Source organism: Bubalus kerabau, chromosome 11, assembly GCF_029407905.1.
Source record: "Bubalus kerabau isolate K-KA32 ecotype Philippines breed swamp buffalo chromosome 11, PCC_UOA_SB_1v2, whole genome shotgun sequence".
NCBI classification, from domain to species: Eukaryota; Metazoa; Chordata; class Mammalia; order Artiodactyla; family Bovidae; genus Bubalus; species Bubalus kerabau.
The window spans coordinates 16,341,294-16,585,927 of NC_073634.1; the positions used below are offsets into that span (position 1 = coordinate 16,341,294).

The 244,634-nt window shown below is 46.3% G+C and overlaps 6 protein-coding genes and 2 long non-coding RNA genes across 15 annotated transcripts; 3 read left to right on the top strand and 5 right to left on the bottom strand.

Annotated features, from left to right (window-relative positions):
- Positions 1 to 28,106: 28,106 nt before the first annotated feature.
- On the top strand, positions 28,107 to 78,879 carry PAIP2B (poly(A) binding protein interacting protein 2B). 2 transcript variants are annotated; one of them, XM_055539710.1, is made up of 4 exons: positions 28,107 to 28,285; positions 69,974 to 70,122; positions 72,005 to 72,181; positions 73,154 to 78,879. In XM_055539710.1, the coding sequence occupies exons 2-4, from the start codon at positions 69,982 to 69,984 to the stop codon at positions 73,208 to 73,210; spliced, it is 375 nt and encodes a 124-aa protein (XP_055395685.1). In that variant the 5' UTR covers positions 28,107 to 28,285; positions 69,974 to 69,981; the 3' UTR covers positions 73,211 to 78,879. The 2 variants fall into 2 exon arrangements, with proteins under 2 accessions (XP_055395685.1, XP_055395684.1); XM_055539709.1 differs by lacking the exon at positions 28,107 to 28,285 and adding an exon at positions 28,306 to 28,427.
- A 3,000-nt stretch (positions 78,880 to 81,879) lies between these two features.
- On the bottom strand, positions 81,880 to 90,926 carry NAGK (N-acetylglucosamine kinase). Of its 2 annotated transcripts, XM_055539707.1 has the most exons (10): positions 90,764 to 90,926; positions 88,647 to 88,731; positions 88,394 to 88,492; positions 87,484 to 87,625; positions 86,601 to 86,711; positions 85,799 to 85,911; positions 84,494 to 84,581; positions 83,422 to 83,519; positions 82,841 to 82,919; positions 81,880 to 82,215 (listed from the first exon to the last, which is right to left on the bottom strand). In XM_055539707.1, the coding sequence occupies exons 1-10, from the start codon at positions 90,790 to 90,792 to the stop codon at positions 82,025 to 82,027; spliced, it is 1,035 nt and encodes a 344-aa protein (XP_055395682.1). In that variant the 5' UTR covers positions 90,793 to 90,926; the 3' UTR covers positions 81,880 to 82,024. The 2 variants fall into 2 exon arrangements, with proteins under 2 accessions (XP_055395682.1, XP_055395683.1); XM_055539708.1 differs by lacking the exon at positions 88,647 to 88,731 and having other exon boundaries at positions 90,764 to 90,897.
- A 141-nt stretch (positions 90,927 to 91,067) lies between these two features.
- Positions 91,068 to 91,956, top strand: LOC129622879 (uncharacterized). The gene is made up of 2 exons (XR_008700167.1): positions 91,068 to 91,235; positions 91,643 to 91,956. It is a non-coding gene; the product is annotated as an uncharacterized LOC129622879 (long non-coding RNA).
- A 20,765-nt stretch (positions 91,957 to 112,721) lies between these two features.
- Positions 112,722 to 114,595, bottom strand: LOC129622881 (uncharacterized). The gene is made up of 2 exons (XR_008700168.1): positions 114,471 to 114,595; positions 112,722 to 113,310 (listed from the first exon to the last, which is right to left on the bottom strand). It is a non-coding gene; the product is annotated as an uncharacterized LOC129622881 (long non-coding RNA).
- On the top strand, positions 113,890 to 121,868 carry TEX261 (testis expressed 261). 3 transcript variants are annotated; one of them, XM_055539711.1, is made up of 6 exons: positions 113,890 to 114,049; positions 114,961 to 115,040; positions 116,169 to 116,322; positions 118,134 to 118,201; positions 118,893 to 118,995; positions 119,173 to 119,787. In XM_055539711.1, exons 1-6 carry the CDS (start codon positions 113,980 to 113,982, stop codon positions 119,286 to 119,288), a joined length of 591 nt encoding a protein of 196 aa, XP_055395686.1. In that variant the 5' UTR covers positions 113,890 to 113,979; the 3' UTR covers positions 119,289 to 119,787. The 3 variants fall into 3 exon arrangements, with proteins under 3 accessions (XP_055395686.1, XP_055395688.1, XP_055395687.1); XM_055539712.1 differs by lacking the exon at positions 113,890 to 114,049 and adding an exon at positions 114,524 to 114,712; XM_055539713.1 differs by lacking the exons at positions 118,893 to 118,995; positions 119,173 to 119,787 and adding an exon at positions 121,581 to 121,868.
- A 611-nt stretch (positions 121,869 to 122,479) lies between these two features.
- ANKRD53 (ankyrin repeat domain 53) lies at positions 122,480 to 127,689 on the bottom strand. Its single transcript, XM_055539274.1, has 6 exons — positions 127,424 to 127,689; positions 127,093 to 127,234; positions 126,613 to 126,812; positions 125,221 to 125,385; positions 124,758 to 124,878; positions 122,480 to 123,219 (listed from the first exon to the last, which is right to left on the bottom strand). The coding sequence occupies exons 1-6, from the start codon at positions 127,687 to 127,689 to the stop codon at positions 122,500 to 122,502; spliced, it is 1,614 nt and encodes a 537-aa protein (XP_055395249.1). The 3' UTR covers positions 122,480 to 122,499.
- Positions 127,690 to 139,901: 12,212 nt separating this feature from the next.
- Positions 139,902 to 165,372, bottom strand: ATP6V1B1 (ATPase H+ transporting V1 subunit B1). Of its 4 annotated transcripts, none has more exons than XM_055539715.1 (14): positions 165,224 to 165,372; positions 158,489 to 158,544; positions 146,946 to 147,044; positions 146,646 to 146,739; positions 145,985 to 146,062; positions 145,296 to 145,435; positions 144,261 to 144,362; positions 143,696 to 143,793; positions 142,541 to 142,664; positions 142,230 to 142,380; positions 141,905 to 141,987; positions 140,853 to 140,957; positions 140,514 to 140,643; positions 139,902 to 140,405 (listed from the first exon to the last, which is right to left on the bottom strand). In XM_055539715.1, exons 1-14 carry the CDS (start codon positions 165,339 to 165,341, stop codon positions 140,242 to 140,244), a joined length of 1,542 nt encoding a protein of 513 aa, XP_055395690.1. In that variant the 5' UTR covers positions 165,342 to 165,372; the 3' UTR covers positions 139,902 to 140,241. The 4 variants fall into 4 exon arrangements, with proteins under 4 accessions (XP_055395690.1, XP_055395691.1, XP_055395692.1 ...); XM_055539716.1 differs by lacking the exon at positions 165,224 to 165,372 and adding an exon at positions 160,212 to 160,366; XM_055539717.1 differs by lacking the exon at positions 165,224 to 165,372 and adding an exon at positions 160,242 to 160,326.
- A 2,133-nt stretch (positions 165,373 to 167,505) lies between these two features.
- Positions 167,506 to 194,189, bottom strand: VAX2 (ventral anterior homeobox 2). Its single transcript, XM_055539719.1, has 3 exons — positions 193,952 to 194,189; positions 174,372 to 174,559; positions 167,506 to 168,034 (listed from the first exon to the last, which is right to left on the bottom strand). Exons 1-3 carry the CDS (start codon positions 194,187 to 194,189, stop codon positions 167,600 to 167,602), a joined length of 861 nt encoding a protein of 286 aa, XP_055395694.1. The 3' UTR covers positions 167,506 to 167,599.
- Between the last annotated feature and the right edge of the window lie 50,445 nt (positions 194,190 to 244,634).

The following is a 244,634-nucleotide window of genomic DNA, read 5'->3' on the forward strand; positions in this document are numbered from 1 at the left end:
GTCCAGTGGTTAGGACTCCTTTGAGGGGAAGTTAGCACTTCCATTGAGGGGATGCAGGTTTGAGCCCTAGTCGGAAAATTAAATCCCACAAGCTGCATGGTGCAGCCAAAAAAAATTGGTAACTTCAAAGAGTTTTTGTGTATGTGGATAACATCTTTTGACTGTTTACTGTATTCAAAATTTAAACACATAAAATTTTTAAATATTTGAAGTGCTGTAAAATAACAATAAAAACATATTAAGGTAAATAGCATATTTTTATGAAAATTAAGTATATTTCCCACAATACAACAAAAATAAGTGAGAAGAGTAGCGTTCCTTTTTATTTTTTAAAACCTCTTAAAATGTTTGGCTTAATAGAAGACAGCTGGGCTTTCATATTTGTTTCTGCATCAATCTGTTGCAATGTCGCACATCACGTTGCCTCTGGAAACTGTGAGAGAATGAGAGTGAAAAGGCAAATCATGTATTTGTAATATGAAAATAGTTTTGATCTCTCAGATCCTTTGAAAGAGTTTCAGGGACCCACAGATGTCCCTGGACCACACTTTGAAAATCACTACCCAGAAGCTTTCTCTAAGAGAAGAAGACAGAATTTACAAATGTAGTGATGATGATGATAATAGTAACATTACTGACAAACAACACTTACTGGGTGCTTACTATATGCTGTATTCTAAGTGTTCACAAAGCCTAAGAAGTAGTTACAATGATACTTTACAAATAGGGAAACTAAGGGCAAAGACGTTAAGTAAATGGCTCAAGTTTTCATAGTAAGTGGTGGTAAGGCTGGAATACAAATGCCAGCAGCCTGGCTCCAAAGCCTGTCCTAACTACTGCACCACCCCACCTCTCTAGCAGACAAAGGCTGCAATCAAAGGACAAAAGGTTGAGTCATCCGCTCAACCACCCCTTCCCCTCCTCTCCCTGCCATTTTCGATTTCAATGCTCTTTTCTCTTTCCCTGCTGGTTTAGGGAACTCGTTTCTTTTCATTCTGCATTAAGTCCTTGTCCACTGCCTGTTGTTCATTATTCCCACCACTCTACAGACTCTGCTCTTTCCTGAGGCACCAGTGACCTTATTACTAGATTCCATGGCCAATTTTCAGTCCTCATCTTCCTTGCTCTTTGAAATACAGGATTATTACTGATATTTTCTTTTATATTAAAATGCTCTATTTGTTATTCTGACACCAGACACTTCTATTTCTTTTACCACCTATCCAATAAAGGATTTTTTAAAAATTCTTTACAAGGTCCTCTTCCATGGCCTGTCAGTATCTTCATTCCTCAGTTTCGGCCCTAGGCTCTTCTTTCTTCTTATTGTAATACTTCTCCAACTGCCACATCATTCACCTCCATGGCTTTAATTACTAAATATATACTGTTGACACCCAAAGACATTATTCACAGCCCGGACCTCTGTCATATGGCCAAATGAGGCCTAGACATTTCTCAGACACCTCAAACTTAACCCATCCAAATCTTTTTTTTTTTTTTTTAGTTTTTATTTTGTTTCTTTTTTTAATTTAAATTTATTTATTTTAATTGGAGGCTAATTACTTTACAATATTGTATTGGTTTTGCCATACATCAACATGAATCCACCACGGGTGTACACATGTTCCCCATCCTGAACCCCCCTCCCACATCTCTCCCCATACCATCCCTATGGGTCATCCCAGTGCACCAGCCCCAAGCTTCCTGTATCCTGCATCGAACCTGGACTGGCGATTTGTTTCATATATGATATTATACACGTTTCAATGCCATTCTCCCAAATCATCCCACCCTCTCCCTCTCCCACAGAGTCCAAAAGAGTGTTCTATACATCTGTGTCTCTTTTGCTGTCTCGCATACAGGGTCATCGTTACCATCTTTCTAAATTCCATATATATGTGTTAGTATACTGTATTGGTGTTTTTCTTTCTGGCTTACTTCACTCTGTATAATAGGCTCCAGTTTCATCCACCTCATTAGAACTGATTCAAATGTATTCTTTTTAATGGCTGAGTAATACTCCATTGTGTATATGTACCACAGCTTTCTTATCCATTCATCTGCTGATGGACATCTAGGTTGCTTCCATGTCCTGGCTATTATAAACAGTGCTGCGATGAACATTGGGGTACACGTGTCTCTTTCAATTCTGGTTTCCTCGTGTGTATGCCCAGCAGTGGGATTGCTGTGTCATAAGGCAGTTTTTTAAGGAATTTAAACTATTTCCAGTTTTTTAAGGAATCTCCACACTGTTCTCCATAGTGGCTGGAGTAGTTTGCATTCCCACCAACAGTGTAAGAGGGTTCCCTTTTCTCCACACCCTCTCCAGCATTTATTGCTCGTAGACTTTTGGATCGCAGCCATTCTGACTGGCATGAAATGGTCCCTCATTGTGGTTTTGATTTGCATTTCTCTGATAATGAGTGATGTTGAGCATCTTTTCATGTGTTTGTTAGCCATCTGTATGTCTTCTTTGGAGAAATGTCTATTTAGTTCTTTAGCCCATTTTTTGATTGGGTCATTTATTTTTCTGGAATTGAGCTGCAGGAGTTGCTTGTATATTTTTGAGATTAGTTGTTTGTCAGTTGCTTCATTTGCTATTATATTCTCCCATTCTGAAGGCTGTCTTTTCACCTTGCTTATAGTTTCCTTTGTTGTGCAGAAGCTTTTAATTTTAATTAGGTCCCATTGGTTTATTTTTGCTTTTATTTCCAATATTCTGGGAGATGTCTTAACCATTATCACTCCCTTCTAACTGGTTGTTTCTCCTGTGCTCTCCAGCTTGGGGAATTATACCACCGTCTTCTGTGAGCCAAATGCTTGGGAGCCAAATGATCTAAAATAAAAATAGGGAGTTCACTTGCTGTCCAGTGGTTAAGACTCAGCCCTTCCAATGCAGGGGTTACCAGTTCAGTCCCTGGTCGGGAACCTAAGATTCCAAACTGAGTGATGTGGCCAAAAGAAAAGAAAGAAAGAAAAGGAAAAAATAACAAAAATATGTTAACAATAGCATATTTTTTGACGATTAACTTTATTTTCCACAACAACTAAATAAGTGAGAGGATGGCCTTCTTTTGTGTTTTTGAAAATCTTCTCCTACCTCACCCTATTAGGATTTGCCTCATGGTCCAGTAGGATCCACCTCTGAAACATTTCTGAAGACTAGCTCAGACCCTTTTCTTCTCTCTCCTGGATAATTATCCTGGCCTCATTAGTTGTTCACTTGCTTCTAGTTTTGCTGTGGGCAGTTCATCCACAGCAGCCAGAGTTACACCTCTAGGTACCATCACATCACTGCATCACATGCTGTCTTATTGGTGGTGGCTGGAGCTGTGCAGTACTGAGGCTATGTATGCAATGCTGTTGGAATGTGCCTGGTCCCAGGTGTGACCACATTATTCCATAGCCTGAAACCACTTCCATGACTCCCTGTTGCCTTCAGATTAAAGACCAAGCCCTGACAGTGTCCGATTATTAAACTTACTGGTGTAAAACGATGACCATTCTATTAGATTTGTGGATTCTGTCAGAGATTTTGGAAAGAAGGAATGGTTTGTCTCTGCTCCATTTTGTCTAGGACCATCCCTGGGAGTATCTCCATGCACAGTAACTGGGACTCTCTGAAGCCTCATTCATTCACTTGTCTGGTGCCTGGGATGGGGGAGAAGATTATGACTGATGACTAGAGCACCTATGCATAGTCTCGCCTTGTGCTTTGGTTTCCTTTTAGCTTGATAGCTTCAGAGGAGAATGATTTTTTTACAGGACATCTCAGAGTTCCAAGAGCAAGTGCTTCCACAAGTTGGAAGGTGCACAACCATTTAGGGCAGCCTCTGAATTCACACAGTGTCACTTCTGCTACATTCTGTTGGTTATAAGCAAGTGAGTCCAGACTCAAAGGGAGAGGACACAGATGTCACTGCTCAATTGGAAGAATGTCAGGTTTCAGTGTAGATGAGTATGTTAGATGGGAGATGTTGTGGCCGTTTGTGGAAAATACACTCTACTACAGAGAAGGCAATGGCACCCCACTCCAGTACTCTTGCCTGGAGAATCCTATGGACGGAGGAGCCTGGTGGGCTGCAGTCCATGGGGTCGCTGAGGGTTGGACACGACTGAGCAACTTCACTTTCACTTTTCACTTTCACACAATGGAGAAGGAAATGGCAACCCACTCCAGTGTTCTTGCCTGGAGAACCCCAGGGACGGGGGAGCCTGGTGGGCTGCCGTCTATGGGGTCACACAGAGTCGGACACGACTGAAGCGACTTAGCAGCACACAGACTATACAAATCCTGCTCCCAAGGCCAGGCACTTCATTGACACCTTATTCACCTCACACATCCAGTCCAGCAGCAGATCCTGTCAGTTCTGCCCTGAAAGTACATCCAGCAGTTACTGGATGTTACTTCTCACCATCTTCACTGCTGCTACCTTGGTTCAGGTCACCAACATCCCTTGTCTTACTGGTCTCCCTTGCATGCCACTTGTTCCTCCTATGATTTATTTCCCATCTAGCAACTGCAGAAATCCTTTTAAAACAAGGCCAAGTCATCTTATCAGCATTCTTACAGTGGCCTACAAGGTGCTGCACAATCTGCGTTTCCACTTACCACTCTCACCTCCTTGCTTACTGCTCTCCCTCCCTTACTGCTTTCCAGCCATGTGGGCCTTTTTTGCCTTCCTCAAATGTGCCAGGCATTTTTCCATCTCAGGACCTTTGTGCTTTGTGTCCCTCCTACTTAGATTGCTCTGCCACAGTTATCCTTCACCTCCTTCAGGTATTTGCTGGTGTTAACTTTCAAGTGATATTCTCCCTGCCCAGGGCCACTGCATGTAGTTGGCACTGGCCCAAGGGACAAATGGGTCCAAAAATCCAGCCTCAGCACCTGACACACAGAAGGCACTCAATAAATATTTGTTGAATAAACAGATGAATGAACAAAAGAACAAACTATTAAATCAGACACACGTGACTCTTAATTCAATATATATCTTTAAAGAGGAAAGGCATTTCCTAACTTCATCTAGAGCAAGCTCACGTGGTGTCAGGGCCTCTTATGCAGAGCTCTGTTGGTTCCTGTCCCCTTCTTGGCTTACTGTGCTGTGCTTAGTCGCTCAGTCGTGTCTGACTCTTTGCATCTTCATGGACTGTTGCCGCCAGGCTCGTCTGTGCACGGGGATTCTCCAGGCAAGAATACTGGAGTGGGTTCCCATGCCCTCCTCCAGGGAATCTTCCCAACCCAGGAATCAAACCCAGGTCTCCTGCATTGCAGGCAGATTCTTTACCATCTGAGCCACCAGGCTTACAGATCATGCTTATTCCGGGTTGCTAAGACAAAGAAGCCCGGTGGCTCTTTACGGTCCTTCCTCAGTTGCACAAAGCCTTGGATAAGGCTGTGGAGATTACTCTAAATGCTGTTAATGACTGGATTATATTCTTAGCTCAAAACTACATCTTCCTTGTTTTATGCCAGAGAATAGGAAAAGGAGTTGTGTTATCTTTCCTAAGAAACAGATGTTCTAAACCATGCTATTGGAGCAACTTGTTAGCCATCTGGAAAAAAGAATTGTTGGATTTCCTACCTCTATTCCTAAATCAAATGGATAAACTCCAGGTTATTTTTTGCACTTAAATGTAAAAAATTGAAAGAAACTAGTACCAAAAAAATACAATGAATATATAGATGAAAGAGATGTTTCTAAGTATACAGCAAAAGTCATAAATCGCAAAGGAAAATAAGTAAGTTTGACCTACACTGGAATTTTAAAAGCTTCTATGTGGGCATTTAGGAATAAATACAGATAGGGTAGATTATTTGAAAAAGTGAGAGAATGATTAACACAAAATTCTATATATAATGGTTACCTTTGGGGAGAAAGTTACCCAGTGAGTTTGTTTTTATAAATTATCCTATGGCATGGACAATACACATTTCTAAAGATACATTTGCAAGAGTGTTAATACCAGTATTTTTATATTGGAAATAACACACAAAAGTTCATTAATAGGGAACTGATTAAATAAATTATGATGTACATTTAAACACATTTTTTCTTTTTTTAATTTCTTTTTAATTGAAGGATAATTTCTTTATAGTATTGTGTTGGTTTCTGCCAAATGTCAACACAAACACATATATTAAAGATGATGGTGAAGTGAAGTGAAGTTGCTCAGTCATATCCAACTCTTTGTGAACCCATGGACTGTAGCCTACTACGTTCCTCTGTCCATGGGATTTGCCAGGCAAGAGTACTGGAGTGGGGTGCCATTTCCTTCTCCAGAGGATCTTCCTGACCCAGGGATCGAACCCAGGTCTCCTGCACTGTAGGCAGATGCTTTACCATGTTAGTCTAGATATATTAACATGAAAAGATGCCACAATATTTTTGAGAGGAGAAAAGGTTAGAGAACATCGTGTGTACAGTAGTGTCGTCTGTGTTTGTGTGTGGGGGAGGGGGGTGGGTGTGCATGTAGTTAAAGAGAAAGGTGTGTAGAAGGAGCTATTATAGCAGCTTTCTTTGGATAGTGGTATTTCTGGACACGTTTACCTTCATTCTCTTAGTTTTCTGAATTATAAGATGTTTATTGACACAACACAAAATTTTCTCAATAGAAGTTTTTAAAATTTGAAAAATACACCAGGGAAGCCCAATACTTTCATTCATTAATTAAATATATCTCATTCCTCTCCACTCAGGCTTTCCATAGAGCCTGAGAATTGTAGCACTTCTTTCGTATTTCTCATTCTCTACCATGATCCCATGCTGCCTACCTTGATTCCAAACCAAAACACACACATGTAAATTTGGACCACGGTGTTGTATTTTATTTTTTCTGGTATGACTACCTAATTTTCTGCCCCATAACTAGAGTCACTCTGAAAACCCTGGTTCGCTGGGCTATTGCCCAGTTTTTGCATCAGAAAGAATAATTGGGTAAAAGAAACAGATTATCCTAAAACATAGAGAATAGCACAGAAGGGAGTCTAACTCTACTAAATGTTAAAATGTACAATAGAGCAGCTAAAATCAAAAAGAGACACCACCAAAATAACTGAATGAGGATTACTTAATAAAGGCTATTCCGGTAAATGATTTATAGCCCAAAGTAAGTACCAGATAAATGAAAGAGTAAAGTATAAAAAAAGTAGTAAAATGTATTAAAAAATAATGAAATAAAAGAGGAATTAGTACTAGACCCTGGAAGGAAAATCCTTCTGAGCATTGATGTGACAGAATAAATCTGGCCAACCAATCAACTCCATGAAATTTTTAAATTATCACTCAATCCAAAATGATATTACTAAATTGCTATATTTGAAATATGTGTATCAAATATGACTAATAAGAAGTTTATATATATATACATATATATATACACACCAATCATATCATTGGGTATATAATATTAAATATCATGTCAAAACCTCAATAACTCTATAGATAAATATTTTAAAACTACATAGTGAAAAGATGGAAAAAAGTATTTTTAAATTTTTATTGGACTATAGTTGATTTACAAATTTGTTAGTTTCAGGGGAACAGCAAAGTGAATCAGTTATGCATATACATATATCCACTTTTTTAGGTGCCTTTCCCAAATAGGCCATTATAAAGTATTGAGTAGAATTCCCTGTGCTCTGCAGTAGGTCTTTGCTGCTGCTGCTGCTGCTATGTCGCTTCAGTCATGTCCGACTCTGAGCGACCCCATAGACAGCAGCCCACCAGGCTCCCCCGTCCCTGGGATTCTCCAGGCAAGAACACTGGAGTGGGTTGCCATTTCCTTCTCCAATGCATGAAAGTGAAAAGTGAAAGTGAAGTCAAAAGCTCAGTCGTGTCCAACTCCTAGCGACCCCATGGACTGCAGCCCACCAGGCCCCTCTGTCCTTGGGATTTTCAGGCAAGAGTACTGGAGTGGGGTGCCATTGCCTTCTCTGGCAGTAGGTCTTTATTAGTCATCTATTTTATGTATAGTTGCATGTATATGTCAATCCCTATCTCCCAAATTATTCTCCCTTCTTTGCCCCCTTGGTAACCATAAATTAGTTTTCTATATCTATGATACTATTCCTATTTTGTATAGGTCCATTTGTACCATTTTTTAAGATTCCACATATAAGCAATATAATATGATATTTGACTTTCTCTGTCTGACTTCTTCGTTCAGTATGACAATCTCTAGGTTCATCCATGTTGTTACAAATGGCATTATTTCATTCTTTTTTATGGTTGAATAATACTCCATTATATATATGTACCACATCTTCTTTATCCATTCCTCAGTCATCGGACATTTAGGTTGCTTCCATGTCCTGACTGTTGTAAATAGTGCTACAATGAACATGTATCTTTTCAAATTATGTTTTTCTCTGAATATATGCCCAGCAGTAGGATTGCTGGATCATATGGTAGCTCTATATTCAGTTTTTAAGGAACCTCCAGCTGTTCTCCATAGTGGCTGTGCCAGTTTACATTCCCACCAATGGTGTAGAAGTGTTCTATTTTCTCCACATCCTGTCCACCATTTATTATTTATAGATTTTTTGATGATGGCCATTCTGACTAAAGGGCTTCCCTGGTAGCTCAGCTGGTCAAGAATCCACCTGCAATGCAGGAAACCCCAGTTTTATTCCTGGGTTGGGAAGATCCCCTGGAGAAGGGATAGGCTACCCTTTTCAGTATTCATGAGTTTCCCTGGTGGCTCAGATGGTAAAGAATCCACCTGCAATGTGGAAGACTTGGGTTCGATATCTGGGTTGGGAAGATCCCCTGGAGGAGGGCATGGCAACCCGCTGCAGTGTTCTTGCCTGGAGAATCCCCATGGACAGAGGAGCCTGGAGGGCTACAGTTCTGCTGCTGCTGCTAAGTTGCTTCACTCGTGTCCGACTCTGTGCGACCTCATAGACGGCAGCCCACCAGGCTCCCCCATCCCTGGGATTCTCCAGGCAAGAACACTGGAGTGGGTTGCCATTTCCTTCTCCAATGCGTGAAAGTGAAGTCGCTCAGTCGTATCCGACTCGTAGCAACCCCATGGACTGCAGCCCACCAGGCTCCTCCGTCCCTGGGATTTTCCAAGCAAGAGTACTGGAGTGGAGTGCCATTGCCCTCTCCGATAGTTAGGGGTCACAAAGAGTCAGACATGACTGAGCCACTAAGCACAGCACTGCATTCTGACTGATCTCAGTGTAGTTTTTATTTACATTTTTCTAATAGTGATGTTGAACATCTTTTTGCGTGCCTTTTGGCCATCTTTATGTCTTCTTTGGAGAAATATCTGTTAAGATCTTTCACCCATTTTATTATTGGTTTTTTTGTCTTTTGATATTGAGCTGCATGAGTTGTTTGAATATTTTGAAGACTAATCCCTTGTCAGTCACATTGTTTGCAAATATTTTTCTTCCATTCTGAGGGTTGTCTTCCTGTTTGCTTTATAGTTTCCTTTGCTGTGCAAAGCTTTTTAGTTTAGTTAATCACCATTTGTTTATCTTTGTTTTTATTTTCATTACCCTAGGAGGTAGATCAAAAATGATATTGCTGCAATTTATGTTGGAAAGTGTTCTATATTTTCCTCTAAGAGTTTTATAGCACCTAGCTTTACATTTAAGTCTAATCCATTTTTAGTTTATTTTTGTGTACAGTGTTAGGGAGTGTTCTAATTCCATTCTTTTACATTCTTTCAGATGTCCAGTTTTCCAGCACTACTTATTGAAGAGACTGTCTTTTCTCCGTTGTATTTTCTTGCCTCTTTTGTCATGACTATAGGTACATGGGTTTATTTCTGGACTTTCTATCCTATTCCATTGAATCTGTATTTGTTTTTATGCCAATACCATAATGTTTTGATGACTGTGCCTTTATAGCAGTCTGAAGTCAGGGAGCCTGGTTCCTCCAGCTACATTTTTGTTTCTTAAGATTGCTTTGGCTATTTGCAATCTTTTCTGTTTCCATACAAATTGTAAAAATTTTTGTCTTATTTCTGTGAAAAATGCCATTGGTAATTTGATAGGGATTGCATTGAATCTGTAGACTGCTTTTGGTAGTGTAGTCATTTTGACAATATTGATTCTTTCCATCCAAGAACATGGCATATCTCTCCATCTGTTTGGGTCATCTTTGATTTCTTTCACCAGTTGGGGTGTGTGTGTGTGTGTGTGTGTGTGTGAACACTCAGTCATATCTGATTCCTTGCAATGCCATGGACTGTAGCCTGCCAGGCTGCTCTGTTCGTGGGATTTTCCTGACAAGAATGCTGGAGCGGGTTGCCATTTCCTCCTCCAGAGGATCTTTCTGACCGGGTCGACCTGGCATCTCCTGCATCTCCTGTGTTGGAGACAGATTCTTTACCACTGAGCCACCTGGAATCTTATAGTTTTTGCCTCCTTAGGTAGGTTTATTCCTAGGTATTTTATTTTTTTTGATGTAATGGTAAATGAGATTATTTCCTTATTTCTCTTTCTGATCTCTCATTAATAGTATATAGGAATGCTAGAGATTTCTGTGTATTAATTTTGTATCCTGTAATTTTACTGAATTAATTGATGCACTATAGTAATTTTCTGTTAACATCTTTAGGATTTTCTATGTATAGTATCATGTCATCTGCAAACAGCGACAGTTTTACTTCTTTTCCAATTTGGATTCCTTATTTTTCTCTTTCTTCTCTGATTGCTATGGCCAGGACTTCCAAAATAAAAAATAAAAAGTGGTAAGAGTACACATCTTTCTCCTGTTCCTGATATTTGAGGAAATATGTTTAGTTTTTCACAGTTGAGAATGATGTTTGCTATGGGTTTGCCATATTTGGCCTTTATTGTGTTGAGGTAGGTTTCTTTTATGCTCCCTTTCTGGAGAGTTTTCATCATAAATGGGTGTTTAATTTTATTAAAAACTCTTTCTGCGTCTATTGAGATGATCATATGGTTTTTAGTCTTCAGTTTTTAATGTGGTATATCACATTGATTGATTTGCATACATTGAAGAATTTTTTGCATTCCTGGGATAAATCCCACTTGATCATAGTAGGTATTCCTAATCAGAGACTCTTACAGGTCTTGAACCTTGCTGGATAGCAGATTACACAGCACTTTCCAGATTCATTTGCCAGTTGTTTACTATCATCATAGCTCAGTTGGTAAAGAATCTGGTTGCAATACAGGAGACCCCATTTCGATCCCTGGGTCTGGAAGATCCCCTGGAGAAGGGACAGGCTACCCACTCCAGTATTCTTGGGCTTCCCTTGTGGCCCAGCTGGTAAAGAATCTGCCTGCAATGTGGGAGACCTGGGTTTAATCCCTGGGTTGGGAAGATCCCCTGGAAAAGGGGAAAGCTGCCCACTCCAGTATTCTAGCCCAGAGAATTTCATGGACTGTGTATATATACAGTCCATGGGGTTGCAAACAGTCAGACACGACTGAGCAACCTTCACAACTTATTATTTAGCCTCTGTATGTCTGTGTTTTTTACAGTTTTTCCTTGTAACTGATTTCTTCTAAAAATTGTTTTTAATTCATTTATTTATTACTTTTTAAGTAAGAAGTGGATTTATTTTTGGGTAAGCAGTGGATTTATTCAGAGAGAAATGCACTCCACTCACTGAGTGTAGGCCATTGCAGAGAATAAGCATGGCAGCCTATTTATTTATTTTTGACCACGTTGGTTCTTCGCTGCTACATGCGGGCTTTCTCTAGTTGTGGTGAGTGGGGATTGCTCTCTAGTTGCAGTGCATGGGCTTCTCATTGTGAGGCTTCTGTTATTGTAGAGCATGGGCTCTAGGGCATGCAGGCTTCAGTAGATGCAGCATGGAGCTCAGTAGTTGCAGCACACGGGCTCTAGAGCACATGGACTTCAGTAGTTGTGGCGTATAGTCTCATTTTCCCCACAACATGTGAAATCTTCTTGGACCAGGGATCGAACCCATGTCCCCTTCTTTGGCAGGTAGACTCTCAATAACTGGACCACCAGTGAAGTCCTGATTTCTAATCTCATAGTGTTGTGATCAGAAAAGATGCTTGATATGATTTCAGTTTTCTTAAATTTACCAAGGCTTGATTTGTGGTCCAAGATGTGATCTGTTCTGGAGAATGTTCCATATGCATTTGAGAAGAAAGTATATTCTGCTGCATTCAGATGGAATGTCCTATAAATATGAATTAATTTTATCTGGTCTAGGGTGTCCTTTAATGTTTGTTTTTACTTCATGATCTTCTGTCTGGATGATCTAGTCATTGGTGTAAATGGGGTGTTAAAGTCCCACTATTACTGTGGTAAGTGTCAATTTCCTCTTTTATGGATTTTAGGATTTACCTTACATATTGAGGTGCCTCTATAATTTGGGCATATGTATATATAATTGTTACATCTTCTTCTTGGATTGATCCCTTGATCATTAAGTAGCGTCCTTCCTAGTCTCTTGTAACTGTTTTTATTTTAAAGCCTATTTTGTCAATATGAGTATTGCCACTCCAGCTTTCTTTTGATTTCCATTTGCATGGAATATCTTTTTCCATTCTCTCACTTTCAGTCTTTTGTGCCCCTAGGTATGAAGTGGGTCTCTTGTAGACAGCATATGTATGGATCTTGTTTTTGTATCCATTCAGGCAGTTAATGTCTTTTGCTTAGAGCATTTAATCCATTTACATTTAAGGTAATTATTGATATATATGTTCCTATTGCCATTTTCCTAATTGTTTTGGGTTTATTTTTGTACATCTTTTTTCTTCCCTTCCTCTTTTGCTCTTTTCTCTTGTGGTTAGATGACATCTTTAGTGTTATGTTTGGGTTGCTTTCTCTTTTTTTTGTATATATTGTAATGTTTTGGTTTGTATTTTCCATGAGGTTTTGATATAACAGTCTATGTATACATAAGGTTGTCCTGACTTGCTTCTCTCTTAATTTCAAACACAGTTCCTATTTCTTGTATTTGTGACCTCCTCAGAGTTGCTGGTTTTGATATCATATTTGTACCTGGATAGTTTCATACTTTTACAGTTATGTTTGCCTTTACCAGTGAATTTTCCCATTTGTGATTTTCTTCTTTCTAGTTGTGGCCTTACCCTGCCCCCACCTCCCAAAAGAAGTTTCTTTAGGTTTTGATTTGAGGCTGGTTTGGTGGTGCTGAATTCTCTTAGCTTTTGCTTGTCTGTAAAGCTTTTAATTTCTGCATCAAATGTGAATGAGAGCCTTGCTGGGTAGAGTATTGTCTTGGTTGTAGGTTTTTTCCTTTCATCACTTTGAATATATTGTGTTACTCCCTCTGACCTGCAAAGTTTCTGCTGCCAATGCAGCTGATAACCTTAGGGGTATTCCCTTGTATGTTATTTGTTGCTTTTACCTTGTTGCTTTTAATATTTTTTCTCTGTATGTAATTTTTGTTAGTTTGATTAATATGTGTCTCGGCATGTTCCTTCTTGGGTTTATTCTGTTTGGGACTCTGTGCTTCCTGGATTTGGGTGACTATTTCCTTTCCCATGTTAGAGTTGTTTTTGACTATAATCTACATGCAGAGGCCTTGCCCCCAGCACTTAAGACTGGCATTTCAAGTGGGAAACAGTGGCACCAGCACCTCAATTCTGAAAAATGTTTTTATGATATTAAGATAGGGAAGAGCTTCCCAAGGAGCACATGAACCCCAGAATACCTAAAGTAAAACACTGGTAGATTTGACTACTCTTTGAAATAGCAAAAAGAATAAAGTTAAAAGACAAATGGGGGGACTTCCCTGGTGGTGCAACGGCTAAGACTCTGTGCTCCCAGTCCGGGGGCCAGAGTTCGATCTCTGGTCAGGGAACTAGATCTCACATGCCACAACTAAGACTTTGCATACCCCAACTGAAGATCTGGTATGCTGCAACTAAGACACAGTGCGGCCAAATAAATAAATAAATAAGTTTTTTTTTTTTAAGACAAATAGGAAGAAAATATTTGAAACAAGCATCAAAGGATTAATATCCGTGACATATAAACAGCTCCTATAAGTCAATAAAATATCATAAGAGAGAAAATGAGCAAAAATATAAAGACAATTCCGAAAAAAAGCATAAATGGCCTAAAAACCTTTATATGTATGTATGTATTTTATAACCTCATTAGTGATTAAGGATGTATACATTTAAATACTGTTTATATTTAAATGTAATATTTAAGATATTAGATATTACATTTATATTAGTAAAATATTAGTAAAGATAATATTGTTTGACTATCAAATGGGAAATTTTTTAAAGATTAAAAATACATCATGTTATTATGATAGGGTAAAGCCCAAACTGTCTGTGGTAGCTACTGTCCATAGATGGCCTCCGGCAACAGCAAAATTCCTTCTTTCTCTCTATGCATAGTGTTCCTCACATCAAGAGGTGAAATTTATTCTCTCTCCTATTGAATTTAGGCTGGACTGTGACTGCTTTTGTCAATAGAACGAGATGGAGATGATGTTCTAAACAAAAGCCTGAAAGAATGAGTAACTTCTGCTTCCTTTTGAGGAAATACTTCTTAGAACTCAGTTACTATGCTGAAAGAAACCCAGGCCACATGGAGAAGTCTCGTGGAATAGAGCCAAGACACTTCAGCTGCTAGCCCCAACGGAGGCTACATCAACTACCAGCTATGTGAGTGAGCATCTTCCAGCCCGTGATGATTTTGATCAGTAATGAACAGGACCCAATTACAATTCTACAATATGATTAACCAGATCAGTAATTTCTCTTTCTTAGGGAGGAGACTTGGGAAGGCCGGAAACTATTAGTAACCCTAGTCCATCAGTTGTTGAGGTGGGAAATTTATTTTGCTCATAGGCTTGGTCTCTGATAAACCCCTGAGTTAAACCCCTGTGCTCATCAAATTGCATCCTTGAAGGGCCCAGTCTGTGACTAGGCTTTGAGATGGGCACCATGCACTATGGCTCCATGTAGACTGAGGCCTGCTACCTGTTTCATACTCTCCCCTCATTCTTTACTCTGGGGTGACCTGGCTATGTGGGACTTTGACCCACTTATAAAATAAACCACAACTTCCTGTAAGTTGGCAAAAGGAGTACAACCTATCTGAAGCCTACTTACCTCATCTGGGCTTCCCTGGTGGCTCAGCTGGTAAAGAATCTGCCTGCAATGCTGGAGACCTGGGTTCGATCCCTGGGTTGGGAAGATCCCCTGGAGAAGGGAAAGGCTCCCCACTCCAGTATTCTGGCCTGGAGAATTCCATGAACTGTACAGTCCATGGGGTCGCAAAGAGTCGGACATGACTGAGTGACTTTCACTTCACTTACTTCATCTACTGTGCATGCGAGAGGACAACTAGTAAAGAACAAGTTGGAGCAGTTAGCTCACTTTCTACCAGTTAGATGCCACTAGTGTTTAAAAGGAAATCAAGATGCAGTACTCCTCCAAAGGATAAATAATGGTCCCTCAGTACATTCCACTGCCCTACATGCACTTGAATTCTCCCAGCTTCTAGATTAGGTAAATATTATCAAGAAGCTTGTGGATATCTGTTTTTTGTCTGCCAATTATCCCTTTTTCTATTGGAGAACTTTCCCTTCCCCATCCTTAGTGGTTCTAGTAACATTACCCCAGTGCAAGGGTGGGAAGGTGACCTAGGCCTAGACGATTCTGCTGCTTCCTCCTACTGTCTTCAGTAGTCAGTCAAATGAGTGGGCATGGGACACAACTATAGCCAGTTGGAGTCCCTACATGAAATGTGCTAGGATCGTGGTTGGGGAGTAAGGCTCTGTCCTTTTCTGGAATTGATGTTATGAGAATCATAAAGCCAAAAGCTGCATGGGTCCATCTTTCCTACGAGAGTTGGAGAACCTGCTTAACAATGGAGCTACCACAGAGGAGAACAGAGTGAAGACAGAGAAAAAGAAAAACAGGGCCTGATGACATTGTCTGAATAACTGGATCCAGTGATACTTGATTCTAATAATAATCCTGAGGCTTTAATAAACCAACAAATTCCTTTTTTGCTTAAGGGAATTCCAAGTTGGGTTTCCGTCAGTTGTGTCTAAAGAATCTTAACTAGCAAAGGGCACTACCTTGATCCTTCCCTGATGTCTATGTCCTGAATTCCATGAAATGGAGCATGCTAATTATTCACCGTTATCCAGACAAAATATATTCATTCTTCAGAAGTCTTGATCATCAGTGTTAGAAGGTAAGGAGGGTTGGGCAATTCTCTTAATATTTCACATTGTATATCTGAGAAAGTGGAGAAGGAAATGGCAACCCACTCCAATATTCTTGCCTGGAAAACCCCATGGACAGAGGAGTCTGACGGGTTCCAGTCCATAGGGTCACGAAGAGTCGGACACAACTGAGCGACTAACACTAACTATCTGAGAAAGAGAGATGAAGGGCCTTCTGATAATTCAGTAACTATTAAATTCAAAATACATATTGAGTAGCTATTATATAATTAGCACTGTGCTTGCCATTATGTAAGAGTACAAGATAATCACTGCCATCAAATCTTGGTGACAAGATGTATGTATATGTGATACCTAAATAGCCATCCCAGGCTTAACACCATTTACAGGTCAAAATAAAATACACAGATAGCACGTACCACAAAAAATTGAGGAGTTTCAAGAGTTCCTGTTCAGGTAATGGAAAACCTCAAAGAGGAATCTTGGAAAGTATTAGCATACTGAAACAGTTAGGAAATGTGGGTCCTCTGGACAAAGGGGCAGGTAGAAGCTGTAGAGACCCACAGTTTATTCTGGTCCTATTTGTATATCTTCTCTATGCCCCATAAAGTCTGAAACCTGTTGTTGCTCTTATTTATATTTCGGTCATTTCCACCCACTGTGTGTTCTTCAAAGACAAGAACCAGGTCACATTCACCAGTGAGTCCCCAGCACCAAGCTTGCAGAATAGAATAAATGGTCAGTAGGTGGGTGTTGAATGGAGGAATGAATGGATGAGGCAGCATCACCTAGATCTGAGCTCTTGGAGACCTACAGACCATTCATGTTCTTACCTTCTTGCTATACTTCCTTCCTAACTTTCCTCTCTACCATATAAGTATGCTTAATACACATGTCGTTTGCCAGGATACAAGATGCAAATAAGTGCTGGGGAAGTAACAAATTAGAGTCACTGTCCTACCTATTTCTCTAGGCCCTGAAGTCCTGTCTCTGCCAAAGGGCTCCCTGCCCAGGGCCAGAAGCTGCTTGCTGTCTTGCCAGCTTGCTATGCTGACAGCTCTAATTGCTAAATGAACAGTCTGTGTTTCTAGTGAGGGGAGGGATTCTCAAAAGAGTATTTGGGCTCCTGCAACACCAGGAAGGGAACACGATATTGTGCAATCAGAAACTACCACCTCAGCAGGAGAGGTCAACCCTGGATTTTCCATTACAGGAGGGGTAAATTTGGAACCTGGAAGCATTCTTGGAATTTTTGTTTTAAAGTATAGTGAAACCCTTCGATCATTGGGAATGTGGATGAGATTTGCGTTTAGAATGCAAGCTTCTATACAAACATAATGGTTTGCAAAAGATAAATTGGGTAGTAGTGGTGTTTGTGTGCTCTGCAAATGTATTCACAACATGAATCTTTAAAGTTCACCCATAAATAGATACTTGTTGGACATGTGCCTGGGAGGTAGAGAAATCAAGAATTCTAAAACATGATCATTAAAAAGGTGGCAATATTATTGAGGAATAAATCAGGCAGTCACAACACATAATTAAAAATGCTAGACAAAAATGACAAGGTTCATTAAATAGATGCAAGCACTCCAGAGGAAAAAAAAGTAATCACTCTCAATGTCCTTAAAATATATGAATTTGTAAATGAATATTTAGATCATTGAAATCAAGATAGACCTAAGAAACTGCTGTAGAAATTCAGAAATTATCTTATCATCCAGCTCTAACTTCATTTAGTCTGCCAAGTCTCTATGCTAAAGACCTTTTGCCAAATGGATGTCAACACTAATAATTGATAACATATTTTCACGCACACAGTCTTGATTTCTCATTAGGATAATCACTTATTACATAGTTGTATTTTAGTTTCTGATTGACCCATTCATAAAAGCTAATGTTTTAGCCTATTTTTAACTTTTATTAAGAAAAATATTTAAACAGAATGGTAGAAAGTCTAGTACACGGAACAGTCATATTCTCATCACTTAAGTCCAAAAATAGTTAACATTTTGTTGTATTGACTATATCAATGAGTATATGTGCCCGTATTGCTAAACTATTTCAAAGTTATTATTATCATGATAGCTTATCCTAAAATATTTCATCTTGCAGCTCTAAAAAATTATGAATATTCTTCCTATTAACCACCATACCACCATTATGCCAACAGAATGAACAATCATTTCCTAATGCTAGCATCTAGTACACCGTTGTATTTTCCCAACTATTCCAAATATATTCCATAGCTGTTTTAGCTTGTTTTTTAAATGATCGCTGAAATCATCATTACCATTAAATTACTACTGCTAGTATCACTTGGATTCTTAATTACATTATATTCTCTCCTATCTTGTGTTAGGTTGACACCTAACACAAAAGAATTTAGAGTGTCTCAGCCCTCTTTACAAGTCCTGGCTACACTCTTTCCCCCATTTTTGGCTTTTGTTCCTCATCTTCCTTTCACCTGGCTTCCATCTTTTAAATTTTGTCTGATTTTTTTCACCTCTCAGCCCTGGCACCACTGCCCTCTTCGATCTCGACTTTGGCTCTCTTCTGGGATGTTTTTGGATCCTGCTTCTGGATCTCTTTCTCTCAGCTCTTCTAATTTATTTGACCAAATCAGTGCCAACATCAGCCAACTATGCCTTTGAGGTCTACTGGAGTCCCTATCGAGCGGGCTGGAACCCTTTTACATTTAGCTCACCTGAGTGGTGTGGATTCCAGGCTCCATGGAGGATCTGATGATCATAGTTCAGCCCATGCCAGTTGAACTATGGGCATTGGTTGAACTATACCCTGTCTTTGCCCTGTCTTCCATGGCCTCATTCCTGCTCCCATCTCTCCATCTGGCATCTTCAGATTGATGCTTCATTGAACCTTATGTTTGGTGCTGTGCTCCAGGCTCAACTATAAAAAGGGTTTTTCTGTATTCCAGTTGTATTTGGGCAGAGTCTTCCTTCTTAGGGTGGGTAGATAAGGGCCAGATCAGGACACACAGGTGTCTGGGGAAGTTAACAATTTGATGCTTCATTAAGTCGATGCTTAAGGAATATTTGTTCAGTGTTTCCTTAGAGAAAGAGTTACATGCTGTGTGGAGAGGCATGGAGAAGGACAATAGGTGTGGTATATGGCTACAGGTGTCATATACCACTTGCGCATTTGACTCAAAAAAATAAAAGTTTGCAGTTAACTGGCCCCACTCTTCTTAAAAAATAACTGGAGAGATGAGAGGAGGCAATATTGCTGAACTTGAAATGGAGGGAGGGCCAGAGAGAGAGGACAGTAACCTAGATCACTTCATTCCAGCTGCTCTTGGAGGCAGTGTATCCAAAGCCAGCACTTGGTCTCATGCTGCCCACACTTTCTGAGTTCTTTGGCCTCTCTGGACAAGACCAATAACCAGAGCCTCTCCTGAAGGAAGCATGCCTGCTGTCCACCAGCATTGCTTGGGCCCATGGAACCCCAGCTCCCCTGCCATTCAGTGTCAGAGATTCTAGATGTACACAGTCAACAAGAAAGCTGAGGAGCTGCCCCATTATCACCACCCTCCCTGGTACAAGTGCCCAGTTGAACATGTGCCCAGCCTGACTTTTTGCCAAGCAGCTGCATTCCCTCTGAAGCTGAAGCTCTGCTCACATACCATGACACTCATTTCCAGGCAAGACACCAGTGATCTTTGTACAGACCTCTCACCAAGACCACCAAGGCTTCAACATAATTTATTATCCTCTCTGGGGGTCATTGATATTACTAATACTCATTCACTCCTTTCCTACTCTAAAAGTACCACAATTGACTAATTCAGAAGACAAGGTGATTTGTTAGGTCCCAGAAAGTTGCTCTGTAATCCACAGGCTGCAGACTTCATCTCTGCCCTGACCTTATCTCAGCCAGTCTGGTATTTTATAGTTGCTTTATTACAAAGTTATGAGGGCAACTGTATCTCAGGGGGCTGTCAGGTCTGTTAACCTCAACTCTATACCCATTTCTTATGGAAGAGAACCCCAGTGAAGGCCAAATGTTAACCCAGGCAATGGAATTCTAGCCTAAAATCAGATTTTAGTCATGGTTTCCTAAGGGCCCTGCATCTGAGGCTAAAACATGCATCCCATCACAGCCAGTAGCAGCTGCCACATGCAGGGTGTTCTGTTCACACTTGGCAGGCCACCTCTTTTTAATGTTCTGCGTTTTCAAACCCATACACTCTAGACAACCAAAACTGCCAGAGAGCATTTGTTCAGGTTGATGTTCTGTTGCCATGCTTCTTGACTAGATTTCGCTAGCCCTGAATATAGTCCATGAAGTACAGAATCAAAAATGACATCCTTGCATTACTGCTACATGAGACGTCCATCCTGAAGTCAAGGGATGCATGGGAAGCATGAGGAATTGTTGCCTTCTCTCTAACTCCCAGTGCTTCCTTGCATGTTTCTGACCCAACCTCCTAGCATGGACATTTTCTATATTAGCCCCTATCTTTGCCTCCAAGGCCAATCTGTTAATCTTCCTTCAGAATCATTTGACTTCTGACCTAGCCCCCAGTTCACCTCTCAGTTTAGAGGAGTGTGTCTTTGTCTACCTGAACACTGCTCACCACACACAGTGATGACCAAAGAGAACATCTCATTGAAAAGCTCAAAGGAAACCTACCATCGCCATCACTGTGGCTCTGTAAAGCTCCTTGTCCCTGTAGGGTTTATGTTCAGCTCTCTAGTTAGAATACCCCTACTATATTTTCCATGTTCCCCTCCACTACCAACCTGCATAGTCACGACGCTTCAACTACTCTCATGTCCACATGACCTGGAGTCTTCAAACCCATTAGATGAGCCTGTGGGTCAGAAATGAGCGAATAATAAAGATAAGAGTTTCTCACTTTAATTCAGCTCCTTCCCTAGAAATTAACTGGCATCCTCAATTTTACTTCCAACCTGTTTTCATCCCAGCTCTCCTCAGTTCTTGATTCTTGACTTTGCCATCACTATTCCTACCTTCTGTATCCACTGAATGAATTTGGTTTTCTGGCTTGATCCATCGATTTTATGAAATCCCCACCTTGTGCCCACTGCTCCGGTACATCGGCCATGATAGGTAAGGTCAGACTGTGGTAACAAACAATTCCAATGTCTCAGAGCCTTAATACAACGAAGTCTGTCACTTATTCTCTATGTCTGGTGTGAGGAGGCAGGGGGCTGTGCTCATTGTAGGTACTCAAATGACCCAAGCTGATGGAGGCTCCATCTCAGCACCTCAGCTCTCTTCCTACATGATTGTGGTAGGAAGAAGGTGTGGCATATAATGTGCTTGCTCTTAAGACACCTGACCAGAAATAACACATACAGCTTCCACTCACATTTCACTGGAGAAAGCAAATCAGATGTCTATGTCTAACTTTAAAGGGAAGGCAAAGTCTAATCTACCATGAACCTAGAAAAAAAAATTATTGGAGTATTTTTTAATGATCTTAATGAGAGGCCCATTGGGCTATGGCCCACTTGTTTGTCACCCCTGGCCAAGGCCCACCCCAGTGCCCTGGTCTCCTCTGTCTCTCTTTGTTCTTGGAAGAAACTTCCATTCTTTCACCCCTATTCACTCATCCCATATTGGCTTGTATGACTTGGCTCCTGCTCTCTGCATTGCCCCTAAGATGAACTCCCAGGTGTAGGATCCCTACTTTTACCTCTGATTCTGGTCTCTGCCTTTTGGCTTCAGCCCATATAGAAATCGGAAAGAATTTCTGTACCCACATGTCATGGCTGGAACCTACCAAAGCTAGATTAGTCCTTGTCTTCTCCCCTTTCTGACAGTGGAGGTTTAGATACTCAGAGGCCCAGACTTGCAGCTGGAGGACAAATACCAAAGCTGTGTCCAAGGAAGGGTGCCAAGGCTGAGCAACTCAGCCAAATCTAGTCACCATGGAAGGAGCCAGAGGCAAGAAACAGGATCCTGAGACAAGGTCAGGGAGCCGGGGAACATGAGAGTGAAAACCAGCAGGGCAGACGCTGCAAATAGAAACTCCGTAAACAAGGTCCCATATTCACACTTTAGGGTTTTCTAATTAAATCTCTTTAATCAAAGTAATACCTGCACACATTTTACAATCAGTTGGTTTTCCAAGGCTTTCAATGAAAATTGCCAGTTCCATTCTCTACCATGGAGGCAAACTTTCAACTTTTTAGCCTTTTCTTTTGATACATGTATCTTCATATGTTAATAATTTGGTTATATATTCTTGAATTCTTTGTTTTAGTTTTAAGCTATCTGTTTAGTCTAGCTAGTGCCTTTCTGCTGTGAAATAAGGGAAATTAGCTCTCATATGCCCGTATCTACTTTCCCACTCCCTGCCTTCCAGTGTTAATCCATATTCAGTGTTAACACGAGGCTGACTATATAAATATTGCCACAGAGGCAACAGCATAATAGGAGTAAGAACTCTGGAGGCAGATTATCTGAATTTGAATCCTGCCTCCACCGCTAGCTGTGTGTGTTAGACTAAATAATATCTTCTCAAAGATGCCAATGCCCTAATTTCCAGAACCTGTGGCTAGTTTACTCTGCATGGTAAAAGAGACTTTGTAGATGTGATTAAGTCAAGGATTTTGACTAATTATCCTGGGTTACCAGGTGGACCCAGTGTAATCATATGTTTTATTAAGAGGAAGGCAGAAGAGTCAGAGAGAGAAGATGTAAGAATGGGAGTAGAAGTCAGAGGGAGAGAAGATGCCTCACTGCTTACTTTAAAGACGGAGGAAGAGGCCATGGGCCAGGGAACGTAGGTGGCCTCCAGAAGATGGAAAAAGCAAGGAAATGAACTCTCCCTTAGAGCCTCCAAAGAGAACGCAGGCCTGCAGACATCTTGATTTTTGCTCATTGAAACCTATTTTGGACCTCAAGGCTCCAGAACTCCAAGATAATAAATGTATATTGCTTTAAACAATTAAGTTTGTGGTACTTTGTTAGAGTAACAAGAGGAAATGAATACACTGTGTGACCTTCAACAAGGTCCTTTTGCCAAAGATTTCTTATCTGCAAAATTACTTCCCTGATGGACCAGTGGTTAGGAATCCACCTACCATTTCAGGTGGCAGAGGTTCATTCCTTTGTACAGGAAGCCTCCACGTGCCACTGGACAACTAAGCTCATCCTCCACAAGGGAAGCCATCGCAGTGAGAAGCCCGCACACTGCAACTGGAGAGTAGCTCTTGCTCACCACAACTAGAGAAAGCAGTGCAGTGATAAATGAATCAAATAATTTTTTAAAGCCAAGAGGTAAATTTCAATTTAAAAAAAATGAGCTACTAAGAGGATCGTGCATGCATGCTAAGTCACTTCAGTGGCATCCGACTCTTTGCAACCCCATGGACTGCAGCCCTCCAGGCTTCCCTGTCCATGGGACTCTCCAGGCAAGAATACTGGAGTGGGTTGGGTTGCCATGCCCTCCTCTAGGGGATCTTCCCGACCTAGTGATTTAACCTGAGTCTCAGGTCTCCTGCATTGCAGGCGGGTTCTTTACCACTGAGACACCTGCGAAGCCACTGTGAAGATTAAAGTTAATAAACGTAAAACAGTTGAAACAGTGCCTAACACACAGTAAGTGCTGTGTGTGTATTTGCTATTATTGTTTGTAGCTAAGCCACCAAAAGTAGTATGATTTTGTGCCTTTTCTTTTTCTTGCACTTATTAGTCTGCATATTCATAGAAGACCCTCTTAGTCTTCTATGAATTTATCACTAACTCATCTGAAGCTATAAAACTGCCTGTTAGTACAGCCATACATATAGCTGACATATCCATTCAATTATTTTCTTTTACTGAGATACAGTTGTGTCCAGTGGGTAAGATTTTGCCTTCCAATGCAGGAGGTTTGGATTCAATCACTGTTGGGAAGCTAAGAGTCCACATGCCTTGTGGACAAAAAACCAAAACATAAGACAGAAGCAATATTGTGACAAATTTCATAAAGACATAAAAAAATTTTAAATAAACTAAAAAAGAAATGTGTTTTTGACAAGACCTATTTATTTAATCAGATAAAGCTTAAAAAAAAAAAAAGCGCTTAAAACAAGAGTAGACAATCCTGAAAGGACATATACCTTATAACCCAAGTTGGAAATACATGAAGGATTATGACTAGTGATTCTAGTTGTGCAGCATAATGACCCTGGGAATGGTACCCCCTTCCCACTGTTCACATTATTCATGTCTCTGTTCAATGCTCCTTCTTCAAACAGCTCTTAAACTGTTAAACCTAAAACAGCCATTCCCTTAACCTTGCTTTATTTTTCTTTGTAGTGCTTAGTTAAAGCATAGCATTTTATTATGTTTTTAAAAAAATTTTCATATTGGAGTATAATTGACTTACAATGTTGTATTAGTTTCAGGTGTACAACAAAGTGATTCACGTTATATCTATTCTTTTTCAAATTTTTTTCAAATTCCTCTTAAAATTTTTCAAATTCTTTTCCCATTTAGGTTATTACAGAATATTGAGTAGAATTCCCTGTACAATATCATGTCTGAAAGATTGCAGAGTAGAAGAATGTACACTTATCTTCCCCTGTGAGAACACCGCTAAACAACCATTGACAGGATGATGTTGGAACCCACGAAAAAAAGATACCCCCCATCCAAGGACAAAGGAGAAGCCACAGTAAGATGGTAGGAGGGGTGCAATCACGTTTAAATCAAGCCCCATACCCACCAGAGACTCTTGGAGGGCACAAAGAAAAACCTTGTGTGCACCAAGACACAGGGAAAGGAGCATTGCAGCCCACAAAAGACTGAGCCAGACCTGCCTGTGAGTGTTTGAGGGTCTCCTGCAGAGGCCTGGGTCAGCACTGCAGTACATGAACACTGGCAGCAGCAGTCCTGGGAGGCGCGGCGTGTGGCATGAGTCCTCTTCAAGGTCACCATTAGCCCCACTGTAGAGCTGCCGGTCATCTGAATTAAATTCACCCGTTCCAGTCATTTTAGTTCACTGGTTCCTAAAATGTCGATGTTTACTCTTGCCATCTCCTGTTTGACCACTTCTAATTTACCTTGATTCATGGACCTAACATTCCAGGTTTCTATGCAGTATTGTTCTTTACAGCAACAGACTTTACTTCCATCACCAGTCATGTCCACAACTAGGCATTGTTTTTCCTTTGGCTCCATCTCTTCATTCTTCGGGAGTTATTTCTCCACTCTTCTCCAGTAGCATATTGGGCACCTACCGACCTGGGGAGTTCATCTTTTAGTGTCATATCTTTTTGCCTTTTCATACTGTTCATGGGGTTCTCAAGGCAAGAATACTGAAGTGGTTTGCCATTCCCTTCTCCAGTGGACCACATTTTGTCAGAACTCTCCACCAAGACCCGTCCGTCTTTGTTACTTTGCCAATAAAGGTCCGTCTAGTCAAAGCTGTTTTTTACAGTAGTCATGTATGGATGTGAGAGTTGGACTATAAAGAAAGCTGAGCACTGAAGAATTGATGCTTTTGAACTGTGGTGTTGGAAAGGACTCTTGAGAGTCCTTTGGACTTCAAGGAGATCAAAACAGTCAATCCTAAAGGAAATCAGTCCTGAATATTCACTGGAAGGACTGATGCTGAAGCTGAAACTGCAATACTTTGGCCACATGATGCAAAGAGCTGACTCCTTAGAAAAGACCCTGATGCTGGGAAAGAGTGAAAGCAGGAGGAGAAGGCGATAACAGAGGATGAGATGGTTGAATGGCATCACCAACTCTATGAACATGAGTTTGAGCAAGCTTCAGGAGTTGGTGATGGACAGGGATGCCTAGCATGCTACAGTCCACGGGGTCACAGAGAGTTGGACACAACTGAGCAACTGAACTGAATTGAACTGAGAGCTGCTGGTAGGTGATCCACAAACTGGAGAACAATTATAGCAAAGAAGTTCTCGCACTGTTGTGAAAGTTCTAGGCCCTGAAACAGCCTTCCCAATTTGGGAATCTTTGGCAAAGGGCCTGGGAATCCTCAGGGAATCTGACTTTGAAGGTCAGTGGGATTTGATTACAGAACTTCCACAGGACTGGGAAACAGAGGCTCTTGGAGGGCACAGACAAAACCTTGTGCGCACCAGGACCTAGGAGAAAGGAGCAGTGACCCCACAAGAGACTTGAGCCAGGCTTGCCAGTGAGTGTTCAGGAGTCTCTGGCAGAGGCATGGGTCAACAGTGGCCTGCCACGGGGTCAGGGGCCCTGACTGCAGCAGTCCTGGGAGGCTCAGGGTGCTAGCCTAAGTCCTCCTGAAGGAGGTGGCCATTACCCCTACCATAGAGCCTATAGTCTACCATAGAGACTGCAAACTCTAGGACTGGGCTGCCTCAGGCCAAACTACAGGGAGTGAGCACAGCCCCACCCATCAGCAGATTAAAGTAGGTCATTGTTGATTATCTGTTTTATATATAATATTGTGTACATATTAATCCCCAACTCCTAATTTATCCCTCCATCCACCTTAGTTTATTTAGTCTGTGAGTCTGTTTCTGTTTTGTAATTAAGTTTATTTTTTATCCTTTTTTTAGATTCCACATATATGTGATATCATATGCTATGTCTTTCTCTGACTTACTTCAGTATAATCTCTAGGTCCATCCATGTTGATGCAAATAGCATTATTTCCACTCCTTTTAATGGCTGAATAATATTCCATTGTATACATGTACAATATGTTCTTTATCCTTTCATCTGTTGATGGATATTTTGGTTGCTTCCATGTCCTGGCTATTGCAAATAGTGCTGCAGTGAACATTCAGACACATATATCTTTTTGAATTACTGTTTTCTCCAGATATATACACCAGAGTGGGATTGCTGGTTCACCTGGTAGCTCTAGTTTTAGTTTTTTAAGGAACTTCCATATTGTTCTTTAGAGTGGGTGTACCAATCTACATTCCCACCAACAGTGTAGGAGGGTTCCTTTTTCTTCACACCTTCTCCAGCAATTTGTTTGTAAACTTTTTGGTGATGGCCATTCTGACTGAGCTGTTTTATTATTTATTGTTACTTGTTTATTGTCAGTTTCCTCAGCTACAGAATAAGCACCCCGGATGCAGCTTCACTGTCTTGTCCATATCATTCACTCAGAGCTTGGATTGGAGCTTGGATCATTATCAATCACTTACTTAGCCTCTACTTTATGTTATGTATACAGCTAACATGAGAGGTAGGGAGGAACAAAGATGTATAAAAACTTCCATAAAGAAATCCCGCTCCCTGAAAGGATAAACTTCCAAGTCTTGGCAAGTAAAGACTGGACATCGTGAATCCAAGGGGATAGTAAGGTTTTATTCATTTTTTAAATATTCAAGAAGCTAGATTTGTCTCTGGACATATGCAAGAGTCTCTCTGCTTCCCTCCAGCCCCTCCAAAAAGCCCAAGTTCCCAAATTTTTTCAACGGAGGGCTACATCAGGGTCCAGCCAGCCTTGCTCAAAGAACCTCCCTTGGTAATGGACAGCTGGGGAAATCCCAGGGAAGCCCGCCTCCATGCCCCGTTCCCCACCCCCCACCCCCACCTCCCCACGCTAGGCTGAGTGGCACAACCGGTAGGAGTGGCTGCTGTTTTAGCCAATGGAAGGAAACGGGAGCAGGCGCCTGTGTAAACAAACCCAGAGATGCTGGGCCTTGGGCTCCTCCCCCACGTGGGGCCGGACGGATCCTTGGCCCAATGCCTTATCCGGGAAAAGCATAGCGTCCATCCAACCTATCAGAGCTGGTGCCTCTCGCAAGGAGACGCTCCACAGGGAGGGAAAGAACGAAGGGAGCGAAAAGACAGACATTAGTACCAATCAGAAGCTGAAATTTCTGAGGGAGTGGGCGGGCACTGCTTCACATTTAGGCCAATAACCAGCACACGTGCCCTTCTAGGTGACTGAGCGGCATCCTCTTTGGCCCAATAGAAAAATGGGGCGGTGCCCAGCAACCAATGGCTTGGGTTCGGGGGCGGGGTGAGAAGCCAGTGTGCAGTAAGAGGTAACCTGACTAGGGGTAGAGGCGCTCCCCCGGTTCTGTGGCTCACGCTTTGGTACTGGGGACCGAGACTGTTCTGGCGACGGCGACCTCTGCGGCGACGGCTGAGATTCTCGAAAGAGTAGAGGAGGACGGTCCGGAGGAGGGGCTTCTAGTTAACGCAGGTGGGCTCGTGCGCCGGGCTGCCGGAGAGAGAACCCACGGGAAGCGCCACTCTCCCGGCTCTGGGGGCCCCTGCGCCTTCCTCTGCGCTGCCATCGGGGCTGTGAGGGATGGTGCCCGCCTGCCCGAGCTCCTGTGGGGAGGGTAAGCCGGCAGGTCCCACATCGCGGCTCTCGACGAGAAGGGGGACCGCTGGGGTCAGCCCCTGCCCCTCGGGGGCGCTGGGCGGTCTGTGGTCCCTTTCTCCCCGCACCCGCGCGCTATTCTAACCCCGCCCTCAACTCCCCTGTCCCCTTCTAATAGTCGGACTGAAGTCTCTGGCTTGCGTGTCCCTTCAGTGCCCGAGTGCGTGCCACACTGCTAGGCAAACTGACCAGTGCTGCCTCCTGCCGTCCTTCTCGCGGAGATGGGAAGGTGGAGGAGTTGCGCATCTCGCCCCTCCCCCATTCGCGGGACCCCCCCCCCCCCAACCCCGGCAACCACTCCCCCCCCCCACCCCCGCCATCCCTCGCCTTATTTGAGTTTCCTAAACACTCTCCGCTTCCCGCGTTATTCTAGCCTTCATTGTTGATACCTCTAGTGAGTTAGGGACCTTGACCACTTCTCTTCATCCTTCCCTTCAGCGAGTCGGCCCTTTGCTCCCTCCCACCCCCTAAATTTCGTCCTCATCTCTCATAGAAACTAACATTTGCCCCTACCAAGCAGCTGGAAGGTGAACCCAAGAGACGCGGAATATACAGTACGCGGAGCTTTTGAAGGTTGGGGACTTTAATCAGTTTTGTTAATGGTAGCCGCTTCTTGCCTTCCTGAAAATGGCACTTGATTATTATATCCTTTTTGGAATCTGTCCCATTATAGTTGTTTGGTGATCATTTTTGAAAACGCAAATGAGAAGGGTTTACTGGCAGCAAGAAAGTTTTAAATGTATTATTATTTTTTTATTTAAATAGAATTGGGTTATACTTGAAACAGCTTAACTGGAGTGTCGGAGAATTTGCAGTATAAGTAATGGCTTGACCACCCTACTTTGTCATAAAATATAGGACATATTTTGGCTGTATGGCACTGTGATTTGGATAATATAGCATTAATCTCTTTAAAAACGGCATTTTGTATTCACTTTCATAAGTATCAGTTTGGGTTTCATTAATGGTGGTTCTAGCCATATGTTTCTAGATAAAGTACAAACTATGTTGTGCCTAAATAAAATATGCCAAGAATTTTTATGGGGAAAAAGTAACCTATCATATTCAGTTTTGACTGAGACTTTAGGGTTTTGAAAATATTAATTTGAATGTTGGACAGTGAGGATTTTGTTTGAGGGGATGGATGAAATTGAAGTATGTGGATGAGCCCGATGGGTCTTTTATCCTGTGTGCGTGGGGGAAGGGAGGAAGAAAGAAAATACAGGTGTCCAAAGCCTTGTAGATTCAAACTCTGCTTCATTTCATGACTTTACATAAATTGAAGTTATTTTTCCTAGCTCTTAGTGGGGAAATGTAAGCAGTGAGTTTAACATGGTGCCTGCTGTGTTTTAGCCAGAATTTTACAAGCCTTTGTGAGAAATTCGTGTTGTTTTCCTTATTTGTGACATATGTCAGTACTGCCTTGTATTTTACTATGGTAAAACTGTATCTTATATATAGAGAAGTAAGTCTAATAGAATTAAAAGGAGTCTTTAATCTGAAGAGGCAGCATTGTCTAATGCTGAAACCATATGTTTGAGCTCTGTTAATATGGAAAATCACACTGAAAAGAGGAAAATCTTAAAACTGCTCTAATAAATGCCTAGATGTCTAGAACAACAGCAACAGAATTATGACAGAATTATTAGCAATCATCAAATAAAAGTCCTAGGCAAATTACAAATCTATGAATTGGTTATTACACTATTGTGAGTTGGTATAAGGCTGCAGTTGAAAACCAAACTTTTTGTACCATCTTTTCAGATGTATTTGTGCTTAGTAATTACTCCTTTGCAAATTTAGAGCCATAACTATGATTTTTTCAGAGACCTTGCCTTTAAGGAGCTCATAGTTTGGTGGAAGAGAGACCTGGAAACCAAGAATTAAACGCAGAGGGAGAGGTTCCATAGTGGAAGATGTGTACAGGACATAGAGAGGCACTGTGGCATGGTGTTCTGGCCTCATGTCCCACTGCTGTGGACTTTCTGAAGTGCCTTTTCCCAAACTACCTGCTTATTTCACATACCTGGGCTTTTCTCTGTAGGTACTGTTCTCTCTTAAAAGACTTTTCCGTACCTTCTGTGCCTGGTGAGGTCCTACTTGAAAATCTTACTGAAGCCTCACACTGCCTCCCCTCCATTCAAATAATTGTTATCTGTATTTTTTGTTATCTCATTATAAATAATTACAGTTGATTCTCGCTATTCATGAGAATATATAAAATCACACAGAGCACTAAATTAGTGAATACTGAACGATTGCTCCTAGGGAAAGTATGTTCATATCTCACATAGATTTTAATCTTTTCCTAAATACAACTCATTCTGGTAGATTCTATTTCTTTATTTTACAGAAGAGAAAATGAGGTACAGAAGTGTTAAGTGACTTGCCTGAGGCCAACCCCTAACAGGTGCCAGAGTTCAGAAACCCTGCCCACCCCTCCACCACTGCACTGCACTGCCCCCTACTGACCTGCATCCTGTATCATCCCCACAAAAGCTGAAACTGAAAAGCAGAGCACTGCCTAGTTTGACCTTATCTGGGAACGTGCTCAGGAGTGACTCAAATTTTTTGCCACTCTGTGCACGTCCGTGAATGACTGCCAAAGCACTATCAGTGTTGATTTAGGGGTTACAAGTAAATTTTAGCAAGTAGGCAAATTCGCAAATGGAGAAGGCAATGGCACCCCACTCCTGTACTCTTGCCTGGAAAATCCCATGGGCGGAGGAGCCTGGTGGGCTGCAGTCCGTGGGGTTGCGAAGAGTCGGACACGACTGAGTGACTTCACTTTCACTTTTCACTTTCATGCATTGGAGAAGGAAATGGCAACCCACTCCAGTGTTCTTGCCTGGAGAATCCCTGGGACGGGGGAGCCTGGTGGGCTGCCATCTATGGGGTTGCACAGAGTCGGACACGACTGAAGTGACTTAGCAGCAGCAAATTCGCAAATACAGGATCTACAAATAATGAGGATCCAGTGTACTTGCAAATGAGCCCTGGAATCTATTTCAGGGTAACCCTCCCAGCAACTCACTGTAGAATGTGCCTTTAACTGCTTTGAGAATTCATTCTCTTATTCATTTATTCAACAAATATTTATTCAGCACTTACTGTAAGCCAAGCTCTGTTTTAGACTGTGGTGTGGTGCTGCCCTTGTAGATGCTCTATTTGAATAACAAAGACAGACAGCTAACAGTCTGGAGCTCAGGAGAGAGGTCTAGTTTGGAATTAGAGATTAATTTGACCAAGATAAAGCCCTGTGGGGCCCCTCCCATTTCACATCCTCTTAACATACTGATTTCCACTACATTTCTGTTCTACCCCATGCATATACTCTTCCTTTTGAGCCTCTCTGCTTGTCATTAGTTGATTTTGAGGCTGTTTACTCATATAGCTGGTAGGATATTGTAGAAGAATCAGATTGATCTGGTCTTTAATTTCTGCATTTGCCACCTACCACCTGAGTGACTTTGGTCAAGCTGTTGAACTTTTAAAGCCTGTTTCCTGATTTCAGAAGTGGTGATCTGATGTGCTAGGCCCTTGTTGGTAGAGAGGAAGAGACACACACATATTACTTTTGATGCTGAGGGTTTAAAGTAAACTAGAATGGAATATCATCTTAACCACCATATTGTCTGTTGGCCCTAGTGCTCTCAGAACCTTAGGATAGGTTTAAGATTTAAGCTCTGAAGACCTACTTTCTTTTGTTTTGTTCACTCAACATTTGTGTTTCCTAAGAGAGAGTATCTGATTGGATTGTTTTGTCACCTTCCAAAATGGAGGACTCCTATCCAGCAAAATATTGAACCAAGCCATGTCCTAAGTGATCTTCCTCATGTTCAGCCTGTAGATTGTCCTTAGAGTTCTGAGTTTGGTCCAGGAGTTTATAGCCAAAGAAGTGGATTGGTTTCATGTATTATCTGTGACACAGACTGAAGCATATACAGAAAGAACCCCTTGGTGACAATTTCTTCAGAAAACAACTGAGTATAGAGTGGTCCTTAGAGCTTCATGGATTTCTGTCCTATTCAAATACTTGTCTACCATGATCATAGACAGTGTTTAATAAAGCACCTAACAAAGTAATTGTTACATGTCAAATATTGCATAGATCTTCCTTTTGATGTTGCATTTGACATTATTATAGTGTGGTTATTTGCTTATATGGCTGGCTTCTTATATGACTATTCTCCATGAGGGAGGGTTAACATCTTCATCCTCTATCTTTGGCACTTAGTTCTGTGCCTGAGGCATGGTAATAAATGCACAAATGTATGACTTAAGAAATTCCTTAACTCTTCCTGAAAGGATGGAAGGATAGGAAAGCTTCCCAGAGAAAATGTTGTTTAAGCTGGTTCTTAAAGAATGAGTAGGAAGGTTTTCTAGATGAATAAAACCTTGAGGCAGCATTCCAAATAGGGACTAGCAGTTGCAAAGACACAGATATATAAAAAGATAATGAAGTTTATTGTATACTCCTAGCAGATTAAAACAACAAACAAAAATCAAAATCAGTGGGCTTGGTCGGAAAGCATGTCACAACTGAATTAACTTATGATCATAGCTGCTCAGTAACAGATGCAAATTTTAGGGAGAAAGTATAATATCCTCAGGTTGTTGGCAGAGTATCAACAGTTTAGAAATACAAATATTGACTTTGGGGAACTTTTACACTGTAGTGAATACATGTGTATGCACTGTTCAAGGTACTGAAAATGTAATCAAACTTACTCTCAAGAGGCTAACAAGCTAGCAAGGAGACAGATAAATGATTTATTGTGTAAGTGAGGTAATAGAGATGGGAATAAAGTGCTATCTGAACCAGGAGAAAGGAGTATTTCATAATATGAAACGCTGGAGGAAGATTTCTCAAGTGAGGTGGCTTTTGATCTGTGCCTTGGTGGAGTGCACTAGACCAAAAATAGGGACTTTGTGAAGACAATTAGTGGTAGGAAAGACTTAAGAATTATCCCTTTTTGCTATATCTGTTTTGGGCATTCAGTTAATAGTTACATTTGTTCAGGCAGTGTCTGTGAGCATAAGAAGTGAATAATTATGCCATAGTAGAATTTTGTGTCAAAATAAACTGGGTTAAAGTTTTCTGAAATGCAGGGCATCTCTAAAGTCTTTATTATATTAACATCCTTAATGGCTCTCCAAAATATTGTATTCAACCCACCCCCCACAGCATACCTAAACATCTTTTGGAACATAATTATATGAGACAGAATTTGAGGAATGATGAATTACAGTGTATTTTTTTTTCTTCAATAACTTTGATTTATTTTTTTTCATACATGATATTACACGTTTCAATGCCATTCTCCCAAATCTTCCCACCCTCTCCCTCTGCAACAGAGTCCATAAGACTGTTCTATAAATCAATGTCTCTTTTGCTGTCTCGTACACAGGGTTATTGTTACCATCTTTCTAAATTCCATATATATGCGTTAGTATACTGTATTGGTGTTTTTCTTTCTGGCTTACTTCACTCTGTATAATAGGCTCCAGTTTCATCCACCTCATTAGAACTGATTGAAATGTGTTCTTTTTAATGGCTGAGTAGTACTCCATTGTGTATATGTACCACAGCTTTCTTATCCATTCATCTGTTGATGGACATCTAGGTTGCTTCCATGTCCTGGATATTATAAACCGTGCTGCGATGAACATTGGGGTACACATGTCTCTTTCCCTTCTGGTTTCCTCAGTGTGTATGCCCAGCAGTGGGATTGCTGGATCAAGGCAGTTCTATTTCCAGTTTTTTAAGGAATCTCCACACTGTTCTCCATAGTGGCTGTACTAGTTTGCATTCCCACCAACAGTGTAAGAGGGTTCCTTTTTCTCCACACCCTCTCCAGCATTTATTGCTTGTAGACTTCTGGATCGCAGCCATTCTGACTGGTGTGAAATGGTACCTCATAGTGGTTTTGAATTGCATTTCTCTGATAATGAGTGATGTTGAGCATTTTTTCATGTGTTTGTTAGCCATCTGTATGTCTTCTTTGGAGAAATGTCTATTTAGTTCTTTGGCCCATTTTTTGATTGGGTCATTTATTTTTCTGGAGTTGAGCTGTAGGAGTTGCTTGTATATTTTTGAGGTTAGTTGTTTGTCAGTTGCTTCATTTGCTATTATTTTCTCCCATTCTGAAGGCTGCCTTTTCACCTTGCTAATAGTTTCCTTTGATGTGCAGAAGCTTTTAAGGTTAATTAGGTCCCATTTGTTTATTTTTGCTTTTATTTCCAATATTCTGGGAGGTGGGTCATAGAGGATCCTGCTGTGATGTATGTCAGAGAGTGTTTTGCCTATGTTCTCCTCTAGGAGTTTTATAGTTTCTGGTCTTACGTTTAGATCTTTAATCCATTTTGAGTTTATTTTTGTGTATGGTGTTAGAAAGTGTTCTAGTTTCATTCTTTTACAAGTGGTTGACCAGATTTCCCAGCATCACTTGTTAAAGAGATTGTCTTTAATCCATTGTATATTCTTGCCTCCTTTGTCAAAGATAAGGTGTCCATATGTGCATGGATTTATCTCTGGGCTTTCTATTTTGTTCCATTGATCTATATTTCTGTCTTTGTGCCAGTACCATACTGTCTTGATAACTGTGGCTTTGTAGTAGAGCCTGAAGTCAGGTAGGTTGATTCCTCCAGTTCCATTCTTCTTTCTCAAGATCGCTTTGGCTATTCGAGGTTTTTTGTATTTCCATACAAATTGGGAAATTATTTGTTCTAGCTCTGTGAAGAATACCATTGGTAGCTTGATAGGGATTGCATTGAATCTATAAATTGCTTTGGGTAGTATACTCATTTTCACTATATTGATTCTTCCAATCCATGAACATGGTATATTTCTCCATCTATTAGTGTCCTCTTTGATTTCTTTCACCAGTGTTTTATAGTTTTCTATATATAGGTCTTTAGTTTCTTTAGGTAGATATATTCCTAAGTATTTTATTCTTTCCGTTGCAATGGTGAATGGAATTGTTTCCTTAATTTCTCTCTCTTTCCTTAATTATTAGAAATTTCTAATAATTTTCTCATTATTAGTGTATAGGAATGCAAGGGATTTCTGTGTGTTGATTTTATATCCTGCAACTTTACTATAATCATTGATTAGTTCTAGTAATTTTCTGGTGGAGTCTTTAGGGTTTTCTATGTAGAGGATCATGTCATCTGCAAACAGTGAGAGTTTTACTTCTTTTCCAATTTGGATTCCTTTTATTTCTTTTTCTGCTCTGATTGCTGTGGCCAAAACTTCCAAAACTATGTTGGAATAGTAATGGTGAAAGTGGGCACCCTTGTCTTGTTCCTGACTTTAGAGGAAATGCTTTCAATTTTTCACCATTGAGGATAATGTTTGCTGTGGGTTTGTCATATATAGCTTTTATTATGTTGAGGTATGTTCCTTCTATTCCTGCTTTCTGGAGAGTTTTTATCATAAATGGATGTTGAATTTTGTCAAAGGCTTTCTCTGCATCTATTGAGATAATCATATGGTTTTTATTTTTCAATTTGTTAATGTGGTGTATTACATTGATTGATTTGCGGATATTGAAGAATCCTTGCATCCCTGGGATAAAGCCCACTTGGTCATGGTGTATGATTTTTTTAATGTGTTGTTGGATTCTGATTGCTAGAATTTTGTTAAGGATTTTTGCATCTATGTTCATCAGTGATATTGGCCTGTAGTTTTCTTTTTTTGTGGGATCTTTGTCAGGTTTTGGTATTAGGGTGATGGTGGCCTCATAGAATGAGTTTGGAAGTTTACCTTCCTCTGCAATTTTCTGGAAGAGTTTGAGCAGGATAGGTGTTAGCTCCTCTCTAAATTTTTGGTAGAATTCAGCTGTGAAGCCGTCTGGACCTGGGCTTTTGTTTGCTGGAAGGTTTTTGATTACAGTTTCAATTTCCATGCTTGTGATGGGTCTGTTAAGATTTTCTATTTCTTCCTGGTCCAGTTTTGGAAAGTTGTACTTTTCTAAGAATTTGTCCATTTCTTCCACGTTGTCCATCTTATTGGCATATAATTGTTGATAGTAGTCTCTTATGATCCTTTGTATTTCTGTGTTGTCTGTTGTGATCTCTCCATTTTCATTTCTAATTTTATTGATTTGATTTTTCTCCCTTTGTTTCTTGATGAGTCTGGCTAATGGTTTGTCAATTTTATTTATCCTTTCAAAGAACCAGCTTTTGGCTTTGTTGATCTTTGCTATGGTCTCTTTTGTTTCTTTTGCATTTATTTCTGCTCTAATTTTTAAGATTTCTTTTCTTCTACTAACCCTGGGGTTCTTCATTTCTTCCTTTTCTAGTTGCTTTAGGTGTAGAGTTAGGTTATTTATTTGACTTTTTTCTTGTTTCTTGAGGTGTGCCTGTATTGCTATGAACTTTCCCCTTAGGACTGCTTTTACAGTGTCCCACAGGTTTTGGGTTGTTGTGTTTTCATTTTCATTTGTTTCTATGCAAATTTTGATTTCTTTTTTGATTTCTTCTGTGATTTGTTGGTTATTCAGCAGCATGTTGTTCAGCCTCCATATGTTGGAATTTTTAATAGTTTTTCTCTTGTAATTGAGATCTAATCTTACTGCATTGTGGTCAGAAAAGATGCTTGGAATGATTTCTATTTTTTTGAATTTACCAAGGCTAGCTTTATGGCCCAGGATGTGATCTATCCTGGAGAAGGTTCCATGTGCGCTTGAGAAAAAGGTGAAATTCATTGTTTTGGGATGAAATGTCCTATAGATATCAATTAGGTCTAACTGGTCTATTGTATCATTTAAAGTTTGTGTTTCCTTGTTAATTTTCTGTTTAGTTGATCTATCCATAGGTGTGAGTGGGGTATTAAAGTCTCCCACTATTATTGTGTTATTGTTAATTTCTCCTTTCATAGTTGTTAGCATTTGTCTTACATATTGTGGTGCTCCCGTGTTGGGTGCATATATATTTATAATTGTTATATCTTCTTCTTGGATTGATCCTTTGATCATTATGTAGTGACCATCTTTGTCTCTTTTCACAGCCTTCGTTTTAAAGTCTATTTTATCTGATATGAGTATTGCTACTCCTGCTTTCTTTTGGTCCCTATTTGCATGGAAAATCTTTTTCCAGCCCTTCACTTTCAGTCTGAATGTGTCCCCTGTTTTGAGGTGGGTCTCTTGTAGACAACATATGTAGGGGACTTGTTTTTGTATCCATTCAGCTAGTCTTTGTCTTTTGGTTGGGGCATTCAACCCATTTACGTTTAAGGTAATTACTGATAGGTATGATCCCATTGCCATTTACTTTATTGTTTTGGGTTCGAATTTATACACCGTTTTTGTGTTTCCTGTCTAGAGAATATCCTTTAGTATTTGTTGGAGAGCTGGTTTGGTGGTGCAGAATTCTCTCAGCTTTTGCTTGTCTGAAAAGCTTTTGATTTCTCCTTCATACTTGAATGAGATCCTTGCTGGGTACAATAATCTGGGCTGTAGGTTATTTTCTTTCATCACTTTAAATATGTCCTGCCATTCCCTCCTGGCCTGAAGAGTTTCTATTGAAAGATCAGCTGTTATCCTTATGGGAACTCCCTTGTGTGTTATTTGTTGTTTTTCCCTTGCTGCTTTTAATATTTGTTCTTTGTGTTTGATCTTTGTTAACTTGATTAATATGTGTCTTGGGGTGTTTCGCCTTGGGTTTATCCTGTTTGGGACTCTCTGGGTTTCTTGGACTTGGGTGATTATTTCCTTCCCCATTTTAGGGAAGTTTTCAACTATTATCTCCTCAAGTATTTTCTCATGGTCTTCTTTTTGTCTTCTTCTTCTGGGACCCCTATGATTCGAATGTTGTAGCGTTTAATATTGTCCTGGAGGTCTCTGAGATTGTCCTCATTTCTTTTAATTCGTTTTTCTTTTATCCTCTGATTCATTTATTTCTACCATTCTATCTTCTAATTCACTAATCCTATCTTCTGCCTCTGTTATTCTACTATTTGTTGCCTCCAGAGTGTTTTTAATTTCATTTATTGCATTATTCATTATATTTTGACTCTTTTTTACTTCTTCTAGGTCCTTGTTAAACCTTTCTTGCATCTTCTCAATCCTTGTCTCCAGGCTATTTATCTGTGATTCCATTTTGATTTCAAGATTTTGGATCAATTTCACTATCATTATTCAGAATTCTTTATCAGGTAGATTCCCTATCTCTTCCTCTTTTGTTTGGTTTGGTGGGCATTTATCCTGTTCCTTTATCTGCTGGGTATTCCTCTGTCTCTTCATCTTGTTTAAATTGCTGATTTTGGGGTGTCCTATCTGTATTCTGGCAGTTTGTGGAGTTCTCTTTATTGTGGCGTTTCCTCGCTGTGTGTGAGTTTGTACAGGTGGTTTGTCAAGGTTTCCTGGTTAGGGAAGCTTGTGTTGGTGTTCTGGTGGGTGGAGCTGGATTTCTTCTCTCTGGAGTGCAATGAAGTGTTCACGGAGTTATGCAGAGGAGAGAAGGAGGAGGAAGGAGACAGAGGTGGCCAGGAGGATAAAAGGGGGGAATGAAAAGGAGGGAGACAGATCCAGCCAGTAATCTGTTCCCTAAGTGTTCTCCCTGTCTGGAACACACAGAAATTCACAGAGTTGGGTAGAGTAGAGAGGGGTTAGGGAGGAGACACCGGTGACCTGGTGTAGAAAAAGGAGAGTCCAAAGGGAGAGAGAGCAGTCAAGCCAGTAATCTCGCTCCCAAGTGAAAAATGGGTACTGAAGATTGGGTTCTTAAAGGTACAAAATTGGTAACCAATACATAAAAGCAAAAATTAAAAATCTAGAGTAGAGTTTGGAATTTCAAAAATACGATGTTAAAGAAAAGAAGAAGGAAAAGAAAGAGAAAAAACGAACAAACAAAAACAAACAAGGTCGTGAAAATTATAAAAAGAATATAGGTACAAGATTGATGACTAATACCAAAAAGCAAAAGTTAAAAATCTTTTTAGAGTAGAGTTTGGAATTTCAGATATACAATGTTATATAAAAGAAGAAGAGAAACAGGAAAAAAAAAAAAGTCACAGAAATTATAAAAAAAAAAACTATAGGTACAAAATTGATAACAAATATCAAAAAGCTAAAATTAAAAATCTAAAGTAGAGTTTGGAATTTCAAAAATACAATGTTAAAGAGAGGAAGAAGAAAAAAAAACAAGGTCAAAAAGTTATAAAAAATATATATATAAAGTTTGCTGTAAAAAAAATAGGGCCTTTTTTTTTTTTTTTGCAAAGTAATAGGTTATAAAAGTGAAGATTAAAGGAACAATAGAGGACTTAAAATTTTTTTAAAAAAATTATAAAAAAAAAAAGAAAGAAAGAAAGAATGATCGTAAAAATAGTAAAAATATATCCAGGACTTTCTCTGGTTTTGTTGTGAGTATTGTGGGTTCAGTTCATTTTTGGCTAGTTCCTTGGTCCGACTTATATTTCTCAAGATCTATAGGCCCCTTCCTATGTAGTCGGTAGTAAGCACAAGGTTTTAATCTATTGCCTGTAGCTTCCAAGGCGGTTCCCTCTGTTATAGCTTCTTCTGTTTGCTGGTCTCTTCAGTGTCTGGTTTCCGCCCTGACACAAAGGGGATGGTGGAGGATACTTTTTTTTTTTTTTTAGGCTCACTTGTTCAGTATTGCTGTTGGGAGGGAGGGAGGGATGCTGCAAATAACACTGGCGTGTGCTCGCAGTGCCTCAGCCACACTGGGTCTGCCCCCGCTCACGGCTTGGGGCAGAGCCTCCCTGCCCACACTTCTCAGGCTCTAGGTTGCTCCACCGGGAACTATCCGTGGCCGGCCCTGGGCTGCCTGTACCTCCCAGGTCCAAGCCGCTCAGGTTCAGGCACTCCGGTAGTCCTCAGAGGCGCACACTCGGTTGGGCCTGCGTTTTGTGCCCTTCGCAGGTCCGAGCAGCTCAGGTGATGAGGTGTTTGGCGAGCGCGACTGCTGCGACTTATCGCCTCCCCGCCGCTCGTTTATCTAGGTGTACAACCGGCGCGCCTTCTCAGGCAGATGTTGACCGTCCAGACCGCCAAGAAGTTTTAGTTAGCAAAGAAGCCTGCTTACAGTTTTATAGATAGTGTCTCTCTGGGGCTGCGATTGCCCCCTTCCGGTTCTGACTGCCTGTCACCAGAGGGGGAAGGTCTGCAGCCGGCTATCTCTGTTCAGTCCTTTGTTCCATGCGCGGTCCTGGTGGCGTCTTAAGTTAGGGCTGGCTTTTTGCGTGGTAGATATCCCACAGTCTGGTTTACTAGCCCAAATTATTTCGCTCAGATAGTGCTCAGGGTATTCAGGCCAGGTCCTTACCCTAAGTGATGCAGCCCGCTCTGTGCCTCCCTGCCCAGCCCCCGCTTGCTAATGGCGGATGCAGGCGTCTGTGCTGCCTTTCCGCTGTGGGGAGTTACCGTAAGGCTCGCAATCTGCGGGTTTTAATTGTTTATTTTTCCTCCCTGTTATGTTGCCCTCTGTGCTTCCAAAGCTCAGCACAGATTCGGCAGTGAGAAGGTTTCCTGGTGTTTGGAAACTTCTCTCTTTTTAAGACTCCTTTCCCGGGACGGGACTCCCTTCCCGGGACGGAACTCCGTCCCTCCCTCTTTTGTCTCTTTTTTTGTCTTTTATATTTTTTCCTACCTCCTTTCGAAGACTTGGGTTGCTTTTCTGGGTGCCTGATGTCCTCAGCCGGCCTTCAGAAGTTGTTTTGTGGAATTTACTCGGCGTTTAAGTGTTCTTTTGATGAATTTGTGGGGGAGAAAGTGTTCTCCCCGTCCTACTCCTCCGCCATCTTGGCTCCTCCCTACAATGTATTTTTAACAAGCCAAGATTTATCGGTAGTCTCCATGTCCACTGTAAAATAATGTATAATTCTATAATCTCATAGATAAGAAGGAGAGGAAGGAGAGACATTTGGAGAGAAAGAATACATTCTAGCCAAGTTATTATCATCTTAGTCAATACGTCCCAAATTTAATACATAATTATTATATGATCATCTCCTCCCTTGAAAAGTATGGCTTGTTCATATTTTGAAGTTCTATAAGGTGATCAGACACATCCTGGGAAGGTACAGAACCAGAGCAGGAATCAGTGGTGGGGGCAGAGGCAGAGCCGCCTTAGAGTGGCACTCTTCCATCTTGAGAGAATGCTGCTTTTGTTTTGCATTCATTTTAGGCCATATTAGACGTACATTTTGCCAGTAGGGCATTTTAAGAGCATACTGAAAATCCACACCCTTTTCTGAGTCTGGAATTTCAGGAGTTGATTGCCAGTGTGTTCTTTTCAATAAGATTTGATTATATGAGAATTAATTAATGACCTTGCTGCATAATTTTAATTTGTCAAATTCTGATTATGAGTTAACTCCCACGGTATTGTTGAAACTAAGGAAGCAATGATCATGCTTTTGATATGAATTTGAAGTCAGATCTATGTTTGAGATTTGTCTCTGCCAACTTTCTATCTGAATGACCTTGGGTAACAGCTGCCTCACCATCTGTAGCCTCTTTTTACATTTTTTTTCCTTTCCCATTTTGACAAAGTGAAAATACATAGGGGTAATATAAGAATTAAATGATGCATATAAACACTTTATGAACTCTGAAGTGGTATACAAATAAAAGACTAAATAAATGCATCCAGTTTAATTTTCATTAACATTTTTAGTCTTTAATTTTATATTATAAAAATAGTACTTATTCACTATAGTAAAATTGAAAAATATTGATAGGTAAAAGCAGGGAAAAGCTACAAAGCACTTCATAAATCTACCATATTGAGACAATGGTTAACATTTTGATGGATGTATACTTTCTGTGCGTATTTGTTTGTGCATATGCATTATTTAATAGTAACAGGTTTATCTTGGGTGTTTTGTTGGGGTCACCTTATTTTTCTAGGTCCCCTAAGAGTACATTTGCTTGGTTCAAGAAATTGTTAAGTCTTTTGCTACATATTGCTGTGTATAATGAGAACAGGAGCTGACTTCTCAGCCTGGTGGAATGTGTCACCTTGCAGTAATCTAATATCCTGCACCACTTCCAAAGCATCATGAAAGACACATTCAGAAATGAACTTAATGTATTTACATAGTTATGCTTGGTATTGTTTGTAGTAGCATGAAAAGGATAACTCCAATGTATCAACAGGAGCTAGTTAAGTAAACCTTGATACATCCAAAACCATGGAATATTGTATAGCTGTAAAAAGAATGAGGAAGAGAAAAACAAGGGTAGAATAAGAATATACATTGCTTATAATTTGCAAAAAGAAATTCTGAAATGATATGTAAGAAACCAATGAAAGAAATAGAAGTAGGGATCAGATTTCACTATATATGCCTTTATATATGCATGCATGCTAAGCTGCTTCTGTTCTGTCTCTTTGCGACCCTGTGGACTATAGCCCACCAGGCTCCTCTGTCAATGGGATTCTCCAGGCTCTTGCCTGGAGAATTCTTGCCAGTATTCTTATACTGCAGTGGGTTGCCATGCCCTCCTCCAGGGGACCTTCCTGACCTAGGGATCAAACCCATGTCTCTTATGTCTCCTTCATTGGCAGGCAGGTTCTTTATCACTGCCACCTGGGAAGCCCATATATGTATATTATAAAATTTTTTTGAATCATATATTTGTATTACCTTTTCCAAAAAATGAGTGAAGAAATGAATGAATGAATGAAATGGAGTGAAGAGAAAGAGAGGAGAAAAAGGGATCTGAGATGCTGCCCGTGTCTTTAGTATCAGGTGAATACATAGTATTAGTATAGTGGGAAAGATTAGAAGAGAGGCCCCAGGGAGGATTTGGCAGCTTTATTTTTCTTGTTTACTCAGTTTTGTATATTTAAAAAAATATTGAAACTGCCAAATGGCAGTCCTCATTGCTTCAATTGCTTTTTTTTCATATTCACTTGTACTTTTACATATGCATATGTATTATTTTTAATTGCATTTACATTTCTAACATTTTTAAACTTACCTAGTTTTTTTTTTTTTTTCTGTGTCACTATAGGAGGACCTTTAAAAAAAAGGAAGATAGGGCAGTTTTGTATAGTGCACATTCCCAAAGTGGTCTGAGCTACCTCAAGAGGCAGGAGATTCAAGCCCTCTAGTTTATATGGCACATACATACATTAGAAAAAATAAGAAAAAGAAAATAACATTTGCCCCTGATTATAAAAACCACACTTTTAAGTAATAATTCAGAATGCAAAATAAAAGGAAAAAATCTTTAATTTTGCCACCAAAAACATTCTACTTTTTGCTTTTTAGATCTTTCTATGCATATAAACCTTTCCAAAAGTAGAATTATAATATTTGTTTTTCTTCAATTGTTGAAATGCTTAGGTAGAGGTTTGTGTTTTTTTCTATTTTTTAATTTTAGACCACCCTTACATTTCTGGGCTGAACCCTATTTGATCATAACTTTTTTGTTTTGTTTTATTTTTAAATAATTTGCTTGATTTTATTTGATCCTGTTTTATTTGAAATTATATGTTTGTAGCATGGAAAATATTTTAAAAATATTGTCTCTAAAAGTATATTTAAGACATTCTTAACTTATAGAACACAAAGAGCATTAAATTTTCCAAATAACATGAATAAGGCTGAGTTCATCAAAAGGTATGTGAATATTGCTAGGGCTCCAACCTCATAACACATTTAAATTAATTTTCAGTGAAGTCTGCTAGTTTGAAAATTAACAAGTTTTTCACACACTGACTCACTATTCCCTGGTTGTTCAATCTAGAGCCCATGACATTTGTTAGTTAAAATATTTCTGGCATGCTTATGGAGTTAGTTTTTTTTTTTTTTTTAATGGAGTACATTTGCTTTAGAATGTTGTTTTAGTTTCTTCTGTACAACAAAGGGAATCAGCTATACATACACATATATCCCCTCTTATTTGGGTTTCCTTCCCATTTGCTATGCTATGTTGAGTCACTTCAGTCGTGTCCGACTCTGTGCGCCCCCATAGACGTCAGCCCACCAGGCTCCCCCGTCCCTGGGATTCTCCAGGCAAGAACACTGGAGTGGGTTGCCATTTCCTTCTCCAGTGCATGAAAGTGAAAAGTGAAAGTGAAGTTGCTCAGTCGTGTCCAACTCGTAGCGACCCCATGGACTGCAGCCTAACAGGCTCCTCCGTCCACGGGATTTTCCAAGCAAGAGTACTGGAGTGGTGTGCCATTGCCTTCTCCGTCCTTCCCATTTAGGTCACCACAAAGCATTGAGTAGAGTTCCCTGGGCTATACAGTAGGTTCTCATTAGTTATCTATTTTATACATGTGTGTGCATGCTAAGTTGCTTCAGCTGAGTCCGACTCTTTGCGACCCTATGGACTGTAGCCCACCAGGCTTCTCTGTCCCTGAGATCCTCCAGCCTTGCAGTGGGCTGCCATGCCCTCCTCCAGGGGATCTTCCCAATTCAGGGATCAAACCTGCATCTCCTGAGTCTCCTGTATTGGCAGGCGAGTTCTGTACCAATAGCGCCACCTGGGAAGTGCACTTTATACATAGTAGTGTATATATGTCAGTCCCAATCTATCATTTTATCCCACTCTCCTTCCGTCCTTGGTATCCATAAGTGAAAGTTGCTCAGTCATGTCTGACTCTTTGCGACCCCATGGACTATACAGTCCGTGGAATCCTCCAGGCCAGAATACTGGAGTGGATTGCCTGGTGGGCTGCTGTCTATGGGGTTGCACAGAGTTGGATGCGACTAAACTGACTTAGCAGCAGCAGCAGCAGGCTGGGGCCTGGTAATTTGCATTTCTAACAAGTTCCCAGGTGATACTGATGCTGATGGGCCAGGGACTAAATTTTGAGAACCGTTGCTATATCAATTCAGTTCAGTTCAGTTGCTCAGTCGTGTCCGACTCTTTGCGACCCCATGAATCACAGCACGCCAGGCCTCCCTGTCCATCACCACCTCCCGGAGTTCACTCAGACTCACATCCATCGAGTCAGTGATGCCATCCAGCCATCTCATCCTCTGTCGTCCCCTTCTCCTCCTGCCTCCAATCCCTCCCAACATCAGAGTCTTTTCCAATGAGTCAACTCTTCGCATGAGGTGGCCAAAGTACTGGAGTTTCAACTTTAGCATCATTCCTTCCAAAGAAATCCCAGGGCTGATCTCCTTCAGAATGGACTGGTTGGATCTCCTTGCAGTCCAAGGGACTCTCAAGAGTCTTCTCCAACACCACAGTTCAAAAGCATCAATTCTTCAGCGCTCAGCCTTCTTCACAGTCCAACTCTCACATCCATACATGACCAGTGGAAAAACCATAGCCTTGACTAGACGGACCTTTGTTGGCAAAGTAATGTCTCTGCTTTTCAATATGCTATCTAGGTTGGTCATAACTTTGCTTCCAAGGAGTAAGCATCTTTTAATTTCATGGCTGCAGTCACCATCTGCAGTGATTTTGGAGCCCCCAAAAATAAAGTCTGACACTGTTTCCACTGTTTCCCCATCTATTTCCCATGAAGTGGTGGGACTGGATGCCATGATCTTTGTTTTTTGAATGTTGAGTTTTAAGCCAACTTTTTCACTCTCCTCTTTCACTTTCATCAAGAGGCTTTTTAGTTCCTCTTCACTTTTTGCCATAAGGGTGGTGTCATCTGCATATCTGAGGTTATTGATATTTCTCCCGGCAATCTTGATTTCAGCTTGTGTTTCTTCCAGTCCAGCGTTTCTCATGATGTACTCTGCATATAAGTTAAATAAGCAGGGTGAAAATATACAGCCTTGACGTACTCCTTTTCCTATTTGGAACCAGTCTGTTGTTCCATGTCCAGTTCTAACTGTTGCTTCCTGACCTGCATACAGATTTCTCAAGAGGCAGGTCAGGTGGTCTGGTATTCCCATCTCTTTCAGAATTTTCCACAGTTTATTGTGATCCACACAGTCAAAGGCTTTGGCATAGTCAATAAAGCAGAAATAGATGTTTTTCTGGAACTCTCTTGCTTTTTCCATGATCTAGCAGATGGTGGCAATTTGATCTCTGGTTCCTCTTCCTTTTCTAAAACCAGCTTGAACATCAGGAAGTTCACGGTTCACGTATTGCTGAAGCCTGGCTTGGAGAATTTGGAGCATGACTTTACTAGCATGTGAGATGAGTGCAATTGTGCAGTAGTTTGAGCATTCTCTGGCATTGCCTTTCTTTGGGATTGGAATGAAAACTGACCTTTTCCAGTCCTGTGGCCACTGCTGAGTTTTCCAAATTTGCTGGCACATTGCTGTATACTAATTGTAAATTCTAGAAATCTGGTTCTAGAAGAAAGCTGAATTTAGTCTGGGAGTGTAACAAGTGAGGAGGTTAGGGGGCAGATCATGAAAGACTCAACTGCTTCTGCTAAGCACAGTGTCTGAGTTCAGGAAATGAGCAGTATATAGGGATATGACATAATTCTTGTTTCATGATTGGAAATCCTAGCCAAATATCAAGTGAGAAATCTTATTTCATTTGCAAAGCTTAGAGACCAGGGGATTTTGGTCAAATAGGATTAAGTGATTAATCCCATAAGAATGGGGGTTATTTTTGTGTCTCTTCTATATTCCCCACTTAACATTTAGCCTTGCTTTAGAAGGGCTGATGTTTGTTTTAACTGGGAAAGTGCTTTGGGTGCTTATTAAAATGAGAGTTTTGTGTGTTTTTAAAGATATTAGCTATATTCTTAAAAATTTTTAAATAGTCATTTAAGAGAATAAGAAAAACTATTTTTTGAAAAAGAAAACTCACTGGAATTATTTTATATGTTGGAGAATATCATCTGCTTCATAAATCGTCAAGCATTTTATGGATTTTTTTTTAAGTGGTTCGGCATTACATTGTTTGAGGTAATACTAGTAATTTTCATAATCCTTCTGAAGATAAAAAGTGAAGGCCAAAATCATAGACCTGGCATAGAAGCTGGGTGCAGGAGACAGCTATGAAGGAATAGATAGATATATGCACACATCTACACACACACACACACACACACATATATTATATATATATATTTTTTTTAATTACAGTTATTATTTTAGCTAAAGACAAAAATACTTGTTCTGAATTTAGGCATCGACTCTGGAAGCCACACCTTTTCCTGAAGGAGTTTTGCTTCAACAGGTTTTTCTCACTTGTCTGCTACCTCATTTGTGTTGTCCCACTGCTGACACCCTTAGCTGTCAAGTTGACCAGCTGGTCCCTCATTGACTGCTGGAGGAATAACTGGTATTACAGACAGTGGGTGGGACAGACTCCCTACTTGGAAACGTCCTTGTTTTCCTCCCACCCCCACAGAGGAGAATTAGGAGGAAGAAAAGGAGAGTAGAACTAGATCCTACAGGTCAGGCTAGTGCTTCTGAAGCTTGCTGCACATCAGAAACAACCCACTGGCTCTCTAATGTGCAGTATATTTGTGGGCCCCACCCAGAGACCTTCTGAATCTCGAGCTGATAGAATGCAGCCTGGGGGCTGCATTTTTAACAAGTTCCTGAAGAAATCTTGTGTAGCCAGATGGACTCTATGCCTCAGGCTATACCAGTGCTAGTCCTGGGTGAATTTTCACCAGCAGTGGTAAAATAAAGGGCTTCCCAGCTTGCGCTAGTGGTAAAGAACCCACCTCCCAATGCAGGAGACAGAGATGAGGGTCCTATCCCTGAGTCGGGAAGATCCCCTGAAGGAGGGCATGGCAACCCACTAGAGTATTCTTGCCTGGAAAATCCCACAGACAGAGGAGCCTGGCAGGCTACAGTCCATGGGGTCGCAAAGAGATAGACATGACTGATGCAACTTAGCAGTCGGGCAGGTGGTAAAATAAAGTTAGGACCACATAGTGTTTTTTATAAAATTACATTTATTCAATAAAAAGAATTAGGAGTTTTTGCCTTAAATTAAGGCCTTTTTATATTTTGTGGTGTTTAAAATATCCTTTTATAAAATTATGTTGATAAGGATGTTTTCTGGGCTTCCCTCATAGCTCAGTTGGTAAAGAATCCACGTGCAATGCAGGAGACCCTGGGTCGGGAAGATCTGCTGGAGAAGGGATAGGCTACCCACTCCAGTATTCTGGCCTGGAGAATTCCATGGACTATACAGTCCATGCGGAGAAGGCGATGGCACCCCACTCCAGTACTCTTGCCTGGAAGATCCCATGGACGGAGGAGCCTGGTAGGCTGCAGTCCATGGGGTTGCGAAGAGTTGGACACGACTGAGCAACTTCACTTTCACTTTTCACTTTCATGCATTGGAGAAGGAAATGGCAACCTGCTCCAGTGTTCTTGCCTGGAGAATCCCAGGGACGGGGAAACCTGGTGGGCTGCCGTCTATGGGGTCGCACAGAGTCGGACACGACTGAAGCGACTCAGCAGCAGCAGCAGCAGCAGCAGCAGCATACAGTCCATGGGGTTGCAAAGAGTCAGACACAACTGAGAGACTTTCACTTTCACTTTTCACTTTTCAAGGATGTTTTCTATCACCCTTATTTAGATAAAACAAATTATAATCTTATGTTGTCTTCAAAATACTTGTAAAAATTGAATGGTCTGTGAAATCCTAAAGATTGAGTATCTTTTATCTACTCATTCTTTTTAAGTCGCTTTTTAAATACTTTGAAATACAGGTTCATAGAGAGTCCTAAATTTTTGGCTAGATAAATTTTGGAATTCAGAATTTTTCAGATTTTAGAGATGCTTTCTCTGTATGTTATATAATGCCTCAGGGGTCTGGCGTAGAACCCGTAGTCACATGCATTAATATTTCTGAGGAAAGCAAGAGTATTCACTCTCAGTAAGATAAATGAAGGCTATATACAGCTTCACATCAGTTCAGGCCAAGTTCTACTGTCAACTGAGTTTTGACATGAAAGCATATGGACATTTTTTAGCTTTTAGAGCTTTCTGGATTTTGGAGTTGTGCATAGGAATAGGATGGACGTATTTGGCGTCTGCTTTCTCAACCTCAAAGTGCCGGCAAGCTTCAAATTAAATGGAGCTGAGTGTGTTTATGGTAGGGAATAATTTATTCTGATTTAACACACTAGTGTGTGATGTGACCTCATTTGTATTTTCCTTCCAAAGACTAGTCCTTTTGTTGAGGGCATTTTTCTTCAGCCTGGTTCCCCCAACTCCCATTTGCAATCTTTGTGAAAAATCAGTTTTACATCCGAGCCATCTGGAATTAAAGTGAGAAGTGTGAGAGTGTAGAGTAGTGGCTAAGAGTGTGGGGTTTGGGCACAGAAATACTTAAGTTTAAGCCCCAATTCTGGCACTCACTAGATTGCACCTAACTTTAAAACAAATCTCTGAATGTTGGAGATTTCATCTGAAAAACCAGAGCATCTACCTCAATAGGATTGCTGTGGAGATTAAGAGAGAATGTTAGTGAAGTACTTAGAAGAGCTTTTGTTTTATTCACATCTTTTCCTGCTGGTATTTGGGTAGATTATGTGCTTCCCTCTATGTAACTGGATTTTCATGTGGTACCCTCTCTTTCCCTTAGAGGTTCTGGGTTGCTACACTTTCCCAATTCATGACCCGCTTCTGTTCCATTCTTGTGTCTTAGACATCAAATCCTGCCTCATCAGTGATTTCCACACCAAAAAATCCAGAAACTCCTAACCTTTATATGGAGCTAGTAGTTTTACCAAAAATGGAGTGTCTTAGGGTAGAGTCCACATTATGCAGAATGAGGCGTCTCACTATCTGAAATGTACCACTCATTTTTTTCATCTTTACCTTACTCCAGCACTGTGTTCCCACTAACCAGGGAAGTCTTTGACTTTCTCCCATGAAGCAATTCTCTTACTCTGGTCTCTCAAGGCTCACCTTCTACAGCAAATTAATTTTAAAGGAGTTTCTCCCACCCTAAATGGTACCTTTCCTAAAAAGATTTCTAGTGAATACAGTTTTCTTAACCTGATTACACGTGCATTTCAACTGCTTAGCTCCTTTTTCCCTGCTATGATGTGGAAAACGATTCTTTTTTTCTAGAAATATATCACATAAAATGAGTATGTGGTCCTTTTTGGTGATATTTGTTGAGATTCATGTTATGGATTTCTTCCAGTTTAGATAATCCTCTCTGGTAAGACTCTGCAGCTAGTGAAGAGAATGTTATAGCCACCTGGTGTTATTAAATGCTAAAATAGTAAACAAGAACATGTAAAATATTTTCAAAGAATAGAATTAGGAGATTTTTTTTTTTCAGCTCGAGGAAGTTAACCTGTAAAAACAGATTCCTGAGTGATACTGTCACTCACTGGCTGTAGGGAATAATTGTTAATACTCAGTGAAGAATGCTTAGCCCATGTCCAGGCCCCTGAAAGCATGGGCTTCCCTTCCTAAGACGTGGAATTTAGAATATAGCATTCTAGAAACGGTACTTTGTCAACAGATTGTTTATTAAAGACTTGGTGGGCACATAAAAGCATGCTAGAAAATGTAAAGGGGCTTCCCTGGTGGCTCAAGAGGGTAAAGAATCTGCCTGCCATGCAGGAGACGCATGTTTGATCCCTGGGTCGGGAAGATCCCAGGGAGAACAGCATGGCGACCCACTCCAGTATTCTTGCCTGGAGAATCCCATGGACAGAGGGGCCTGGCAGGCTACAGTCCATGGGGTCGCAAAGAGTCAGACACAACTGAGTGACTAACACACATACAGAAAGTGTAAAAGACTTGATTTTTGCCCTCAGGAAACTTCTAAGGTTATAAATAGACCATTCCCAAAATAAATAGAGAGTAATTATCACTTGAGTATATGTATAATCAGTTGTAAAATAGGGATGGAGGTGGGGGAGACCTTAGGCAGAGATTGTATTTAGGCTTCTATAGTGGCATTTCTAATACTATTATATATTTATACATTTTAAAAGCAAGTTAAACTGCCATCATATCAGTCTAAGACATTTAGAAGCCTTTGTTATTCAGAAAAGTTACACATTTCATATGTAATAATTTGCCTATAGGAATATTTTGGCTAATGTTATCTGTTAAAGATTTCAGTTTGCAATATCTTCCCTGTTAGTAGCATTTAATACCTTGCATTTAGTAGCACTTAATACCTTGTATTTAGTAGAACGCAATGGCACCCCAGTCCAGTACTCTTGCCTGAAAAATCCCATGGACGGAGGAGCCTGGAAGGCTACAGTCCATGGGGTCACTGAGGGTCGGACATGACTGAGCGACTTCACTTTCACTTTCACGCATTGGAGAAGGAAATGGCAACCCACTCCAGAGTTCTTGCTTGGAGAATCCCAGGGACGGTGGAGCCTAGTGGGTTGCCATCTATGGGGTCGCACAGAGTCAGACACGACTGAAGTGACTTAGCAGCAGCAGCAGCAGCATTTAGTACTGTATATGGAGATGTCAAAGTCCCCAACCACTGCTTGATGTTATTCTGGGAGGACAGACAATTGATGGACTTTTCCTGGGGAAGCAGAACATGCTATTGACTGTAATCAAGCGTTGATTCTGCCTTTGGAAGTGGCTTTAAATGCTGTATAGAGAATATTTGATGTCTGTTCTGTACATTTCCAGTAGAATAATTGTAATATCACAGAACATCCTAGGCATTGTTTATAAAGGTTTGTGAGTTGCTGCTGCTGCCGCTTCAGTCATGTCTGACTCTGTGCAGCACCATAGACGGCCTCCCACCAGGCTCCGCCATCCCTGGGATTCTCCAGGCAAGAACACTGGAGTGGGTTTTGTGAGTTGGTAGTTAGATTTAAAATGTAATAATAATAATATTATATAATAATAATAATCAGATAAGTACATAAGGCAATTAATTAATTAGTGAAATACTTGGTAGTTAAGACTTCTCAGATCAAAGAATTTATTATACTTGGCCATTAATTTGTTTTTTAGCTTCGCCTTGCAGCATGCAGGATCATAGTTCCCCAAACAGGGATTAAACCTCTGTCCCCCAGAGTGGAAGTGTGGAGTCGTAACTACTGGAAACCATGAATTTTTTTTAATTAAAAAATTTTTTTGCAAAGAGCATTCACAAGGTTGATGTTTTGTAAAACACCAATTTGAGAACTGCTGACATGTAAGAATTAGGAAAATTGGGCTTTGTTCTATTTCACATAGTGTTTGCCACTGTCTTAGAGAAATTGTTCTCAGTCTTTAGTCTTTCTGTATATCAGAATCACCTATAGCAGTTAATAGGCAAAAATACAAAGTTGGGGGACTTCCCTGGTGGGCCAGTGGTTAAGAAGCTACCTTTCAATGCAGGGGACACAGGTTTGATCCCTGGTGAGGGAGCTAACCCACATGGCACAACTAAGATTCAATGCAGCCAAAAATAAAGAAATGAATATTTACCAAGAAAAAATACATATATGTATATATACAAATGTTGGGCTTTGGCTCAGGCCCAACAAATTATATTGCTTAGCAAGCATATTAACATTCTCTTGGCAAGTTCTTTTCTTGCATCCAATGAAAGATAACTGATGGAGCATTTGTGTATTGAGGTCAGTGTAGGAAAGCCTAGCAGTGTGATTCCGGAGAAGGCAATGGCACCCCACTCCAGTAGTCTTGCCTGGAAAATCCCATGGATGGAGGAACCTGGTGGGCTGCAGTCCATGGGGCTGCGAAGAGTCGGACACAACTAAGTGACTTCACTTTCACTTTTCACTTTCATGCATTGGAGAAGGAAATGGCAACCTACTCCAGTGTTATTGCCTGGAGAATCCCAGAGAAGGGGGAGCCTGGTGGGCTGCCGTCTATGGGATCGCACAGAGTTGGACACGACTGAAGCGACTTAGCAGCAGCAGCCGTGTGATTACTTACTTGTTTTCTGTTAAAGGCCATGCAGCTTCTGTGAGAAGAAATGAAATGGAAATAGAGGGGACAAGGTCATTCTAATTCAAGATTGACCTAAAACTTGTTTTAATATCTCTGTACACATACCTTACCTGTCCTCCCTACACTCCTCACCTGGAAAAAGTTGAACCACTCATTTGTCTCCTTTACACCTCGATCTTCCACCAGATGATGGAGAAAAGTTGATGGGTTTATATACTTAGTAAAACTTTGTAAACAAGGAGCCACATAAATTAGTGCAAAATATAATGTCCTACATTGTGAAAGGAAAATCAAAGTGGAGTCTGTTTTGCCAAGAGAGCTCTTTAAAATGGAGCCGGGAGCCCATTAGTTTGTTTTGTTGTTATTGTTGTTGTTCTTGAGAGGCCATTAGTGAAGTGACATCTTAGCCTGAATGGAATCAGACCTTTTGACCTGACGAAGTCATCCAGAACACCTGCTAGAAACTCAGAATACTTATGGAACCCCTACCCTAAAATAACAGTAACAGTCTATCTGCTTACCGGACCTCTACCCTATAACAACTTAGCCTTAAGGACAAATATTTTCCTGTTTGTGTCAGAGTCAAGCACAATTCTCACCAGTGATTTTTATTCTTCAGTTTATTAATGTGGTGTGCCACATTGAGTGATTTGCAGATATTGAACAACCTTGTATCCTTGGGGTAAGTCCCGCTTGATCTTGGTGTGTGTGCGTGCACACTTAGTCCCTTAGTTGTGTCTGACTCTTTGCAACCCTTTGGACAGTAGCCTACCAGGTTCCTCTGTCCATGGGGTTTTTCAGGCAAGAATACTGGCGTGGTTGCTATTTTCTTCTCCAGGGGATCTTCCACACCCAGGGATTGAACCCACATCTCCTGTGTCTCCTGCATTGCAGGCAGATTCTTATCCCACTGAGTCATCAGGGAAGCATCCCTTTTAAAGCATTGTTGGATTCAGTTTGCTAATGTTTCATTGAGGATTTTTGTCTCTATGTTTATCATGATACTGGCATATAATTTTATTATTTTGTTATATCTTTGTCGAGTTTAGGTATCAGGGTGATGCTGATTGATAGAATGAGTTTGGAAGCATTTCTTATTCTGCAAATTTTTGGAATGGCTTGAGAAAGAATGGTGTTAACTCTTCTTCAGGTGTTTGGTAGAATTCACCTGTGAAGCCATCTGGTTCTACACTTTGTTTCTTGGGCATTGTTGTTGTTACTGATTTAATTTCAGTACTGCTTATTAATCTATTCATATTTTTCCTTTCTTCCTTGTTCAATCTTGGGATATTGTATATCTCTAGGAATTTGTCCTTTTCTTTTAGTTGGACCATTTTATTTGCATGTAGTTGCTTATATTAATCTATTATGAGCCTTTTTATTTCTGTGTTGTTGGTAATAACTTCTTTGCATTTCTGATTTCATTTATTTGGGCCCTCTCTCTTTTTTTCTTAATGTGTCTGGCTAATGGTATCAATTTTATTTGTCTTTTCAAAAAACCAATTCTTAGTTTCATTCACGTTTTGTCTTCTTTCAGTGTCTATTTCATTTATTTCTACTCTAATCTTTATGATATCTTTCCTTCTATTAACTTTGGGCTTTGTTCTTCGTTTTCTAGTTTGTTTAGTGTAAGTTTGCTGCTGCTGCTGCTGCTAAGTCACTTCAGTCGTGTCTGACTCTGTGCGACCCCATAGACGGCAGCCCACCAGGCTTGCCGTCCCTAGGATTCTCCAGGCAAGAACACTGGAGTGGGTTGCCATTTCCTTCTCCAGTGCATGAAAGTGAAAAGTGAAAGTGAAGTCGCTCAGTCATGTTTAGGTTGTTTATTTTAGATTTTTCTTATTTTCTGAAATTGGTTTATATCACCATAAAATTACCTGCTCAGACTGCATCCCATAGATTTTGGATCATTGTGTTTTTGTTTTTATTTGTCTCCAGGTATTTTTTAAATTTCTTCTCTGATTTCTTAAGTGATCCATTGGTTGTTTAATAGCATATTGTTTATCCTCTACAAGTTTCGGACTCTTTCGTTGACTGTGATGGCTACTCCATTTCTTCTAAGGAATTCCTGCCCACAATAGTAGATATAATAGTCATCTGAGTTAAACCACCCATTCCAGTCCATCTTAGTTCACTGATTCCTAGAATGTCGATGTTCACTCTTGTCATCTCTTCCAATTTGCCTTGATTCATGGACCTAACATTCCAGGTTCCTATGCAATATTGCTCTTTGCAGCGTTGAGCCTTGCTTCTATCACCAGTCCCATCCACAACAAAAACAACGGGTGTTGTTTTTGCTCTGGCTGCATCCCTTCATTCTTTCTGGAGTTATTTCCCCACTGATCTCCAGTAGTATATTGGGCACCTACCGACCTGGGGAGTTCATCTTTCAGTATCCTATCTTTTTGCCTTTCATACTGTTCATGGGGTTCTCAAGGCAAGAATACTGAAGTGGTTTGCCATTCCCTTCTCCAGTGGACCACATTCTGTCAAACCTCTCCACCGTGACCTGTCTGTCTTGGGTGGCCCCACACAGCATGGCTTAGTTTTATTGAGTTAGACAATAAAACTGTGATTTGTGTGATCAGATTGGCTAGTTTTCTGTGATTTTAGTTTCCGTCTGTCTGCCCTGTGATGCCCTCTCTCAGTGCCTACCATCTTATTTAGGTTTCTCTTACCTTGGACGTGGGGTATCTCTTCATGGCTGCTCCAGCAAAGCACGATCTCTGTTTGTTTCCAAGGCAAACCATTCAGTATCATGGCAATCCAAGTCTATGCCCCAACCAGTAACGCTGAAGAAGCTGAAGTTGAACAGTTCTATAAAGACCTACAAACCTTCTAGAACTAACACCCCAAAATGATGTCCTTTCCATTATAGGGGACTGGAATGCAAAAGTAGGAAGTCAAGAAACACCTGGAATAACAGGCAAATTTGGCCTTGAAGTACAGAATGAAGCAGGGCAAAGGCTAACAGAGCTCTGCTGAGAGAACGCACTGGTCATAGCAAACACCCTCTTCCAACAACACAAGAGAAGACTCTACACATGGACATCACCAGATGGTCAACACCGAATCAGATTGATTATATTCTTTGCAGCCAAAAATGGAGAAGCTCTATACAGTCAGCAAAAACAAGACTGGGAGCTGACTGTGGCTCAGATCATGACTGCCTTATTGCCAAATTCAGACTGAAATTGAAGAAAGTGGAGAAAACCACTAGACCAGTCAGGTATGACCTAAATCAAATTCCTTATGACTATACAGTGGAAGTGAGAAATAGATTTAAGGGACTAGATCTGATAGACAGAGTGCCTGATGAACTATGGACGGAGGTTTGTGACATTGTGCAGGAAACAGGAATCAAGACCATCCCCAAGAAAAAGAAATGCAAAAAAGCAAAATGGCTGTCTGACGAGGGCTTACAAATAGCTGTGAAAAGAAGGGAAGCAAAAAGCAAAGGAGAACATGAAAGATATACCCATCTGAATGCAGAGTTCCAAAGAATAGCAAGGAGAGATAAGAAAGCCTTCCTCAGCGATCAGTGCAAAGAAATAGAGGAAAACAACAGAAAGACTTAGAGATCTCTTCAAGAAAATTAGAGATACCAAGGGAGCATTTCATGCAAAGATGGGCTCAATAATGGACAGAAATGGTATAGACCTAACAGAAACAGAAGATATTAAGAAGATGTGGCAAGAATACACAGAAGAACTGTACAAAAAAGATCTTTACAACCCAGATAATCATGATGGTGTGATCACTGACCTAGAGCCAGACATCCTGGAATGTGAAGTCAAGTGGGCCTTAGAAAGCATCACTACGAACAGAGCTAGTAGAGGTGATGGAATTCCAGTTGAGCTATTTCAAATCCTGAAAGATGATGCTGTGAAAGTGCTGCACTCAATATGCCAGCAAATGTGGAAAACTCAGCAGTGGCCACAGGACTGGAAAAGGTCAGTTTTCATTCCAATCCCAAAGAAAGGCAATGCCAAAGAATGCTCAAACTACTGCACAATTGCACTCATCTCACATGCTAGTAAAGTAATGCTCAAAATTCTCCAAGCCCTTCAGCAGTACATGAACCGTGAACTTCCAGATGTTCAAGCTGGTTTTAGAAAAGGAAGAGGAACCAGAGGTCAAATTGCCAACATCCGCTGGATCATGGAAAAAGCAAGAGAGTTCCAGAAAAACATCTATTTCTGCCTTATTGACTATGCCAAAGCCTTTGACTGTGTGGATCACAATAAACTGTGGAAAATTCTGAAAGAGATGGGAATACCAGACCACCTGATCTGCCTCTTGAGAAATCTGTATGCAGGTCAGGAAGCAACAGTTAGAACTGGACATGGAACAACAGACTGGTTCCAAATAGGAAAAGGAGTACATCAAGGCTGTATATTTTCACCCTGCTTATTTAACTTATATTCAGAGTACATCATGAGAAACACTGGGCTGGAGGAAGCACAAGCTGGAATCAAGATTGCCAGAGAAATATCAATAACCTCAGATATGCAGATGACACCACCCTTATGGCAGAAAGTGAAAAGAACTAAAGAACCCCTGATGAAAGTGAAAAAGGAGAGTGAAAAAGTTGGCTTAAGGCTCAACATTCAGAAAACTAAGATCATGGCAACCAGTCCCATCACTTCATGGCAAATAGATGGGGAAACAGTGGACTTTATTTTTCTGGGCTCCAAAATCACTGCAGATGGTGATTGCAGCCATGAAATTAAAAGACACTTACTCCTTGGAAGGAAAGTTATGACCAACCTAGATAGCATATTAAAAAGCAGAGACATTACTTTGTCAACAAAGGTCCATCTAGTCAAGGCTATGGTTTTTCCACTGGTCATGTATGGATGTGAGAGTTGGACTGTGAAAAAGGCTGAGCGCTGAAGAATTGATGCTTTTGAACTGTGGTGTTGGAGAAGACTCTTGAGAGTCCCTTGGACTGCAAGGAGATCCAACCAGTCCATCCTAAAGGAGATCAATCTAGGGTGTTCATTGGAAGGACTGATGTTGAAGCTGAAACTCCAATACTTTGGCCACCTGATGTGAAGAGCTGACTCATCTGAAAAGACCCTGATGCTGGGAAAGATTGAGGGCAGGAGGAGAAGGGGACGACAGAGGATGAGATGGTTGGATGGCATCACCGACTCAATGGACATGGGTTTGGGTGGACTCTGGGAGTTGGTGATGGACAGGGAGGCCTGGTGTGCTGCGGTTCATGGGATTGCAAAGAGTCGGACACGACTGAGTCACTGAACTGAACTGAACTGGACTACATGTTTATATTTTTTCAGTGTTTTTCTTATAGTTAATATTCTGGTCACATAGCATTCTGGTTGAAAACATACTTGATAGGATTTCAATATTCTTAATTTTACTATGGCTTAGCTGTGATCTGTCCTGGAGAATGCTCCCTGTGTATTTGAAAAGAATGTATTCTACTGCTTTTGGATGGAGTGTTCTATATATATCTGTTAAGTCCATCTGATCTAATGTGTCATTTAAGGCTAGTGTTTCCTTATTGATTTACTCTCTGGGTGATCTGTTCATTGATGTAAATGAGGTGATAAAGTCTTCTACAATGATTTCATTACTGTTGATTTCTCCCTTTATGTCTATATTTATGTTATATTAATATTTGCTTTGTATATGTACGTCCTCCTATGTTGGGTGCATATGCATTTACAGTTGCTATGGTTTCCTTTTGGATTAATCCCTTAATCATTATGTAATAACCTTCTTTGTCTCTTGTAACAGTCTTTGTTTTAAATTCTATTTTATCAGTACAGATATTGCTATCCTGGCTTTCTTTTGATTTCCATTTGCATGGAGTATCTTGTTCCATCCCTTTACTTTCAGTCTGTATGTTGCTTTAGGTATGAAGTAAATCTCTTGTAGGTAGTATATATATGTGTGAAAGTGAAGTCATTCAGTCATGTCTGAGTCTTTGTGACCCCACGGACTGTAGCCTACTAGGCTCCTCTGTCTGTGGGATTTTTCAGGCAAGAGTACTGGAGTGGGTTCCCATTTCTTTCTTCAGGGGATCTTCCCAACCTAGAGCTTGAACCTGGGTCTCACCCATTGCAGGCAGACACTTTACCGTCTGAACCACCAGGGAAGCCCTTGTATATAACCCTGGTCTCCCACATTGCAGGCAGATTCTTTACCATCTGAGCCACAAGGGAAGCCCAAGAATACTGGAGTGGGTAGCCAGCCCTTCTCCAGAAAATCTTCCCGACCCAGGAATCCAAACTGGGTTTCCTGCATTGCAGATGGATTCTTTACCAACTGAGCTATTATGGAAGCCTATAGGTCTTGTTTTTATAGTCCATTCAGCCACTCTTTGTCTTTTGATTGGAGTCTTTAGTCTCTTTACATTAAAGTAATTATTGATAGATATGTATTTATTGCCATTTTATTGTTTGTATTTGTAGTTCCTTTTTGTTCTTTTATTTTGCTTTTGTTCTCTTCTCTTGTGTGGGCTTCCCTGGTGGCTCAGCTGGTAAAGAATCCGCCTGCAATGCGGGAGAACTGGGTTCTATCCCTGGGTTGGGAAGATCCCCTGGAGAAGGGAATGGCTACCCACTTCAGTATTCCGGCCTGGAGAATTCCATGAACTGTGTATAGTCAGTCCATGGGGTCACAAAAAGTCAGACACGACTGAGCGACTTTCCCTTTCACTGAGCGACTTTCACTTTTCACTTCAGCCTTCAACATACCTGCCTTACTGGGTGTATCGGTCCTCTGTGTCTAATGTGGCTGCTGCTGCTAAGTCACTTCAGTCGTGTCCGACTCTGTGACCCCCTAGACGGCAGCCCACCAGGCTCCCCTGTCCCCGGGATACTCCAGGCAAGAACACTGGAGTGGGTTGCCATTTCCTTCTCCAATGCATGAAAGTGAAAAGTGAAAGTGAAGTCGCTCAGTCGTGTCCGACTCTTAGCGACCCCATGGACTGCAGCCTACCAGGCTCCTCCGTCCATGGGATTTTCCAGGCAAGAGTACTGGAGTGGGGTGCCATTGCCTTCTCCCGTCTAATGTGGCCGATTACCACAAACTAGAGGCTTAAAACAACATGAATTTTTTCTCTTACCATCTGGAGGCTAGAAGTCAAAAATTAAAAGTCAAGAAAAAAAAATCAGGTTGGACTCTCTCTCTCTCTCTGGAGACTGCAGGGGAGAATCTGTTCTTTGCCTGTTCAACTTGTGGTGCCTGTAGGCGTTCCTTGACTTGTGGCCCCACCACTCCAATCTCTGCCTCCCCAGTCACATTGCCTCCTTTTCTTCATGTCAAATCTCCTGCTTTTCTCTTACAAGACACTTACCATTGGATTTAGGGCCTCCTGGGATAATGCAGGATGATCTACTTATCTCAAGGTCCTTAATTTAGTTACAAAGACCCGTATTCTAAATAATGTAGTCTTCACAGATTCTTGGGATGAGAATCTAAACATATCTTTTTGGGGGCTACCTTTCAACTCACTATAAGTGAAGGGTTCTGTCTTCCCTTGATTTCTGTGATGTCACACTCTTCTAGTTTCCTTCTCAGTCTCCTCTTCTATCTCCTTGTCTTATCTGACTTTGCCCTCTCTCCCTAGGCAATATTCTAGGCCCATGACTTCAGTTACCATGTAGGTAGATGACTATTCCAAATTTCTATATTTAGTTATACCTCTCCTATTGATGCATACAAACAACCTACTTATGTCACCATTTGAGTGTTTCAGAGGCATTACACATTTAATGTGTCCAGTATAGAACTCATCACCCTTTGTACCTCAAATCCCCATCCCCACCCAAGAAAACTCTGCCCTTTCCCTGGAGTTCCCTAGCTCAGCGAGTGACATTGCTCCTCACCCAGTTGTTTGTGCCAGAGTCATCCCTGATATCTGCCTCGCCTTGTCTCCCCACATCCAGTTCCTCCCCAGAAAAGCCTAAAATAGTTTTGGAACCTACTCTCTTCTTACTGCCATTGTCCTAGTTTAAGCAGCTACCTTTTGTTTTTCATCTGGGTTAGTGCATTAGCTACCTTACTGGTCCCCCATTATCCTCTCTCAGTCTCTCCAATCCATTTTCCATATGGCAGCCTGAGTAACCTCAAAATATGAATTGAGTCATGTCACTGTGCTGCTGAGAACCATTTTCAGTGGCTTTCATTGTTTTTCGGATGATCTCCAAAATTCTTCATGTAGCCTCTGATATCCTAGATGATCAGGTCCATCTGCCTCTGCAACCTCATCTCTCTTCCTTGGCTGTTCTCCGACTGGTTCTCCTTTGACTCTTAAACTATATGCGTACATACCTTCTTATAGTTCTTGAAAGTTCCCTCCTGCCTCTGAATCTTTGCACATGGTTTTCCCTCTCTTCCCTCCTGCTAGCTAACAAATTTTCCAGGTATCAATCCAAGTGTTGCTTGTTCAGGGAAACCCTTCCTAGCCATCCTCCACTCCTGAACTAGATTGGGTCTTCCTGTCTTGTAATAGTCCCTTTTGCTTCTCCTTTTAATTTAATACTAGTTATTCTTAACTATTTGCTTATCTCTCTCCTGAGAGAATGTAAACACCGTCAGTGAAACAACTGTGTACCTTGTGAAAATAGCTGTCAAGCACAGGGCTGAGGGTAGACACACAGATTCTAGTGAGTGAGCGCATCTAATGACCTGAGTTATTAAGATGTAACTGGGAAAGACCAAAGCCTGAATCTAGTGGCAACATGTTTGAAGTAAAATAACATGTAAAACAGTTACCCACAATGTTTAATTTTTCAAATGGTATTCACCAGACTGAATTGTGATGCTGGAGAATTTAGAGTCCCCTGGACTGCAAGGGGATCGAACAGTCAGTCCTAAAGGAAATCAACCCTGAATATTCATTGGAAGGATTGATGCTGAAGCTGAAGCTCCAATCCTTTGGCCACCTGATGTGAAGAGCTGGCTCATTGGAAAAGACCCTGATGCTGGGAAAGATTGAAGGCAGGAGGAGAGGTGGGCGGCAGAGGATGGTATGGTTAGATAGCATTACCAACTCAGTGGACATGAATTTGAACAAACTCCAGGAGATAGTGAAGGACAGAGGAGACTGGCTTGCTGTAGTCCATGGTGTCACAAAGAGTCGGACACGACTTAACAACTGAACGACAACCACCAGACTGAATGAAGTTAACAAAACTATAGGAAACATAATAGTAGAGACTAGCTTTAATATAAACTACTCAATAGACTTTTTCCCAATAATTGAGTCAATAGTTCCAAGTATTCTTGACAGTCAAGTTGTTATCCTGGGCATAATCTAGTTTTAGCTTCTGAAAAAAAAATCTCATCTAGGTTCAAAAAAAATAGCCAAGTTTTGGATTGGAAAAATTGTTGGATCTGAAAGCTGTGGTTTTTCAAAGTGTTGAACTGATGAAGTATGTATTCTGGAAATATCCTAGGTATATTAAAAGTCTTGAAGTTCTTTGTGGTTGGGAACCAAGACCTCTATTTCAAGCCAAATATCTTAAACACAAACTCTTGACCAAGGTAAAGTGCTAAATCATATGCTTGGCAGGAGCTTAGCATTTCTGTTTTGACTACATGCTTTACCATCTTCAGCCAAATGACAATCATTATTTTCTATTTTCAGCATGTTTGCCACACATTTAAGAGGGAAAGTGAGATGGAGGCGGGGAATGAGTTTCAAATAGTTCTTAGATTTTTTTTTTTAAGTTGGGATCTGTATTTTTTTTTAATTTAATTTTATTTTTAAACTTTACAATATTGTATTGGTTTTGCCAAATATCGAAATGAATCCGCCACAGGTATACATGTGTTCCCCATCCTGAACTCTCCTCCTTCCTCCCTCCCCATACCATTCCTCTGGGTCGTCCAAGTGCACCAGCCCCAAGCATCCAGTATCGTGCATCAAACCTGGACTGGCGACTCGTTTCATATATGATATACGTATTTCAATGCCATTCTCCCAAATCATCCCACCCTCTCCCTCTCCCACAAAGTCCAAAAGACTGTTCTATACATCAGTGTCTCTTTCGCTGTCTCGTATACAGGGTTATTGTTACCATCTTTCTAAATTCCATATATATGCATTAGTATACTGTATTGGGACATGAGTCTGAGTGAACTCCGGGAGTTGGTGAAGGACAGGGAGGCCTGGTGTGCGGCGATTCCTGGGGTCACAAAGAGTCGGACACGACTGAGCGACTGATCTGATCTGATCTGATTTGATACTGTATTGGTGTTTTTCTTTCTGGCTTACTTCACTCTGTATAATAGGCTCCAGTTTCATCCACCTCATTAGAACTGATTCAAATGTATTCTTTTTAATGGCTGAGTAATACTCCATTGTGTATATGTACCACAGCTTTCTTATCCATTCATCTGCTGATGGACATCTAGGTTGCTTCCATGTCCTGGCTATTATAAACAGTGCTGCGATGAACATTGGGGTACACGTGTCTCTTTCAATTCTGGTTTCCTCAGTGTGTATGCCCAGCAGTGGGATTGCTGGATCATAAGGCAGTTCTATTTCCAGTTTTTTTTTTTTTCATTAACTTAATTTTTTATTAATCATCCAAAGAAAATAAAAACATACTCTCAAAAAAGAAATCTAAGAGACTCCTTGCCAATCTCCTTCTTTTGCTAAAGTTTGACAGTTACTATAATAAAATTTTATACCACCAGAAGTAATTTTCTCATATTAGTTTATAAAGTATTTAACACAAGAGTGAATGACAACTTCTAGCAACAAAAATTGGGAGTAAAGTCATGTTACAAATCACAGCACTTTCATTTTTATGTTAGTTGGAAAGTTTTGATAATTTAAAAAATATATATGTTTCTGAACTCTGCATTCCAGGAACAGCTATCTCAGTAAATAGAAATTTTGTGCTAATGGCAGTGTAGGTAGTCTGTACCAGCACTCCCTCTGTGAATTAAAAAAGGTGGAAGAAAATACTAAATATTTTTAATTTTGTGATACTATTGGAGAGCTACAAAGGAAGTGAGAAATTGCAGGAATTAGAGATAAGATGTGTGTGTGTGCTAAGTCACTTCAGTTGTGTCTGACTCTTTGCAACCCTATGGACCATAGCCTGCCAGGCTCCTCTGACCATGGGATTCTCCAGGCAAGAATACTGGAGTGGGTTGCCATTTCCTTCTCCAATATTTCCAGTTTTTTAAAGAATCTCCACACTGTTCTCCATAGTGGCTGTACTAGATTACATTCCCACCAACAGTGTAAGAGGATTCCCTTTTCTCCACACCCTCTCCAGCATTTATTGCTTGTAGACTTTTGGATTGCAGCCATTCTAACTGGCGTGAAATGGTACCTCATAGTGGTTTTGATTTGCATTTCCCTAATAATGAGTGATGTTGAGCATCTTTTCATGTGTTTGTTAGCCATCTGTATGTCTTCTTTGGAGAAATGTCTATTTAGTTCTTTGGCCCATTTTTTGATTGGGTCATTTATTTTTCTGGAATTGAGGTGTAGGAGTTGCTTGTATATTCTCGAGATTAGTTGTTTGTCAGTTGCTTCATTTGCTATTATTTTCTCCCATTCTGAAGGCTGTCTTTTCACCTTGCTTATAGTTTCCTTTGTTGTGCAGAAGCTTAACAAGCAGTGCTGGGAAAACTGGTCAACCACTTGTAAAAGAATGAAACGAGCACTTTCTAACACCATACACAAAAATAAACTCAAAATGGATTAAAGATCTAAATCTAAGACCAGAAACTATAAAACTCCTAGAGGAGAACATAGGCAAAACACTCTCCGACATACATCACAGCAGGATCCTCTATGACCCACCTCCCAGAATATTGGAAATAAAAGCAAAAATAAACAAATGGGACCTAATTAAACTTAAAAGCTTCTGCACAAATAGTTCTTAGATTTCTTAATGCAGTTTAGATACAGACCAGACATCAACTCCTTTATGTGCTATTGCGGTGTAGTTCTTGAAGAACTCCTCAATGACCCGCTTCAGACTACATGTTTGTCTTCTTAATAGATGAGTGGCAACTGGTGGTTTGTATGGCAGAGCTAGATGACCGTGTTTACTGAATACCTGTGTTATTTATTTATTATTATATAAGAACTTACCCCAAAGTTTAGTAGGCTAAAACAATAAACATTTAGTATCACAGTTCTATGGGTCAGCCCAGCTGGGTGCCCCCACCTCAGGATCTCATAAAGTTCAAGTGGTCGACTGGAATGGCTGTCTCATCTGAGGACCTGATGGTGGGAAGATGACCTTCGAAACTTGCATGCTTGTTAACAAGACTGAGTAACTGGGAATTCCCTGGTGGTCCAGTGGTTAGGACTTGGCTTTTTCACTGCTGGGGTCCTCAAATTCAATCCCTTGTTGGGGAACTAAGATTCCACAAGCCAAGCAGAGCTGCCAAAAAACAACAAAAAAAATTGAATTCCTAGTCACATGGCCCTCTCCATAGTGTAGCTGACAACATAGCAGCCATTCTGATTTGTGATCCCACTTTTGTAACCAAGCATTTTCCCCATCTCTGGAAGCTTTGGGGATATTTTCTGTCTCCACTAGACTAGAATTTCACAGTGATGTGACTTGGTGTGGGAGGATCAAAGTCATGAACATGAAATATCAAAATAAGATGGTTAGAGAAACACTGTACTTTTGGAAGGCAAGCATGATGGATGGTGAGCTGGAGAGGAGCTGGAAACAGAATGTTACATGCAACTTTGGAAACAGGACAGTCAAGGAAGTTACAGGCGATGGTCCCATCTTACCTGCTGTCTTCCCCAAGTTGGATGGCATTTCCCATGTGTCTTACCTAGGATTTACCATTCTTCAGCAAACCTCCCCATGCTCAGCCCATCACTAGTGTCAAGAGGCACATTAGGCACCAGGTGTCACTGTCACACAGTGGGCCCACAAACCAGTGTTGTTATTGAACCAACCCAGCAACCCAGTTTGCTTAACCGCTGAACCAGTACCTTTTTTGGTCTTTAGCACTGTCTGGGTGTTTTTTTTTTAAAGTGAGGTTGGACAGAATATGTACCTTAAGTTATAGCATAAATATGAAATTTCTTTATAAATTGTTAAGCACTATACAAATTAAGCTCTTGGGTTGCTGCTGTTTAGAGAAACCAAACTTCCCAATTGTTTGGAAAAGGTGGAACGGTATAAAATACAAATCAACACTATGTAACCTACTGTGGAGAGAACAATTTTTCTAGTATTGACTGTCCCAATCACAGTGATTTTTACTTTTCTAAAGTGTTTGTGTTAAAAATTAAAAAAAAAAAAAAACAACTTTAAAAAATGTTTATGTTAAATTAGATAATATCCCCATGTTGAGTTTTTGGTAATTTTCCATTTCCTTTCTCATGAACAGGTATATCCTGCAATGTATTCTCTGTGCTCTGCCTTTCTCTTGAATTAGAATTATTCTGTTCTTTCTTCCTCTGCTTTCCCTTTCTCCTGACGGTCATGGGCACTCAGGATTTATTTTGGTGGCAAAGGCAGATGTTTTAGAAAATGGATCTCTGATTCTCTGTGGGTGACTTCCATAATGTGGGGAGAAATCACTGTGTTGACAGTAAGTGAAGTGAAGGTCGCTTAGTCGTGTCTGACTGTTTGTGACCCTATGGACTATACAGTCCATGGAATTCTCCAGGCCAGCATACTGGAGTGGGTAGCCTTTCCCTTCTCCAGGGGATCTTCCCAACCCAGGGATTGAACCCAGGTCTCCCACATTGCAGGCAGATTCTCTACCAGCTGAGGCACCAAGGAAGCCCAAGAATACTGGGGTGGGTAGCCTATCCCTTCTCCAGGGGATCTTCCTGACCCAGAGATCAAACTGGGGTCTCCTGCACTAAAGGCAGATTCTTTACCAACTGAGCTATGAGAATAGTAAACAACTGCCAAATGAATCTTTGGAAAGTGCTGTGTAATCTGCTGTCCATCAAGGTCCAAGACCTGTTAAGTCTCTGATTAGGAATACCTATTTACTCAGTTGCCCTGACGTTCGGAACATACTTGCTTCTATCATTGTTATGCTGAAAATGGAAGTGGTAAAAATAAAAACTGGTTTCCCCCCTTTTATAGCCTTATGGGATTATTATTCTGGAGCAGTATTTGAAATAATCATTGATTTCTTTTGTCTCTGTCTAAAATATATTAAATGATATATTTCATACTAGGTGCCCTAATTAAACCAACAGTGAATTACATGGGTTCTGTCTTAAATTCTCTTTGAACTATCAATGAATTATTTTTCCATCTTTTTTATACAGTTTTATTTACTGGGTCTCCGTTGCTGTGCACTGGCCTTTTCTCTAGTTGGGGTGAGCAGGGCTTCTTACTGTTTCTTCTCTTGTTGTGGAACACGGGCTCTCGGGCACGTGGGCTCAGCAGTTGTGGTTCCCAGGCTCTAGACCACAGGCTCAGTAGTTGCGGCGCATGGGCTTAGGTATTCCACAGCATGTTGGATCTTCCCAGAGCAGGGATCGAAGTGTCCCCTGCAGGGAAGCCCATATTCTTATTACTCTTCATAATTGTACTTAGTCTTTTAAAATTATATTTTCTAATGTTCATAACAGGTTTGAAAATTGAAAAACCTTCAGTAACTTTTAGTGTACCCAGAAGGAGAGAAGAACTTTTTCATGAATGTTACCAAGACAGAAATAAATGAAAAATAATGTATTAAAACTTAAAGATGCCCCAGGGAGTGCTGGGGAGAGGACTGAGCTGAGATTGAAAGGAGACAGGCTAGAAAGGGAAAATTGCCTAAGCACAATGATCCATGGGTATTTATGAAGTTCCTAATATTAAGGAAGATTACAAAATATAAAAACTTTTCATCTTGTGTTTCAGGAGTTGAGAATCTAATTAAGAAGAGAAAAATTATACATATGAAACAGAATAGTTAAGTAGTATTAACACCATGCACATTACCTACAAGAGCTTAGGGGAGGTACTATAGAGCGTAAAGAGTACAATGTTTTGTTTTGGTTTTTTAATTTTTATTTTATTTATTTTTGGCTGTGCTGGGTCTTCATTGTTGTGCCCAGGCTTTCACTAGCTGCAGTGACTGGGGCTATGCTTTAGTTTCGGTACAAGGGCCTCTCACTGCAGCTTATCTTGTTGCAGAGCACGAGCTCTAGGCGCTTGGGTTCAGTAGCTGTGGTGCGGGGGCTTAGTTGGTCCATAGCATGTGGGATCTTCCTGAACCAGGGATCATGCCTGTGTCCCCTGCATTGGCTGGCAGATTCTTCACCACTGAACCACCAGGAAAGTCCTACAACTGTTTTTGAAGAATGGTTAAATTTTAAGTAAAGAACTGAAAATAAATACATTCCAAATGATAGCAAGCATACCAAAATGAATTTGGAAGCCAAAAGAATACTCATGAGTGCAGATGAACAGGCACTTACATAATACCAGTGGGAATTTAAACTCTATGGCAGCTTGGCAGTAAATCACAAGCCTTAAACAAACATTCTTTCCTATATGGCAGTTCTATTTTTTAGGAATTATCTTAAGAAAATCATTAGAGAAAATGAACACAAGAAGTTCATCCCACCTTTATAATACAGAAATGTTGGAAACACACCATCTGACAGAATGTCTATATTAATATGGAAATGAGAAAAAGCAAATGATGGAACATCATGCTATTACCATAAGAATGGGTGCTTGGGGAATGGGTGTGTGTATATGTGTCTGTATGTACATAGGGGAAGTCAGCAAACTTATATCCACCACACTGTGAATCATTTTTAACTCTATATAGTTAGACAGCTGATGGCCTTATTTTTTTCCATTTTGCTTTCCAATGTGATAAACATGTATTATTTTTTGAAATAGGTTTTAAAGAAAAACAGAGCTTAATAAGAATCAAAATAGGGACTTCCCTGGTAGTCCAGTGGCTAAGATTCTGTGCTTCCAGTGGAGGGGGCCTGGGTTCAATCCCTGGTCAAGGAACTAGATCTCACATGCTGCAGCTAAGAGTTCACATGCTGAAACTAAAGATCCTGCGTGCCACAGCTAAGACCCAGCACACACAAAAAAAAAAATTAAAAAAAAGAAGAAAACAAAATAAAAAAATCAGAATAAGGGTCAACTGTTTACAATGTTTATTAAGAATGTATTTTTTTCTACCTATTTAAATGTTAGGGAAGCTATGATCTTGCTTAGGTTCTAGAACTTACAGAAATTTGACTTGAAAAGGTCCCCTCCCACCCAGCACCCATCCCACTTGCCTGCTGCTGCTGCTGCTACTGCTGCTACTAAGTCGCTTCAGTTGTGTCCGACTCTGTGCGACCCAGTGGACAGCAGCCCACCAGGCTCCCCCGTCCCTGGGATTCTCCAGGCAAGAACACTGGAGTGGGTTGCCATTTCCTTCTCCAGTACATGAAAGTGAAAAGTGAAAGTGAAGTCGCTCAGTCGTGTCCTACTCTTAGCGACCCCATGGACTGCATCCTACCAGGCTCCTCCATGCATGGGATTCTCCAGGCAAGAGTACCGTAGTGGGGTGCCATTGCCTTCTCCATCCCACTTGCCTAGAAAGGCTAACTGAGCTAAAATGTTTTTTCTTTTAACTCTTAAAGAATTGTGCATCTGTATAGGTAACTAGTTACAGACTAGCGTTTTCTGTTTATCTGTAGTTAATAACTTTGATTTAGAACATCAGAAGCATCTGGAAGAATCTTTTCGTTTCCTTGATCCTTGTATCATTTCATCCTTTCTTTTGTTCCTGTGTAGGTTCTGTCATGATGAATGGATCCAGTGTGGCAAATACATCACCCAGTGTAAAATCCAAAGAGGACCAGGTGTTAAATGGGCATGATGAGAAGGAAAACCCATTCGCAGAGTACATGTGGATGGAGAATGAAGAGGATTTCAACAGACAGGTAAAGAAGTGAAAGGCTAATGATACATGTAGTTCAACAGCTATATTTTACCATCAGTCTGTCAAAAGAGAAATGTGTTCATTGGCTTTACAATAACTTGAAAATAAGTAGACACTTGGTCAGGGCTGACCAAAAAGCAACTTCAGTTGCTAAGAGACCAAATTGAAGATACCTTGGAGGACGATATTGAAATTTTTCTATCATGCTAATTAAAAGAGGATCCAATGCCATGGTGTTCTGGTGTAGGCTCCTGGGAAACAGCAGACCAGCCTGGCATGCCCCAAGTAGGAACTCAGGGACTGGCAGAATGCAAGTCTGAGATAGTGTATTTGGTGGGGAAAGGCTAGATTGCTTCCACAAAGATCCAGCAGTAATCAATTGTCTTATACCCCTGTGGTTTTAACAGCCCCAGGTAAGCACTCCAGGTAGACAGGTGACTCTGCAACCACTTGATGCCCTCCATCATGATGCCCTGCCACTCCTAGGGCATTTGGCAACTGTAGGATAACTGGAAGTCAAGCCATAGGAAAGGGAGAGAGCCAAATGTCAAGGCAAAGGGTCTCCTTTTAACCAAATGATGCCAGAGTGCTCACATCCCTTCTTGGGGACATTATGTGATTATAGTTACATGGCCATATCCAGCATGGGAGACAGGAGATTCGATTTTAACTGAACAACTGGTGCTTTGGGGAGATGGAAACAAGTTTAGGAAAGAGCCAGGAGTTTCCACCCGCTGTGGCTCACTGTGTTATGATCTGTGTGAACAGTTCGTAGACCATGCTTCCTATGACACCCCTGGGCCCAGGTAACTGCTTCTGTGGCTTGTGCCTGTGAATAAGGGTAGACTTACTATGGAAGAACATGTTGTTATGCTCTCGGGGAGAGTTAGGGCAGTCATGTTAAATCTTGTAGTTTGAAAATATTTTCAGTTGTTATTTTAAGTACTTTGTAACTAATTTACTTGAGATTAAAAAATAAAAAGTATAGTTAATTGTAATGTTGAAATTGTATGTTTAAGTCTTGCTACAAGTGACTTTTCCTTTGGATTCAACTATATTGGCTAGTTTGGGTGATTGTTTTTGCTTGACCAGCCCTCTGGTGGCGGCATACGAGCTGTGAATCAGTCACCAGGCAGCCTGCAGGAAGGGGATGGCCAAACATGAAGCGGGAGGCCTGTGAAAATCACACTAATCTCCAGAGTGAAGCATACTCTTTACCAAGAGTTAACAGGGTCTACAAAGAAGTATAAAATATCCTTGCTATGTATAAGACACTCTTTTTCAGAAATATGCAAGTTGTTTAAATATTTGTATTATTTCTTCTTGTTTTGAAAGAATTTTCTACTGGTATGCCAGAAAGTGTTCTTTATATCTTTCTAAGGTTCTGAAAGTATTTTTCTCCCGAAGGGGCTTTATTACTAGAAAAGTGGGCCAGAAGCTGGGAGTTGGTTTTGGTTTAATCTCCACTGTCCAGGTAGTAGTCTAGATACATAGTTCCTGAACCCTTTTCGTACTTGTAAAATGGGAAATTTAAGAACTGCCTCTCAATAAGATTGAAAAAAAAGTGTCAAGCTTTAAAATGATTTTCTGTTAAGTGCCATATGAGTGAAAAATATCTGTGTCACGTATTAGATCTGTGAAGACTGGAATTTCTGCTATTTGGACTATTTCCTGTCTTATTTTTTATGGAATTTGATTGAAAATACTAAAAGTTATATTTTTTCTAGCCTTTCATTAGAAGCATCATAATTCTTAGTAGATCTCATACAAGATCATTCTTAGTTGCAAAGTAATAACCTCTGAAAGAAAGAGGTAGAAAAGAACTAGAAAGTGTGAGTCCCACTGGGACAGTTAAGTCTGAGCTCTTCTGCTTTGCTTGCCAGGTGGAGGAGGAGCTGCAGGAGCAAGAGTTCTTGGACCGCTGCTTTCAGGAGATGTTGGACGAGGAAGACCAAGACTGGTTTATTCCATCCCGAGACCTGCCTCAGGCCATGGGGCAGTTGCAGCAACAGTTAAATGGACTGTCCATCAGTGATGGTCATGATTCTGAAGATATTTTGGTAAGAGCATACGTAGTTCCACGTGTGACATAGTGAAAGAATATAGGATTTGGAGCCACGTCTCTTTTTGGCCCAACAACCTTGGGCAAGCTTTGGCGCCCTCTGAGTCACTGTTTCTTCACTCACCGCCTGGCATTAACAAGGCGGTGCATTGGAGACGCACGGCACCTCTTACAGCACTGTGCAAATGTGATTGCGGCAGCATCACCAGCTCTCATTTTCTCCAGTGGGATTCTCAAAACAGAATTGGGATTAAGGATAAAAATTTGAACAGGGAAGAGGTTTGGTTTCAAATTATCATTTGCTGTTGTCCTTTTCTTTTACTGTCCCTCAAATCTGTATTTATAGTTTTGAATGATTCTGTTATAAAAACTGCTGGTTCATTTTAGAAGGAATATACTCCTAAGAGACTGTTTTCCGCTTATAATTAGAAGACTAGATAAATGAATTCCTTGCCTTCCATGTTTACTTAATGTCAGAATTCGATAAGTGAGATTGTTCTTGCACAATTCATGTCTGAGTGATTTTGCCTGGCAGTTTGCTGAGGTTTTAGATCAAGATGTTGTGAATCAAGAGAGTAGATAACCAAAGAGAGGATAGACAAAAATAATATAGGGATTGTGGTAACCAACCTAGTTTGATGGAGTACTCTGATTTTCATCGAGTTAAGGTACTTGTGAACTAAAAAATTATTTTTTGAGTCCAGGTTAACAAGCCTCTAATGAAAGCATCATGAAGGGAACAGGAGTCTAAAGCAGGGAGGAGAAAATGAGATTAGCAGGGGCTGAGTCCATCAGGAGCCACTGAGAACAGTCCAGGAATAACTGCCTGAGTTGCAAGGAATTCTGTTTTTTTCTCTCCTTTGGGCTGAGAGGAAGATACTGGTAATAACAGAAGCAAGGAGAAAATAAATTTTAAAGTGCTAAAGTGCAGCTTGCCTTGGGATTTATTATCTCTTGGTTCTTATTTCAGAGCAAAAGTAACCTGAATCCGGATGCCAAGGAATTCATACCAGGAGTGAAGTACTGAGCTGACAGAAAGCTTTGAGGAGGACTTGTGTGTCCCCACATCCGGGGACAGCGCTGCACAAACAGGCGGAGCTGAAGAGGGGGGTGGGATGGGCAGGGGGTGTGCAGCGGGGAAGGGAACAGTGGTTCAACTCGACACTGTGACTAGAGTAACTGATGTGCTCAGTCTTTCTCTACAAGCCTCTGAGTATTTCTCTTTTGTTCTACTGACTTTCATTTGAAGCAATTTCCTATTATTTTTATTAGCTTTCGATTTAGGGAAATTGCAGTCTTTCCCCATGCCCTCATCAAGAATGTTCTGCTGTGTGTGTTTAAAAGAATAAGCTGACCAAGAAAATCTGGGTGTTTACAAATGCCCTACCCACCCTGCTGTCTACTTACCAAGGGCAATGAACACCTGGAGCACTACATATTCAGTCTGTTGCGCTGGATGGGAAGAGGGACAGTTGGAAGAAGCAGGTTTTGTAAACCAGAGTACACAGCTCCCCGACCCCTGGGGGTTTCCTGCAATGTGCTGGGATTACCACTGGCCTGCTGAGCCCGTGTCTCCTTGCCTGAACCCCATTCAAGAAAACACAGGCTTAAAAGTAGTGGTTTACCAGTACTTTAGATGGTTGATAAACGGACTTTCATCAACCATCTTTTGATGGTTAATGAAAGTACAGAGGGAGAGGACTGGGATGGTGATGTCACTTGAGTCATTGATTTACTGTTGACCTACTCTTAAGCCTCTGTTTATGGCTACCATCAGACTCATTATTTACAAGGCATAAGAGTTCTAGGGTGGATTTGCCACCTCGTCTCTCATGGTGTCTAATCCCCTGTCTCCCTTCTGCCCCAAACTCTATTCTGTTTTTAAGAAGAGACTGTTAACAAAGGTGTGTGAGAGGCATGTGGTGCTGGCCATCAGCTTCAGTCTGGAGAGATCATCCTTGAATCCTGATAGTTATCATCTTAAATTTATTTTGACAGTTTTTTCCTAGCCCTGTGAAGACTTGGTCCACCTGTATCTTCCTTTCCTTAGAAAGGTTTGTGTACTTTTATAAGTCCATGTATTTTTCAGAATGCTAGCAAGAAGCTCAATTCACAGTTTGATGCTTCTCCCCACCTTACAGAATTATGCAAAAGAACTCCAGAAAAGCCTAGGAGAGTGAGTCCCGCTTGACCCTGTGACTGTGTGACACACCGGGACAGTTTCAGCCGTTATAAAGTGTTGCTGTTCCCACACACCCAGCTTTTTGAGTTTTCTGGGTTGAACTTTCTGGGTATATTCTTTTCCTGCCCACAGGTCACAGGTGTTTTGGTTATTGTTGTTGTTGATACTCATAAGGAACTAAACTGGGCACCAGGATATGCCTTTGTGTGCTGGAGAGGTTGGTGGCAGAGTCAGGTCTTAAAAAGGGCGTGTCTGGTCCTGGCCATTCTCCCAGGATGGGCAAGGACTGGCAGGGGCCTGAGGAGAACAGTGGCCCATCTGTATGACTGCCACTGTCTTGTATGACAAGCCTGTCAGGAAAAGATCATGGAACTTGAATAAAGTCTGTAAATTCAGTATGTGTTTATGGGACAGAGGTTGGAAGGAAAGGACTAGGGTCTGGAAAACTTAAGAATTTCTCCTTTCTCTTATGAGGTCCCATGCTGACTTTTCTAACAGCCACAGGTTAATGTCAGATTGAAAATATGAACCCATATTTCCAGATGGGCTCCTGAATTCGCAAAGCCTCTACCTTGACAGAATGGAACTCTTTTAACTTGTGTTCAGGGAGGGCTACAAATAAAGAAAACGTCTTAATTCCAGCTTCAGCTTTCAGCTGGAATGGTTGCCTCTGGTAAGGTGAGGGCCTTGGAAGTATAGAAACAAAGGTCTCTTTCTTCCAGGACTGCTGTTCCTCCTTCAACCTGCATTAACTTGTCCAAGCTCAGAATTCTAAAGGCTGCTCAAAGTGTGTTGGGATTGCAGCAGGAGCCGTTTTCTAGACCATGGTGTCTCCATCACAGAGAGGACTGCGGATTCTTTCTTATGTGGCTCCTGGTCTGGGAAGTCCTTTAGGGATTTGCATCAAGGGTCCTCATCCTGACGAAGGCGTGCCCTTCTGACACCTAGGCTAAGCTGTTAGGTGTGGTCCAAGTGGCTTGCTTCCCCTTCTGCTGTGGGTTTCATCTTGGATGTCAGCATGGTTTCACAAGGCACATTTGGTCAGGACTAAGGAAGCTTCCTGCCAGATAAGCAATGGAACCCGAGGACTGGCCTTTCCAGTCCTGTTGAGACACAGTGTGCTGACCCCGGGATCAGGAAGCAGCTAGCAGTGTGGCCGCCTTTTTAATGTGCATGTTTGTGCTTCTAGTGGTTCCTCTTGCGTTCTGACTTTCTCCGTCTCTTGTGTTGCGAGGTGGGGGCGCAGCCGTCACCCAGACCGCGGGTGCAGCTGTCGCCAGTTTGCCGCCTCCTTAGCCGGAAATGCATGTGGCTCTTCCTGGGCCTTCAGCGAAGAAAGGCTGGACTCAGACGTTTCCTCATAGGAGAGATTACGGATGCGAGCCAGACTAGATACCGTTACCTTTTCAGGATGAGGCTGGTATTATTGTAAGTGATGATTTTGATGTTGAATTTAAGCCACTACTTTTTTTTTTTTTTTGGCAACTGGAAGTTTAAGTATAGAAACAGAACATGTATTTTTAACAATTGCCAATTCTGACTGGTCCCAGTCTTATTTTATTAGTGATTGATTTCATGGTTATTGGACTCTTAAACTCCAAAACGAAAAGTATTTTATCTCTTGCTCGTCAAGGAGAAAAAAACAAAAGAAATGCCTTTTAGTTTCTCTAGCCCTTTGAACTGCAACAGAGAATTTGATGGACATAGCCTAGGCCTGAGCAGCTGCGGCTTTGGGTCTTTGGGCCAGTTTCTGACTGCAGCAGTTGATTTTAGGGTATTACATAAGGTCAAACCCCAAAAAATTGTAAGGAAAAGGCTGGACCTTTACAGCACCTTTAGTTTCCAAAGTCAAAACAGCTTGGGTCTCTTTTATTAAAGTTACAATGCTAATTATGACTTTAAAGTGTTTTTAGAGGTAACCAGCATTTTTCAAATTGTGTATTACTATATGGCAAAGTTCTGTCTTGCGTTGGGAGATGCTGGGAGGTAAGGTCAGTCAAACACTTTGACCTCAGAGTGTAAATTCATGTATGTCAGGGAGGAAAGTTGTGTGAAGAAGTAGCCAAAGGAAACTGCATTAGTGCTGCTGCAAGGCCAGTATGTAAACACCAGGAGCCCAGGACTCTACACTGCTGAGATGGGAGGGGGCACGTGTTCTTCACTAAGGGTCCTGGCATCACGTTTAATGGTGGTGTTTGATTTGGATTATGTTGATGTATGAGCTCAGCCAGAGACCTGACAGTTTTGACCAAGATTTGGAGAGCATTTGGGAAAGACTGTATATCCCTGGCCGCTCTCTTCCGGGGTAGATGTAGAGCTCATGAGTTTGGGAAGTGGGCGGAGAGCAGGAGGACTGACTGAGATCTGGTGAGCGTCAGGAATGTTGGTTTCCCCTCCCTTTGCCCACAGTCACCCGTGTGAACCACGTGAACCGTTTCCCCTCTCATTGCCCACACAGATTGTTAGCTCTCCTGGTCCCTGTGTGGCACACAGTGTACTTTCTGCAGCCACTGCCCTGCTGCCTTGCAAATTTCATCCACAGGCTTGGTTAGTCACAATTTAGTAAGGTTTTTTCCCCTCGTTTTTAATCTTCTATTTCTCCCATCTTGAAGCTGCCATTAGTGACAAAGGATGGGGGAATTGGAGGCTGACCCAGGGACACATTCAGGCTTCCGACACGGCCTCTGTACATGGCTCACTACATCCTGAGTTCACACTACTTGTGTGTACGTGCTAAGTCACCTCAGTTGTGTCCGACTCTTTGCAGTCCTATGGACGCCCACCAGGCTCCTCTGTCTGTGGGATTTACCAGGCAAGAATACTAGAGTGGGTTGCCATTTCCTCCTCCAGGGGATCTTCCCAGCCTAGAATCGGACCCAAGTCTCTTTACCACACTAGCTCCACCTGGTCTCACTGCCCAATCCTCCATAGCTATCCACAGTCCAGATTTTGCCGGGGGAGGTGGGGTGTCATACACTGGGACAGCTAACTACACTGATCTCGACAGGGTGTTACAGGTTCATCACCACACCCCCAGGGGACAAAAGAGAACTCTACAAAGGAACAGATGCACCATCTTCAAAGAAAAAGGCCCTTTATGTTTTGTTATCAGGAGTCTCATTTGTGAGGTCTGCTGAGCTTTCTTTCCCAGTCCTACCTTACTGGTTCCCTTTTAATATTGTAAATGGTAATGAAAATGTTTTCACTCTGTAACTCAACACTAATTGAGAATCCTCTCTTGTTGATTGTGGGCCTTCGGAAATGTTTAATACTTGATGGGTGGTTTGCAAGACAGGGACTTTTTTTTTTAACACCTTTATTGAAGCATGTTATCATAAAGTTCGTCTATTTCAAGTGTACAAGTCAGTGATTTTAATAACTTTCCTGAGTGGCACAGACATACAATTCTGTTTTAGAACCTTTGCATCCCCCTTAATAAGATCCTTCATGTCTATTTACATGGTACCCGTGGTATTTGCCTAGCTCTAGGCAACGACTAATCTATTACTATAAATTTGCCTTTTCTGGACATAATCTCAATGGAATCATACAATCTGGTCTCTTGTATCTGGCTTTCTTCATTTAGTGTATTTTTGAGGTTAATCCATGACATATAATTTATGTTACTGGTTTGTTCTTTACTGCTAAATAATATTCCATTGATGGATATACCACATTTTGTCAGCAGGGAGTCTTACTAAACTTGGATTTCAACCTCTTGGGGTCTACATGGAACCCTGAGAACATAGGACTCATGGGGGAGCTGCTGTGCATGTCAAAGGAACTGCTTGTCAGAACCAGCTCCATCATCAGCAGCTCCATGAGGAGCCTGAACTGCTGCAGAAATTTTTACAATTTTGCATCTTATTTTTTGTATGAAAATTTCATGCCGTCTATGTCAGCATAGATAATTAACAGCATCTGATAATTAACAAGTTAATGAGCATGTGTTTGAGCAGGAAGAAATGGAACCATCAATACTGCGTTGGATATTTTTTTCTCCTCAGCTAGACAGAGGAATCGCTGAACTTTCTAAACAATGTTATTTCCATTACAAAGCTGAACATGTGTTAAGATCATGCCGCCTTTGTTGGATCGATTTAGAAGAGGACAGCCAGCAGAGGAGGCCAAGAGGAGAAAGGGAGTGAACTCTGTGGTGCATCCCAGCGGGTCTGTGCACGGCCCACACACCTGCTGGAGTGGGCGGTGAAGTGCTGACGGTGCCAGGGCAGCTCAGCACCTCCAGCAGGCCCAGGCCTGGACTTTGGACCTTTTCCCCTATTTCTCAGGTGTTTAAAAGCTGTTTTTGTTCCTTTTTTTCCTATGTATACATTACATGGTAGTTGTTAATACTTCTTTGTGGGAGGGGCAGAGCTTTAAAATTGAAGAAAATAATTTTCATAAAAATATCAAAAATGGAAAAAAGTTACTTTTTAAAGAATTTGCTATACAAACAAAGTGGCAGCTGTTGAAAATCTCTCTCATTAAAATGAGAATAAAATGCATTTGCTGGCAGTGGTACTGTTTTTCCTTCAGTGGGGTCATTATATTAGAGGAGGATATGTGTGTGTGATTTTGTCTCAATATGAATCAGTTTCAGTTGCACAATTTTCCACTCTAAAAAGTGTTCCAAAGTATTAAAAGCATTGTCTTGGAAGTCAGACCTGAGTGAATCCCATCTCCCTCACTTAGTGCCTCTGGCCTGAACCTGTTTATCTGTCAAGGTATAACACCTTCTTTCTGGGGCTGTTGTGAAAAGTCGAACAAATTTTATTTCAAATACAGCCTGGCATATGATCAGCACTTAATACATGGTAGTAATATTGGCAATAATATGAGTACCTTTGAACAGAGGCGGTAACAGGAAATCCTTGAGCTTGAAGGATAGCTGTTATTTTTCCTGTTCCTGGGCAAAACTTACTCCTCTGTAGAATAAACAAGTAAAGGGATTCTGTATTTGCCTTTCAACTACTGAACAAGGTAGCTCAGAGGTTAAAGCACCTGCCCGCAATGCGGGAGACCTGGGTTCGATCTCCTCCAGGGGTCGGGAAGATCCCCTGGAGAAGGAAATGACAACCCACTCCAGTATTCTTGCCTGGAGAATCTCATGGATGGAGGAGCCTGGTGGGCTACAGTCCATAGGGTCGCAAAAAGCTGGACACGACTGAGCAACTTGACTTTCACTTTTCACTTTACTGAACGAGTCTGAGAGCCTGCTAAGTACCTGGCATTGTTCTAGGCACCAGGGCTGCCGATGTTAATAAGCAGGCATCATTCCTGCTCTTGTGGAGGTTAGTTACTGTTTACACCAGGCTTGAACCTCCATTGATTCTCTGAGAGGCTTTATTCTATATGGTAGAAGGATCAGGGGATCAGACCCTAGCCCATGGGTTTTGAGTGCTTTTGCCTCCTCCTTACAATCAGGTTTCTAAAAATCTGAGCTGACTTGCCTATTTACAGCTTTTTGAGATACTGCAGTCATGTCTATACAGGGCCTGAACGATTCACAGCCTTTAAGATATGCATCGTTCAGAACTTTCATTCAAAATTTTCATTAAACTAAGTACAGATACTGTAAACAGTACAGTCCATACATTTTCACCAAACCTTCTGTTGGTATAAGGGTATCATTCACTTTTAATCTTTGTATTAAAAACCTTCAGAGCACTCATCAGTTGGCAGACATCTCAGTGAACGCTTGCTGATGGGGCGGCGCACATGCGGCCACGCTGTCCACGAGGCAACGCAGGTAGTGAGGCAATGCTGGCCTCGTCACGTGCAGTTTTTGTTCCCAGCTGTCTTGCTTGGCTGTTGAGCTCAGATGAATACATGCATTCCCAGTGGCTTGGCAGTATGGAATTCCATTAATTTATCCTATCTTATTAGGGAAGGAGATTATATATTTAAAGGAGAATCTCATTAAAAATCACTTACGACTTAACGACCTTCCGTACAACCTCTGCGTTACAGAGCCTGACTGGAGAATAAGCTACCCCATCACATCTCCTTTGGCCAAAGGAAACAGGAACACATCTGACCTTGTACACTTTAGTGTTGCCTTCATTTTTTCATCTAGTATTTAGTGAGCACTCACGAGTTGGCCGGTTCCATCACTTCATGGCAAACAGATGGGGAAACAGTGGCTGACTTTATTTTTCTGGGCTCCAAAATCACTGCAGATGGTGACTGCAGCCATGAAATTAAAAGACGCTTACTCTTTGGAAGCAAAGTTATGACCAACCTAGACAGCATATTAAAAGGCAGAGATATTACTTTGTCAACAAAGGTCCGTCTAGTCAAGGCTATGGTTTTTCCAGTGGTCGTGTATGGATGTAAGAGTTGGACTGTGAAGAAAGCTGAGCGCCAAAGAATTGATGCTTTTGAACTGTGGTGTTGGTCTTGAGAGTCCCCTGAACTGCAAGGAGATCCAACCAGTCCATCCTAAAGATCAATCCTGGGTGTTCATTGGAAGGACTGATGTTGAAGCTGAAACTCCAATACTTTGGCCACCTGATGCAGAGTTGACTCATTTGAAAAGACCCTGATGCTGGGAAAGATTGAGGGCAGGAGGAGAAGGGAACAACAGATGAGATGGTTGGATGGCATCACTGACTCAATGGACATGGATTTGAATGAACTCCGGGAGTTGGTGATGGACAGGGAGGCCTGGCGTGCTGTGGTTCATGGGGTCGGAAAGAGTCGGGCACGACTGAGTGACTCAACATGAAAGTGAAAGTGAAGTTGCTCAGTCGTGTCCGACTCTTTGCAACCCCATGGACTGTAGCCTACCAGGCTCCTCAGTCCATGGAATTTTCCAGCCAAGAGTACTGGAGTGGGTTGCCTTTTCCTTCTCCAGGGGATCTTCCCAACCCAGGGGTCGAACCTGGGTCTCCCGCATTACAGGCAGACGCTTTACCGTCTGAGCCACCAGGTTGGCACTAAAGTCAATCAAGCTGTGCTCCTCGCTGTGCTCTCAGACCTCCACTGTTCAACTGGAATAGTAGAGCCCTGACAGTGGTATGAAGTGATGGCTGTTCCCTGAAGAACGTAAGTATGTCTTATTTAAATTCTTCACCAATAGTTTCAGATTCTAAATCCAAAATCCAGTGAGGTAACAATTCTTCCAGATTAGAACTGTCTCCTGTCCCCTAAATCCTACTGGAAGTATCAAGAGAGGCTATGATACGTCTAAGGTTATTCCTGGTGATATTCCCCATGGAGAACACTTTGTTCCACTAAACATGGTCAGGCAAGGATTTTTACCCAGTATGACAGGAGAAAATTGAGATCACAGGTTAACTGGCGGCCACACGTCATGAGTATCTAGCATGAGGGGTAGGGGCAGCACACAGATGGATTATCTAACGGTGTGGTGAGCAGACTGCAGACCACAGGTCAAGCACCTGAGCATGGGGCTTTAAACCCCAAGCTAAACCATTTCAGAGCCCTCTGGGATACCTGCTGGCAAGTAAGCTGAGGATGTACACAGCAAATGTGCTTGGTAACAATCCAGCTGGGAGTGGTTAAAGTGCATTTATTTTCTTCTATATATGTTTCTTTTTTTACAAAAAAAAAAGGAAAAGGAGAAAAAGCCTCCTGCCTTCCAGCACCCAATGTCCACTGGGCTTGCTTAGAGAGGGTACAGCCAGGGCCGGTGCCCTAGGAGAAGGTATAGGAGTAGAAGGCAATGGCATTGGCACTGTAGTCCATGGGGAGGAGGTGCCCGATGTGCTTGGCCCCAAGGCTGGCCGCACCCAGGGCGGAGGAGTGTCGAAGCTTCAACAGGGTGAAGCCTGAGAAGGAGTTCTGAGCCTGGATCTCTCTGCCTTGGGTCAGCGCCAAAAGGAAACCTGGAGGAAAAAATGCAGAGGAGGTAAGAGACCAGGAAAAAGGTGGGGACAGAGGGAGGCAAAGAAGAGGGCCAGGCTCAGAGGCCTCCTGAGGGGACCCACGTGCCAAACCCCTCACAGATGGTGCAGCAGGCAGCAGAGACCCAGGGATGGCTGTGGGAGACTGGAGCCCATGGCCCCCCCGCCACCTGGGGGTTCCATCGGGTCCTAGAGCTACGGCAGTGTTATGAAAACCACACAGCCACTTAACAAGCTGCGAGGTAGAAGGCACACTTCTGCCCTTCGAGGTAGGATTATAATGACTGGGCTGTCACGACATGCTGGTCAGAAGCTCTGACTTCAAGTTAGATCTGTCTTTAATTTTTAAAAGGCGGGGCTTATTTAGTAAATCCTTTGGAAAAGAACTTTTTTTAAGAGTTCGAGGAAGCTGGATGGGACAGTGAAAAAAGGCTCCCTGGAAGAGTGAAGGTTGAGGGTCTTGGCCTGAGACATCAGTAGCCTGTCCAGGCCTCGGGGCCCAGGTCCCAAATCCTCCCCAAGGCAGGCAGTTTGCCCAGGCCACCCGCTTTCCAGCCCCATCCCTCACCCTTGCCCATCCCCACAAGGCCCCCCAGCCTATGGTCACCTTCCTTCAGCAGCTCCCAGCTCTTCCACACAGAGCCCACGCACAGGATGGGAAGGCCCATCTCTCCTTGGAATAAGACCTGGCAGAAAGCAGAAATGGAAATTGGGGGTGACCAAGCCTCGCCAGTGCCAGAGGGGGCAGTTTTTTAGGACCAACCCAACCTACCCTAGACACTCTCCCTCTAGCCAAGAGCCAGAAGGTGGACTCAAGGAAAAGGAAAATAGACTCATAAAGGCAAGGGAAAGAAGGGAAAGGAATAATGGGTTAAGGACCAACAGAGAGCAAGGAAAGAGAAGGGAGGGGAAGGGACAGAAGCAGGACTGAACGAGACGCAACAGCACAGACCCCACAGCCAGCCAATCTGTTATATATACAAACACCATGGGACCAGCCTCGAAGGGCAGGCACCGAACCAAACCATTTTTTGGTTACAGACTTCCCACAGAATTTTCCTCATACCCTACGTTACTTTAGAGTTGTATCCAGTTTACAAAGAGTTTGATGAGACCACCTCATCCTAACAGGAAAGAGCCGGATCTGGGTCAGCAGCTTCCCAACCTCCGATTCCCCCCTCAACTCACCGGGTCAATCTCAGGCAACACTGCCACCACATGTCTGCCCAGCATCTCCCCGGCCTTCCTGAAAATGTAACGGGAAAGGGCGTCTCCCTGCTGAGCGCCTGGGTGGGGAGGAGGAAACGCAGTGGGTGAGCACCGAGGGGGCTGCCGCCTTGTTCGCTTTCTCTGCGGCTTTCTCTGGGGGAGAGCCGACAGCTAGCAGAGGGCTCAGTCAGGAGTCGGGGCTCGCCTGCTGACAGGTGGTAAGCCAGCCTCCAGGTGGGCCTCTCGTCCTCACTCCCCCCGCCCCCACCAGGGACTTCCACCCCAGAATAGTGTCCTGCACAGACGTGGCTCACTCCAGACACTCAAGAAAGGGCGCCCCCCTTGGGCAAAACACTGGTGCCTGGTCTGTACTCTAACTTCACTGAGTCATTCAGTCTGTCCCTGCAGGTCTCTCAGCTCTGGGAAGCCAGAACTTGAACAGCTAGCTGGTACTGCTGTCGGGGCCCCCCACCCACCTCCAACAGTCTGCTGTTGGTCAGCCCAGCCCCTTCCCTGGCTCTGCTCTGAAAGGGCCTCAGGCCAGCAGGATCTAAGGGGGCCCTACAATGCCCTGAGGCTGCAGGAATCAGCCTCAGGGAAATGAGGGGAGTGTGGACCATACAGTGGAGAAAAAGCAATGTGCAGACACACGAGACCTCGCTCAACTTCTCCTGATACCCAACCAAATAAGCCTAACCTCTCTGTAATCCCCTAGTCCTCTGGGTATCACTGGATAAAAAAGAAAGTTATAGATTTGCCCAAAGGATAACTGCTTCATGAATGTCTCAGATACAGACATACAGCCTGCACAAGCCCTGATAGCTGTCAGGAAGAGAAACTGGCAACATAAAACAACTGTCCACACAACCTGAGCGTCCTTCTGCTCCCACCCTGTGGCCCACCAGTACGAAGGCCCATGGTGGCAGAAAACTAAGGTTGCTTGGTCAAAGGGAAACTGACTTCCAATCCCCATCTGAATCCTACTCCATCCTCCAAATAGGGAGGTCTTTGCAGAACAAAATCAGACAAAACCCTGCCCCATCTCCAGTACCTTCTGCAACTTTCCGGCAAAACCCAGCAAACCTGGATTTATCAAAGTCCCTATACAGGTGGGTGAGGATTCCTAGCCGATCTGGCACCTGGGAGACAGAGAGGGCACAAGACAGTCAGCAGAGGCAGAGGAAAATTCCCAGCCTGCCCACCCAGCTGGCCTTCCTGCTGTCTCTACTGTTATAAGAGCTGGAGTAATATTCATTTAAGCTTGAGAGAGTACAAGGATTGGAGATGTGTCGTTTGAGAGAAGTTCTCTGTTTTCCCCAGCATGGCATCTACTGCTCTTTAGGGGTCGCTTGAACACGACGCAGAGCGGTCTGGTCTCACCAGAGAGTGCTCTGTAGTTTCTTCAGGTGCTGACGATTACTGCTCACCGCACCTCCCCCTTAAATGGCACAGGGTAGATCAAAAAGAAACGGATTTGTTTTCCCCACACGTATTTCACCACAGGTTCATCTTCTATCACAACAAACTTACACACCCATGACGCCTTTGAAGGTCCCAAAGAATGAGGGACTCCCTAGACAACATTACTAAAACGGAAGGTGGGGGCACTAAAATTTGAGCATGTTAAGCATGTTACACACCCTTAGTCAATTAATCTTTGTAACGACTTAATGACTAAAGGATGAGAGAGGGAGGAGCAGACACATTAGTGGAGTTCAGAACCAATCTGCTGAGTCAGGTCAGACCCCTGCCTGCTCATAGGGCCCTCAGCCAGAGAGATGCCTATCAAATAAACTGATTTCCCTTCTCCTCTCCCCACCTCCACCTCTAGTGCAGCTAAAGGCAGCTGTTTCCTAACCCACTGCAAATGAGCACAGCTCAGCCAAGGGCAGTCAATCCCTGCCGCCCTGGGTGGGAGGCTGTACCTACCCAAGAACTCTCCCTGCCCACCTCTTTATCAGGCTCTCCTCCCTGACCACACAGGCCAGAGGTGGCTCATGGTCCATCGGACCTGATCAGACCGAATCTGCTGCCCCTGGGTCTGTGTGCACTGGCTCCCAATCTCACCCTGCACCTCTCCTTCCAGCCTAAAATGGCATCTGCCTTCACCTCCCCACAGAGTCTAGCTGCCCAAGGATGAAGTCTAGCTTGGCCCCACTCCTCATGCCTGCCACCCTCGGGGAAAGCAGCATCCACCTCATTCTGAATCCTGTCCCCACTGACGACTTCTCCATCCTCCAGCTCTGACCCACAGTTCACTCCGACTTCCCCGGCCCACCCAGTCCCTCTCCCGAATCCACTCCTGCTCCGTCTCCCACGGTCCTATCCACCCGGCATGTTTACTGGGTACAAGTACCTGGAAATAGTTGAACATGGCCTGTTTGACATAGCCAATGTCATGAGGAGCCGCCTCTAGGTTGTCGATGGAGTCAAACACTATTTTCACTGCTTGGTGTGCAATCCAGTAGGCTGCAGAGAGCAGAGAGGACTAAGAAGACAGGACAATCTCCCCAAGTTCACAGGGAAGGACACTCAGACCTAGACAGGGTTGGGTATTACAGAGAATTAGGTGCCCCGATTCCCAGTCTGGAGTCCTCTAATTAAACTGTATCTGATCGATATAAGGGAGAGCTGGAGGGGGAGATAGAACAGGTGAAGCTGTGTCACTTCCGCTCCCATCCCCAAATAAAGACCGGGTCAGCCAGCTGCGCCTAAAACCACTGTCGTCACGGCCAGGAACAAGACCATAACGGCCTTCATGAACATGTACACCTGCTACCTATAAAGAGGTGACGGTGGAAGGAGTTTCTATACCCCTTTCCCGCTAGCAGACTAGCATGCATCTCGTGACATCCATGGCCTTAACTTTCAGAGTGTCAGTTCCCTCCAAAGGACTCCAAAGGTCAACACAGATAGCAACAGCTGTTATGCTGAGGCATGAGTCTGAGTCCAGGGTGCAAGTTACTGCTGAAGAGCAGGGCCTGCCACTAACCCAGCATTTGCATCTCGACGATCTTAGTCATTACCCTGTGCTCAGATTCAGGCGCTGTCCCCCCAAGAGCCCCCAGGGGTCTTCAGGCTGAGGGGAGAGGAAGATGGGGAGCCGCAGGGAGGGAAGGTCCAGGACCCTGGGACAGGCCCACTCGGCGGGAGCTCACCTGAGCCCTCATCTCCCATCATGTGGCCCCAGCCGCCACAGCCGCTCTCAGAGCCGTCGGGGTTGATGAGCCTGCAGTTGGAGCCTGTCCCAGAGATGAGCACGATCCCACCTGGAAAGGGCACAGGAGGCTCAGCGTGGCTGACTCTGCACAGAGCTCACAGCTTCCAACTGAGGAAAGGACGGACAGAAACCAGCCCCAAGCAAATGGATCACCACCCAGCTCTGGGGAGAAAACCCAGCCCAGCTAGCTTCCCGCCTGAAGGCGGAGGGCCTGGGTCTCAAAAGAACTCCAGTCACACAGAGACCTTCTCCAAAGAGGAACCCGAGTCTGTGTCTCCGTGCCCAGCCAGCCTTCAAATGACTACCTGCTTTACTGAGTCCCTGCCATGTGCCAGGGGTTGTGTGAGACCCTGTTCACACAGTGCTACTCATTCAAGACTCTAAACCACCTTAAGAATACAATTATCCCCATTTTCTAGATGAGGAAATTGAAATTCAGAGAGTTCTGTAACTTCTCCAAGATGGGACAGTTGGCAAAACAGGCCATCTCATGATCCCATAGCTTTTACATTCCCAACAGTTCCTCCCAGTCTTTTCAGCACTGGCTGCTGTCCCCAGCCAGCTTCATCACTGCACGGCCCATTCCTCCTCTGCAGTGGACTCCTGTGTTTGACTCCTGTCTCACTTCCTCTGAAGATACCCTTCCTGCCCTCCCTCCTCTGCCTAGTCCTTGCTCTAGGCAAACTTCTGCTAATGAAAGGAGTGGGGGCCATGTGGAGGCTGCTCCCCAGACATTTGCAAGTCAAGTTCTGCCAGCTAAACCTAAGGGGCTTCCCCAAGAAAACCGGTTCTCAACCTCACCCCTCCCTCCACCTCCTCACCATCCGGCGTAGCTGTGGCGATGGAGCCGGCGGCATCGGTGGTGATTAAGTAGCTTTCACTCAGGTAGGGAAATCGGTCCCTCAGCTCCTCCATCAGCGTCTTCACCGCATCCTCCTGATCCCCACCGCTCAGAGATAGGCCCTAGGCCATGCGGGAGGTGAGCGAGCAAGCAGAAGCCCAGATCCAGCTCCTTTCTCAGCCCCCTCCCCTCCTGATGACTGCCCCTGCCTGCTACAGCTGGGCCTTCCCTGTTCATGCAGCCCAGTCCTCCTTCCACCCCACACAGTGCCTCAGCAGAAGGCTGAGGCTGCAAGAACCGGGACTGAGCATGGACAAGACAAGGGATTCAACACCACCAGGTTTGGAGCTGGGAAGGACAACAGCGCCCTTAGAAAAAACAGGCAGAGGAGCAAGCGGAGGAAAGAGGAGCTTGGTTTGGAATGCATGGCGTTTCGCCATGCCTGCAGGACATCTCACAAACACGTCCAGGGAGAAGCCAGAGCTACAGTGGCCTGAAAGTAAGCTCTGAGCCAGGAATATTAGCTAACATGTAATCAGCGCTCATGCATCAGGCTCTGTGCGAACCACTTTGGGATGTATCATGTCATTTTACTTTCCCAGCAACTGAGGTAGCTACTGTTATCTGCATTTCCCAAATGAAGAAACTGAGGCTTAGAGAAGATAAGTAACGTGCTGAGGGTCACCCAGATGTTGAGTGACAAAGCTGGGATTCAAACCAAGGCCTTAAGGCTCTCCAAAGCCCTTTGTTCTTCCAATCCTGTGGCTTGTAGGTGACAATGCAGCCACAAGAATGTACGTCTTTCCCTCTGCAGTCACCAGACTCCTCAAGTTCAAACTCACTGTCTCAGCGTTGCTGTGACCTAATTTCCAAGCGCTACCCAGACTCACCAAGCCTCGGAGAGGAACCAGAGGATCCACCCCTGCTTTCCGTTTGGCCCTGTTCACCATCTCGTTGATCCTCTCCACGCACTTGTCTGTCCCGATCAGCTGGCCCCAATCAAGGGAAGGAGGTGTTACAAAGGCGTGCATGACCTGTGTTGCCCCAAAGGCTGCTAAGTGAGTCCCCAGCCACCACCTTAACAGGAATTACAGAGAATAAAACCACAATCAAGCCTACTAGTCCCCTCGGTGTGGCCTTTACCCAGTGGTTTGTGCTGAGTCCATCCACTTCTGCCAGGATCTGCCCATCCTCTGAGAGTAAAAGGACCTTGGATCGTGTGCCTCCCCTACAGAACACAAGGGGGCACTCAGTCTTAACTCGGAAAAACCTGCAGATACAGCAAACCCTGTGCAGTCCTTGTCACAGGCAGAGCCCAGTGTGAGGGAGATAGCTTCAGCAAACCCAGTTACCACTCCCAAACCTTCCTCTGTGGCTGGGTGATTGCTATGCGCTTGGACTTCCGAAATGCAGTTCCCATTCAGCTTCCCTCGGGAGCATCCTACTTATCCTTCAAGACCCTTTGCCCTTGAAACCTCTGATGTGTGGCCAGCCAGCCACCAGAGCTCCATTAGTTCAGCCGTGTCAGTGTCCCCCACCCCACGCACCCCGGACTCCTCTGTATTAAAAGTGTGTTAAGCTGTTTTCCTGTCTGCCTCTCACTAAACTACAAGGTCCATGGGGTCAAGCTCTGGATCATTTCTTTACCCTCACACTTGGCACAGGTAGATAAAAGGAACGGCATGTCTCTCTACTTCTCTCACAATAGCTAAAGGTTGCCTTTAGCAGATTCAGCTGCCAAGGTCTTTAAGTCACCCTTGTAAGAGACACTGACCAGTTGGGAGGGAGAGTTAATATCTGCTTAAGCAACTAATGGTCAAATGCTGGGACATGGTAGTTTGGAGGGAGGTCTGTGGTGGTGTGATGTATGTTTCTTTATTGTTCAGTACTTTTAAGACTATCAGAAGAGGACACTGAAGACCTGCTGATCAAACTCAAAGATGACAAGAAGTTTCAAGGGGTAGTTAATGCATGAGGTGGCACACTGTCCCCAAAGAACTTAACAAACTGGTAAAAAGGTTTATATGTTACACACGAATATGACCAGGATGAATACAAACTTCTGTACTTAGTTTAAAAAACTGCGATAGATATAGGGCAGGAGAGATTGATCATAACCATGCACGTGAAAGAAAAGACTCTGGGGCCCATGTGTCTGCAGTGAGATGTGACTGTTATAGAAGTAATCCAAGCTCAGATTAAAAAATGCTCTAGCTCAGACAACAGCCACTCTCTACTCTGATCTGACACACCCAGATTCATAGAATGTTGTCACTGGCAGGGAATTTTAGCGATCATTCTATTCATTGCTCTTCTCACTTCACACATGTGGTAACTGAAGCCCAGACAGGGCAAAAGTCTTGCCCATGGTGATACTGAGGAGAAAAGTTACTACAAAAAGTCTGGCAGACAAGCTTCCCAGCAGGAAATATGCAAGAACAAGAGGGCTGGATCTAGTGTGAGGAGGCTTAAGTGCCGATAAGAACGGGGAGGATTAAACCAAAGAAAAGAATGGAGGGGTTTCAGACATCAGGACAGGCTAGCAGCTGTCCTGCTAGCCCCAGCTTCAGGTCGTGTGTGTGTGTGTGTGTGTGTGTGTGTGTGTGTGTGTGTGTCCCCGCGTCTGACTCTTTGCAACCCTATGGACTGTAGCCCACCAGGCTCCTCTGTCCATGGGGTTCTCCAAACAAGATTACTGGAGTGGGCTGCCATTTCCTCCTCCAAGGGATCTTCCCAACTTAGGAATGCAATGCGTCTCCTGCAGCGGCAAGCGGATTCTTCACCACTGCGCCACCTGTGATGTCCCTTAGATGCCAGATACCTTCTGGCAAAGCTCACTGTTCCGGATTCCACCACACTCCCGCTCCCCACCCCGAGTCCAGCAACTTCACACCTGACACCTGTTCTGCAAAACTCTCGGGAGCAGTAATGGAAAAAAGAAAGCTGCTCCAGCTGAACTCCGGTGGAGTGGGTCTTTCTTGCGAGAAAGGGGAGTGTTTCCGCCACAAAACACAAAGGACCCACCCGGGGTGTGGCCGTGGCAAACAGTGCCTGCAAAGTACTCGACCCAAGGGCACCGCTGCGCCTGCACACCTCCTCCGCAAGGCCCCGCAGCCCCAAAGCCCAGGTGACCGAACCCTCACTGAGGCGGGAGATCACCAGCCTGCCGGCCGGGCTACAACCTTCCTTTCGCCCCCTCTCCTCGTGCCAGAGTGGCCCAAGACGCCCCTCCCGGCCTCCCCGCTCCGGACCGCACTCACCCCTCTACGCCCCCGTACAGCGTAACCATGCTGCTGCTACCGCCACCGCGGATCCCGCCGTTCGCTTCCCTCCCGGCTGAGACTCCCTCCCTCTAGTCCACAGGGCACCGCTCCGCGTCACGTGAACACCGGTGCGGTCCAGCTGACTCCCGGCGCTCGTGCGTGGGGCGTGGCTCCGCGGCCCGCCCCCAGCCCCGGAGCGGCAGGTCGGGTTGGTGCACCCGGCGGGATAGTGGAGTCAGCGGCGGCTCCTGCAGGTTCCATTCCCACCTCCTGGGCCCTGCTTCTGGAGACGGATACGGGATCCCAAGTGCAGGAGCCCGAAAGGAGTGTTCAGGCTAGATCCCCCCGCCCCAGACCCGTCACCACCTTGCTTGCCCCTCACTGCCCGGAAGTTGGTGGCAGCTCCGCCTCGCGCATGCGCAAAGCTTGGGAGCCACGTAGACTGTAGGTGAAACGGATCTTGACGCAGGTCGGTGGCAGAGCCCCTTCGCGGTGTGGGATCGGGGATCCTTGGAAGTCTTAAAGAATTATCGCACTGGTCAACCCAACACATGCCCGACGATGGCAGAGTCACACCATGCGCCCATGAGTACCCACGCAGACTTTACACTTCGCTTCTGTGAATATTCGTAACCAAGAGTAACTAGAAGCGTCCTGGAAACCGAGAAGGGAGCGTTCAGCTTTTGCTGTCTTACAGAGAAAGTTGGGTTCTTTGTGGAGGCTATTTGGAGGCTGTAGTCTGCCAGGCAAACCAGCAGATTTGGTTTGTAAAATAAAACTCGTATTTTTTTGGCAAGAAAAATTTAAACTTCCAAAGTCTTATCTGCCCTTTGGTCTCCTCTCCCCCACCTATGGTGCGTTGTGTATCTGCGTTAGGCATGGACCTAGCCTCCGTGAACCTCCCCTTCGGCAGAAAAACCTGCTTAACCATGAAGAGCAAAATTCTGGCATCAGTAAGACGACTCCTTAAAGATAACACTTATTCTTGATGGGGGTCACATGGCACTTAGATCTGGATTCCGTAAACTGTCAATAATATGTCATTTAATGTACAGCTGTTTTTCAAAAAATTTGTATTACTGTGCTTCGACTTCTAACAGGTGAAACAATTCTTAGAGCTTTCTGAGATGCTCTTCTTGAGTTAATAATCATCAAATTTGGCTCGAATAAAGTTTTCCACTTCTTTCTTAGATCGACTGATTGTTTTGTTGTTGTTGACAGGATTTAGAAGCCTTTTGATACCTTCCAGCCACCACTGAGCTCTCATTCTTTATAGGGGTGGGGACAGGGAAAGGGAGGTCGGAAGGGGACAATACTAGTCAGGTCTGGGAGTCAAGCCGGGGCACCTGCACACCTCCGTGGGCATCTCCAGGCGGTTCTGGGCAGCAGCTTGGGCTAGGAGGGCAGTCAGCTGCCATTAGCATCTCTTCAGGAACATCAGTCTAGGGAGAGGGGCTTCACATGGCAATTCTCAAGCTAGCCTGTCTCAATTCTCCACCCACATCTCCGGGACATGCCTGCTGATCTTATAAAAGAAGCCCAGCACTAGGCGCCTCTTCCCCTGACAGCCAACTGGATCTGTTTGTGCTTTGAACATTTGGGGCATGTGTGCTTTTTAAACTAGAAAAGAGGAGTCTTTTCATTTCTTACCTATTTGGGACTCTGAAATACTTCAGTTTAACCCCTAAGAGTACTTAAAAGTAGAGCCCTACATTATAGAGCGTATCTGAGAGACGGGTAGGATTTTTTTAAGCCCCCTGTATCATTTACATCCATAGTACTTCAGACCTGGAATGTGTTTATCCAAAGCACATTTTTAGAATAATGGAAGTAAAATATTCTGGTGAGATTAAACTGGCAGGATTTTTGAAGAGGAAATTGTAGATAGATTTTGAAAGAACTGTTCCTTTTCATGCCAGGGCTGATCTCCTTTAGAATGGACTGGTTGGATCTGCATGCAGTCCAAGGGACTCTCAAGAGTCTTCTCCAATGAGCCTTCGGATCTATGTATATGATAATATTAAAGTTTCACTTTGTACTTCTTGTTAGAAAAGGAAGCACAAGAAATGTTTGAAGATAAGAATTGAGTTCACCATTTGCTAGTGGATGACCTTGAGCAAAGTACACAGAATTGCTGATGCTTTTCCTCTGTGAAATGGAGATGTTAAACAGCCACCTACTCTGACTTACATGGGATTTATATATCAAAAGGGTTGTGGAAATCAAAGTACTACATAGATCTTAACTAATTTTTATTGGCGTTGCTAATTAATGTCTGCCGCCCAACAAAGTAGCCACAGGTGACTATTAAGCACTTGAAATATGGCTAGTCCAAATGAGATGCACTGTGAGTATAAAATACAGGACTGCCAAGATTTAGTACCAAGACAGAATATAAAAGTATCTCCTGTAATTTTTACACAAGTGACATGTTGATATTATTTGGAGATAGTGAATTAAAACGATATGTTATTAAATTTTGCCAGTCTGTTTTATCTTTTTTTAATATAGTTACTAGAAATTTTAAAAATTACATATGTGACTCACATTTCTACTGCATGTGCATAAATGTTAAGTTGCTTCAATCAATTCAATCATGAATGTTAAGTTGCTTCCAACTCTTTGCAACCTGATGAACTGTAGCCCACAAGACTCCTCTGTCCATGGGATTCTCCAGGCAAGAATACTGGAGTGGGTTGCCATGCCTTCCTCTAGGGGATCTTCCCGACCCAGGAATTGAACCCACATCTCTTACATCTCCTGCTTTGGCAGAAAGATTCTTTACCACTCAGTTCAGTTCAGTCGCTCAGTCGTGTCCGACTCTTTGCTATCCCATGAATTGCTCAGCACACCAGGCCTCCCTATCCATCACCAACTCCCGGAGTTTACTCAAACTCATGTCCATTGAGTCGGTGGCCATCCAGCCATCTCATCCTCTGTCGTCCCCTTCTCCTCCTGCCCCCAATCCCTCCCAGCATCAGAGTCTTTTCCAATGAGTCAACTTTTCCCATGAGGTGGCCAAAGTATTGGAGTTTCAGCTTTAGCATCAGTCCTTCCAATGAGCACCCAGGGCTGATCTCCTTTAGAATGGACTGGTTGGATCTCCTTGCAGTCCAAGGGACTCTCAAGAGTCTTCTCCAACACCATAGTTCAAAAGCATCAATTCTTCAGTGCTCAGCTTTCTTCACAGTCCAACTCTCACATCCATACATGACCACAGGAAAAACCATAGCCTTGACTAGATGGACCTTTGTTGGCAAAGTAATGTCTCTGCTTTTCAATATGCTATCTAGGTTGGTCATAACTTTGCTTCCAAGGAGTAAGCATCTTAATTTCATGGCTGCAATCACCATCTGCAGTAATTTTGGAGCCCAAAAAAATAAAGTCAGCCACTGTTTCCACTGTTTCCCCATCTATTTCCCATGAAGTGAAGGGACCAGATGCCATGATCTTCGTTTTCTGAATGTTGAGGTTTAAGCCAACTTTTTCACTCTCCTCTTTCACTTTCATTAAGAGGCTTTTTAGTTCCTCTTCACTTTCTGCCATAAGGATGGTGTCATCTGCATATCTGAGGTTATTGATATTTCTCCAGGCAATCTTGATTCCAGCTTGTGCTTCTTCCAGTCCAGCGTTTCTCATGATGTACTCTGCATATAAGTTAAACAAGCAGGGTGACAATATACAGCCTTGACATACTCCTTTTTCTATTTGGAACCGTCTGTTGTTCCATGTCCAGTTCTAACTGTTGATTCCTGACCTGCATATAGGTTTCTCAAGAGGCAGGTCAGGTGGTCTGGTATTTCCATCTCTTGAAGAATTTTCCACAGTTTATTGTGATCCACACAGTCAAAGGCTTTGGCATAGTCTTTACCACTAGCATTGTGCTATTCTGTATCCTGTCTCCTAGCCATCTGGGCCAGAATATTTCAAAGTTTTTAAGTACCTATTTATGAAATAGGATTGATTTAAAGAAGAAAACTGTTGAATAAATGACTATACATTTGTGTTGTACATTAAAGTTCTATAAAGTTATTTTATGTATCTTTATCTCATTTGATCATTCCAACAACCCCATGAAAATAGCAGATTTCTAACCACATATTACAAATGAGGAAACTGTGAAATCAAAGTAATTAGCTTAGGCTCACACAAATAAAAGATGTTGCTTAAAATGGGTGTGGGTAGTTACTGTAATGGGAAGGAAATAAAGATGTTGCAATGCAGACAAGTGTTAACGGCTATATAGCTTTGCAAAGGTGTAGCGCCCCTTTGTACTGGCCTTGCAATGCCCCAGCAGCTGCTCCTGTGATGCTCACAAGATTGGTAAAGTCCTCCAAGAATCTGCAAGCCAGTTTCATTCTCTGTCTTCTCTACTTAATCCCCATGACTCCAGGGAGGCCATATTTCCTGAGGAGTGGGGGAGGGGTCAGGTAAAATAGATAGTGGAAAAGTATCTTCCCTCCCAAATCCGCTTATGATTTTGGAGCAGGGGGTCTGAGGATCCAAGACACTCAAAAGGGTATGTTGGCTTGGTTCATGAAAGCACAATCACATCTCTTTTCACTCAGCACTGTATTTCCTGGGCTAACCTCAGTATTAGGCATATAATAGGACGTCCATGAATGGTTTTAAGAGTACTTATAAACTATAAAGCACTGTACCACAAATATGAGAGGTAGTTAATACTACTATGAACTAAAGACGGAAGCAAGCAGATTCTGCAGCAGAGATGTTTTGCAGAACAAACTGGGGAGAGGAAGACGTTTGGAGAAAATAGAAGTGAAATTGTGAACTGGGGAAGTGGGCACTGGACAAGTAGTCACGGGGCCTCAGAGGGATTGAGCCCTAATGTGTCCTGCACGTGTGACCTCAGCACTGTGCTCTAGGATAATTAATCTGGCAGGTTCCTTACAGCAGGACAAATGGGAGGGAAGAGCCTGGAGCAGGAAGATACTCAGAAAGCTGGGGCAATGACTCAGGCAAGAGATGAACAAGGAAGTGATGAGGAGCAGTGATGAGGAGCAGGGCAGAAGTCATGGGGAGGGATTGAAGTTGGGTGGGGATCATGCTGACCTTGTCCTTTGTTGTTCTAGGATGAGAGCAGAGACAGGCTGGAGTTGGCTTCTTACAGGGAAAGAGAGAGGGGTGAGGGGCTGCCTGATTAAGGGCGGAGGTGGGACTCTGAGGCTGGTAGCTGGAAGGCAAGAGCTCTTCCACACCTATAGGTCCACCAGGAACAATCCAGAAGGGGTGAGGTGTCCAAAGAAGCAAGTATGGATGATTGTACACAGTCTGCCCTTCAAGCCTCTCTGCCTTGATCTGAAGCGGTTCTTAAAGGGGGGGCCTTAGGTCAAGCCAGCTATCCCAGAAAATCAGGTTGGTTTTCTCCCTCTTCCTAGGCACGAGGGTGTTTATATATGTGTTTATATGCATGTTTTGGCTTGTATTGATCTATATGTAGATATATATATATATATATATTTGTATTACTTATTTGTATATGTTCTAAGTGACTAAATTCATCTACAAGGGCATGTATTTGAGATTGTATCTTTATGCATGTTTCTGTATTAGTGTATGTACAGAATTAGCATTTCAGTTCTCAAAGGAACCTAAACAGTCCTGCACATCTAGGTACCTCTGAGTGGCTGCATAGGTGTACAAGTGTAACTTTGCCCATTGTGCTGGAGCTGGCCCGCACTAGATCACAAAGAGCTAATTGTGCATATTTTTCTAACTGTTCAGTGATATGGCATTGTTAGCTCTAAATTACCATCGTGGGAGTATTTACAGCACAGAAATCAGCAACTGGTACCAATCACATTGTTGTTATTTTTATTTCCCAGAAAGCTGGCTGTTAGACCGTTAGCAGCACACACTGGATAGATGTTTGCCGTGTGTGAGAGCAACGGTGGTCTCTGGTCTGTGTACCCCAGTATAGAAGTACATACGTGAAAGCATATCCTGTGTAATGGGTCCATTATTTTAGACTACAGACTTGGGGGTTCAAAATGCACCTGTTTTCCTACAACTAAGCATAATTTCTGTCTCAACCCTTCACTCTTAATCAAGCCGCTTACAGGAGAACTCAGTGATTTCAGGTTTCGGTTTAGACTGACTGACCTCTCGTTCTTCCTCCTCTTGGTTTCTCACGCTTGTGTCTAAGGGCCAGGGGGCTGTGGGTAAGGGCAGCTCCAGGCATCTGCTGAGATCTGAGGTTTTCCCTTCAGGGTCTTTGCTCATTTGCATCCAGTCTCCTAACAGCTCCTGAGATTCCCTCGGCCCATGAAGCATCCAGTTTCCCAGAGCACACTGCCATTTTTGAAACCTATCCTCTTGGCAGGTGTCAGGGCAGGCTCTTTCCCTTCTCCTGGGCACCTGGACTCTCCCTGCAGTCTGCTGCATACAGGAATCACAGAAGAAGAGAAGCAGCATCGCATCCCCTAACCACAAAGTCCCTGATAAGATAAATCTTACCGAGGCTGAAACTCCAGAGGTCAGGGGCCAAGATTTGAACCAGTTTGAACCAGTTCTCTCTGACTCCAAAGCCTTTTCCATTCTACCAGACGGGCCAAATTCTCCATGGATTTGGAGCACTTGGTACATGCTTTCGGTCATGAAATGAAGTGAAGTGTTAGTCGCTCAGTCCTGTCTGACTCTGCAATGCCATGGATTGTAGCCTGCCAGGCTCCTCTGTCCATGGGATTTCCCAGGCAAGAATACTGGAGTGGGTTGCCATTCCATTCCCCAGGGGATCTTCCCAACCCAGGTATCGAACCTGGGTCATGATGCGTGCTCAAATAATTATAGAATTCCCAGTTTCATCATTCGACTTTGCAGCAGCTGGTACCTCTCCTGACACTATGGTACAACAGGAACCCCAGAAATAAGTGTGTGTGGAGGGAGGGCTGTGAGCTGAACTTCTAGGAAGTCTGTCACATGTAAAGCCAGTGGTAAACGTTTCACCAACTCCTATTTCCCAGTTTGTCCCACTCCTTTATTAGGGTTTAGTCTTTCTGAACATTCCTAATTTTTACTTGTTCCTAATCTCTGCTGCTGCTGCTGCTAAGTCACTTCAGTCATGTCCGACTCAGTGCAACGCCATAGATGGCAGCCCACCAGGTTCCCCTGTCCCTGGGATTCTCCAGGCAAGAACACTGGAATGGGTTGCCATTTCCTTCTCCAACGCATGAAAGTGAAAAGTGAAAGTGAAGTCACTCAGTCGTATCTGACTCTTTGCGACCCCATGGACTGCAGCCCACCAGGCTCCTCCTTCCATGGGATTTTCCAGGCAAGAGTACTGGAATGGGGTGCCATTGCCTTCTCCACCCTAATCTCTAGTCTGTTACTAAATTTTCTTTTCTGCCCCTAACTCTGAATGAACTACCTTTTGCACCTATTATCCTTTGACTCTATGCTAATCACATCCTGTATCTGGTGCTTACCTTTATGGCAGTCTCATCACAGACCACCACTCTTAGTTTTCCTCTTTTTGAATTATAAAGAGAAGGCTGCAGGGCCACCAGACTGCCAGACTCAATTACTGAGTTACTGACTCCAGCCTATGACTGTTTTGGAAACAATGGATAGGAAGAATACAAGATCCTTACACCTTTGTTCCTCATCAGACCCCGGACTGCAAGCCCTCATCTTATATAAAGCCCCTAGACTCCTTATGGGAAGGGGGCCCACAGTCCTTGAGGTATGAGCCTACTGTGGTCCCCTCCTCCACTGGCTGAGGATTAAAGGCACCTTTCTATTTCCTTCAAACTTTCTTTGTCTTTTTATTCGGCTTCCGTGGGCAGAGAAAGCCAAGATTTTGGTGGGCAACAGAAGCAGTGACTGATTTCATTGTTTTGGGCTCCAAAATCACTGCAGACAGTGACTGCAGCCGTGAAATTAAAAGATGCTTGCTCCTTGGAAGAAAAGCTATGACCAATCTAGACAGCATATTAAAATGCAGAGACATCACTTTGCTGATGAAGGTCCCTCTAGTTAAAGCTATGGTTTTTCCAGTAGTCATGTACAGATGTGAGAGTTGGACCATAAGGAAGGCTGAGTGCCAAACAATTGTTGCTTTCAAACTGTGGTGCTGGAGAAGACTCTTGAGGCCCCCTTGGACACCAAGGAGATCAAATCAGTCAATCCTAAATGAAATCAACCCTGAATATTCATTGGAAGGACTGATGCTGAAGTTCCAATACTTTGGCCACATGATGCAAAGATCCAACTTGTCGGAAACGACCGTGATGCTGGGAAAGATTCAAGGCAAAAGGAGAAGAGGGCCGCAGAGGATGAGATGGTTAGGTAGCACTACGGACTCAATTGACATGAATTTGAGCCAACTCCAGGAGATAGTGAAGGACAGGGGAGTCTGGTGTGCTGCAGTCCATGGGGTTTCAAAGAGTCAGACACCACTGAGTGACCAAACCACAGCAATAACAAATCATCCCACTCATCCCACTCATTATGAAATCACCCAACCTATAAAAACTAGCCACCTTGTGTTTCCAGGCCTCTTTTATCTTCTGAGATGGCCCACATTCTGTCTGCAGAATGTGTATCTCCCCCAAATAAACCTTCTTTCTCTTTACTATGGCTTGTTCTTGAATTCTTTCCTGTGCAAAGCTAAGAACCTAGTCCCAGGGACTCATCTGAGACCTGGGAAGTGACCATCCTCTCATGCCCCACACTCTTTCTTGCAAAGCTTAATCAGTTAAAACAGTGCCTTTCATGATGACCTGCCTGCCGATCTCAAAGGGCTTCAACTGGAGCCAATCCCTGCTATTTCAATAGCTGTTAAGAAATTGGGAGACCAATGGTCTGGTTTGCTCAGAACTGAGGGACTTCATCTTATTTAAAAATAGGATGAGTTTGTCACTCTGAAAAAAAAAATCACTCCTGGAGAGGAGTCCTAGGGCAACTCTGTCAGTTGCCCCAATGACCCAAGACAGATTTTATGGCTCAGGTGTCTTTAGGAGGAGAAATGCTGAGTTTTCAGTTCAATAAAATTGTCTTCCAGTAATTTAAGAGAGCAGGATTTACATGTCACTGCAAATAAGAGAATGAGGTATTGTTCCACAGATCAATTCAGCATTGTTTCCCAAATGATGTTTCCGTGAGAGATGTTCATTGGTACTTCCAGAACAGTGTTCCTGTGGTCCCTCAGAATACTGAGTCCTCTTTAGTCTTCCTGCCCCACCCTTATCCTGGGGAGTCCTGTTGCCCATCAACACATTAAGGCTCAGAAAAGCCCCAAAGGAAAACAACCAGTTTCATCCTGTTTAATGGCTCAATAAGCAAGGATACGTGTGCTGACTTAAAAAAAAAAAAAAAAAAAAGCACAACGTGAGAGTTACAAGTCTTTATTTCAGGCAAAATAAGGCCTTCAGTCCAGGAGATAGCAGCTTAGATAGATCTGGGAAACTGCTCCAAAGAGGCAGGGGGTCGGGGGGAAAGTCAGTGTATATATGTGATTTTGGGCAAAGGTGGAATACATACAATCAAGCATGTAATTTTCCAGAAGATTTCTGCTAGTCTCATGAAAGCCTTCACTAGCCATGAGGAACAGTGTCACCGTGATGGATTTTAGAGCTTATCTAGATATGAGGAGACACAAAAGTTGGGCTCATAAAATCAGTCCTAAGAATATCTATCCAAAGATCTGCTCTGCCAGTTTTCCTGGAGAACAGAGTGCCTCATTTCAGCTCTCCACCTTGAACTCCTTTCAGGGGGGTCTTAAAGGTCAGCAACAACACACGATTTAACCCTTATAGAGGTAGATGGCAAGCACCCATGGCAAGTGCCAATTTGTAGTTGACACTTGTGCCAAGGAAGTCTTATCTCACAAGAGGTGAGGTGCCTAATATCTCTGCCCCTCCAACACACACATGGACACACACATACACACACACACATTTTCTTTTAATTCCAGTTTGAAAACTCTGGAAGAGAATATTGATCTACAGGGTTATCTGTTTTATGGTTCTGGAGGCCTTTTCCAGCTCAGTGATCTCATAGGGTAATCCAGTTGGAAGTGTATTTTCTATTATTCACTTTCTTTCTTTTTCTCTCTGATCATCCACTGGCATTTAAAAGTTGGGCTTTTCAGCTCTCCAAGCCGCCTCACCCTAGAGTCCCAGGTGTACATTGTTTCCCTCTGGGTTGGAACCCCCAGCAGCCCTGGACCATTTCCCAGAGCCCAGTCATCTCTGCTGGAGGCCCAAGGCCTGGGGAAGATGGACAAAGCCATGGCCCAGCCAGGTGGGCCTTGCCCTCCTCCACGCCTTCCCTTCCTCTTACCTCCTTCTCTGGGGCAACACAGAATCTTTTCCCCAAATACTGGCTCAGGAAGACCTTGGCTGGCCCCAGCCTTTTCTGAGTCCTAAGGAGGAAGGGCAGTGTGGCCTTCAGCTCTCCAGACATAGAGCAAGGGCATGACTGGCTTAGGAAGTGTTGCCCAGAGCCTCTTTTGGTCCTTCCCCAATGTCTTGCCTCTCTCTGAGTGGTGGAATATATCAAAGGAGGCCATTGGAGTGGATGACCAGGTGGGATTTTGTTGTTGTTTTTTGCAGTCATGAACCCCTGAGCTAGGGCATTGAGGGGTGAAAGGCAGGAGGAGCATGCTAGCACCCAAATATGCCGAGTTCTGCAATCCCCTGAGTAGGATAGATGGGGTAAGGATGTAGACAAAGGTTATAAGATCTGGCCAGAGTATCAGGAGGGTCCTTCCTGAAGGAGGCAGGATTCGGGGACGGATTACAGAGTGGGAGGTATTCTAATCCCAAACTGATGGGAGACTTTGGGTCCTGGTGAAAGTGTGAAGGGGTCCAAGATGGGCTCTGGAGGCATGAAAGGTGGGCATGAGGTAGGTATCCCTTTCAGGAGGCCAAGTCTTAAGCTTTCTCATGGCCTGGGCACTGCCCCAGTCTCCACCATCAAGCCTCATTGAGAGGAACATTGTAAACCAGCTCCCACTGAGGATTCCAGCCTTGGCTGAGGAAAAGCCACTTCATCTTCCCTAGAACCCTAATGCTGGGGATGGCAAGAAGCTGGGCAACTGCTTCTACTCAATCCCTGGAAAATCCCAGAAAATCCCTGGAAATGGGGTGCCAGGGGCATCTGTATGAACCCTGACAGATGCATGTCAGCAGAGATCGACTGTAGTATTTCAGTTTGCGGGGTTTCCTCTCCCCACACACTCCCATTAGAGGATGTGCACTTTAAGAGAAACCATGAAGGAGAGCCTTACTGAGCGCTGAAGAATTGCTGCTTTTGAACTGTGGTGTTGGAGAAGACTCTTGAGAGTCCTTTGGATTGCAAGGAGATCCAACCAGTCCATCCTAAAGGAGATCAGTCCTGGGTGTTCATTGAAAGGACTGATGTTGAAGCTGAAACTCCAATACTTTGGCTACCTGATGCGAATAATTGATTCATTTGGAAAGACCCTGATTCTGGGAAAGATTAAAGGTGGGAGGAGAGGGGATGACAGAGGATGAGATGGTTGGATGGTATCACCAACTCGATGGACATGAGTTTCAGCAAGCTCTGGGATTTGGTGATGGACAGGGAATCCTGTCATGATGCAGTCCATGGGGTCGCAAAGATTCGGACATGACTGAGCGACTGAACTGAACAGATGAGGGAGAGCAAAGGTGGACCTAGAGATTTGTCCCTCTAACAATGGCTTTTCAGACACTGAACAGGTCATCCTTCATAGATATTTGGGCTTGGAGCCTTCCTCACACCCTTGTCATCACACCACATCCCCCCAGGCCAGTCCTGTGCGCTGAGCCATCTCTGCGCTCTCCCAGGAGTGTGAGGAGCGGGAGCCACCATCAGCAGGGCTCGCTGGCCTGGCCAGTCCCCCGTGGCCGGGCATGTGCGGTTCAGCGGCTGTCTGAGGCCTAAGCAGAGGGGACAGCAGCGCCTTTCCTGAGACAAGTGGGAAGAAGGTATCAGCCATGGCTGACCGAGCGGTGACCCAGGGCTCAACAGAGAGCCAATTAGCAGCCACCACAGTGGCAGTGGGCTTGCTGCGGCTTCCACGAGAAGCCCCATGTGCCACCGGCGTGTCAGCCTGAGTTAGCACCAGGAGGGCTGAGTGGAGTCTGGCTGGAGGCTGCCTGCACTGCGGAGTGTGGGTGATAACACTTCCCCTGGGCTCAGGGCAGCTGGGCCAAGTGAGACGCGGGCACGTACTCGTGCCTCTGCCCGAGAGTTAGTGTGTCTGTGTACACACTTGGTACCTGTGCACACATGTGTGGTGTGTGTGCACACACGTGCAGTGCATGTGTGCACATGTGTGGTGTGTGCACACAAGTGTGGTGCATGTGTACACGTGTGTGTGCACGTGTGCTGTGTGCATGCATGTGTAGTGTGTATACACATGTGTGGTGCATGTTACCCGTTCATCATCCAGGACTTACATGTCAGTGTGCATGCACACACCTGCTCATGTCCCTTCAGCATGTTTAGTGCGTGCTTTGTGTGTTTACTTCGTGAGAGTTGAGAATTCTAGGACTGAGCAGGCCAAAGTCCCTGCCCTCAAGGGGCTTATGTTCTAGTGGGAGAGACCAAAATGAAACAAGTGAACAACTACTCTGTGGCCGCAGTAGAGGAAAGTGCTAAGAGGAAAGGCAAACAGGAGATGGGACAGGGGTTCCCGTTTGAGTCTGCGATCAGGGAGGGCCCCTCGGAGGAGGTGATCTTGATCTACACGAGCAGGAGGCAGCTCAAGACTTTCCGGAGCAGAGGGCTATAGACAGAGTCCAGAAACAGCGCCAGAGTGAAGGAGCGAGGGTTCCACTGTGCATGATGTGGATGGGAGGAAAGGGGAGACCCCACAGCTGGGGGGATATCTCACAGGCCAGACCTGGGAACAGCCCTCAGTGAGAACCTACTTGTCCAACTCAGCTTGCTAAATCCACCCCCACTGTCCAGCACAGCCAGGCCTCCCCAGGTGGGCCCCTCAGCTCTGCTGATGTGTCCACGGGGTGGCCAGAAACCAGAGAAGCCACTGCCCACAGAGAGAGAAAAGGGCTCCGAAGTGGCCTTGAAGCTGCATCCTAGAGGCCAGAGGCGAGGCTGCTTGTGGGTGCTCTGACACAAGGAACCACTGGCAGATGGTGTGATGGGACTGCAAAGAGGCTGGTGGGGACAGTGGACACCCTGGACCACGCTCTCTCAGCCCAGACCTGGGAGGCCTGGCAGGGCTGGGGCTGGGGAAAGCTGGAGGCCTCCTCGCTCTGCGCACCGCCTCCCTGTGGGAAGGGCAGGCTCTAGACCCCAGCAAAGGCGCCAGAGCTGGCTTCAGACCTTGTCTTTCATTTCCCAAACCCAGAAGCCCTGGACACGGAGCCTTGCAGGCCCAGGAGGGGAAGCTTAGCGGGCTCCGCCACAGGTGGCCTCTGGGAGACGTTGGGTGGACGAAAGGAGAGGGAGGAGTTCTGGGAGCAAAACTGTCACCACACCAACCCAGCCAAAGGCTTGCTTCCGCGGGGGCGGCCTGACTGGGGTGCCTCAGGGTGACGGCAGGCACGGGGCCTGTGTCTGTCTCCCCGGGAAGCTTTGTCTGCGGGTCTGTGTGAGTGCATATACTTGTGTGTATCCAGTGACTGTGTCAGCTTGGGTCCTTCCTGGTTGATTGTGTGTCTGTGAGCGAGGCCCCATGCCTGTATGTCTGCAGGTGGGTGCCTCTGTGGATCCCGCAGGTGCCAGCTGTGTGGGGGCCTCTCTGGGTACGTGCCTTTCTGGGTGTGAGTGCATGAGGTTTCTTGCGGTTTATCACCTGTTAGCCTCTGAAACGGTAACACCCTGTTCCCTAGCGTGACCCCGTGGCTCTCGGGGAGAAGCTGCCGCCTCCACTCTCGTCAGGGCGGTGGAGACAGCAGCTCTGGGGGCCGCGGGGCTGCGGGGCTGGCCGGCAGAGACCTGCACTTTAGCTCTGCCTTTGCTGTTGCTATCAACGTTACCCGCTGCAGCATGGCTGGCCAGACCGGCAGCCCCCAAACCAGGCCTACACTCATCCTGGCCTCTCACTGACCTCTGGCTGTGGTCTCAGACTCCCGTCCCGGCTGCTGCCTACCCTGAAGAGGTGTGGAGTGTGGTGGTGGGGCAAGGAGGCAGGTTGGCTGGATGGCAGCTCAGCTGTGTGGGGGGTTCAGAGACTTAAATTTGGAGGAAATTAAGAAGTAATCTAGCCCTCTGCGCAGTGTATCCGTCCCAGTGGCCGCAGCTGCATCTTTGTGTGTTCCCATTGAACCTGACTCTCTCTGGACCCGCCTAACAGTGGACCCTCACTGAAACTTGGGAGTGGGGAGGGGAGAAGGTGGAGCTGGGAGGGGCAACGAGGGCCCTGGATTCAGAACCTCTCTAAGTGCCTTGCCCTGGTTTCGACCAGACTGGGTGGGGGCAAGGGGTCGGGGAGGGGGAGAGGCAGGCATGGGTTTCACAGACTGGCGGGGAGGGAAGGCGTCACTAGGAGGCCGTAAATGAGCCTGGTGAGGACCATAGACTCCAGGTGTGAACACGAGGCCAGAGAAGATGGGAGCTAGAATGGGCTGGAGCACTCAGGAAGGCTTCCTGGAGGAGGAATATGAAATGGGTCTTGAAAGACTGGTAGAAACTGGATGGGCAGAGAGGAGGGACAGGAAGAACACTGTGAGTTGAGAGAGGAGGGTGCAGGACAGGGGGGCCGGGGAGAAGTAGGGTTTCAGGGCCACGACTCAGTGTCTTCTGTGGGAGTGGGAGTAGGGCCAAGAAAACTTCAGGGAGAAGCCCTTTGCTGAGTAGGAGCTGGAAGGAAGGGGATGAAGGAGGAGGACTGGGTGGGCTCGCCTCACATGCAGGCCCCTCCTCAGCCAACATGGCCGCTGGACTACCTGAGCGGGGCAGGGCCTCAAGACTGCAGTGCCCTGTGCTCTCCTGGGCACCTCTCCCCACCAGGGCAGCGGTTCCCATCCTGGCTGCCCTGCGGAAGCCTTGTGCAAACAGCGGGGTCTCCTGCGCCATGGGAGCACTTCAGAAACTGCCGCAGCCTGGGCCCTGGCCCGGAGTCTAATTCCAGTGGTCTCAGAAGTTGTTAGGCTGCGCAAGTGAAATGGAGAAGCCCCGAACTCTCCGTTCAGAGAGAGTAACCCACCAGGGGGACGTGGACGCAACTGCTGTTGGGAAGCTGGGGCCCTGGTAGCCTTCCCCCACCACACCCTAGGGGCAGTTAGGACTCTTGAAACTCTTTGTGCCTCCTACAACTAAATGGTGGGGAGGAAGCAGGGATGGGAAGGGTTCTGGGGTCTGGAAACACCAAGTCACGCCCTGCTGCCCATACCTCCTGTTTTATTTGAGAAGCAGGGCACATCGCTGCTCTAAGCAAAACAGAAGGTCTGTTAGGAAGGAAAAGGGGCGATTGGCAGCAGGCCCTCAGCCTCCAGATCTCCATTTCCTTGTACTGGAAGCACCTGACTCTGCCCATGGCAGGAGGTGACGACATGCAGACCACAAAAAGTGTGCAGAAGCGGAGGAGGCTGGCATGGGAGGTGAAAGTGTTCCATGCGACAACGACGGGAAGGAGAGGGCTTGGTGGCGGTAGCGGGGCATGTGTGTGTGTGTGTGAGAGAGAGAGAAATATCTGGAGAGTAGGTATCCAGAAGCAGTGTATCTGGTGAGAAAGGCAGTCTCTTGTACAGTCTTTCTACCCTCACTGGGCTGGAGAACAGGCCTTGGGCCCAGAACATTTCCTCCCCAAGAGATAAAAAGCCCATGCAGCCTATGCCGAGCTTATTGCCTCATGTGGGAACATCTTTTCCCGTTTGCAGCTCAGTTTGTGCTCCTTTTTCTGCTTTTATTTACATCCATGGCCCTCCTGCAAACCCCCAGCTTTCATTATTTCAAACTTCAGGAAGGAGGGGCTGGGGTCCTTCTGCTTCCACACAAGAGGGGCACACAGAGGCCAACTGGCCTGCATCAGCTGCACCATCCCGTGGGCCACCTGCGGTCCGTGAAGGGCCAAGGCCCACTGCTGAAGCTGCCCTTGCCCTTTCTCCACCTGAGTAAAGGCCACTCAGGGCTCGACTGTGTTGTGATTTCCTTGGCGACTCCAGCACCAAGATTCAGGGGACAGAAGTGTTTGGACTTCTGTTCTGGTGGCTGACGCTGTGATGATCTTTGCTATCCTCCTCTTAATTGGAGTTCCCCCTGGCACTAGCTGGGCTTCCCTAAGTGGCTCACACAGTAAAAGAATCTGTCTGCAATGCAAGGAGACCCAGGTTTGATCCCTGGGTGGGGAAGATGCCCCACAGAAGGGAATGGCAACCCACTCCAGTATTCTTGCCTAGAGAATCCCATGGACAGAGGAGCCGTGGCGTCGCAAAGAGTCAGACTCGACTAAGTGACTAACACTTTCACTTTTCCTGGCACTGGTTACCAGTGCAGGATGTTCTGTGGTGAATCGTGTGGTGCCAGGAAGACTAGGGAGACCAACTCAGCCCAGTTTGCCTGTGACTGGGAGGGGAGGAGAGCTGGCTCATCAGAGAGCTGTCCCTTTTCTTCTAGTCAGGACTCTCTGTCATGGGAGACTACTTGGAGCTGCTTGAGTCACAAGAGGAAGACACTCTGCCTGCAACTCCAGGGCTTTGTGATGAGTAAGGGCCAAGCGAGCGTGAATGGCTGTCTGCTGTCTGGGCTCATGGGGCTGCCTCCTCTCCTTGGAGAGCTCCCAGCCCTGACTGGACCTCCATCAGCCAGCTGCTTCCCCACAACCTTGCTCAGGAGCTCTTGTGTGTGTGTGTGTGTGTGTGTGTGTGTGTGTGTGTGTGTGTGACAACAAAAGACAGAGACATCCACAAGGGTATCGGGTAATGTTTGCCAAGTTAGAGTGCTTCCCTCTCCCTGACTTGTTCTTTCCTGTCATTCCCCAGCCTCACACCCTTACACATCTCCCTCCCTCAGCCCGGACCAGGCCCTCTCAGTTCTGGTAGCTTAGCTGAAGACAAGGCTGAGGCAATTAATAGAGCCTATTGAAGACTTGTCACTAGAAAGCTCCTTAACTCAGCCACCTGAGTTGGGGCCCCAGGCATGTGACAGGGATGGGGGAGGAGTTCCAGGAACACCAGGGCAGCTGCTTGGGTGGGGAAAGGGTTGGGGGTGGGGAAAGGGTTAGGGGGTGTAGCGGTGGGGGTGGGGGATGGGGCAGACGCATAGCAGGGAAACAGGGTCAGGAGGCCTAGATTATATGAGCCTGTAGATTATGCGTACATGGGAGTGGCTATTGTTTTCCACTGTTTGTGGTTTCTCTCTTCCTAGAATTTTGCTCTGGCTGATCTGCTGCAGAACCAAGGCCTGAGAGATGAGGTGCCAAAGAATAAACCTCCTGACTACATGGACCATATCAGGAAACGTTTTCCTCTTGGGTATGGGCACCTTAAAGAGGGGCCATCACGTGGAGACCCTGTATGTAACACGTAGAGTGGGATGGGGTAGCACATGCCCTTAAATCGTTCCATCCCTGACTCTGTGCTTCTTTGGGGCGGGGGAACTGGCCAGGAGAGAGACAAGAGCCCACAGCAGGACGAGAGGACGAGGAGGGAAGAGGGGCCTGGGTCTCCAGCCTGTCCCTGCCTGTCCCTGCCTATCTCTGACTTCATAGTGTCCCTCACACAACAACCATTGTAGCCAAGCCAGGAAGGGGCAGCAGAGGCCCGGATGCTGATGTAGACCCTGTCTCCAATTGTGTGTAGTGTGTGTGTGTGAGTGTGTGTGTAGTGTGTTTGTGAACTGCCTCTCGATTGAACTAGCCCCGGCTTTGGTCCACTTCAGCTCCTCTGGCTGCCACTAGAGGGCGGCAGTGAACACAGCCAGGCCAGGGGAACTCGAGCTGCCCTCCCCAGCCTTTTCACTCCGCGTTTCCTTGCCCTTCCCAGCGCGGAGGGATGACCAGGCCCCAGCCACACAACCACTCGGACCACAGAACCCACTAAAGGCAGTCCCTTGCCCTGGGTGCGGTGAAGGTGTAGTGGTATGAGAGTGTGAGGTTAGTTAGTGAAGACGCTGGAGGGGACCAGAGGTGAGCAGAGGTGGTCAAAGTCAGAACCCCGCTTTGTATTCATTACCTCCTATAAGGATAAAAGTAGAGGGAGGAGAGGCAGAGCCAGGGGACCAGGCAGCCTGCGGGGAGACAGGCAGGGCCCAGCCCATGACCAGGCAGGCAGAATCACCCCGACAGCAAAGGCAGGTTACTCTAAGAGACCAGAGCAAACCACGTGGCTCCAGAGCCAGACTGTCCAGATTCAAACACCAGCTCCTCAAGTACTAGCCGTTGAGACGTTAGATGAGGCACTGAACCTCCCTCGGTTTCTCATCTGTAAAATGGAGATGGCAGTAGCATTACGTCCTATGCCAGATGTCAGTGTTAAATGGGTTAAAACATACAAATCACCTAGAACAGTGTCCGGCACAGAGTAAGAACACTATATATGCACTAGAGTGCATTTATAGAAACTACAAAAAGAAACAAAAAGCAGCGATGGTTTTCTGAGAATAGATCCACCTGATGTCTAGTTTCCCTAGGACATCCTCATGAGATATATGGGAATGGATTCCCATACTCCCAGGCATCGAATAGTAACATATGAGTTAGTGAAACAGTAAAAGTTAAAGGAGTATGTGTAACACTGGTAAAAATGTATGGAGTTACCAAGGTCTGTCAACATGTAAATCGATAAAACTTTGACTCTACAAATCTTTTCACTCTTGGGTTCCTTGAACTGAGCATGAGAGCCCTTCTGCTTCTTCCCATTCCTACTTCAAGAGGCTGTGTTTTTTTGAGGAAATGTGAGTCCTCAACCTTGGTTCCTAGGGCAAGTTTTGGCTTTAAGACGGTGGGGAAGTAAAAATGCCCAGCTGTGGAATAACAGTCCTGGATCAGTCATCTGAATGCCCTTAACCTTTTCCAGCCTCATGTTTCCCTTATCTACAATTCTGGGGAGGAATGGGGGGATATTTTTATTATATTTTCCTCCTTCCTTGGGAGGATAATGCTCAGGAAAATAAAAACTAAGATCAATTGAGATTTTATTGTACTTCTACTCACAGATACTTCTTTGTCTCAAATACAAAGTATCTAACAGAAAAAACTTGACCAGGAAGTTCCCCTATTGGGCCCATTAGGAGGCCAGATCACGTGATCCAAGGCTTGCTGACTGACTTGTAAGGCACCATATGCTTTTCTCACAAAGAGACAGAGTAAGGACAGACAATTTGAGGCATCCTAGGAGAAGGAAATGGCAACCCACTCCAGTGTTCTTGCCTGGAGAATCCCAGGGACGGGGGAGCCTGGTGGGCTGTTGTCTATGGGGTCGCACAGAGTCGGACACGACTGAAGCGACTTAGCAGCAGCAGCAGCAGGTCCAGCATACTACAAACATTTACATTTTAAATTTAATTTATAAATAGGTGATACATTTACATACATTTACATAGTTCAGTACTTTAAGGATATACAAAACATGCGGGAAACGCCCTCTCTTACTCTTGACTCCAGCTCCTCTGTCTTTGTCTAGGAAGCAAGCAAAGTGACCATTTTCAAGTGGACTCTTCCAGAGACAGCCCATATAAAGAAATATCTATGCAGATTCTTTCTCCTTATTCTTTGGCTTTTTTCAAAAGGGGATCCTCCATATGGGTACATAGAGAACAGTCTCAATTGTCTCTATGGCTGTGCTTTAGAATGTACCAAAACGTACTTGTCCAGTTTCCTATTAATGAACATTTAGGTTGTTCTCAGTCTTTCCCAGTGCTGTTGTGAAGAGCCTTGTAAATAAGCACACAGTCATTTAAGGTCACATTTCTTATACACAGCCCTCAGAAATTCTTAACCAGGGGCGTGGGGACGCCTTAGAAGTCAGCAGATATAAAATTCAGGGAGACAAAACTGAAGGACTCTAGAAACCTGGAAGGGAAAAAACTTCCTTTATTTACACTAAGGTCTAACAGAAATTTAACATTCCCTTCCATTATGAATGCAGCCAACACACTCAAAATAATTGGCAGTATCTGTGACTTTCTCATCTTACATGGTTGAAGGTATTTTGAAAATATTTACACTCATCCCTGCTTTGTCATTGTGGTAGTAGAGGAAAACGGTTTCTTTACTCACCACACTCTGACACTAAATGTGTGGGTTTTTTCCGCACATCAACTTTGTGACTCTCTGGACACAGACTGGGTGTCCTACAATTGTGTTCATTTCTGAGACTATCTGCCTGGAGTTATTGTCAGACTCCACAGCTTTAAGACCTTGGTCCCACAGCACTTCCTTCAGTTCAGATTCAGCCACAGTCGTGGGTCCCTGTGGTACCACACTTCTGTTCCACTTGGCTGCAAAACTAAGAGTCCCACATACCCCACCTCAGATTGGATAATTTCCTACAATGGCTCACCAAACCCAGAAACATTTACTTATGTTTACCAGTTTATCATAAAGCACATTATGCAGGACAGAGATGAACAGCCATACGAAGAGGTGAGGTCTGAAGGGACTGAGTCCAGGAACTTCTGTTCTCAGGGAGTTGGGGTGCACCCCCTCCCCTCAGGTAGACGTGTTCACCATTCTGAACCCTATGCTTTAGAGATTTTTATGGAGGCTTCCTGATGACTTTTAACTTAATCTCCAGCCCCTCTCCCCTTCCTGCCGGACAGAGGATAGGATTCAAAGTTCCAAGCTTCTAGGGAATTCCCTGGAGGTCCGAGCTCTCGCTGCGAAGGACCCTGGCTTGATCCTTTTAGTTGGGGAGCTAAAATCCCACCAAGTCAAGCAGCATGGTCAAAAAAAGAAAGAAAGTTCCAAACTTCCAATCTAGTGACCAGCCCCCATCCTGAAGCTAACCAGGAGCTCACCAAGAGTCCCTCATTAGAACAAAAGATGTTTCTATCACTCAGGAAATTCCAAGGAACTTAGGAGTTCTGTGTCAGGAACTGTGGGCAGAGACTGAATATATATATATATGTATATATATATATATATATGTATATATTTCTTATTATGTCACAGGCAGGTAGTTACTAGACTTTCTGTTAGAACGGGTTATGTTATTCATTCATAAAGAAGCATATGTGTGTGTATGTGCTGTGTGCTAAGTCACTTCAGTTGTGTCTGACTCTTTGTGACCCTATAAACTGTAACCCACCAGGCTCCTCTGTCCATGGGATTCTCTAGGCAAGAATACTGGAGCGGGCTACCATTCCCTTCTCCAGGGATCTTCCTAACCCAGGGATCAAACCTGCATCTCCTGTGGCTCCTGCATTACAGACAGATTCTTTACCACTGAGCCATAAGGGAAGTCATATATATATGACTATATCATGCAGTTATTGAAAAATTTTTTGATATCTGTATTTCAGTGAATTTTTTTTTGCTTTGTAATCTTTTGTATTTTTTTATTCATGGTAAACTATACATAATCCAAAATTTACCATTTGAACCATGTTAAGTGTACAGATCAGTGGCATTAGGTATATTCACGTTATGCAAGCATCGCTACGAGTCATTTCCAGATCTTTTTCATCTTCCCAAACAGAAGTTCTGTACCATCAAACAGTAACTCCCTATCACCCACTGTCCCTTCCCCCTCCAACCAACCACCATTCTACTTTCTGTCTCTATGAATTTGATTACTTTAGACACCTCAGATAAGTGGAATCATACAATATTTGTCCTTTTGTGGCTGGCTTATTTCACTTAGCATAACATCCTCAAGATTCACTCATACTGTAGTATGTGTCAGAATTCCCTGTTTCTTAAGGCTGAGTGATACTCCATTGTATGCATGTACCATTTTGGTTATCCATTCATCTGTTGAATTGTTTTCTTTCCATCTTTCGACTATAGTGAATAACATTGTTATGAACATGAGTGTGCAAATATTCCTTTGGATCTCTACCTTGAATCAGTTCAGTTCAGTTCAGTCGCTCAGTCGTGTCTGATTCTTTGTGACCTCATGGACTGCAGCATGCCAGGATTTCCTGTTAATCACCAACTCCCAGAGTTTGCTCAAACTCATGTCCATTGAGTTGGTGATGCCATCCAACCATCTCATCCTCTGTCGTCCCCTTCTCCTGCCTTCAATCTTTCCTAGCATCAGGGGCTTTTCTAAGGAGTCAGTTCTTCGCATCAGGTGGCCAAAGTATTGGAGCTTCAGCTTCAGTGTCAGTCCTTCCAATGAATATTCAGGACTGGTTTCCTTTAGGATGGACTGGTTTGATCTCCTCGTAGTCCCAGGGACTCTCAAGAGTACTTTCAATACTTCTGGGTATATACCCTGGAGTGAAATTTCTTGATAACATGGTAATTCTGTTCAATTTTTTGAGGAATATGTATTTATTTTTCTGCATGAAAAATGTTCTGAGATAAGAAACATACCAGAGGCCCCTTATACATTCCTTATCTTTGCATGCCTGTCTCCGCCACCAGACGGGGGACTTCTTGATGGGCTGTCCTGCTCTTTGCGGCCGCTCAGTTGGCCCTTCCAGATGTGGAGTAAATTCAGCACCTAATGGACGAAGTCAACAGAGAGGGAGAGTTAGGCTTCAGGATGGCTAATCAAAGATGCCCCAGTTTCTACCTGTGGCACTTGTAGAGGTACAACCTGAGGCAAGTAACTTTCCTGGGATCGGATTAATTTCCATCCTGAACCTACAGCCTAGCCTTTAGCACATTGCCAGGCACTCGAGAATTTTGTTTCTTTTACCTCCAGGAGCAAAAGAAAGCCCTGGGCAACCTGCCTGGAGCCTTCTGGTCCGAGGCTGCTGGGGAGGGGTTGGGAGGCGAGGGATCACGCTCCAGGCTGACGCAAGAGTGCACAGGGAGGGGCCGGAGGTTACCTTTCAAGCTCCGGTACTAGCGCCGCGTTCCGGCCCCTCAGGACCGGCTGTCCCGCCTCCCCGGATTGCATTGCGTATCGTCTTCTGGGTGCAGCCGGGGGAGCCCGGCGATCCGCCGGCACACGCCGCTGGGGCAGCAGCGGTTGGCCCTCCGCGCCGGTAGGCGGCGCTAGTCTTGACCCGGCCGAGGGCGGCTCTCGGGCCGGGCTGCTCTCGGCGGCGGCGCACGACCGTCCTCGGGGCGGGGACGCGGCGACGGTGGCGGCGGCTCCTTGTCGCCCGAACCGGAGCGCGCAGGCCCGTCCCGGTGGTCGGGGGGCGGGCGGGGCGGGGGCGCCATGTGGTTCATGTACGTGCTGAGCTGGCTGTCGCTCTTCATCCAGGTGGCCTTCATCACGCTGGCCGTCGGTGAGAGTGCGCGACCCGGCCCCGCGCGAGCTCCCGCTCCGGCATCTGTGCCCGCCGGGGGTCGCATCACGAGGGCGCCGGGGCGACCGGCGAGACCCCCGCCCGGCCCTCCCGCCTTCGCAGCCCCCCTCCTGTCCCGCCTGGTCCTGCTTCTCCTCCTGGCCCCAGCAGCCTAGCTGACCGCGGGTCCTTCCAGGAGTCACAAAGTCCACCCCAGCGGTGCCCGGGAGAGGCTGCCTCAGATGCCCCTTGCCCGCGCACCGCCAACCAGTGTCGCGCCCGTCCTCGCAGAGCCGGCCGCGCCGAACTTTTCCCGACCCCTACCGCCGCCCTTTCGCCTCTGGCCCTTCGTGCTTCCTACTCTCTGACACGCTTTCCCCTCCTGGCTAGTTCCTACTGTTGATCCCAGCTGAGGTCTCACCTCCTCCGAGAAGCCCTCCTTATGAGGTTTGATGGTCCAGCCGCGCCCTGTTCTTCCCCTAAAGTAGCACCTGTCACACTGGGATCGTCTGACTGCATTACTGCTCAACCTCTTCCCCCAGCCTCCCTTCAAAGTTGGGTCAGGGAGGGGACTTTGTCTGTCTTGTAGTGTGCTCAGCTCTCAGCCCAGCTTCTGGCATATTTATTGGATGAGTGAAAGAAATTCCCTTTTATGGGCCACAGGTTAGGTTTGTGCTGAGGCATCAAATACAGGTTTCCATTCCTTTTACGAAATCTCTCCTTAGTTGCCTTGACAAAGTTTTACTTGTGACTTGAGAGGGTAACACACGGGTTGTTTGGTTTGTTCCGTACCTCGTGGACTCATGAAAGGTTGGGTGGGACCCAGCTGCAGATAGAGGGCTGATCAGGATGTTGGGAGTGACCCTGGCTAATGTTCTCCCTCTTTGCCTTGCTCTCCTCCCCCCCTCCAGCCGCCGGACTTTATTACCTGGCCGAATTGATAGAAGAATACACAGTTGCAACCAGCAGGATCATAAAATACATGATCTGGGTAAGTGACAGCTTTCCCCAGGATCCCCCTCACTCTTGACCTGCCTTAAAAGGAGGAAGTGGGGAAAGTTTGGCCTGGGTGATGAGACCCCTGACCTTGCTGTTTCCTGAGGGTACCATCCCCCACCTCCCTGCCCCTGTACCTGGTCCCCTGGGTCTGCTCTCCTGGGCCTAGGTTTTCCGGAGCTTCCTTCCTCAGTGGCATCGCTTCACTGCAGGCTTTGTTCTTGGTTCCTTAAGGTGAGAGCCAAGTGCCTGTTCTGTGTTGACAGGACCATGGCTTTGCCTTTGATTGTCTTCAGTGGTCTTAGCCCCTTGCTCTGTTCACAGCATTTAGAACTGAGAGGAACCTTAAGGACAGTTTTGAGTACTTGTTGGACCAAGTGACTTGTTCTAAGAGGGAGACACCGTCCCTGGCACAGGCCCTGCCCTGCTCAGGGCTCATGGAAGGCTTCTCTTCCAGAAGATACAATCCTTGCCATTGGTGTCAAAGCCACAGGAGAGACTGCTGGTGGTTTCTGCAGCTGCAGGAGAGGCTGGGGAGGGGCTGGAGGCACATTTGAACAGGAGGAGTCCACTGCCTCTCAAATCACCTGCTGTCAGAGCCACTTTCTCTCTGGCATGACCTGGGGTAGGGAGTCAGTTGTGGAAACAAGACCATAGCTCTCAGCCCTGGGTTCAGGGACCAGCTCATAGGTGTTGATACAGGAGTTAGTCCTTCATTCAGCTAACTGCCTGCCATTTGTTATGCGCTGACAACTGTAAGTCCTTCAGAATGGTGGTTTTCAAACTGCAGGTGTGATTCATTGTTGGGTTGTGCAATCAATTTAGTAGGTCATTATCAGCATTAAAAAGGGGGTGATGGAAAAGACTAGATTGAAATCTGAACTTTGATCACATGTATGTATGTGTGCTGGGGTCACAGTGTAAGCTGTGGGCTGCTGTCAGACAAACTTTGGGGTTAAAAAGTGCTGCCCTTTGGGAGCCGAGAGGCTAGTTGGGGAGGTCAGAACTGTGGCTGTGAAACAAGGAAAGACTGAAGCGTGTTGCCCTGAGTAGGCTAGGGCTTAGTGAGTCCAGGAAGGCTGCCTGGAAGCAGCTCCCTGCACTGTGCGCCTCCGCTGTTCAGTTCTCCACAGCTGTGCTGATTGGCCTCTACGTTTTTGAGCGCTTCCCCACCTACATGATTGGCGTGGGCCTCTTCACCAACCTTGTCTACTTTGGCCTCCTCCAGACCTTCCCCTTCATCATGCTGACCTCGCCTAACTTCATCCTGTCGTGCGGTGAGAGGGGACGGAGTGGGAGGGACAGCTGAGGTGGGATGTGCCCAGCTCCGTCTATGGCACCGAAGGGGGAGGCAAACCACTGAGGTCCCCCAGGAGGCCAGGCCGGTTGGCAGTTGGGACTCTCACATGTGAGGAACCGAGAGCCCACACTGGCTCTAGTGACTAGAATTTGGAGGGGCTGGGATGCTCAGAGAGGGATGGCTTTCCTGGGGCAGGTGGGGTTTGAAAGATTCGAGAAGGGAAAAGAAGTGGGTCGGCTGAGTAGTTACAGCCCTTAAGAAACCACTTGGCCAGGAAAAGCCCGAAGCCTTCCCCCGGCCTGCAGGCAGCGCCCATCCGGTCGTCTGGCCGTAGGCCATGATTAAGGTGAGCTTCGTGGGGCTGCGGGTCTCCTGCAGACAGCTGCCTTGGGGTAGACAAACGTGTTTGGAGGGCCCTGGCCTTCCTGCCTTTGCTCTGCCACCAGTTTCTGACCTTAGCGTCTCCATCTGTTTAGTGATATTTGGGAAAGTCATTTGGCACATAGATGCTCTAGTTATTTCTGGAAAAGGTTCTAGACAGAATCTGGTTACCAGGATTGCCTTTTCTCCCTTCAGTTGTTACTGGTCATCATAGCCTTTTGTCAAGATGTCAGATGGAATTGGGGTTTCTTAGAGCTACTTTTCTATTTCTGTGAGAGAACCTGGAAAGAAACTATCATTCACAGGAGGGCATGGTGTTCAAGCCAGGACTGAGTGCCTTGGTTTGATTCCACTGAAAGATTTGTGGGGGTTGGTGTGAGGTGTCCTTCCTTGGACACTGTGCCCCTCTTGCTTCTTCCTAGGTGCGAGGGTGCTCTCCACCCCCCACCTACAATGGCATGCTCCCTTGGCTTCCCGTTGTCACTCCCTCAACTTGCCCTCTGGATGCCTGGGAGAGTTTTCTGAAGGCCTGTAGGCGTGGGGCACCATCCTGTCTTCCGGCAAGCCCTTGCCCTAGAGCATGGCTAGGCCTGGCAGAGCTGTTGTCTCTGCTGTAGAAGGGGAGTGGCAAGAGGAGAAAAGAGGAAGGGCCCGTGCTGCTGCCGGCGAGGTGTATGTGAGGGGTGTTGGGTTTGAGGGGTGTCTGCCTTTCACTTCACCACAACAGGAACGCCTATGTCTGAGCAGCGGGTCCCCAGGATCTCCCTCTGTCTGAATTTGGCTGCACACGAAGGAGGTGTGTGGGGATGTAGAACATACCAGTTCAGATCAGCCAGCCTTATCCTGGGGCAGGATAAGGAGAGACCCGCGTCCCCGGAACTTTGAGGAGCCCCGAGACTGCACCGCAAAGCGTCCAGCAGATGGCGCCCTTTATTCCTGAGGAGTGAGCGCCTGTCTGTGGAGGGGTCAGATGGTGCCCTTTATTCCTGAGGAGTGAGTGCCTGTCTGTGGAGGGGACGCGGGAGCGAGTGCTCGGCGTGACTTCCTCCTCCCCCACCGCCCATGCAGAGCTCTCTTCAGGACTTAGGGCCGCTCTAGACCAAGTCATTTGGCACAGTGCTTTGGGCTGTGTAGCACTGAAGTCTCATTTTTATAACATTCAAGGAGTTTTTTATCTACTTCTAATTTAACTCATACACTCGGCAGTGGGCACATGGGGGCTCGTTCTTTCGTTTTAACAGATGGGAACCTGAGTGCTGGAGAGTAGCGTGCTTGGCCCACGTTGCACTCTGGGTCGTGTGTAAAGTCAGGACCAAGACTTGGCTTCCGACCTCCGGGGCCTTGTGAAGGCTAAAAGTCTATTTTATGTCATCCCTGAGACTGACTGACTCTTCATTCCCTCAACAGGGCTAGTGGTGGTGAATCATTACCTAGCATTTCAGTTTTTTGCAGAGGAATATTATCCTTTCTCAGAGGTAAGAAGTCTTCAGTATGTCTTCAGACTACTAACAGACAGCAGGGGTAAAGGGGATTTGTGTGATTTCTTTGTGAATTTGGCTGTGATTTGAAACAGACTATTCAGGGATAACACATTAAGAAGAAATAATGTAGATGATTTTAGAAAGCTGTGAGTACGAGGAGCAGCGACCCTTTGGCTGAGGAAGAAGGCCACTGCTGTCTCCCAGTGAGTCCTTTGGGTCTCTCAGGATCCAGTCTGACATCCTAAGGTCAGGAAGGGGCGTGGGGTGACCTGGTCTGATGCACACCTCACAGGGCAGGGCTGGGCCACAACCTTGAAGCCTGCTGCTCTAATTTGAACCCTGGAGAAGAACAAGGTCACTTCTCCAGGAGATACGGGTCGGTCATGGTTTTGCCTTCCATCTATATCCTTCGGTTCAGAGGAGTTGCTTGTCCTGGTGACCAGGATTCAGGGATTTTGGCCTGAATCGTGGTCATCTTCAGTCTCCACCTTTCCCCACTGAATCTTCTCCTGGGGCTGTCCTGGGGGCTGTCCTGTCTCTGCTTCCTGGGCCCTGGTCCCCTTCAGAGATCCCATGTGGGGTCATCAGTGTGCACGTGACCAGCTTTCTAAGATACACAGTGACCGCTCCTGGACCGGCCTTGGCACCTTGGGGAGCACCATCTTCTCAGTGTCTTTGTTGCCAGGTCCTGGCCTATTTCACTTTTTGTCTGTGGATAATCCCGTTTGCGTTCTTCGTGTCGCTCTCGGCTGGGGAGAACGTCCTGCCCTCCACCATGCAGCCAGGAGGTGAGAAGAGGGTGGGAAGGGTTCATGGTGGGAGGGCACCAGCAAGGCCTGAGCTGCTGGGGGAGCCAGAGCCCACCCTGTGATAGAGACACTTGAATTCTGGGTGGGCAGCACTGTGTTCACACACACACAAGCACACACGTACACACACTCATCTCCCTGCCTGTGTCTCCACAGATGACGTGGTCTCCAATTACTTCACCAAAGGCAAGCGGGGCAAACGCTTAGGCATCCTGGTTGTCTTCTCATTCATCAAAGAGGCCATCCTACCCAGTCGGCAGAAGATATACTGACCCCCTGGGGAAGGGGATGCTGGCGCAGGAGCCGGAGAGTCAGGCCCCTGGGCCTCCGCACTGGGTGGGGGCCGGGAGTTGGTCGGCACCTTCCCCCAACCATGGCCCTCCTTCCCTCCACTCCCCTGGAAGCCCTCATCCCCACCCTCCTCAGGAGGCTCAGCTCAGGTCAGATCTGATACTGCTGGAGGCTGAGACCTCAGAGGCTGCCAGGGAGGAGTCAGGGCCTGCTTAGCCAGGAGGCCACCACCCACCTGGGTGCACAGAAGCCGAGCCCCTGTGGCCCTCCTGCTTCCTCCTGTGATCAGTCAGGAGTTCTGGCTCAGCCCGGGTAGGTAGGGCCAGGGCCATGAAGCTGAAGAGCAGACAGTGATAACTGCCAGTGGGCAGATGGCCACGGGAGGGGCTATGACTTAGCACTTGCAAGTTTTTGCTGTTGAACTGTGATTTCTGTCCAAGTGCTGATTCCCATTTGAATAAAGATTCTAGGTGGCACTGTTTGCCTTAATACCCTGAAAGTTCATCTTCCTTTCTTCCTGCAGACCTTCCACCTGGACTGGCTTTGCTGCACCAGGGCTCTTTTTCCATGTTTGGGTCTTGCCCTTCCGAAGGGACCGTTCTTGTGGCCCATAGTGGGAAGGGGACAGAGATGAGCCGAACCTGGTGGGGGGATGGGGAGTGGAAGTGGAGGCAACCTTTCTTAATCCCCTTCTCTCTTCTTCCGTCTCTTCTTTCCCCTGGGGCTCTGTGACTGCCAGGCTTGGGGCAGAGAGGGGATAGTGTGGGACTGGGTTAGATTTTTCAGGAGAACATGTATAATATCCTATTTGTAAGTCTTGTCCTAGGGAAGAGGAGTGGTTTCTGGCTGATTTCTGTCTTGGGCTTGAGGAGAAACAACAAAAATTGGCTTCCAGGCAGCCTGGACTACAGCCTGTTGTGTAAGAAAACTGGTGGTGGGAGAAGCTGTTTGTTACTCTAAGAGCACACAGGGCCAGCCCTCTCTTCTGAGTGGTCATGGCTCCTAGGAGGTGATTGTCTTCTACGAAGACAGGCCAGGTCCTGGGCATAGGGCAGCATTTGTCGACCTTGCACTCCAACTCTAGTGCCTTCCAAGTCCTCAGCAGTATGTGTGGGAATGAAGTCCCGTGGGAGCCATTACTGGCATGTCCTGTACCTCAGAGCAAAGCAGGCAGGTGCAGAGACGGACACCACGCCTATGGTACCGTTCAGCCACTGGGAGACCTCTGTGCTTGGAAACCTTGTTTCTACCTCCTGCCTCCAGTCCCACCATAGCCCTTCATTTCCTTGGCTTTAGTATTGGCTTTCTCTTAAAAATAATCAGCCTTCCCCTTTCCTGGGGAGGAGCAGCCATTTTGGCCTCCTCTCAGTGGTGCTGAGATGGCCAGGCCCTTCTGTCCTATGCAGACAAGGCAGGACAAGGTCAAGGACGCTGGAGGCCAGTGTCCTCCTGACTGCTGGCCAGCAGCCGGTCTTGCTGTCTCTTGCTGTCTCTTTCTCACCAGTGGCAGCTTTGCCCCTCCATTCACTCCACTGCTTGTGTTCCAGGGGTTGCCAGCAGCCTTGTGCTAAGTCCAGCAGACCCTTTTCACATCTCTTTCTGCATCTCTGCAGCGTTGGGCAGGTTTCATCACTGCCAGCTTCCCAAGCCCTTTTGTGGCTGGTTCTCCCTCTCTGCTCCCTTCCAGGCCAGTGCAGGCTCCTCCCCTCGCCCTGTGCACAGAGTTCTATCTTGGGTTCCCTGGAGGAACCTGTCCCTGCTCATGGCTTCAAGGAATTGAGAGCTGACCTCCAACCCCAGCATCCCTTTTGGCCCTCTGAACCACAGTTCTGCTGCCTTTGGGCACGCAGACAAATCTTGTAGCCCAGATAGCACTTGTTGCTGTCCTCTGCATACCTGCCTTTTTTGGGTACCTGCTTTGGCCCGAAGATCACTCAGGAGCCCAACCCGACACCTGGTTTCTCTTTCTGCCCAGACATCTAACAACTGTCAAGTTTACCTTCTTAACCTCTCTTCATTTGAGCCACTCCCACGGTCATCAGCTTTCACCTGGATTGTTGTGACAGCCTCCTTTGGCTTCTCTATCCCATAGCTGGAGTTGTCTTTCTAATGCATAGTTGATCCAGTCACTCTGGCTTACAACCTTCCATGGCTCTCCGCTGCCCTCAGGATAAAGTCCAGACCCCTTAGCATGGCTCGTGAGACTCGTGGAGTCTTGGTTCCTGCTTGCCTCTCTGGCCTCTTCACTGGCCACTTTGCACTCTGAATTTCAGCCTCCTGTATCCAGAAATGCCCCGTTGATTCTCCTTCATTCTACTCACCTGGATACCTTCTCTGTCAGTTCTCAACTTAAGACTTCACTTCCTCCAAGGAACTCTGAATGTCCTGTCTCCCTCCAGCACACCACACAGATGACTCTGGTCTTACTTGCCTGCTGACTGCTCTGTCTCCCCACTAGACTGTAAGCTCCTTGAGGGCAGGGACTGTCCAGTTTTTGTATCAACAGCGCCTAGCTTGGCACCTGGCACATAGAAAGTACTCAATAAATGTTTGTTTAATGAGTGATTTGCAGTGACGTGTACAGGGGCTAGCAGGGGATCCAGGGGAGCTTCCTGGAGGAAATACAGGTGCTTTCAGTCTCCACCTGAAGCCACAGGACCTCCCTCCGTCCTCCATATAGAGACTGCCTCTGCTTCTCTGAACTGCAGAGACCCCAGTGGCAACTGGGATGAAGGAAGACCAGCGTGGCAGGAAAGCCAACGGCAGGGTGACACTCTAGCCTTCCTCCCTGTTCTGGATCTGGAAATACAGAATGAGGCTTAGAACCTGCAGCAGGAAGGACTTAATATGCACAAGAGGCAGAATTTCGAAGTGGTCCCTCCTCCTGGAATCTTCACCCCTGGTGAGCTGTTTGGGGTGGGAGGGGGAGATGGGGATGCCAAGGTGTCACTTTTCCAATGCCAGGGCCCAGAGCAGAGGGATCCCCACGGGATACGGCCCTAACTTGGATCTCCTGGGGGAGATTCCTTTGTGGAGAGAAGGGGATCTGGGCTCTGTGGGGGAGGAGGCTGCCAGCCTTGAGCTTGAGGGTGGGCAGCCTGTGGGCACTCCCCCTTCCTCCCCAACCACACAGAATCACCACACCTCAGCCTTCACTGCGCAGTCTCCAGTGGAGAGGCTACCAAAGTAAGTTTAAGGGAGGGGTGGTTTAGGGGAAGGCAGAGCGGGGAGTCCTTGATGGGCTCGCACAGCCGCCAGGAAGGCCTCGTCGAATGTCTCTCGCAGGTTCATGCTCAGCGTGTCGGTCCAGAAGCTGCTGTCACCCAAGTGCCGCTTCCGGGGCACCTCTTCCATAGCGACAGAGCAGAAGTCCTGGGGCACCTTCATTCTGTAGGGCCGCACCAAAGGGTACAGCTCGCGGATTACCACTTCGAAAGGCAGCCGGGGCACAGGCGCCACCTGGCTGCCGGCCACCGTGCGCAGGTGCGCGCCACCGTGCCCGTCGGACCTCACCTCCACGAAGCAGCGGAAGTCGCGCTCTGGCCTGGGGTCGGGATGCACGCCCAGGCGGACGCCCTGTGGGTAGCCGATCTGGGCGGTGGGGGACCTGGCGGGATTGCTGCTAAGATTCCACACCTTGGGCCGCCTGATCGTGGGCGGCTTGTAGGTGGGCGCAGACATCACCAAGGGCAGATTGGGCTGCTGTATCTGTTGCAGGCGTGCCTCCGGGGAGGGGTGGAAGCTCGAGGGAGGCCACAGTACCCCGTCCTTGCAGGTCTTGGAGAGGGCAGTGGCCCGGGGCGGAGCACGGGGCTCTCGCTGAACGCTGGGTATTAGGGACTGGTCTTGGAGTAGCAACTTGTGATGGAGCCACTTCTTGAAGTCAGCTTCTCTCAGAATTTGGTGCTCCTTCTGCAACATCAGAAGGCACAAGATACTTCTGGACAGCTGCTCCCCCTGTGTTTCTGTGAAAGCAGGCCCTGTGGCTGTAGCCCTGGAAACCTCAGGTCTAATTGAGCAGATACCTTGCTGCCCTTTGCAAGCCCAGAGTCTGATGAGAGAAACCCCTGCCTTGTGGGAGCCCTTGTTCTGATGAGGAAAATACTGCCTGGAGGGGCCCCTGGCTCATGCGACAGAGAGCCTTTCCCACAGGGGAGACCTCCAATCAGATGGAGACTCGGCCTCTGCCCTAGGTGAGGTCTCTAGCTTGAGTGGGGAGACCCAATCCCTGCCCTATGGAAATGCTTGAGACTCCTGCATCCCCCATAAAGGCGTTCCCAGCCTGCCTTAAAAGTTTCTGGTTTGATGGGGGGCAAAGGCAAATGAGTGGTACAAACTTATCCTTGACCCTGGAAGGAAAGAGCAGAAAAGTCTGGAAGGCCAGCAACTGGATGGAGCACATCTGAGCAGGCTTCTTGGAAGTGGAGGCCTTGAGCAGTCAGGGTAGGGAGAGAGACAGTTGGCTGGTGCTCCAGACTGGATGGCGATGCTCTCTGTCCCTCCTTCAACTAGAGCTGACCCTTCAGCTTGTCACAGAACCACCCCTTCCTCCCTCCCTGTCTCAGTTCCCAGACTGTTGCTAAGCAGTCAGGTGGTTTGGAGACTGACCCAGCTCCAGAGGTAGGCCTCCCGATTAGGCTAAGCCAATCATCATAATTCCATCAGCCTTGCCCCAGACTTCAGTCAGTCAGCACATGGCTTTCCTTGAGCTCTAGGGATTGGAACAAGAATGCACAGGTGATCCAGTTGAGGCCAACAAGAGATAAGGAGAAATCTTCAAGGGGCTTCGGGGAAATTTTAGAGACACAGGAACAGATGGGCTTTGCCTCCTCTGGATACACACGTGACTGTGAGAACTGGGTGAACTAACAGAGGGTATGACAGAGAGGAATGCAGCTGGAACAGAGCTGAAATACCAGACTTTGGCAGCCCCAAAGCCCTCCCCACCCCTGGATCCACTTAGGAGTCCCAGCATCTTCTTTTGGAGTTTCCTGGTTCTTGCATTCTGTGTACCTATACCTAGCATTAAAATCCTTTACTCTCCTTTTCTGCCCCAGTCAAGGTCTGGCATTGATCTGGGCCCCTGCCAAGTTTCTAGCTTGTCAGCCTCCAGCTCACATCTGATTCCTCGTCTGTTCTGAATTTGCACTTCCTGACATACACCATACTCTCATGGGCTCCCATGCCCCTCCACAGGGCTGTCTGTTCCCTCTACCAGGTCAGCTCTTCCCTGATTGTTCATATAGCCAACTGCCGCCCACCTATATAGACTCCTCAGCATTATCCCTCTGGCACGCACCCTCCTGGAGCTCCCTCCTCAGAGGAGGGGGGAGTCTCTTTCTGGATGGGACCACTTCTAGCCACTCTTCTAACTAACCACACATGGGAGTCATGCTCACACACTTGGGTCACAGCTGATGCCCAGCGCCCCTGCCCGCCCTACCCCTTACTTGATACTCAGTCAGGTAGTCCTCCTCCATGAGGGCCAGCTGGTCCTTGAGCCTCTTCAGTTTCCTCATCTCATGGGCAAAGTCCTTCTTGTCCCGTTTCCACATGGCATCTTTCAGGAACCTGGTGCCAAGGCAGGGGTGTGTCATTCCTTCAGCTTCACCCTGGGCTGGGAAGACTGGCTGCTGCTGAGGGCCTGGGTGAGGGTAGGGGGAGCCACCAGAGATGAGGTGAGCAAGATGGACCATCCCCCGTCTGGCTAATTACTTCCCTGGCAGTGAGAAAGGAAAGTGATCACCATCTTTCAGCTGAAGGGCTAGGACCTCGAGGTAATGCTAAACCCCAGGGGTAGGGCCCTGTGGAGAGCCCCAGGAATAACATCCTGGAGAGGGTTCTCCGCAGACTCATCCTTGGGTGAGGGCCCTGGGGAAGGGTGGCAGATGGGGGTAGTTCTCACACCCTCACCGGGCACAGACTCGGTGGTTCCATATTTTGCAGTAGTCAATGGGCTTGCAGCCTGTGGCATCTTGTGCGTGGACATTGGCACCTTTCTGCACCAGGACTTTGACACAGCTCAGCAGGCCTTCGCGGGCTGCCAGATGCAGAGGTGTGGAGCCATTGCACGTCTGACTGGAGGGCCCCGCCAGGGAGAAGAGAGGAGAAAGGAAGGATGAAGGGCATCAGATGGGCAAACCAGCTCCTAGGTCTGCTGTGCCACTAGTCCACTGGGTGACCCTGGCACGTCCTTTCTCTCTGTACCTCAGTTTCAACTGTTGAAGGAGGGTTTGGATTGAGTGAACAGCTAAAGTCTGATTATGGAGTATGTGACCATGAGGACCTACCAAAAGGAGAGCTGGGTTGGCTGGAGTGCAGAGACCATGAACCTCATCTCCTCTTTAACCACCCAGGCCTCCTCCCCCTTCCCCACGCCTGGCCATGGCCCACAAGGCCTGCGTGACCAGGGCCCTCTTCCTCCCCAACTTCGTCTTCTGACTTTGCTCCATTCTCTCCCAACATGGCCTTTGCACCTCTGCCTGGAATAATTTTCCCTGGCTCTTCACCTGGCCGGCTCCTCTCAGTCCTCTCCTTAGAGGTAACTGCCCATTCCCAAATAGGTCTTCTTGTCCCCTTTACTCACAGCTCCATCACCCTTCATAACTGCTTACCACACTGTCATTTTGTTCATTTGTTTGCTAGTTGACTGGCCATTCCTACATTAGTATGTCAGCTTTAGGAGGGCAGGGACCATGGCTGTTACATTCACCGTATTCCTCAATTCTGGCCCAGTGCTCAGCACATTAGATGCTGGATAAATATTTTGAATGAATGCAGTCTCCTCTAAGCCATGCATTCACTTTCTCAATTATCACAGTAGCCTCATATGATAGGCATTGTCATCTACCCAAATTTCAGTTGAAGACACTGAGGCAGTAGTTCCTAAACTCTGCTGCCAAATGAAAAACAGCTGGGGCTCTTTTGCACTTTCAAAGCCCGGGCCACATCCCAGGCCAATTAAATGACAGACTCCTTTGGATTGAAACACAGGCATTGGTATTTTTGAAGCTCCCCAGGTGATTCCAGTGTACAGACAGGTTTGGGAACCAGAGCACTGAGACTTAGGCTTGAGTGATTTGCCTGAGGTTTTTCTGTCTGCTGGCAGGTAGCAAAACTGGGACATTAAGTAGGTCTGCCCTCTTTCAAAGCCTCTCAGCCACTACCATGTGACTGCTTCATGTGGGAACAAGTTCCTGGTACCCCACAGCTCCTCTCCCTCTCCTCCTTGAATCTTCCTGCCTGGAAGTGGGGTTCTTATCTGCCCAGCCTGCCAGCCCCTCTCCCCACACAGGCTGGACTCACGTGTTGAGGGCCGCCCCTTGCTTAATCAGATAGTGAATGCAGGCGAGGGCCATGGTCTTGTTGTCACCATGGATGACAAGGTGCAGAGGTGTCTGGCCATTGTTGGTGGGCAGGTTTACGGGAAACTTGTACTCCTCCACCAAGACCTGCAGGCATGCAAGCTTGCCGCTCTGGGCTGCAAAGTGGATGGCAGTGAAACCCTGCGGGGGCCAGAGGAGACAGGAAGTGGTTGAGCAGGACTGGGCCGGGGGTCCCACAACCTAACCTAGAGAGGATTTCTTAGGATTACCCTCGCCTCTTCTCAGTGCTCCCGGGAATCCCACGGTTCCCTTCCCATTCCCTTATCTCGCTTCCCCAAAATTGCCCTCCAGACGGTAGGAAAGTGAATTAGAGTCACTCCTTGCCAGGTAACCACTGTGTGCGAGCTCTTTGTAGGGTGGAGAAGACTTCGGTTGCTGCCCCTGCACTCCAAGGCCTTACCTTGTCATCGGCCAGGATTTCGCCACGATGCCGGTTTAAACAGAACCGCAACCATTCCAGGTTGCCCAATGAGGCCGCGAACAGTTCGTAGTAGCTTCCTCCCATCGCTCTCTGGTCCCACTCCTCGGCTAGACTCATGGAACTGGAGCCGGAGTGGGGAGGAAGGTGGGCGTGAGCCTAGAGGCCGGCCCTGGGCAGGGCGCGCCGGGCGGCAGGGCAATGGGGGAGTGACAGTCGTCGGGGGCCCCGGGCACCTCTTGGGAGGTCAGTCCGGCCAGGCCTGAGCCCTCCCCTCCCCGCCCAGACGCCCGCACATCACGCCCGCGCCCACCTGCGCCGCCGGACCGCCGACTCTTTGCGGGTGGTTGAGCCCTTCTTTGCTAGTTGCAGGTGTACGTCCCCGGAGAGGTACCGCCGCCTGATGGGTGCCGCCTCCGCCCACCTGGCGAAGTGCCAGCTGGCGCTACGGGCGGAGGCCGGCAGGCACTCCCGGACTAGGGTCGTGGTGGAGGGGCGGGAACTTCGCGCCTCCCTGGCCGGGTCACCGACCAGTTGGTTACCCCACCCCACGGCCCACGCGTCCTGGAGACTCGGCATCTCAACACCCCACACGGAAAGACGAGTTAGCTTTTGTTTCTGATTATAAAACTAATAAGTGCTGATTGTAACAAAACAAAACAGAAGGGCAATGAAGATATTAAAAATCACAACCCCATTACCCACAGAAATCATGATCTATTTCGCTATGTGTATGCATATTCCTGCCTCTTTTCATTCAGCCTTGTACCATGAACTAGCTTCCGTTGTCAGTCCACATACTAAACGTGAATTATGACGCAACCATAGCCCGGCATCATAATGGATGCGCTGCCATTTCACTTGTGATATCAGGGGCTTTCGGGTGGCCCAGTGGTAAAGAATCTGCCAGCAATGCAGGAGACTTAAGAGACGCAAGTTCGATCCCTCGGTCAGGAAGATCCCCTGGAGGAGGGCATGGAAGCCCTCTCCAGTATTCTTGCCTGAAGAATTCCATGGACAGAGGAGCCTGGCAGGCTACAGCGCAAGGTTGCAAAGAGTCGGACATGACAGAAGCGACTTAGCACGCACCCTCAGAGAAGGCAATGGCAACCCACTCCAGTACTCCTGCCTGGGAAATCCCATGGACGGAGGAGCCTGGTAGGCTACAGTCCACGGGGTCTCAAGAGACGGACACGACTGAGCGACTTCACTTTCACTTTTCACTTTCATGCACTGGAGAAGGAAATGGCAACCCACTCCAGTATTCTTGCCTGGAGAATCCCAGGGATGGGAACCTGGTGGGCTGCCGTCTATGGGGTCACACAGAGTCAGAAACGACTGATGTGACTTAGCAGCAGCAGCAGCACGCACCCTGGGTATCCAGTTGTAGCTGCGGGGGCAAACACTCCCATCAAGGGGAGAAAGGAAGCCGGAAAGACACGCCCTCAGGAGGTAGGAGAGAGAATGCCTGCATCTTGAGACCAGATTTAGAGAAAAGCAGGAATCTGAATGCCTATCACATTGTGGGGGTGGAGATGAGTCTGTGCCAGACAGGAACTCCAGAGAGCAGGTCATGTCTCTTCACCAGATTTCCAAGTTGTGTGCCCATTGTCTTATCTGTTCTCCCAAGTACTCCCAGGGAATGGGCCAAATTTGAATGAATCCTTTGCTTCCGTTCAAAGCAGTTCCAAAGGATCAGCAGACTGTAGCTGATCTGGTGTTCTCACCTATCCACTGCATGTCTCAGAGACTGGAGGTTACATGAAGCTTTCAGTACCAGGGAGATGGTTTAATCAGGGTAGCACCTGAGTATCCTGCTTAATTTTAATGATCCCATAAGGGATCTAAAATGCAATTCCAATATCTCTTGCACTGCTGAGAGCTGGAGTGAATTTATCTTAAATCCCTATGCCTGGCTTTCACTTCTGGAATGGGGCACTCTGTTGACCCATTGTCCTACTATAATCGGTGAAGATTATTTTACAAACCAATTGTCAAAGTCTCTGACATTTTCCTAAGGGCATACAGCAAATAAAGAAATTTATTCAAGAAAATCTACTCAATCTCAGCCAGAACAGTGAGAGTCTGTAGCACTTAAGCAGCAACCTGCTCCTTCCCTCTTCTCTACCCATCTCAAAGTAATGCTTGAAGCTCTGATCCAGGTGGGTATGGCCAAGAGGATGGGTCTCCTTTTCCTCTCAGCTCCCAGTCGAGATAGAGGATATCTCACTGAAAGAAGCATGCTGCTAGCATCTCACCAGTGCCTCCTTTCCCTGCTCCAAGTGGTGGAGGCTAAATTCCTGGTGAGTATAGCCGAGACTGGGGCTCCCTTCCTCCACCCGGCTCTCACTGATGGGACAAAGGCTTGACTTCAGGCATGGCAGGCTAAGAATATTAATCTCTTTGTCCCAGCCTGCATGCTCATGGGGCAGATGTTCTGTGTTGGGAGAGAATTGCAGGTAACCCAAATATCCATGGACAGAATGAAAGGCTACCACCACGGCCCAGAACCCTGCACATGAAGCCAGATGTTATTCTAGGAGACGAACCACTTTCCTTGCCCTCAGTTCTACAACAGAGACTCAGAGATTATGCCCAATCCACAAAAACTGAGAACTCTGAAGCTCTTCCCTAACTCACTGACTTAAGGGAATTCCCTGGCTGTCCAGTGGTTAGGGCTCCATGCTTCCACAGCAGGGGGCATGAGTTCCATCCCTGGTTGGAACTAAGATCTGGCAAGCATCACAGTGCAGCCAAAAAAAAAAAAAATCATGAACTTTATTTGAAACAGAACATGGGGACATTCAAACTTAAGAGTGCTCTGAAAGCAATGGAGATTTGGGTGGTAAGCAATTTAAAACAAGCTGTAGGCCAGCTAGTTTACCAGAGAGAATGAGGGAAAAGGAAAGCCTAGAAGAGCCCTCATGGGGTCAGAACAAACCTCAAAGACTGGCTTTAAAAACTACCTCCACAAAGGCACCCAAGTTTAATTGAATCAGACCCTAGAGTAATGTATGCCCTAGAGCAACGAACAGAGCAATAAGCCGACAATTAGTGGAGCCTAAAAGTTGGGTATGATGCCAGCAGAGGCAGCCAGTTTAACAGAGAGCTCAGGGAAAGAGACAGTCTCAGCGAGTTCTGCTATAACTACTGCCATCCTAGAGTTACTGTGCATATATCCAGGGCTGCATCCTCTGAGCAGCATATCAGAGGCTTCACAAAGAGGAGGAAAATACCAAAATAATCCACCCAAGTCACTAAAGGAATAAGCAAGCAAACAGCAACAAACAAACCTTGGGGAGTAAGTGAGTGAGTGAGTGAAAGTCGCTCAGTCAGGTCTGATTCTTTGTGACCCCCATGGACTGTGGCTTGCCAGGCTCCTCTGTCCATGGAATTCTCCGGGCAAGAATACTGGAGTGGGTAGCCATTCCCTTCTCCAGGGGATCTTCCTGACCCAGGGATCAAACCTGGGTCTCCTGCATTGCAGGCAGATTCTTTACTATCTGAGCCACCAGGGAAGGGGCGAGAAAATCAGTATCCAGAGTTGCTACAATATATTACTTTAGAAGTCCAGTTCCAACAAAAAATTATGAGACATACAAATAAACAAAAAGTAGGGGGAAAAAGCATACAACAGAAATTGTCTGTGAAAGGACACAGATATCAGATATAACAAACCAAGATTTCAAAGCAGTTATCAGTATCTTCAAAGAACTAAAGGAAGCCATACTAAAAAGTAAAAGTAAGTATGCTAACGTCTCATCAAAAAAGGAATATCAGAAAAGAGAAATTATTTTAAAAAATGAAAATCCTGAAATTGAACAATAACTGAAATGAAAAATTTACTAGAAATTCTCAAGAGTAGATCTGAACTCACAGAAGAAATAATCAGCAAACTTGAAGATAAGCAGTAGAGATTATGCAATTCCAAGAACAGAGATAAAAGAGAGGGAAGAAAAGTCCTCAAAAATATACATATATATATGGGACATCATTATGCACACCAACATACACATAATGGGAGTACCAGGAAGAAAAGTGAGAGAAAGGAGCAGAAAAAAATACTTGAAGAAGTAATGGTTGAAAAAGATTAATCGACACATTTAAGAAGCTCAATAAATTGAAAGTAGGAAAACATAAAGAGATTCGCCCAGGCAATCATGCTAAAAATTCTGAAGATGTGAAGAAAATTTTGAAAGCAACAAAGAGAAAAGTGACTCACCACATACAAGGGGATCCCACAAAGATAAGCAACTCACTTCCCATCCAAAATAATAAGGTCAAAACAGTGAGATGACATATGCAAATACTAAAAGAGAAAAACTATCAACCAAGAATCTTATATCCAGCAAAACCATCTTTAAAAATGACGACAAAATAAAGACATTGCTTACCCTGTTGTTGCAACTAGAGAAAGGCTAGTGCAGCAACAAAGACCCAGTCCAGCCAAAGATAAATAAATAAATAAATATTTTTAAAAAAGGAATTGTATAAAACAATATATAATTGTATTGTTGGGCCTATAACAAATAGAACAATAACAATAATAACAACACAAAGTAGGTAGATGGGAACAAAGCTGTATGGAGTAAGAAAATAAGTAAGATTTTTAACTTGAATCCACAGAGATTCAAGAGAATCTTGAATGAAGGGAACCAGAAATGGTAAATTAGAAAACAAGTATAACAAAATCTGTAAATATATACTGTTCTCAGCTTCTTTAAAGGACATAAAATTACATAATGCAATAGTTAACAATGCATATATAATATATATATAAATTGTAATATGTATAATAATATTACAAGGAAGTGGGAGAAAAAGAGAGATATATAGGATATACAGGATATAGGGGATATCCAGTATCTCCTTGAAATTAAATTAATATAAGTCTTAGATTCTGCTAAGACGAGATGTATATGATGAGTCCTAGAAAAAACACTAAGAAAATAAAAAACAAAAGTTTAAAACATCAACAGAATTAAAAATGCTATGCTACAAAAAATTCACTTATTGTAAAAGGAAACATTAAAGGAGGAATAGGGAAGCAATAACAACAAAAAAGACTTGACACATACAAAAGTAAAATGGCAAATGTACATGCTAACATGTCAGAAATAATATTCAATGTGAAAGGATTTAATAATCCAATCAAAAGACAGAAATGATCAAATGGAATAAACATCAAGATCCAACTGCCTACAGGAAGTATACTTTGAATTCAAAGATACAAATAGGTGGAATGTAAAAGGAGAAAAGGAAAGAAAAAGTTGTATTTTGCAAGCAGCAACCATAAGAAAGCTGGAGTGGTTCTACTAGTATCAGACAAAATAGACTTTAACACAAAAAACTAGCGCTAAAGAGGGACAATTCATAATGATAACAGGATCAGTCCGTCAGAAAGATATACCAGGTATGCAGATATGTAGTTAACAACACAGCCCCCAAAATATGAAGCAACAACTGGCAGAACTGAAAGAAGAAATGTATAGTGTAATAGTAGTAGCTGGGTGGAGAAGGCTATGGCACCCCACTCCAGTACTCTTGCCTGGAAAATCCCATGGATGGAGGAGCCTGGTGGGCTGCAGTCCATGGGGTCGCTAAGAGTCAGACACGACTGAGCGACTTCCCTTTCACTTTTCACTTTCATGCACTGGAGAAGGAAATGGCAACCCACTCCAGTGTTCTTGCCTGGAGAATCCCAGGGACGGGGGTGCCTGGTGGGCTGCCGTCTATGGGGTCGCACAGAGCCGGACACGACTGAAGTGACTTAGCAGCAGCAGCAGTAATTGGGAGCTTCAACACCCTGCTTTCAATAACGAAGAGAACAAGGAGACAGAGTGCAACCAGGAAACAAGACTTGAACAGCATTGTAAATCAAGGGCTCAGCAGACATCTATAGCATCTCCATCCAAAACAGCAGAATACACATTCCTCTCATGCACATGGAACATAAGCCTCAATAAACTTAAATAAATTTAAATTATACAATTGTGTGTTCTTTGACACACAGGAATGAAATTAGCCATCAATAACAGAAAGTTAAGAAATTCACAAATATATGAAAATTAAGAAACAAACTTCCAAATAACAAATGAGTCAAAGAATAAGCCAGAAGGGAAATTACTTTGAATGAATAAAAACAAAGGCACAGCATACCAAGACTTACTGGATGCAGCTAAAGCAGTGCTAACTGGACTTTTTATAGCTGTAAATGCCTGGGTTAAAAAAGGAGAAAGATCTCAGATAAATCTAAAATTCCACCTTAACAATGGAAAAAAAAGAGCAAACTAAACCCAGAGCAAGTAGAGAAAAGAAAGATTAGAGTAGAAATTAATAGAATAGAGAATGGAAAACAATGGATAAAATATAAAAACTAAAAGATGATTCTTTGAAAAGATCAACAAGACTGGCAAATCTTTACTAGACTGACCAAGAGAAAAAGAGTGAAGAATTAAATTACTAAAACAGGAATTAAAGAGGGGTCATTATTACAATCCTAACAGAAACGAAAAGGATTACAAGGGAATACTACGACCAGTCATTTTCCAACAATTTATATAGCTTAGATGAAATGGGCAAATTATTCTTTGTAAAAGATTTTTTAAATTAAAAAAATAAATTTCTTCTTGGCTACACCATGCAGCTTGTGGGATCTTAGTTCCCTGACCAGAGACTGAACTCTGGCCCTTTGCAGTGAGAGCATGGAGTCCTAACCACTGGACTGCCAGGAAATTCCATGAAGTGGACAGTTTCTTAGGACAAAAAGTACCAAAATGGACTCAGGAAGAAATGAAAAATATAAATAGAACTATAACAAGTAAAGCGATTCAGTTAGGAATAACAAACTTTAAAAAACTTAAAAAAAACCTTAAAAAGAAAATTCCTAGTTTAGACTTTGGGTGAATCTACCAAACATTTAAAGATGAATTATTACCAATTACTTATAAACTCTCCCAAAAGTAAAAAATAAAAGATCAAGGAATTCCAACTCATTCTATGAAGTTGTGTGTGTGTGTGCACTCGGTCACTTGCTGTTGCTGCTGCTGTTGCTAAGTCTCTTCAGTCGTGTCCGACTCTGTGCGACCCCACAGACGGCAGCCCACCAGGCTCCCCCGTCCCTGGGATTCTCCAGGCAAGAACACTGGAGTGGGTTGCCATTTCCTTCTCGGTCACTTAATTGTGTCTAATTCTGTCGCCCTCATGGACTATAGACAACAGGCTCCTCTAACCATGGGACTTCTTAGACAAGAATACTGAAGTGGGTTGCCATTTCCTACTCCAGGGGATCTTCCTGACCCAGGGATCAAATCTGAGTCTCTTGCATCACCTGCATTGGTAGGAGGATTCTTTACTCCTGCACCATGAGGTTAGTATTACCCTTATACCAAAATCAGACAAAACATCACAAGGAAAAAAAAATCCTACAGACCAATAACTCTTGTGAATAAGCAAAAATTCTCTACAAAACACTACCAAACAGAATCTCAGTTCAGTTCAGTGCAGTTCAGTCACTCAGTTGTGTCTGACTCTTTGCGACCCCACGAATCGCAGCACGCCAGGCTTCCCTGTCCATCACCAACTCCTGGAGTCCACCCAAACCCATGTCCATTGAGTTGGTGATGCCATCCAGCCATCTCATCCTCTGTTGTCCCCTTCTTCTCCTGCCCCCAATCCCTCCCAGCATCAGGGTCTTTTCCAATGAGTCAACTCTTCACATGAGGTGGCCAAAGTATTGGAGTTTCAGCTTCAGCATCAGTCCTTCCAATGAACATCCAGGACTGATCTCCTAGTAATATGTAAAAAAGACTGTACACCATAACAAAGTGGAATTTATCCTAGGAAAGCAACTTTGGTTTAACATCTGAAAATCAATTAATGTAATTTATCATATCAATCGAATAAAAGACAAAGCCCATGATCATCTCAACAGACCAGAAAGAACATTTAACACTGCTTCCCCGGTGGCCCAGTGATTAAGAATCTGCCTGTCAGTGGGTAAGGGACAAAGGTTCAATCCTTGGTCTGAGAAGATCCAACATGCTTTGGGGCAACTAGGCTAACTTCTGAGCCTGCACCCTGGAGCCTGTGAACCACAGCGAAGGAGGCCAGCATGCCTAGAGGCCGTTCCCCACAGCAACAGGAGCTACCACAGTGAGAAACCTGTGCTCTGCGACTACAGGAAGCCCATACGCAGCGACCAAGACCCAGCCCAGCCATAATAAACACATAAGCCTTTAAAGAGTGTAACAAACTGTTAACAAAATTCCACACCTCTTCTAGATAAAGTACTCAACAAACTTGGAGCAGAAAGAAATTCCCCAACCTGATAGAGTATCTGTGTAAAATCCACAGCCAACATTAGACTTAATGGTGAAAGATTGATTTCTCTTTAAGATCTGGAACAAGACAGTGATGTCTGCTCTTGCCTCTTCTAGCCAACATTGTATTGAAGTATTATAGCCAGGGAAACGAGGCAAGGAAGTAAAATAAAAGGCATCCATTCAAAAGAAAGAAGTAACACTATCTCTACTAAGATGATATGATCTTGCATATTGAAAATCTTAAGGAACTTGGTCCTGGCAAAAGGATGGACATACAGATCTATGGGATAGATCTGGAATCCAGGGGAGAAAAAACCCTCGCATTGTCAATTGATTTTTTAAGAAAGTGCCAAGAAAATTCAATGGAGGTGAGAAAAGTCTTTTCAACCGGTGGTGCTGGGGCAACTGAATATCCACATGCAAAAGAGTAAAACTTGACCCCTGGTACCCTCTTTGTACCATGACAAAAACTAACTTAAAGTGAAGGAAGATATAAATGGAAGAGCTAAAACCACAAAGCTTAAGGGCATAAGCTTTGTGCCCTTAGATTAGACAACAGGTTCTTAGATATGACATCAAAAGAAACAAACAATCTGGATATTATAAATTAAAATCCTCTGTGCTTCAAAAGATGCCATCAAAAAAGTGAAAGACAATCTACAGAACAAGAGAAAATATTTACAAATTACTGATTAAAGACTTGTGTCCAGAAAATATAAAAAACTCTTAGAATTCAACAATAAAAAGACAAAAAACAGGAACCTTCATTTTAAAATGGGCAAAACATCTGAACACACATTTCTCCTGAGAAAATATACAAACAGCCAACAGCACACGAAAAAATAATATGCTCAGTATCATTGGCCATCAGGGAAATGCAAATCAAAATCAAAAATGAGATGTCATTTCATGCCCACTAGGATGGCTATTGTGTCAAAAAGACACAATAACTGCACAGCTACATACAAAAGAATCAAACTGGACTCACACCACATAAAAAAAATAAACTTTAGGTGGGTTAAAGACTTAAATGTAAGACCTGAAACTATTAAACTCCTGGAAGAAAACATAGGCAGTATGCTCTAGGACATCAATTTTAGCAATATTCTCCTCGGGCAAGGGACACAAAATCAAAAATAAACAAACTGGGTCTGCATGAATCTAAAGAGCTTAACACGAAAGATTGCTTTGAATGAGAGAAAATATTTGAAAATGATAAATCTGATAAGGAGTTAATATGCAAAATATACAAAAACTCATACAACTCAACATTAAAAAAAAGACATTTTCCCCTGATTAAAAAATGCTGTGTAGAGCACCTGAATAGACATTTTCCCAAAGACGACAGATGGTCAACGGACACGTGGAAAGATGCTCACAGCACTAGATATCAGAGAAATGTGAATCAAACCCACAGTGAGAACTCACCTACAGCTGTCAGAATGACTAATTTCAAAAAGACTAAAAATAACAAGTATTGGTGAGGATGTGGAGAAAAGGGAACGCTCATGTGCTATTGGTGGGAATGTAAATTGGTGCAGTCAGTATGAGAAACGGTTCAGAGATTCCTCTGAACATTAAAAACAGAACTACCATGCAATCCAACAATTCTACTTCTGGGTATTTTTCTGAAGATGACAAAAACACTAACTCAAAAAGATATGTGCAACCTTATGTTCATTATTTACAGTCGCCAAGATATGAAAGTAACCTAAGTGTCCATTGATAGATGGATACAGGTATGGTATATACATATGTAGACACAATGGAATGTTACTCAGCTATAAAAAAATAAATCTTGCCACAACATGGATGGATCTAGAAGGTATTACACTAAGTGAACCGTCAGAGAAAGACAAACCGTGCATGATTTCCCTTATATATAAAATCTGAAAAAACAAACAAGAAAACAGAAACAGACTAACAGATACAGAAAACAAACCGGTGGTTGCCAGGGGGGAGTAGGGGAAGATGAGCAAAATAAATGAGGAGATTGAGAAGTACAAGCTTCCAGATGAAATAAACAAGTCACGGAGATGCAATGCACAGCATAGGAAATATAGCCAATACTATTGTTATAACTGTATATGGTGACAGATGGTAGCTACACCTTCATGGTGATTATTTTGTAATGTATAAAAAATCGAGTCATTAGATTGTACAACTGAACCTAATATAATATTCAAAGTTAATCATACTTCAATTTAAAAAAGAGAAAAACAAATAACTGTTGAGGACTTCCCTGGTGGTCCAGTGGATAAGAACCCACCTGCCAATGCACGGGGACGTGGGTTCAGTCCCCAGTCTGGGAAGATCCCACATGCTGTGGTGCAGTTAAGCCTGTGCACTGCAACTGCTGAGCCCGCGCTCCGGAGCCCGCAAGCTGCAACTACACAAGCCCTCAAACCTAGAGCCTGTGCTCCGCTACAAGAGAAGTGAAGTGCAAGTCACTTAGTCATGTCCAAGTCTTTGTGACCCCAAGGACTGTAGCCTGCAGGCTCCTCTGTCCGTGGGTTCACCAGGCCAGAATACTGGAGTGGCTAATCATTCCCTTCTCCAAGGGATCTTCCTAATCCAGGGATCGAACCCAGGTCTCCCACACTGCAGGCAGATCCTTTATCATCTGGCTGCCAGGGAAGCCCACACAAGAGAAGCCAGCCCAATGAGAAGCCTGAGCAGTGCAATGAAGAGTAGCCCCCATTTGCTCCAACTAGAGAAAGCCCACACAAAGCAATGAAGACCCAGCGTAGCCAGAAATAATAAATAAATAAATAAAATTTTTTTAAAATTTTCTAAAAAAAAAAACAACTTGAGGATGTAAAGAAATTGGAACCCTTTTACATTGCTAGGGGATGTATCATGGTGCAGCCACTTTTGGAAGTAGCTTTGCAATCTGGTAGTTCCACAAATGGAGAAGGCAATGGCAACCCACTCCAGGACTCTTGCCTGGAAGATCACATGGACGGAGGAGCCTGGTAGGCTGCAGTCCATGGGGTCGCGAAGAGTCAGACACAACTGAGCAACTTCACTTTCACTTTTCACTTTCATGCACTGGAGAAGGAAATGGCAACCCACTCCAGTGTTCTTGCCTGGAGAATCCCAGGAACGGTGGAGCCTGGTGGGCTGCCGTCTATGGGGTCACACAGAGTTGGACATGACTGAAGTGACTTAGCAGCAGCAGCAGCAGTTCCACAAATGGTTACAGAGTCACTATCTGATACCCATTTATAAAAACATATGTCCACACAAAAACTTGTACATGATTGTTCAGAGCAACATCATTTATGATAGTGAAAAAGTGGAAGCAACCATATGTCCATATATGGATAAATAGATAAAAGGTATATCCATACTGTGGAATATTACTTAGCAATAAAAAGGAATGAAGTACTGATACATACTACTACATGAACCTTGAAAATATTATGCTAAGAGAAATCAGCCAGACACAAAAGACCACATATCATATGATTCCATTTATATGAGTTGACCAGCATAGGCAAAGCTACAGAAATAGAAAGATTAATGATTACCTTGGACTGGGGAAGGGGTAGAAGAGGGGTTTGAGGAGGGATAACTCAGGCTATAGGGTTTCTACTTGAGGTGATGAAGGTGTTCTAAAATTGGTTGTCCTGATGATTGCTCAGCTCTCTGAATACACTAAAAGTTGCTGAATTGTACAATTATAAATAGGTAAATTGTATGGTATGTGAATCATATCTCAATAAAGCTATTAGTAAGTAAAAACAACCCTGTGCCCTGTGGACACCCAAAAGCTTTCCCTAAAATGGCTATAAATTGTCCTGGGGATGGCAATTTTATTCTCAGGGCCTCCTTTGGTGTCAGCTCTTTTTTTTTTTATGTGGATCATTTTTAAAGTCTTTTTTGAATTTGATATTGCTTCTGTTTTGTTTTGTTTTGTTTTGGTGGAAAGGCATGCAGGATCTCAGCTTCATCCCCTGCGTTGGAAGCCAAAGTCCTAAGCACTGGACTGCCAGGAAGTCCCTGGTGTCAGCTCTTGATCCAAGAATTCCAGCCTGGTTCCATAACACACTGACCCAGAAACGGGACACAGCCTTTTGCTGAAGATCTACCTTCCCAGCCTTCCCTGCCTTTTAGGAAGCATTCATGACTTCACCGTAGATGGGACAGAGGAGGCAGGAAGGGAGGGCATTACAGAAGAGTGGGCAGTTTTCCAAGGAACATCAGTATCCTGGTTTTTAACTGGGGGCACTTCAGGCTATCTCCCCAGCAACTCCCCTAGAGCAAACCAAATTCCTTTCTGGCATATCCTAGGCAGACATCTTTTGTGGTCTTGAGACTGTGCTTTCTATGGCCCATGACCTCACATTCCTAAGATACCTATCAAGATACTTTACAAGGAAGATAAATATTTCCCTAAGAAGAATTATGTTGTTATTGGTTAAGACACTAATGTGTTTTTTCTTTTTAAGGTAGAGAGAATAGTTTAGTGAACCTCACGAATCCATCACCCTCAGCTCCAACAATCATCAATGTTTTACCAATCTTGTTTTTACATGAGATAAATTCTAAACGGATGGGGCCTACTTTTAAAATACAAATGCTCCTATCAGAACAAGACAGAGAATACAGGCTTAACCACCTTCGGGTTCTCAATTCGGGGAATCCAGGGAAAGGACTGGAATGTAGAAGCGGCCTCCTCTCTCCTCATAGCCCATGGCGGGCTGAGGGTGAGCACGGAGTTGGTTAAAGTGTGTGGACCGTGAGGATGGGATGGACGAAGGCGGTCCCTGGACCCTGCTCCGGGGCCAGCTTGCGGGCGGGGCTACAGCGCAGTGTCGGCTTCGGAGTCCTGCGGCGCCCCCTCGCGGGAAAAGAATTCATCGATGATGTTCTGCGGGATGCGCTTCAGCATTTCCTTGGGGAAGGTGCGCAGCAGCTTCCAGCCCAGGTCCAAAGACTCAAACACCGAGCGTTTCTCGTAGGGACCTACGGACAGAGCAGGAGTGTCAAGGGTGTGTGTGTGTGTGTGTGTGTGTGTGTGTGTGTGTGTGGGAGCAAGGCGGTTGCTGCCTGAATGCCCCCAACGCGCCTCACCCTGGTTGATGAACTTCTTCTCAAACTTCTGCAGGAATTCCAGGTAGAGCAGATCCTCGGAAGTGAGCGCCTCCTCTCCCACCACTGCCTTCATGGCCTGCACATCCTTCCCGATGGCGTAGCAGGCATACTGGGTGAGGGGGGCGGGGCGGGGGTGAGGGGATCAGCAGTCACGGCAGGCTTACCGCAGGAGTCCCGTGTTCCCCCATCTGACTGTGCGTCCGGGGACCCCAAAAGGGGAGGGATTGTTTGCCAGAAGAAAAGCTCGTGATCCAACTAAGGCTCCAGCCTCCAGCTTCTGAAACTAGCTTCCCACCAGCCCTTGGACTCACTCCTTACCAACTGGTTGGAGACATCTCCATGGTCCTTTCTGGTCATCCCCTCCCCAATGGCGGACTTCATCAGCCGCGACAGGGAAGGGAGGACGTTGATGGGGGGGTAGATCTGGGGGGAGCCGAAACAGGGAGTGGCAGAAGGCAGGGTCCGAATTTTCCCCTCCTTCCCACCTCTATTTGTCTTCCCTCCCTCTGTGGTTCTCCTGAGACTGGTCCTTATTCATCCCACAGAAAGATGGGCTGGTCACACCCTTCCCCCTTTATCTCGCACAAATCCTGACGCTTGGGTATACAGGCGTCTAGATGTGTGTGCCTAGACAGAATGGAGGGGGGAGTTCATGAAAGTCTAACTATTTCAAAACTTTTGATTATTATTGAGATGAAAACGAGTTGAAACTTAATAGCTCTTAGCTGCAAGGGAAGAAGCTGCCAAACAAAGAGGAAACAGTCATGGGGGTGACCTTTAACCTCAGATGGGACAGGCATATTGTTCACCACCTACTTGTCTCAGTAAAGCAAACTACTGGAAAGAAAAGAGAATTGGCATTTATTTTGTATCTATGATCTGCTAGATGCTTTCTATATCTATATATACTTTTATACTGTATACTTTTTTGTTGTTTTGGATTTTTGGTTGGGGGGCTGTACTAGGTGACATGTAACCAGGTATTGAAACTGTGCCCCCTAGCAATGGAAGCATGGAGTCCTAACCACTGGACCACCAGGAAATTCCCACCAATTTATTTTGTTCTCCACAATGCAACTGTGTGATACGTATTATCATTCCCATTTTACAGATGTGGAAACTGAGGATTAGAGAGATTAAATGATTTTCTAAAGATCCCACAGCCAAGGAGGCTGGACTCCACCCAGACTTGTCTTCTTTCTGGGGACCAAACTGTCTTCATGGGGATTAGCTCCTGTTTGGGGTTAGCCTTGCCTGGCCCCTCCTCATTCACTAGAGGTGAAGTGCAGTGGGAAGCGGTATACTGGTTACTAGTCATTGTCTTTGGAGATGGTGGAGAGAGTTGGAAGTGGGTAGAGAGGGTATGGTACCTGTCTGTTATGAAGCTGTCTGTCCACGTAGATCTGTCCCTCTGTGATGAAGCCCGTCAGGTCTGGGATTGGGTGGGTGATATCTGCAAGGAGAAGCACTGGTGTCAGTACAGATGGTGCTCAGGTCTCCACCCACGCTGGGCCATGTAGGTTCTATGCCCTCACAGGAGTGGGTGACAGATGGAGGCAAGGAAGGGACAGTGCCTACCCTGCTGGAGGAGTGGAGCTATTGTGCATCCATGGAAAGAAGCATGGGTCCTGTCAGTGTCTGGGTGGGACGGGAGGGCAGGGGACTGCAGGGGCAGTGGGCAGGGAGGTGGCTCACCGTCATTGGGCATGGTGAGGATGGGGATCTGAGTGATGGATCCGCCCCGGCCCTCCACGCGGCCCGCCCGCTCGTAGATGGTGGCCAAGTCAGTGTACATGTACCCAGGGAAGCCTCGGCGCCCGGGCACCTCCTCTCTGGCAGCTGAGACCTGAAATACCCATGGGCCTTGGGGTAAGGGGATGATACAAGGAAGGAGCATGGGGGGTTCAGTGACCACAAGGAATGGGATGGGGGTGGGCCTGTGTGGGCCAGCTCTGGGCTCATGACTAGGGGGCGCTGAGCCTGACCCCCTTCGCCAGCCAACTCACCTCCCGCAAGGCCTCCGCATAGGAACTCATGTCCGTCAGTATGACCAGCACGTGCTTCTCACACTGGTAGGCGAGGAACTCTGCTGTGGTCAGTGCCAGGCGTGGGGTGATGATCCGCTCGATCCTGCAGGTATGGCCAATGGTTAGAGCACCTGGAGGCCAGGCCTGTGCTCCCTTTAGCCCCCGTGCTGCGTGGAGAGTGAACTTGGAAGCTGGTACAGTGCACAGCAGCAGAAGACTGGGGAAGATGAGCCCTAGCCCCTAGTCCCCAGGTCCAGGCCATGGTTCCTGGGAGACTGGGCCCTCAACCACATCCTGCTGTTCAAGGTGGGAACAGGGACAGAGGCTGGGGCAGGCAGGCAGGGAGCTGGGTGAAAGGGCCAGGCAGGGCCTGGAGGGCAGATGGCGTGTCAGAGCTCAGCAGCTGGCGCTCTGCATATCCCTCCCCAAGGGCACCTGGGCTTGGGTCAGCCAGAAGGCTCCCACTCTCTGTGTCCTCAGGGTTCCTTCCTTCCTATTCCCCTCTCCGTTCCTGAGCACACATGCGGGCCATATACTTGCCTGCCTTGCAGCGCCTTCCACCGTGAGTGCTCCAGGGCCCTTCCTCCCGCTCCAGGCACTCAGACCCCAGGCCCTGTGCCCATGGCACTTTTCTTTAGGATACCATCTGGGCCTCCTGAGCTCTGCTCCCTAGTTTCTGGAGTACCTTCAGCTCCCAGGACAGTTTTTGGTTATTGGTTAGGTTATTAGTATTAGGTTATTATTAGTATTAGGTTTTTGGTTTTCATCACCTGACCTACAGATTTAAATTCACATTTTCTCAACTTTTAAAATGGCAGTTTTTCTAAGCAAATGGTTTAGGGAAATACCTCTTTAGTGGTGACCTTGCGGAAGCAAGTCTAAGATGAGGAGCCCTGACTTGGGGCAGTGGCTGGAGGCAGGTTGTAGGGAGGGTGGACGGGCTTCAGGCGGCCAGCAAGCGGTGGTCTGGCTCTCGCTATCTCCTCCTGCACTGTCCCCACCTCTTCCCCAGCCTCAGTTTCCCCATCTGCACAATGAGGGGTTGCTCTCCCAGCTCTGGCGAAGCCTGAGACCTGGGCTCCGGGTTTTGGAAAGGGGCAGGGCCTGCTGCCTACAGGCAGTGTGGGTGCTCACGTGGGGTCGTTGGCCAAGTTCAGGAAGAGGCAGACGTTGCCCATGGTGCCGTTCTGCTCGAAGTCAGACTTGAAGAACCTGGCTGTCTCCATGTTCACCTGGACACACGGCAGGGAGGGCTGGAGGTGAGGCCAGGCCCCTCCCATCTCTTCCAGCAAAGCCTATTACTATAGTATAGTATAGCTATTACCAGCTATCAGTCAGTGGGGTCTCATCAAAACCCCAGAGAGAGGTTTGGACGTCAGGCCGAGCTGCTCGGTGTCACTCTGCTCCTCACCTGGCCCGCTAAACCTCTTGTTCCTCTGAGCGCCCCTGGGTTCTCCGTCCCAAAGCCATCTTTTCTCCCCTAATTTCCTCCTTTCCCAGCTGCCCCAGAATCCTCTTGGGGCTGCTGTGGGGGCACACTTCCCAGCCCCCATTCACACTCTTGCCTCTCCCAACAGACAGGCCAGGCCCTCAGTGAGTAGGATAACTCCTCCCCCCTTAGACTGGGTATGCCTGGGGCCAAGGGGCCAAGGGCCCGCCCGCCGCCTACAGAACTTGCCATCTGCCCAACCTCTCTTACCCCCATGGCTGCAAAGACGATGGCAAAGTTGTCGTCATGATAGTCCAGCACGGCCTTGGACTTCTTCACCAGCCCAGCCTGGCGGCAGATCTGAGCGGCGATCTGGGGACAGAAGGAAGGACATTAGAACTGGAGCCTGAGCCAGCGCCTCTGGGCACCAATGAGAAGTGTGGGCAGGGCGATGCTCTGTCCATCCTCCTGCTGAGGCCTTAGGTGGGAGGGACCCAAGGTCACACATGGAAGGGCTACCCTGGGTCCTATAGCCGCTCCCAGGGGAGGGGCTGCCCCAGCCCAGGGTGCCTGTCATGAAGAGCAGGGTGGAAAAACAGTTCCAAGGAACAACTACCTACCTCGAGTTTGGGGCAACTAGGTCCTTCAGAAACCCCTGTCCCCCCGCCCCATGCTGGGGTGTCTCTGGGGCCAGCGGTGTGTGGGGTTACCAGATCCAGGATGAGCATGTGTGTAGGCAGGAGTCAGGGACACTTAGACCATCCAATCACTCCGGGCATTTTGAAGGTGCGCTGGGGTGCATCCAGGAGTTGTGGGGGTGGGTGGTCAGTGGGGACCATCTAGAAACCTTGTCACCCCAGCTGCTCTGGGAAGAACTGGGCTGTTGGCTCTTGGTGGTGGGGGTAGGGTAGGAAACTTTCCCAGAGAAGTTCCACACAGTTGTGGGGCTGGCATGAGGTGGGGTTTGCTCAGTGCAGGTGAGTAAAGAGCACCCTGAGGACCAGCGGGTAGAGCTGTCTTCTCAGCTGAGCAGGACTTTCAACACTGAGGTTACGTGTGGGCTCTCTCGTGAACCAGTGGGGGCCCCACTCACTCAGGAAGGAGGCTTGCAGATCTGTCTGGGGACACCACAGGGGGCCTGTGCAGCCCTGAGGCCCGGAGCTGCCACAAGACAGCTGCTGGTGGCCCTAGCTCCGCTGGCCCCTGCCCGCTCCACACAGGAGGCGCCCTTGCTGGCCCACGAGCTCTGGCCTCTGCTCCTTCCCTTCCCCTTGGTCGTGCCTGCAGGCCCCACACAGTCCTCACCTCATTGTGGGGGAGCCCAGCTGCTGAGAAGATGGGGATCTTCTGACCACGGGCAATGCTGTTCATGACGTCGATGGGCGAGATGCCTGTCTCGATCATCTCCTCAGGGTAGATGCGGTCGTGGGGGTTGATAGGCTGGCCTGGGAGACGGCAGTCACAGGCCCTGCAGGAGCATTCAGGCCCTTCCCCATGTACCGCCCCCAGCCCTGCCCCAGGAGCACTGCGGGACAGAATTTTCTTCGATGATGGAGACGTGCTCTAACTGCGCTGCTCAGGATGCAGGCCTGGCCACCTGTGGCTACTGAGCACGTGCAGTGGGGTTGTGACATGAAATTTTATTTCGTTTGAATTAGTTTGTATTTAAATAAAAACCACAGCCCATTGCTCTGTTGGATGGTACCATCTAGGCACGTTAGAAGTGGCAGAGGGTCTTGGGCATGTGGGGAATTTGCACAATGATGATGGCATTTTATAGGAATGGGACGTGAAGTGCCGCTGGCCCCGGACAGGGAGGCCTTTGCTGCTGTGGTATCTCACCTGATCTGCCTGTTGGTCTGACCAGTCCTGGGGGAGAACCCTGGGCAATGTCTGAGGCCGAACTTCCGAGTGTGAGGTGATACAGGCTGTGACTGGGGTGGGGAAAGGTGGTTGGAAGCTGGGTCCTGGGAGCTGGCCAAAGCCTCACTTACCGTTGATATCCAGGAAGTCCTCTGCCATGACCACTGGCCCCTTGTCAATGGGTTTGCCTGAGCCGTTGAAAACCCGACCTGGGGGTGGATGAGGGGGCTTGGAGAATGCTCAGGACCAGCCCTGGGTCTCTCACTGCTGCTCACCCTCCACACCACCACCAGCTCCCACCTGTCCCTCCTCTCCCAATACACCATGTCCCCCTGCCCTCAGCCCTCAGCCCTCAGTGACCCCCAGGGGGCTGGCTACAGTGACTTTCTCCTTGGGGGCCTTCCCTCCTCTCCTGGAAACCTTTATAGGCAAGACCTTGGCTGGGACAATGACTCAAATAAGGGCTTTCTAGAGCTGGAGAGAGGAGAGAGCCAGGGATGGCAGATCTTGGGAGAGAACTAGGGGATGCGCAGTTCACTCCAGCTTGACCCCAAACGTCCTCGTCCTCTAGTTTACTGAAGTTGCCTTCTTCATGTACTGAACACCTGCTGTACGTCAGGCCCTGAGCGCAGGTTGGGGGTCAAAGAGAAGGTACAACCTCTGACCTCAGAGGGCTCCCAGGGGAGGCAGACAGGTGGGGAGGCAACAACAGCACGGTCTGTTAAGCACTTGGTCAGGGACGCTGGACTGGACGGAGAGAGGGGCGCTCCACCCCCCAACCCTACCCCTCACCCAGCATGTCCTCTGACACTGGGGTCCGTAGGATGTCCCCTGTGAATTCGCAGGTGGTCTTCTGGGCATCAATCCCAGAGGTCCCTTCAAACACCTACAGGATAAGAGGTTAGTTACTTTAAGAGGGGGTTTGCTGGGGAGAATGGGGCCTCCCATTCTAGGCTCCCTTTGTGTCCAGCTCTGGGCAAGGTGCTTTCAGGGAAAACAGGCCATTTTCTGCCTTTGGAGTTCATGAGAGTGTGGACACTTTGTGGGTTCATTCATTTATTCAACCAGAAACATCTTAGTGACACCACTTACCTGCACAATTGCCTTGGTTCCAGACACCTCGAGCACTTGCCCACTCCGCTGAGTCCCGTTGGGGAGGGTGAAGTTGACAATCTCAGCATACTGGGCAAACTGGTAGGAGGGGAGAGCAGCCCAGAGTGACAGTGAGAACAGACAGTGAGACAGAGAGACAGAGAGACACTCCTCCCTGTCTCCTCCCCAGCCTTCCCCAGTCTCAAGCTCCTTTCTCCCATCTTGTGCCCAGACACTCTTGGAAATGAGCTTGAGAGACTGGTTAAGTGGAAAGTTTGAATTCTGTTTGCAAGGCAGTATACTTGGGTGGGTAGGATCACTGACTTTAGAGTTGGAAGACCAGGGTTAGAATTGAAACTCTGACACTTAGAAGCTGTGTGACCTTGTGGAAGTTACATGATGTCTCTGAGCCTTACTTTCCTCATCTTTAAAGTGGGAATAATACTAACCCCTATTTCATAGGGCTGCTGTGAGAAGGAATATGTACTCTGTGGTAAGTCATTATCTGACGCTGGGACCTTTTAACAGCTCAATAAAATGTAGTTGTTATTATGGCTGTTTAGGTCTCCTGACCATTGTTTCTGCCCCTGGGGACTAATGATGAACACACTGCTCTCCTTGGCTCCCATGTGTCCCCATCTACCAGTGGCAATCTTTCCCTAGTCACGGGGCTGGGATCAATTCATGTGTAGTCCTCACAGTCTTCAGGAATAAAAAGAATCAGGCAATCACTTCTCTTTTGGTTAAGATCAAGAGAGGTATTCATTCTTAGTGTTAGAATCAGGCCGATATCTGGAATATATAAAGAAATCTTACAACTCAACAGTAAAAAGACAAATACTGGACTTCCCTGGTGGTCCAGTGGTTAAGAATCCGCCTGCCAATGCAGGGGACACAGCTCTGATCCTTGGCCCAGGAGGATCTGCAAGCCATGGGGCAACTAAGCCCGTGAGCCACAACTACTGAAGCCCGCGCACTACAGCCCGTGTTCTGCAACAAAGAAGCCAGCGCAGCGGGAAGCCAGAGTACCGCAACCAGAAACGAGCCCCTGTTCACCACAACTGGAGACAGCCCGTGTGCAGCAAGACCCAGGGCGGCCAAAAGCTAATTTGTTAATTAAAAAAGATGAATGTGCTATTTTAAACTGGCAAAGGATCTAAATAAACATTTCTCCAAAGAAGATATACATATGCCCAACTAATTAGTCATTGAGCTCCCCTGGTATCTCAGCTGGTAAAGAATCTGCCTGCAATGCAGGAGACCTGGGTTCGATCCCTGGGGTGGGAAGATCCCCTAGAGAAGGGCATGGCAACCCAATTCAGTATTCTTGCCTGGACACTCGCCATGGACAGAGAAGCCTGGCTGGCTACAGTCCGTGGGGTCACAAAGAGTTGGACACGACTGAGCGACTAAGTAAATAGCACAAACTAATTAGTCATTAAAGAAATGGGTACACACAATGAGATAGCACTTCACACTCATGACTCTAATAAAGACAGATAATAACACGTGTTAAGGTTGTGGCGGAACTGGAACGCTCAGACACTGATGGTGGGAGGGCAAAAATGTGTGGCCACTTTGGAAAATAGTCTGGCAGTTTCTGAAAAGGTTAAACATAGAGTTACAATGTGACCCAACAATTCCACCCCCAGGTGTATACCCAAGAGAAATGGGAACACTTATCCACATAAAGACTTGCATGTGAAGGTTCATAGCAGCATTATTTATAATAGGCAAAAAGTGAAACTAACCCCAAAGTCCACAAACTGATAACTGGATAAACAAAGGTGGGATATCCATGCAGTAGAATACAAGTCAGCTTTAAAAAGGCATGAAGTGCTGATACAGGCCACAACACAGATGAACCTTGAAAACATCATGCTACGTGAAAGAAGCCAGACACGGCAAGCCACAGAGGATGTGGTTCCACTGACACGGAATGTCCAGACGGTCCAATCCACAAAGCAAAAAGACCAGTGATCGCTGGGCGCTGGCGGAGAAACTAACAGGTGCAGGGCTTCTCGCAGGTGATGAGAATGTTCTGGAATCAAGTACTGCTGACGGTTGCACAAGTCTGTGTATAGACTAAAACCCACTGAACTATACACTTGAAAAGAGCGAAGTTTATAGCATATAAATTATAACTCAATTTAAAAAAACGATCAGTCTGCCCCTCCAGGATCACAGATGGGCAGGTGGAGGGCTGCCCGGTGGGAATCCCCAAGCTCTGCTGTCTGCGTGTGCTTCAGGAGCCGAGTTCTAGAGCAGGCTACGGGCTGAGCCATAGAAGCTGGGCTGAGCGGCAGCCCCTCCCCTCTAACCCTGGTCCTCAGCTCTGGTCAGCACCAGGAGTGCTAAGTCCTCAGCCTGCGCCTTCTTCCGGGGAGGTACTGAAGAGAGTACATAGCGTTGCCCGGCATCCCTCAGCTTGCTGCCCATCCATCTTGCTTCCTTGATTCACTTCAGGGAATAAGTCATAATCATAATCCAATAAAAATAAATGATGAAAAGATGGCACCGCTCCATGCAGTGTTTCTAATATTCTGGGAAATTAAAGCACTCCTTTAAATTACTCCTTGGACATTAGAGGACATCAAAAGTAAAATGACAGGAGAAACAAAAAATAATAAAAAGGACAGCACTTCGTGCCACAGCTGATAGCCAGCTGTACAATGTTTTCTGACTATAAGCAAAGTAAGGTAGAAGCCGGTAACAAAAAGACAGTGAGAAAAAACTTCCTATGTTTGGAAACTTTGAAACATTCTACATATCAGGTTAGAAAACATTTAACACTAAACAAAAATGAAAAACTGTCTTTCAACGTATACGTGACACATTTAAAGTTTTAAGTGCTTATATTAGAAAAGAGAAAAGGCAGAGGTAGCTTTGAACGTATGCAACATGAAAAGTCAGAAAAAAGAACAGCATTAACATTCCAAATAAAGTTGAAGGAATAATAAAAGGGCAGAGATCATTGAACAAGAAACAGATACATAATAGAGAAGATCATCAAAGCCAAACTGGTTCTTTGAAAGCGTAATAAAATAGACAAATCTCTGGCAACACTAAGAAAAAAGACGTGAGTAAATAATTGTTGCAATAAAAAAAGTCAAAATTAGCTGTACTAATACTATTAAAAAATAATTTTAAACTTAGGACTAACTTCATGCAGCATTTCAGATCTTAAATTAAATGAATAAATTTCTTGAAGAATGCAAATCAAATCCAATTAAAAACAAAATAGAAAGGCAGGATACACCTATAATCTTCAAGATATCAGATAAATAAACTATTTATTTCCATGAAGAAAACACGAGTCCCAGATAATTAGTGAGTTGTAACAATCAAGAAACAAATAATTTGAAACGTACTCAAGCTCTTCAAAACACTGAAAGAAAAACTCAAGTCTTAATTCATTTTATGAGTCAAGGATAATCTTGATACAAAATAAGATATTAATGGGGAAATTATAGGCAATCTCAACTATGAACATAGATGCAAAACTACTAAGCAGATATTAGCAAATGAAATCCAGCAATGTACCAAAAAAGACCAAGTTACAAACAAACCAAGGAAACAAAGAAAAAATTTTAAAAAACAAAAAATGAAGATAAATGCACACTCACACAAAGAAAAATAAAAAAGACTAAGCTAGGATTAATCCAGGAATTCAAAGTTAATCTAATATTAGAAAATCTACTAATATGTTTACCTTATTAATGAATTAAAAGATTAAAAAACACATTATTTCAACAAGTTTTAGAAAAAGTTAAAACTACCCACGATTGAAAACAAAAACAAAAAGAACAAAACTATTCTTTGAAAACAGAATAAAAGGGGAATTCCTTAACCTTAAAAAGTAGCCTCACAAAACCTATAGAAAATAGTATAATGTATAAAACATTCTCTTTAAAAATAGAAGCAAAACAACACTGCCTGCTATCATCATTCCATTCAGCTTTATTGGAAGAACTAACCAAAGCAATAAGATGGAGAGAAGATAGAGATTAGAAGAAAACAAAACTGTAAAATGAAAAACTCCCAAACTCCAAATCTAATGGATAGTATCCCTGAAGAAACTATAGACTAATTTCTCTTATAAACATAGAGGCAGAAATTATAAATAAACTATTGGTCAGTCAAATCAAATAGTATACTAAATAAATAAACAAGTATGACCAAGTAGGGTTTATTCCAGCCACGCCAGCTTAGATCACCAACCTTTGGGAATCAGTCAACACTTCACAACATTGTTCATAATAATAGGGAGTTTGTGAACCTAAAAGAAAAATCGCACGGGGTATGTAAATAGAAGCCAAAAGGCTTTCGATATAATTCAGCAGTCGTTTTCTAATGTAGTTCTATGTAAAACAGGACTGGAAGGGAACTCCTTGCATAGTAGACTATTTACCAAAGCCAGGATGAATATCCTTGTCAATGGTAAAATGCTAAACCCATTTCATTTCCAATAAAATCAGTAATGCACAGAAAGAGATGCTTATATCACTACTGTTACATAATATTGGTTTAGAAATTTTAGTTTATATAGTAAGACAAAAAAAAGTTGAAAAGTATACTAAACATAAATAATGTTCTTTTTTTATAATTTTATTTTTTTAAAAAATATTTTTTTTAATTGAAGGATAATTGCTTTACAGATTTTTACTGTTTTCTGCTAAATAGCAACATGAATCAGCCATAGATTGTTTTTGAAAGGTTCAGAAATGTTGAAGAAAGGCTGTGGAAACATTCCAGATTATAGAAGGCTAAACAGACATGATGATTAAATGTGATAGTCACCCCTAGACTGAATCCTATTCCAGAGGGAGAAAAATGCTATAAAAGACTTAGTAGGTCATCTTATAAACTGGTATATAGATTGTAGATTAGATAAAAGTATCAGTGTCAATTTCATGTTGAAAGCTACTGTGGTTATGTAAGAGGATATCCTTATTCTTCAGAAGTACACACTAGAGTTTTGGACATAAATTTCTCTCAAAAGCTCTAAAGAAAATAAAAAGAAGAACACATACACACACACACGCATTCATTCAGAGCAAATGCTAGAACAAATAGGTATATGGATGTTCCTTGTACTATTTTTATTTTTGCAACTTTTTATAAATTTGAAATTGTTTTAATAAAAAGTAAAATTAAAGTATGCCAATGGAAAAAGAGACATGATTCCCTTTATTTGCAGGTGATATTGTATATCTAAAAAACTTCAGAGGAGCTAGTTAAAAATGAAACCAAATAAAAACAACCCCACCCAGAATTAATAAGAAAACTTGGCTATATATAAGATAAATATATAACAATCAATCTCAGATTATTTTCCATTATATGTTATTATAAGATTTGAATATAGTTCCCTGTTATACAGTAAATCTTTGTTGCTTAGCTATTTTAAGTAGCTTGTACCTGTTAATCCCATTCTCATAATTTATCTCATAATCTGAAAAATAAAATAAAACGGAGTCAGTCTTGGTTTGTGTTCTCTTCATTAAGTTTTATAGTCATGACTTTTCTTCTGTGTGTGTTTGCTATACCTCAATTAAACTTAAAACAAAACAAAACTGAATGACTTTGCTGCACATCTGAAACTAACAAAATATTGTAAATCAACTATTCTTCAATTTAAAAAGAGTGTGTTTATCCCCAAAAGAATCACAGAATGTTAAAAGGGATCATTCAACAAAATTTATGCAAAAAGTGAAAAAATCAATCTCTCTCTTTTCTATTCCAGCAATAAACCGAAGAGGAAATGGAGAGAAATATTTCATTCACAATAGGGTCAAAACCCATAAGATATCTGGAAATAAATTTAACAAGTACAAGAAAATAATAAAATCTTACTAAAGGACAGAAAACAAGCCCTGAACAAATGGAGCGCGATGGTGTTTTCCAAAACAGTATGACTTACTATCATAAAAATTCAAATCCTTTTCAAATGGATAGAAATTCAATGCTTCCCCAATGGATTGTTTCTCCTGGAACTTAAATATGATCTTAAAATCATTTAAATGTCTGAGAATATCCAAAAGCAGTTATGGAAAAGATGAGGAGTGGAGAACTTGCCTTGTCAGATATTAAAACAGGCTCTAAAGCTACTGAGGTCAAGTGGTCAGTGTTGGTGTGAGGAAAACAGAGATGGGGGAAGGCTACAGTTCAGAAACAGAGCCCAGATTTTAGGAGATTATTAGAGAGCAAACGTGGCATATGAGTTCACAGGAGAAAAGAATCTGTTGTACGAATGGTTCTAAGGTAACTGGGTATCTACTCCCATCATAAACACAAAACAGACTCCAGGCATATAAGAATTTAAATATAAAACTAAAACAAAACACCAGAAGAACTTTTCTTCTTTCCCTTCTTACGGAATAATCTAGCTAAAAGCTGGATAAGAGAGACATCTTTAAGCAAGAAAAGTAATCCAGAAGCCACCAACAAAAAATAGAAATCTTTGATAACATAAACATTTGAAATTTCTGGATGACAAAGATACCATCGACAAAGGTGAACAATAAACAAAGCAAAATGTACTACTCAATACATTGGAAGAGTTCACGGAGAAGGAAGTGAGACGTCAGCAGAGAAAGATACTCACCTCCCCCTAGTCATCAGGGAAACACAACTAGAAGCAAGACAGAACTAGTCTTAGCTATTAGGCAAAATTACAGGTGAGCACATATTCAGGGATGAAAAGATGCTAGGAAGTGGGTCCTCTCATGTATCACTGCCTTGCTGGACAAGCAATTTTGCTCCCAGTTGTCAATATCTATATAAAAAGAAATATACACTTTGAACCAGCAGTTCTATTTTGGGAGAGTCTATCCTGCAGCAATAAAGGCATCCGTATAAAAGGGAGATATATTGCTGTACTATTTGTAACAGCAAAACCTGGATACAGGCTGAATGTCTATCAAAAAGGAAGTACATCACAGTACATTCACATTTACACAGTAAATCCAAACCACAGTCATTATCAAAAAGGATAACTAAAATCTACCACATGGAGGAAATACTCCACACATTTTAAGAGACTAACAAACACCAACATTAACATCTGGCATTCTTATATTTGTCCACATATAGCAGGATCTTTACTTGGTTATCAAGAGGTTGGGAATAAAGAGGTCAGGAGCAAATAGTTAACTTTGTGTTTTTAATTTCACTAGTTACAAAAAGCATGTTTTGTGTGTGCACGTAATTAAAGTGTAAAAAAAAAAGTTGGGGGGACTTCCCTTCATTACAGGAGGTTGGGGTTCCATCTCTAGCCGGGGAACTAAGATGTGGGAGGTGCCCCGTGAGGACAAAAAAAAAAAAAAAAAGAAGAAGAAAAAAACAAACATATTCAAGTACAGTGATGTGGCTATCACCATCATTACCATCGTTATATTCCCTGCTGTCCACAAGCCAGTGACCGTAAGGGCCAGGGAAGAGGGGTGGACGGCTCAGTTCCCCAAAGGGATGTGAGCAAGACGGGGTCCTCTTTTCCAGGGCACCCCTGCTGGGGTAGAACCTGAGACCGGAGGCTTCCCAGCTCTGACAGTAGCTCTGGCTCGGGCCCCTCTTTGTCCTGTAAAGAGTATGCCAGGAAGGCGATCTTGTTCTCCCCTCAAGCACCCTCAGATCCCGCGGGTGGGGACCCTGAGAGAGGGAGCTCGCTCCAAGAGGAATGCTCTGAGGTTCGAGGAAGGGACCGGCTTTGGCTTCGCAATCACAAGAGGGAGCCCGAGAGCAAGGACTAGCGGGGTTGGGGGCCGGGAAACCGTGAAGTGCGAGTCCTGGCTCCTTCCCCTCTCCTGCTCTCCAAGAGCCTTCGTGTCTCTCTCAAACGGTCACTGGCCGCGTTGTCTGTGGCGCAGATGGGGGGCTGCTGACCTCAGGAGGAATATACTGGACACAGCCCCGGCCCGAGTGGGCCCCAAGGCAACCACGCAGTGGGCCTAAGAGAAGACAGGCAGCTGGGTGACAAAACCGATCTGTGTGTGTGGGGGGGGGGGGGGGGGGTGAGGGAGAGGGGAGAGGAGCTGGCACGTGGAGTGTCCCTGAAAGATGAAACATCAGAGACAATGCACTTTAAACAGCAGGAAGGTTACAGCCAGACAGAAGGAAGAACTGTCAGAAGCATGGGGCAGGCATGGAGAGTACTGTCCAGAATCCTTTAGGAAGAGAATGCCAGTTATTTATTTGCGCGGGGGTGGGGGGTGGGGGGGTCTTAGTCACTTCGAACAAGGTGTGCAGCGAGAGAATTCCAGTGTGCTGCAATGAGCTTGGATTTCTACCCTGTTTCCCAGCCACAGGCCTGATTTTCACAGTTCGTTACTAAGAGGATTGCAGGGAGTGTGGACAGTTAAGTGCAACCCTCCTCCTTCGCTGCAGATTCAACCCCGATCCCAGCCAGCCAGGGGGCCGACACAGGGGCCTGGAAAGTTCTTAGCAAGCCTGGCAGGATGTGTATAGGGTGTGCTGCCTCCCAGACCTCTGCCCCTGACAACACCCAGGGCAGTCTGGGGACTCCTCCTTGGAGACTCTTGTCTGAGTTGATACACACAAGCTTTTCCCCTGAAGTTTGGGAGCTGCCACAGACATCTGGAACCAAGTCTGGATTTGGTTTGAGACTCACCTTAATGAGTCTCAAGTAAGGGCCAGTTGGAAACACAAAATATAGGCGCCAAAGATCCTCCAGACCAGCAGTTCTGTGTGGTCTGGCCCTCCAGGCAGCAGTAGCCACTGGGAGCGTCTCAGGAATGCGCATTCTTGGGTCTCAACCCAGGCTGCTGACTCAGAAACCACTGCTCTAGTGAAATCTCTCTAAAGTATTTCAGGCAGGTGGACGTGAAATATCCAGACTCCTGTTTAATGCTTGCAGAACCTGTGCACTTGTGTGTGAGGGTACGTGTGTGAGTGTATGAGTGTGCTTTTGTGAGATCAGGTCTTGGAGTGTGGCTATTCAAGAATCTAGAAGAATCCATTTTATACTTGACAAAGCAGAGATGTAGCATTTTCTGGGTCACAGACCCTAGAAAATCAGATTAAACTGTGGAAACTATGCCCCTCCCCTTCAGTGCACAGGCATATGACTATTTCCTTAAAAGGTTTGCATACAATCTCCAAGCCCTTAGTACCTGGCTAAGAACTTTGTATTTATTTTTTGCCAAGTGGAATCTTAGTTGTGGAATCTTAGTTTCCTGACCAAGGATCGAACCTGGATCCCTACTGTGAAAGCACTGTATCCTAACCGCTGGACCACCAGGGAATTCCTAAGAACTTCTGACCAACACAATTCTTCCCACCAGCTATTTTTCCTTTTAAGGAAGATGGAAGCAGAAAGCGTTATTGCCTGTGTGATTCAATTTGGGCAGAAGGTGGCGCTATAGAGACAGAATTATGGCATTTTTGCCCAAGCAACTCTAGAACAAGGGATGTGAGACAGCGGAGAGAGATGCATAAAGGTGCCTTCTCCATCTCCTGCACTTATGAGGCTATCACTGCTGGTTCCTTTCCTTCCCTCTGCAAGCCCAGGGTTCTCTGAGTCTCTCCATCACGCAGTTACTATGTTCTGCAAGAGTTACAGATGCGCCCAGGAATCTCAGGAGCATAGCCTGGGATCTATCTCTAGTTTCATAGTCCAGCACCAATTTACAGTTGACAATTGGATGTCTGTATGGACACTGACTCTCCTTACCACGCAGCGTTCTGTAGAGACTGACAGGTAGGGAGTGTGATGGAGGTGGGCAAGGGAGCAGGAGATTCACTGACTATTTAATCAGGCATATCAGCATATCCTAGCTCTTCTTGAGGAGGAATAATAACAATACATTCATCTGATTTGATCCCCACAACAGCCCTATTGTCAGTTAATAGATGAGGAAATGGGTTTACAATCCTAGACAGATGGTTCTCAAGCTTCGGGGAACATCAGATCACCTGGATGGCAATGAAAAAAAGCTTCTGGGCCCCACCCTGAGTTTCTGTCAGTCTGGGGTAGGGCCCTAGAATCCGTATTTCTAACAAGGTCCCAGGTGGTGCTTATGCTGCTGATCTAGAATTGACAGGTAGTTAATAGAAAGGGTGGAATGATCTGGGATTAAAATTGAAGAACTCTGAGTCACACTGTCTGACTCCATCACACTTCTTTCCAGGACATCCCCGACACTAATGGGCCCAACTGTGATGTCCATATGAGCTCGGAATCTGTTTTCCCGAAATGAGTGGGTCTGATCTTTTTAAGAGGGCCAGATTTTAACAGGCCCATAATCAGTCACGCTCTTAAACTCATTCATTCATTCACTCACCCTTCCTTTGAACAAACTGAGCAAGCATGATGGGCTGGGTGTTCAGTAAAAGTGCAGTGTGCGGCTCTGGGAGCCCGGGATTCATAAACACCATCCAAGTCCAATTGTGGGGGTTAGGGAGAAGATTTGGTCACCACATGTGGCCAGTTGGTGACCAAATGCTTGATGGATGCTGCTGGCAAGACAGCACACAAAGTCAAGAGCAGGGACAAGCTCACCATCCAGAAGGCTAAGAGAGGCTTCCAGGAGAAGGTGAGTCAGAAGAAGCGATGAGGAAAAGGTCATTGAGAAGGCAGAGTATGTGCAAAGGCCTGGGGACATCAATGGGAGCTCCACACAGAGACAGTGTGGGTTTCTAGGTGGGGAAGGGAGAGTGATGGGACGTGGAGAGGTGTGCAGGACCCCACCAGATGGAGGGTCTGTGTGGGGAAGGCATGGGGAGGGAAGGGGTTGGGACTGCATGGCAGAGGATGGGAGGGCGCCAGGCTGGGGACCCAGAAGCCATGGCTCTGAGAAGGGAGCAGTGGGTGGGAGAATGCTGACAGAGCATGAGTGCTGACAGATGGGGGTCCAGGAAGGGAGGGATCAAGGATGGCACCCAGGTCCAGTTAGGGTGTGGGTGGCGTGGGGCGGGAGACAGGGGTGGAACCAACAGTGGCGGGACGCAGAGTGACCTGGGAGCTTTGCAGGGCTCTTTGTCTCGAGAATCCCCAGCCTCGAACTCAGAATACTCCCAGTGTCTGCCATGGTCCTGCAGTTCCCAGGGACACCAAGTCGCCCACACCCTCCGCTACAAGGCCTTCTTCACTTCCCACTCCAGCTGCTGGCTCCCAGGCTGAGATATTCCGAAGACCTTTGAAAACCTCCAGGTCTGGAGAAAAGTTAGCTGCTATCCCTCTGCCTGCCACCTCCTCCTCTTCCCTTTAAAAAACATCCCTGAGCGACTGGTGGGAGATTCCTGCCCTGGGAGAAGTTAGATACAGCCATTCTACTGATGAAGAAAGAGGCGTGATAGCCCAGTAGGCCCTGCTGATGACTGGTAGGAGCAGGTCTCTTAAAGGCCAGGGTGGGGTCCACAGAAAAGGTGGGAGGAGGAAACCCTGGGTGACTGAGGGTGGGGGGTTAGGAAGAATGAGGTGGGCGCCTGGGAGACCCCTAAGGGCAGGGCAATTTAGAAGAAATCGGCGCAGGGGCAGTGAGCACTAAGATTTAATTGTCCCTGGGAAGAGATGGAAATCTTACCTTGACCTGGTCCAGCACCACCAGGGGCCCATTGACGCTGCACACAGTCCTGTAGGCTGGGGGAAGGGAGGCGGGTGAGGGTCTCATACTGACAGACAGACAGACAGACTCACACACAGAGAGAATCATCCCCTGCCTCCCCTCCCTCTAAGCACCACCCCCACCCCTCTCGGGACCCAGGCCATCAGGATCATTAGCTGTGACAGGGCCAGCCACCATTGCTGTAAGGGTCATGCCCCTGTCCGCAGGGCCCCGCTGTCTCGGACACCTGCAGGAGGCTGGGGGAGGGCCAGGGCCAGGGCAGAGGCCTCCCCTCCCTTCCGCAGCCAGCCAGAGGTCTTTTTTATCCCTGAGGCTGCTCTGGCCTCAGCCCCCACTCACCCACTCCCTCCTCTCTGACCCACAGCATTTCCAAAAGCTGGAGATTCGATACGAGCTGCCCTCTCTACCCCTCACCCCACCCCTGGCAGGACCACACTCCTCTCCATCACCCACACTGACTGGGCAGTCTGTGTGTGAGTGGGGTGGGGGGTCCAGGCATCAGGGAGAAAGGCCAGCAGGGCCCTGCTCCTCCATGAAGCTGGGTTCATCGGGTGCCTGTGGGGGAGGGGAGAGAGTCGAGCGTGGACTGGCAGGCAGCAAGCTTGCTTGGTTCTGTGAGGGGGTAGCTGAGGGCCCCTGAGCCCCTCCCTTGCCTGTAACCTGGAGACATGGTATCCCTTCCCCAGGCTCCTTTCAAAGTGCCAATGAGACAACCCGGAGGAAGGAGGCTGGCAGGGCGGATGGTTGGGGGTGTCTTCGAGGTCGCTAGGTCACTTCCAGGCTGGAAGGGCCTCCGGTGGGAGAGGGGCCCAGCCCTTTTCTCAACAGGCCAGAAGGATGGGGCCCAGAGGAGTGGAAGCCTACCCAGGGTCACAGACTTTTGTGGCAGAGCAGGGGCTGGGGCCCCCCCACCTCATGCTTCCCATCAGACCACATGGCTCCCAGCTACCTGCTCTCATGGTTCCAGCAAGCTGGCTGCCCAGCTGCCCCGCCAGGTGAAGCTAAATGCCCCAGCCCACGCCCTCCCTGGTCCAAGGCTCAGTGGTCAACCCCTTATTTTTGTGAGATCTAAGTTCCTTTCCCAGGGACTTGGGCTTGGAAGACCAAGCGTGCCAGGGGATCTTTGCACAGATGTTTGCCTGGTTCTCCTGAGCAATTAGGAAAACTCAAGAAAGAGAAGTTCTTCTTGGACTTGGGCCCCGAGCCAGGGCCCTCCCTCACCTTCCTGCCCTCAAACCACCACCCACCTCAACCATCCTCTTCTCCTTTTCCCATCTTCCATCTTAGCCAGGCCCACCCCGGTGGCACCAGGAACCAGGCTCTAGAGAGGGCTGCGCCCTGGGGTCCCCGGCCAGCGCTCCCTCTCTCTGTGGCCTTCCCATCAAGCAAGCTCTGGTATCTTCCCTCTTAAAACCATGCCCTCCACCCCAATCCTTGTCCAGCAGCAATGATCACAGCCCAGCCTCCCACAAGCCTGGCTCCATTGCCCTCTCTTCCTGCCATCAGGGAGGACGAATGGGGTGTGGCTTCGTGGAGGCACCCCACACCTCACGCTCCAGTGTGGCTCTGCCCTGGGAAGGGATGACAGCATGGACGTGTTCCCCTCTGCAGCTCCCTGAAGGCCCTGCCCTAATCACCCCCCTCAGACCTCCTCAGACCCCCTCCAGCTACTCCTTCATACCTTTGGATGCTGAGACCTCAAGATGGTTACCTGGCTCCGACCTCTCACATCTGCCCTCCAAGCTCCGCTTCCCTCCCTCTCTCCCTTCAAGCCTGACCATTAGAGGCCTTCTCAGTACCACGCTATGCAAATGAAGGAGGCAAATAAAACATGGAGCCTACAATTTAAAAGGGGCTAAAGTGGCTCAGATGGTAAAGAATCCCCCTGCAATACAGAAAACCTGAGTTCCATCCCTGAGTTGGGGGTCTTCCCCAAGTGGGTATGGCAACCCACTCCAGTGTTCTTGCCTAGAGAATCCCATGGACAGAGGAGCCTGATGGGCTAGAGTCCATCGAGTTGCAAAGAGTCTGACATGACTCAGAACTAAGCACAACACAAAGAGGAAATAATTGCCAATAATTGCTACAGATGGAAAGAGCAGGGTGGGTGGGAATGGGCTGAAGGAGGCAGCTTGCAGGAAGAGCCATTTGAGCTGAGGCTCTAAGGTCAAACGGGGTCATCCAGGCAGCCCCCAGAGAGCTGGACGAAGGGCACGGCTGGCCCAGGTGAGGAGGTCCTGAGGCCTGGAGAAGGGCATCGTGGCTGCCGGGCACAGGCTCACTTTCCCTGTGAAAGAGGACTTGTGAAGGTAGGGGTGCCTGCAAAGGCACAGGAAGGCCCCGCCTCTGGAGGGGGAGGACAGAGGCTGTGGCATCAGCCTCCCCACCAAGAAAATCACCCAACAGCCACACATGCCCTTCCTGGCCAGGTGGCATTTTGCCCACTCCTCTGAATTACCAGGACTGTGTGGAGTGGAGAGGGCTGGGGAGCCCAGCAGAGGGAAGGTGGGGGACTGCGAGGATAGGGGATGGAGCATGGGGCAGGGAGGCCCCGCATTTCCAGGGAAGTGCTGGCATCTTACCGGCCTGTGGAGAAAATACCAAGACCAGCCTGAAGAAAGATCAAGTGGGGGGGGCGGCATGCAGGGAGGTGGGGGTGCAGGAGAGGAAGAGTGCCCCCCACCAGATCCAGAAATCCCCAGGGAAACATTTCTAACTCCACCAGGGTGACGAGTCTTTCAACTTCCTCCCTTTGTTCACAGCTGGCTCCCCCCAGTTTCACATCTTGGTGATACCCAACAACTCTACCTGCGGAGGGGAGGAGTGGTGATGGTCACAAAGAAGGGAGTGATCTGGGTGTGGGTATGGGGGAGCCAGGCAACGTGTTTGCCTGCAGTGGAGCTAGGAGCTCCATCCGCACTTCTCAATTTCACACGGTATGTCTCGAAGTTCCAGCTCATCATAGCCCATTCTCAGGCTTCTGGCAGGCCTGAAGCTGGGCTCTCATTGCTGACTGAATACAGCACTGGGGGCATCCCTAGTAGCTCAGCTAGTAAAGAATTTGCTTGCAATGCAGGAGACCCTGGTTCAATTCCTGGGTCGGGAAGATCCCCTGGAGAAGGGATAGGCTACGCACTCCAGTATTCTTGGGCTTCCCAGGTGGCTCAGTTGGTAAAGAATCTGCTTGCAATGTGGGAGACCTGGGTTCGATTCCTGGGTTGGGAAGATCCCCCAGAGAAGGGAACAGCTACCTACTCCAGCATTCTGGCCTGGAGAATTCCATGGGGGTCACAAAGAGTCAGACAGGACTGAGTGACTTTCATATGGCATAGCCTGGACTATTCATTGCAGATAATCCAGTTATATGGCCATTTCCATCCAGCCTCTGGCGACTGGCTGCCTTCAAGGCCTCGCCCTTGACTGACCAGGTCCTTTCCCTCTGAAACCCCACAGCTGGCACCCAGGAGAGAGTCCTGCTTTCCAATTTGTCTGTTACTTGAGGCAGATCGTGTCTCTCCCCTCAAACTAGGGGTGTCTCCTCTGTCGGACTAGACAGTGTCTTTTCTTAGAGCCTTTCTGGTTTGGACACAGCCAAGGTAGTAGCTGTGCAACAAAGGTGTCCTTGATCGGAAGCCAGGCCTTTTGTCTGCACCCATGCCCAACTCTGACTGTGTCCATTGCATGCAGTGGCAAACCGAGGCCCACGAAGTCAGCTGACTTCTCCGAGGGCCCACCACAAATCAAGACAGTGTCTGGTGATGCTCAGGCCTTAGAGCCCCTACCCCAGCCCCGGGGCATGCCCCTGACCCCGGAGATGCTGCTGGAGGCAGGGCTTGAACCAGAAGACCCCTGAGGGGCACAGGCCTCCAGAGACTTTGCAGACACTCCCTTCAGCTGCTCTGCCTACCCCCTCTCCATTGTCCTAGCTGACACTTTGGGTTGTTCTCCGGGCTGCGGGCCCCTGCCTGCCCCCACCTCCCCACCGCCTTCCCCGTCAAAGGCTCAGCGGGGCTCCGCTAATTAGGGCTGGCCCGCCACACCTGCAGCGTCCTGGGAGCGGACTCAGGCGGGCGCCCATGCGTGAGGCCAAGGGGGGGGCAAGCCTGGGGCAGCAGGTCCTGCACCTCCTCCCTGATCCCTGCTGGAGGGATTAGGGGAGGGCGGGCAGGGGTTAGGAGGGTTTTTAGAATCAGCCCAAGACCCTGAACCGTGGAACTCTCTCCGTCACCTCCCCGGCCCTTGGTCGAGGAAACCAAGGCGGCCAGTGGTTTGGCACTCAAGTCCCTAGGCGATCTGACCTGGCTCCAGCCCTCCTGCCAGCCAGTTCGTCCTAACCTTTGCCCTGGTTGTGTGCCCCGACATGTCGCCCTACCATCTTCTGCCCCACACAGTCAGCTAAAGCCCCAGGTTACCTCCTCTCGGTGCGGAACAGCTCTAGCTCCGAGGAAGGCAAAGGGGTCCCTTCCTTCCCAGGGTGGATACTGCCGAGTCACTCCCCATCCTGATTCCACCCCACTCTCCTTTCTGACCCAGTCCCCTCCCTCAGCCACTGCAGAGAAATCACTTTTGATGCCCCAGGCCTGTTTAGTCCACCTCCTCCTCCAGGAAGTCTTCCCCTGGGCTCATCATCCCCACCCATGGCCAAGTGAGCTGGGGAGCAGGGAACCAGCTGCCCCACCCCCGTCCCCTGGCTCTTTGGTCCCCCAGCTCTCCTCCTGGGCTCTTTCTGCCTCTACATGAAGTTCTCTAGCCTGGAAGTGCTTAGAGTCCCTGGTAGGGAGAGGAGGGCAGAGAGAGACACAGGAGTCCAAACCCCCAGGGAGAAACAAACCCTCCAGGCTTCCGAGGAGGAGGGGGGAGTTGGAGGAAACTCCAGAAGCAAGCTGAGGAATCCAGCCTCCCTCGGGTGGGCTGCCGGCCGGCCCGGGCCCCTGGGTGGGTGCTGGGAGGACACTGGTGTGCGGCAGAGGCACAGGAGTGGCCTTTTTCATGGCAGTAACATCTTTAACGCAGGCGTGGAGCGAGGGGCTCACCCCGCGCTGACCCGTGACTCTGGGTCGGCTGTTGGGTGTGAACACAGTCACCTGGGTAGGGGCCCCATGGGGTGGACCAGGGGGACGCTGCTGCCCGGGCTTCCAGACCCGGGTCAAACCTCCTGGGTGTTGCCCGTTGTGCCAGGGCTTGTCGACTATAAATAAGCCGGCCGGGAGGGGACTGGCGGGAGGGGATCCTGGGGTAAGGTTGCACCCTGGGAGGCACATTCCAGGAAGGAGGAAAGGGAGCCAGACCTCAGACCCAGCCCTATTCAGCACCCAGGCAGCTCTCCCACTCTCACAGGGGGAGGGGGAGGCCGTCACAGGGCCTGGACAAAGGTCAACCAACTCTGTTCAGGTCTCCAGGTCTGGGCTCGGACCCAAGGGGGGCCTAGTCACTGCACATTTCTGGGCCTTGGTGACCCCAGCTTTGCCCTAGAGGAGAGTCTGGACCTTCATCTTCCCTGGCCCCCATAGCACCTCCGTGATAAATCTGACCCCACTCAGCTTCTCCTTGGCTGGGGTTTTCCACGCCCCTCAGTGCCCCCACCCAGAGCTGCTCCCTGAGCCCTGGGCCTGGTCATTCTGCTCCGCTCTCCGCTCTCCATGGTGTGGGCGTGCTGCACCCCAAACCCTCAGCTGCCCCCGTGGGGCTGGTCGGCTGCAGATGGAGGGGTGGCTGTGTTAGGCCCGAGTCCCCCCATATGCACCCTCTTGGGAGCCTCTGGCTCTGCTTAGCTGGTGCCGGCCAGGCCAGTTTACTCCAGTGAGCTGGGTGTCTGCGAATCCAGTAATTTGCCATACCAGACCAGGGAATGTGACCTTGGACAAGGAAAGATGATGGGCGGGGGTGGTACAGGCTTTGGCCCTGGGGTCTTACCAGGTTTTTGGCCCCAGACATCTGGACTTGGCCCACGCAGGCACTCGAACAACCCCCAACGCCCCTTAGAAGCTCACAAGGGTCTATCCAGCCCCTACAGCCCCCACACCTGACACCTGGGTGCCAGGCACTCGCCCTTCTCCCAGCCGCTCACACACAGACGTGTGATGCCATCTGACCACAGTCATCCATGTTCTCCCTGTGAGCCCACATGCTGGCACACACACACCCCCTCACCCAAGTGTACAAGCATGCACACAGTCTCACACATTTCCTTTCTGATGGTACACACTCTCAAGTTGTCACAATCGTATTCACACACATACATCATCACCCAAGTGGAGATGGGAGCACACACACCCCCCAGGCACGGCCCTTCCCCAGAATGCACACACCACGAGAGGTCACACAAGGGGTCACACGTTCCCCTCCCTGAGAATGCACACAACTCCTCATGCTGAGTATCCTGGGGTGCATATGAACACACCCCAAACACATCCACACAGGGGCACACACACACATACGCATGCTCTTGGGGGCAGTTGGGAGCTCTCTGTGGACTCGGGGTCTCAGTGCAGGGTCACTGATCACAGGAAGGTTCCTGCAGCTACTCCGCTGCCGCTCCTCTGGGGTACCCTGGGCTGGGGACCTCCGTCCCCTCGTCTTGGAAGGCCCCGAAGGTTTCCCCAGGTCTGGGTCCTCCTCTGACCCTGAGGCTGAGGAGCAGGGCCTGAGGACGCAGCAGTCCACCCGACCACACCTGCTGGGGGTCATACTCACTGATGCGGGGGTGGGTGATGTAGTTTCGGGTGACCGCCTGCATGTGTTCTCCGGCGGCACCCAAGCTCGCGCCTCCGCCGGGGAGACCCCTGGGCCTACTGTCTACTTCCGCGGCCATGGCGAGGTGGCGGGCTGGGAGCGGGTTCCTGAGCCTCCCACAACTCGGCTGAGCTGGAACTGGAGAGAGCCGGCCGGCCTCCTCGGGCAACCACCCCTCCTTCCACCCTCCTCTCCTCTCCCAGGGTTGACTGTAAACACGGAAACCTGGCCCTTTGGCTCGGAGCCCTTCCAGATCTGGGAGGTGCCCTGGGCCACCTGGGAGTGGGAGGCTGGGGGAGGGGCAGGGGCGGGCTTCTCCCACCTCTGTCGGTGGTTCCAGGCTCCTGACCCAGCCCTGTAGCTGGTTTGAACTCAACCCCTTCCCCTGGAACCTCAGATGCTGCTACAGCCTAAGCCCCTCACATCTCCTCCTGGGCTCACCCCAACCCCGGACCCCACCCGCCAAAGCCCATTTCCAGCAGCCTGCCATCTCCTCGGGTCTTCTGTCTTTCCAAAATGCCCTCTCCCCACCCCATGCCCCCTTGCCCTGACTATTTCTGGGTACCTCTTCCTCCTGCAAAATTCCATGATCATCTTTGTTTGAATATCTAGAGAGGATCATTCTTGGGCCAGCTTCAGGGCCACCTCCTACAGGAAGCCTTCCCTGGATCCCCCAGCACCGTAGATTCACCACACATCTGATCTCTTTCCTATGTCATGCCGTTTCGAGGAGCTGTCTCATTGCCACCTGGGGATGTGAGCCCCTAGGAGCTCAGCCTGTGTTGCTCATCAGACTTGTGTCTTCATAAGCCTTTCTGTCTCATAATACTGAGGGTTCCCTGAGGACCAGCTCACCTCTCCCTCTGATCGCACTGTCTCACCTTATATTTCACCTCCAGGGCCCCAGGCAGCAGGTCTGCCCTGACTTTTTCAGCCCAAGGCAGAAAGTACAAATGAAAGGTCCCTCTTCATGCCTGCTGGCTAAAGAAATTCTCCCCTGGGATGGGGGGTGGTGGGGAGCGAGCACAGGTCTGCTGGGCAAGGCAGCACTGGCACTAGGGGGTGGCTATTCCGGTGACCCGCGTCTCCTTCCAGACTCAGGATTTCCTGGCATCTCTAAGCACCTTCCCAAACTACACTGCCCCGCCGTGGGAATGGGGAAGCAGAGCTCGGGCTCCTGTCTCCCAGCATCCCTCTCTGGGTGACTCAGGGCAGTCAGCCTGAAACCAGATATACTTCCCAGAGAGACTGGAGCTGACTGCGCTTGCCTTTTCTTCCTCAGAGGCAAAATCTCACCCTGCATCCTACGACTGGAGAACCCACTGCAGGTTCCTGGTCCCTCTCACAATTCCTAGTCTTTCAAAGAACTCTTGGTTGGGGTGGGGAGTGGGTGTGACTTTGACGGGCAGCACTGGGGTGGATCTCTGAGGTGGTCAACAGCTCTATATCGTATTTGTGGTGGTAGTTTCACGAATCTTACACAGATGATAAAGTGACATGGAACCACACACACACACACATACAATCAATGTCAATTTCCCAGTTTTGATACTAAACTGCAGTAATGGAAGATGGAACCATTGGGAGAAACTGGCTGTAGGGTACATAGATTTCTGTGGACTATCTTTGCAACTCCCTGTAAGTCTACAATTACTGCAAAATTTAAAAGGTTAAACAAAAGTGTCTTATTTAACCAAGAAAAAAATTTTGAAGTACTTCAAGTTGGGGTGTTTGTGATGGGCAGGTCCTTTAAAGCATGTGGGATCCTGCCTGGGTTTACCTGTGATGCCCTCTCTCTGGCTTTCTGGATCCTCGTCTCATCTTTCATTGGTCACCCTCTCCAACGACTTGACATTCCACCTCTAGAGTACACGTTTGAAAGAGAAGCTTGCAAAGGGCAACACTTACCAACAAAAGCATGGATGGTGCTACCATGGGAGTTGAAACACCTGGGTGGGAGCTTGAAGTGGGAGCAGGAGTCAGGTGGGCACCAGATTCCCCGGCTGTGAACAAGGCCCCAGCTCCTGCCTCTCCCGTCAGGGAGACCAGTAGCCTGACTACCTCCCCTGGAGGAGCAAGAGGGGATTGAGGCAGTGGCGTGCTGTGGGGACTCCATTTCCCTTCTTGTCATCGTTTTCCTTTTATTTCAGTGAGAGGCACACACACACACACTGCACTCACACACACACAAGCTGTGGGACCAACGCTGTCCACTGGAGAGTCTCTGAGCTGGGGGGGGGATGGGGCAGGGCGTGTGGCTGCCCCTTCTGTCTCTGGGCCCAGGAGGCAGGGGCGGTGCTGTGCTTGGGGACTCAGTGTCACGCAGGGGACGGAGACTTAAGCGCTGGCCTTCTTGCTACCGCCGCCGGGGCTGCCCACTCTCCGATCCAGCCGGCTATAGGGCTCGAAGGCCGAGGAGCCCAGTTCGTAGCCAGCAGGCAGGTCCAGGAGCGGGGCGGTGGAAAAGCAGAGCGCCGGCGGAGGGGGCGGCAGTGGGGGTGATGCCGAGGTCAGCGGGTTGAGGTGTGTGGAGGAGTTCCTGGGGTCACCCAAGGAGGTGCCCCTGTGGCCGGCAGGTAGGCCCGGTGGGCCGGGGGTCAGCGCCAGGAGGCTGGGGGCCCTGGGCACGGACAGCAGCCGGCCGTGCTCCAGCAGCCGCAGGATGTTGGAGGTGGCGAAGGCCTTGGACACCGAGGAGGATGCCCGCTTCTCCAGGTCTCTGCTCTGGTCTTTCTTCTGCTTGGTGCGGCGGTTCTGGAACCAGACCTTCACCTTGGGGCAGAGTGAGGTGAGGGGAGTCCGCGAGGGAGGGGGACAGGTGAGCAAAGTGGGGACAGGGAGTGGGGGGAGCAGGGGTGCAGTGAGAGAGGGAAGAAGAGCAGTCAGGTTGTCGTCAGGATCTGCCCGCCATCAGCCTGGCTAGGGAACAAGAGACCCTGGCCCCCAAAATCACGGGCACCCCTCCACAGCTAGCCACCCTGACCCCTGGATGGAGGGAGGGCACAGGTGAGGTTCGCCTCTTGGCCCACATGCCTTTCAGTCTTAGCCACCCCCACTTCCTCCTGTCTCACCTGCCCCCCACCCCTAGCCCACCTCTGAAGGGAGCTCCCTAGCCCATCTGGCCATCCCGGCAGCCCCTCCCACCCCATCACCTATAAGCACCTCTCAACATAACACCGAGTATAAGAGGACATGTCAGGATGGTGAGGGACACTTCCAGTGGCCACACTCCCCAAACTGAGGACAGAGCAGTGCCAAGTACCCCACATCCTAAATGGAGCCACCAAAGAGCAGAGACCTTTCTCAAGGCTAATGAGAGGAGGAGAACTTGCCCTCTGCCAGCACCAGGCGCCTGGCACGTAGCACTCCAACCCCCTCCTCATCTGCAGAAGGAAAGGAAGGCTGGGGGGCAGGCGAGCTCAGTGGTCAGTTCTGCGGGCCCCTCATGGTGATGGGATTTTCTCTCCTCTCTGGGGAAGGACAGGGTGCTCCCCCAAGGAGGCAGGTTGGGAGTCCTGAGGAGGAGGGACCGACAGTTGCTCCCCAGTTGGCAAGCCTGGGGAGCACCCAGATCCATGTCCCCAGGAGCAGAGAGGCTCCCTTGCTCCTGGTTGGGAGGTTCTGGAAGGCTGGCAGTTGGCTGGGCAATGTGCCAGCAGGGGACCATGGAATGGGGGGCTGGGAAGGAGAGGCATGGAGAGACCCGCTGGTGTCCTCCAGCCTGGGAGGACAGACGGGATGCTGCAACTTGAAGGATAGGTGGCGGGAGAGGAGCAGGGCCAGGAGGCTGGCCCGGCACAGGATTAGGGCAGAGCCGAGGCTGCTTGGGACGATGCCTACCAGGCCCCTGTGAGAGCAACCGACCCTCCAGCCAAGGCCTCTGGCCCTGAGGCTCCTCAGGCCTGAAGCTGCCACCCTCCCTGCCCTCCTGGCCCCGGTGGGGGAGGGGTAGCACACTCCCCTCTCCTTTCTAGAGGCTTTCTAGAGGGCTCTTCCCCTGCACGTCCCTCCAGCAGTGCGTCATGCCTGCTCTGAGTGGAGGAGGGTGGGGAGAAGAAAAGATCTGAAATACATATGAGTTGGGTGTTTTCAACAGGATCGGATTGCTTTTCGATAAACCAAAGTGACCAGGGAGCTAGGGGATCTACCTGAGGTTGATTCCTGCATTCACTCACTCACTCGCTCATGCATTCAGCAGATGTGGACTGAGCATCCAATCCCTGGGTTGGAAAGAGTCCCTGGAGGAGGGCATAGCAACCCACTCCAGTATTCTTGCCTGGAGAATTCCATGGACACAGAAGCCTGGTGGACTACGGTCCATGGGGTTGCAAAGAGTCGGACACGACTGAAGCTACTCAGCGCGCACAGCACATGTGCCAGGCACTGTTCTAGGCTGCAGGATCCTTGCTGTGTAGGGTGGGCAGGGTCGAGGGGGAGACAGATGATAAACAACAAATACAAGCAAACAGGTGTGGCTGTCAGTGGCAGTAAGTGCTTTGAGCAGCATCTCTCAAATGATTCGTGGTGCGGAGTCACTTTTTAATGTTTCCAATCTGTTGTGGACCAATACTTTCATAAAATACAATTAAAGTGAGTCATTAGAAAAACTGCTCTGTATATTTCTAAACACGTATGCTCCATTTCTGTATTAACTTGGTATGCACAGACAACAGCTGTGGATTGGCACTTTGGGCACTCGGATGGAGAGAAAGGGGGCACCATAAGGAGAGGAGAGGCGGGGAGGCAGTGTGTTATCAGTGGGGTGGCAAACATGGCCCCTCTAAAGACGTGACATTTGAAGCTGATATCAATGAAGGGCAGTCAAGGAAGTCGGACGCCTCGGCCAAGTCTGGCTGAAGGATGTGACTGTTGGTCATGCTGGAATTTGACTGCTCTAGGAAGAGGTCCTGCCAGATCCTTGGGGACGTGGCCCTGTGTGTCACTATAATCCTTTCCCCTGCTGGGAAGTCTTCTGGGTTCTCAGCCAGGCACCACCACCAGGGACCCTTGAGTTTCAGTTCTCATCTTTAAGATAAGGACAAAAATACCTGGGTTGTGGCAGAGATCAAACACGAAATCCCTGGGGCCCACACTCATGTGAGGTGTACTGCTCACCTTCCCTGTTCCTACCTCTGACCTGGAGGGGGGGGACAGACTCAGAGGCCATGGTTCCTTCCCTCTGGACCCTGAAGATGCAGCAGGAGAGAGATTGACCACTCCCCGCAAACACAGGTCAAGTAGGCATGAAGGGAGCGGCAGCAATGGGGCGCCACCCACCACGGGGAGCTTGGACAGGGGCTCCTGTCCTAACCTGTCCTGGGTGTAACAGGGAGGGGAGGGCCTGCCTAGAACAGCACCTGGTACGCAGCAGGCAGGCAGTGATATATTTGCCCAAAAGTATCCACCTGCCAATGCAAGAGACCTAGGAGACTCGGCTTTGAGGCCTGGTTGGGAAGATCCCCTGGAGGAGGAAGTGGCAACCTGCTCCAGTATTCTTGCCAGGAAAATCCCATGGGCAGAGGAACCTGGCGGGCTACAGTCCATGGGGGCACAAACAGTTGGAAATGGCTGAGTGACTGAGCACGCACACACATGCATGGGAGAACATGCTAAGAATTCCAGCCATGTAAACCTGGCAAGTTAATTAGTCTCTCTGAGTTCAACTTTCTGAAATGGGAATAATATTACTCATAAATTCATCTTTTTTTTTTTTTTTTTTTTTTTAGTGTTTTGACTGCGTCGTGTGGCCTATGGGAACTTAGTTCCCTGAGCAAGGATCAAACTCACGCCCCCTATACTGGAAGCCTGGAGTCTTAACAATTGGACCACCAGGGAAGTCCTGAAAGCTAACTTTTTATTAAAATTAGATGAATTAATGAATGTGCCTGCTTTACATTTTGAGCATGTAATTTAATTTCTGTGTGCCTCCATTTCCTTCTCTTTAATATAAAAATAATAAAGAGCCATTCTGTTGTACTAAAAAAAAAGTACACTTAGTTTTTGTCCCTGGTTCTTGGTCCAGAGCTTTTTGAGGTTCATAACCAGCCCTCTCTGAGCGCACCTGAGTTTATGCTAATGAGGTGACTCAGGGTGGACCCCTCGTTTTAGAATGGGGGTTGGTCACAGAAAGACAAGACCTGTAATCAGAGGGTTGGAACTTTCATTCCCTTCCCTCCAGAAAGCACAGTGAGGCTGGAGACTGGGTCGTAAAGACTCTTGAACAATGACGTTTCCTCCATGTACTCTCCCCTCTATACCTGGTTCTACGCATCTCTTCTGTACGCCTATTTCTGAGTTGTATCCTTTATGATGGGGTTTTCCTGATGGCTCAGTGGGTAAAGAATCCACCTAGCCAATGCAGGAGATGCAAGAGATGTGGGTTCTTCCCATGGAGCAGGAAATGGCAATCCACTCTAGTACTCTTGCCTGAAAAATCCCAATGGACAGAAGAGCCTGTTGGGCTCCAGTCCAAAGTGGTCACAGAGAGTCGGAGATGACCTAGCACAGCATATATGCATGCATCCTTTGTAATAAATACATTTGTAGAAGTAAATAGAGTGTAAAGAGTTTTCCTGAGTTCTGTGAGTCATTCTAGCAATTTATCAAATCTAAGGAGAGGGTGTGGGAACCCGCTTTGTATAGCTGGTCATAACCTATAGCGTGGGTGTTACCTCCAGGAGTTAAAGTCAGACCTGAATTGAGTTGTATTGTCGGACACCCAGCTGGTATTGGAGAACTGACTGCTGTCGGCGTGGGAACATACCACATAGTGTCAGAAGTGGTGTCAGAAGAAAAACCTCACACCTGTTCTACGAGCTGGTGGTGAGGACTAAACGAGTTAGAACACATCGAGCACTTAGAACAATGCCTGGCACACAGGAAACTCTCAGTGTTAGTAATACTGTACATTGTCGGCCGAACTCGAGGACCAGGGGAAGAGGCAGGAGGCTGGTGAGGACAATCAGCTGGTTGAGGGTTCTTTGCGGGTCCACGGTGTGCCCACTTGTGTGCTGGGCTCCCCAGGGAGGCCTGAGGAGCAGATGTGCCCTTCAAATACATTCTTGTTTTGGGGAAATGAATACAGGTAGGTGCCCACCACACCACACCACACCACACACACACACACACACCACACTTTACAGGTCAAGCCATGTGGAACAGGTCTTGCAGTGACGTAAAGAAGCCTGAGGAAGGCTTCCCGGAAGAGAAGGGACTTGGCTTTGACTTTAAAGAACAGATAAAGGTGGCTTGTACTGGCAGGGCAGGGAAGGATGAGGACTGAGGAGGAGTTGCTGGCCTGGGCATCTGAGGTGCCCTTGCAAAGAAAGTTTCAGAGGAGGATGTTGGGGGGTAAACTACATGAGGCAAAGGGAAATTAGGCCAAACAGGAGGAGGAGGACCCCATGCCTACAACTCAGACCCTGGTCTGGGGGGTCTCCTGACTCCCTCTACGAGCTCTGTCTCGCCTGGCCACTGCAGGCCTCCTGGACAAAGCCTGGCTGTCCAGCCCAGCTGAGCTCAGCTGGAGGGAGGGCCCAGCCGCCCCAGGCCACCTGCTGGGCTGTTTGGGACTCTACAGGGGCGGCTTGCAAGACAGCAGCCCTCACAGCCGCAGTCCTGACCTCACTGCCGGGTGGGGTGGGGGTGCCAAGGCCAGGGCGGCAGCGGGCGGTGTGAGGAGAGCCTCCCCCATCCTCCCCAGACCCATCTGCTTCCTTCTCTCTTTCCTCTCCTCTTCCCTTCGTGTGCCCTGGTTTGGCCCTTTTGATACATTTATTGGTACTTCAAGCTCTTTACCTGTAGCTAGACTTAGAGTCTCTGAGTCTTTTTTTGACAAGCTCCAGCATGGTTGCCCAGTATACAGGCAGCATAAAGGGGCCAGATTGCTTGTCCTAATCCTAGTTCTGGAACTTATTCGTTGTATGACCTTGGGCATAATAACCTCTCCTGGGTAAAATGGGATATTCCTGGTTGCTACAATCACAGGGTTGTAGGGGTTAGCAAACTAACATAACTAACTTGGAACAGTGCCTTGGCACAATAAGTACTGGGGAAGTATTATTATTATTACTGCCACTTTTCTGTACCACCACACTGCACTGCACACCCTTACAGGATTTTAATTCCCAGACCAGGGATTGAACCCAGGTCACGGCAATGAAAGTGTGGAGTCCGAACCACTGACCCCCAGGGAACTTCCCACTACCACTATCATTATTATTTAGATCCATTACTTTGAATAATACCACTCCAATACTTTGGCCACCTGATGCAAAGAGTCGACTCACTGGAAAAGACCCTGATGCTGGGGAAGACTGAGGGCAGGAGAAGGGGGTGACAGAAGATGAGATGGTTAAAGAGCATCGCCGACTCGATGGACGTGAGTCTGAGCAAACTCTGGGAGGCAGCGGAGGACAGGGAAGCCTGGCATGCTGTAGCGCATGGGGTCACAAGGAGTCAGACACAACTGAGTGACTGAACAACCGCCACCACCAGTCTGAAATGCCTCCATTCACACAGACTAGGTGCTCAGTTTACAAAAGTCTTTCCTTTGGGTTGGGCAGACCACTGCTAAGTGCTAAGCCCTACCTGGGTGAAGGGGGAGTTCAGACCTTTTCTCTCCAACAGGAGATTCTAGGGCTCACTGGGATGAAGGGAGGATGGGAAAAGGCCCAGAATGTGGAAACAAGAGGTCCCCAACCCCCCTTTGTAATGCCTCATCTCTTTCCTGAACCTGTGCTCCCAGCAAGCCAGCCCTGCCCCATGCCTTTCTGCAGGCTCCCTCCTGCACCGGCAAACACCCCCTTAAGCCACTCCCTGCATCTTGAATGTCTCTCTCTCCTATCTCTCTGGCCTTTCCCTAAATTCCATCCAAAGGGCCTGATGGATCCAGAAGTGCCCCACTACCCTACCCCCACTGGCAAATGCCAACTTTCTCTGGTCAGCACTGTGTTTATTTGCTCTGGTTTACCAGTAACTTTAAACCTTTCCCTAATAGATGTCTGAACTCCAAAGCTGGGTTTCCGGGCAGCAGCCCATGGGCCTCATACCCCAGGGCGCTCCTGGACTGCCAGGGTAGCGGTGGAGCAAGCTGGCCCTGCCCTTTTACCTGGGTCTCGGAGAGGTTCAGCTGGCGGGCCAGCTCAGTGCGCTCACGGCCCACCACGTACTGGCAGCGCTGGAACTCCATCTCCAGGCGGTAGAGCTGCTCGGCCGTGAAGGATGTGCGGGTCCGTTTGGGCCGGTCCAGGTCCAGGCCCTTGGGCAGGACAATTTCTCGGATGGTTCCTTTGGCATCTGCAGGGGTCATGAAAGGAGGCAAATTAGTTCACTAGTTAAGGATGTAACCCACCAATGAACATCTTAATTAGAGGCTGTGTGGGACTTCCCTGGTGGTCCAGTGGTTAAGAATCTGCCTGCCAATGTAGGGGACACAGGTTTGATCCCTGGTTCACAAAGATTCCATATGCCTCAGAGCAACTAAGCCTGTGGGCCACAGCTACTGAAGCCTGGGCACCCTAGAGCTTGTGCCCACAGCACAAGAAGCCATCACAATGACAGCCTGAGCATTGCAACTAGAGAGCAGCCTCCTGCACATAGCAACGAAGACCCAGTGCAGCCAAAATACAACAAATAAATAAATTTAAAAAAAGGTAGCATGATCAGATGGGAAGCTCCTCCGTTCTGGGCCTGGCTGTGTGACCTCTGACAAGTTGCTTACCCTCTCTGGGGCTCGCCTCCTCAATCACCCAATGCAGTACGTTGTATCTAATGGGTATATGTATGTGAATGGGCCTCAGTACAAATGTCAGGTTTATTATCCAGCCTGGGCAGAAGGGACTCACTCTGTCTCAGCCAGGGTTCTCTTCCTTGGCAGAATAAGAAACAAATGTAAAGAGAAAATACCAAGTCCTCAAGAGCAGAGGAAAGGATGGTTTAGAATTGGATATGATCAATCAGATAAGGCTTACTGGAGGAGATGTCCAGAGCCAGGTCTTAAGCCCTGTGTGTGTGTGTGTGTGGTATGGATGGGTGCTCTCTCTATCCACGGACTCTCCTGGGGTCCCTGAAGAGGCTCGCTGTTGTGGGGTGGAGCTGTGATCCCCAGGAGGAGCCGAGGACCACTGCCACCACATCAAGCTGCTGGGGTGCCTTCCGGAGGGGGAATTTCTGCCACTCCCTGTGTGCTGAGTCCTGAACAGCAGGGCCACCATCCTGGTCCCTGGACCAATGTCATCCATGCATGGCATCTCCAATATTTTGAAGCCTATTTAAGAGAGGTTGAAAAACGTGCAGCTAACATTTGCCAGATAGTTCCACTTAAAGAAACTCAGCTAAAGCAAAATTTCCTGGAGGTTGGAGGGCGGATTATAAATATATATATATATCAGTCTGAGTACAGGGGCAAAGATGATCCATGTTTGAATCACACACACTGATGGCTTCAAGTCTAGTTATTAAAAAAGTTTATGTCAAAAATTAGAGTATGGAAATATGCACCATCAAATTCCACGTGTGTGCTCATGTCCGACTCTTTGCGACCACGTGGACCAAAGCCCACCAGATTCCTCTGTCCATGGGATTCTCCAGGAAAGAACAACCGAGTTGGGTGTCATTTCCTACTCCAGGAGATCTTCCCAACCCAGGGATCCAACCCGCATCTCCTGTGTTTCCTGCCTTGGCAGGCGGATTTTTTTTTACCACTGTGCCACCTGGGATTTACCAAACCTCCCCCAACACATGCAGTTGATAATAATAAAGCTAAACTAACAGTAATTTGCCATTACGAAGGAAGATCAGGCACAGGTAACAGGGTTGTAGGAACTCCACCCCTCTCCAGAGGGCGTGCACAGTGAGAGTTTGCAATGTGGTCAGAAGCTTTAGCAGCCTTGGCCACTCATAGTAATAGCTGACGCCTCTGCAATGCATGCTCTGGGCCAGGCACCGTTTTAAGTGCTTAAAGCTTCCCCATGTCTCAGTGAAGTTGGAATTGTGATTATCCCCATTTTAGAGATGGGGAAATGGAGGTACACGTTCTAAGTATCTACCCAAGATCATACTGACAGTGTTTAAAAAACTCTAGAAACACCTTCATTTTACTTGATGAATACCCTCTTTTAGTAATTCTTAGTGATTCAATTAATAGGCTATAGTGAAGAGATAGGTTATAGACGTCATGGGTAGAAAATGGAATCTTCTCACTGGCTCATCATTGCCCTGGAAGATGTAGGAAAGGAATTGCATTTGGCAGGTGCTGTCAAGAGGCTCCTTGTGAGCCATAAGACTGCAGAACCTAGTTTTAGAATCCCTGTTCTAAAGGGTGAACCTGAGATCTCCCCCTCCAAGTCCTGTAGTATATTTTATGAGACTGGTTCTGCCTACCTCCTACTAGGGCCAGTTAATGTTCCCTCCTCCAGGATGTACTTTATTTATTTGGTTGCATTGGGTCTTAGCTGTGGTGTGCGGGATCTTAGTTCCCCGACCAGGGACTGAACCTGAGTCTCCTTCATTGCTGGGTGAATTTTTATGCACTGGATCACACAGGGCAGTCCCACTCTGGGGTGCACTTTGGCTCTTCATAGGCTCCTGGCTCAGCTCACAGGTCATACTCCCCATCTCAGAGGTTCAAACACCTTCGTGTTCTCAGTCAACCATCAGGGAGAAGGTGAGCCTGGGGATGCAGTCATGGCCCAGAGGCTGTCCTCCCCCAGCACTGGGCTGGCCTTTCCAGGGCACTGGGCAGGACACAGCACAGGGATGAGAGGCTTGCTCTCGGCGGGTTGGTAGAATCTGGCTTTTGGGGACAACTCAAGCTTCCCCCCTCCAATCCTTTCTACATTTCAAAATGGTGGGTTAATGTTTGTGACCCCATTGTGACTGGGTTCCCTTTGCTCAGGTTCTAGTGTTTCCAATTGTGAAATCAGGCTCAGAACTTTCCTCACAACACCCAATGAACCCATCTCCAAAGGCACTGATTTTTATTAAAAGTATCTTGGGGGGTGTGAAGAGGAGAAAGGGGTATGGATGTCATATATGGTGCTGGAAGCTTCACATCCTCTTCCGGGTGAGCCTCTTGGAGCCCACCTGAAGCCCTGAGCTTGCTCCTGACCAGTGATGTCAAACCATGCAGCCCTTCCCCTCCTTTCCTCCTTGTAGGGGAGTTAAAGGGGCATTCCTGCCTCAGGGAGCAGCCGAGGGCATCCCTCCTCCACAGGGCCAGGACAGGCAGCAGCATGGAATAAGGACCTTAGACTTGTCCCCAGATATCCCCAAAGTGAAAGTCGCTCAGTCGTGTCCGACTCTTTGAGACCCCTTGGACTGTAGTCCGCCAGGCTCCTCTGTCCATGGAATTCTCCAGGCCACATACGGGAGTGGGTAGCAGTTTCCTTCTCCAGAGGATCTTCCTAACCCAGGGATCAAACCCAGGTCTCCCACATTGTGGACAGATTCTTTACCTTCTGAGCCACCAGGGAAGCCCAAAGGGCCGTACAAATGAGCACATGAAGAGAGGTTCAACACCACTCACCATCAGGAGAAAACAAATGAAAACCAGGAGAAAAATGATTAAAGGAGTGAAAATGAAAGAGTGAGAGTGCCAAAGGCTGGTGAGGATGCGAAGAAACTAGATGCCGCGTTCATCGCCACTGGGAATGGAACATGATGCAGCCACTCTGGAAACTGACTTTTAGGAAAGTTTCCTAAAAGGGTAAACCTATATTAACCATGGAACCCTGTAATCTCATTCCTGGGCATTTAATTCAGAGAGATGAAATGTTAGGTTCACATCAAACCTACAGGGGGATATTCACAGCAGCTTTATTTGTAAGAGCTCCCAAATGGCAACAATCCAGATGTTCCTCAATGGGTGAATGGATAAACAAACCGTGGTACAACAATGCCTATAGACAGACACAACAATTTGGATACATCTTCAATTAAATTACACTGAGTGAAAAAACCCAAGGCAGTGCTTCAGATTATGTACGGTATGATTCCATTCATATTACATTATCAAAATGACAAAGCTGTAGAGGTGGCTAACAGATGTGCTGCCAGGGTTAGGCAAGGGAGACTGTGACTACAAAGGATGATGTTTCTTGGTGGCGTCAAAACAGTTCTGCATCTTGACTGCCGTGGTGGTTATATGGATCTGTAAGTGTAATAAAACATCACAGTACTATATATAAAGAAAAAAGTGTATGCAAAAAATGGGTGAAATCTGAGGAAGGTCATTAACCTGGTTAATTATATTGAATTAATGTCAATTTCTGGATGTTGATAATGTATTATAGTCAAATAAGATGTCACCATTGTGAGAAGCTAGGTTGCAGATACATAGGGCTTTTCTACCATTTTTGCAACTTCTTGAGATTCTCTTACTATTTCAAAATAAGACATTAACAACAACAACAAAACATGCCCAGAGGTTAGAATGATGTTTCGTCACAGAAACTGACAAATCTGTTTGTGAAAAGAATACAATAGCAGCTCAAGTGCCTCTGCATTTCACTCATAGTTTGTAAGATGATTTAGAATGATACATAAATAAATCTTGGTCATTTCAAAAGTTATGCAGTTATTTTACTGTTTATTAGAACAAATTTAAATCTATGATTTTACATACTTAGCATGAAGCCAAAAGTAGACATTTCATTTGAAAATATAAAATATTCTTTCCAAAAACAGATTTGTCAGTTTCTGTGACAAAACATCATTCTAACCTCTTGGCATGTTTTGTTGTTGTTGTTTGCTAAAATATTAAATAAATAAATGAAACATGCATATAATAGAAATGGTAATGGTGGGATTCAAATTACTGAATATTGGGAAAAAATGAAATAAGGAGTATACAACTAGAGCCATGTGTACAGAGTGACAGTTTATGATAAAGGGAACGTTCTATATGTCTAGTCTCTCAATGCAGTTAAGTAGATTGAGGACCATAAATTATCCATTTGGAATAAAATTAGGTTAAATTCATGTCTCACACCATAAAAAACAATGTTTCAAATGGAAAAGAGAGCAAATTGTAGACTACAAAATGATGAAGGCATTACAAGAAAATATAAAAAGCAAATTTTTAATCCTAAGCTTGGGAAGAGTTTTCCAAGCAAGATGCAAACTTGGAATGTAAAGGAAAAACAAAGGATATTATTCAACTATATTAAATCTAAAGCCTTTATACGACAAAAGCATCAAAACCAAGATAAAATACAAAATACACAATTGAAAATCTTTTTTAAAAGGCAAAGAAATAAAATTCAGAATATATAAAATACAATTAAGAGTAATTATTTTTAAAAGGGCAATAGTCTAATAGAAAAAATGATCAAGTAATTTTTGTGAGCTATTCACAGAAAAGATATCCAAATGGCCAATAAATATGTGAAAAGATGAACACAGCTTCACAGTAATCAGGATAATGCAAGTCCAAGCAACAATGGATAATTTTTTATCTCCCGTAAGATCGGAGAGACATTAATAGAAGATTAATAAAGCAAAGATGCGCTGTTGGTGATTCTACACTCCCACTAACTGCTGGTAGGACCATAAATTGTCACAATCTTTCAAGGCTGCAATTGTCAAGTTTATAGAAGCACATAACTATTGCCCCAGAAATTTTATTTTAAGCATAGATTCATGTGCTCCAAGGTATACATCAGGATGTTTGCTGCAGCATTGTTCAAAATGTTGAAAATTTGAAAGCATCCTGAGTGTTCCCCGTAAGGGATACAATGAACAAATTATGATACATTCATGCCATTCATATTTTATAAAATACCATGTAGCTAAAAGAATGAGACAGTATCCATATAAACTGATATTAAGTGAAAGAAAGTAAGTAGTACTATCCCATTTCTGTAAATAAAACTATGTATATTCAACCACTCAACATAAATGTAAAAAATGTTAGTTGCTCAGTTGGTCTGACTCTGCAACCTCATGGACTGTAGGCTGCCAGGCTCCTCTGTCCGTGGGATTCTCCAGGTAAGAATACTGGAGTGGGTTGCCATTCCCTTCTCCAGGGATCTTCCTGACCCAGGGATTAAACCTGGGTCTCTTGCATTGCAGATAGATTATTTACTGTCTGAATCACCAGGAAAGCTGTAATAAATGCCTACTATGTGCCAAATAGTATTCTTGTGTTTGAGGATATAGAAATGAGCAAATTTGACAAGGTCCCTGTTCCTGTAGACCTTGTACTGGGGAGAGAGACAGATAATAAATTAAAAAATGAATATGTAGAGACTTCCCTGGTGGTCCGGTGGCTAAGAATCCTGCCTTCCTGTGCAGGGGATGTGGGTTGGACCCCTGGTCGGGGAACTAAGACCTCATGTGCCGTATAGCAACTAAGCCTGAGTACTGCAACTACAGAAGCCCACATACCCCAAGGAGGACCCAGTGCAGATAAACCAAACCAAAAAATCTAATACGTAACGTAATGATAAGTACTGTGAAGAAAATAAAACAACGGGATGTTTCTGACCTTCTCCAAATAGCTAACATCCAACAGTCAGTGTTTCTGTGCTTGCTGTTTTAGCTAGGACCAGCAGAGGAGACCGCTCATCAAAGTCAAGCTAATGGATAAACCAAGGATGCTGCTCGCCAGTATTTCCAGTTCTTTCCAAGCACACAGTAGGATTGCATTCATTTTCTGCCCTTTGAAATCAGATACGGCCACACGATTTGTTTTAGTCAAGAGGAAGGGATGCAGTCACTTTCAGGGAACATGTCAAAAGCCAGGTCTTGATTTCCCACCTCCCCTTCTCTCTACTGGGATGATCACAGAGGCAGAAGCCAAGCTGGAGCTTCATCAGCCTGGGTTTCTGAGTACCAAGACAAGCCCCTGACCACTTGTGATGGACTTATCAAGTGACTTAGAAATGTATTTCTTTGTTAAACCTCTGAGATTTGAGGTTGTCTGTGCAGCAAAATCTCGGAGAAGGCAATGGCAACCCACTCCAGTACTCTTGCTTGGAAAATCCCATGGATGGAGGAGCCTGGTAGGCTGCAGTCCATGGGGTCGCTAAGAGTCGGACACGACTGAGCGACTTCCCTTTCACTTTTCACTTTCATGCATTGGAGAAGGAAATGGCAACCCACTTATGTGTTCTTGCCTGGAGAATCCCAGGGACAGGGGAGCCTGGTGGGCTTCTGTCTATGGGGTCGCACAGAGTCGGACACGACTGAAGCGACTTAGCAGCAGCAGCAGCAGTGCAGCAAAATCTAGTCCCTCCTACTGACAGAGCCCTCTTCCCTGGATTGTTGCTTTCCTAGGTGGAGTTGTGTGTGTGTGTTGGGCGGGGCGGGGGGGGGGGGTGCACCAGGAAGGAGGGACAGCTTAATTCCAGAGTCTCTAGGTGGGTAGGGTCTTGTTAGAGTGAAATGCATAAGTCTAAGCAGAATGAAGGCTGAGTTTTGCTGTCCTTCAGGTCTCCTCAAAGAGGGGTGAGCCTCAGGGGTACCAGGGAGAGTGAATTCCACCCAAAGATCCTTTGCCATGGGAGAGGTGGTGACTCCTGCCTGATTACAGATAGCGAATGCTCTTGACCTCCAGCACCAAAAATGACCCTCTCCTACTACCTCTCCCAGTAAACCCCCTCAAAGTCCTACCAGACTTCATCCAGGTAGCACCCAGGTAGTTCCTTTACATGATAAGCTGTTAACACACTGATTTTTAAATGTAAAAATATCCGTTCTGCCTTAATCTACAAATGAAATCTAATCACTATGAAAATTCCTTATAAAAAAACCTCATTCTCCAGTTTACTGGAAACATTGAAATGGAAGAAGAGTTGAGAAAAAACGTGCAAGAATAAGGAGAGAATTCTTGCGTTACTGTCACTGCCACATAGATTACAAATCTGCAGCAACTAAACTGGTGAAGCTGGCACGCGAGTTATGAAGCGAATCCACGCCTATATGAGGAACTGTGATTATCATCAAGATGAAATTTCAGATCAGCTGGAGGAAAGACGAGATTACTCAAGACCTGGCTTTTGGACAGTTAGTGCATCATCTGGAATAAAGTCATTTATCTCACACTGCATGCAAAAATATACACAAGATGGATTAAAACTTTAGATTTAATAAATAAATCTCTGAAAGTGGAATAAAAACACTGACGAGTTTTAAAAAATAAATAACAGATTTGAGTACCTAGAGAAAGAAACTGCGGCAGGATGAGAGACAGTTAAAACAAAAGTAACAGATTGGGAGAATATTAATAATACATGCAAAACAGCCTAATGTCTAGTTCACACACAGCCTTTATGGTCTAACGAATAAAGTCAAGCAGTCCAGTAGGAAACTGAACAAATTATATGAAAGGGTTACTAAGAGAAGAAGAAATCCTAGTGGCTAATAAATATGGAAAAATACGCTCAGAGGGACTTAGAGAAAATGAAAGTTAGAATAGAAAAGAGATAAATTTTTTTTCAGATACTTTATCAGACTGGGAAAATTGTACTGGCAAAGGTGAACGAAAATAGGTTTTCTCAAGCTCCATTGGTGAGAATACAGGTTAATAGAGGAAAAGTTTTTCTTGAAGGACAATTTCACAATGCCTAGCTAAATTTAAAAATGTATAGTTCTTTTGTTTCAGAAAATTTACAGAGGTTTCTGTGCCAGAGAAATATTATGTATTTCATAAAGAGCCACTGTTTGTAGCAGTTTGTAAGAAGGGGTGGGAGAGAGGAAAAGCTGAGTGTTTATCAATAGCAACGCTGCTGAGGAAGCCACAGTAGAGGCATGCCTTTGGCTGTTATGTAGGCATGAACAAGAGTGAGGTGCGTCTTCATATACTGACCTGAATGGGTGTCCATCATATACTGCTCCGTGAAAACACGTTCGTGTGTACAAGCCCAGTGTTACAAAGAACCAAAGGTAAAAGCGAACTGTGTGTGTGCGCATGTGCTTATACCTATACAGAATTACACCTGGCAGGATGGACACCTCTTTTCTGTTTACTCTGTGGAGTGGAAGCTGGTCAGGAAGCAAAGAGTTCCCCCATCTTACTTCATGTACTTCTTTATTATTTGGTTTTGCAAAGACTGTCACAGTCTCCGCAGACAGACTTTTTAGCAGTGTGCGAAAAATCCCACTTTCGTAATATACAACTTACATATTTATGTTTTCAATTACTAAAGTAAGTCTAGGAGGTTATATCTTGGGAGTGAAGTACCTTGGGTGGGGTAAACAAAGAGTTTTCAACTTTCACTTCATTTCAGCCTGAATTGGTTTTATAATTAAAAGAATATTTTATACTTCAGAAATAAAAAGACATGAGAACAAAAAATAAAAGACAAATTATAAACTCAAAAATTGTAACATACACTGAATTTTTGTAACAAAAAATTTAAGAGTATTCTAAATATATATAACATATGTAATATATGTAATATTGTTACCTTTGGTTGGAGAAGAACTTCCTAGTTGAGAACTAAAACATACAAGCCCAAAAAATTTGAGTCAAAAAAAAAAAAAAACCCAATTCACAGCAAGGTTAAAAAAAGAAAAAGAAGAAAAAAGAATGAAAAAGATCTGGGGATGTTTGCAACACATGTCACAGAAAAAGGGATCATTTTCTTTCTATATACTAAAATATGTGTATATTTGTATGTTTACATACATATATGTAAACATATATGTAAACATATAACATATATGTTATATATTTATGTAGTCTATAAATAGTTTACAACTATAAAAAACAATGAGTAAGTCAATAGAGAAATGGCTAAGCATATGAATGAAAAATTCACAGAAGAGGAAATAAACATGAAAAATAAGTATATGAAAATACACTTAACCTGACTAGTAATCAAAAACACCAATAAAACAAGACTTTTTTTCACTTAAAAGATTTTGCTCTAAAAGCCTAAGTACATCCTGGGTTGGGAGGATATGGGGGAGAAATGGTATGTTTATACACAATCTCCAGGAGTATAAATTAGTACATTTTGGTGTTTAGAAATATCAATCACAATTTTAAGTGTATATACTTGGATTTTAAAATTTCACTTCTAGGAACTTACCCTGTAATTATATGCATACCAGATATATGTGGAATGATGTTTATTATTTTAAAATTTTTATCATAAGAAATTTCAAACATACAGAATAAGAGAGAAAAGAGAAAAAAGAGACAGAGAGAAAGTATAATGAATTGTGATATGCCTATCCTCCAGCTTCAACAATTATAAACTCAGTAACAATCCTAGCTCTTCTATCTCCCTATAATCTTAAGCAAATCCCAGTCACCATATCCAGAAACATTTTTATCCAGAAAGATTTTTATAAATGTTTTTAATAAATCCTTTTATAAGTATCTTCAGAAAACAATCACAATACTACTGTCACAATTAGAAACATTAACAACCATTCCTTAATATAATAAAATGTCTCACTTGTTTTCATATTTTTCATATTGTCTCGTGAGACTTTTTAATAAATCTGTTCAAATTAGGATACAAAGCATTGAAGCATTGTTTGTAATTGTGAAAAAGTAGAACCATCCTAAATATCCATCACCAAGGGACTGGTTAAATAAATATTATTGTATCTGCATAATATAGTATTATGCAACTGTTAAAAAGAATAAGGCAGTTCTAGATTGAAAGGTATCTATTAAATGAAGAAAAGAAGTTTGCAAAAAAACCCTCACTCTTGCAATCTATAACTTATTTATGTTTTTCAATGTCTAGGGAAAGTTTGGGAGATTGCATCTTGGGAGTATAAGTGTATTATGTGGGGGAAATGAAGAACTTGCAACTTTTACATGATATAGCAAAATGGCACGGATTGATTTTGTAATTAGAAAGAGATTTTATAGTTCAGAAAACAAAAGACATCAGAAAAAAATTAAAGGACAATTTATAACCCCCCAAATTGCAACATATATTGAAAGCAATGAGCCACTGTCCACAATACAGAATTTCTACAAATCAATAAGAAAAGGAATACTTGAAAATTAAAATGGTCACATGAAATGAATTAATAGATAGCAGAAGTGCAACTGGCCAATAAACATGAAAAGATGCTCAACTTCACTGATAATCAAAAAAAAAAAAAAAATTAAAATGCCACCGAGGAACTTCTTAGCAAAGATGTGTAAGATATATAATCTCTAATATGGGGAGAGGACAAAGGTGGGGGTCTAAATTGCTAAACTTTTCTTCCCCTGAAAGAACAATTTAACATCTATCAAGATAAAAAGTGTGAACTGTGAAAGCAAGACTTGGGGATACAAGCACTTTCAGGCATTGCTAAGGGGAGTAGGTACCATCTTATTGAGGACCCTTGGGCATTATCTTGCAAATTACAAACACAGGCACTCTTTGACCCAGTAACCTATTTTCAGGAACTTCTCTGACAGGTAAGACCCACACATGTGGAAATGACCAAGGAACAAGCATATTTAATGTAGCATTGTATATAATAATAGAAGATAAGAGAAAAGCTAAATGTCTACCATTAAGGCACAGGTGGTATAACATACATTCTGGTCTACCCAGTCTCTAGAAATGGAATACTATGCATTTGTAAAAAACTAACAGAAGTTCTTTATACCCTAAGATACATTGGTAAGTGAAATTAGCAAGGTGCAGGAAAATATATATAGATACCACCATATGCATAACAAGCAAAAGGAAAAAAAAATAATGTACTGGCTTACAGAAGCATAGACATGATTTGGAATAACATATTGGAAGGCAGTAAGTAATGGCTGCTTTTGAGCCCAGTGGGAATTGGAGGATGGGGAAGAAGGATGGGAAAGAGATTTCTCATGTGTACTTAAAACAACTTTTTGATGTTTGAATCAAATGAATCACTGTTTTAAAATTAAAGGAAACACATTTAAAATTTGTAGAGTGTAACTCTTTTTTTTCCACATGAGTTTTCAATCAAGCTTTTAATGAAAAGATCATAAAATAACAATATCTCATCACTGTACATTAAGACTGCAGGCTCTGAATGGAGAGATCAGTGACCAGCTTTACTATGACACTGGAGGGCTGTCCACCTGCAGCTCTGACCTGAAGCAGCAATGCCACTTCTAGGAATTTATCTTTAGGAAACCCTCAAGGGCTCAAAACGTGGGGATTGGGAGTTCATTTCTCAAGCTCTCAAACTTTCCCCAGTAATTGAAAAAAATTAATATGTAAGTTATATATTACAAAAGTAAGATTTTCTGCAAATTGCTGTTTTTCATTTGATAAAATTTATTCAATAAATATCTTTCCATCTAGAAGTGCTTCATTATTTTTAACAACTGCATTATGCAGCTATAATTATGCAGCTATAATAAAATTTTATTTAACCAGTCCGTTGTTGGATATTTAGATTGGTTTTACTTTTTCACAATTACAAAGCTTCGATGTACCAGAGGAGAACAACAGGAACATCCTTCTAGAGGATACGAAAATCTGCTTTCCTCCTCCAAAGGAGTACTGAGCAGAAAAGGAACAGTGTGAAATGGCTGAGCGGAAAAGATGACCTGGGGCGGGGTTGAAATTTTTTTTTTTAATGGTAAGTTGCAAGACAGCTTATGTAATGTGTATATAAGAGGGGAGAAATCTACTGAAGCACACCTGAAACTAGGAATGGTGGCTATTTCCGGGAGGTTTCTACCGCCCCCACTTTTTTTAAACCTTGAGACCGTATTCCTTTTTTTTTTTTCTTAATTTTTTTTCCCATGTGGACCATTTTAAAAGTATGTTGAATTTGTTACAATAATATTTCTGTAAACGTTTTGGTTTGTTTTTTCGCAGGCCACCAGGCATGTGAGATCTTAGCTACTCCACCAGGGATGGAACCCGTATCCCCCCTGCATTAACCACTGGACCACCAGGGAAGTCACCATACTGCTTTTTGAATTTAAATGCTCTACCTGTTTTGTTCCCATCTATTTTGTGAGCGTGGTCTTACGTTCTTCGCTGGGTGTCTTCCACCCGTCTAGCCCTGGCTGCCAGCGCTCTGCGGTGGGCGGTGGGGCAAACAGAACATAACAAACCTAACTTTAATTACCCCGTTGTTTCAAGCTCCAACCAAGGAATTGGGGCCTGTGAATTGGGCGGGGAGAAGGGGTGCAGATTTACCTAGTTATTAGTATTTCCCTGGTTGGCTCTGCAGCGGAACCTCCCCCAAGCAGCTGCGGAGAACCGGGAGGCTCACTACCGCCCTCCGCGCCCTGCTCTTGCCCGGCCTCCTCGTCCAGACGCTGCCTGCCTCCAGACTGCCTCCGCGGCCCTGGGGATCCAAAGAACGAGTAAAAAGAACCACATTTGAGCTTTTTCGGGTTTTATATTTCCGTGGCCCCCGAAGTTGACGATTGCACAAAATTCCAAAAATAGGGCGCCGTCAACTTTCTATTTTCACAATTATTCTGTGCTCTGGCATCATCACCATTTCATGTAAGGAACACCTTTGTAACGTCAAAGAATGAGGTCACTGCAGCCCAGACGTTCTTCCCCGGGAGGGGCGTTGCGGCCTCCTACGAGGTTGGTTTTGCTTCCTCTAATTCATTCGGCAGATATTTACTGAGTGCCTACTGTATGCACACGGAATCGTCTGGAGAGATCGCTAGGGTTTGGCGGGTGCGGTGTCTACGTCCTACGTGGTCCCTGCGCGGCGTCTAGGGGACCCGGCTCCAGTACCCTCCTTCCTTGAATTATTCGCCTGCGTGGCTCCCTCGCCACTCAGGCCGTGCCGCCACCCCGGCGGGCCAGGAACCTCGCATGTCCCCGCTTTCCAAATGGTCTCTCGGTTGGTTGTCAGCGCCAGCAGCCCTACCATGTTGGTCTGGCACGTAGTTGCTCAATCGCTCAGTCGTGTCCGACTCTCTGCGGCCCCGTGGACTGTGGCCCAGCAGGCTCCTCTGTCCCTGGGGTTTTTCAGATAAGAATACTGGAGTGGGGTGCCATTTCCTACTTCACTGGCACATAGTAGGCACTCGTTAATGTTTGTGGAATCAATCAACTAGCAAGCGAAGGGCAAGATGATGGGAAAACGTGGGTGAGTTGGGTCAGGGGATTGTACTGGGGTTGGGGGTGGCAGTAGCGTCTCACAGTCGCGCCCCCTCCCCGCCCCATCCTTGACCCGCCGCGCTCGCAGCCCTGGCTTTTCCAGGTTCGCCCACTCTTCGGCTTTGTAGGCCAGATTGCGTCCTGGCGCCGCCTCTTCACTGCCACCTTGGCATCCCTAGCTGAGACCCTCCAATCTCCCCCCTCCTGCAAGCGGACGGAGCGGGGCAAAACAGGCGCGCAGACCACCCGGGTCCCGGGGATCCTGGGTCGGCCCACTCGCCCCGGCGTCCTCTGTCAGAGGTTTTCACACTGGGGTACGCAACTCCGCGGGCTGAACTGCCGGGAACCCGCTACCCACTTTCCGAGGAGGGTCAGGCCGATCTTTAGTTTATACTAAGCAAACAGGAAATAAAGACAAAATTCATATGCTTCCTATACCGTGCTCCACCTCGCCGTCCATTTAAAATACAAATCAAAGAGCGAACTGAGAGGGAGCTTGGGTTGGTTACTTTGGCCCCAGACTTGAGTCGGGGTAATTGAGGAAATGGCGTCGAGCCAACGCCAGCCTTAGAAGCCCTGTCTCGCTACAGGGGGTGCGCAGTTTGTGCGGAGACTCAACGTATTTGGTGCGGCCGAACAAGTCCAGGGACGCATGCTGCAGCAGTCCGCTCCCTCCTCTCCAGATCCCAGTACCCACCCACTGTCCCAGCCTCCCTGCCCGGCTGGGTCACCCGGGGGCCACCGAGAAGCTCTGACCTTTCAGGCGCGCGCACGCGCGCTCGTGTGTCTGCTGCGCGCGGGATGCTGGCCACGGCTCCACAGGCACCCGAGTTCAAGAGACCACCCCGGGCGGCAGCACTAGCTGAGAACCCGAGGAGCCCTGGAAGGCCCTTCACAGATCCCAGAAAATGAAAGTGTGCCCGCAAGACACACCAACAAGACACCGCATTTGTCTGCAGGTCTGCTTCTGCATGTGTGTGTGTGTGTGTGTGTGTGTGTGTCTGGGGGTGGGGTGGGAGCATGAATATCAAGTAAAAAGTAAAGACCCAAAATGATAGGGTCCACAGACCGGCCTTGAGAATGTGGGTCCTTCCGCCAAAAACAAAGCAAAATGAAAAACATAACAAACATAAAACGAAAACAATCCTAGGAAAATAAAAAAGAAACCTAATACTCCCCACAAGCTCCCAAAATAAAACTAAAACCAAAACCCCCAAAGCACAATCTCCTGCGTGAATCATTTAAAGCTTTCAACCACTGCCTGGGAGGAATGGTCCCGGTTTTCTCTTAACAGACTTAGGTTGAGGCTCCAGTCCCAAGGTCTGGTGCCCAGAGGGCCCAGACACAGGAACTTGCAATCCAGAGGCTCCTTCCAATAAACACTCTGAGTCACCGACTCCATTGCCAAGACACCCCATCTGGGGGAGGGGGGTGGCAGGTGTGCCCTCGTGGAGCTGCCATGCCTTGGGTGGGGGGTGAGGACGCTTGGTCCAGGTCGAGTCATCCTGGGTCCAGGGACTGCTGTAAATCCAACTGGAAAGCAGGTGATTCTGGTCAACGCTGAGCCCAGACCTGGCTGCAGAAGGGGTTTGTCTGTTCCCTGGGTTGCTACTAGCTCAAGCCCCCAAAAGGCTTGGCCCCTTGCCCAGCATTTTCAAACATGTCCGCAGCGTCCACGGCTCTGCCTGATGTATGCCATTGTGCTATTTCCACCAATACATTTCTGCAGCGTGGGTCCAGTACTGCCCTCAATTCTCAGGGGGCTAGACGCCGCTAAATTCAATCACCCCTTGCACCAAACTCACACCCATAGAGGGAATTGTTCAGCCACAGCCAGAGGCCCTGGGCACATCCATCAGGATCCCAGGCAAAAACATTTCTGCTAGTGGGTATTGGTGCTGCAGGGGTGAGGAGGGTAGTCATTCACTCAGTCCGAGGATTCCCACAGCTTTCCTGTCCGCCTGTTACCAGAGGAGGGGTGCTGAGTCAGGCCCAGGGTGTCACAGGTCTCAAGGTGCAGTAGTGTACTGGGGGCACCTCTGAACTCTGCCTGACTCAGGCCTAGGTGGCAGTGCAGAGTTGAGGAGGCCTGACTGGGGTTTTGAGACTGGCAGATCAGAGGGACGCTTTGGGTGAGCTGGGACCAGCGCTAGGCATTGTTCATAACATCTGCTGGGTGGGTGAGGCTGGTGGACGGCCATTCCGGGATCTGTCCAGAAGCGTTGCTGAATTGACTCCGGGTCCATGTGAGAATCACCTAAGTGCGTCTGAGTGTGCAGATTTGAGCATGGATTGTGAGGTTTGGGAGTCTGGGGTGAGACGTGTCCCCGCTGTTTTGATTGCAGGGATCCCGGCTCAACCGAAAAGGCAGTACCACTCAGGCTGCAGCGAACTTGGAGCTGCAGCTCTCTTTCTACCTGCTTCCTCCCCATGGCTTGTCTTTTCCAAATGTTAATACAAAAAAAAAGGGTTTCCCACCCCTTTCCCTCACTAGTCAACGGGCTGTGCATGCAGAGGTATGGGGCTGAAGTGGCTTTAGGGCCCCTGTGGACGCCTAGCTGTGTCCTCAGTGGAGTGTCTGGTGTGCCTGTTGTGCACACCCCTGTTATCTCGGTGCCTTGCTTGTGCCCTTGTGTGGCATGAAGCGGCCTCCATTTTGAGGCAGGGGATGTAGCAGGTCGGCCTCCCTGGCTCCCTGACCCACATTTTGCAGAGGCAGGGAAACTTCGGTGATTGGTTGTGCAAGGGTTCCTCGAAGGGGATTGGGGAAGGCCGTACTGTGTGGTCTGCAAGGTGGCACTGGGCCACCTTTCGTCAGCCAGTCCTCGTCCCCTTGGCTGCTCACCTCTGAATGCTTTACACAGCCTTTGGGGCCAGGGGTTGCGGTGGGGGAGGCCTCTGAGGAACGAGGCCCACGGCCTGAAGCAGTTTTAGTCTCCTTGGAGTTCCCACCCCTCTCATTCCACAGAATATTTATGGAGATCCCGCTGCTTGTTTGGAGTTTTATAGACAAAATCTCTGACCCTGAGCACGGGCACTCAAGGGAAGAGCTATGCTTTCTTCGTACAGATGAGGAAACTGGGTCACAGAGAGGCAAAGAAACTAGTTCAAGTTCAAAGGGCTGTAAGACTTGTATTCCAAATCAGCTTCACGTAATTCCAGCACCAAGCCTTTCTCTTATTCCTCTGCATCTTGGGACTCCCTCAACAGGTCTGCTACTTTGGGGTGGAGCCCTCAAGGGAGCAAGGGCAGAGTGGGAAGGAGGCAGAAAAAAAAACTCAGAGAAAGAAGGGCTCTTTCTCAGAATCTTCACCCCGCCAGCAACTTAACAATGGGCATACTAACTGCCTACTCTCCCCCATTTTATGGTTTCCTCCACAGGTACTTTGGGAGGATAGATCCTCGGAGGTCAAGGGCAAAATGTACTGTCTGTTTAGAGCACACTGGAGGGACATTCAGCGAGGGAGCAGGGCACCCCGAACTTCCTTTCGCCAGTGCAGGGCCTTTCATCTGACAGAGCCTCCGCCCTGGGCCCAGTGGGGCCTGGAGTGACGCAGGTGACTCTGGCTAGGAGGGATTAGCGGTAAATGACGTCCCTGATATCTGAGGCCTGTAATAACCTCCTTGTCATTAAATGGAAAAGGACAGAGAGATGTATGTAGGCCCTGCATTTACCTTTTATTTCTTTTAAGAGAATAAGTACCTCCTCTGTGCTCTCTTTTCATTATGTTGTCTAAGTGTAACAGCGCTGCGGTATTGCCCACATGAATTTGGAAAACTACAGATAACAGTGTGCACTAGCTGCCCCGCATCCAGCAGGGGGTCCATGGATTGCTCCTGGAGTGGGTGGGCTCTTGGAGGGCATCATTTGTGATCCTACCTTCTATGACTCAACATCTGGGAGTTATCTGTCATCGCACGCAGACACAAAATCTATTCCATCTGCCTGGAGTTAGAGCAGAAGGGATGGTAGGTGGGCACAGAACCACAACTGTTCAGGCAGAAGGAAATGAAAAACCCACAGATGGAGTGTGAGGTGGTGCGTGTCCTTAACCTGGGAATGTGGGTTTAGGAAGCTGATTTTTCTGTTTCTGGAAGTCGTGCAGATTTCCTTAACGGAACTCCAAACTGGCTGCTAACGCCTTGTACACAGGACACCCCACAGTCTATGGAATGGATCTAATTTAATCCCAAGTGCCCAAGAGGGCCACACACCTGTTGGAATCCCTGTTGGTTGGGGACCACCTTCCCATGCTCTGTCCTTTGACCCCCAGAGCCTGACCCTGAACGGCACTGAGTGACTATACCTGGCCTGGAGCTTCCTGTGTTTCCTGAAGACCAGGGTCCCCAAGTCTGTGTCCAGGATGGCCACCAGGCAACTTCACACTGGGCTGCCTCCATGCTGTACCTTTAGCCCCCATTCCCAGAGTCACTCAGACTCAGCAGCTGTGGGGAAGCTGTGAGCGACCAGGCCAAGATGTTTCTGTCTGTGTGTGGGTAGCTCACACACAGCCCAGTCCAGATCAAACTCGGGGGTCCTAGTGCTGCTTTCCCTTCCCTAGGCGGTGGCCGAGGAAATCAGCTCCGGCTGATTTCTTTCTAGGCCTTCAAGCTCGAAAGAGAAGCGATCAAAAAGAAAGGGCAAGAAAAAGGCAGCGGGATTAACCGGGGGCAGCTGTTACCCTCGAGTGGCCTCTTTCCGCTGGGTTTCCCAGTCCGGGACTCTGGGACGGTGGGGGAAACAGACCTCGGGTTTCGCCGCGGCCTAGGGACAGGCTTAAGGCAAGACCTCGGAATCCCCTTTCTTCTCCTATCTCGCTGGGCGAGGCCCGGATCCGGCGAAAGGCGAGCTGGGCGAGAGGCTGGCTTTGGGGGCCGGGGAAGCCGCAGCCTCGCAGCGAGGAAGCCCGGAAGAGCCGGGCACTCGGATTCTTGCAGGAAGGGAAGGCGGGGAAGGCGAGCTCGGCGGAGGGAAATGGCCGGGAAAGAAGAGAGGAGGGCGAAGGGCGAGGGAGAATCGGTGAGACGCGAGAAGCCAGGCCATGAGAAGGCCGCGCCGAGAGCCGGCTGGGCCCAGGCGCCGCGAGGCAGTGGGAACCGCGAGAGCGAAGCCCCGGCGGGCGACGGTGGCGCACGCCGCCCTCTGCGTTCCGGTGCAGTCTCCCGGGAGCAGCCCATGCGCCTGCGAGGCCGGGACCGGGAAGCGGGGCTGGGAGGCGCCCGGCAGCTGAGCGGAGCCGGGCCTTCTCCTCCCGCGGTTCCGGGCGCTGGTCCCTCCTCGCCTTGACCCCGCGGAGCGCTCGTGACGCTTTTCGCCGCACCCGCCGCGAGGGTCGCGGGGCGGGGACTCGGCTCTCCGTATCCCGCACTCGCATCTCGGCCCCCGCCACGGTAACCCTCCCGGGTGAGACTGGAGAGCTGAGCATCTCAAGGCAGTGAAACGGGGATCTCTTCCTTACCGCTCGCCGCTTTGTCCCCTGCACTCAGCTCAATGTCCAGCACACAATGGACGCTCAAAATAATGTTTGCTGAATGAATGACTGGACGACGATCGTCTGAATGAATATAGGACTTGGGAGGTGGAGGCTGCAGGGAGCTCGGAGGCCCAGGTGAGGGAAGGGAGGGGAGTCCAGTGGGCCAGGGCTTCGAGCCGTCCCCTTACCTCGCACCAGGATGCGGCGGCAGTGGTCTGCCTCGCTGAGCCCCGGCTGCCCGTCGCTGTCGGCGCTGCTCTCCTTGGAGCCCGCAGGGCTGGAGTCGGAGGTCCCGGCAATCTCCCTGGGGCTGCGGCCGCCCGCAACAGCGCTCGAGTCTTCTGCTCCGCCGCCGTCCCCGCCGCGCCCGCTCTGCGACTCCCGGCGTGCGGGGCCGCGGTCGCGCTCGGTGCCCCCATCGCCCATGCCGGCCGCCACCGCCGCCTCCGCCACCGCCTGGCCAGCCTGGGCTGGCCAAGCCCGCGCCTCCCCGCCCCTCGCGCCCCCCGCGCCCCCCGCTCCCCCAGCTCCCCGCTCCCGACTCCTCCCTCTCCGGCCCCGCCCCCGCCCGGCCGCCCCACCCCTCCCTGCTGATTGGGCCGGAGTCGGGGTTCTCCGACTCCCAGCGGCGCTAGGGAGCTGCGCTGAGGGTGGGGGGTCGTCGGGCCTCCTCTTCCACCCCTAGTCTAGCCGCACGCCGAGCCTGGCAGAGGGAGGCCGAGGAGGCCCTAGGGTACCGAGGAACGCCCTGCATCCCTCCTAAAGTTTATCAACTCCCTCCCCTAACCGCCAGCCTGTTCTCCTCCCCGCTCCCTTCGTCCCCTGGGAAGCGCAGTCTTCGCACTCCGGCTCTTTCAGCGGAATCAATAACCAAAGTGTTCCAGGAGGCGACCCCGGCGAGACCGAGCAGAAAACAGGAGGTTGGCCTTGCTCGAGTACTTGGCGGGGTAGGGGGCTGGGGCTGGGGGCTCAGACCTGGGATTCAGTGGCCCCCACCCCTCAGATTCATACCTCCACCCACACTCAGGAACATAGCCCCTCCCGGCGCTCCTGGCGGAGCAAGACCAAGAGTGTGGTAAAAGAATCCGAGACAGCGAGGCAAGGGGACAAGGGGACGGTCTGCACTCTCCGGGGAGAAAAGACTGATTGCAGACCCATAGCCGGGTTCAGGAGCCGGGAGGGTCGAGTGAGGCTGAGAGTGAGGGTTGAGTGAGGTAGGCTGCAAAGGCCCGGGGCCCCTGCGGCTCAGAGGCCTTCAGAAGCGGGATCGCACCCCTAGACTGGGACAGAAGGTGAAAAATCTCCCTAGCCCTCCATTCCCCCACTCTTGGCCCCGCGGAGGTCTCCCCTCCTCAGTCCCGAGTCCTGGCCCGTCTCGCCAGGCTGGGGAGAGGGGAAAAGAGGAGGTGAGCGCGGCTGGAAGCCGGGCTGGGCTTCAGGAGGAGCAGTGGGGTCCCTGGACCTTCCGAGTCCCAATCGCTTTGTGAGATTCCCAGGTTTCTCCTGAGTCCATCTTCTCTTTTGACAGCGCCAGGAGAGGCCAGGCCGGATTTCCCTTCCTTTGACTCAGAAAGGGGCTTGGAAGAAAGATTGAGAGACCGCAGCGAAGATATGTGTGCAAACGTGTGTGTGCGCGCGCGCGGGGGAGGGCCCTAACCCCCTCCCCTAAAACGCTAGAACAGCAGCCGGCTTCCCCTTTGTGCGCCGCGTGCAAATGTGAGCGAGGGTGCGTCGGTGTGTCCGGGGGTCCGATCAAGAGCGTCTGGGGGCAGCGCCCGTGGATGTGCCTGGTGCCAGTGGCTGTGGGGCGGCCGAGTGCGTTGCTCGCGCAGCCTGCAGGACTCCCGGAGCCGGAGGAGCGGGTGAATGAGTGAGCGTGTGAGTTAGTGCCTTAGTGGATGTCAAGTGTGCATGTGAGCGGTTGAGTGTGTGTCTGTATCCAATCTCCAAAGTCCCCAACAGAAAGCGAAGTGGGCGGGGCGAACCAATTATTTAATTGGGTGACTAATGGCGCTTCCCGGCAGGGTTTGGGACAGGAAAAAAGGAGGGTAAAGGGGGCGGGCAGGGGAAAAGGCCTGCTGGTCCTTACTAACGGAAAGGAGGGACGGAAGGAAGGAAGGAAATTCTGCTACAAGGTAATTTGGGTGGGGCAGGGGAGCTACGGCTGGAGCCCAGGGTGTAGGGCAGGGTGGGCAGAGCGAGAGCAGCAGGCACCCGCTGCCAGGCCGAGAATTTGTGGTGCCCTGACTCTCAGAGTGGGAGAAAGGAGGATTAGAGTTACAGAAGGGCTCTGGGGAGTGTAACCCAGCGGGACCCAAACCCGCTGGAAGGACGCACGCCGCGTGGTACCGGGAGACCTGCACGTGTATTTGGTCCCCTGGAGCCTGGTGTCTATAGGAGATGCCAAGCTCCCCTCCCCTCCCCTCCCCACGATGGGCCAGGGCGCCTCCCTCCCCAGCCCCGGATCACGCTGGTCGCTTGATCCAGTCCGTCATCTTCACTCTGCACGTCAGTCTTTCTCCTCTGTGATTCTCTCGTTTATTTTTATTATTCAAGTAAGATGTGTCCGGTGTAGAAAAATTCTAAGCAGAAAGCAAACATTCGGTGGGAATCTTCCCGGCCCCCAAATCCCTTCTGTTCCCTCGGGCCTCATGAGAAGAGGCCCGGGTTTCTGTTATAAGAAAAATGGGACAGCCACCTGCTGAACCCTGCGGGTTTTGTCTGTCTTCACTCCTCTAAATTGCATTTCATGAATGGTGGCTTTCTGTGCCAGTAATTCGTTTCTCCGTTCCGGTGTCCTCTTCCAAAGTCCGTAGATGGGTTTTCGGGAGTGCGCTCACTCCCGGGGGAGCCGGGTCCTTCTCCTGCAGATGCCGGTGGCTTCTTCCCGAAGGGTCCCGTGGACCGTGTCCATGGAAGTCGGGCCGCCTCCCCTTTCCTGTCTGCGGGGAGAGCCCGGCAAGGAGCATGGGAGGGAGCTGCAGGCCAGCTCCAGTCGACTCTTGGGAGTTCGCAGTCTTCTGCTCCCTCTCTTTCTTCTTTCTTCTCCTTCCCTCTTGGCAGTCTGAGGTCTGGCGTGCCGGAGGAGTCCCGGCCCTCTCTACCCTGCCGGCCTTGGAAGTGGGATCGTGTGTGCGGGGATCCAGAGAGGAACGTAGAGTTTTTGCGCGCTGAGGCACTGTTTGTGTTGTGTGTGTGTGTGTCGGGGCGGGGGTGGGGGCGTGGGTGTGGGGTGGGGGTGGACTGGATCTCCTCACCAGCCTCCTCTCCAGACCAGCAGAGACCTTGGCCGAGCGGAGCCGGGAGCCTGGGCGGCCCTTAAACCCAGGCTCTTGAACCAGGGGCTACCTAGCGCCCTAGCTCCAGCTGCTCGCCCAGAAAGCGAGTCCTGCGGGGCCACCGGGCTCCTACCCGTGCCCTGCCGGACTGCCTGCCTCGAATCCCAGCGGAGGAAGGCTGGGAGCGCCAGTGCTCCGCACGGGAGATGTGGACCACGAAGTAGGATCCTATACAGTAAGATCGGCCTTGCTGGGTGTGTGTGTATGTGTGTATGTGTGTGCACAGGCACATGCCTGCAGGCAGGTTGAAACACTGGCTCTGCTGGGACCCTCCTGCAGGCTAAATGGGATGCAGAGCTCCAGAAGTTCTGAGTCCGCCTTGTGGGAATTTTCAAGGATCCCAGATTCCTCACCTGACAAAGGGGACCAGGGAGGGCATTGTCCTGCGCCTGTGCCTTCACCCTCACCGCTAGTTTCCAGCCACCCTCTGAACATTTCGTCCTGGCCAAGACACTAGGAACCCTGAGAATTTCCTCCGCCTCTCTGCCCCAACCCCCACCCTTTTCGTAAAGTGATCAGAGAACCTTAGCTTGGGAGATGTGGGATGAGCTCAGAAGATAGAGGGCAGGGCGATGACCCCAACTGCTTTTTCAAGAGCTCTGGTCCCGCCATGGCTGAACGTAGACAAACCCCAGGTACTGATCCAGCCCTTCCTGGGATCTAAAAGGCCTCCACAGCTCAAGGCCCAGCTCAGTTCACGCTATCAGTCTCCCTTCGGCCTCAGCAGGTCTGGGGAATTAGTGACCTTGGGTGTTAGGGGATGTGCAGGTCTGGGCACAAACTGCTGAATCCTGGGCTGGAGACAGGAGACACTTTGCCACTAGGAGTTCTTGGGGAATGTGGTGGTTCAGGTTCTCCACTCACAGATGAAGGAGTGTGGAGAGGATCCTCAGGAAGGGGCCACCAACCCTAGCTCCCCTCAGATACCCTTTAAGACTAGGTTTTCAGAGAGTTTCTTCAAGGAACCCCCTGTGTTGGGAAAGAACCCCCTTGTCTGGCTCAGTACCACAAGTCTCCAGTTCCTTCCCACTCCTCACTGTGTCAGAGAGTGAGCCCGTTCTACTCTTTCTCCAGGAACATGTCAGTCCCTCCCCATCCATCTTCTCCTTGCCTTTTGGTGTCTCAGTGGGTGAGACTGACTTCCGGAGCCTCTGTGCTGAGAGAGCTGGGGCCCAGTCACCTGTGGGTAAATAGTGGCCCTTTCCCACCAGCAGCTAAAGAATCTACCTGCAATGCAGGAGACACAGGAGATGCAGATTTGATCCCTGGTCAGGAAGATCCCTGGAGAAGGAAAATGGCAACTCACTTCAGTATTCTTGCCTGAAAAATCCCATGGCTAGAGGAGCCGGGTGGACTATAGTCCAAGGGGTCTCAAAAAGTCAGACACCACTGAGCGACTATGTACACATGCATGCACACACGCTCAGCATCAAGGCTTTCTAGATCAGAAGTAGGGTTCTAGGGGAGACAAGGTGTGTATGTAGGTGGGTGGGAGTCAGCGCCTGGGTTCCCCCAGGAGCACCTATACCTATCTGCCCATGTCCCTGGTCCTCCAATGCCAGTTGGCCTGCAGCTCTGGTCTCTGGTGAGCATTCAACATCCTCTTCTGGTGCTCAGAGCCTGGAACTTCACAGGTTTGGTCCTGAGTCTGGTTGTTCCTCCATCTTTCATATCCCTTGGGTGCTCTGGCAGCTGTACAGGCCAGGTCTCCAGGCCTGAACCTCTGGTCCCAGCTCATCCCACTCCCTATGGCCTTGCCCTTGCTGAGGCTGGGGCCAGGCCACTCCCCCAGGACTGCTGGGGAGCCTCGGTTGAGCTTGCAGCCAATTCACATGACTTCCCCAGCTGGCTTTCTTTCCCATCTCTACCAAGCCACTTCCCTCTCTCAGCCTGTGCATCCCTCCAGCACATTCCCCAGTGCCTATAGGCTCAAGGGGTCTGGCTTCCTCTGCCCTGTCTGGATCTCCTGTCCACCTACCTCCTGGTTTTGGGACCCTACCCAAAGGTCTATGGGAGATCCTGGGCAGCACTTGCTCTGCCCCTAGGGAATCCAGTCATCCAGGTGATCGAATCTACTCAGCCATCACTGCTGGAACAGGGGTTCCCCTATAGCTGAAGGGCACTGGGGATCTGAGGTGAACAGGGAGGAGCATTTTGCTTGCACATTGAGCTGGGGAGCACAAGTCCCAGCTTGTAGAAAAAACCCATTCGTTGCTTCCTTCCCTGAACCCACCTGTACCCCACCCTACATACCTGGGAGCCAGACCTCTATACCTGCACATGAAGGAGGGAGTCACTGTCCACCCTCAGGTAGGAAGGGGCTGACATTTAAAATGAGAGATGGGATATTCTTTTTTTTTTTAATAATGAGATTATTATTTTTTGTAACACAATCAATTGTATCTTTTCTGAGAAGATCAGTAGTACTGAAACCCAAGGAGGGCAGTTCTAATGATAAGATGCTGGGACAGAATCCCACTGCTGGGCATACACACCGAGGAAACCAGAATTGAAAGAGACACGTGTACCCCAATGTTCATCTCAGCACTGTTTATAATAGCCAGGGCATGGAAGCAACCTAGATGTCCATCAGTAGATGAATGGATAAGAAAGCTGTGGTACATATATACGATGGAGTATTACTCAGCCATTAAAAAGAATGCATTTGAATCAGTTCTAATGAGGTGAATGAAACTGGAGCCTATTATACAGAGTGAAGTAAGCCAGAAAGAAAAACACCAATACAGTATACTAATGCATATATATGGAATTTAGAAAGATGGTAACGATAACCCTGTATGCGAGACAGCAAAAGAGACACAGATGTATAGAATAGTCTTTTGGACTGTGGGAGAGGGTGAGGGTAGGATGATTTGGGAGAATGGCATTGAAACATGTATAATATCATATATGAAACGAATCGCCAGTCCAGGTTTGATGCATGATACAGGATGCTCGGGGCTGGTGCACTGGGATGACCCAGAGGGATGGTATGGGGAGGGAGTTGGGAGGGGGTTCAGGATGGGGAACATGTGTACACCCGTGGCGGATTCATGTTGATGTATGGCAAAACCAATACAATATTGTAAAGTAATTAGCCTCCAATTAAAATAAATAAATTTATATTTAAAAAAAAGATGCTGGGACAGGCACTGGGGGCAAAGCGAGGCTCTTCATATTCTAGTGCTTAGGCCCTCCTAGGTCAGTGGCCACCTGCAGGCTCAGTCACTGCAGTGTCATTGACTTATTCCAGGCGATGCAAGATGACTGAGGCTTATCTGCAGTAGATGCACTCAGTATTGTGCAGGGAGCAGGACCCTCAGGGTGCTAGAGGTGCCCTTTGAGGGGTGGAGGCCACCCGGTATGGAGAAGAGGGACCCCAGTGGGCTGGGTCGGGGCTGATGCACAGGTGGGTGGGGGAGACCCCCGCTGCTGCACCACCTCCAGGGGCACCTGTCCAGCCAACTGGCACTTTTCTCCCTGGCACCACATTGTTGCCAGGTCCAGGCCACTTGGGTGGCTGCCGAATCATTTTCCCCACCCCTGCCTCATCCAGTTTGGGGTCCTGGGGTACGGCCTGGACTCCTGAAAGCACCTCCTAGGCACAGCCTGGACACTAACCGCCCCCCCCACCCACCCCCGCCGCAACAAGACAGCACTCTCCTACCCACTCTGTCCTCTCCTCTGCTTGGGCAGGGATCCCAGCCAGGCTGCTGAGCTCCAGGGCCATCAAGATCTTCCACCCACCCCAGTCCTGGTATATCTCACTGATGCCCTTCCCGAGCCTTTGAGTCCAGGGTTCTATCTGGGAGAGCTGCTCAAGGGGAGCTGTGGGTTTGGCCAGGATGTAAGCAGGGCCCCCTGGAGTGACCCTCATCAGATACCTACCACAAAGGGCAGTTTGGTGCCAGCAGGGAGCTCCTCCCTTGAAGAAGGCCTTGGCCCAGAGCCAAGGAGGCTTAGGGGAGGAGGCAGAGGAATTCTAAACACCTGCCCTGTATTAAATTACCTGGAAAACTTAGGCAAACTTGTGCTTGGCCACACCACATGGCTTAAAATCTGGTTCCTTGAGGGCTCCCTATATTTGAAAGTCTTCGAGGTGAAGCCTTCTTGTAAACCACTGAACTGGGCCAAGAGTGGGGGAAGCAGGTGTTGCCTGCCCGAAGGCTGAGAGAAAGGCAGGAGGAAATGTCTGAATATGGTCTTTATGTTGCAGATCTGTGCCATGCTTAGTCGCTCAGTTGGGTCTGACCCCCATGGTTGAAAAGGCTCTTCTGTCCATGGGGATTCTCCAGGCAAGAATACTGGAGTGGGTTGCCATGCCCTCCTCTAGGGGATCTTCCTGACCCCGTGATCGAACCCAGGTCTCCCGTGTTGCAGACGGATTCTCTACCATCTGAGCCAATGGGTAAGCCCTAGTAGCAGTTCAGGGAATAAGAAATGGTTGTTTCTGCCAAGACCTCTGGTGAAGTTGGGGGAGGGGAGTTAGCAGTGCTGGGGGCAGTTTTGTGGAGGGGATCAGAGAGGGTGAACAGGCCTGGACAGGGCACAACTGGACCCAACCTCAAGTGTCCAACTTGATCTGAAAACTCCTCCACCAGTTCAGACTCAGGATTCTTTCAGGTAAGGCCACCCAGGAGTGAGGGAGGGGGCTTGGTAGGACTGGATGGGTGTCTCGAGGTTCTAGGATAGGAAATTGGACTTGGAATTTGAGAGTCTTCTCTTCCCATCTGCTTTCTTCCTGACAGATTCCACCAAGAATGGTTACTTGACTTCCTGTATCTCTTCTCCAGGTAGTTCTCTGTGACTCTTCCTTGCTCTCCGCACCCCCCCACCTGAAGGTTTTACAGCCTTTTCCTTCTTCATTTGCTTCTTTTCTCCTTCAGGTTCTCCAGCATTCTTCCCTCTCTGGGTCATCACTCCTTGCACTGCTCTCCTCCCCACCAGGCCAGCCTCTGGACCACAGCAGTCTCCTCCATCCTCTCTTCATCCTCCCGCCCACCTGCTCTCCCTCTCCAGAGCCCTTATTTTCCCTCTTCTCTTCAGTCCTCCCCCTGCTGCAGGGGGAGCACCCTCTTCTACTTGTCTGTCTTTGGAAATTAGGATCCTGACATGCTCTCGGAGTTAAAATCAATGAAAAGACACCAGAGACTTGAGAGAGTCTTCTAAAAAAAAAATGAAAAACAAACTCCTTCTTTCCTAAAAAATCCCTTCACTCCCACTACTGCATCCTGATTTTATATGGGTCATCCCCTAAGATGAGCACCTTCATTGGTTTTCTAGCAAGGGGCATGTGGCTAACCTTCTGAAGGTGTGCTAGGTTCATACTTTCATGAAATAGTCACAACTCATAGCGTGGTGACTCGGATGCTCCATTTTGAAGAGAAGGAAACGAAGACCAGGATCAAACAGTGGATTCAAACCTGGGTGCTGGATCTTGGGGCTCTGCCAAGGCAAAAATCTCTTCTCTTCACTCTTACTTCACACTGACAACCGGGCTCCCCCCTAAACATAGATAAGTACTATCTGGGCCAGAGTTTCAAGGTTTCCGTCCCCCAGCACAGCAGCTGGGGAGGCACTTTTGGATTGCAAGGCAAAGCACCCTTGCAGGAAGCCTTAGCCTCTGTGGAGACTGGAGGAAATCTAGACTTGGAGGATGCAGGCTTTGGAAGAGCAGAGCCTCAACTGGTGTGGACAGTGGACTTACCGCCCAGAACCCTGTATGTGTTATTTTGTTTTTGCTGTTTCTATAATCAATATATCATCAATACATTTACAATTCAATGGTTTTTGTATATTCACAGGTATACCAAAATACATAGGTTAGGTACAGCTATATGATGTAGCCATCACCACAGTAGATTTTAGAATATTTTTACCACCTCAGAAAGGAACTTGTTGGTGATAATAATTAATAATGTGCTTAGTTGTGTCTGACTGTTTGCAACCCTGTGGACTATGGATTGTAGCCTGCCAGGTTCCTTTGTCCGTGGGATTTCCTGGCAAGAATACTGGAGTGGATTGCCATTTCCTCCTCCAGAGGATCTTAGCAACTTTCAAATATACAATACAGTTTTATTAATTATATATAAGGGCTTCCCTGGTGGCTCAGTGGTAAAGAATCTGCCTGCGATGCAGGAGATGCATTCTGTCCCTGGATTGGGAGGCTAGAATTCTCCATCACCTGATTCAGGGCCAGGACATCTGAAGGGAAGGGCAAGGAACTGCCTGGCAGTGGGTGTTGGACTATTGGAGCTCTGGGGGGAATGCTGGCAATGTCCTGACTACTCACTAAGATCCTCCCGTGATTCCGTAATTGTCCCTTAGGGAGCCTGTTCCCCTACGAGATGTCAGGAATTTATATTTACTAAGAACAGTTTCCCAGGAGCTGTTGTCACACTCTTTGGAGTATCTTTCATTCAACAACTATTTACTGATATGGTGCAAGGTATTGGCGGACAGTTGTGAAGCAAACAGAGCCAAGTCCCCGCACTCAAGGCAGGGGACCTTGGAGTTTGATCTTGCAGGGCCAGCCCACCTGGTGGTTCACAGAGATGGGTAGGCTAGCTGGCGACTAAACACAGATTTGTTTTCCTGGCTAAAGAACCGTCTCTGAAAATAACTCTCCTTAAAGAGACTCCTTAGTGCAGCCTCAGCAGCCCAACTACAAAAAACGAAGGGCCAAAAAGGGACCGCATTGCCCCCTGTTAGGTTCAGTTGGCTGACAAAACAAAACCAACAAGTAAGCAAACAAAAACCCCCAAACATGCGGACCCACACCTTGGTGAGCCTGTGGGCTTGTGTTTGTAAGCACATACGATGTGCACTAATTTCATTAACTCTCTAAACAATTAGTTTTATTTTTTTTTCTCCAAAAAGGGAAACATGAATCTAGGGGAAAAAATTCAAAATAGCACAAAAGATTATAAAGTGACAAGCAGGTGTCTTCCAGACCCTACCGTTCGAAGCCCCAAGTTGTAGCCCGGTATCGGACAAATATCAACCCTTCCTTCCTTCCCCTTAAAATAGGAATGGAGTCACTCTGTCCTCTCTTCTAGGTCCTGCCTCTTCTGCTTTCGCCCGTGCCTTGGCGCTAACTCCTGGCAGCCCGATCCGGCTTACGCTTTCCGTGTCCTCGCTGCTTGCCAGCCCCGTGTGAAAGTGCCGGCTTCCCCACAGCGTCGCCAGTATGGGGTGTTACCTGAGATTTTGATCCTTGTGGGTCTGATAGATTTCTTTAAAAAACGAATTAATCTAAGAGGAGACAAGGGAAAGCAAGAGAAGGAAAAAATATGCTCGCGACACCGGGCCGTGACGTTCAGAAGGCGCGTAAGCGTGGGTGCCAGCGATGCGGGGCGGTGGTGGCCCGCGCATCACCGCCCCAGACGACCCGAGGCGCGCAGCCCTTGGCGCGCTTCAAAGCCGGGCGAGCAGAGAGTGACGGCTGGGCGGCTGGGTCAGCGGGAATTAGCGCGTCGGGGCCGGGGCGAGGGATCGCCGCTGGGCGAGAGTTCAGGACAGGATTAGTGGGTTCAAAAGCAGGTCAGAGAGAGCTAAGCGAGGCGACGAGGTCCGTGGGAGGTCAAGGTCCTTGGCAGAGGCGCGCTCCGGGCCGGGCGCGGGAACTGCGCACGCGGGCCGACTAGACCGGGAAGCTGAGGTCGGAGCGCGGAGAGGCTGGACAGCCTTCCGCGGACTGGCCTTGTCTTAGGGCGGCCGCTGGACTAGCACCCCACCCCCACCCCCACCCCCAAGTATGCGGCCGGGCCTCGGGGAATGGGCCGGCGGAGAGGTGAAGGCGGGGAGGTGAACCCAGACACCCGCCAGAGACAATGTCAATGAACACAGAGCAAATGTATCTGAGCTCTCTATGCGCGCCGTGTCTGCGCAACAGGATTAGCCTACTTTTCTCTTAGATCTGTTCTTTTAAATTTTAATCCCATTTCTTTCCCTTAATTTTTTCAAAAAAATATTTATTTTTGTCTGTGCTGGGTCTTCCTTGATGCTCAGGCTTTTCTCTAGTTGCAGGGAGTGGGGGCTACTCTCTAGCTGTGGTGCTTGGGCTTCTGCTCGCGGTGACTTCTCTTGTTGGGGGAGCACGGGCTTTAGGGAACACAAGCTTCACTTGTTGTGACAGGTGGGCTCGGTAGTTGCGGCTCCAGGGCTCTAGAGCACTGGCTCAGTAGTTGTGGCACACGGATTTAGTTGCTCCACGGCATGTGGGATCTTCCGGGATCAGGGATCCAACCGGTGTCCTATGCATTGGCAGGCAGATTCTTTACGACTGAGCCTCGGGGGACGTCCTTTGCCTTAATTAAACAAAACAAAACAAAACAAAACTTTCTTCCCCCCCCTCCCCCCGACCCCTTTCTGGCAAGGGAAGAAAATCTCTTACGCCAACAGTTCGACAAACTGTGCTAAGAAATTTTTGCTGGTTTCTCTCCTTCCCCGCGGAAGATTTCCGTCGCCTCTGCTGGGAGACAATTGCGGAGTGTCATGCCAAGTGTGCAGAGATAGACACCACGTACAACCCACACTTCTGTGAAGCCTGAAATGTATTAAGGGAGAGCTGAAGGGACAGCGCTGTCCCGAAAGAAGTGAGTGTGGCGGGGGTGTGTGTCCTGTGAGTCTCTGACTTGAAGTGGTTTTTTTTTTTTTTTTAAAGGAGGATGAGAATGTGTTCATATACTACTTCGCTCTCCTAAAGAGCTCCTCGATACTGATGGGGAATAAACGTGAGAATATCGCAAGGTGCGGAGTGGGTGCTCCACTCGGGAATTCTGGCGTTGGTAGATAAGCAGACCACGGATGGCTCTCAGAGTCACTTGGTGGAGGTGACCCCGCCCGGTAGCCATCTCCAGTGTCCCCACCCACAGTCACTCCTTCCCCAGGGTCCTGCTTTTCCCTTCCCCAGCCTCGGCCTTTCTTCTGCCCTCTCCCAAGGGCGAGGCAGACTCGGTCGGGAGCGCGGGAGCCAAGATGCTCAGGCGTCCGTCTTGATCTCCACGAAAGCAGCCAGCCTCTCTGGACTGGGCCCCGCTGCTTTTCCGCGGGGAACTCTCCTGAACAGTCCGCTTCTCCGGGCAAAGTTGGCCAGTCCTTGGGGTGATGGTGGTGGTGAAGGTCGTGGTGGTCGTGGTGGAGGCGTGTCGGGGGTTCGTGGTGATGGGGGGCGGGGGGCAAGAGTGAAGGTGGCAGAAAGGGAAAGAGCAGAATGGGGACTGAACGGGTGGGAAGGGAGAGAAGAGGAGAAAACTGGGTTCGCGGAGCCCGGGAGCAGGAGCCGGAGTCGCGGAGAAGGGGAAGGGGCGGGGCCGGAAACCCGGAGGCCGCCCGAACAAAGCGCAGCCGGCTCTCGGCTGGCAGTGGTGCGTGTTTCCCTGGTTTCTCCTGAGTCTTTAGACCGGGTCGGCAGATCTGCTGGTCCAGGTGGGGCCGTGCAGGCTGGGGAAACCGGTCTAAAGGGACCGATCCCCAGAGAAGTCCCTGTCACTCGGCCAGCCGGCATTCAGCTCCGCCCAGGCGGGGTCGGTGGGCAGCGGGCGAGGGGTCCCTTTCCCACTCCTCGGTCCAGGTTTCCTCGACGCCTCTGGCTTTGTTCCGAAAGACCCCGGGAACCTCATCTCCCGCCCCCTGGCCCCTACTCGACAGTCGAGATGCAAAATACGTCCCTCCTGCTGAAAATACCTCTGGTTTGAAATCGTATAAACAATGCTGAGAGTCTTCTCAATGCGACTTCCAACCTCTGCACCCTGTTCAAAGGGTTAGAGCAACGATTATAAATTGAAAGAAGGGAAAAAATATCCCAGTGCTCAAACCTAAAATCATCACCCTCGTTCCTTGCAAAAAGGGGAGAAAGTTTTTTTTTTCCACCGCACGTTTAATTTATATTTTAGTCATGGTGAATGAATGTGTAATTTTGTGTTCAGCCTTTGCTACTTCAGGTGTCTCCTACATTATTTGTCAGATGCTATAGTCCATATAATATGCTTTTCAATAGCCGAGTAATATTATGTTGTGTTACTGTGTAAAATAATCATTCAGTTGCTAGCTATTTCAGCGTGCCTAGTTTTGTAGCAGTAAAAAAATGCTCAAACCAGAACGACCAAATATATGGCTTCCTGTTTCCGGGAGGATTCTTTTTTCAGGATCCTTACTGGGTCAACCGGAGAAGGCAATGGCACCCCACTCCAGTACTCTTGCTTGGAAACTCCCATGGACGGAGGAGCCTGTTAGGCTGCAATCCATGGGGTCGCTGGGAGTCGGACACGACTGAGCGACTTCACGTTCACTTTTCACTTTCATGTATTGGAGAAGGAAATGGCAACCCACTCCAGTGTTCTTGCCTGGAGAATCCCAGGGACGGGGGAGCCTGGTGGGCTGCCGTCTGTGGGGTCACACAGAGTAGGACACGACTGAAGTGACTTAGCATAGCATAGCACTGGGTCAACAGGATAGGGACATTTTCATTACTCTTAATATATTGCCGAATCACTTTCCAAAGCAATCTGTACCGGCATTTATTTTCGGGTCGTTATGGGCTGGGCGTGGTGCTGGCGGTCAGGCCTTAGATCTTTTCCCCCGTGAGGAATGGGAGCGCTGGGTTAGGGAGAAGACCGCGGTTCCTTCCTTTGCCTGGAAGAAGACAGATAAGGCCTCACAGTGGAGGTGAGGGCCAATAGTCTCAGATAGGGCTTGCCAAGTAGAAATTGAGGGAAGGACCGAGTTTTACTGGGAGTGTCGAGCGTGGGTGGGAGAGTCCGGCAAGGTGCAACTCACTACCCCTCCAACGGAATCGGAAACCCTCATCGTTGGGCATTTGCACTATTTTAAAGGGTTGCCGTATTAAAAGAGGCATACTTACATAACCATTATATTTAGATATTGCCTGTTTTGAAAGGAGTTCACATTTCCTTATTTTAAAATATCAATTATCCTTTAAGAAACAATTCCTTCTCTTAGCCACAGTAATATGTATCTTAAAAGCAATAAATATATTACTTGACTTTTTCCATAATAAGAATATTACATGTATCATATGGTTAATTAAAAGTCATAAGTTAACACAAAATTATTGTAAAATAAACAGATTGAAGTGTATACAAATTCCTCTCCTTAATCCTCCCTCAGAAGTAGTATGGCTGAGAGTTACAGTGTTGCATATGCAAACTGTAAGTTTTTTGTGGCAATGATTCATATTATCCCTGCTACTCTACAAACTGCCCTTAAAAAAAATTATCAATAGGCCATGGCATTCTTACATGTCAGTGGACCGTAGCTCTATCTCATTTTTAATAGCTGTTCACCAGTTTTCTCTGCTTAGAAACTTACATAAGTAATATATGAATGTCTTTTACATCATAAAACAAATCAAACAATGCCAGAATATAAAGATGAAACAAGAAACAATGTGGCTTTTTTCTGATGTTTCCCTTCTTCATACTTGCCTATCCAACTCCATTCCTCAGAAGTGTAGAGTTTTTACATTATTTTCTAAAACTTTATTTTAAAATAATTTCAAATTTATGGAAAAGTTGCAAGAACAGTACAAAGAGCTTCAGCATACTCATTTCTTAGGTGCATTTGCTTTATTATTCTCTTTTCCTATGTACTTATAAAAATATTGTTGAAGCATCTGAGAATGTGACAGACACTATGCCTCTTTATTCCTAAACACTGCAGTATTTCCTAAGAAAGGAGACCTTCACCTACATAACCTCAGTATGATGATCAAAATCAGGAAATTTAACACTGATACAATGCTATTATATAATCTTCAGGTCTTATTCAGAATTTGTCAGTTGTCCCAATAATGTTCCTTATGTTATTATTGTTTTCTGCTCCAGGATCTAATCCAATATCACTCATTACACTTAGGTTTCAGGTTCTGCTAGTGTCTTTTAGTTGGGAACAATTCATCAACTTTTCTTTGCCTTTTGTAACATAGATAGTTTTGAAGAATGCAGACCAGTTATTTTATACACATTTTGGTTTCTTGTTTTATTTTAAACAGTCTGAAACTTACACAGAAGTTGTCAAGTATAAAGATCTTACTGCATCCAGGACCAATTTGAGAATAAGTTTCTGACATATGCTTTATTTTTTATTTCCAATAAACAAGGGCATTCTCCCCAATAATCACAATACTATCATCAAAATCATAAAATTAACATTATTGCTATCAACTGATGAGATCGATTAAGTTTATCAATCATCCTGAAAATATCTCTATACAGTCGAGTTTGTTTGTTGCACTGAATTGTCACTGTCTCTTCAGTCTCTTTCAATCTGTAACAGACCGGTTTTGTCTTGACTTCCATGGCCAGTTATCATGTTGTAGAATGTCTGACAGTGTGGTTTTGTCTTATGTTTCCTCATGATTCAATTCAGATTATGCATCGTTGGCAAGAATATCACTGAAGTGATGCTGAATTCTTCTCATTGTATCTTAACCAAGTGGGGTATAATATTGATTAATCCCATTACTTTGATCAAATGAGTAAGGTAGTATCTACTATGTTTCTCCCTGTAAAATTTTTTTCCATTGTAATTAATACATATTTTTCAGGGAGGAACTTTGAGACTATGTATATACTCTGCTCTTATAAAATTCTCTATTCTTTGTTAATGAAAAAATTCAATGGCATTTTATTGTATTAAATGAATTATAACTTGTTGCTATCATTATTTGCTTCATTATTTACTTACCTTGCAAAGTGTCCCAAATGCAATCGGTGGGCGTCCTTTCAAGCTGGCCTCTTCTTTTTTTAAAACAGTTTATTAAGATATAATTCATATACCATACAAGTCACCTACTTAAACTATACAATTCAGTGATTTTTAGTACAGTCACAGAGTTGTACAATCATTCCTACAATCAGGTCTAGAACATTTTCATCACTCCCTAAAGAAACCTCATACCCTTTATTTACCTACTACTAATCTCATGTCCCAAGACCCCAGGCAACTGCATGTTAATTACTTTCTATCTCTGTAAGCTTCGCCTATTCTGGAAATTTCATATAAATGGAATTGTACAATAAGCACAGTCTTTTGTGACTGGCTGTTTCATTTAGCATAGTGCTTTCAAAGTTTATGTACATTGTAGCATGAAGCACTATTTTAATTTTAGGAAGCCTCTTCCAAGTTGGAGTCCCATAGCTTTTATTGTATTTTGAAGTATAGTTGATTTAAAATATTATGTTAGCTTCAGGTATACAGCATAGTGATTCTTTTTCTTTTCTTTTCAGATTGTATTCCATTATAGGTTAATACAAGATATTGGGTAAAAACTTCATTCACTTTTAGTGCTGAGAGATATTTCATTGGATGGACACACCACAGTTTGTTTACTCATGCATCAGTTGATGGACATTTGGGTTGCTTCTACTTTTTGGCTATTATGAGTATTGCTGTTATGAATATTTTAATAAAAGTTTTTGTCTATTCAATATCTTGTAATAAACTATAATGGGAAAGAATCTGAAAAAGAGCATATATGACTTTGCTGCACACCAAAAACTAACACAACATTGTAAATCAACTGTATTCAATTTAAAAAGAGGTTTTGTGTGAGTGTATGTTTTAATTTCTCTTGGGTGTATATCTAGGGTGGAACTGCTCTATCAAACAGTTGACTCTGTTTTAACTTTCTGAGCAAGTGCCCCCCTATTTTCCAAAGTGGCCGCACCATTTTGCATTCCCACCAGCAGTGTATGAGGGTCCCAGTTTCTCACATCCTGACCAACACTTGTAATTACCTGTCTTTTTGTCTATAGCTGTATAGTCAGTGTTCATGGTGTCTCATTGAAGTTTTGATTTTCATTTCTCTGAAGACTAATGATGCTGACTATCTTTTCATGTGCTTATTGGCCATTCACATATCTTTGGGAAAATGTCTATTCAGATCCTTTGCCCATTTTTTAATTGGGTTATTTATCTTTGAATTGTAAATGTTTGTATAGTCTGGATGTAAGCCCATTATCAAATATTTTTTCTGGTTCAGTGGTCTGTCTTTTCACTTTTCTGATAGTGTTCTTTGAAGCACAAAGGTGTTTACTTTTGCCAAAGTCCAATTTATCTATTTTATTCTTTTGCCGCATAGACTTTTGGTAATGTAGCTAAGAAATCATTGCTAAATCAAAAGTCATGAAGATTTAGGCCTATAATTTTATCTCATATTTAAATCTCATTCACTTTGAGGCAATTTTTGTATGTGGTGTGAGGGAAGAATCCAGCTTCATTATTTTGCTTGTGGATATCCAGTTACTCCAGCACTATTTTTGGAAAAGACTTTTTTCTCCATTGAATTGTCTTGGTACTCTTGTCCAAAAATTCCTGTTTCTTTTTAACATGTCCTTATCTGAGCATTTCCTTACTTTCTAGCATAAAATGCTTCATTTTCACTTTGTACTTCTCCATGCTCTAGCTCTTGAGTCAGCCGTTTCCCCAAGGAGTTCTGATTCGTTTAGTGCAAACGTCATTTAGAAGCTGAGATCTGGGTTCTAGTCATGGTCATTGCTACTGGGGGGCTGTAGCTATATGACTCTATCAGTGGAGAGAACCAGGGGATGTGTGACACTGTAACACTTTGACACTTAGGTTTATTGATAACTATATGTTCACATCAATAGCTCCAATTTCAGCCCCACATCATGGGGCTCTCTCTGGTTTTCTTCTTTTCTCTATCTGTAGCTCCCCTCTCTGAAGTGACAACCTGACCCCTAGTCCCCTCAGTCTATTTGATCACTTCCCTGGTGTGTAGCCAGCTTCCTGTTGCCACCTTGCCTCTCCCCACCCCTGGCCCAAATGCAGGGGCCCTTCTCACCCTCTGGGGGCTCAGATACTCAGGACTGAACCACTGGGTCTCCCTACTTGGATCCCATCTCCCGCTCTGGATCACTGTAGCCCACACTCTGCCTGAGGACATTTGTCTTTCTGGGCCCCATCTAATGGCTTTTGAGCAGAATTTTCAGGAAGGAAGCACAACATTATGGTTTTAGAGATCCATCTCTGTTGCTCTGTGCACACTCAATCTGTTGCTTCAGCCTGCTGCGTAACACTCCGTGGTGTGTGACCATCATGTTTTAGTCATCTACTCCTCTAGGGAAAGGCAGCAGGTGGCTCCAACTCCCCCGCCACCTCAAATAATGCCACGGTAACGTCCTTGTGCAGTTTCCCTTAAGCATCAATGCGAAATACCCTTGGATACCAATGAGTGAAATTTCTGGGTCATAAGATATGAGAACATCTTAACTTGCCTAAATACTGGCAGTTTGCTGTCTGGATGGCAGCTCCAGTCCACACTAATGAGGAGGGCACACAGGTTTCTGTATCCACATATCCCTTCCGCCTCTAACCTGGCATGTCTGAGTCTCTAGTTGCCAGTCTATGACACATAAGGGGATATTTTGTTTGTTTTGATGTTCATATCTCTGATTATCAGTAATCTTGAGCATGTCTCCAAGTGCTTGTTGGCCTTTTGACTTTCCTAGGTCTGTCTGTAAGTATTTAGCTATGTCGGTTCTCTTTTCCCTTAAGACCAAAATAGATCTGACTCTTCATATTATTCTCCAGCTTTCCTCCTTCACTTAAAATATTTTGAGACTCTTTTTATCAGCCGCATGAAGGTCTCCAGCTTGGGTGACCTATAAAGTGGTAAGCCATTTCCTTATTAATGGGCATCTGGGCTCTTTCAGGAGTTTCCACAAATAAATGCTTCCATATCCATCCTTGAATACACATCTCTGCACTGTGGCAGAATTTCTTTAGATGACTTTCTAGAAATGTTGTCTTTAATTTAGAATGCATTTTTGAAGACAGCATATTTAGTGAAGGTTTCCTTGTGGCTCAGACAGTAAAGAATCTACCTGCAATGTAGGAGCCCTGGGTTTGACCCCTGGGTTGGAAAGATCCCCTGGAGAAGGGCATGGCAACCCACTCCAGTATTCTTGCCTGGAGAATCCTCATGGACAGAGGAGCCTGCTGGGCTACAGGCCATGGGGTCTCAAAGAGTCAGACATAACTGAGCAACTAACACATACACACAGCAGTGTCTTCAAGTCTGTAGTAGAAACTTGGGACTCAGTCAGACACAAGAGTTTGGGAAGAAAGAAGGCATCACTGAGAAGTGCTCCTGGTTTTGGAAATGTGAAGGGACATTGAAGAGTTAGGTGGTGAGAACTGTCCCCAGGAAACAGATCTGAGCACAAAGCTGTAGTCAACCATCTTGGCCAGGGTATGCCAGGCAGTGGAGGAGGAGGTCCCCTGACAACCTTCCTGAAACTGCCCAGTAGACTCCATCAAGTCCAGAGTCAAAGTCTCTGGAGAGAGCCATGGGGAGTTGTGGGCCCACAGATCAAAGTGACAAATGTTATATTTTCACAGGAAGAGCGACTGTCTTCCCCATTTCCCTCTTCCCTTCATGGCTCTGGAGTGTGAAGGTAGAAAGTAGACATCTGCCTGATCACAGACATATTCACAGTCTGAATTTCTCCCCTCCATGGGGATTGGCAGGATGCAGTTTTCTGCCACACAGTGGGGTAGTTTGTCCACTGGACAAGGTCGCCTGGCCCAGAAAGTAAATGGGGACTGAAAACCAGCCTAAGCTCATTTTCACAGAGGTGCTGCATGGGTTAGAGGGGCACCTGCCTCTGAGCCAAGAGAGCCAGTGCCCAGGGCTCCATGGCCTCAGGCCAGACACATGAAATTGTCCAGGGGAGGGTCCCAGGACCTCTCTCTCACCAGCCATCTCTTCCTGAAGAGTGTGTCCCTTCCCAGCAGTCCCTAAGGGAGGGCAGCCCAGGCTCTCTGGGGAGATCGCACCCCGTGGGGCCCGAGTAGGGCTGGGCAATGACGAGGAGAGGAGAATGTTCACAGGCTGCAGAAGGAGGCAACTGGGTTAGGAGCTTTCATCTTGCTTTCTTTGGCAGAGTTGAGGAGGACTGATTATATATACCAACTTCTGGCACTTGAGTTAGAAATTAGAGATGATGCATGCTTCCTCTTCATCTTTTTGGAATCCACAGCCTGTGAGACACAAGCACAGGTAGCGTTAGGTGGAGCCAGAGATGGAAGTGTATGGAGACTCAGGTGCAGGCAGAGCCCTCTCAGGAGGACCAAACAGCCAGTGTGGGCTAGATGGACCACTGGGGGCTGGGGGAAGAGACCATCCATCCTTTTACACAGCAGGGAGGCTAGGCTGCCTAGAGAGAGCAAAGCTCTGTGGGACTGGAGTGTTAGGGTCTGTCTGTCTGTTTTGAACTGAGGTCTGGGCAGGACTCTGTAGGGCCCTAGGTGGAACCCCCACAACCTCATCCCAACTCAGCTGCTTGGCTTCTGACTAGCTTACTGAGCGGTTATTTTTACAAGGGCTGGTGCTGGGCCAGTACCAAGATGACTGACTCGTGTCATCTACCCAGGGGAGCTCTCAGTGTGAGCCGCTGCGATGGGTCTCGTGAGGGGTGGAGGAAGAGACAGAAACACAGACAGGCAGCTATGATGCAATAAGAAAAGTGCTGATAAGGACTAACATTTATTAAGCCCTCCTCATAGGCTTGTGAACTCCATAATGACCGAATGAGATGGACCCTACCGCCGGGATTTAATACACGGGGAAGCCAAGGCTCAGACAGGTTCGATAACTTGCCCAAAGTCACACGGTGAACAGTGAGACTGAAATTCTCTCAGTCTCAGGGCTGTTTCCTTCATCTCTGCACCGCAGGACCCCACGCCATACGTTAGTGACAGCGGTGCAAGCTTGTAACTAACTACTCCGGTCCATGTGTGATGAGGACGTGCGCCAAGCATGCACACTACCGCCCTGTCTCTGTCTTTACCGTCATTTTACCGTGAGGCGGGGCCCCCTTTCTCTCTTTCTCCCGCAGCCTCAGTCGGGTGGCAGCCGGTCCTGCAGCCGGAAGCCGCACGCCCTCGCCACCCCAAGGAAGCGGCCTCGTGTCGCCCCCTGCTGGCCGCGGACTTACAGCCACGACGGCGCTTCCCCAGCGCCTGGTTCCCTGCGCCTGCGCTCTAGGTGGTGGGCGCCTGCTTCTCGGTTCCCCAACACTCCCCTCCTCGCTCAGGGTTCGCAGTAGCCGTGGCGGGGGCGGGGGTGGGGAGGTCAGGGTGTGTGGCGGGGTGCGGGGGGGGGGGCTCGGACAGGGGCCAGGCAGGAGCAGCTGGTCGCCTGTCTCTGGTTTACTTGACTGTGCCCAGGGCCAGGGTCCACTCTCCCAGCCCCAGTCGCTCCCGAGGGGTAGGCTTGGGGCGGGACCAGGGGCCCCTTAGGACCCGGAGCCCAGAGGACTGCGGCCAGAGGACTGTGGCCCCGCAAGGAGCGTCATATATTCGTTCTGGGTATTGAGGGTCCAAGGATGAAGGAAACACCCACTGTGACATAGTGAACAATGGCAGCCCCCACCCCCGGCCGCCCCGTGGCCTGACGTCACCGCCCTCCTCCTCTCAGTGACTAGAGGCCATTCTGAGTGTCTAGGAGGGGAGTAGACGTCGGAGTAGGTGAGGCTGAGCGACATATAGGAGAATAATTCTGGGTGTAAAGTACAAGCCTGGTGCTAGGAGGGTCGGGGTCACCAAGAGGTTGCACCTGAGCAAAGCTCCGCAGCATCTGTTGGAGCCCACCAGGTGGGCCTTCCCTATGCAGAAGGGCTGGGGAAAGAGAGATGACAGGGAGCAGTTCTGACATCGGGGTCTGTCTGTTCCCAGCGGCAGCGACTGTTTCTTTCCAGAGCTTCCCGCCTTACATCTTGGCACAGAGTGGGCAACTAGGTCCTTCAGGACCATGGGGTGACAGTTCTCTACTGTGTTTGCCAACTGAAGAGAATTACCTTCAACTGAACAGATAAAACATGACTGCAGGGGACTTCTCTGGTGGTCCAGTGGGAAAAGAATCTGCCTTGCAGTGCAGGGGACGTGGGTTCAATCCCTGGTCAGGGAACTAAGACCCCACATGCCAAGGAGCAACTAAGCCCTTGTGCCACACCTAGAGGGTCCGTGTGCCACAATGAAATGTGCATGACACAACTAAGACTCGGTGTGTCCAAAGGAATAAATACTAAAAAATTAAATAAAAAATTAAAAAAAAAAAAAACATGACTGCAGGAATATGTCAGGGGAAGGCGGGTCCCCTTAAGGATCAGGAGGACAGGCTTTCCCAGACCCTTCTTCTTTCTAATGGGCAGGACTCTTCCTGGCCGAGGGCCGTTGTCCAGAAGAACAGTCACAGAGGGGAGTCAGAGGCTGCTGCTGTCATCCCTCAATCTGGCCACCTCGGACTATTGGTTTCTGTGGCTCAATCTTGTTGCATGTGCAGAATTGGAGGACGTGGCCCATGACTATTAATTAGTTGGTATATCAGAATGTGGAAGCCTGGCAGTCCTCGGGTCACTGGTCTGGGATGTGGTATGCCCCTGACCAGGACAGTGGCTGCCAGGGGACACTGGTATGGCCAGATGTGTGGCTCATGTGAGTGGGAACCATCTGAACGGAGCCTGGAGGATGCCACTGGGAATTCATGGTGTTTTATATACAGGACCCATTTTAGCATCAAACGGAATGCTGTATTCCTCAGGGCCAAATGACCGACTGAGCAGGGCTATGACAGATATGCTGGTAACTAACAGGTCGTAGAAAGTGACCAGGACCTGGGAGTTGAGAGTTCACAGGAGAAAGACAATCTTCTTGTGTTCGGAGAAGGCTGAATGAAGGACATGGTGTTGTACTCATCGAGACATTAGTTGCAAGCTGGGCAATCCCTGGAACCTAAAGGTAAGACACTGTGTGTGTGCTTAAGATATTTATTAACTTGAAAAGTCATCTTTTAAAATAAAAAACTACAAAAAAAGTTTAACACCTTAAATGCTCTACCTGAGTCTTTAGTCATTCAGACACCCTCCTCAGAGGCATTCAGAGGTGTTACTTTCTGGTGTAACTTTCCAGGAGTGTCTGGTACATATACAGGTCAATGCACATATACCTATGCATCCACTCTTTACACAAACAACATCCTCCCGCACTGTTTTGTACCCTGCTTGTTCACTTATATTTTGAAGATGGTTCAGTATTAGTACACAAAAAGCTGCCTTGAATGTAAGGAACACTGGAAGCATTCCTGCTGAAGCCAAAGACAGGGCCATATGATTTTTGAAGTGAAACTGGAGCTGCTCCTTCAAACCCTGGCATTAAGAACCTGCAAGGGAGTGGAGGTGTCAGTTTAACTTCGGCAGAATATTATTTTAATTTCCATTTGCTCTGCCCCCACCACGTTGCTTTGGGACACCACTGTTGTTCCCTTGGTCTGTGAAAACAGCCCATAAGTCTTGGCAGGTGTCCATGGAGGGTACTGTTAGGGCAGAACACAGGCCTTGCTGGAGTAATGGGGAAAATCATTGGCAACTGACTGGTCTCCTGCATTTATCTTCTATTTCAGCTCAAATGGTAGAGAATCTTCCTGCAATGCAGGAGACCCAGGTTCAATCCCTGAGTTGGGAAGATCCCCTGGAAAAGGGAATGGCAACCCACTCCAATACTCTTGCCTGGAGAATTCCATGGGCAGAGGAGCCTGCTGGGTTACCGTCCATGGAATTGCAAGGAATCGGATACAACTGAGAGACTAATTTTCACTTTTCACTTTTTTCCTCCTCCTTCACGCTGCCAGGTCTCAGGGGAGACCGCTTTTGCCCAGTGCTGCTTCTCCATGGGTCAGAGGTTCAAACCTGGACTTGAGAAGTTTCCTGGTGGGGTGATAGAAAACAGATGTGATTGCCTGTGGTTCTGGTGTTCAGAACTCAGGGCCCATCTGCCTCCTTTTTGTGCTCACGGGACTGACCGAAACTAGGGTCTGAGCTTCAGTTCTTCTTCCACACTCACTAGCAGATGGAGTAGTTGGCGTTATGTGGGCAAGATGAGCTCACACGTCAAAGTTACTAGACACCCGAGGAGAACAGCTAAATCAAAAGAAAAGAACAAATTAGACAATATATCTTTTGAAAAATTAGAATAGATGGATAACCAATAATTTAAAATAAACTTAGGGTTTCCCTGGTGGCTCAGTGGTAAAGAATCTGCCTGCCAATGCAGGAGAGACAGATTTGATCCCTGGTCCAGGAAGATTCCATATGTCTTGAAGCAGCTAAGCCCACATGCCACGACTACTGAGCCTGCACTCTAGAGCCTGTGAACCACAGATACTGTGCCCATGTGCCACGACTACTGAGCCTGCACCCTAGAGCCTGTGAACCACAGATACTGTGCCCACGTGCCACGACTATTGAAGCTTAAGTCAAAGTACTAACCTCCCTTGGTGAACTTGGGAAAAATTAGCAACTTCTCTGGACCTCAGTGACTCCATTTTACATTAGCTAACTGATTTAACTAATTAGTTATTTCCATAAATATTTGACTAGAGGATAATGGGAATAATACTAGCCAGTAGTATAGGGCTGTTATAAAGAGTAATGCGTTAAAGCAGGTAAAGTACTGAAGACAGTCCGTGCTTACACGGCACGCAGTGTCTTATTTGTTACTGTGTTGTTACATCCGGCTCTGAGCCCAGTGCAGAGCCACATGGTGAACGTGATCAGTGACTGAGGGAGTTGCAGGTGGTACACTACCACGAGGGCCGTGCTGGGGGTGGCCTGGGAGATGGGAGAGCCCCAAGGGGAATCTGCCCTGATGAGGGTTAGAAATATCTAAGCAGAGGCATCCATGTCTAACCTGAGACTTGGATGATTCAGTGAGGTGGCGAAGTGGGGCAGTGAGATCAGCAGGGGCTAAGTAAGGCATTTCAGGCAGAGGGAGCAGCATCTCCAGAGACCTGGGGCCCGGGCAATGTGTGCAGAGTGTGTGTGTGTGTGTGTGTATGTGTGTGTGTGTGTGTGTGTGTGTGTGTTGAAAGCTGTGAGGTGAGGAGCAGGACTTGACCTGTTCTGGCTGCTGTGTAGGGAGTGGATAGAAAGCACGGCTGGAGGCCTGGGGACCTGGACCAGATGCTATGACACAGGAAGCGACGACCTGACCTTGTGGATGAATAGATGTGAGTGGGTCTGTTGTGTGAAGCAGGTAGAATTAAGTTAGAATGTGGGAGGAATGGAGGACTGGAGGAATATTAGTGAGTTGAATAATGTCCCTTCCAAATTCATGACCACCTTCAACCTCAGAATGTGACCTTCTTTGGAAATAAGATCTTTGCAGATGTAGTTAAGTCAAGGATCAAGACAAATCACCGTGAATTTAGGGTGGCCTTAAATCCAGTGAGAAAGATTGCCTATAAGAGAAAACAACATAGACACAGGGAAGAAGGCCATGAGTCGAGAGACAGCAGAGGTTGAAGTGATGTTGCCATGAGCTGGGGAACATGTGGAGCCACAAGAAGCTGGAATAGGTAAGAAGGATCTTGCCGTCAGAGCCTTTGGAGGGTGGGGCCCTGCCAACATTTTGATTTCAGATTTCTGGCCTCCAGAACTGCAAGAGAAAAAGATTCTGTTGTTTTAAGGCACCCAGTTAGTGGTACTTAATTCTAGCAGCCCTGGAAAACTAATAGAGGAGTCAAGGGTGGTGCTCAGGTTTCTGGTTTAGGTGACATGTGGGGCATGAGGGCAAGGGCAGACTTGGTGGCTGGGGCGGGGACAGGAACCGCGGTAGACAGATGCTGAGGTTTGATTCAGGTTTTACTGCCTTCAGAGAGTCTGTGTAATAAGTAAGTGAAGGGAACCATGGATGCTGGATTCATGAGTCTGGCTAACTGATTCGGATTTAGATAGAGTCAGGGAGTGAGGGGAGGAGAGAGGAAGTTTACTCAGGGGGGATTTGTGTGGGGAGCAGGGAAGAGCATCAAGATTAGACCTACAGGGAAGACCCACATGAGGGAAAAGGTGAAGGAGAGGTCATGAAGGTTTCTGAGCAGGAGCAGCCAGGGAATCAGGAGAAAACCAGGAGTACTTGGCGCCGCAAAGTCCAAGGGCACGGGGAGTTTAAAGGGGATGGGGGCAGGGCGGGAGCAAAAAGGAATGCTGCAAAGCTGCCTTTGTTCAGGTTACTGTAGCAGAAGACCACAGACTGGGCAGCTTAATCAGCAGACATTTATCTGAAGTCTGGGAGGCTGAGACCAGGGTACCAGCATGGTCAGGTTCTGCAGAGGCCCTCTTCCTGTTGACAGACAGCTGTTGTTTCTTTGTGCCCTCACATGGTGGAGAGGGGAATCATCTTGCCTGTTTCTTCTAATAAGGGCACTAATTCCATTCATGGGGGCTCCACCCCCATGACCCAATTGCCTCCCAAAGGGCCTACCTGCTAAGAACATAACACTGGGGCTTAGGATTTCAACATTTACATTTTGGGGGGGCATCAACATTCAGACCATAACAAAAACAAATGGATCACTTTCACTGTGACCTTGGCAAGAACAGCTTTGGTGGAGCAAGGATGTGTGTAGTCCCATCGCCACCTGACTCCCGTTTTTGGGGACATCCTCACAACAGGGTGCCCTGGTGCTTTGTTTCCAGAGGTTCTAGATTCTCAGGACTGACCTTGCCAGGGCTTGGTGCTTTCAACAGTTGGTGGGAAAGAGGCCACCTCCATTCTGGCTAGGTCCCAAAAACCAAGACTGATCTTCTGTGTCTGCTCCTTGGGGATAAGGCCAGCAGCTATTTGTCTCCCATGAAGCCAGCATTTGTCTCTCTGTTCAAAGAATCTGGTAACCCTATCCTTTTACTGATGTCTTAATCCATTTACGCCCCTAGGAAGAGAGGGGAGGTTTGGGATTAATAGAATTACCAGCCACATTTATTGAGGGGGTCTGGAAGGAATCCCTGGAAAACCAGGATTTCATCATGTCTATCACTCAGCCCCACAGAATTGCAAGGAGGACCAGATTCACACTTAAGTAAAGATATTACTCTAAACGGCAGACAATCCTGCTGTGCCCAGCCAAAGGTAACGGTGCCATCTATGGGTCACTGGAGGAGTGAGCCTGGGTATAATTGTAATAACACAAAGGGAGTGTCAGTGGCAGGGCCCTCCAGAGCCTGATTCCATGCTCTTTCTGTTGACTAATGAGAAGTGAACTTTATAGAAATGTGATTTTTGTTTAATGACAAGATGTTTGAAAGAAACACAAGAGATGGATGGACCAATATGTGAGCCCGAGTGTGCATTAGGGAGGGGAAAGATCAAGCTTGTGGATGTCTGTGCCCTGCAAAAGTACAGCTAAAGTTTTTCTTTCTAGAATATGACCAAAAAAAAAAAAAAAAGTGATGGAGATGGAGTATGTAGCTGTGTGGGCAGAGGAGTGGATCACAGCTTGGGGAGAAGACCAGGGCTGGATGCAATCAAATGCAGCCTGAGAAGTCAAGTATGTGTATCTCAATTTACTTAATAATACCTGAAACTTGCTTACCAGGTGCCAGACATTCTCAAAATGTGTATTAACCCTCACAACAACCCTGTGAGGTTGATGATGTCTTAGCTTCCATTATATAGAAGCAGTTAAAGCGCTGGGAGGTTAGGTAACTTGTCAAGGACACGCAGCGCGAGGAAACCAAGACTGCAGCTCCAGCAGTGTGCAGCGTCCTTGACGTCTGCACCAACGTCTGCTGTCGTTCAGTCACCCAGTCGTGTCCGACTCTTTGTGACCCCGTGGACTGCAGCATGCCAGGCCTCCCTGTCCCTCACCATCTCCCAGAGTTTTGCCAAGTTCATGCTCATTGCATTGGTGATGTCGTCCAGCCATCTCATCCTCTGACACCTTCTTCTCCTTTTGCCCTCAATCTTTCCCAACATCAGGGACTTTTCCAAAGAGTCATCTGCTGTGCATCATTCTAAATGCATTGCCTGTTCCTTGCCTTTCAAACTGGAGCAGGAGGCGCGTAAAGTAAGCGTTTATTGATGGTTTTGATTAAAGTGTTCATCAGCCAGGACAGCGCTAACACAGCACTGAGTTCAGGGTCTGCTGAGCGGCAGCCCACAGCCACAGGCCTTTTGGGGTTCTCGAGTCTATTTTTTGTAGACTTTACCCTGTGACAGATGGAAAATGATGGGAGAATTTTAATCAGGGGAGTGCCATGGACTGATTTAGGTTTAAAAAATGAATTTAGGTCTCCTCCAAGGATGATGGACATGGAGACTTGCTAATGACTAGGAATCCAGGGTGGTCTCCTGGCCTGGCACCAGTTTGCGGGGGGTTTGTGACTGAGGAGAAGCAGAACAGAAAGAACCCAGGTGAGCTGTAGCCAGATATCTTCTCTCTCCCTCTCTGTTCTCTGCCCCCACTGCCTCCTAAGGTGGCTGTTCTGCCAGCATGCTCCAGAAGACAGCGTCGCCTGGAGACTTTGCTCCGTCTTGTTTCACTGGAAGAAGAACTAGGTGCTCGGTGAGTGGGTTGGGGGATCTGGTGATGTTCTGCTCAGTGGAGATGCACCATTCCACTTGTGCATCGCCCACGTGTGGCTGACTAGGGATGCAGGGGATGGGGCGGGGCCTGCCCGATGGAGCATGTCCACCTGGCAATGGCTGCTGGGTATCCTAGTGAGTACCTTACCTCCTAGTCCTGTGGACACCCCACTCAGCCCTTCAGAGAGAGCAGAGCCCCAGGCAAATGATCCTATTGGTCTTTCTAATCTTGGAATGGGAACTAGGATGGGGGACTCCTCAGAGCAGCCCAGTACAGGGTACAGCAGACCAGGAAGGGGCCACACTCAGAGGAGGAGTCTGGTCAGGTCTCCCTGCTCCTTCCTGAAAGTGCTCCCAAGGCATGTCCCTCCCTTTGGGACACAACTTTTCTCTCTCAGCCCTTCTCTGCTTGGTGTCTGTCTGCTCCCCTGCAGCTCTGGGGGAGCCCACTGGGGAAGATCTGGGTCTTTGGTTAAGCATCTTAGCAGCTGCTGCCCTAGTGCTGGGTCCAGCTGGGGATGCAGAGGAAGAGGAAGGAAGGAGTGCTGAGAAGGGGGAAGATCATGAGAGGAGGATGCTGCTGACCTCAAGAAGGATCTAGCAGCAGCTGGAGTGAATTTGGTGGAAAAGGTCTTTTGTAGGTTTTCTTGAGGCTCTTCTCCCCATCCAGGGTATAGATCCTAGTTGAGGGTGGGTGGCAACCGTCTGACTGAGCTTCCTGGTCAAGTGCTTGTGGCCTCCTGGGGAATGTGGACTCCATACACCTGGGTCTGCCTGCCCGGGCATAGCCACAGCATCTTGCTGGCCTGCAGGTAGAGAGCTAGGTGAGATGACCCATAGGTCCTTTCTGGAACGATCATCTTCTTTCCTTTTTCTTTTTCTCATTTTGTCGCATGCAGCATGAATCCGAAACAAATGAGACCTTCAAGAAAAAGGAGGAGGTATCCTAATTTGGCAGAGAGATTTGAGTCACCAGCTTGGTGAGAAGTTCACAGAAACCTTCAGAGAAATTTCATGCCCTTGAAGGTTTCTGCAAGACCCATTTTACCCTTTTTCCTCCTTAACCTCCACTCTGCTACACCTGGCCATGGCGATCATGAAAATGCACCTGTCAGATCTTCAACTCCAGGAGGGTAATTGATGGAGGTCCTCAGCTGCTGCACTCTGAATCCATCACCTCCTTAGTGTTGAGGCCATGCTTCCCACCGTGGCTCCCAGTCAAAGGCAGAATGCATTGGGGATACTAAGACAGGAGACCAAGAGGATGCCTGGGAGATGTGAGTCTCCATTGATGGGTCACTGGCTCCAGGACTGCCCATTGGCTTTGCCAAACACTCTTGGATGACCAGCATCCTGGGATAATTTCACCCCCTCCTTCTCTACTTCACTGGGGTCTTACGGCTCCTTAGCCTCTTCCAGCTCCTTCAGATTCCCCCCCACAGGCATTTCCCCTAATAAATTTATTGCTTGTTTCATTTTGTTTTGACATCTACCTCTTGGAGGACTCATACTAACCTACTCCCCTTGCTCAAGAGTGGGAACCCCCTGGGGCTTCCCTGGTGGTCCAGGAGTTAAGAATCTGCCTTGGAATGCAGGGGACTTGGGTTCAATCCCTGGTTGGGGGACTAGGATCCCACATGCTGAGGAACAACTAAGCCTGAGAGCTGCAACTGCTGAGCCTGCGCACCACAACTAGCCAGTCCGTGGACCGTGGTGAAAGATCCCTCACGATGCAACAAAGATCCAATGTGCTGCAACTAAGACCTGATGAAGCCAAGTAAATAAATAAAGATAAAAAAGAATGGGGACTCCCGTTTGGACTCTTCCTTTCTGAGTTGCCCACCATCACTGAGCTGTTGGCAGTGAGGGGTGACAGGGATCAGGGGAGGCCTTTGAGGTACTTGGTACCCCAGAACAGAGGCCTGCCCTCCACCTCCTTCACTGGGACCTCTAAAGTCAGGAGATCCTCCGTTCTGTGAGACAGCTGGTCTGTGATGGCCATGGCCCCAGATGGCATCAGCAGCGCATGAAGGACAGGGGTGTTCATTGGCTCAAGCTATCCACTGCCTTCCCCTCATTCATTGCTTTTGGGACGTCAGTCATCCTCCCAAACTGCCTCATTTGGGGCGGTAGGTGTTTGAAAGACAGAGACCAGCTATCAACGGTGTCTGCACCTCTTCCCCAGCCTCTCCTTCCCCATGGTCAGCTTCCCTTTTGTGGCCTCACAGGAAAGATAGGACTCAAGTAGCCTCAATTTCTGGGAAAGCAGAAAACCGGGAAGGGCCAAAATTCTCCCACAAGAGGAAAGCCATGATGGGTAGCAGGGAGCCTTCACTAGCTTTGTTTATTCACTTATTTTAATTTTTAACACATTCATTGAATGTCTATTGTGATAGACACTGCTAGTCATTTTTATAGTCTCCACAGTGAAGCTTTAAAGTCCAGGAGACAGGTTCTATTGATTATTAATCCCACATGGCTGAGATGACTTGCTCTGATGTCACAAAGCTGGGAAATTGGAGCCAAGATCTGAACAAAACTTGTCTAACATCAGAGCTGCTTATTCATTTAACATATTTATTGGAATGAGCTTATAGAGCTCATTCCAATAAATATGTGAGCTTATAGAACCTGTGAGCTTATAGAACTTAGAGTTGAAGCCTTATGCTTCACCTACTGTCCTTGCCAGGAAAATCATTGATTTCAGACTCAGGCTGGGTTTGAACCTTTGCTCTGTCACACATTATCTGTTATCCTGGGCAGACCACTGGGACTCTGCCTCAGTTTCCTTACTTGTTCAAGGGGACCTAAGTGGGTCCAGCTTTGAGAGGTTGTTTTGGATGGATAAAAGTGAAAGTGAAAGTTGCTTAGCCACGTCCAACTCTTTGCGACCCCATGGACTATACCATCCATGGGATTCTCCAGGCCAGAATACTGGAGCCTTTCCCTTCTCCAGGGGCTCTTCCCAACCCAGGGATCAAACCCAGGTCTCCTGCACTGCAGGCGGATTTTTTACCAGCTGACCCACAAGGGAAGCCCTTGGATGGATGAGGCCATGTAATAATGCATGGTAGGCTCTCAGTGCAAATTGGACATGTCCTAAATGGTACATAAGACCGAAAGATGATTTTCATGGCAAAGTAACCTGGGGCACAAGGCTGGGCATGGTGGGTGGGGCTCATGTCACACAGTAAGTAGTGGTAAAAGCGCTGGCCGCACCAGGGGCCCAGCTGGCCAAACAGAATGCTGCCTGCCACCTCTGCCTGGTGGTGGCCTGGCGGGCATGTCTCCACGGATGCAGTCATCTCTTTCACTTCTCCCCAGGGCTTCCTCTGCTGTCCCGACGGGCATCTTGGAGGGATCTTCACCTTGGCTAAGATATATTTAAAACCCCTGATAATGTTGATCATGCTAATTTGAGCAGTTTGACTCTGATGTGCCTTGGTGTAGCTTTCTTCATGTTTCTTATGCTTGGGGTTTGTTGAACTTAGACTGGTGGGTTATAGTTTTAAGTCTGGAAAGGTCTCAGCTAGTTTTCTGCAAAATTTTTTCTGTTTCCACTCTCCTCAGGAAATCCAGTTGGCTGCTTAAAGTCTAATATCTACCAATGAATGCTCTTCTCATTTCTTGAAATTCTTTTTTCCCTCTACTTCATTTGGGATTCTGTTGCTATGCCTTCAGGTTTACTAATCTTTTCTTCTGCAATGTCCAATCTTTGTTAATCCTGTCTCATTTTTTCTGTGTGTGTGCACACGCGTGTGTGTTTCTTTGTTTGTTTAAATCTTTGACGTTAGAGTTTTCATCTCTAGAAGTTTGATTTGGGTCTTTACTTCTTTTTTTTTTTTTTTTTTTTGGCCAAGTCTTGTGGCTTACGGGATCTTAGTTCACCAATCAGGAATTAAACCCAAGCCGCCTGCAGTGGAAGCATGGAATCCTAACCACTAGACACCAGGGAATTCCTTCTATTTCATTTTTTAAACATATGGAATACAGTTACATGTCTGTTTTAATGTCTTCATCTGCTAATTATAGGGGCTATATCAATTCTGGGTTGATTTTAGTGGGTCGATTATTCTCCTCATTATGGGTTTGGTTTTTCTGCCTCTCTGCACGCCTAGTAATCTTTGATTAGATTCTGGACATTGTGAATTTTTCCTTTGTGGACTCTGGATATTTTTACATACTTGAGAGTCTTCTTTGCTTTATTCTGGGGGTGCAGTAAAGTTATTGGGTAACAGACCCTTTCAGATTTATCTGTCATGCTTTGTGAGGCAGGTCCAGAGACGTGTCCAGCCTCGGGCTGGGTATCCACTACAGCTCAGACCACAGCTTCCTGAGAACTCTCCCCAGGGCCCCATGAATTCTGAGTTTTTCAGTCTGGCTGGAGGAAACAGACACTGTTACGGGTTTGGTGTGAGCACCACCCACTTTTCCTTCTAATCCTTTCTTGTGGGCTCTCCCTAGCCTCGTGGGCTTCCCTCACGTGTGCGTGATTAGTGCTCTGCTGGATGCTGCAGGGGGTCGTTGGTCTGCAGGCCTTGGGAGCTCTGTGTCTGTGCAGCCCTCTCCTCTTGGGTGTTCTGTCCTATGAACTCTGGTGGCCTCAGTCTCGCTGAACTCTCAGCTCTGTTTCCTCAACCCAGGGAGCCTGCCTGACTCTGCCTGTTCTTCCTCCCTGTGCTGTGGAAACTCTGAAGACAGTAAATTGGGGCAATCTTCGGCTCACTTCACTTGTTTCCTTCATCTTACAGATCACATCCTTCATTGCCTGATGCCCAGTGTTTTAAAGACTGATGTTTCCTGAATATTCTCTGCCCTCCCCCTACCCCTTGTCCTCAGGAGAAGGAGCAGAGTAAACACAGGCTCTGTTACTCTGTCTTGACCAGCAGTAGAAGACTTCATTCAACCACTTTAGTCTTGAACGAGGCCTCGCCAAACTCCTGGATGGCTAAAGACACCACTAGAAGATCCTGGGCCACCTCAGTGGACCGGAGCCCAGCCCCTCGGAGGTCACACTGAAGGCATCATCCTCTGCACACCGGCTGGGTGCAGCTGGTATCACAGGCATGTGACACATCTGGTTCGTGGTCTCACAACGGAGACCGTAAGCATACACCCAGGGCCGACACTGGCAAGAAATAATCTCTCCACCGAATAACGGGGCATCTTCTTGGCCTTGGTGAGGGGTCCCCAGGATGTGTTTTTTGCTCTCTGTGTCCTCCATCAAGACGTGTTTGCCCCAGGGCTCTGGCATCACTGTCAGAAGACAATAAACACTTGACCCCAGGAGCTCCGGAGCACTTGTTGGCCCAGAAAATTCTTTAGTTCCAGCTGGGAGGGTTTAGGAGCAGCTTCAGGGTCGTGGAGCCCTGCAGGGAACACCTGCAGGCCAGGCTAGGCCACAGCTGATGCGCACGTCCTGGGTTCCTGGTTCAGTCACCTCTCAACATCCTCCCCATGAGGGGCTGTCAAGTTGCACTGACAGTATTTTTTTTTAAAAAGAAAGCCATAACTTGAATCTAATCATGAGGAAACAATCTGACACATCCAGAATTGGTGGTGTTCTATAAGCAAGTAGCCTGAACTTTCTACAATGTTAATGGCATGAACGATCAAAAGAGGTGTGTGAGTGATGGTAGGGGTGGTGAGGCTATTGTATGTTACAGGAAACTACAGAGACATGACAGTCAAACACGATGAACCAACCTTAACTGGATCCAAGAGTCAGGAAACTCTCCTGTACAAGGGACTTTTATTTTAGACATTCATGCACAGCTTAGATATTGCAGCCATGCTATATTCCTTGGGTGTGGCAATGGTATTATGATTATAGAGAGATTGTATTTGTTTTTAGGAGATAAGTGCTGAAGTATTAAATAATAGTACAAGGCTGAAATTTACTTTCAGATGGTCCAGCAAGAGAAAGTATGTATATATACATACTTACATGGCTTTCCCAGGTGGTGCAGTGGCAAAGAATCTGCCTGCCAATGCAGGAAATGCAAGAGATGAGGGTTCGATCCCTGGGTTGGGAAGATCCCTTGGAGAAGGAAATGACAACCCACTTCAGTATTCCTGCCTGAAGAATGCCATAGACTGAAGAGCCTGGCGAGTCACAGTCCAGGAGGTCGCAGAGTTGGACACGACTGAATACACACACACATATGCATATTATGCATACATAGCAACATATACAATTCAAGTCCAAAAGGAAGAAACAGGTTTGACATGTTTCAAAACATAAAGAGGGCTAGGCGAAGGAATGGTGAGAGATAGGAGTGCAGAGACAGACAAGAGTCAGATCTTGAGTGGTTCTGTTCACAATGATAAAGATTTTTTATTTTCTTTTAAGGGCAATGGGCATCAAGTGAGAATCCTTTTGGAGCAACGGACTTGGTCAGATTCATGTTTTAAAACCCCATTATGCATCTCATTTCTTCCCATTCACCCCAGAAATGTCCCCAGGCCCCTGAAGTTGCCACACCCACAGAAAGGGTTTTTGTTTCCTATAGTGCCCTCACCCATCTCTCTGGTGACCAAACATGGGGCCTTTGTGGTCCTCATGGTTCTTGTCCCTGGAACCAGGGGATTTCCTGGAGCCAGCATCCAGGAACCAGGGGATTTCCTTGTCAGGTCACCGTCTCTGGAGAAGGTACCCAGACATCACACCAAGGAAAGGGAGAAGCGCCCACATCAGGCAGCTGTGGTCAGGGTAGGGGGGCGTGTGGCCGGGGAAGAGAAACGTTTCTTCCTGGAATTTACAGAGAGAGCTTAAAACAAGCAATAGCACATTGTTAGTGGAAATTGGTATAAATGGACAAATAAATTCTAAGAATAGAGAATCTCCAGGAGGAATGGGGACTTGTTTCCTATATTTTATACTGAGTCCTTGCATCTTTTCCCCACTCTGTGTCTCCCTGATGATGTTGGACAGTACTCCTGATGTTCTGTCAGACCTATAATCGAATCCCCTCTTTTCCTTCCTGGAAAGCAAGGTTAGAGAAAACCACATAATTGGATAGATTGGGGCCGCAGTAAGAAAACACACTACTTGTCTCTTAGTGATGTGCTGGCGCTGGACCTTACTGGCTCTCAAGAGCCTACTGTGTGAATATCTTTGCAATTCTGCATTCAGTGACATCATGATGGTAACATGAAATTGGTTAAGGTAGTGGTGTTTGTTGTTATTTTTCAGTCATTAAGTCTAGACTTAATGGCTGACATGTCTGACTCTTTGCAACCACATGGACTGTAGCCTGCCAATCTTCTCTGCCCTCCACTATCTCCTAGGGTTTGCTCAAATTCATGTCCATCGAGTCGATGCTGCTATCTAACCATCTCCTCCTCTGCCACCCCCTTCTCCTCCCACCTTCAATCTTTCCCAGCATCAGGGTCTTTTCCAATGAGTCAACTCGTCACATCAGGTGGCCAAAGTATTAGAGCTTCAGCTTCAGCAACAGTCCTTCCAATGAGTATTCAGGGTTCATGTCCTTTAGGATTGACTGGTTTGATCTCCTTGCAGTCCAACAACAATCTACAAAAGTGACTGGCAAATATTATATAAGAGGGTTTCTCCTCTATAACCAGAGGATCAGTTGTTGAACATCTATTAGCACACCATTGTATATTCTCTTCATTTGAAATTCTCTTTGACCCTCTCTCCCTCAGTATTAAAGTTTTTTAGGACTTTCCTCTTCTCCTGGGCTAATGAACTTAACCTTGACAATAGGTTTAACTTTGAGCATGGTGCTCATAAAATAAAGATCTTGGAAATTTAAGGAGACAATAGTCCCTCCTAAAAAACTACAGGAAGCAGACCTAGTTAAAGTGAGTTCTGATAAACAGGTGTATTGAGAATATTCACAAATAGCATTGGATTTATCCTCCTGCCAGTGAGAAGACTTGTTGAAAGTGTATAATGCTATTTTCGTGTAACAAAGGAGTCTTTTAAGATGCTGGACTTCAGAGATTGTTATGTACTGTGAAGTGTAACATTTAACTCTTTTAAAAAAAGTAATTCTATTTTTCTTTCTTTCTTTATTTTTGGCCGTGCTGGGTCTTGTTACTATGCAGGCTTTTTCTCTAGTTGCGGTGGGCGGAGACTGCTCTTCAGTCGTGTTGCGCGGGCTTCTCATTGCGGGGCTTTCTCTTGTGTTGGAACACGGGCTCTAGGGTACGCAGGCTTAAGCAGTTGCTGCACGTGGGCTCTAGAACTCAGGCTCAGTTGTGGTATACTGGCTTAGTTGCTCTGAGGCATGTGGGATCCTCCAGGGTCAGGGATCAAACTGTGTTTCCTGCAATGGCAAGTGGATTCTTTACCACTGAGCCACCAGGGAAGCCCTACCCTTTAACCCTTAAAAGTCCACTATTCTAATTGGTTGTCACTCAATAGTTTGATGCCCTGAAAACAATATTTACACTGATACATATATATATTTTTCTGAGTGCGTACTTGCAAGGATTTAGGTTAGTCCAGAGAATGGCCTTTGGCATTTCCTTGCCTACCTCCATGTGTAAGTTTCTTATTCAAAGGATCTGAGAGCATGTGCAATTTACAGAATCACTTTGGATCATAGGCTGCTATGAGTATGTGGTCTCACAGCTTCCTGTTCCATTTCCTTGTCTTTGACGAATTTCCTCTTTCATTCTCCTCTGTTGTTCAGTCACTAAGTTGTGTCCAAATTTTTGCCACCCCATGGACTGCAGCACGCCAGGCTTCCCTGTCCTTCACTAACTCCCAGAGTTTGCTCAAACTCATGTCCATCGAGTTGGTAATGCTATCTAACCCATCTCAGCCTCTGCCACCCTCTTTTCCTTTTGCTGTCGATCTTTCCCAGCATCAGGGTTTTTCTCCAATGAGTTGGGTCTTTGTGTCAGGTGGCCAAAGTATTGAAGCTTTACTTCAGCATCAGTCTTTCCAATGAGTATTCAGGGTTGGTTTCCTTTAGGATTGACTGGTTTGATCTCCTTACTGTCCAAAGGACCCTCAAGAGTCTGCTCCAGCAGCACAATGAGAAAGCATCAACTCTGCAGCGCTCAGCTTTTTTTATAGTCCAACTCCCATTCTCCTCTATGCTATCGTAAATACTCAACTGCCTTTAAGTTTTCTGTATTCAGTTCCAAGCAGATGATCTTTCTTAGTTCCAGTAAATGATCTTTTCCTCCTAATTCATCTAACAACCAGAAAGGAGTGAGAGATAGTCACAAAGAAACTTATGGTTTTCTAGGAACCGAATAGTTAACCAAACCCACTGTCACCCAACCAAAATGAAAAGAACAAATGAACGAAAGTAGCCTAAGGTCACACCAGCAGTGCTGAAAGTAGGAATGCCGAGACCTTTGAAAAGTGTTATCTGGAGGCAACAGTTTGGACTCTAAAATTGCAATGAGATTCTACAATCCAACATGATTCTCCTGGAGAATGTTGGTAGGGCAAAAGCAGGCCATACAGTATTCGGAAAAATTTCATTAATCCTGCCACACTGTATACCAAACCCATTACCCAGCTCTGTTAATTCTGTTCCTAAATATATCTGGAATGCTCTCAAATCTACTGCATATCCATATTTTCAATGGGTTATTTTTGGTATACAGGAAAGTTATTCATGTAGACTATTTTTGTCCATATGATTTTTAAACTCTCTTTTCAATTTAGATAACTCTTCCAGATGCTTCTTTCAAATTTCATAGGTAAAAAAATGATGTCATGCAAATAATAATTCTTCTCTTAAAAGAAAGCTGGGACTCCCATTAAAACTGAAAAATGTTCACTGACAGATATAAAGAGAATAGAGAAACTTCATGTACATCTCAGTATGAAGATTATTTTTAAGGATACCAAATCTTCCTAAGTTATTTTACAGCATTACTAAAATTACTGAATTTACTAAAATTCAGCTTTGCTTAAACTCTCAATAGGACTTTGTTTCTGTAACCTGCCAGAAGGTAATTTGAAAGAACAAATTAAGAATGGCTAAGAAAAGTTTAAGTAATAAAAATGTTAATAAAGGGGGCCTGCCATATTTTAAAATATTGTGTAAAGAAATGATTAGTTTGCTAAATTGAAAGAATTCTTAGGTGAATGAAACAGACCTGAGAGGCCCTCACCAGACCCCAGAATAAGACACTTTATTAACGTCAAACACAGGAAGCATCTGAAATTAATGGTGAAGGACAGATTAGTCAACAGAATGTGCTGATATTCTCTCTTAGCATAGACACTTGTGAAGGGGCCAATGAGTCTTTCTGTAATTAAACTGAGCAGGTGACAAGACCTCAGAGCAAACTAGAACTCGGAAATCTGAGGGAACTGGAGTCTCTTTCAGAATCTTCCTTTCATAGCTTCAGGGCAGTGTTTCTCAGAGTGAGAAGTGTCATCCATCAAGTACATGTAAAAGAAAAATGGTGATGGCAATTCTGGTATCAGCAACATTAAACAGCTTTTCTTAACACAGGGTGTCTGAGAATCTTTAATATGCTCAGTTACCATGAACCTCTAATAAAGCCCAGAGCATGGAATGTTTACCAAACTGACTTAATTTTGGAACCCTTTTTGGGCAAAACATACTTCTGGACTAGTGTTCTATGCAACACTTTGGGAAAACTGGATCCATCTTAGGAAGAGAGGAGCTATTTTGATGGGTATGACACTCAGGGTTATTGATGGGAAATATAAGGCCATGTTTACATAATTTAAGCAGAAAAGGAATTTATTGGAAAGGAGGACTTCCCTGGTAGCTCAGTTGGTAAAGAATCCACCGGCAGTGCAGGAGTCCCCAGTTCTATTCCTGGGTCGGGAAGATCCCCTGGAGAAGGGAACGGCTACCCACCTCAGTATTCTGGCCTGGAGAATTCCATGGACAGAAGAGCCTGGCAGGCCATAGTCCATGGGGTCACACAGAGTGGACACGACTGAGCGACTTTCACAGCACAGCAATTTATTGGGATGCTTGTGGCTCAGCTGGTAAAGAGTCCACCTGCAATGCAGGAGACCTGGGTTCAATCCCTGGGTTGGGAAGATCCCCTGGAGAAGGGAATGGCTACCCACTCCAGTATCCTGGCCTGGAGAGTTCCGTGGACTGTATAGTCCATGCGGTTGCAAAGAGTTGGACACAACTGAGCAACTTTCACTTTCACAGCCCCATGCTTTTATTTATTTATTTTCTTTTTTCCTTGCTTTTAGATTCAACGTGAAGATGTGGAAAATGGGGCAGCATCAGGGAGGCTGGCTGAGAGAAGACTCCCAAGACGTTCCTTGAAGACTCTCTTGTATCTCTGAAACCACATATTACGGTCTCAGTCATGCAGTCGTGGTATCTGATTGGCTCTGGTGAGAGGTTCTGGGTGTGTTTTTGATTCTCTGGGCATGTGTTTTCTTTTCTACGTGTGTGACTGACAGGCCGTGTATGCTTCTCTAGACCTTTGCAGCCCTAGAGCAGTTAAGCTACTGAGGCTTGAGGTTGGTTCTTTTGGCCACAAGGTGGCTCTCTTCTTTTTCCATTTCTGGTTCAAGACCCTTGCTGCTGCTGCTGCTAAGTTGCTTCAGTCAAGACCCTTAATTCTGGACAAACGCTGCCAGTCATCTTCATTCAATAATCATCCAAACTGGGCAAGTCTTTTTTTTCTAAAGTATATTTTCTTATTTATTATGTTTTTTATTGAAGTATAGTTGCTGTACAATATTAAATGAGTTGCTGGTGTACAGTTTAGTTATTCAAAATACTTAAAAGTTATACTCCATTTATAGTTATAAACTATTGTCTATATCTCCCATGCTGTGCAACATATCCTTGTAGATTATCTTATACCTAGAGTTTTGTCCCTTTTAATCTCCTACCCCTATGTTGCCCCTCCGCTTTTCCTGCTCCCCACTGGTAACACTAGCTTGTTCTCTGTATCTGTGAGTCTGCTTCTTTTTTGTCATATTCACTAGTTTGCATATTTTTTAGATCCTGAATATAAGTGGTAACGTACAGTGTTTCAGAGTGGGCAGCTCTTGTTACATGGCACTAAGATGTTTCCACACAGCATTATCTTACTTGATTTGAACTGGCACAGGTGATGGAGGGGGTCCCCAGATCACCCACCCAACTAGGGAGTGGCAGAGCCAGAGTTTCATCCCAGGACTCATGATTTTACACTGGCTTGATGGTTTGCAAGCCTTGGCTGCATGTGGGACTCACTTTGAGTTAACAAAGATACTGATGCCTGAGTCCCAACCCAAACCAGTTAGGTCAGGATTTCTGGGGTGGGGTGCTGGCGTCTTTACAAACATGCTCTGAGAGTGGAGACCACTACCCTAGGTCTCAGATGCACAGCTCTCCTTTTCCTCTGTGGCTCCTAGGGAAGGGAGCTCTGGGCGAGGGCAGTGTGAGCATGCAGTTTTCCTGTGGTTGAGAGTCAGATATATAGTGAGAAGGTATATATTTGTAGGAAATGCAACCATGGACCTACATCTTTGTACTATGTTTTAAATAAAAGCAGTTTGGAAAAATGCCATGTTTTACACCATTTCAAGCTACATTTTTCTTTTGTCACTGCTTCAGGCTTAATCAGGGATATAATTTATTTTTCTTAGTTGCAAGATACCAAGAATTATCCAGAGAGAATTGTACTCCCCTACGGGGCAGGAACCATGGCTGTTCTGTTCAAGGTTGAGTTCTCAGCATCCATCACAGAGCTTGGCATATGGGGGGCACTCGATACATTTCACTGAATGGATAAATGGATGCCTGAGTGGATGAGTGACAGGCAAGGTTAGCCACTTCTCTGGGGATGTTCCCATTAGAAATATGATGAAAGACACCTGTTCTAAGCATTCTAGGTCAAAGCAGAAGTTTCAGGGACATCTCTAGGGAGCAGCTGGAAGCAAATGAAAGTTTTAGGTTCTTTGGGTGAGACTGACCCAGCTGAAGGGCCAGCTGGAGAGCTTAATGAGGGAAAAAGAAGTTGGTAACCTCAGTAAGATGGGAAAAGAAACTAAAAGCATAAAATTGCTGCTGAGAACAGTTATCTTATTTACTTTCTGAAAAGTTCCCTTTGGAATGGAAATATTTGGGAAAAGAAGCCTGTAGTTAAGGTCAAAAAAGCAAGTTGAAGGGAACCAACTTGGTGTATAAAGTGAACTCTGTTACAGTTTATGAGAATGTGGCCATAAATTGGGATTTTATAATTTCTTGGCTTAATGATTTTAGTTTGTAGAGGACAAACATCCCTTTGTGGTATTAGAGATATTACCATGGAGTTTTGGTTTTTTGGAGGTCTTGTTCTGTTTTGTCGGTTTGGGCACAGGTTTGAGTAGTTCATGCAGCACAAAAAAGTCCCATTAAGACAAAACTGGACACTTGCTGGATTTTACTTACTCTGGGTACTGGCAACTTTACTCCAATGGCCAAGCATGATCCATGAGGTCAAGTACTAAATGATTATTGTACAAGTTATTTCTGCATTATTCATGGAGGCGAAAGGTCAGTGTGAAAGATGGATGAATGGACTACAAAATCTGTGCCACAGTTATGCTGTTCTTATCATAACAGTTCTTCAGTTCCTCTTTGCTGACCAGTTAACTAGTGCTGACTGGTGATTCATTTACTAGTGCTAATGCCTTGTCCGTGTGGTGAGGGGAAAGTTTCGGTTCTGTGAATTTCCTTCTGCATGTTCCTTCTTTCTCCACATAGGCTGAGGCTACATCCACTTTCACCTCTTGTCCGTTCTCTGTTCACGGCCATAACTGGTGGCTCTCCATCATAGCTAAGTTTTTGTTTTTTTTTTTTTTTAGCATATGACAATGGTTTAATAGCCTCAATATTTCAAGCATGCTTACAAATCATGAAGATGATAAAAATAATAAACTCCATCCACAAAAGACAATAACATGTCAGAGAAAACACATGAAGTCTTCAGTAGTCTCACTAGCGATCAAGAAAATGCAGTATAAAAATGGACTATTATACCAGTCCAAAAAAAGGAATTACTCATTCCCACTGTTGATGAGGGTCCAGGGGAAATGAATTGTTCTATTAATATTATATATGAATCTTTTTAGAGCATTATTTGTCAAAACTTATCATAAATCTTATTTGTTAAAAGATATATGTTTTGGTCTAGCAACTATGCTTGCAAGAATTTATCCCAAGGGAAAATTATGGATACAGGACAGAGACATTACTGAAGAATATTCTCTGTAAAGCTGTTCATAGTGCTGAGCAATGGAAAGCATCCTGATTGTTTACTAACAAGGAACTGGTTACATAAATCATTATAGTTAGAATCCTAGGGATCCGTTAAGAAAATATAGATTTTTTTATGGGAAGGAAAATACTCAGAATTTAGTTTGCATCCATCACCATACAGGTGACTCCCTTTACCCATTCCAGCCTCCCTCCTGGTCCTTCCTCTCTGGTAATCACTATTCTATTCTCTGTATCTGTGTGCTTGTTTTCCTTTGGTTTGGTCTATTCATTTATTTTTTGTTTTTGTTTATTTTTTTTCACCCACATACTAATGACATCATATTGCATTTCTCTTTCACCGTCTCTCTTATTTCACTTAGTGTAATCTATGTTGTTGGAGATGGCAAGGTTTCATCTTTCATATGGCTGAGTAGTATGCCCTTGTGTATGTATTTATACCACATGAAGCTTCTTTATCCATTGATGGCAATTAGGTTGCTTCCATAACTTGGCTATTGTAAATGATGCTACAATGAACATAGGGGTGTGCATATCTTTTTTATGATTTTATTTTTATTTATTCATTTTTGGCTGTGCTGGGTCTTAGTCGCTGCATGTGGTCTCTGTCCAGTTGCAGAGAGTGGGGGCTACTCTTTGTCGTGGTATGCAGGCTTCTTCTTGTGGTGGCTTTTCTAGAGTGCAGGCTCTAGGTGGCCAGGCTCAGTAGTTATGCCACGCAGGCTCAGTCGCCTTGGGCCATGTGGGATCTTCCTGGACCAGGGATAAACCTGTATCTCCTGCAATGGCAGGTGGATTCTTAATCACTAGACCACCAGGTGGTCTTTTCTTTTGAATTAGTGATTTTGAATTCTTTGGATAAACACACAGTAGTGGAAAAGCTGGGCTGCATGATATTCTATTCTTGGTTTTTGGAGGAATCGCTACATGGTTTTCTGTAATAACTGCTCTAATTTACATTTCTGCCAATAGCATATGGATGTCCCCTTTTCTCCACATCCTCACCAACACTTATTATTTTTTGCTTTTTTTGATAAAAGCCATTCTAACAGGTATGAAGTGATACCTCACTGTAGTTTTGATTTGCATTTCCCTGACAAATAGTGACGCTGAACATCTTTTCATGTGCCTGTTGTCCATTTGTATGTCTTGTTTGGGAAAATGTCTGTTCAGCTCCTCTACCCATTTTTTTTAACCAAGTTGATTTTTGTTATTGTTTTTGGGTTGTAGGAAATGGCACCCCACTCCAGTACTCTTGCCTGGAAAATCCCATGGACGGAGGAGCCTGGTGGGCTACAGTCCATGGGGTTGCAAAGAGTTGGACACGACTGAGCGACTTCACTTTCCTTGGGTTGTATAAGTCCTTTATATATTTTGGATATTAACCCCTTATCAGATATAGCATGTACAAATATCTCCTCCCGTTTGGTTGCCCATCTTTTCATCTTGTTGATGATTTCCTTTGCTGTGCAGAAGTTTTTTACTTTGATGTAGTTCCACTTGTTTATTCTTGCTTTGGTTTCCCTTGTCTGAGGAAACATTTCTGGAAAGATATTGCTAAAAGACTGAAGTCAAAGTGTGTACTGCTTATGTTTCCTTCTAGGAATTTTATGGCTTACAGTTAAGTCTTTTAATCCATTTTCAGTTGATTTTTACCTATAGTGTGAAATAGTGGTCTAGTTTCTTTCTTTTTCTTTTGCATGAGGCTGTCCAGTTTTCTCAACATCATTTATTGAAGAGATTATCCCCTGGAGAAGGGATAGACTACCCGCTTCAGTATTCTTGGGTTTCCCTGATGGCTTAGATGGTAAAGAATCCGCCTGTAATGTGGGAGACCTGGGTCCGATCCCTGGGTCGGGAAGATTCCCTGGAGGAGGGCATGGTAACCCACTCCAGTATTCTTGCCTGGAGAATCCCCTACAGTCCATGGGATCTCAAAGAGTTGGACACAACTGAGCGACTACGCACACATTCTTTCTTTTGTATGTTCTTTGATTCTCTGTATAAATTAATTGTCCATATATGTGTAGTTTATTTCTGGGCTCTCATTTCTGTTTCATTGATCTATGTATCTGTTTTCCTTCCAGTAACATGATAGCTCATTTCTTTTTAGTGCTGAATAATATTTCATTGTTTAGAAGTACCACAGTTTATTTACCTACTATTTATTTATTATCACCCACTGAAAGCCTTAGACCTTTCATCCACATGTCAAGTACCAGACTCTATCTCTCAAACTTCAGGGATAAATACCAAACTTTCTGAATGGCTCTATTAAGGCCACCATAACTTAATAGAGGGAGGAAGCTTGGTAAGTACAATAATGGCCACAAAAATGTCCACCTTCCAATCCCAGAAACGGGAAGTATATTATTACCATGTGACTACATGGTAAAGTGAAGTTAAGGCTGCTAATGAGCTGGCGTTGGGAATTCCATGGCGGTCTGGTGATTTGGCGTTTTCACTGCCTAGGGTGTGGGTTCAGTCTCTGGTTGGGGAACTAAGATCCTGCAAGCCATGCTGCATGCCCTTACCCCCCAAATAAACATAATTAAAAAATAAGCTGGCTTTAAGACAGGGAGACCATCCTGGATTATCTGAGTGGGCCCAGTGCAAGAGGCCTTAGAAGTGGAAGTTGGAGACAGAAGACTCAATGTCAGAGTAATGAATTCAGATAAAAACTCAACCTGCCAATGGATGCTGGCTCTAAGCCAAGCATTGTAGGGGTTGAGAAGGAGGCATAGCTTTCCAAAGGAGGGGGAACTAACTCTTTGTATCAGAAATGGAGATGGGAAGAATGCTGGGGAAAAGACATAGGAGCTGTCTATATATACTATGCTATATAAACATTATATAAATATATACACAGTTATAGTTGGATATCACTATGGATATAGATTAGGGTTTCTTAGGTGGTGCTAGTGGTAAAGAACCCACCTGCCAGTGCTAGAGACATAAGAGACTCGGGTTCGATCCCTAGGTCAGGAAGATCCCCTGGAGGAGGAAAGGGCAACCCACTTCAGTATTCTTGCCTGGAGAATTCCATGGATAGAGGAGCTTGGTGGGCTACAGTCCATGGGGTTGTAAAAGAGTTGGACACAACTTAGTGACTAAAAACAGCAACAACAACATGGATATAGATGTAAATGAATATATACATACATGTAGATACGAAGAATGAGCTGTGTGTATAGCCATTTTTATTTCCTGTATGGTAGATAATTTTTTTTTTCCTTCTTGTTCACCTGGTTGATTTTCTATAATGAGTACCATTAAAAAAGAATTAAAAGATACAAAAATAAGATTTGCATACTTTTCTCCAAGGACCCTTTATAGCTTTCCTGCCATGAATTTGCCCTTCTCACTAAAGTCACAGGCAAGGGCTCTTTGACCTGGGTAGTTGAGAGCAGCCTTCTCTGCCTGGAACACAGCCATCCTTCCCAGCAGCCAGGCCGCTCGCCCATTCCGTGCTGTTTATGATGGCGCCAGAGGGAATTGCCTGCTTACTGAGGTCTAGCCATGGTCACTGTGCCAGAGAAACAGTGCCATCACCCAATGTTCTAAAAGAGAGGAGCTCGTTCCCAGCGTCAGGGGGAGCTGGGGAGGCCCTGTGCCGTGTCTGCAGCCACTTTCAGTCTTGAGAGACTCTTCCCTTCTCCCTGGGATGATGGATGCTATATTTCCCCAATAGAAGCACTTCTTCTGAGGGCAGGGTCCATGGCTGGCTTTCTCCTTGTAGCTGGTGCAGAGCAGGCATTCTAGGGGACAGGATGGATGAAGGGCCCCCCTTCCATTTCTTTCTTCTTGGTTTCTCTGTCCCATCCCCTGTTCCCAGGGCACATGTACAGAGGATGGCATGACATCCTTTGGCATCTGGGATCTGCTGGTCGAATCCCTCATCACATGACATGCAGGAGTCCCCTGTGAAGCCCGTGGAGCAGTCTGCTCAGCTGTTGTAACCATCTGCCTTCTCATTTCATTCTCCCCTCCCCTGAACCCCTCCCCTATTCCCCCATCCCCTCTCCCTGGTTTGTTGTCCACTCTAGTTTCCTCTGAGCCTTGGATGGAAGGACTCGGATCACCAGCCTTGTAGAAGACTGTCAGCACTGCTGAGACTGTCAAACGGCCTGAGTCTCTTTTCCACTCCCATTGATAATGCCCACAGTGCACCTCCATGCATAAGGAGAGTCCCAACCAGAGAAGGGGAAAGCGATCAAACTGTTTCCTTCCTCCATTTTTATCCAGGGAAAGCCTTAGAACCCCGGGAGCATGGCAGTGGGGAGACAGAAAAGTGAGCACCGACCTCCTGTCTCTCATCACTGTAGAGATTTTTGGTCGCTCTAGACCTGACCCAAAGCTCCTCCTCTGTTTGGAAGAGCAGGGATCTCCTGAGTGTCCAGGAGAACAGCTCTCCTTCCTGGCTGGAAAGTGAGGCTGGGGCACCTGCCTTCTGCTTGGTCTGTTCTCTTCCTCTTTTCTCCTCTGGGCTGTCAGGCCAGGAGAGACTTAGGGCACCCAGGGAGACTTCAGGAAATACCTGCGGATAAGCATGATTAGAGGAAGGTAGCTCGTGATCCACATCTTCCCTGCAAAATGGGAAATGAAACTCCTCATGGCCAAAGCTTTTACAGAAATTGTCTCTGAAACCCCAGAGAGCCCACAGAATTGTGGTTGCTTCTTGCCCAGCTTCCTCATGCTGGATCAGCCTTTTGTCCAGTGATCAGGAGAACATCTACCTGCAGCTTCCATTTCCATCACTTGAGTAGATGCCCCCAATCCCAGTCCCTTCTTCTGCACTGAGTCCTGTCCCATCTTGGCAAGGCCTCCAGACCCTTTCCTGGGGCCACTGGGAAGGCACATGGGCATTCCATTGATTGCTCATGCTACGTACCAGCAGAGGTTGGAGGAAAATCAAGTTTTCAACAGAGAGGGAAAGGGTCAGTGTTCTGTGGCAGCTGCTCTCTCTCAAGTGCCTCGGAAGGAGACCAGGACCCCAGGGGTGCTTTCTACCAGGGTCTTGAGTAACCTAGATTCTTCTCCATCTCCAGGCCCTGGGGTGAGGATGTGGGACCAGGAACCAGGAGAAGAAAGGTTGAGGTGACTCTGGGATCAGACTGGGGAACAAGCAGGAGAGCCCAGAAACAGAACATTCTCACTCCTGCTGAGCCCTGGTAGAACCAAGGCTCTTAACTAGATGAGCAACTTTAAGAGAATGGGCATGGTTCTCACTGTTCAGAGACTGGCAGGGAGTTAGCTAACGTCAAAGCTTAGAGCAGACCGTAGGGCAGGCCTGGATGGTATTTGGAGAGGGAGGAAATGAAACAGAATGAAAGGGACATTATCCTGTGACTCAGCTTCCTTCCCAGCACTTGGAAAGTATGGTGTGGAGTCCTCTGTGGTTCCCTCAACTGGTCAGAGAAACAGCTCCTGTTTGAGGCCTACAATGGCACCCCACTCCAGTACCCTTGCCTGGAAAATCCCATGGACGGAGGAGCCTGGTTGGCTGCAGTCCATGGGGTCGCTAAGAGTCGGACACGACTGAGCCACTTCACTTTCACTTTTCACTTTCATGCGTTGGAGAAGGAAATGGCAACCCACTCCAGTGTTCTTGCCTGGAGAATCCCAGGGACGGGGGAGCCTGGTGAGCTGCTATCTATGGGGTCGCACAGAGTCGGACACGATTGAAGCGACTTAGCAGCAGCAGCAGCCTGCAGAAGGAGCTGCAAGGGGCCTATAAGTGCAATGAACTGGTCAGACAGGGAGGTGGGATCCTCTCAAATATCAAAGGCATCAGAAGGCCCTGTAAGTAGAGTTATTTCCTTGGTTCTGATCATTTAGCCTCCAACCTTGGTCCCTGACACCAACCTGTTCTCCAACTCCACTGGCTCAGAGTCAGCAGGGCCAGGTCAGCTTTCTAGTCCTGTGGCCAGAGTTGTTAGGCATATTTGGATAAGATTTAAAGTCACTCTTGACTCATGCTTTTACAGCTGGAGGCTGTAGAAAAATGCAGTGGCTTCCAAGAGACAGATTCCAGTCCACAGGCTGGAATTTCAGAGTTGAGTCATGATTAGCCATCACCATTTCCATTCATTTCTCTTTCATGCGTCCATCCATCTTCCACCCATCCACCCATCCTTTCATACATCCATTTTCTCTCCATCCATCCAACCATCCATCCATCCAATTATCTGAACTTCCTTCCTTTTCTCTTTCCCTTCCTCGCTTCCCTCCTCTTTTTTCTATCTTCCAGGAAATATTTGTTTAGAATATGTTTTGTACCAGGTTTCTCAGATTTGACAGACCTCTTCAAAGTATGAGAGGCTTCCCAGAAGAAGACCTAGTCCCTCAGAGAGGGGCACTGAATCAGCTGCTCTCTGCCCTGAGCATCTCCCATGAATGAAAGAACAGCTCCTGGTCTGATGTTGCTGATCCTCCCCACTTTGTCTGAGGCCCTCACAAATGCAGGAAGCAGAGAGGAGAACTGAACTCTTACATGTACATTTGAATCTCAAGTCCCATTTTATAAAGGGATACTGGCTTCCCAGGTGGAGCTAGTGGTAAAGAACCTGCCTGCCAATGCAGGAGACTTAAGAGAGGCTGGTTCAATCCCTAGATCAAGAAGATCCCCCAGAGGAGGACATAGCAACCCACTCCAGTATTCTTGCCTGGAGAATCCCATGGACAAAGGAGCCTGGCAGGCTATAGTCCATAGGGTCGCACAGAGTTGGACATGACTGAAGTGACTTGGCACGTATCACCTAAGATGCCTTAACAACAGAAACTTGAACATTTTATTGCAGTGGTCTCCTTACTGGTCTCCCTGCTTCCAGATCCCCCACACCCTGGTCTCTGCTTCCAACCATGGTCAGAGTGATCTTTCTTCAATGTTCCTGTCCTTGTCTCTCTACTGCCTAAAGTCCTTCACTGGCTCCACATCACCCAGAAGCCAGAGTTAAAGCTCCTTAACATGACCCAAAAGGGTCTTTATGATCTGACTCCAAGTGCCCCCTTAGCCCATGCCCTCCCCACTCTAGTCATATACTTTACACTCCAACAGTGCCAAACCACTTACAGCTCACCAGGCACACCATGCTTCCGAATATGCTAATCTCTCTACTTGGAACTTCTTACCATGACTCCAGTCTCTGTACTCCCTTTGATTTGTGCACATTCTTCTATCATTAAGTTTATCACCCTGTATGTTCCTGCATGTTCATTTGTGTCCGACTCTTTGTGACCCTATGGACCACGGCCCGCCAGGCTCCTCTGTCCATGGGATTCTCCAGGCAAGAATATTGGAGTGAGTTGCCACGCCCTCCTCCTGGGGATCTCCCTGACCCAGTGATCAACCCGCATCCCTGGTGTCTCTTGCATTGCAGGCAGATTCTTTATCACTGAGCCACAGGGGACGTATTGTCATTTATTTGCTCAGGTCTTTCTTTTCTGGCTTCCCTGGTGGCAGAGACAGTAAAGAATCTGCCTGCAGTGCAGGAGACCCGGGTTTGATCTCTGCATCAGGAAGATCCCTGGAGCAGGGAATGGCAATCCACTCCAGTGTTCTTGCCTGTAGAAATCCATGGATAGAGGAGCCTGGTGGCCTACAGTCCCTGGGGTCCCAAAGAGTCGGACATGACTGAGCAACTGACACTTTCACTTTTTTTTCTACTAGACAGAATCAAAGGGAAACAGAACTCAGAGGGGAAGGAGGAAAATGACACAGGATGAAGATGGGTGAACTGTTTGAGTGTAAGGGCCATGAGTTATTCAGCTCCGTGGCTCAGTCCTGGTATAGTGCCTTGTACACCGGAGGCACTCAACATGTATTTGTGAGGTGAAAGGATGGCTGGATGGATGATGGATGAGGGCTGTCTTATAAGAGAGAAAGCTTAGCCTGAGGACAAGATGGTTAAAATGTCCATGTAATAGATACCCAGAGAAAA

What these genes read in the sequence shown, in the direction of transcription:
- TEX261 (XM_055539711.1), top strand. Translation starts at nt 113,980, where the DNA reads ATGTGGTTCATGTACGTGCTGAGCTGGCTGTCGCTCTTCATCCAGGTG. An exon ending in AATATTATCCTTTCTCAGAG is followed by an intron (nt 118,202 to 118,892) that starts GTAAGAAGTCTT and finishes CTTTGTTGCCAG; the next exon opens with GTCCTGGCCTATTTCACTTT. An exon ending in CTCCACCATGCAGCCAGGAG is followed by an intron (nt 118,996 to 119,172) that starts GTGAGAAGAGGG and finishes GTGTCTCCACAG; the next exon opens with ATGACGTGGTCTCCAATTAC.
- PAIP2B (XM_055539709.1), top strand. Translation starts at nt 28,394, where the DNA reads ATGGTGCCCGCCTGCCCGAGCTCCTGTGGGGAGG. An exon ending in CCCGAGCTCCTGTGGGGAGG is followed by an intron (nt 28,428 to 69,973) that starts GTAAGCCGGCAG and finishes GTTCCTGTGTAG; the next exon opens with GTTCTGTCATGATGAATGGA. An exon ending in AAGAGGATTTCAACAGACAG is followed by an intron (nt 70,123 to 72,004) that starts GTAAAGAAGTGA and finishes TTTGCTTGCCAG; the next exon opens with GTGGAGGAGGAGCTGCAGGA.
- ANKRD53 (XM_055539274.1), bottom strand. Translation starts at nt 127,689, where the DNA reads ATGCCGAGTCTCCAGGACGCGTGGGCCGTGGGGTGGGGTAACCAACTG. An exon ending in AAATCCTGGCCGATGACAAG is followed by an intron (nt 126,813 to 127,092) that starts GTAAGGCCTTGG and finishes TGGCCCCCGCAG; the next exon opens with GGTTTCACTGCCATCCACTT. An exon ending in ACTACCTGACTGAGTATCAA is followed by an intron (nt 123,220 to 124,757) that starts GTAAGGGGTAGG and finishes CTGATGTTGCAG; the next exon opens with AAGGAGCACCAAATTCTGAG.
- NAGK (XM_055539707.1), bottom strand. Translation starts at nt 90,792, where the DNA reads ATGGTTACGCTGTACGGGGGCGTAGAGGG. An exon ending in GACTCAGCACAAACCACTGG is followed by an intron (nt 88,493 to 88,646) that starts GTAAAGGCCACA and finishes GATTGGGGCCAG; the next exon opens with CTGATCGGGACAGACAAGTG. An exon ending in GATGGGAGATGAGGGCTCAG is followed by an intron (nt 85,912 to 86,600) that starts GTGAGCTCCCGC and finishes TGCTCTCTGCAG; the next exon opens with CCTACTGGATTGCACACCAA.
- VAX2 (XM_055539719.1), bottom strand. Translation starts at nt 194,189, where the DNA reads ATGGGCGATGGGGGCACCGAGCGCGACCGCGGCCCCGCACGCCGGGAG. An exon ending in CCGCCGCATCCTGGTGCGAG is followed by an intron (nt 174,560 to 193,951) that starts GTAAGGGGACGG and finishes TGACCCCTGCAG; the next exon opens with ATGCCAAAGGAACCATCCGA. An exon ending in TGAACCTCTCCGAGACCCAG is followed by an intron (nt 168,035 to 174,371) that starts GTAAAAGGGCAG and finishes CTCTGCCCCAAG; the next exon opens with GTGAAGGTCTGGTTCCAGAA.
- ATP6V1B1 (XM_055539715.1), bottom strand. Translation starts at nt 165,341, where the DNA reads ATGGCCGCGGAAGTAGACAGTAGGCCCAGGGGTCTCCCCGGCGGAGGC. An exon ending in CATCACCCACCCCCGCATCA is followed by an intron (nt 158,545 to 165,223) that starts GTGAGTATGACC and finishes CCCTTCCCCCAG; the next exon opens with CCTACAGGACTGTGTGCAGC. An exon ending in GAGATGTCTCCAACCAGTTG is followed by an intron (nt 140,644 to 140,852) that starts GTAAGGAGTGAG and finishes CCCCTCACCCAG; the next exon opens with TATGCCTGCTACGCCATCGG.